Below are 288,358 nucleotides of genomic sequence, written 5' to 3' on the forward strand. Positions count from 1 at the left end.
GTGGGAGGATGGTTTCGTACCCTACAACATGGTAAAACAACTTATTACATCGGCGATAGTGGACGAGGCAAGGACTGCCGTGTATATAAAAGGATCCCAAAAAGAGACTGACTAGTAAATTTGGTAGAGGAAAATGTAAATATTGAAATCAAAGATGCCGATTACGTAGATATTCAGAGTTTACAAAATTTTGGTGGTGCTAATACATTGCGATGCGGCAACCATGAAAAGACTTGTGCGTTACAAAACATATTGAAATTATACAACTGGTGGATGAATATTTAAATTATACAACTGATTATAAAACGTTACTTTTTTATGGATCCACGAATTGTGCGAGTTATTGAGTTCTAGTCATTTTTTTTTTATGTCACGCGTTCTTCTGCGAAAAAAATCTTTGTACAAAACGTATTGAAATTATACAACTGGTGACTGAATATTTAAATTATACAACTGGTGGTTGAAATACTGAAAATAAATGTATCTTTTTTTAATAAATGTATATTTTTTAAAGCAATTTACATCATTTAAAAAAGACATCTAATTTCTTACCTCTCCTTCGTATCAATTTTATAAAATTATGAACTTTCAGAATACATCTTAAAAAATCTTTTAACGTTTTTGTAAGCTTTGAAAAAAATATATACAAGTTAATGAGAAATGCGTTATTTGGTAAAACTATGGAAAATGTATGCAATCATGTCGATATAAAATTAGTAACAAATTGGGGGAGGGAGATGTGGTGTGGAGACACTGATCACAATACCTTGTATATAAATTGTTTCTTTATTAGATACTATAACGATTAATATAATTATAAAAAAAATGATTAATATACAGAGATTAAAAATATACAATGATTAATAGGGGTAAAAAAATTCATTACAAAAATACGTATACTGCTACGTCAAAAGCGGTATTTTATAATGTCCCCATGGCAGCGTCTCGGTCGAATATGGTACAATATATCGTTTGTCATCGTGCGGACTCAGAGCAATTTTTATTTCTGATATCGTGTACACTTTATGCAACGTGGATCTTATACACGATTGGTGGCAAATCTTTTCAACCTCACCCATCAAACATTGCACATAATCATCAAATGTTATAGTTCGTGTTACAACATTACTCTTGACACCTTTCACCTTTTTCTATCTTTCTTGCCATCGACTTGCAAGGCGAACATCTTTGCTCTCAGTCCGACAAATTCGGTCATAATCGCAACATTATTTTCGTCTTACATTAAACCTGGTGCCTTTTTATTAATAAGCGGAATATCATATCGATTATCTGTGGGATAATCGCTCGTGTCAAAGCTGGCAATATCACGTATTATAAGTTCATAAATATTGTCACACTCGATGTGGTAAATTAGACTGTCTGTATCGGTGTATATAATTTTACATTTATTGCTATGTGTGGGTAACATGTAATCGTGATGGAATTCATACAAACAAACCTTAGATACATCTAGTATACACATACCCACGTAGATTGGTTTGTTAAATTTTACGGACAGTTTATGCAGTTCGATTGCAACTAAGTTTTCCGAAAATACGCGGCCACTATGGAAATTTGGTTTAGCGATTTGTGCCTCCGCACCATATCTCCCTTCCCTTTTTGTTACTAATTTTACATCTACATGATTGCGCACATTCTCCATAGTTTTGCCAAACACTGCATTATTCATTAACTTGTATAAACTTTTCTCAAAATTATTTGTAGCAAGAGTTCTAAACTTCGTATTTAGTTCGATGTAATCGTGAAGCCATGGAGATTGTAAAAACTGTAATACGCGATGAACTTCAGTTATGCGAAGGCCGTGACGAATACATTGCTGCAGATTGCGGTAATGTATTAAGCTGCGTCTCCACTGCGTCAGCGCGGCTACGTGGCAAAACCATTTCTTTCTCATTCAATTTCCATCAATAGTGAAACGCAAAATCTCTTTTGTAAACAGTACTGATTTTTCTCATTATGTCCAATTTGTTCAGGAGTTATGACATTTTAAAGATTCACATGAAATTTCAGAAAAACATTTCTAGCCTCACATTAGATTTTCGGTAAGGAATTTTTTTCGAATTTCAATTATTTCACTATTAACCCCTTGCATTCGAGGAATGTTTCGGTACATACAAATCTAGTCTGCTTTTTCAATACAGTTTTTAATAACAAACGGTTACAAATGGTTCTTACCGTATTTATTTTAATTTTCTGAAAATAATTCTTATTTTAATTTTAAAACACTCTGACGAGAAGCGCCACTCAGGTGCGAAGGATTAATTTCCTAAAAATTCCGAGAGCATTTTCCCACATTTTATTCCTTCTTCCTTGGAAACAGCGAATACAAATAATTAATAAATTCGATTTAGCTGGCTGATTTATCCAATCCGCAGAGGTAACAGTTGCAGTGGTAGTATTTTTAATTATTTGTATTCGTTCCTCCACGTATCTCCGATGCACATCTTGCTACCTACCCGACACGGTGGCTCTCTTAGTTCGGACGGCCCTGAGCGCGCGGAAGGCGCGCGCCGTGATTCGTCAGTGTTTTTCGTTAATAATTAAGAAACGAAGCCCCATCCGACATTTTTGCAAAGGAAATTGTTGTTCAGAATCGTCCCAGCTACCCCACATTTCTGGCTCTTATACCATTTACGGGACACCCTGTATATTACGGTTCTCTCTCTCGACGCTGACGTCACTATATCGTTTAAACCGGTGTTTGAAGCGAATCTTCGCGTGAGGTCTGCGTACAAAAACACGTAAACGGCCGCGGTTTTAAATTGTCCGTACGTCGAACGAACTCGACGAACGCTTAACCTTCCGAAGTGTCACGTACACAAACGAATACGGGAATCGCGGCCGAGATTTATTTTCCCGGACGAACGCGATTTTTAAATAGTTTTAACATATTTAAACAACATCTATATCTTTCTTGTTGACCCACTGAAAATTGGCGTATGGTAATGGTTGACACATTGCCCAGCTGTACAAATTATTTACATCGAAATACATTTGTAGCGCCACTACGCCCTTGCCATGGTATGAATAGACTGGAATGTAAGGATAGTTTTAAGCTTTCTATTTTTCCATTTTCCTAGGGTCTCGTGCGAGCCTGGTCATCCTGTTAAACACTTGGCGACCAGAGCTGTGCGAGGCGCCTGTTTTCCTTCAAGGTTTCGCCTGGGCCTCGGACCACCCCGATCCGAGCTCGGCGAACCTCTTGACTTTTATGACTCTCTTTCGCTGTAATTAAACTTTCCCTTAGCTAAGTATTTTCCAGTTTCGTTTTTCCATCTTTCTGTCCTGTCTCTTTTTCTCTCCCTTTGCTATTAGGGTAAGAAAATGTATATATTGAGAAGGTGTCGAGGGAACGGGGCCAGTCTGGTAAAAACGTTGTTGTGGATCAGTCTGTTAAACAACACACCTGTCCGTGTCAAATAAATCAAAATCTTCCGAAAATAATTTTTGAAACTCGGACCGTGTAATTTGAAGTTTATCTCTACTAAGAAAAGATACCAATTTCTCGAGATTTGTATTTAAAAATTTAAACGAATCAATGAATTGCAATTTTATGCGCTTGCGCGAGTTTGATTCTTCATCCATGTTTTCAATGTACTTTTCTTTTGTTATCGGCAATATAGTGAAGCCACCCTTGAATTCTATGGCTATCTCCTTGATAATAAAATGTGAATCATAACCGGATAAATTGTCGTGTACGTGTTTTCCACCGACGATGCTCGGAAAGTTAAACCAGTACGTCACACGCCAAATTAACTTTGTGTGATTATTTTAAGTTTGAAAGTGGACTGTATTTGAAGTTATGATGGATAGGCAATGCGGTGACTTGAAAAAAACGTATACTTGTTGGTTTGTTGATGATTCAAAAAATTCTTGTTAGAATGCTTTATTTTCTGAGTGACCATCGCTCTTTATACAATTCTATTTGGGCGGTTACTAATGTACGAAAAACGCTGATTGGTAACAAAATTTGTAAGGCGGGAACGGCCACTAATGTACGAAAAACGCTGATTGGTAACAAAATTTGTAAGGCGGGAACGGCCAGCCCCAACAATAAGGGGTGGTGTGGGTGGTACCAAAATTTTCTGTTTTGGGATGTGTCGGTGGTCGCGCGGAAGTGCTATTGTATCTTCGAAGGTTGCCTGTGGCGCGCAATAAATCTAGAGTCCTAATTGCTGGAAAAAACGTTCGTAAACGGGCTCGACGCGCAACTGCTAGACATCTGGTACGGAGGTATGGAAAGAACAAATTTTGTTATATGACGGTTGTAAAGGTTATTTCAGAGTTTGGGATCGTTTGTTGTTTGACGGTCATAATGGAGGGCTCGCAACGTGACATAAATTGTGAAAGACCAGGGGGTGGCAAACGCATTTTTATAATTTAGATTGTGATTTGAATGCGCGGGACCTCTGTACCGACCGGTTAAATGACAATGATCGCGTGCCCGCTTGTCATCTCGCACAAACGGTGTTTCGTATATATGGCAGTGTGTTGCAGTATTATAATTTTGCAATTGTTCAGTTGATAAATTTTACACGATGTGACAAATCTTGGAGTTGTCTCACAACCATGACACGCAATCAGGATCGCGACGACATTGAAACGTAGATAACGAGCCGTCGTAGGAGCACCGCACATAGTATCTCACACTAAATACTCGATGCTGCTGGCATGCGCATCTTGACGCGTCTCGATCAGTATTCGTTTTTTCCAGGATGCATTCCAGATCGGTATACACGATAAACAGAACACGCTCTTTCCTGCTATAGTTGCTGATGCTGAGCCACTTGCTGTCATCATTTGGTAATATGATTGCGCAATCATTCATCTTCTCACAATCCACGGTGTGAGCTTCCAGCTTCTCATTCGAACTAAAGTAGTGCAAGCATCTGGAATAAGAGACTTAATTTTTATTTAACATAAAATATTTAAAAAAATTTTTTTAATACAGGGTGTTCACCCCTGGAAAAAATTTTAATGGAGGATTCTAGAGGCCAAAATAAGACGAAAATCAAGAATACCAATTTGTTGATGGAGGCTTCGTTAAAAAGTTATTAACAATTAAATTTAAAAATTTCAACTCGTCCTGGAAAAATTATTTTCGGTTGCGGGGATCAATTACAATCATTTTTCATCATTAAACATACCCTCGAAATCCTACCCACTTTCGAGAAAAAAATTTGAAAATGTGTGAAATTTTTCGATGGAAAAAAAAATTTCAAATCGTTTTGGAAAAATTATTTTCGGTTGCGGGGGTTAATTACAATAATTATTGATAAATAGACCTACCCCCGAAATCCTACCCACTTTCTAGAAAAAAATTCAGTACAGACAGAACTTTAAACGTTAATAACATTTTAACACTAAAAAAAAAAAAAAAAAAAAAAAAAATTAAAAAACTATAAGATGTGATGATATGACTAATCATACCTTAAAACGAGAACATAAAACTTAAATGTAATGTTTCATTGAAATTCATTCAGTCGTTTAGACACAATCATATTAATAACATACGTAAATAGGCATAACAAACATTTCTTTTTTTTTTAATAGTCACAATATGATCAGGAGGTTTTAAAACGTGTATTTTTGCTAAAAAAAATTTTAGATATTTTTTTTTAATTATGGTACTTTCCTTATACCTACATAGTTCAGAAAGTAAAAATGTTGGGGCAGTCGAGACTTGAAATCGTATGTCGAATATCGCAAGGTCGAATTTCAACTGTTGTAAGAGCAAAAATGAAAGGCTCATATTTGCCTTCTTTCTCGATTTGTCGAAGTTGAGTGAAATGCCGAGCTCACGTACATGTGGCCCGCCGGTGACATATGCTGCTCTCCCCATCACTCCGTTAGACACTAAGGAAGTTCGTCGTTACTAGTGTCGTCGTCAATGCACTCAATTATGTCAAATCTGGCCACACTGATCACTCTGGTTGCAGATTGTAGATGCATAGTACATGACACATGTATTACGTTGTAGCGAAATAGTATAGTTACTCTTTTGAAAAATATTCAAAAATACTGTATCGCCTATTAGTAGGTAATCGTATATTTCATTATTATTGCGTTTTTGATAGCTGCAAGCGAAGAATGTCGCTTGCTTCTTATAAGTGGTTTAACTAATGTGTCATTTGCTCTTTACGTTATTAAACGTCGCTTTTGTTTAAAATAAGTCAATTCATAATTATGAATTCGGGAAACCAGTTGCCAAATCTCGATAAGATTTTTCGAGCCGACGAAGAAGTGGATTTTTTGCCATCGAGAGGGTATGTTCCTCTTATTTTTATTTTTATTTCACTGACACGGTATATTAATAATCGTATCAGCATAGTAGAATGTTGTATAATTTTGTTTGTTTAAAACAGTGATAATTTTTAAGTAGCGAAGGTAACTAAAGTATTGTAACATAAAGGTTATGCTGTTAATTTTTTCATTTTTAATTATCGTTTTGCGTTCTTCTTTCTATTTTTTAAAATTTATTTTAATCAAAGTAACCATCGAATGCAAAATGTTTCTTTTAAAATCAATATACAACTGCTTTTTAGATCCAATTTGGCTGCTATTTTTGGGACACAAGTTAAGTCATCAGACAGTCATTCTTTACCAAAGCACCAGGTTTCAAAAAAGCCAAACAGTCATCGTCATGTAGCAGAAATGCCTACAAACAAAACTGAAGTCATAATAGCGAAAGCAGTGCATGCATTTAAACTGTAAGCTATAATATCTTAATTATCTGTGTTTTTAGCCTTTTTCTTTAATACATTATAAGTCACATTATATTTTAGACAAAATGGAGTTTACGTATTAGTTGGAACACTTGGTATGGCCCTTATAGGAAATAGAGCGACAAAACTATATCAAATTATTTTATATAAAACAAAGCAAGAACATGTGTCCATTGTTACAGTGACACATGACTTTTTGTATATGATACAGCCAAATGATTATTCCAGTTATTATGATAACAATAATGTAAATTGGTCAATTTTATTTGAAAGTAGTGATACTTGTACAGAATTTGCCAAAGAAATTGGATTAGCTCGATATTTTTCAAAAAATGAAAAAATAGATGATGTGCTTTATCAAGATTTATCATCTGTCAATACAGATGTAATAGCAAAAAAAGGAGACAATGTATCTATCAAATATTTAATAACTTCAGAAATAGTACAACCTTTCAAAAGTAATTTTACAGCATTACAAACAATGACAGTACACATATCTGCGGATGACAATTGGGAAAAGTCACTTTCAGGAAGCAGCAAGGGGTTGAAACGAATTTTATTTTTGCCTCCTAATAAGCAGGTTTTACTTCAATAATTTACAGAATTTTAACAAAGTTAAATAAGTCAAATTCATACAGAAATTTTAAATATAATATTTTTTAGATCAGTTTGGGTCCTGGATTTCCAAAAGAGAGGGATATTTTATTGGAAATAGAAATAATAGATATACAAGCACAAGCAGAAATTCCTTACTCACATAAAATCACAAGCGACAAAGCTTCAATTATATCACGAATGGCAAAAATGGGCCAGTCTATGTTACCAAAAACTCCTACTACCACCACTACCGACTCTGAAGATACCGAAGTATTTAAGACATTTCTTTCTTTAAATATTCATAATGCTTGATGCAATGAATAATAGATTTTTATATGTTTACAGGATGACATACCACACAAATCACCACGTAACAAAAAGGTGAATAAACATTTACCTTAATTACCTAGAATAAGGCGGGATAGGGCTGGGGCATATACTGTTCGTCATTGTTATATTACACGCATCATTATTAGTCTGCTGGTTCCCCTTGGTAACTATGCTGGGATCTTACACATACATAAGTGAGAGTCAAGTCAGCATGGTGGGAGTAATTAGGTGATAAGGGAAGGAGTAGCATATGACCCATGGATCACGAGTTCAGAAGCCCTGATTAAAAAATTCTATCAAATCTATTGAATTTTAAGAATGTAATGTATTCGTACTGTATGACTTAGGTGGAATCGTTAGAAAAAGGATCTCAAAAGAGATATCTTTTACAAGAATCTATAGAAGAAACAACAAGAAATGCACACGGAGCATTAAAACTGAAAGGCGATGCGACTGTAATAAATACTAGTAAACCTTTTGTTTCTACGTCTACGTTTACTTCTCAGTGGTCTCCTACGCAAATACAAGTATGCAAATTTAATTGTATCGTAAATTATGTTCTTGCGTGAAAGGTATTATTAGTATATTAACATGTGTATTTATCGTAGTCAAATTTTGTTACTATGGATGGTCAAGTGTATTCATTACAACCACAAAGCACAACTCCAACAATATCGTCGGTGATAGATCCAGGATTAAACATGTTGTTATCAGAAACTAGAATGACAAATTCCGAACTCAGAATGGGAATCTCTAAGATAGGCGACAATGTGCAGAAATTGCTTGATAAGGTAGTTACATACTGAAGAAATCCTACATTATTTACAAAGATGCCATCATTTATCATGTACAGTTTCATGTTCTTGAACTTCAAAATGCTACATCTCCTGTAAAAGATAAAACAGTTTTGGATGCTGCATTGAAAATGTTATTAACCATGAATGCATCTTATATTGGAGAAAAGGATAACGAACTACAGAAAAGTACTGATGTTACAGTTACTGATAATTTTAGTGAGCTGAATGAGATGCAAAGTAGAGTAGCCATATTGGAAAAGGAATTGGAAAAGACAAAAAGTAACCATAGCTTTTATACGTTATGTTTTAATTACCTGTAACAATATAATTGACATAATAATTTATAGAAGCGTTGCTTGTTTATACAGAGTGTGTAAAAAATCTTGAAGATCACAAGGAATCTCTAATACAAATTAATGAAAATTTAAATAAAAATGTTCATGAATTAGAGATATCGTTGAAGGATACAAATAGTGTACTTGTAAAAACCAAAAAAAATTTAGAAGAAGCTAAGAAACTTAATAGCAATTACGAGGAACAAAATATAATACTACATTCTAAATGCAATACTCTAACTTCTGAAAGTTCTATAGAGGTAAAAGAAGTAAAACTCACCTTTTCTCTTATACCTATTGTTTGTATCTTTGCTTAAAAAAAATTGCTGCTTGTTTCAGTTTCTAGATCTATCATATATTCAGAATGATCCACATAAATTGAAGTTTTTCTTTCGGAAACTATTAAGGATAAGGAATTAATAATAATGAATTATCAGTGAACTATTTTCTCATCGATTTAAATGATTTGTAAATATATTAAAAGGACGTTATTTTTTTAGTGGATATTACAAAACAAAGTTCGCGTCGAAAAGTATAATGCCCAAAGGTATAGTTCGTAATACTTTATGTGGATTGTTCTGCATATTATCGGATTTTCTAAATATTTTATTATTGATAATTATTCCGTTTAGAATGACAGTAAAAATAGAGAAATCAAACATATAATGAACCGAATTTATCATATACTGTTAGATAAATTCGTGGATGAATCCTATCCTACAAATTACATTAAATCAACGATAGCAAATACAATAAAGGTAAGTCCTCATGATTTAAACAGTTTATAACATTAGATTTATATTTTATAATGTTTACCATGAATACAATTTTAGAATGTCACATTACAAATTCTACATAATACTAGTGAAAGAAGCAACAGGGATCAAACAGAATTAATGTCTACTAAAGTTATGGAAAATGATGATTCAGAAGTTACCAATGTAGAATTAAAAAATGCTGATATAAGCACTTCTACGAACCAATCGTCTAAGCCAACTGGAGTTTCAGAAAATGCTAACGTAATATTCATTCTGAATGTTTAATTTCTTGTATATTATGCTCTAAATATTTTATTTGTAAAGTTTTTTACTCGCAGATATCGGTGGTACTGCCAGAAGATGAACCACCACCCATTCCTCTTATTGATATCGAAGATGATACAGATTGGTTACATTAATAATTATATTCTACATTTTGTAGTTACATTTTTTCCGTCTTAAATGTGAAGAAGGACCTTATGTTAAATGTGAAAATTTTATCCTTACAGCAGCACGATGTTCGGTCGTCAAGTAATCTACATGTCTGAGACAATACTAAGGAAAAGGCAAAACTTTTTTATTTGTCATTCTTTTTACATAGAATTTTTGAAGCTGATTAAAATGAGACCAAACACCTCATAATTTAGATAATATTTATTTATGTAATAAATTCATAACTTATTATACTTCACAATTGAAGCTAATATTAGACAAAAACAGGTTCTTAACAAAATTTAAAATAATATTACACCTGCTATGTTTGTTATGTGACGTAGTATAATATTTAGGTATTCATCTAGTTTTGTGGCGTCATCTCCCGTACTTACCACCAGAGGGGTCGTGTTCTTGCAAGTGCTCGATCGACCTCTTCATTATTATATATGTATACACTCCTCGACCGACTACCCAATATCCCGTCGTCTAAGACAGAGCCTACTAGAAAGTCTTACTGATGAGTCCACTAGCAGGCCCGGGACAAAACGCTCCTCTCCTCTCTACTTTCCTTTTCTGCTTCTTGGAGTAACAGGTGCTATTTCTAAATTAGATATTATTCTAGAGTTAAATACTCACTAGACGATGTTGATGTACTATTATAATACTATCTGCATCATTTCATTTTGAAGTTCCTGGTACTATCACAGTTGATTTCATGGAACTTTTAATATAGAGTAATTTCTCTGCTTCTGATTAAAATTTTAGACTAAAGTCTCATATGAAAAGTTAGATGGTATACCTCCAGTAGCATACCTACTAATTATCTTCATTTTATCTATATCTGGCATTTTTCCTTTATTCAAATAATATCGTTTAATGCACTGAATAACTATTGGTTTCTTCAGTGATTCATCTTTCAAGTTTCTAGTAGCTGCTATGGATGCACATGCAGCAAAATTGATGTCAGAATATTTAAGATATTGCCCTCCTCCCTGAGTGCTCTGATTGATAATAATGATAACATTCACCTCATTTATATTTAATAAGGCTGTAATTTCTTGAATATCATCCTTAGAAAAGCAGGCCTTACCTTAGATGACAGGATTGGGTATGGAAGGTGATGCCACAGTTCATTAATTTATTTGATTAAAAAATCGAGTTTATTAAAAAATAAAGCAAAAAATACATTTTTCGATGTACATTCTGACAACAAGTTAAAGTACAGATTTAAGTAAAATTAGGTCAGGGATTAACGTAAACAGCTACATTTATCTCGAATATTCTTAGGTAACATTCTCTTTTTTCCTTGAAACATTTTAGAAAAACGAACATACCGTAGCTTTGCTACAGAAGCAAATCACGGCTATGACGTGTGTAGATTACTTTATGGTCGCGATTTGCAAATGTTCTCTTGTGAGTTATGTCATATCTCTGTTTTTTGCATGATCGTTCAAATGCGAAGGAAGAAGCGGCAGAATACACACTCTGAACTGCTCTCGTGTGCACGTCATGTCATTAAATTTTCAGATTATGAAATTCGTTTCTGGCTAACGATAAATGTGAATTTAAATAAGAACGTCATTGTCCTACATGAATACTGCTAACTACCTGGACTCTTAGTCCCTCTTTGTCCTTTGTTTGATACCCCTCTCTATCTCTTTTTACATTTGGAACGAGTGATAAAACACGACGAAGAACATTTTCCCCTTATGTTAAATGTGATTCTGCGGCCTTGAGGAACGTATACGTAATGTACATGCAAATATTATCTAAATTATGTCTTGTTTGGTCTTATTTTAATAAAAAAAATTTGTATACAAAAAGAACAATGAAAAAATTTTGTCTTTTTCTCTCTATTGCATCACACGGATATTCAACATTGAATTGTATTACGCTACCTGGAGACCGAGCTCGATTTAGTCCTTCATCCTACGGTTGCTATTTCTTTGTATCGCTACATTTGAAACAAGTGATAAACACAACGAATATTGTCCCCTTGCATTAAATGTGATTTTGGTCCCAAGTGACGTATATTTAAGGCGGGAATACTGTACTATGTAAACAGAATTTTGTAATGTCCAATGATTCTTTTAAACTCAGAAGAATTTTCATCAATGCTGTGCAAAAACTTTTGTAAAAAACTAATTATTTAATATTAATAAATACTATTTTAGTTACAACATTGATTTATGGTTTTCATCTATATTTTGTTCTAAAAATAAATGCCTGGTTTTCTTACGTTTTGTATTTATACATACGCGACGTACGTTTTACGAAAAGAAAATGTGTCAATTTAACATCAAGAAATTAAGAATTGTTTTCGTTTTAATTGAAATCGATTAAATTACATAAAATAGAAAGACGTTGAAATCAAGTGAAATTACAACAGTTGCGCTGTAGTTCAGTTGCTTGTCCTGTTTTAGAAATGGCGCAAAATCACGGTGTACGTTTTCATAACGATCGAACAAGATAAATTTTTGATGAAAGGAAGAAATACAACGAAAGATATGACGAGACGTAAGTTATTCTATAAAGACTGGGAATTAATAGGGAACAGAAAATCCCGCGGTCCCGCCTGACTTTATCCGGTTCTTGAATAATTCTATTTGGCTGTGTTCACGGTTTTCTCATCTTGGCTTCTACCACGCCAATCAAATTAAAATATAACCACAAAACTTAGACTGAGAAAAACAAATGCTATTATTTTAAATAAATCCTTGTCGAGGGATTCAGCTAATAGGAATTAAATAGAGAAATGATGGTACAAAGAAGAAATACAACAATATTATTCAATTTGTCTCTATATAGTCTAACCTCCTTTTCATTTTCAAATACGTAAACACACAATATTATGGATTGTAAACAATACATTTTATTAATTTATTTTATTTTTATTAATATATTTACAATGTTAATGTCATACATCATGACACGAAAAGTATTTTACAAATATTACAATTGTTTAATGATCTTCTATGCATTTATCAATTAATAAATAATATATACTTCATTATGAAATAGATTGTTAGCTGTTGTTTTTATAATGGATGTAAATACGGTGGAAGATGAAGATGTATCCTTCCATTTGGGAGAAATGTTTGACAGTTACGAAGAATTGGAACGTAAACTGGAGAAATTTTCAAAGCGTAGTTTAGTTCACTATTGGAGAAGAGACAGCAGAACAGTTAGTGGAGCTCATATGAAAACTGCTCGTCCAATTAGTGAACGTTTAAAGTATTACTCTGTAAAATATGCTTGTATCTATGGTGGTCAAAAGTTTCTACCGCGTGGAGCTGGCAGGAGACAGTCTCAGTTAGTTTATAAGATCATATATTGTTAAAATTAGATTGTTAAAGTAATTATTTTGAAATAAATGAATACATATAATCAAATGTATCTTTGAACATATTTTATACATATTACATTTCTATTTAGATCCATAAGGACAAATTGTCCTGCTCATATTATGTTAAGAGCATCGAAAGACGGTACAAAGTTAGAGGTAACTAGTGTCAATAATGAACATAATCATGAAATTTCGGAGGTAAATAGGAAAAATTAAATAATGCTATGTTATTGCAATATATTCAATTTGGCTTTATCTTTATTATCTTATTAGGAATTATTTAAGAATCTTCCGCAAGAAAGAAAATTATGTGGTGAAATTAAACAGGAAGTACAAGATCTTATGCAGTTACACATTGACCGCAAGAGATTGAAAGAATATGTACGATTGCGAACAAATAAAATACTTAGGTCCAAAGATTTATTTAATATAGCGGCAGCTAATAAACAAAAGAGGAATATAACACCAGAAAGAGCATATCAGTTATTTAAAAAGATCCATGATATCGAGAAGATGCAAGGCAGAGATAATGATAGGAAAACATATTCAGAGTCTGAAGATGAAATTGCGCGGACGATAAAGAGGATGAAAAAAGAACAAGAATCTCCTTGGGGTCAAGATGTAAGATATATAATTTCACACTATGTATTTAATTAAATTAATTAAACATAATTATTAAACATAACATTATGTATTTAATTAAAAAAATTATTTTTTATTAGAGATTGCCAACCGAACTAGAAGTAAGCGAAGGAAACGACGGCGATGATTCTTATAGCGGTCAATTGACGCAAGAAGAGGTAGTAGATGAAATTGACACAACAGATGGCGAATTGTTGAGAACCAATAACGATGGGAATATAATAGCAGCGAACGGTGAAATTGTGGGAGAGTTAGTAATGCAAGACGGAGATCCCTCTGTAATTGTTGAATCTATCGTGAACGCTGATGGTTCTGTTTTTGTAGATGAAAGAGAATTCAATACTTATTGTAATAATCATTTGTCGCATACAGTTGATGAGAGTCAATCTCCTAGTAATAGAGGTAATTTCAATGTGGTCTATATGTACAAAAAACAAACACGCTAACTATATTATTTGTAATGTAATTTCGCATTAGTTTTAGATATCGAAACAATTGCGCCTACTACTGATATGGAAAAAATAAAAGGATCACCCATCTCGTCTAAACCACAAAAGAGGCCTCTTATGTCACAATTACAACAATCTGTGAAATCACCGAACGCTTTCCACGAAACTACAGACTCGAGAATTTGGATCATGAAAGAAGCTGCGAATGCAGATACAGAACCTGATAGCGGGCCTGAAAGTGAAGCGAACGGTTCAAAATCAACAACAACTGCGAAAGCGGATATCGATACGTCCGAAGTGATATTGTCCGACGAAGCTAGTCATCAGTTACTTCAGGAACAGTTGGCAGTGCTTCGTGCGGAAAAGGGAAAGCTGTATCATGAGACTGAAATGCTAAAACTTAAGAAAGACAAATTAAAATTACAGATAAACTGTTATTCGAATGAGATACGGAAGCAAGAAATGGAAAAAGAAAAGCTAAGGCTTGAAATTAAATTGTTGCAGTCAAAAGTTATGGAGGATTCCAATGACGTTTCTCATTATATTTTTGTGCCTTGAGCGATATGTCGCAATGAAACAATTGTGTGAATGTAAAGCAAAAATATTTTATGGGCAGACCTTCAACTCGTTTTTTTTTTATTTAACAAACATTGTCACTGTTTTTCTTCAATACGTTAAGGCGTATAATGACTTGATAGAATGACACCTCGCATGGTAACATATTCTATCAATTGGAACATGAAACGTGTTTCGTGTTATATGTGTGACTGTGACACACTGTTACGTTTTATGTCAACCGTGTGTGTGTAATGACAACTATTCAAGGTGAAGATATTACTCATAAATAGTAAATTATGTAAAATCCTTAACATACATTATTTTGTAAAGTTCTTTATAACAATTTATAATTTATTACGATCCATTTCCTATTTTGGAAAATGGTATGAAAATGGTATGTTATGTATGCTTTGTGCAACTTCTGTACCCAAGTTTAAAAGATATATTTGTGACGAGAAGCTGTTGTATAAAATATTCTTTAAGCATGCAATGTGGCTAAATATAGTATGTTTGTATAGCTAGAATAATAAATTATTTTGTAAAAAAAGAAATTAATTTTTTGTTGTACGTAAATCCTATATTTTGCGGCAAAGTATTAAAAATTTACAATCGTTTATAAATAACATTAGTAATATTTCGTTAACTGTTTGAGCTAAATACTTACTTCCTCTTCAAGTTTCTTAACTTCAGCAATTAATGCTTGTATATCTTTTGTCCTGCGAAAAAAGAGATGGTACGAGCTGTATGAAAGTTTTATTATACGCTTATAAAAAAGCAATAAAATTACATACATATGTCCAAGGGTATTTTTAATAGTTTTCTTTTGATCGCCTTTAAAAACAATTTCTCTTCTCTTGTCGCTGTGTTCATCGTTCTCTATATGCTCTGTCTGTCGTTCTAATTTTTTTCTCAGTTCTAATAGTCGAATTTTTATTTCTTCTATTTTCATCTCCATTTTCCTCAATTCTTTAGCTTCTGCTCTTTCAATGGGAGTGATAGAAGGTTCTTTATAATTTACCAATCGTAATACTTCTTTTGCTCTGTAAATGAATGATTTCATTAAGAAATTAAGATTGTAATAGTGTGGGATAATGTTGCATGAAACGAAAAATCGAAAATAAAGAATAACATTTGTTCATATGAGGCTTCGTTTTCGAGATAATTGAATTTGAACATTTGTCAGATATGCGTGCGATTGAATGTGATTTGCTTGACATGCCTGTCGATTAATCATTATTTTTACTTATGTTGAAATTTAAATTGTATTATTGCATGCATATACAATGGATTTTCATAATTGATTTTCTAGGAAACGAAGCCTCGAATAAAAAAATGTTTTCTTTATTTTTAATTTGTTTTTTCAAGTAGAATCACCCCCTTTGAGGTTGTACCATTGATACTGGGACATCCTGTGTAGACGTGAATACAAATTTTTCCTTTACATTAAGTTTGTATACTAATTATTCATTGATGCTTTCAATTCCTTGGGGTAGATTTTTATTAAAATGTAAAATAATGTATGCTAGAGAGCGAATCGTATATAATGTCTTTAATTTAGCGAATTACACGAAAAATAAAGAAAAGAAACGTTATTCGTCAAGAATCAAAGAAAATAGAAAATATTTAACAATAATAAACTAAAGTTTTGCAAACAGTTTTCAAATACAATACTGGTTTTCATTTAGTCGAAACTTTGGACTCATTGGTTCAATTGTTACGTACGCCGAATGTTTCGTACCCCCTTTCTCTTTTTTTCTAAATTTACGTGTATTAGAATAACGCCCTACTCTTATGTACCATTTGGAATGTATAAAATTAGGTCCCACAGGATGCAGCTGTTCAGTAACGAACACGCTTCGAAGATTACAATATTTTTCATATCAACGTACTCTCGAATTCATCCCTACAGATTTTTGGGGTATATAGGGTGTTTGTTCACCTCTGGGAAAAATTTTAATGGGAGATTCTAGAGGCTAAAATAAGACGAAAATCAAGTATATCAATTCTTTGACTGAGGCTTCGTTAAAAAGTTATTAAAAAATTAAATTAAAACATTTCAAATCATTCTGAAAAAATTATTTTTGATTGCGGAGATCAATTACAATCGTTTTTGGTGAATACACATAACCCCGAAATCCTACTCACTTTTGAGAAAAAAATTCAGGTAGGTGCTGAAATTTTTCAAATCGTTCTAAAAAAATTATTTTCGATTGTAAGGATCAATTACAATCATTTTTGGTCATTAAACACACCCCCGAAATCCTACGGATTTTCGAGAAAAAAATTCCTTACCGAAAATATAATTTAAGGCCAGAAATGCTTCCCTGAAATTTCATGCGAATCTTCAAAACATCATAACTTCTGGATGGTTTGCACGATTTTAATGTTTAAAAAGGCAAACGACGCGTATTTTAGCGTAGAATATGTAGAAATTTTAACAATACTGAAAAAGTTGTTCCTTGACCCCGTAAAGTGAGAAAAACCCCATAGAAGTGGTCCAATTTTCAAACGACCATAATTCCTACAATACTGAATATATTTCAATGAAACTTTTTTCTGAAGTAGAGCTCATGGGCACCTACAAAAAAGTATTAGACAACTTTTCTATAGGACGTCAAACAAAATTACTAAAAATCAAAAACGAATTTTTAAGAAAAATTGACAAGGGGGGGGGGGGTGTGTAGGTGCCTAAATTTTTCGACAAAATTAAAAAATTTCAAATCGTTTTGGAAAAACTATTTTCGGTTGCGGAGGTCAATTACAATCATTTTTGGTCAATAGACATACCCCCGAAATTCTGCGCATTTTCGAGAAAAAAATTCAGTACGGGTGGAACTTAACAACTTCTTAACGAAGCCTCCATCAACAAATTGGTATTCTTGATTTTCGTCTTATTTTGGCTTCTAGAATCTTCCATTAAAATTTTTCCTAGAGGTGGCCGGACACTGTATAAATCCAACGATCTTGCTACTCGGGGGATCAGAATCGTACAGTTACGTGTAGTGTAACACTACGTTACTCGTTTCGCTGTTCACGTTTCTGAGAGTCGGTTACATCTTGTGAGATCGGGTTAAAGTTCCTTTTTGTATGATAGTTAACCTTATAGAAATCCCGAGTTCGGTACAAACTTCATTATTATTTTTGATAACCGTTCTTAACACCATGGCATCGCCAGTGCGTCAAACACCGTGCAATTATTTAGGTAAATCTATCTTATTCCAATTTTCTTTATCCGCGACACCTTTTACATTAAACATTTGTATTAAACTTTTGTCATTATTAAACACAGTTGCTCAATTCTTAAATTCATTATTATATTAAGCGATTATAGTTGAATAATATTACGTTTTTAATTTAAAGTTACGAGATCAACTAACATATCCTGTGGCTTCCTGATTTCGCATTAGATTCGTCTGTTACGTTCTGAACATTCAAATACAAATTCTTGTGACTTAGTGACTCCTTGGTTTCGTATCGCGTTCGTCCACATAATTTATTACCATTTAGCGGTTCTCTGATCTCGCATCAGGTTCGTCTGTGAGTTATCCAACCTCCTAGCAGTTCCTCGATTTCGCATCGAATTCGTCTGCGCTTGTTAAAACCTCCTCGCAGCTTTTCGATTTCGCATCGAGTTCGTCTGAACCGTTTTATCTTAGTGACTCCCAGATTTCGCATTGGGTTTCTTCACAACGCTCTTTCTTACGGTTTCCTAGTTTCGCACCAGGTTCATCTTTGAATTCAGTAACCTTCCAGCAGCTCCTCGATTTCAAATCGAGTTCGTCCGTGCATTTTACTAACAAACTGATACCATATTCCACTGGAAATACCTCTCTCTCACTCTTGCCGGTCTCGTGTGTTGCTTCGGCTCTGACTCGTTGTTTGGGTTTCGGCGAGTCGACCAGGTTTATGACACAGGACCGCGTTTTTGTAAAGTTTTAGTCAAGGCCAGCATAGGCACCACAAATTGTAGAGTTTCGTCAAGCACATACAAAGTGTCATAAACTTGGTCGGCGAAGGCAATTTCGAGTGGTTGCAACTCCAATGGACTATCGAATGGCCACACGTGCTCGACTCCACATACACTACCGCCCAAAGTATTTGGACACCTCTACCTTGTCGGAAAGAACTGAAATAATCTAGAGGTAAAACCGTCTAATGTAACTTCGATCATTGTTTTTTATTCACATGTCCATATAGAATCAATAATATTCGAAAAAGGCGATATTTAATGTCAAGTAGTATAAATAAAATAATAATAACTAAAAGTGGACGAAAATTGGTTTCGTGAAGGCACTTGAATATGGAGGCTTCAAGTGATTCGGAGTCGCATCTGTTTATGTTTGGCATTTTAGGGTAATTGCATCATCTATTCTGGGTCACGTTTTAAGCATTTGTATACACTGTATGAAGTTCTATTCATTTGTTAGAGATAAAGACGCAGCCAAAGCGATAGATGCATTTCCTTCGCCTCAGTTTCAGTTTAGCATTGCTTTTGGTAAGAATCATGGCGAGAGGAAGCGAATTATCAGTAGAGAAACGTTTTGCAATATTGACATTGAAAAAAGAAGGTCATTCCATTACGGATATAGCAGCCAAAGTCGCTGTTTCGTGTTCCGTAGTACAGTACACGGTTGCTAATTTCATAAATTGCGACACTTGTAGTAGCAAGAAAAGATCAGGTCCAAAGAAGACTACGGAAGCTGAAGACCGGTATATTGAGACCCTCAGCAAACGCAACAGGCGTATGATAGCACCAGAAATCACAGTAGAAGTGAATAGAGTAAGAGACAATCCTATTGGGGTGACAACGGTGAAAAGACGTTTACTAAAAAGTGGACTACGAGGATGTATGGCAATTAAGAAACCACTTTTAAGGCCTTAAAATAAATTGAAAAGGCTTCAATGGGCAAAGCAACATGCAAATTAGACAACATCAGATTGGGAAAAGGTGCTCTGGACCGATGAGTCAAAATTTGAAGTTTTCGGAAGTGAGCATCGTTCATTTGTGCGAAGGAAACCTAATGAGAAAATGTTGCCAGACTGCATTACACCCACAGTAAAGCATGGAGGTGGTTCTGTTATTATTTGGGGGTGTTTTGGTGCAAACAAGATGGAAAGTTTAGTGAAAGTTGATGTAATTCTCTGAAAAGAACAGTATTTGAAAATTTTGAGCGAGCATGCGGTATCACCAGGGAAGTATCTTATCGGTGAAAACTTTATCTTTATGCAAGATAACGACTCAAAACATACGGCGAAAATATGTTCCAATTATTTAAAAAGCCTAGAAGACAATAATGAAATGCAAATTATGCAATGGTCGCTACAATCACACAACTTGAATTCCATCGAGAAATTGTGGGATGAAATCTACCGCAAAGTTGAAAAAACGGTGCCAAGTCACAGAAGCAGTTGTGGGATTATTTGCAAGAAGCTTGGAGAGAGGTTCAAGAAGAAACTCTAAAAAAATTAACTTCGGGACTACCACGAACAGTCAACGCGGTTAACGCCCAACGAGGTGAATATATAGACCAAGGCAATATTTAACAATTTTCGTCCATTTGTCGGTAAGAATTTTGCAGACAATTCACCTTAGTATTACTTATACGAGGTGTGTAAATTAAGTAATGAGATTGGCAACGTAGTGTTCTATCTGTCAACATTTGGGACGCGGGACTTGGAGAGACGGTAGATGAACGTGTGATACGCCTTTGATACAAGTTTGTACCCGCTGGAGTCATTTGGTTGTCCGTAGCAAGTGTTTTCGTAAAACATTTCTTTCTAGTGCGTTCTAACAATGAATCAAAAGTCACGCTGATTTGCTTTTTCGATAACCAGGAAATCGTCCACAAACAGTTTGTGCTTCAAGGTCAAACGGTCAATCAACACTTTTACCGGAAGGTTCTAGAAAAATTTCGAAAAAGGGTCATGCGTGTAAGGCCAAACATCAAGAACAACTGGGTGTTGCATCACGACAATGCGCCTTGCCACACAGCAATTTCAGTAAATGAGTTTTTGACCAGTAAAAACATTCTTGTGGCTTCTCAGTTTCCTTATTCGCCTGACTTGAGTCCTTGTGATTTTTTCTTCTTCCCGAGATTGCAAAATCACCTCAAGGGACGTCATTTTGGGGCACTCGAAAACATTGAAGTGGCTGTAACCGACCAGCTGAAGGCTATACCAGTATCCGAGTTCCAGCACTGCTATGAGGATTGGAAAAATCGTCCCCAGCGCTATGTGGCTTCCCAAGGAAGTTATTTTGAGGGAGACAATATTGCATTGTAATTCTATTCGAATAGAAAAGTTAAAAAAAATCAGTCTCATTACTTAATTTACACACTTCGTACATCAATAACATAAATTTATGTTAATCTAATTAGAAATACATCAATTGAAACAAAGATATCAACTCTTTAGCCGGCATTCGTGAAGTGTCCAAATTGTTGGTAATTCCCAACATTTATTAACGGACCTCAGTTAGTGAATATTATATCAATTTAGCGTACACTTTATTAGTTAAATTACTGAATCAGCACTTTGGCAACCTTTTGGTACAATGCAAATTGCCGTACCATAACGCTGTAAAGGAACCATACTTCGGGACTATATCTGCCCCTTCAATCGTGAACACCTACCCCTACACCACCCTCAGTGGGTGGGATTTCGAATGTCTGAGTACTAGCTCACGAGGGATGGGCAGGCGTTTGAATGGCGATTCCAAATCTCCACTATTTTGGAATGTATATAAAAACGCGGGGCATGAGTTTTTAGAGTTATAACAAGTAAGCACACTACAAGAACATCATAAGAACACCACAAGAACCGTTACAAATTAGAATCGAACCAAGGACATTGAAAATTAAACTGTTAACACCTATGTAAATATTGTAAATAAATTCAAGTGTTGTAAATAGTATCGAACCTTCTATTTACTAAATAAAACGGCTCCACGAACACAGTGGGAGCCTACACCAAATACTTATGGATGGTAGTATATTTGGGCTTCCCTTATTTTGTCGATGTTTTGCATGCGGGCCCAGGAACCAATGCATGCGGTGGAAAGTCCCCGGAGTTGTCAAACATGGCACCCTCCACTTTGGACGCCAAGCTACGTTAGCATCGTTGCATTCCCGCTACGAAAACCCTTGGTAGAAGGGAGTGCACAAAGTCAACGTTATGGCAAACGGCGGAAACGCCGATCAGATTCGTTAGCATCGCTCACTAGATAGATTCATCTTAGAAATAGACAGATTCGTTAGCATCGCCAAACAGACCATTTTTAAATTCGCATTAGTCACATAGAGATTCGTTGCAACTTAGATCATTATAGACTCGGGCACGGACATTGTACATTTATGTTAAGTTTTGAAATAATTCGTTTCTTTTAGTCCTCTGAAAAGGGGTGGTCCTTCGAGTTCGTCTTAGTCGGTATACTTCGTGTAATATTACAATATCCGAACAAGCACGTCTCAACCACAGATTAAACATTCGTAATACAATAGTTGATGAATCGGAGCAATAACACGATTCACTTTTAACAATTTTCCGAATTGAACTAAAATATCTTAAATAGTAATACGTTTGAATTGTATACAGGGTGTTTGGCTTCCTCTCGGAAAAAATTTAATGGTAGATTCTGAGGCCAAAATAAGACGAAAATCAAGAATATCAATTTGTTAATTGAGGATTCGTTAAAAAGCTATTAACGTTTAAAGTTCCGTCTGTAGAACCGCAATTCACGAACAGCTGCGTACGTGCGATACGTTCAGGCAGGTTGGTCCTAGTGGTTCTCGTTTACAAAACTTTAAGGCTATCAGTACATCAGTAAGTAGAGTTTTTCATGCTGAGTGAGAACCACTATCGCGCGCACATAGCTGTTCGCAGATTGCCGTTCTACAAGGCGGAACTTTAAACGTTAATAACTTCTTAACGAAGCCTCAATTAACAAATTAGTATTCTCGATTTTCGTCTTATTTTGGCCTCTAGAATCTCCCATTAAATTTGTTTCGTGAGGTGACCGAACACCCTGTATATTATGATTCTTCTTACCTTTGTGCTAATTTTTCCTGTTCGTCCTTAATATCTTCGTAACGTTCAGCCAAGCGTTCGGCAGTCTGCTGCAATTCTTTTTTCGCCTCCATTAAAATGCCCAATTCTTTCAGGAGATGAGATTTCATAACTTTCAACGCAAGCACCTTATTACTGATGTCCTTTCTCACATTGTCGTGTCTGACAAAATGTTCTGTGCGAAAGATGTCAGTCGCGTGATACAAAAGCTGATTGCAAAAAACTTTGATCAATGTCCATTCAAACGGATCGCTCTTAATCTATTCGATTAATTGAATACCTTCAAACATTCTCGCGGTGACATTGACTTCGACCCAATTTTTATAATCGGCTGAGAAGTGTCGCGTTTCAACAATTTTTTTATATAAACATCGAAATCTTCTTTGTTCACCTTAAATATGCATCGTATAATTAAAATATTGCATGCGATACACTAGAATGTTAATTATTCGGATTTAAATTATATGGAGGTTCCTATCCGAGTATGTAATTATGGTATTCCCAGAGTTGTCGCGTAATTATCCACCCATGTAAACTGTATTTTATTTGGTCCATAGACATTTACGATAAAATTTCATTCATTAACTTCTCAGAGAACATTGTGCTATTACGGATTTACCGAAATGAGTTGTCTTTCTGCTTACCAAGTTAATTGGCGTTCTATCTGTTTAATTAAAATTGTGAAAGTGAATCAATCGATGTCAAGAATGCTGCTTACTTTTTTTTCTGTATTAATTATGGGCTCCGGTGGTTCGATCTGCGGAAAGTAATGAAGATCGATGACAGAACGCGCAACAACGTCACCGGTGTGCAACAAAGCCACCAAGACACAAGGCTCTTGAAGAAGTCCAAAGCCAAGAATCGATGTAGCTTCGTTTACTCCTGTGTGCTTAGTTCTTCTACAAATCAAGTACTGCGAACTGGATTGATTCGACAGCGACGGTAGACGGTCATCGTCATTGTCTGAAAGAATTTACTATTCAAAGAAGTGTCCTAGCTTGAATAGATCAAATTTAATACACTCACTACCACATCAATTTATCATATCTAGCTATGTCTTCGATATTTGTTTTAACGGCGTACTTGCAGTTATATCGTTATTTAAATAAATGTTCAATCTCCTTACCTTCCGAAGTATTAATGAATTCCTCCAATTGAGAAACCATTGGTAAACTGACCATATGGATTCCGGCATTGTGAGAGCAAAAGTACCTAACAACCAGAACGAATCATGATCAATCATTACGTATTTTACTTCGCATCGATTGCAAAAACTTGCCTGGACTTGTTACCCTTGTCGCAACGGAGATGTATCGGGCAATTGTATTTTTCATCGTTGTCCGCGAAAAAGAGTCCAAGTTCGATCTCAACACACTCGTAGACATAAAGGGCATCGTCTGGTATGCGAAGACTATAGGTGGAACTGTATTGTGACCACGCCTAAAAGTTTCAAAGAAAATTGGTCGTGAGAGCAATACAAAAACGAGGATTTATTTATTCGACGTTTCAGCCCACGAAGGTAAGGGTATTCTGTTCAGTTCCGAATTCTCACGTATTCGAAAACATTTTCTATTCTCCACTAAATCCTTAAAACGTACAAAATCATCAAACCTTTTTAGAAACACGTACCAGCAATAAACTCATACGCCATTCGATGTAGCAGCAGTATCATCCTTCAAAATTATTTTCAAGAAGTTACAGAAATCTTTCTCTTTTACGACTCGTTCGTCCTTGCAAGTATGGCTTACAGATCTAGCGAACCTACGACTTTATTGCGTATGTCTCTATCGGTGCTCGCCACCTGGGTTCGACCGCTAGCTCCGATCGTACAGACGACGGCCCAGGGTCAACCCTGGTAACAACAATTTCCCATATATTACTTGACAGTATAAAGGCGGATCTTCCGGTAGACGCAGTTACAACCCCAGTTTTAGCGCCCCTTCCAAAAATCAACAGTATTTAAATAACCGATACAAACTTCGAATCGACAGTTAAAAATCAACTTCGAAACTAACACGTTCAAATCCATCCACAAGAATTTTTTGAACAATCAACTCTTATAAGTGTAGCGTTGCTTCGCTACGGGTAGGATCTCGTGAGAATCTCGTAGGAGAACGGAAAAGGAAAGGGGGGGCGCGTTTCGTCCGGGCCTGCTAGAGGACTCATCAGTAAAGGCTTTATAGTAGGCCCTGCCTTAGACGACTGGGATATTGGGAAGTTTTTTTTTTTTGTGTTTAGGTCTAGGTGTGTGCAGTACCTCGGGTTTCTCCTTATGACCTGCAATTAGTTTGGTTTAGTTAGTGTTTGTTTGTGGTTCTGTCGTGTGGTGTTTCGTCTTGTTAGATTACATGTTTGGGGTTAGAGGGAAAACTTTCAAAAACCTGTATGACGATATTGGGAAGTCGGTCGAGGAATGTATACATATGTATATAGCAACCGAGGGATCGGTCGAGCGCTTGTGAGAGCATGCCCCTCTGGTGGCGAGCATGGAAGGCAACGTCACGTAAGTGTAACTAACGTTTGAAATTCACTTGTATACAAGGCATTCGGCCACCTTTGGGAAAAATTTTAATGAAAAGTTTCTAGAGGCTAAAATAAGACGAAAATCAAGAATACCAATTTGTTGATGAAGGTTTCGTTAAGAAGTTATTAACGTTTGAAGTTCCATCCGTACTGAATTTTTTTCTCGAAAATGCGCAGGATTTCGGGGGTATGTCTATTGACCAAAAATGATTGTAACTGACCTCCGCAACCGAAAATAGTTTTTACAAAATGATATGAAATTTTTTTTTTTTGGCGAAAAATTTGTCCACCTTCCTGAATTTTTTTTCCAAAAGTGCGTAAGATTTCGGAGATATATGTATTCACCAAAAATGGTTGTATTTGACCTCAGAATCTAGAAATCATTTTTTTAGAACGATTCAGGAGTTATGACATTTTAAAGATTCGCAGGGAAGCATTTCTGGCCTCACATTGGATTTTCGGTAAGGAATTTTTTTCTCGAAAATGCGTAGGGTTTCGGGGGATATGTAATGACCAAAAATGATTGTAATCGATCCTTGCAACCGAAAATATTTTTTTTAGAGCGATTTGAAAAATTTTTTTTTCGCCGAAAAATTTCAGCACTTATCTGAATTTTTTTCTCGAATGTGAGTAGGATTTCGCGAGTATGTGTATTTACTAAAAATCATTGTAATTGATCTCCGCAACCAAAAATAATTTTTTTAAAAAAGTTTTGAAATTTTTTAATTTAATTTTTTAATAATTTTTTATCGAAGGCTTAGTAAAGAAATTGATATTTTTGATTTTTGTCTTATTTTGACCTCTAGAATCTTCTATTAAAATTTTTCCCAGAGGTGGCCGAACACCCTGTAGATTTATATTTAATTTATTTTTGAATAAATCGAATTAGATGTATCAAGAGTGTTTTGATATAGTCATCATTTTATTACATCGTCGTGGAACTCGCGGAGTAGTTTTACAAATCACTCGATCTTAGAATTACGATATATTCTTCGCAAAAATTGTTTGTGAAACTTTGACATTAATTACAGCTTTTTCTGAAGAAATTTGGAGGTCAATATTAAATCCAGTTAATATTATTACCTCGTTAAATTATTATAGATATATTTTAGTGATATAATTTGAAAAAGTTCCTGAAGAAGGTTTTTACGATAGGTTGATACGTCGAACGAATAAATGAAATCCCCGTTTCTATATTGCTTTCACAAATATACTTTTTTAGGTATATTTACTTAAAGCTTGTAAGTCATTAATTTTTAATGTATACAAATAGTTTCAAAGTATTAGGTTTGGCAGTTGGTTTTGGAGATTTAATTCGTGGAACACTCACCCTTCTGTTGTCATCGTTGTCATCGTCTGATTCTTCTTTCAACAATATCACGTGATAAATCTTTCCACTACACGTAGCGATAACCACTATCGGCGGTGTAGTTTGTATGCACATTATGGAACACGAGTCTATCCCATAATTGTCGTCGGCTGGAGGATACATAGAGAGTGATCCTGATACCACTGGGCTTTCATGACTTGACAAGATTAATGATATATGAAAAATAACAAATGATTATAATCGGAATAAGAAGAGTACAATATAATTTCGGATTTGCTTGAGAATTTATAACATGTACATTGTGTAATGTATTAGAGTTTTTCAAAATTTAGTGGAAAATTCAATTTTGTATAATCTTGACTGCATTCTTGTCTGGTCGAGTCTAACTTTTTTAGATTATAATTTTGACAATGCTTTTACTGACTTTGTTAAGTAGCTACTGTTAATTTAGTATAAACGATGCTTAATTTACCTTGTTATCTGCTATATGGATACGGAACAGAATAGTGATAGTTTAATATACTGTAATTTGATTTAAACAATCTATACCGAAATCGTCTAAACATTTTACAACGACAGATAAAATTATAATTTTACTTATAGTATAGAACAGGAGTCGGCAAACTGTTTCTGATGAACCAAATACTATAGGATCATTACACGCCAAACCGATCACTTTCGTCACACGTCAAATCGACATTTGTTGTCTCAACAGATGCTATCATATTATTAACAAAAAAATATATGGTTCCACTTAAAAAAATTAGTTTGATCTTGAAATCTTCCCCACCATTCCACCTATACAAAAATTATTTATACCACATAATTTGCCCCTTTAAATAAAACAACTTTTGTAAACCACTTATTTGATATATTCCACCATTCGCACTTAAATGTAACACCCTGTATACGAGGATGGATCGAACAGTTTTCGGAATAGCCACTAGGAGTTTCTTTATTTGTAGCTGGTTCATGTTGCTATGTCGATACATCTTTAATGAGCATTCATTCCAAATATTAAAACAATCTATCAAATAGTCTAGTTTTTACAAGTATTTGTGTCGCGCTACTTTACGCATTTTACGAAATGGATAGAACTGAAATTCGAGAGGTTATCAAATTCTTTCATTTGGAGGGAAAAACCGCAACGGAAATGAAACCGAGGTAAGATGCTGTTCTTGGCAATTCATCATCTTCCTTTTCCATGGCTAGTTTTTGGATTTTGGAATTCAAACGTGGTCACAGTTACACAATTAATGCACCGCGTTGAGGACGCCCAAAAATGGCTACCACGCCAGAAATTGTGGATAAAATTCATGACATGGTTTTGGCAGACCGCCGAATAAGGGTACAGGAAATTGCTGAAGCCGTAAGCATCTCTTATGAACGAGTGGTTCATATTTTACATAACGAATTGGGTCTAAACAAGCTTTCCGCAAGATGGGTACCGCATTTTCTAAATTCTGAGCAAAAGCGCGTTCGAGCCTAATGAATGTCAGCTGATTCTTTAGAGGTTTTTAAAAGGAATCCCGCAGATTTCAAGAGGAAATTTGTGACTATGGATGGGACATGGATTCATCACTACACCTCCGAAAGAAAAATCCAATTGAAACAATGGATTGGAGGCTGTAAACGAATATTTTGGTGATTTCGAAGAAAGTCACTTCCGGATAAGAATAGAAAAACTAGAGAAACATTGGACCAAGTATATTGAGCTCCGGAGGGATTATGTTGAAAAATAAAGTATAATTTAGAACAGATTTATTTCGTTTTCATTGTCATTTCGGAAACTTTTCAATCAGCCCTCGTACACTCCTCGACCGACTTCCCAATATCCAGTTGTCTAAGGCAGGGTCTGTTAGAAAGTCTTACTGATGAGTCCACTAGTAGGCCCGAACGAAACACTCCCCTCTCCTTTCCTCTCTTACCCTCTTATGATTTTTCTCGAGATCCTACCACTAGCGAAGTAGCACCATATACTTTTTGTCTTTAAGGGCCAAGAGACTACCCACTTTTTAAATCTGATTATCTCGAAAACTAAATTCTATTCTTTTTATTCTTCTTACTTTTTTATAAGGAATCACCCTCTTATAAAATGAACCGTACTCATGAATGAGTCTCTGCTGTGTTTTTTATATCACCCTTTTGTCTGAATGGGGACGATTTGGAAATCGTTGCCTGTAGTACTTAACTGCTGTTGTTGTAAACATATTACGAGCTCCTAACGCATTTACCATGTCAACATATTCACGATTGCAGTAGCGAGACATTGTTACAATTCGATTGATACAAACAGGCAACAATAAGAGTAGTTAGTAGCCGTATTGCTGAAAACAGAATGTAAACATTACAGTGTTGGATGACCAACACGACCATACAAACATCACTCAGTCACATCACAAACATTACTCATCCAAACATCCTAGTCACGATTTCTAATCCTTACTCATCCTGAACCACGTACCCTTCCTAAGTGATACTGTCCCTACCTCTACCTATTTCCAGCAATAGTATATAAAAGCTTACAATATTGAGGAACCGGCAGAAAGAGTCTAGTACTTAGTCGACCTAATAGTTGTACGAGTTTCTTAAAAAAATAAAGTGTTGTCAATTCTACTGGAATCCAACAATAGAGTACAATTAATATGAACGTGTAAATCATGCTATGTGTGGGCTTGAAACAATTTTCAAACTAGATTTTCTTGTAAATGAAGCTTCAAACGTAAAAATGTTATTCTTTTTCTTCGATTTATTTTCGCACATAGAATTATCACCTGCCCGATGGTACCACCCGTCCGGTAATACCCTATATATTGTATACTTAAGGAGGTATTGCTGTCTAGACTGTCAATTTCACGGCCCATTTTGTGATTTTTTTTTTAATGATAGATAGGCTGTTTTGTACTGAGACTTTGTAGATATGTTTATTCATTTTCTAAGCATGTACAATATTTTTTTCATTGAAAAATATTAAAAATCGTGGGAATTATAACTTCTTATTTAATGGCTCTTTTGGAAAAGGTGCTCCAATGGCTTCCAGGATTCCAGATAATTTGAAACAGAGGGGGTTAAAGTGTCTTCATAAGGAAGGTTGTAGTTATAGTAGGAACTAGGGAGAAGTAAAAATCCTGATAAATAAAGAAATGGCGACGCTTCAAGTTTCGAATTTCTATTTGTTAATCGTTCTTTTGTCTTTAGCGTATCAAAAAAAAATAGTAAAACTCAATATTTTTTTAAATCTCTAGTTCCAGTTATAAAGGCATGTCTGCTGAATATTCTCTCCAAATTTGAAGTCAATCATGTAAACCAGTTTAAATGCGTTTTTTCTAAACAAGAAGCTATAACTCTCGCAATTTTTAATATTTTTTGATGAAAAAAATACTATACAAACCTATAAGACAAATAAATATATCTGCAAAATGTCACTACAAAACAACCTACCTGTCGTTAAAAAAAAAATCACAAAAAAAGGCCGAAGAAATGACAGCCTAGACAGCAATACTCCCTTAAAAGCCATAAGTGTTTTCACAAATTCTTCATTTGAATAGAAACACATAAAATACCTACATATTTATCAAAATACCATTATCATTATCATTATTACATATATCATTAATGGAAAGAATGGAATTCTTTACTTCTGGATAATATTGTAGGTCTGGGATGTATATACCATAAATGTATATACCATGTGAATGTTTATTGATTAGTATGGTTGAGGAATGTTTCGAGTGAATCTATTGCAGAGCGAACGCAGCGTGTTTTGGAAAGACTGGTCGAAGTGTGAAAGAAGAGTGTTTGGGACAGAGTACTTGAGATTATCGTGTGAACGGAGAGCGCGTGGCTACCCAGGGTTCGAGGCGAATGTGACCGAATGCGTTTTTTGAATGGCTGATGACTGTGTCTAGATTGAACGAAATAAAGTGAAAGAGAGAATGAAAGATAGAGTGAAAGAAAATGAATCCGAAGGATATAAACTGCGGGAAAAGCGCGCAGCGGGGAGAGAGTGTAGAGAGCGTGTTGAGCGAGTAGAGAGAGAGTTTAGTGAGATGTGAGAGTTTCGTGGGTTTTGTGAGAGAGTCTTGAGAGCTAGTGGGTCAGATTTAAGTTTTTGTTACAGAATAAACGTTATTGTTTCAAAAAAGCTTTCAATCTATTCATTCGTACCTCGATTCCCATCTACGAGGAATTTACTACAAATAATTCCTACAATATTTTATTTGATTGTGGTTCGAATATTTTACCTACTGTCGAAATTATTTGCAAATGCCCATTTGTTAATGTTGACCAATAGTGAGATTTGACGTGTTTCGTTTTTGAAAATGTCTTTTCGCATAGGTAGGTATTATTGAATATTGTTATAAATTTACGAGCGTATGATTCCAGTTTTTATTGATCACTTGAAAGACATTTATCAAATTTTGCAATAATAGAGTATTCTCTTGATATTAGGTTGGGGAAAAAGAAATCCATTATTTTTCACCTAGATGGTTATAGTGATACATATCTTGCAAAGATTGATCAAACAAATCGAGAGTCGTGCTCGTTGGAAAGATGAAAATCGGCACTAAAAAAAATTCTTTTACAGTTTTTTGGTTGGTCGATTCAGTTGTGAGTTATAAGGTGTAAAAGATGGAAGTTAGCAAAGAGAAAATTCGGTATATTTTACAATTCTTTTTTGATAAAGGTGAAAATGTTGGTTTCGTCGATTCCGTTCCGATATTTTCGATGTTAAAGACGCACCTCGTGCAGGTAGGCCCGTCGTCGAAAATGTTGATAAAATCATGGAAATGATCAAAGAAGATTGACATGTTAGCAATCGTATCATCAACCAGGAGCTAAAAGTCGACCATAAAACAGTTTTAAACCTTTTATGTAAAACTGGATTCAAAAAGAAGCTCGATGTTTGGGTGCCACACGAATTGACGGAAAAGAACATGATGGATCGAATTTCCATCTGCGAAGCTTTGGCCAAACGGAACGAAATCGACCAACTTCTTAAACGGATGGTGACCGGGGATGAGAAATGGGTCACATACGACAATATTGTGCGAAAACGATCGTGGTCAAAGCACGCTGATGCGGCTCAAACGGTGGCCAAACCAGGATTAACGGCCTGGAAGGTTTTGCTGTGCATTTGGTAGGACTGGAAAGGTATCAAATACTATGAAGTGTGTTAGATTCCAGTAGAATTGACAACATTTTATTTTCTTAAGAAACTCGTACAACTTGTATTAGGCCGACTAAGTACTAGACTCTTTCTGAGGATTCTTCAATATTGCAAGCTCTTATATATGCTATTGCTGGAAATAGGTAGAGGTAGGGACGATGGTCAGCAATGTGATTCAGGAAGGGTGCGAGGTTCAGGATGAGTAAGGATTAGAAATCGTGACTAGGATGTTTGGATGAGTAATATTTGTGATACGATTGAGTGGTGTTTATATGGTCGTGTTGGTCATCCAATAACTGCTTCTATATGGTCAAACACTAAATTCGGACCTCTACTGTCAACAATTGGACCGTTTGAAGCTAGCGATCGACCTGAAGCGACCAGAATTGGCCAACAGAAGAGGTGTTGTATTCCATCAGGACAACGCTAGGCTGCACACGTCTATAGTGATTCGCCAGAAATTCCGGGAGCTTGTTTGGGAAGTTTTGATGCATCTACTTTATAGTCCAGACCTGGCACCAAGCAATTACCATCTTTTTTATCCTTGCAAAATTTCCTTTGTGATAAGAAATTGGTATCAAGAGAAGATTGTGAAAATTGCTTAGTCGAGTTTTTCGCCAATAGGGACCAGGGCTTCTATGAGAGAGGCATTATGAAGTTACCTTTACAATGTCAATAGACCATAAAACAAAACGGTACCTATTTTACCCAAGTCGGATAATCCGAACCATATTAAATAAAGTCTTAAAGTAAATGTGAAAATAATGGATTTCTTTTTCCCCAATCTACTATTTTAATTTTAACATGTCATAATACTGCAGATCAATTATTTCCAGTTGAAAGTTTGGCAGAAGCTCTTATAGAATGCGATTAAACGGATTTTGGAAAGAAGAAATACGTATTTATAACTACAATCACGGGCTATAAAAAAACTGTCGGTGGGGCGCAATTTGCCGACTCCTGATATAGAAGATTATTTTATTATTATAATCGTGGTGAATCCAATTTAATATCGACAATTTATGCGATGCTACTTAATGCTATAAAATTTATTTAGAAATTACATACTCATCGAGCAAAACATTGCCACGAACAATGAGCACTTCTCCGTTGCCACGGAGAACTAGAATGGGCCATTCGATCTGATTCCAATCAACCGCATTGTTCTGAAAATAATTCTGACTGAAATTTCGTGGTTCCAGTGCCACGATCGTTTTATACTTTTCTTCCGTACCTTGTTAATGTCTTTACCAGCAAACATTTCCGGTTTACGAAGAGTAGGTGTAGCAAAGTCAAAGTCCACCGCGGTGTCGCCGAGGGAGGCAAAGTCCGGTAGTTTTGATGGTGAGCCCAATGGCATACGACCGACCTTCCAACATTTTATGAGCCTTGGCGTGCTACCGAGTTCGCACTCGTATAAACTGGGAGAAAGTAAAACGCAGTTTAGGGTCAGTTTCGCGATACTTGTAGAGATACTTGAACCTCTTCGCGTAAGCTCTTTAAACTTTTAATTTACAAGCCCCGTTTACAGTAAGCAATTAAGAAAATGGTTCAAGTTATGTTATCGCTTCACGAGGCCAAAGTTTTCACTCTTTAATTATTCGGCTGTTCTTCGGTAGTTCATTCTATAATATTCAGAGTTTTTTCGCTTCTATTAGCCGTTTGGGTGTTACGGGTACATGTATGAGTTCAACGGGGACAGTCGTTATAGCTTATGTATGTATCCCCACAAAGGAGGGTGTTTACCTATTTATAGCTAGACAATCTTTTAGGAGCTAAGAATCTTCGTGTATAAGTTTCTAATTGCTGAATATACACGGAAAAAATATTACGTTGTCATTTAACTTTTTTTTTCCCTGTATAATTTAATTTTTTGGGGGGTCTATTTGAAATTAAAAAAAAATATTTTAGAAATAATGAATATAGTGAATCGTTCATAAGTGTCGCGCGGTATGAACAAAGTCATGCGACTAGAAAACAACGAAATTGTAATATAGAATTATGTCTACAGGTATACGTTACCGAAACGTATTTTCGGATGTCAGAACCAGTAAGTGGGAGTCATTCGTAGAACCGGGATGCCATCTTGCCTTTCGTATCTCTACTGTTGCGTTAAAATGATCGAATTTGTAAACCCTGAAATTAGAAGATACGAATAAATCAATAGGACGATTAATATAACAGCGATTATAACGTTTGTATTAATATTTGTTTAGTGTTTCTTATATTCCTTGAGAATATATGTATATTTGTCAAGAATAAATATTTTTATTTGTTTCATATTTTTTTTGCATAACTGTAAAATAAGTGTAAATATACAGGGTGTTCGGCCACCCCTGGGAAAAATTTTAATGGGAGATTCTAGAGGCCAAAATAGAACGAAAATCAAAAATACTAATTTGTTGATGGAAGCTTTGTTAACAAGTTATTGACGTTTAAAGTCCCGCCCGTACTGAATTTTTTTCTCGAAAGTGGGTAGGATTTCGGAAGTATGTCTATTGACCAAAAAGGATTATAATTGACCCCTACAACCAAAAATAATTTTTTTAGAATGATTTGAAATTTTTTAATTTTGTCGAAAAATTTCACACCTTCTCGAATTTTTTTCTAGAAAATGGGTAGGATTTCAGGGGTATGTCTATTGACCAAACATGATTATAATTGACCCCTGCAACTAAAAATAATTTTTTTTAGAACGATTTGAAATTTTTTAATTTAATTTTTTAATAACTTTTTAACGAAGCCTTAGTCAAGAAATTGATATTCTTGATTTTCGTCTTATTTTGGCCTCTCGTATCTTCCATTAAAATTTTTCCCAGGGAACAGCCTGTATACAAAAAAGAAATCATTGATTCGTATAATGCTTCATTTGGAGCAAGTAGAAACAGCGAGTAATGGTTAGACGCGCTAACCAAGTTGTATTCAATCGTACGCGTAGCTGTTAAATCAAATTCAATTATTTCGAAAACGAAGGTTCATTCGAATAAATTTTACTCTACATTTTTGATTTACTTTTACCTATAGAATTACTTAATTTTATATAAACCCATCTTATTACATTGTATCATAATTACTGGGTCATTGTTTTTCGATCGTGTCGATCATCGACAACGGAACATCTTATACATATAGTGACTACTGTGTATTACATATAATAAAACTGGTATATTTTCACGAGAAATATTTGTAAATTTACTAGAACGAAATGTTCTAGAATTTATCTAATATTAAAACACGTTAAACTTTAAGTAAATCTGTAAAGTAGCCAACAATGATAACTCGTGTAATTGGATTTGTCGAGAATTTACGACTTCTCATAATTTATTAATTAAATTATGCCCGACTTTACGAAACCTGTATATGATTGGTCCTGGAAGAAGTGCATATAATTGAGGACAAACGTTTCGAGAATTCTGCTAGCATGCATCGGCGTATAACAGAATTCTTAAAAGAAAACCATTAGTAATCACTGTTATTTCAACAGTCATGTGTAAGTATCGAAAGCAGTATTTGCGTCTCTCGTTTCGCTACTTACGGCCCGTGACGTGTTGTTATTTAACGCAAATTACCGTAATCTTTCACGATCGTCATACCCTCGCGCATAACGAAGGAATACACCAAAGCGTCGCAGTGTTTGTTTTTCACGGGACGAGTCGGGCCGTGGCAACGATGGTCGCCTACATTTCGTATATTTTATTATTACTCTCGCACTTTCCGTGGCTGGACACGGTAACGCTGGCAAAGGGGGTTGACGGTGGTTAGCCCGTGGCCGTTATTAATGTCCGCGGCACGTTGGGCAAGGGAGAAAGGGAGGCTAGGGAAGGGGTGGGGAGAAGAGGGGAAGGGGGGAAGGGGAGTGTGGGAGACAGAAGAAAAAGAGAGAGTCACGTAGAAAAAGCGAGAGAAAGGACTTGACGGAAATAGGGAACGAGAGAGGGCAGAGGAGAGGCTGGGGGTGGAAAAGGAAACAAAAAAGGTCGGTGGGCATAGGGTATCGCCAGCAACGACTGGTTACACCAGGCATACCAACGACAAGGACGAAAGTAACTTCACCATCACCAGCGCCTCGTTGCAAAAGCACGCCAGAGTTCTTAATAATTGATAAAAATGTACGCATGCACGCACCAGTAGAGAGAGTCGGTTGAAAACCAGACGACGTGGTCAACCCCAGCGCCTCGGTCTGACCCCCTTCCCTTCCGTTTTCATCGTTCTCTCTCTCTGGTTGGATGGCTGGCTTTCTGTCTTTCCCTTTGTACGCCCAACCTTTCATGCTTCGTTGACAAAGGCACACGCAACGATTTATTCGCACTTTGCACCACAGTCTCGTGGGGATTTTTCTTCGTTCTGTCACAATTTCGGAATTATCAAAATTTATGGTCACCCTTGCACGCACCAGCGTACCACACGTGTTTCCCCGCTAACACCGGTGTAACCAGTTTGCGCGTTTCTGAATATCGAACTTATCGTAGATGTTCGTTTTTCTCTTTCTCGGATTTACTATCTCAAGAGCAACTAAATAAAATGCGCCGGACAGAGTTGTTTCATGGATGTATCGTAGTCGTGTTAGAGATTTAGAGGTACAAGTGAAATTACTCAAAGCCTGAGGAAGGAAGATGTCCCATCGTAATCTCGTAGACGGATGGGTACAACCACCTTCTCAATAAACGTGTACCTATTCCAATGTAGCTCTGTTGCAGTCTCAATATCATAAATCTGACAGATTTTATAGTTTCAAAGGAATAAAAAATGTCTAATAACGCTCAAACTTTTTTGACTCGAGGCACGCAGAGGTCCGCAGGTTCGTTGTGAGCCATCATGAACCTACGGGAAATATCTTGGTAGAAGAAAAGAAAGAGAGCCAGGCAGCTGCTTGAATCTAATTAAGAAATTCTTACACGGTTGTGCTGCGCATTCTGCCACACCCTCGTGCCGTGGTTGTACACCTCTCGTCGGAAGCAGTCTAGAAAAAATTAAAAATAATTTTTCCTACGTAAACGTATTAACTCCGGGCAGAGCGGAGCTTTTTACGCCGCGCTTTTCTTCCAATTTTTACAAAGAATGGCACGGACCCGGCTTCAAAGCGGATCTTACGCGGTGTCGTATCATTTTGTTCTAGAAACTTTTCCGTCGTATTTCCCTTCGTTGTGGTTAAGTTACCTGCGCTTCCGTCGCGGCTTTTCACCAACCCGCTTAACCCCCAGTGTTCCCTGATAATTTACCCAGGTTGTTTGTCTACTTCTTTGCTTTTCTCCTATGTTAGTGAATTACATTGTCTTCAAATTTGTCTGATAGAAAAGAATACTCTTCTCTTCCCTGTTATTTCTAACGAGCACCTTAAATTCAATATTAGAGAAAAAAGGATCGCGCTCGAGTACCGCGAGTTATCAACTAAAATAGCAAATAATTCACAAATAAAAAGAAAACGTAGTCTGTGGTACTCAGCAAGAACGTAAGAACGCGCTTGAATTAATATAACTCACGACGACGCAACAATAAAGTTTCAAGAACAATTTTGTTTTTCATTTATATTAGTTAGCTCTTAAACTACTTCTTTTCGCGAGAGATATGCAAAATCCGAATTTTCTTGAGAAATAAAATTAGAATCTACCCCGGTGCGATACATCGGTTTGAATGTAACGGTGAACGAGAGATAAGCGACCATCTCTCTCGCTTTCATCTTTTCCTTCTCGGCAATAAATTTTGGGGAAAAACCTATCCGGATCTCCCGCTGGTCTTTTCGCCGCTTAACCTAAAAATTCATTAGATTATAAAGCCATTAATGCTCATCCGCGTGCCCGGATTTCTCTTCCGGTTAGCCGAGTCCATAGTTGGATGAATATCTAACTTGGGTAGAACATTGATTACATTTCATTTAAGATTTTTAGGTGATTGTTGATTCGACGGTTCAGTGTACGATTGTACTACCCGATTATTTTCTTAACATAGTTACCAATGTTCGATTAAAGCTATCTACAATGACATATTTAATTACGTAAAATGATTTATATAATTAATAAAAAGAATTTAGTTTAGCGAAATAATTAAAACTGGAGAGTCGCTGAGAATACAAGGGAACAAATATAATAAATCGGAATGCCTGCTGAGAAGAATAATAGAACTCCCACTGAAAAGTAATTAGAAGTATGACTTGCTTGAATTAAATGGGGTGTGACGCCCAGGATAATATACCGCGCCTATCGGCCTATCGAACATTTCTATCTTGGATTTTTGGATCATAAACGGTTAAAAAATTTTATTTCTTAGGACCGACAAGAATGTATTTTTTGTTTTATTATTTAAATCACATACACGATGGAGACTTAATAATAATAATTCGGTAATATATCAGATGTTTACGTTATAACAATTTTTAATCGACATCAATGCAGAGGTTTAGGACGAAGCCACTGTGACTCCGTAACGACGTAATATCGTTCAGTTATTCCGAATATTTTTATTATGTTCCCGTGACAGCATGGCACGTGAAAAAGGATGGTCAGGGCACGACACCAGTAGTCGAGGAAGCGGTTTTCCAAGCTTTGGAAGCTATGCTCACGATATAACGAGAACCATTATGATAAGCGGATGCATAGATTAGACATAATTCGTTAACCCGGCTGTGCACGACGTTCGCGATGACAGACGAAGTATAAGGGATCAAGGGTGCTTCAGTTTGACAGAAAATTAGACGCGTTGCGTGCGGCAAATTGATTTTTCATAAAACAATTCTTATTAAATGATCGTTTATTATTATTTATTGCAGCATAACAAAACAATGGAATTATTTTATATTTTACACTGACATATGTATACGGGGTGCTACTTAGCGATTTTTTCGAAAAATATTCTAAGTAGAAAAAATGAAAGAGAAAAAAGTTTTACAGTTTCTTATGACCAAAAGGACAGTGTATATCAATTTTGCACATGTACATTATTGTTCGAGAAATGAAGGTGACCCTCAATTTTTAAAATGTAATGCCATATATTTTTTTATGTCATTTAAAAACGCTTACCAAAACAAGTTCATTCGTGCAATATATAATGACCTTCGAGGTCATAGAAGATCGGGAATGAAAGAAAGGTTTTTAACATTTCATAACATTATGTTTACATCAAGCCATTATTCCACATAGAACGTCCTAAACAGTTTCGACGTGGAACTGAAACTGATCAATAGGAATAGAAACAGATGCAAATACTTTGTAAAAAATAACAAGATACTCAGTCACGTTGTACGAGCTAAGTTATATCAGGAAGAAACATTCATAAATACAATGTTATAAAATATTAAAAATGATTTTTTCACTCCCGATCTTCTATGACCTCGAAGGTTATCATATTCAAATGACATAAAAAAATATATAGCATTACATTTAAAAAATTGAAGATCTTCATTTCTCGAAAAATAATGTGGAAAATTGATATACACTGCTCTATTGGTCATAAGAAACTGTAAAAGTTTGTAATTAAGTTGTGGCGCTGCTTTGCTGAGGGTAGGAGCTCGTGAGAATCGTAGGTGGACTGATAAGGAAAGGAGGGGGCGCGTTTCGTCCTGGCCTGCTAACGAACTCATCAGTAAGGCTTTCTAGTAGGCCCTGCCTTAGACGACTGGGATATTAGGAAGTTGGTCGAGCGCTTGTGAGAGCGCAATCCCTCTGGTGGTGAGCATGGGAGGCGACGCCACAAAGTTATCTCGAAACAAAGTCTTGAACGACAAAATATTATTCTTTTTTTAAAACTTATTTTTCAATATAAAATCACTGTCTGCTCGGTTGTAGCACTCATTCTACCTCGTCCTGTATACAGGGTGGGGCAGTAACTATTAGCACCTCAGATATCTTGGAAACTATAAGTTTCACAGAAATGTTTGCTAAAGTAAATTGCACAGTACGAAGGGCGCTATTGGGTGGCGATAATAGTTTTTTTGCAGGTGGAGGTACTTCGGACATTTGAAGGTCACATCCATTTTTTTAAATGGATCGGTATGTTTTTGCTTCCGTATCACGATAGAGGATCTTAAAACGAGTTCAACGACCTATTACACAAGGTCATTGAAGGTCATAGAAAGTAGAGAAAGGCGATAATACTTACGGTTTTGGTAGTAAATGAAACATACGTATTGTCAACAGTAGAGGAATGCGTAATGCTTACCGTTTACTTCACTGAGAATAAACACTGCTTGAAGGACACTTTAATAGTTTGCAGAGTAAGATAAACATCATAAGATTAGTATCGATAAATCGGTTAATCCGGCACGATGTATCCGTTTGAAGAGCAGGTTGATATGCTTCTTATTTATGGCGAATGCCAACAAAATTCTGTAAGGGCGAAAAACTTGTATGCTGAACGATATCTACATCGGTCTCAGCCTTCGCGTCAAACATTTAAAAATGTGTATGATAAACTTAGGCAAACCGGTAGTTTAAGTGTTCGTAAAAGTGAACGCCAGAAACGAGTAATTAACGAAGAAATGGAAATCGGTGTGCTCGCTAGTGTGTCTAGAAATTCTCATATTAGTTCGCGACAAATTGAACGCGAATCTGGCATTAGTAGGAGGAGCGTACTTCGCATTTTGCACCGTCACAAATTTCATCCGTATCACGTTAGTCTTCACCAAGAATTGCACGGGAACGACTTCATGAATCGCGTTGAGTTTTGACGATGGGCTATACGTCAGATTCAAAACAATGAGCTTTTTTTTAATACCGTCTTATTTACTGATGAAGTAACATTCACAAATCACGGGAATGTTAATTTGCATAACATGCATTTATGGGCAGCGGAAAATCCAAATTGGCTCCGACAGGTTGAACATCAAAAACAATGGTCTGTGAATGTATGGTGCGGTATCATCGGTGATAAAATTATTGGACCTTATTTCATCAATGGAAATTTGAATGGCCACGTCTATGCTAATTTTATTAAGGATACATTGGGTCTTTTGCTAGAAGAGTTACCTTTATTTACACGACAAACCATGTGGTATCAACATGATGAATGCCCAGCACATTATTCATCGATTGCGCGAAGGGAAGTCGATGAAAAATTTCGAAATCGTTGGATTGGACGCGGCGGTCCAATATCGTGGGCAGCTCGTTCACCAGACATAACACCTTTAGATTTCTTTCTGTGGGGAACACTGAAAGAGAAAGTATACAAAGAAGTACCAACTACATCTCACGATATGCAACAGCGAATTATTGCAGCCTGTGCATCAATAAGTTCTGACGCTGTAAGACTTGCAAGTCAATCAATCGTAAAAAGAATCCAACGGTGCATTGACAGTGATGGTCATCATTTCGAACACCTACTATAAACATGTTTCATTTACTACCAAAACCGTAAGTATTATCGCCTTTCTCTACTTTCTATGACCTTCAATGACCTTGTGTAATAGGTCGTTGAACTCGTTTTAAGATCCTCTATCGTGATACGGAAGCAAAAACATACCGATCCATTTAAAAAAATGGATGTGACCTTCAAATGTCCGAAGTACCTCCACCTGCAAAAAAACTATTATGGCCACCCAATAGCGCCCTTCGTACTGTGCAATTTACTTTAGCAAACATTTCTGTCAAACTTATAGTTTCCAAGATATCTGAGGTGCTAATAGTTACTGCCCCACCCTGTATATTCCGTCGTGCTCTAAATCAGCAATGTTACATACAAGACACTACTGTTAGTAATTCCACCCATTAAAAATTATTTTTCTTTAATATAATATAGTTCAAGGAGACCTTTAAAATTGGCTAATGACAAAAATGTGATATATGACAACATGGCTTGAAATGAATTTCAAATATTTTTGTCTGTTGTCAAAAATAATTTATTTCCCTTCCCTTCAATTGCCTTACATTTCCAGTTGTCCTATTCTAACAATTGGTTTTTTATATTGATTACATTTCCGGTTCCTTCATACATTTCCTTCATTCTCTCGATCAGGCCTTTTCTTAATTCTGTATTCGTCGTTTCCTGACATAGTTTTACTCTTGATAGTTTGTTTTGCTACACTCTCGACAGTGATGTGATTTTAATCGAATCGAGTGTTTCGAGTATTTAGGTAAGCGAGCCCAAGAGTTTAGGGAACGATAGTTGGTATCTCTGTTACTGTTCACGGATGGGCCACGAGTGAGTAAGATGCGACCGATGGTGCGAGGGTGGCCCATAAAATCGGGATGTTACGCAAAATATAACGAGCAACGTTCTGCTGGGCTGGCTGACGCTCCTGTCGTAATTTATCCGACTCTCGCTTGCGTTCGCCTTCCCGACGACACCTGCGTCGGCAACTAAGCCCGTTAATTCTCGAGGTTGCGTCGCGCTTTCATCGCGGCCATCGGTTTTCAGGAGTGTTCCTTGTTGCTACTTTGCAGCTTCGTCCTGCGTGTCTTGGTTCTTGATCTTCTTTATGAGACAGAGCACGTTTTGGATCAAGCAGTCACACTCGAATCGTAAATTCTCGATTTAAGCCTAAAAAAAGCGTTGACTCTAACGATTTTGAGGATTCGAGAAAATTACAAATATATTTTGATTCTTTAAACGATCCGTACCATTTAAGGGGATCAGGTCAAATTGAGCTTATTTGTAAGGGCTTGTGAAACAAGGATTACGTATAAATAATATAATTTTTCTTTTGCAGGACGTTTTGATAACTCAAGATGTATGTGAAAATAATTTTTTTATTGCGAAATCTTGTCAAACAAACGACTCCTGGAGCGTCTACTTCTTTTGATATCTTTGTACAACCTGTACTGTGACTTTAACGAAATTCAGTACAGAGGTTTATGTGAAACAGTACTCAAAATCTATATAAAGGTCTTAGGGTAAGTAGGAATTTCCTAAAAGCAATGTTCGCCCTAAAGCCGCTCGACTACCTATTCCCATACCTCCGACATCTAGGTACGTTCAACCTTTTCAATTCCCAAATCCTTATTTTTCACTGAAACGTCATGAAACATTGGTAACTAATTTCTGAATAGTATTACTTTCAAAATATTGGTCTTTTTGACTGCCTGGTCTCTTTAAACATCCAAAATGTTCAATTTATGGGGAATCGTTTAAAATTACAAATACTACACAAGTAAATTATATACAAGTTATAGTTCTTAATTATAAGAACATAGGATTGTGATTTAATTGCTAATATTATAGAAAAATATTTTGTTATTTGTTTACTCGGATAATTAATAACTAAATCTTGGATATATAAGTGTAATCAAGAATTTCTTTTAACAAGTTTAGAAAATTAGCATAAAATGCACAGAACAGAGGGTTAAGTTTTCCTCGGGCGTCTCGTTTGGAATTCTTTGGACAAGGGAGCCGGGTGCAGTTGCCCAGCGGCGTTGTGAGATTTTCTGCAGAAGTACGCGGTTTCCTTACGCACAGCCTGCATCAAGTTCGTCTTTGTGCTTCAACTTGGGATTCGTCTACGCGCGTGGAATGTTGTTTCCCGTGTCCAACGTGTAGCAAGAAAGAATAAAGGGTCAGCAAAAAGGACCGGGAAAGACACTCGACCCTCGAATTAATCACGCTTCCGATCTTAGAAGCTGACCCTCGCGCATACAACCTCAATGTTGCATACAAAAGTGCTAGGGAACATCAGAACTGGATCGTCTCTCTCTGTTCAAGCTTCGTAATCCGTCGGGATAGTGTCACTTAAGAAGAAATTATCTTTCCTCGATGATTCGTAATACAGATGGCTGGTAATTCTGAGTCACAACTCCTCGGTACGGAGCGGTCAGTAAGTAGCTAACTTGTATAATCCGGGTCACAATATAGCGAGGTCATAAACTCGAGTGGGTGTTAAAGTTAAACGTTTCAGCTCCCGAAACAAGTGAATTGACAGAAATACGGGCTGCTAAGGGCCTTAGACCTTAGCCAGGGCCGTACGAAGAAATATTTTATCTCGTGTCGCCATTTTTAGAAAGCCATTTTTAGAGGTATCGTAACAGGTAAAGGTCTTACTCAAGTCTTTAATATCTTAATTTACCTGCTTATAATATATGCATCTAGAAAATGAAAAAAGGTAGTGCAGTTACGGACACAGAAAAACATTCATAAAGGCACCCTCAAGCAAGATGTCATGTACGGCCCTAAATGGCGCAGCAGGAGTCGGTCCCAACCCTCAAGAGTTTAGTTTACGACCTCGCTATATTTTGGCCCGGACTATACGTGATCTTTAAATTAAGTGATTATAAGCTAAATGGTCAAGGTACATTAAGTGTCGTAAAATATAACAGTGCTCTAACAAGTTAAAATACAGGGTGTTCGGTAACTGATGGTACAAGCGAAAAGGGGGTGATTCCACATAAAAAAATAAGTCTAAAATATAAAATAACAACTTTTCATGTGAGGCTTTGTTTTCGAGAAAATCGACTTTGAATTTTCACCGGGTATGCGTGCATTTAACCATGTCTCGTTATAGCGGATCCCGCTATAGATGATTGTCTCGATGGGTATTATTGCAACTTAAGTTTGTTTTTATCGTAACAGAAAATTAGAAACACGTAATGGAATAAGATGTTGGAGTAATCATAAAGTTTACTATTACAGAAATTGTTGAAAATGTTGCCCATTCTGCCGAATACATAATTATGCTCTTCTGATTAAATTTCTATGAACGTTTTCTAACGTATTCTGTTGTTTTAATGTATGAAATAATCTTTTCTTTGAATTGCGAATTTTATGGGGACAGTTTTGGTCCCAAAAATTCTTAATTGTCTAAAAATGCGACGGTCAACAATTCCGTGACACTGGAAGTGCTTATCAACATAAACTTCAATCGAGACAATGATTTACAGCGGATCCGTTATAACAAGAGATGACCAAGTGCACGCGTATCCGGCGAAAATTCAAAGCCGATTTTCTCGAAAACAAAGCCTCACATGAAAAATTGTTATTTTATATTTTAGACTTATTTTTTTATGTAGAATCACTCCCTTTTCGCTAGTATCACCAGTTACCGAACACCCCGTATAACCAAGAAAAACAACACTAAGTAGTATAACTTCGCCATAAGGAACACGAAAAACAAATATTGAGAAAATAAAACGGTACTTGGAAAACACATCCTGCGCTGCGCGGCGTGCGTGTAGTTACATTTGTATAAAAATCAATATTTACGTACTTATTAATTAATTGTAATTACTTTTAGCAATTATGTACAAATAAAATCTTTGTATAAAGTTAGTATTTGAAAATAATACAAAAAGAACAACAAAAGACCGTGGAATAGAGACGTTAAACAAGTATGCAAAGTTTGTAAAATGCTGTTATCAATAGCGTTTGAGTAAAAAATTCACAAAGGAATGGCTATTTTTTAGCGTTTTAGAGCAGAGGATGCCATTAATTGCAATTACTTAATCGCACTTAACACCGATTCTCTAATTTCACTCAACAATCCCTCATACCGTGGCTCTTTTGTTAACGCTGATTCGACGAGAAATATCATTCGGGCAGCAATAAAGTTTCGCCAGAGGCTGATAAAGCGGGGCTCGCGTACCAACCAGTTAGCCGCGGCTTCTATGTTTTTTTTCCTCGGCGTGGCGACATTTTTCAAAAGGTGCGGATATCATCGGGGACCATCTAAATCATCCAGCGCGCGCTCGAGCACAACGCACCCTATGCTCGGCCTCCACAAACACACCCCTCTTACCGTGCACCCTCGAAGCCACGGGATGCTGGGAAACTGGTGATTTTCGTTAGTGCTTGCTCATCGAAAAAAAGTTGAAAAAAAGAGGGAGAGGGGACAGGGTGGACGTGAGGGGGTTAGAACAGGTCAAGCCGAGTGTATGTGGACCGGCCAGGAGGAGGACGGCGATGCGGTAATTGTGCGGGGACACGTGGGTGCCGGCGCGTACGTGGATTAGTGGACCGAATGTACGAGTGAGCCGCGTGTGGTTCCCCGAGATTAGCCTCGGGTTTATATCGGGATTACATATGTAAAACCATTAGGTTAAATCATTTTTTAAATAAACGCATCCTATCCCCTTTCACTCCGGCCTGAGCCCGCACCGGGACAGATAGGAGAGTGCCTGTAACAGCCCTTCACGACCAAGGGGTGAGTCGCAGGCTCGCGCCCGCCAGTGAAATATTCCGTAACACGTACGGCACGTGCTTCCGGATCTCTAGAGATCTCGTTGAAAATTCTTAAGAGTTGATTCGAATGCCTTCGTATCGCAGCATCGTTTTAATTATGACGGCAATGACGACGTGAAAATCAATCTAGTCCTGTCGTAACATGTATTACAAGTACATTAGGCTATTGTAAAAAAAAAACAAATTGGCATTTCTTGTGATTGATAATGTATTCAAGGAACGATAACAGTATTGGCTTTGCAAGCTACAGTGGCAGACATATACTTCACCCCTTATCGTACAATGACGAGTCTGACTCGTTACAAGTTATTGATGTCAAGTTTCACAATCATGAAGCCATCTACTGGTCATCGAGTCTTACACATATATTAAAATCAACACATTTTTACATTTACGAGGTATTTATGAAACAAATCTATTCTTTTTCGTGGCCATTTCTTGTACGAACAAATCTAAATAAAATTAAACAGTATACGTTCGACGAAGTATTCGAAATTAAATCGTACGTCAAGGGGTTAGGAACACTTAATAAGTTTACTTTAGAAGATTAAAGGAATGTGTTGCCAGGAAAAAGCTGTTCATCGCCAAAACAAACCCGTCATGCTAAGATCATATTTGCAAAAGACGATTTAAGTTGGACATCCCAGCAATGGTCTAAGGTAATCTTTACCGATGAATCGAAGTTTAATCTTTTTGAATCAGACGGTAAAACATACGTGTGGCGTGGCGAAAGTGAGGAATTTAAAAAAAATTTCATCAAGCCAACTGTAAAAGGTGGTGATGGTTCGTTACTTGTGTGGAGATCCATGACAACGAAAGAAATGGATCTCATTCATCGGATAACAGAAATCATGGACAGATTCGTGTATTCAAATATTGTAAAAAATGTATTGGTCATCCGAAAAGTTCGGGCCGCTTTTTACGCCGAAAAACAAACGAATATTGTGGACTTACTATTGAATATTACGAACAAACATAATCTCCTACTTTTTCTACCACTTGTTCCCATTTCTTAGACAAAGCCATTATTCGGTGTAAAACTTCTTGGGTTGTTGTACCGTAACAGTAAACTCATAAAGTCAGCAATTAATATTAATGTCTCTGCTGGTAAGTTTGCTGGTTCGATTTCCATTGTATCCTTATTTATCGACGATTTTCCTTCGATTGTATGAGAAGTCTGTATATTGGTGGATGTGGTTGTGTTTATCCTATCGTTGTGTGTTTGCGTTGTGTCTGTATTGTAGGAACAGTGGTTTGGCGTATGGCTCTCTTATTTACATATGTAGCAGTTTCATTTGTGTGCCGTAGCAAAACTTTGATATTGGATAACATCTAAGGTAATTAAAAAGGAATCAGATATTTTTTGGATATCGTTCGAGTTTACGTACACGTGTTTTCTGAAGCTTGCTATATGTGAGAACTCTAGGTCAATTATACCAGCTTTTAGGTACGTTATTTTTTAATATAGCTTGTCACTGTTTGTTTAAAATATATTTTCTATTTTGGAGTTGGGGATTATTGGAGGAACATTTGATATAATGATGCGTTGTGCTGGTTGCAGCATAGGTCTTATTTCTATTTTGTTATTTTTATTTCTATAGATTAATAGTTGGAGGTTAGGAGAGCCACTATTTCTTTTTTATCCAGGTAAATGTATATTCTACCGTTTGATATTTGCGAAATGAATCTTATTGTTTTAGGGCCGATTAGTTTTCCGATTTTATAAGCATACTATTTGATACTGATACCATCTATAGCTTGAAGTATTATGGCTTGATCTTTAGTGGAGATATATTCGTGTTTAATAGCATTTGCGTAGGATTTGTTATCATTTTTAGTAGGATTCTCATTTGTAGTGTTGGCGGGAGCACTGCTGTACTCAGAAGACCCTCCTGGTTGGCTGTTTTCTATCTTCATTTTTCAAATGACATCGGCCAGCGGCCGCTGTGTAAGTACTAACACCACACATCTATATGTATACTATTAGCACCAACATTTGCAAGCGAGAGATTGTGTATCGTTCTGTTCTTTAGGTGGAAGGATCCAGCGTAGTTTCATGTATGCAACATAATAAGAGTTATTTGTAAACTTACTGGCACTCATGAGCGACACTGAACACGTCTGATTCGATTGACTAATTGGAAGTAACTCATCACCTTCTTTCTATTGAGCAGACCAGGCCGTTTTACAGCTATTGCTACCTTCAATCTGCTCAACTGATTGCAATATACAGGTTGTTTGGCCACCCCTGGGAAAAAATTTAATGGACGATTCTAGAGGCCAAAATAAGACGAAAATCAAGGATACCAATTTGTTGATGGAGGCTTCGTTAAAAAATTATTAACGTTTAAAGTTCCGCTCGTACTGAATTTTTTTCTCGAAAATGCGTAAAATTTTGAGGATATATCTATTCACCAAAAATGATTGTAATTAACCCTCGTAACCGAAAATAATTTGAAATTTTTGAATTTAATTGTTAATAACTTTTTAACGAAGCCTCTATCAACAAATTGGTATTCTTGATTTTCGTCTTATTTTGGCCTCTAGAATCCCCCATTAAAATTTTTCCCAGGGGTGGCCGAGCACCCTGTATATTTGAATTAATTATTGAATTTTCTGGTCGTAACTCAAAATATAGAATCCTTTGATAATTCCACCAAACACATAAAAGAACTTTGCGAGGATGCAGTCCTGGTCTCAATCGTTGCTGTGGTTAATCTTCCTTTTCGACCCAGCACCTTTTTTGCTGTGAATTATGATAGAGAATCCATTTTTCGTTTTCAGTGACCAAATATTTTAAAAATAATTCACTTTTTTATGTGCACGTAAAGGTATGCAAACTGTCACCTATATATGGGTGACGTGACAGTCGAAGTGTTAAGTAACCTCCCATTATAGAATTTCCATATTTAAGCAACGATCGAACAAGACGAACTTAAATTTCAAGAATTTATAGGATTTTACAAGAATTCCTAAGATTTTTACAATTTGTACGAGTTTATGAGAATTGCAAGGATTTTACACGAACAATTGAACTATACTATACGTTATCATAGAATTGAACTAAACTGTGAACAATTTGAACATTGGACAATTTCTGTTAATTTGTTTGTATAGTTCGATTATAGAATTGGTAATAAATTATTGTGTTTGTAAATAAGTATTTTTCTATTTGCTAAATAATCGGCTTCACGAACTTCGTGAAAGCCAACATATGCAGGTGGGTAATTTCACGTTAAATCGATTTCTTTTACACTCATTGTCAGGGATTTCGTTCAATTTGAAAGTATGTTATAGTTCATGTCATACTAGGGGGGGGGGGGGGGGGGGGGATCATCATTTTGCAGAGAGTTGCCATTGTTTAGAAAATACAGACTTCAAAAGTTGGCAGTTTTCATCGATTTTTACAAAAATTACTTATATAGAATATTTTTATCTCCATAACCATTCAAGATACAATGTTTTAATTTGTTTTAGTTTTACTCGTAAACCATTGCTCTTTTTGACTAATTTTTTCTCTTATTCGTAAAGTCATTTTCGCAATACAAAAATATTAAAAATATTTTCCTTTCGCAAATTCAACCCCTGGATCAAACCTTAACAAATTTGAAATTTTCGATTGCACTTTTTCTGCATAACATTTACTATACTCCTGTTTATAGTTTTACACGTTTCGTTATATGTAATCGGAACTAATCATTATTTTGAAGCGGAAAATTGAGAGAACTAACGATATCTGTTGACGCGTGTCTTGTTTGACGACTGCTAGCTGCCAATTTTCGAGTCGAATTATTGGCTGGCTATTTCAAACGGATTACTGCGCTGAATGGATCGCGACATTTTAACTCGACTGTTAATTTAAAACGAGTGCAGCTCGAACGTTGGTTATAGGAATACACACTTCCCTCGACGTTTTGTGAAAACGTGTTTGTCTTCTCGATATCGAAGACTGTTTATCGTAAGAACTATTTCCTCGAACGGTTAGGAAAATAGTTACGTTTTCGTTTACTCAGTTTGTTCCCTCGAACAGTTGAGACAGAAGTCTAAACAAAGTCGGAGCAGAAGTCGGAACAGCAGACTAAAGTGAAGTCTAAATGGATGATTAAATAGAAGTGTCGATCATTCCTTCGCTCGTTAGAAGGAAAGTTCGGTGACACCCCAAATCACGATTGGTCGCATTTTTTTTCAAGAGGATGGAGCTTGGTTCTCGATTTTGTAGGTCGAAGAAGAGTCCTTGCCCTCTTGGCCGACGCACAGTGTGTCGCGTAAATGGTATGGCGTCGCCTCCCATGCTCGCCACCAGAGGGGTCGCGCTCTCACAAGCGCTCGACCGACCCCTCGGTTGCTATATACATATACATTCCTCGACCGACTTTCCAATATCCCAGTCGTCTAAGGCAGGGCCTGCTAAAAAGCCTTACTGATGAGTCCACTAGCAGGCCCGGACGAAACGTGCCCCTTCCTTTCCTTTTCTGTCCTCCTGAAATTCTCACGAGTTTCCACACCGCAGCGAAGCAGCGCCACAATGGGAATTCGAAACAAAAATCATAGCTTCTAAACTAAGTCAATTTTTGACCTAAGACCTCTTACACTTTTTTAAAGAGAATACAAAGATGCATCAATTGATGCACACAAATTATACATTTTGTAAAAAAATTGAAGCGACCTTGATTTTTTGTTGAATAAAAATTGTTTTGCTAATTTCTACTATTGCAATTTCTTGTCAAGTGATTGCTGTGTAACTTTTGTACGAAAAGTTTTTTGATTAGTTTAGTGTAAGTGCCTGAAATATCGTAACGATTATTTCGAGTATGTGGGTGCTCGGGAAGAAAATTATGATTGCATCTGTGTAACGTTTTTCCTTCATTTCTTTTTAATTAAAATATGAAATAGATACAGAAACAATTTCTTATCTTGTAAATAAATAAAAGAACATTTTTTATTAGATTAATTCCGATTCTGATTCGGAGCAGGTATCAGTACTTCCAATAATGATTTTGATCATTTTCTCTGTTTTGGGCAAATTCGGACAGCTAAAATTACCGTTAAATTAAAGTGTAATGTGCCTTAAATTAATATACAATAAATCATATTTTTTGGAATTTTTTTTTAAACTCAATTGAAAGTTGATAAACATTTAACATAAAAAATTGGGACCAACTGTTAATATTGTAAAAAGATTGTTTGGCATTTTAGAAGGTACTATAATACTGCACATAAGTTGCAAAAATCAAATTAAAAACACAAACTTTCGGTAAATGGCACATGTTTAAGAAAATGCATCGAAAATTGCAATAAATTTCTGGCATCATTTTCAACAACAAATTGGTAAATTTAGTCAAAGTTATGGATAGTGTTAAAATCTACGTTCCTTTATTAACATTTTGGGATATAAGAATTTATAAGACAAAGATTTTAGTTTTTTGACTTCTGTCCATTGCTGGACACTGTGCGACGTGAGGAAGGAAAATTCGGCCGTTGGGGGTCGGTCGAGCGCTTGCGAGAATTCCTATTATATGTATACGCTCCGTGATTCGTCAGTGTTTTTCGTTAATAATTCAAAAACGAAGCTCCATTCGACATTTTTGCAAAGGAAATTGTTGTTCAGAATCGTCTCAGCTACCCCCCATTTCCGGTTCTTACACTATTTACGGGACACCCTGTATATACCTGTATACATATACATACAGGGTATTCGGCCACCCCTGGGAAAAATTTTAATAGAGGATTCTAGAGGCCAAAATAAGACGAAAATCAAGAATACCAATTTGTTGATGAAGGATTCGTTAAAAAGTTATTAACAATTCAATTCAAAAATTTCAAATTGTTCTGGAAAAATTATTTTCGGTTGCGAGGGTCAATTACAACCATTTTTGGTGAATACACATACCTCCGAAATCCTATCAACTTTCGAGAAAAAAAATCGGGTAGGTGCTGAAATTTTTCGGCAAAAAAAAAATTTTTCAAATCATTCTAAAAGAATTATATTCGGTTGCGGGGATCAATTACAATAATTTTTGGTCATTACACATACCCCCGAAATCCTACACACTTTCGAGAAAAAAATTCCTTACCGAAAATGTAATGTCTGACCATACCGTTGATGTGTTTCACTGAAATTTCATGCGTATCTTTAAAACGTCATAACTCGTGAACGGATTGAACGATTTTAATGTTTAAAAAAGCAAACTACGCGTATTTTGATGGAGAATATGCACAAATCGCAAAAATATTCGAAGAATTGGTCCTTGACCCCGCAAAATGAGAAAAACCCCATAAAAATGGTTCAATTTTCAAACAGCCATAACTCCTACAATAGTGAATATATTTCAATGAAACTTTTTTCTGAAGTAGAGCTCATGGGTACTTACAAGGAAGTATTAGACAACTTTTCCGTAGGGCGTCAAACAAAATTACTGAAAATGAAAAAGGAATTTTTAAAAAAAATCGACAGGGGGTAGGTGCTGAAATTTTTCGGCGAAATTAAAAAGTTTCAAATCATTCTGGAAAAATTATTTTCGATTGCGGGGGTCAATTACAATCATTTTTGGTGAATAGACATACCCCCGAAATCTTGCTCATTTTCGAGTAAAAAATTCAGTACAGTCAGAACTTTAAACGTTAATGACTTTTTAACGAAGTTTCCATCAACAAATTGGTATTCTTGATTTTCGTCTTATTTTGGCCTCTAGAATCCCCCATTAAAATTTTTCCCAGGGGTGGCCGAACACCCTGTATAGTATACACTCTGTTGCTATACACTCCTGGACTGATTTCCCAATATTCAGTCGTCTAAAGTACACAAAATATGGATATTTTTTTTGAATTTTTTAAGACAACCCGGGGGTTGAATTTGCGAAACAAAAATATTTTGAATATTTTTATATTGCAAAAGTAACTTTATGAATAAAAGGAAAACATTAATTAAAAAGGATAATCCTTTAGGATTAAAATTAAAAGAAATGAAAAAGTCGTATCTTGGACGGTTACGAAGATAAAAATTTTTTTATGGTAGTTTTCGTAATAATCGGTGAAAACTAACAGCTTTGACGGTTCGTATTTTTTAAACAATTTCGAAACCAGCGAAATGGTGACCCCCTCCAGTATCGTATGGATTACGACACATTTCAATTTAAAAGAAATTCTTGTCAGTGAGTACAGAAGTAATCGATTTGGCGTGAAATAACTTATATAGGTTACTATACCTTTCACTGAGGTCTAGACAGTGCCGTCGTTTAATTGTGCGAAAAATAAGATATGTTCTCTTTACTTATTTACTTGTTCTCGTAGTTCGAAGTTCCTTAGCACTCGAATGCTGTCAATACCTTTTTCTTTTGTAAGAATGTCTCAACGAGTGGCAAGGATCAGAAAGCGGGATCATGGAAGAACGGGGACGGCATTAGGGGTCCACGAGGTGAATACTCCAGGGACGATTCGGAGGAACGTTTGTTGGAAATGGAGTGGTTGGGTGGTGAGGGTAGGTAGCACGAAAGGTGAAAATTATTCATAAACGTAGGCTGGCTTGCGACTTGAGGGATGAGGAAAGGAGGCGGAAAACGGGGTGCAGATCTCTCTGGTGGTACGCCACGTAGAGAGACCGAAGTAGAAATCTACCGAATATTAAGGTAGGAAAGGATCTCGTAGACCGCATAATAAACACATAACGGTAATCCTTAAAACAATAATTAGCCGCGAGAGCCAACCACGAGGCGACGATCTTCCGGTGGCACACGAAATAACAGTGGTTTCGTAGTTTGTTGCCGAATTAATATCACAATTCGCGACGCCAAGCCACGACTTACCTACTCCGGTCCATGGTGTACGTTTCAAATTGCACCTTCTTCCTATAACGATTATCCGCTGAGATGTTTGTAACAAGGAGCAGCAAACCATTATAGTAAAAGTCGACATGACTTACCGTTGTTTTAAACCTCCATTTAATATTAAACACTGCCATTATAAAATTAGTAAGAATTTATTTATGTTTTTTAAATAAGGTATATTGATTCAACTTGAACGTAGAAATATACGACACACAGATTTTGATATATTCTAATCGATAAATGTTACTGTTTGCTGGGGGTTCGCTAGCACTTACGTTTCAAAAGTTCACGTGCACACTGTCGAGTTAATTGGACTGCAAGGGCTATAGTAGAACAGAGGCATAGTATTGTAAAATACTTACGCACACAGTACTAATACGTTAACATTGATATTACATGGATCTAAATGAATGTAGGTAATTTAGAAACATATATGATACGATATGTAGATTATGAAATTACGATAATCGCCAAAAAGGATATTTTGAGAGAGGCCTAGCTCGCGCGAGAAGTAAGAAGAAACTGACGGAATCTTCCATTTCTACCGGTTTGCATTTAAAATAACCATGTTTCCGTGCGTCGAAGAAGTCTTTTGCGAAGAAGAGAGGAAAGAGGAAAGGACTGGTTTTGGTACGGAAGGCCGAAGGGTAGATGTGCCGTGAAGTGGTAATAGTTTTAATCCGGTGTCTTGAAGTCGGGATTTGGTGGCGCAGCAGTTAGTGGCTGCTGGTAAGTCCAAGCGAACCCACTTCGCGCTCTGATATCATAATCCGAATAATCACTATTATTGCCACCATTTGCTTAATCCGAAGCTCGGCCGCTCGCTTTTCCACGCTTCGTAGCTTGGGATCCGTTGGCCGATGAGGATGCTGGATATTGTATCGAAGTTACTTTCACAGGATTTCTGCAAGATCGCTTAAATCATGCTAGGATATCTCTATGTGGAGATACCGCCCGCGAAAACAAACATCAATTAACATTAAATGGTTACGATAGTGTGACGGGCTTAGAAAAAAGTTGGATAGAATTTCTAAAAATTTTTTTTTTGTCAAAGACGACTATTTGATTTTATCAAATATTTAACCATTCTTTAAGAACTACATATTTTAAACAACGAAACTCTTCAATTTGATTAAAAAGTGTTGATCCCTGTAGTTATTACCTATTTTATTTAACGACGAAATCATTTCGTATAAAAAATATAGTGGTTTTACAATTAGTATTACTGTTATTACCGCTAAGTGTAAGATTTTTACATATTTCTATTATTTGATTTATGTACTGGTGCAAAATTAAACGTGGAACATTTTTGCATTCTTTTGCGGAAAGTTAAAGAAACAAAAAAAAAGAAGATTAGTTTGTTTTTATCTCTTTAAGTTGTTCAATCTGAATCTAAAGAATCATCGAATTATGAAATAGAAGTCGTACAAATTAACGACGTCCATCAATATATCATTTCCACAACCTAATCGCGACTTGTCCAGAGGACGATTTAAAACTTTTATTCTTTTCTAGCAAAGATTTATCGCGTCGCTAATGATTTCGTAGACAATAATGCATAAACTCCACTTAGTTTTGTTTAAGCCGAAGGAAGGAAAAAGATATTACATCCCAGAGATTCGTCCTAATGGCTACGACTCTCTTACAAACTGTTCCATGGTTTTTTATCCCATGCATTTAACGCGAGCACGCGCGTTCTTATAAATTCCCTCGATTCCAGCCGCGCACTAGTCGGAAACAAGCTCAAATTGCTTAAGTGAAATAACGAAAAAACTTTAGCACAAACTGCCGCTTTTAATTTGACCAGTTTGTTCAGCCTGGCCTCGCACTTGCCAAGCTAAACGTTTCGTTCGTTTCCGGCAAAAAACTTTGGAATTATGAATTAGGGGGAAGTAGGGAGGAAAGGTAATGCATTTATTCTAGACTCGGTTTATTATGAAGTTATAATGCGAAGGGCAACTTAAAGCAAATGGATATCCTTTTACCACGGTGAATTAAGTAGTATCGTTTCGTATCGTTCATTGTTATTCAAATTAACTCGTTAACTGCATCTGTCCACTACAGTAGACACCTAATTTATCACTTTAGTGATGACATTTAGAATCTTCCGTGCCGTATGGCGCGACCAAACTTTTTTAAACGATATGTAGGATACAATGTAATAAAATAACGATAGCATGGCTGGCTAGAATATTTTTTGATTGTGCCAAAATTCTTAGATACTAATGAAGAAAAGTGAACTGAAATACGGTAGCAGTAAATGCGAAAGTGGTCGGTCCGTGACTCTGTGTCGCTTCGATTTCTGGACCCAATTACGTTGGAAAAGCTTCAAAAATGTCAAGCATAATGTCCAATTGCGCGGCTAATTGCGCAAGGTTCTAATCACCCGAAAGATTAGACGCAGGAACGAGAAGACGTCGTGACAGAGGCGTGAAGGGTAATGTTACACGAGGCGGTAGTTCTCGGTGGCATGTGTCGTTGATGAGGCGGTTTGTATTCAGCGGTGCTTTCCGGCCCAGGAACTTTTGAAAACTAACCGAGTAAAGCCACCTTAATTCCATAAGAGGGAGGCCAAAGGGGTTCGGGCGTCATCGTAACACCCTCTTAATTACAGGATATTAGGACGCCCACAGGAGCCACGGAGGTGCAGGAAGCCAGATAGTGCGATTTATTATTCGTGGTCTACCTTATCTCGCTTTTTAGGAACCAGATTCCTTGGCTTGTAAACTTCCCTCTTTATTTCCCGAAATTGATTTCGCGTGCTTCATGCTGGGATTTTTAAATCGTTCGCAAATGTGATAAATGTTCCCCATCTTCTACGTCGATTAGCGGAGAACAATGGTAGGATCCAAGTTTAAATGTTACTTACATACAAGTTATTTCCTCTTTGCCGCCTTGGAATATCCCCTCCTTGCCCCATCGCTTAGGAAGCTTCATGAGTACTATACCTAGGCTACCCCATAGTGCAAGTTGCGTTCCAGTTTCGTTGATCAATAGATTTTTGATTTCGAAGATTGGGGGATCGGTAAGACGAAGTTTCTGAAATAACAACGAAAGAAAATAATAATTAGCATATTAAGTAAAAATAATTTATAGCGTATCTACGTATGAAAAACGTATAGCGAACGTTTCTAGAATTTTTATAGTTGTACAAAATTAATTGTGTATATATTTCTATTATTTGAGATTATTAATGTTTGTACTGTTTCTACATGTTATTCAGAATATACATATTTCTCAAAGAGGACTCGAAAGTAAGGTCGAAAAGTCTATGGACTGTTAAAAAGTTAGAAGTTATGATACTGTTGCAGAACCTTGTCAGTATTCTCATTTTTGATAGTTAAAAATTTTGACGAAAAATTTTCATTTTGAAGTTCCCTCTTCTGTTGATCCCAGTTAAACTTGCTGTGCGCGCAAATATCGTTTTCTCTTCCGTCGATATATACACAAATTTGCATTGCGGATCAAATGACCGTAGATCGTAGAAACAACTCATTGTTTTTAGGGATTCAATGATAAGCTACCTTGATAGTTAATCACTGGCTTTGGTCAATGTCACCATAGTTGTGATGTGTCCGAAACACGTTATTCGCGAGGTTTCGAAGCCTGATGCTGACATTTTGATTTTTCGCTCAGTGGTAGAGCTCGAAAAACAAAAAGTAATGATATCCGGTTTTGGAGGCAGACGACTTATAAGTTTTGAGATATGTAATGTTAAAGTTATCATCAATTTTTATGACTGTACGTGTCGGAAGCGAACGTAGCAAAGTTGATATGGTATTTGCCTTAAGTATACATTGCCTACCTATAAGTAGACATAAGCAAACTGTTAGTACAACTTAATAAGATAAGTTAGCATAGAAAATTTGAAAGAAAAACTGAATGTAAGTAGCATATCTAACAAATGCAATTTCCAAAAACAGGTTTTTAATACACTTTTTAAGCAAAGATACCCCTTTAATAGAAAACATATATTTTCAGACATCACATTGTGATAACTGTAAAAGAAAAATAGATACTACGTCTATATTGTTCCAAAATGAAAGGTAGAGTCACAAAGAGAAGCAGGGACATTCAAATATTACATATGAGAAAAGACTATAAGGTTGACCTAGGTTAAGTCTATACATGTGAAACTGTAAATATATTATTAATAAATCGTTGTTGAAAAAAGAAGGTATATACAAAAATTTTTTACTGGATCTTTTTTTTCCAATTTTTTAATTTACACTTTAATCATACGCTTCAATATAATGCTTCATTTTTGACTGATCTTAAAATACATTTTTTAAAATAATGAATTTAATGTTTGTTTAATCCGTGATTGAGGCATGCTCATTCGGATATTGTAAAAATTACATGAAGTGTGCCAACTAAGACTACTCGAAGGACCACCCCTTTTCAGGGAACTACACCAGACGAATTGGGTTTTAATGTTTATTTCAAACTCAAAAAAAATGTATAAGTACGTGTCCGAGTCTATATTGCAACGAATCTCTAGCGAATCTATGTGGTTTCTAAGACGAATCTAAAAACGATCTGATCGGCGTTGTCGCCGTTTGCCAAACACGTCGACTTTGTGCATCTCCACCAAGGGTTTTCGTGGCGGGGGTGCAACGATGTCAATTCCTACCGCATACGTCGGTCCCTGGGCTCGTGTGTAAAAAAACATCGGCAAAACAAGGGAGGCCCAAGTATGTGAAGCCGAGCACATGTGGGTCATCCGACAGTCCGTTGGCGTTGCAACCACTCGAGACTGTCTTCGCCGACCAAGTTTATGACACATGGTATATATGTGCTTGACGAAACTTTACAATATTCGGTGTCCATGTTGGCCTTGACTAAACTTTACAAAAACGCGGTCCTGTACCATAAACCTGGTCGACTCACAGAAGCCTAAATAATGACTACTTTGAATATACCATGTTGGCGGCATGCGCCAACAATTTGAAATACTATTCAAACGATATTCTTTGAATACGTAAATCACCAAAGCGATGAACTTGAAATGCTCAAATACAGAAAAATTCAACAAGTAGTTGCCAGTCTTGCTATCGATAAAAATAATTGGAAAAATACTAAACGACAAGTAGGAATGTTTCTTTCTTAGTTTGGAAAAATTCCACTTAGAATGGAAAGTTTCTTTATTTATCTTACAGACTAAAATTTTAATTTTCAATTGTAATGAGATATTTCCTCCAGCCATTCTATTCCCTCGCTTACTCTCGGCGAGCATTGTCTATCGATTGCTAAACTTTATAATATGATCCTGTTCCTCGTTTGTTTTCCAGTTTGATTTTTATCACGGTGGTCCGGGAAAAAGGCAGGTGCACGGCGAGCCTCCTTTCCCCGGTCGGCCCCTTCTCTGTTGGGATTCCTATTTAACATCCCCATGCCACGGTCCTTGCCACCCTCTTTTACCTCGATATTTAATTTCGAACTAAGTTCGCGAACGCGAACATCATTACGCGCTAGCATCCCCGCAGGTAGGGTATCGACGCGTATCAAGGGGCAATTATTTTTTTACCCGGAGGGTAGTTTCTGCCAAGGCGACGAAGGAGGGCCTACGCTATCGGATATTTTCCTTCGTTTCCCGATGCTTTGCGATAGTATGAATCAAATAATCGTGGCTGATTATAAAAGCACTGAAAGATAGCGACGTTGAAAATATTCCAAAACGATGAAAGTTAATAATTGTTGTTTACAACTATATTAATAGGCCAGGGCTATCGATATGCTTCTACTGTTTTTTCTTACATAAAGATATTTGATTTTGAATTATTTTTCTAGAAAATTCAACTTTTCGAAGCGATTTTCAATTTTTATATCAATTTTTGTATAACAGATTCTGACAGAAATCAATTGTGTGTATCGATCCTCGTGATTAAAAGTAATTATCTGCTAATATTTTAAACTGACGAAATGTAGGTCTTGTAAGCAGTCCTTGATTATTTATTGTTAAATTATAATACATATCGTGTCCATTATTTTCACTGCTATTGAAAATGCAATTTCACAATAACAATTACTACTTACGTACACTTTAGATATACAATTACGAAAAAGATTCGATAGCACTTAATATTTTAATCGATATTTCCTATAAAAATAAACTAGTGCCCTGTGCACGAGACAATTGAGAGAAACCTTTCTAATAGTTTGGATGTTCTGACCAGTAGACGCACCCTAAATCAAGTTCTGACCAATGAAATAGATTTTCAATCCAATCGCTCCCATCAGCGTCGTATTTAATTTGCAGATGAAAAGTGCGAAGCTAAGCACATCCTCGCATCGAGAAAGAGGAAGCTCTAGAGCGTTTAAAAGTTTTCTTCTCGTTAAGACTTATTCTCCAGAGTCCTTGGTGGCATGCAACGTGGCCAAGAGAGTGGCCAATTTCTCTTTCTTCTTCTTTCTCGCCCTCTCTCGCAGTTAGAAACACATTTATTAACGGCAACTCATCTCATCCCACTGTTAAGTACCAGTAAGAGTGTTCTTTCCCTCTGTTATCCTCTAACCGAGAGTTCTCATTCACTTTGGTAGCTGTCTGCTGTCCTGTCTAGGGAAGAAAGAAAAAAGACATCACATCGTCGACGCCTTATTAATCCGGGAGTCGAGGTTGGAAGAAGGAGAAGGTGTCGCGGAGAGAGGCCCTTTGAAGAAATTAAAAGAACAGAGGGTATAATGTGAACACATCCATTCCGTGACCCTCTTTTTTCTGTCCCCTTCCTCCTTTTTTCGCTGGTCTCTCTGTCGTTCTCGTTGCCGACTCGGCACCATTAACTCCACCGTTCCACGACGCTTTTGCTAAATGTCAGTCAGGTGGACGTCTTGAATCTTGTCACGGTTTCTTAAAATCCTTCGTACACATTTATTCCCTATTGTTTATTTTCGCTCTTCTTGCTGGGGGATTCGTTGTGCCGTTACCTTTCATCTTTAATGTAAGTTACCGTTACGAGACGAGATTGCTCGGTAATCCGCGCCAGGATTGAGCTAGGAAAAATGGCTATACAAGAAACGATGGAAAATAGAACGGTAGACAGCGATGATTTACAATGGTTCAAAGTAAATAATTTAGAAATTTCACATCTTATGTTGCTTTTAAATCGCTACTTTTCCTTTTCTTACTATTTGTGCAAATAAATTCTGATTAATTAACAATTATAATATCTTTTGCTTTTGCAATACAACAATATTTCTAATAGACGGAATTATGTGTATTTGTCGTTCATTGTAACGAGAAACCCTTGGATTTCGGCAAAAATGGTAAATGTAACAATCCTGAGTAGCAATAACGTTACGCTGTCGGCCAAGCAAAGATAATAAACGAGGACGTTAGTCGAATAATGCAAAGCAAACCTCATCTGAGATATAATCCGACATTTGTCCATATTAAGGTGTTAACAGCTTGGTGTAGCTTTAGTTTCACGTGTACGCGTGCGTATGCTTTGAAATTATATAGTGGGAGCATCAGTCGTCGTTAGTCAGCTCCTGCCGCATTCTGGTGTTAACTATGTGTATCTTGAGCACCCGTTACGTAGCCATTTATCAGTGAGCTTCTCCATACGCGTTATTTTCCGCGTTAAGATGCACAGCTTCGCGACTAATATTTTACTCGTCTATGACACGTTGTCTCTGATTTCATTCATTAGCTTTGTATCGTACTTTGAGTTGTACGTTTAGTAACAAAATAAACAGGAAGAAGGAAAAATTTATTCAGCCAACGATATAATATAATAGATATTCTATCGATTATTGGAACAATAAAATTCAAATTACACATAGGTAAATGTATATTCGTCCGAGAAGAGAAATTCCTACTGTCTTGTAGCCAGACTTCCATCGTAAGCGACACACGCAACTTTATATTAAGCCTAAGTTCTAAACTAATAAGCCAACAGCCATGGTAGGACGATCAGGGAAAGGAGGGTAACGCTAGAAGGATCCAAGTTTCGCTCTGCAACTACGAAGCGGGTCACCGATTACGACGTTGATCGTCTACGAGAGACAACCAAATTGGATAACTTCTAGTAGCTTCTTCGTTGACTACTTATTGTTAGACCATTATCCTCCAAGAATTTCAATTAGATATGATTTTCAAATTCACGAATCCTTCGGTTGTTTTAAATAGACGAGATACTACGCAACACGCTAAATCTTACACTCCAGGTACGCTGTCCACTCATTTAGTGCGTGTATATCAACAATTTGTTAAAAATAGTATATAACTAATGTATAAAATACACGTAGTGGGATATACTGATATAAAATATTTGTCTATATTTCCATGCATATAATCGATTTATACAAATAATTTGTCACTTTGAAAACGTTTAAGAATTTATATCGTAAATATAAATCGTTTCAACTTCTTGTTAGAATACAAGTTGTTTACTTTCATCGGAAAAAATTCGTTCGTTGGAAAGTTTTGACCATATTTTGATTATGTTTTAAAAAAATTAGTGATAATCAGTGTATATTTAATTTTGTATTTTCACTTCCAATATTGCCTATTCATTTATATGTATTAAAAATAATTTTCATGTACCTTTTATGTATATTCATATCGTATACACGAAAAGTGTTACTTTTCTGATCGTATAATACATTTATTTTCAGTTATTTTTAGTAATTCGGTACTCTTTGTAATCCGACAGTGATTCGATCACATACAGGTGTTCGACCACCTCTGGGAAAAATTTTAATGGGGGATTCTAGAGGCCAAAATAATATGAAAATCAAGAATACCAATTTGTTGATTGAGATTTCGTTAAAACGTTATTAACGTTTAAAGTTCCGCTTGTAGAACGGCAATCTACGAACAGCTACGTGCATATGATAGTGGTTCTCACTCAGCATGAGAAACTCTACTTACCGACGTATCGATAGCCTTAAAGTTTTGTGAGTGAAAACCACTAGGACTGACCCGCCTCGATCCATTGCGCGCATACAGTTGTTTGCAGATTGTCGTTCTACAGGCGTAACTTTAAACGTTAATAATTTTTTAACAAAGCCTCAATCAACAAATTGGAATTCTTAATTTTCGCCTTATTTTGACTTTTAGAATTTTGCATTAATTTTTTGTCAGGGGTTGTCGAACATCCTGTATATGTCGGACAATCAAGATTTGTTGTGTTGTGCCTTATTCATAAAAATAATTTGGTCGATAAGCGTACAAAAAACATTACTCATTTTTAAAACAAGTTATAATTACAATTGAAGGTATTCTTGGAAAAAGTTTCTAAAGCAGAACTGTTCTGGAAAACAGCCATCGTTTGTTCAAAGTGTTTCTAATACATTTGTGCATATACAGCGTAAAAACAAACGTTCGTTTTGTTTATAATGAACAGCATAGCGAAGACTCGGAGTAAATAAATCATTTGTTTGGATGCAAAATTATTTTCTGACTGTAATGGTCCCTAGGCCTGCACGTAAACGTATCCAACGTGCGAAGCAGTTCCTAATTGTTACTTTTTTAACGGTACTGTTGGGCTGAGTGTAAACCTGGGAAAAACCCCAGAGTTACCAAACGCACAGCAACTTCGTATAGCGCGAAAACCCAACGACACCCCCGCACTCTCGCACCCCTTTTATTGGAATATCTTGAACGTACATACATAACTCGACAAAAACTTTTCTCATATACCACCGATTCATATCATGACACAAAAATTACTGTGTTCACTCTTCAATTTAAAATAAAGTTATTCTCACTACTTATACTACTTAAACATTCACGCAATATTAATTTGACGTGTGAAGTACACGATGTTTAGGATCGGTACAACGATTAGGTTTATGACGCGGATAACTTCTTCGTTATTTTTGAGATTAAGAGTTTTCATCAATCCACGTCTCATTGTCAGTTGGATTGATGATTGTGCTGGCCATTTCATAACGTTAATATTATTGTTACTTAGGAATATTTCTATTACCTTTGCTGAATGTTTTGAATCATTATCGAATACATAAATTCAGTTTTCTGGCACATTTTACTTCGCGAATGGACGTAATACATTTTTTACAATATTTAAATACACGAATTTCTCTACGATTCCTGTTATCCAACGAATGAGGTCCGTTCCTTTTGCTGTCATGAATTATCACGAGTACCGAACCATCACCATCTTGTAATTTTTTTTAAATTCTTCACTTTCGCCACGCCTCACATATGTTTTACCGTCTGATCCAAAGTGATTAAACTTCGATTCATCGGTAAAGATTATCTTAGACCATTGTTGGGATGCCCAATTTAAATGGGCTTTTGCATATATAATCTTAGCATGGCGATTTTTTTTTGGCGGTGAGCAACTGTTTCCAGGCAACACGTTAGCATAACTATAAGTCATTCAGTCTCCTAAAATCAAATTATTAAGTGTTCTTAATATATGATCGCCATTGTAATCTAGAAACAGTAGATTTCCAGGCGTTTCACTTGTATCATTAAATATGGTTTTAATGATACAAGTCAGGTTTCGAAATATAGAACAACTGTGCAATATACACATGACTACGCGTAATATTTCACTATCCTAAATATGTATTCATTCGTGGTCGAAATACATGGTGTTTGGGCTTCGGTGAGTCGACCAGGCTTATGACACAGACCGCGTTTTAGTCAAGGCCAGCATGGACAAAGTTAGAGTTTCGTTAATAGAACAAAGTGTCATAAACTTGATCGGCGAAGGCAGTCTCAAGTGGTTGCAACCCCAGCGGACTGTCGGATGGCCCATACGTGCTCGGATTCGTATACCTGGGCCTCCCTTGTTCGTAGTTAGTTTTGCACGCGGGCCCAGGGACTGACGCACGCGGTGGAAAATCCTCGGAGTTGCCAAACGTAGCACCCTCCATCTTAGACGCCAAGCTACATTGGCATCGTTGCATCCCCACCATCGAAACTCTTGGTGGAAGGGGGTACAAAAGGCCAACGCCTTGGAAAAACGGCGGAACGCCGTCACTTCGTTTTTGATAGAAACAAACTACTTCGTTTTAGACTGCCAATAGCTTGATTTTAGACTCTAGAACACTTCGCATTCGAAACAGAATACTTCGTCTTTAGCACAGACACTAGTTTAGACTCGGTCACGTGTATTGTTTGTTGAGTTTTAATAAATATAGAAAAGCAATTCGTCTAGTTAGTCCCCTGAAAAGGGGTGGTCCTTCGAGCTTAGTTTTAGTCGGCACACCACGTGCAATCCTTCAATATCCGAACGAGCTCGTCTCAACCACAGATTAAACACATGGTATGAATTTTTAATTCGTGTGTTATACTTACCTTTAATAAGCTTTAATAATTATCTTTATTCTTAAATAGATTTGATTGAGAATGTAGATTTTCCGATAGCAAAAGCCGCTGTTATCTAGAGAGACTTTTACGTAAATATTTGAAAACTAAACACGTTTACTTACGAAAACCAATATAGAATTTTTCTATACTGCTGGGAAGACTGAAGGCAATGCGTTAGTAATCCAAATCGGTTTAGAACTATCAAGAGAAATACAGGGTCTGTCACAAATTAGTCCCTGCAATTTTTCAGCCTCTTTCGATGGTCTGACGAAAAAATGTTTCCTATCGAAGTTAATCAGTATTTTAATTTTATTTCTTTAAATGAAACTAGGTATTTTTAACTTCATAGTATTGTAGGCGATGTTGAGACGAATTCAACGACCTAAAACTAAATATAAATTTTCATTTTATTTTGCATGTTAAGTTCTGAAGTTGAATAAATGAGCATTCGCAATGTTTACGTTTATTTATTTACGTCTAAATGCGAGGCCTTGGTGTTATGTATCGCCGAATCATTTCAAATATTGTGGCAATCGATTCATGGCAATTTTTCCTTCAATGTCATCTGAAGGTCATATTGTACAGGTCGCTGAATTCGTCTCGACGTTGCTCACAATACTATGAAGTTAAAAATATCTAGTTTCATTTAAAAATGTACCAGTAACTTTAATTTTTTATTGAAGATCATTTGTTTTTTAATTTAAGCAATTGCAATTTTTTGTCAGTTAAATAGTAATTGACTTCGATAGGAAACATTTTTTTGTCAGATCATCGAAAGGGGCTGAAAACTCGTGGAGACTAATTTGTGCCTAACCCTGTATAGGGGTTGGGTGACCGTTTGTCACGCCTGCGATTAAGGAAGGATTAACAGCTTTCTGATCGTCTTTCGGGAAAGTGATAAGGATAGTTTTTCTTTGTTGAAAAATATTCTTTAAAAAATGGCCATGTTTTAAACACCCTCCTTCGCTAATTTACGTAAATTTTTCGAAATAAACGTTTGGCTAGTTTGTTGAGACAAATGGTCCATCGTGCGACGGTGCGTCCTGAATGAAAGTCGACATTGGTGAAGGACAGCAGGATACACCCGGTATATACGCGTCGTTTTTAGTGAGAAAGAGGTAGAGAGGCCCGTTAGGTGGTCGACGTCGGGCGTAAATTTGCATTGAACGAAATGAGGCGCTATGGGGCATTCCAGTCCGAAGTTAATAGCTTCCCAACGATTAACTGTATCTCCCCACCCACCGTAGTCTACCTAGCCTCTTCCTCTCTTTCCCCCTGGCTGTTCATTCAACGCGTCATGCCTGTTCGTTCCGTCTCTTTCCCTCGAGTTCTGCTTGTACCCTTCTGCAACCCGTTCGCTCTTCCTCTGCATGTGTCCTTCTTCATCTCGCCGTGCGCACCATGTTGTACTTACCTATATCGTCCCTTCTAATAATGTATGTTTCAAAGGTCGCGAAATAATTGACTTCGTCGAGCGACTGGTTCGACCGATGGGTTCTCCGTTCGATACCTAAACGATAATATTATCGTTCCAGCGCGATTCCTGTCATCAATTTTGAAGGATTTTTCATCGAAACGCGAACATGAAGTTCGACATTTGCACGGTCTAAGAATTATGTACAGTCAGTAAATGTAAAAGGCGGTGCCTACCGTGTCCGCAGCCAATAGTTTCCAGGCACAGGAAGGTGCCACGGGGGTTATAGGGCATAATTTAGTGGACAGTTTGATATACAAACAATCTTTAATGAAATTCTTGGTGTTCATTAATAACGCATTACAGCCTCGCACGGCACTGCCGCTGCTGTCGGCATCGGTACCCGGGAATCCCGTACCCTCGCCCCTCCTTTTACTCCTCATACTTCCCTGGTTCCCACCCTATCCATTGCGTCGTCCTCCGACACCCTTTATTGTCCCGCTTTCGACTAATCCTTACTCTCTCTTTCGCGGAAATTTTGGCACGTTTCCGTCGACAAGGTGCGATTTAACTGTCATTCGTTTTGTTGCCTGGATCTGCTTTGATCTAGATCTAATTTTAATCCTCGTATCCGGTAAATTATTTTTGAGCCAAGTATCTGTCACAAGCGTAGTGTTGTTTCGCTGTAGCGACAGTAATCTAGACAATTTTTATAATGAATCAACCGCAATTGCGCCGATGTTTGGTCCATTTACTCTAAACGATTTAGGCTAAATAAACTACATACACTCCGGGACTTAATATATCACATTGCGTACCGCACTCTGCTCGCTCAACGTGCTTCCAGGGCCCCGCACATTTTTGTAACTCCAGAAACACTTTATACGATGCATATATGCACTTTTTTAATTCGCATTTGGTATTATATTCACATAAGACATTATTAAATATTACTATATATTTTTTAAACATCTATTTATTATGTAGACTTTTTACATTTTAACCATTATTTATTTTACACACCTGAGTAATGCTTTAGAGTGTGATATCTGGTACAGCATTCTCTTTTGTGCAATGGTGTTTGGCACATTTTGCAACTACATATATCTATTTTCGCTCCTTTTTCCACTGGATAAGCATACTTTACATTTTTTCGTTGTGAATTTCTTTTTGCCTTTACCTATTATTGGTTCAAGGGTATGCTATTTCATGTTGCCCGAGAGTCTAAATGGTGGGTCGATGCGTATATGATTTCTTGTATTTCGAATACTTTGTTCAATATCCATAATCGCATTTATTGATTTTTCTTCTGATGCCCATAATTTCATCACGGCCAGTAAAAAATCTTTATATTTCATTTTTTTATTATTACAAAAATTATAAATTTTAAATGCATTGAATAGGCCGCAGATAATGAGATATAACACCACCTTTTTCGGCCATTTAATTGTTTTTCTCAATATTGAGTAATATGACAAATATTGGTCAGCGAGGTCGTCGCCGTTCGTGTTTAGATTATAATTTGCGATGCATTTCGGTTTCCTTATGGTTTTGTATTTGCCAATACACTCGACCATTTCAAATTTATGGATTGTCGAAATCATTCGTACTTCTCTTTTATCTTCCCAAATTTGTAATAAAATATCACGTTTCCGCTTGAAAATAGTTTCTCCTTTTTTTGCATTGAAAAAATATGAAAACGAGATATCTCGTCATCCGGCCACAACATTCGGCTTGCTGTAGACGAGATATCTCGTCACCAGTACACAATGTGATATTATTCTTAATTAAACATTCTAAATTCAATTTCTTTTACATGTATGTTTTCAGAATACCTTTATTGGCATATAGGAATGAAACGAAACGAAGCTTCATCAATCAATCTATTTTTATTTAACAAAACAAAATTATTAGCGAAATGAAGAGGGATAAGATAATAGACGAAAATCTTGAAGTATTAACTAATTAATTAATAATATTCAATTTTTAATTTTTTGTAGCACCTTCTTTATGTGAGTAAAATGGACAAAAATGTATTTATTTACAAAACAACGACACTATACAAAAAATATGAATAATTAAAATCCACTGATATAACGAGTACGATTTTTTCTTTTTCTTCTCTCACTTAGGCACGTCTTCCAACTCATATATTTCAATACTCTCTCTCGTTCCTTGATTCGTACTCTCTGTTAGACACAACGTTCGGTCGCTCACTCTCTCAACCATGAAACACATATTCTCTAGACACATCGCCACGCTCACTTACAAAGATAAACACTAGGCCAAGACATACAAATAAAGTTCACTTTCTAATCTATGATAACCATATTACCACACTTTATACTTAACGACTTCAATCATTCTTTTTGGTAAAGATTATACAATTTAATACTTTTTTGCCTTACATTCTTCAATTCTTTACGTTAGTATTTATATCAACATTTTCTGCGATTTGTGTCGTAGTCATCTTCGAATTCGATGCTTCTCCCAATGTTTATCGCGAGCAGTTCAACTTTGTGGACGTCTAGAATTCTTTTTCTTTCTGTAATTTTTTGATAGATTCATAATAATTTTACGACTTTTATTTACAACTTTTAATATTTGTGAAACTGTCTACTTCTTTTTTTTTTAACTTCAATATGGTATGTATAATATTCCAAATTCATTTAGTTTCTCTCTACGAACCATTTTTAACACTTTGCTGTGCATTTTTAACAAACGAACACAAAAAAAGGTAGTACACACTTTATTAATTAGCTAATTGTAAGTAGCTTATACACGATTAAGAAGCGTAAACTGACTACTATGCTATCATTTTATTTACGACAATATTTACATTTCCATTCCTAGAATTCTGTCGAAGTAAATATTATGAATTATATTCACGTACATTACACGTACTTGTATGCTCAAAGATGTTGATATATTAAAATATTTATTTTTTTCAGTTTATAACGTCAAAAACGAAAAAATATAAGATGTGCTATCTTTTGTCTAGCTTACTGTAGCTATAGTATTTTAGTGTAAACAATATTAATTAACGTTTTAATTATTGGAAAATAATATTTCATTTTATTTGTTATGAATATGGTTATCGTCCGAACTACGATGAATAATATAAATAAGCAACTGATAAAATGACACCGTTTCAAAGAAAATACTCTGACTTCTTCTACTAAATTTTCACTTTCCTGTTCCAAAAAATAGTAGTTTTTTAAATAATATGAATTTGGAGGTTCAGAGGATCGCCTGAAGTATAAATAATGTGCGTGCAACTGGAAGTTGATTTGTTCATTAGTTTCTAAGAAAAACGATCATCCTCTTTAAAAAATATAATTTTGAATAAAACACATTTATAGTTTTTCGTCTGTGTGTGCGTGGATTGATCGTCTCATCATGTAACCTAAACCTTTACATCTCCGAGAATTTTATGAATATTACCTTGATCCATACTTTGCAAACACATATTTCAACCCCCAAACCATAAGAAAATGGAATAAAAAGAATTGATTTTTTAGACTGACTACACTAAAATAGCCCCCTCCTCCTAAGTTTTCATCAACTGCGCTTCTAACAAATTTTGACACGCTTTAAAAAAAGTTTTCCAAGATCATGAAAAAGATATAAATGCTCAGAAGTTATAATAATAGTAATAATAGAAATAATCTTTTTTTCGTTTTTGAAATCCAGTCCCGTAATTTCAGGATGTGTCCTTGCGAGTTTAAGAGTTGTCGTCCTGTTATTTACAATTAGTAACAACCGCATTGGTTGGGAGGTGTACGGTACAGATAAGAAGCGTGAATATGCAAATAAACTGATATACTATTAATTCCGCGTCTCTGATAGGACAATGATGGTAACTAATAAGCTTTCCGGTGCAACGGTGAAACAACAATTCGTTGCTGGGGTGAACGACGCCGGTGGCTATTGTTAATGAATCGACGTAATCAGGAGTATGGGGTCAAGCGATGAATGACAATCGAGTTTTGTATTAATGTCCTACCATGCCGCACCCATAGTCCCTGCGCGCCCCGTACGACAGTCACCATCAGCCTGATCGTTCGTTTAATCAAGAGAGCCGTTAACACGATTAACTTATTGCGTATTCCCGTCATCCTGCGCGCGTGAGACACGAATCAGATATACACAAACGCAATATCCATTACGGTCGTTCTATCGTATTCCATTCTTTGGCTTCTTCCTTTTCTCTTCGTTTACCTACACGTTGCGTTACGTATGTCATTTTTTTTAACGAATCATTGGGCGCGTTTATTGAACGATCGGATCTCGGCAATGAAGCTGTTTCTTAATCAAACGTTTTTCGTCGTTCCTTTTATATTAGGTAAAGAAATCCATTATTTTCACGTTTATTTCAAGACTTTATTTAACATGGTTCGGATTGTCCGACTTAGGTCAAATAGGTACCGTTTTGTTTTATAGTCTATTGACATTGCAAAGGTAACTTCATAATGCCTCTTTCATAGAAGTCCTTGTGCCTATTGGCGAAAAACTTGACTAAACGATTTTCACAATCTTCTCTTGATACCAATTTCTTATCATTAAGGAAGTTTTGCAATGACAAAAAAAGATGGTAATCGCTTGATACCAGGTCCAGACTATAAGGTGGATGCATCAAAACTTCCCAACCAAGCTCCCGGAGTTTTTGGTAAGTTACTATAAACGTGTGCGGCCTGGTGTTGTCCTGATGGAACACAACACCTCTTCTGGTCGCTTCAGGTCGATCGCTAGCTTCAAACGGTTCAATTGTTGATAGTAGAGGTCCGAATTTAGTATTTGGTCATATGGAAGCAACTCATAGTAGATGATACCTTTCCAGTCCCACCAAATGCACAGCAAAACCTCCCTGGCCGTTAGTCCTGGTTTGACCATCGTTTGAGCCGCTTCACCGTGCTTTGACCACAATCGTGTTCGCACAACATAGTCGTATGTGATCCATTTCTCATCTTCAGTCACCATCCGTTTAAGAATTGGGTCGATTTCATCCCGTTTGGCCAAGATTTCGCAGATAGAAATTCGATCCATCATGTTTTTTCCGTCAATTCATGTAGTACCCAAACATCGAGCTTCTTTTCGAATCCAGCTTTATGCAAATGGTTTAAAACTGTTTTATGGTCGATTTTTAGCTTCTCGGCGATGATACGACTGCTAACAAGTCAGTCCTCGTTAATTTCCATAATTTTATCGACATTTTCGACGACGGGCCTACTTGTGCGAAGTGCATCTTTAACATCGAAAATACCGAAACGGAATCGACGAAACTAAAATTGCGCCTAATTGGCTGTGACAGTATCGGGACCATAAATACCATTCACAATTTCAGCCGCCTGGCTTGCATTCTTGGCTTTATCAACGAAAAATTGTAAAATATACCAAATTTTCTCTTTGTTAACTTCCATCTTTTATATTCTATAACTCACAACTGAATCGACCAAGCAAAAAAACTGTAAAAGAATTTCTTTTAGTGTGGAATGTCACTTTTCTAACGAGCACGACTCTCGATTTGTTTGATCAATACTTTGCAAGATATGTATCACTATAACCATCTAGGTGAAAAATAATGGATTTCTTTTTTCCCGATCGTTATCGAATATAATATGTATAAGAAGGGAAATATTGCTATTTCCCAATATTTTGAAGTTCCTTGAGGGTCGTACAAATGTAAAAAATTAGTTAGAATAGAGGAGACGTGCATACTTTACGTCCCGGTCCAAGCATGCGGGGTCTTGGCGCCAATCTCCGCATGCATGGACATAGGGGTGCACGTGAATGGGTATGCCCATGTCCGGCGAATGATCACAAACTCCACGGAATATAAAAGCCGGTAGACAAGAAACTAATAAAAGTTCTTTGAGTGAAGCGTTCCTTTCGTAAAAGTAACATCTTACGTACACGAATACGATCAAATAGCATTCATCGAGTTTTTATCGGCAATGAAAGTCTTGTTAATCCTTAACGTGTCGATTGCCCCAGTGTTTTTGGACAAAATGATCTTTACAATGGCGTCAACTACAAGATTACGTAGTAATGAATATTCGATTCTGATTTTTAAGGACTTCTAATATTTTGTAAGAAGCATTTTCTTATTAAGCGTCAGAATTTAAAAAAATTGTAACTCCTATAGCCAAGAGTCAGCTTACCGTACTCCAATATGGCGGTAGGCTAACGTAATGACTAAGATTTCTTACAATTATAAACGAAATGCAGTTTCGATAGAGGTAGAGTAATACTCAGGCATTTAACAGACTTGTAATAGTTCACGATGGTTAATCATGGTTATACGAGGTGCTGATTCTCGGTCTTTTGTTCCTTCTGGGGCTAACTACATTTTGAAAAGTAGATGGTACCTGTGGTTTATATCGCGGTCCGAGCTGCGAGGCGCCAATGTTCGCCACGGTGTAACTGCAGCGTGCGCATACACGCGAACGAATACTTGGAAAGACAGTACAATGTATAGATCGGTAGGTGGGAAGGTTATGCTGGACGTTGAACATCGGCTTGAACGCAGAGGGGAACGAAAGGGCGAAGAGGGCAGGAGAGGAATGATATCATCGGTCGGCGGTGGCTATGGGGAACGATATAGAATTTTAATATAGTGGTTTACGAGCGCGATTGTCCGCCATTTTACGGCCGCTATAGGGCGGCCATTTGAATTCTTAGATCTGCATACTTTGTGGAATTGCGTGGTCCGGTTGGCACAACGATGGGCGAATGGTACGAAGCTGGCCGAGTACCAGCCAGCTACCATCAACGAGGGTGCAGTCTCTCGTGCTGTTTCTGTCGTTTGTTACAGCCTGGACGCTCAAACATCTCAGTCGTTCCTCTATATTATGACTTAATAAAATAATAACGTAAGCCGTCAGCCACGTTGCATCGTTCTACTCGTGCACGCGTCAGGATAGATAGAATTGCTGCTGGCGCTGCGCGAAAGCAACCGGGAAGAATTCACGCCACGTCCCGCAGAGGCTGTCACTATCCCATTTGATTACCATAGAATTTCAGTTTCTTCGATCCGATGAAGGATTATTACTTTTTTTCGTGGCACGTTTCTCGGATTTCCAGCCAATGAGTCTACTCTGCGCACAATGCGAACGTGACTTACGATCAGTGATCGTCACGCCTAGTAGTCGTTCGAATTATTACTTTGTGAGATGAAAAATACCGGGTACGAGTAACGGGTAAACGAGGAGTACGATGCCTTCATCGATACCAGATACATGGAATTTTATTGTGCTATAACCACTTGACATTATGACCACATTTAAATTCCGAATTTCTTTCATCAGCATATTAGGATCAGTACCAGTGATCTATTGCATACTGGCGATATTATATTGCATTGGTTGAGAAACGATTTCTTATTACCACTTAAGGGAGTCTTCTAGTAAAGTAGACGGAAAAATAATCATTCTTTGTAAAGTATTTACGAATATAAGACTTTTCAATACGAGTTTCGATCACATTGTTATTCAGTTTTCGAGGATAAACACAAATTTTTTAAATGCAAAATAATAAAAAATGTTTCGAAAAACAAGTCCAGATGGCTGACATCATAACGACTTTTCTATTCATCTGAAACGAAGGAAACAAAATATACAGTACGTTCCACAAGAGCGTTGGTTTGATATCTAAGAAATTAATAAGTATTTTAGAAAAATTCACAAATGGGCTTAAAGTGCACACATAATAGTACGACGCAATTACCTAATGTATAGAATCTCCTTTACTTTGAAGTATAGTCTCATAACGGGTTGGTATGCTTTTGACAAGCTTTTTTGCGTACTCGATTACGTACTCCTTATCCTCCTTATTCGATGGCATAATTACTTCAATGTAAATATACAGGGTGTCTTTTTTAACTGGACTCTTTGGAATATCTCAAGAGGGACTGAAAATATCAAAAAAATATTTCAACAAATATTGTCAGGTACGAATGGAGACGTAATGTAACAGAATTATTTTTTTAGTATCTGCAGTAGTGGGAGAGATTTCAAGGTCAAGTGTGTTTTTTTAAACGGAATGCTATATTTTTTTTCGTGATGTTATAGATCTTTTTGAGACGAATTCAATGAGGTAGTATATGATGACGTTTCATTTTATGGAAGGTTCTAACAACATAAAAAATCGGGGATCAGGTCAACTCCTGGTGCTCGCCTTCGGCTAGCTAAACCCTGTTTGACCGTGCCACTAATGCAAATCAGACCATTCAATTGCTACAAAAGTTCTTTTCAATCGTGGAAAGATTCATACTGCTAGTGAGTGTGGATCGATGACGGCATGGTTGAGACAACGGCATAACGCAGCGTGCTCATGTTTTCGGAAGGTCAAAAGCAAGTTTTGCGAAATTAATGAATACGTTAGTGTGGCACTTTGGTGACACTAATATTTGTACAGTGAAACGTTACATTTGTGGTATTATAATATTTTATCAGTGGGACATTACTTTGGTGTCATTACAATATTTTCGTAGTGGAACAATAGTTTAGGATTGGTTGTTATTAAATAATTACATGAAAGATGCTGTTAACTACCGAAGAAAGAATAGAAATAGTCCTTCTACGTGGGAATGGTTAATAACCAGAACAAATCAACAGATGATTCCAAATTAAGTGGTAAGTCTAACTCAAAATAGTTAATTAATAGTCTTCCAGAAATTACTTAATGAGGGAAAATTTTTCTAGCGATTGTGTGGTCTGATTTGCATTAGTGGCACGGTCAAACAGGGTTTAGCTAGCCGAAGGCGAGTACCAGGAGTTGACCTGATCCCCGATTTTTTATGTTGTTAGAACCTTCCATAAAATGAAACGTCATCATATACTACCTCATTGAATTCGTCTCAAAAAGATCTATAACATCACGAAAAAAAATATAGCATTCCGTTTAAAAAAACACACTTGACCTTGAAATCTCTCCCACTACTGCAGATACTAAAAAAATAATTCTGTTACATTACGTCTCCATTCGTACCTGACAATATTTGTTGAAATATTTTTTTGATATTTTCAGTCCCTCCTGAGATATTCCAAAGAGTCCAGTTAAAAAAGACACCCTGTGTATGCTTTCCACGTAGTTTTAACTTCATAATAGTCCACTTTTCTATAGGATTTGCATCAGGTGACTGTGAAAAACAATCAAGACATTGATGCCATATTCATTTTTCCATGTGATACACTGATGACTCCAGTGTTTTGAATCATTATCTTCTTGTAGTACCCAGGACATATTGTCTTCACCGAAGAATACTCCCGCAGACTTCAATAAACAGTTTTCATATATTTCTAATATCCTTTGTCCATTCAGAGTTTTGGTGAAGTTCCAAAATCGCGGAAATAAAAGCATTTCCAAATACGAGGTCTGTTCAAAAAATAACCGAACTTTTTTAGTTGTGTATTTGTGTATCGTCATAATAACGAACAGTTGACAGCACTGCAATTGTCATAATCTTCCACGTAACTGACTTTTTTACAAATTGTTTACATCTTATTTAGTTTCCAAGTTATTGCTATTTGAATGCAACGTGCTTCACTGTTCGTGGCGATTTTCGCAATGGCCGAGTTACAAGAGCAACGATGCAACGTGAAATTTTGCGTAAAACTGGGGAAAACATTCACGGAATCGTTTGAACTTTTGAAACGAGCTTACGGAAGTGATGCTTTTTCTCGTACGCAGTGTTACGAATGGTTTACCAGATTTAAAAATGATCGTCAATCAATTGAAGATGATCCTTGATCAGGAAGGCCTTCGACTTTAACTGATGACATTTACATTCAGAAAATCAAAGATCTTGTGTGTATTAACCGTCATCTGACTATCAGAGAACTTGCAGAATAGGTTGGAGTATCAACTGTTGCAGCAAAGTTTGTTTCTCGTTTGATGACCGAAGTGTAGAAGGAACATCGAGTGAACATTTGCCAGGAACTCCTTAAAAAAGCCAACGATGATGAAACATTCATTCAAAGGATCATCACGGGGGACGAGAGTTGGGTTTATGGATTACGACATTGAGACGAAAGTCCAGTCATCACAGTGGATTAACAAAGGATCTCCACGCCTCAAAAAAGCACAACAAGTTCGATCTTCTGTCAAGGTGATGCTCACTGTTTTTTTCGATTTCAACGGAGTTGTGCATTTTGAATTTTTGCCTCAAGGTGAAACAATCAACGCTCAGTTCTATGAAAACGTTTTAAAAAGGTTGAACGAAAAAATTCGCAAAAACAGACCACAGTTGTGGCGAGACAACTCATGGTTCCTTCACCATGACAATGCGCCTGCCCACTCAGCCTTGTTAATTCGCCAGTTTTGTGTTAAAAATCAGATGACTGTCCTCTTCCAACCTCCCTATTCCCTAGACCTTGCTCCTTGCGACTTTTTCTTGTTTTGCAAAGGACGCCGTTTTGACTCAATTGAGGACATTAAAAAAAATTCGTCACAGGCATTGAAGGATGTTCCAAAAGAAGCTTTCCAGGAATGCATCGTAAAATGGAAACATCGCTGGAACAAGTGTGTGAATAGAGGAGGGGAGTACTTTGAAGGAGACAAAGAGCAATAAGTTGTACATTAAATGAAAAAAATTTTTTTAAAATAGTTCGGTTATTTTTTTAACAGACCTCGTATCAATGTCTTTGATTGGATTTTACAGTCGCTTGATGTAAACCCTATAGAAAATGTGTGGGCTATTATGAAGTTACAGCTACGTGGAAATCATATATTTACATTGAAGCAATTATGCCGTCGAACAAGGAGGATATAGAGTGCGGAATCGAGTACGCAGAAAAGCTTGTCAAAATGTCAACCTGTTGCTATACTTCGAGGATATACTTAAAACTAAAGGAGATTCCACACAATATTAGGTAACTGCATCGTATTAATATATTTGTACTTACTAAACCTATTCGAGAATTTTTTGAAAATATTTATTACTTTCTTGGATAACAAAACAACGCTCTTGTGAAACATACTGTATTCTACTTACTAAGGATACAGTTATAGCCCGAATTAAAAAAACATTCAATATCTCTATAATTTTGTTTAAATTAGTAACACTTTCAAGTTGTAGTATCAGTTTTTCCTCATTCTTTTTCATCTTTGAAATTAAAAAAAAAAAAATAGTGAATTTGTGATATTATTATATTTCTGGTGGCATTATTAGGTGCTAGATACTGTTCCCTCCAAATGGCTGTAACTTTGTTATTTTTATGAATTCCGTTAAATGGTTTTGTAGATATATTTTCAAGGTTCCAAACCTTAAAAGGATGCAAAAAAAAATCGATTTTTGTTTAGATTACTAAAACCGGTTCAACGAGAATTGGCATGAAATATAAATGGCTGCACGCGAGTGATGCGTGATTAGACCAAAGTAAAGTAATGTCCAGATTTCTATGTAGTAGGAAAGAAGCTAATTTTCTAAACAAAAGGTACTCATCTTCAATACTAATATAATATTAGTAATATTATATAATAATGTAAATAAGAAAATTAAGACGTGGAAAACTATATATTTACATTTAATTTATCTATTTATTACTATACATATACAATTCATGCTAATTCTGTTTTTGAACTGTCAGAATTTAAATTAATTATAAACGATTTAGTTAATGCATCCAATTGCCAAAAATTTGTGTTCAATAACTTGAACAACATAATCAACACATTTTCTCTAATTTTTACACGTAACATGTTTTAATGACTTGTGAAATAAAGTTTTTATATCCGCAAATCTGAACATTGTATTATTTGCTACAATATAATTTTTAACTCGTGACCAAATCATCTCGATTGGATTTAATACATCATGCGAAGACCCTCTTCGGCGTTCCTACAAGGCGTTCCTGAGCAACGACGTTCACCAGACCACTTATCTACGGTCGCAGCGTCGATTACGTGAACTTTTTGTTTATATTTCCTGCCAAATTTCGCTGAACCGGGTATAGAAGACCCCCTTAAAATACTCAGAAAGAGATGAACCGAAGCAGAAACGTATTTTTTTAACACACCATATCTAAAATTTTGGTTTTCGAAGAGCAGTTGAAGAAGGTAGTTTGGTAAAATCGATTGTCTTGCATTTTCTTAATGTGCATAGTCTTGAGAGTGTATCGTGCAAATTGTAGTCTTCTTACAAGTTGTCTAAATTGTTTGTTTTATTTTTAATTTAACGCGAGGCTTATCTTTGGTGGGACTGGAACGAAATGTAAGGAAAATCGCGGTGGTCAAGAATTAAGATCAACTGTCATTTCATTCCGACGAATACAATTCGAAATCAATAGATCTCTGATCGAATACTTAAATTTGCTGCGATTCGCTCGGTGATTGGATCCCCTCAAATTTTCGTAATCGTTTGGATACGAGTGTCCTAGAAGCGTCTCGACAACAAGAGGAAGCGCAAGGAGGTTCGGGATAAGTTGGAAGGATGAGAGAAAGGGAGACAAAGGAGGAAGGAGCTCCTCTCTCTCGCGATATAAGCCGTATCAGTAATAATTTACAATGTTATGGCGATTTTATGTATATCTTGCCAGAGTTGTGCTCCCCCGCGCTGAGAAGTATTATTTAAATTAAACGGGGCTAAACTAAGCGAACCGGCGGCATCGAAGTGGCGGAGAGGTGCCGCGGCGGTATGCAAATTATTATCGCGGAGCGATAATTTAAATGCATATTTTGCCTCCTATATCATTTTATTATTGCCAGCCAAGTTAAGTCAGTCCGTGGGCGAACGTTTACGAGAACGACGCACCCTGTAACTACCATGCCGGTACAGCTTGTATTAGAAACGCTATCGAAGCGTTTTCCCCATATAATCCTCATTGTTACTGCCTGCGGGACCATAATATCCTGTCGGGTAACGGCTACCGGGCAGGATTAATACTCGACGACTAATTGTATACCGTAGGAAGTGCCAGCTCATCCACCTTCTGGTCTGTCTTCGCGACATCCTCGTGGCTTGCCTATGCAGTGTCACTTTGTGCTTAATGATTCGCTCGATTAATGATATTTGCTGTCGTATGTCACAGACCATAATATCGGGCAATGCGTAATACATCCTAAAGGATGAACATTTTTGACATTTTTTAACCTACAGAAAATCATCGTCGATGTGTTTGGTGTTGATTTTAACTCTACTAATATTTAGCAGCATCCGTATCTACATAATTATCAAAGTTGGAGAAAACTGCGTAAACAGATATATTCGTACGATCAAATGCATGTATTTCAAATTGTACATACATTTACTTTTACCTTGAGCAGAGACTGTTTGGTTCGTAAGAATTAAAGAAATAACTGGCGTACAATGAATATTGTATAAAATAGTTGTAACATTTGACATCTAATGTAACAGAAAAAAGAGCAAATTTCCACTGTGATTTAAGGTCGATACAAAAGGTTTTTCAACACATAGGCTAATGGCTATATCGCAGTAAATGTTCATGTAAAGCATTAAACTATTATTTGTTAAATATGTTACATTACACTTTGAGCATAAATTTCGATATATGTATTCTATATATGACGTAACGTATACACCATTACGAATATGTAGAATACATTAGAATATACAGAATTTATATATATATATATATAGGTATATACAGAAGTCTTTTTTTACTGGACTCTTTGGAATATGTCATGAAAGACTGAAAATATCGAAAAAAAAGAGGGGGCATAATATTGCATAATTAATTTTTTAATAAACTACTTCGTTGAATTCGTCTCAAAAAGAGCAGTGATATTATAAACAAAAAAAAAAATAGCATTCCGCTGAAAAAAACACACATAACTTTAACTCGTAACAGTCGATGATAATAGCTTCCAAAGCATTCATCTGAAATTACTGAATTTACAAATGAAAATAAAAACTTTGAGAGTCGTAGCATTTATTTTTAAATACATAATATTGATTAATAACAAATAGGAAAAAACCTATATTTCTGATAAAAAGAAATCAGTATTACCAAAGTCCATCGCCGTTAAAGTTTAAACCCATTGACACAAGTAGAAATAGTAAGTAATGGATAGACACGTCCGTCAGTTGTATGAATGGACACGTATACGATGAGTAACAAAATTTTGTTAAAATTTTTTATTTACTTTCCCACAAGGTATCACCATGTAATACCGTCTTCAATATTTCATGGTGCGAAAACGAAGCGGTAGCGTAGCTGTTACATTTGTGCGCAGTATGTGGTCTTTCTACTTGTGCAACCAACAAAAAGTTGAAATTCGTTAGTTGCCTTGCACGGAACAAATCTGCAACAACCACGATTGTTTTCCCTTGTGGCGCATTTAGCTTGGATTTACATTTCAAGGAACAACAAGAAGCGTCGAGGATTGTGGTAACCTGCGGAGTTTTAAGAACCGAGATCAGACTGCGATAGCGGAGTTCAGCCATATCCATACGTGTATTTCGAACAACGAAGAAGGGTTAAAACTTGGCTGGTTAGTATTTTAATTTCTGACCGTTATCGCCCCCCCCCCTACACCCGGTAGCCAGGGTCAGTAGCAAAAGATACATGTAAGTTGACCCCGCCCTCGAGACCTCTCTGGACGCTTATGAATATTAATTTCGCTCCGTTACCCCCGCCAGCAGCCACCCTCAACCGAAAACAGACCCGACAGGAACAAATTAGATCTTTCCTTCCATACATTTCCCTTTTATTTCTGCGGCTTCTCCTGGACCTCTGCTAACCTCCGCAATTCTTGCTCGTTCAATTCGTTGTTGATATTATTAAGCAGTGTTGGGCAAATTTTCATCAAAGTAATGATTGACCATTAATATTCATATGGATTATCGTAAATCATTTGCACCGACCAACGAATAAATTTTTAATCAGTTGTTTGAAGCCATAGCTGTTTAACGGTTATTCTTTCTAAATTATTGCTTAAAACTAGAATTAATATACAGACTGAAGTAGGATGAATAATTGAATCGAGTAGAGGGTAATTTTACATGTGAAAATAAGTTGAAAAGAATCAATAACATTTTTTCGTTCGAGCCTCCGTTTTCAAGACAATTGAATTTAAAAATCTGTCGGATCCCCGATTCAGTACGGGCGTCTGACCATTAATCTCTTCTTCTACTTGAGTCGAAGTCCAAGTCGTACTGTATTGCACGCATACCTCAGAAATTCGCAATGTCGCTATTTTTGAAAATAAGGCCTCTAACGAGTTATTTTTTTTTCTACCTACTTTTACATGTAGAATCACCCTTTGCCCGATTTTACCTCTCACCCTATTCTACCCTGCATACAGGGTGTTCGAAAAACCGTGGTACAATCGGCAAGAGAGTGATTATTCACATAAAACAGCCGAAAATATAAAATAACATTTTTTTATTCAGAGTTTCATTTTCGAAAAAATCGAGTTTGTAAATTCGTTAAATACGCGTGCACTTAAACACAGTCCGCTTCGTTTACCTAGACTGGCTTACAACCCCAACTACTGCTTTTGTTTATAAACCATGTCGAAGATCCTAGACCTAAAGTTGTCTTATTTCATTACAGTCAAGGGCTGATTGTAGATCGGAACTCCTAGTATTTCTGGAGCTATCATAATGGCAAGGTATACCAATTATGAATACACGAATTATATTCGTGTATTAGGAGCTTGTACTATCAGTACTTCTGCAGCAATTGATTATTACAACTATTTATTACTATCTATTAACATTACATCATATTTTGATTAATATTGTTTATATGCGCAAATAGCAGTGCGAACAAATGAAGTAAACTGTGTCTAAATACACGCGTACCTAACGAATTTTCAAACTCGATTTTACCGAAAATGTAGCTCTGTATAAAAAAATGTTATTCTATATTTGTTTGGAATTTTAAACATTGTTTATTGTAGGACTGTTTAGGGCGCGTTCTTTATTTTTCGAATATTAATAGTACAAGGGCTTAAGAGCCTTCAAATCATTTAACTGTACAGAATTTACCATGGAATTTACAACTTTACCATCTTACTGTCTCACTCAACAATCGAAATTGTCATACTAAAGCCATTACGCGACGCACACTCGTTAATTAGTTCCAGTGGCACCTTAGGTCCAGATATTAGAGATGGCGTGAATTGCTACTTTGGAATCACTCGTGATTCGATCACGTTCATTCCCAATCATGGTGATTTTTCACAGTGATTCGTGATTCTTCGTGATCGCTTTTGATTGGTGGGGTGCGTTCTTTTCACTTTTCACGAATTACAAATATCCTCAGACTGTATATGTAATCTAAAGTAATGTTAACTAAAGTCTTTATGTAATCTAAAGTCTAAAAGTAATGTTAACATAATTTTCTTATTAGGAGAAAGAAAAGGAAAAATTCAAAGTAATAAATAGATGTAAGTATAAGTTTTGTTTCTCATTGTTTCAACACTCGTTTCATAAATGTTCGTCAAATGTTTCAAGAAAATAATATATATGGAAAACTAACCAGTTTATAATTTTTAATTCTAACTTATTTCTTTATAATATAAATATATACAAAATCTCATATTAATGTATAAAAACTTACTATGAATAATATTAAAAATTAAATTTATATACATGTCACTTATGTTATAACTTTATGATTAATATTATTATAAAAGCATTTCAGCAATGTTTGATTAAGCATATAATAAATATATTTATAACAATGTAAGAATAACAGAATATAACAAAACTTTAACAAAAATCATTGTATTTGCGTATGAGTATATTAGTATATAGCTAAAGCAGCTATTATGAGTAAAAACCTACCATATGTTTTAATATGCAAAGTAGGAAATATTAGATGAATTGGTGGAAGGATATTTTCAAAAGCGGGACTAATTAAAAACCATCAAAATTATCTATATTGTTATTTTTAAATAATAACCCAGACCTAATTCAGCCTTTTTCATTGCTTAGATCACATTACTATACAATTTAAATTTGGCGCATTTGTAATTCTTTGAATTTCCACTGAGGGAAATTAGTGGAACACTAACGATCACAGTTAACGTGAACTGCTACTAAAACGCCATCTTTCGGATCACGATCGTGAATGGAGTTTAATCATGAGCGTGATCGTGATTTTGTGATCACTGTGGTAAATCACTGTTAGCGATTTTGCACGGCATCCCTACCAGATATCTGCGTCTTCGACATCGCAGACAACTACCCCCGTCCGCACCCACAGTGGGTGGGACTTATAGTTTAGGGAGGACTAACCTATAAGGAATGGGCCAGTGCCGATGTGCCGATTAAATAACCTCCCATTATAGAATTTTAATATTTAAGCAACGACCGAATGGGACGAACTGAGATTTCAAAATTTCAAAATTTTACGAATTCGTAAGGACTTGAAAGAATTTGCAACTGAACTGAAGTGTATTTAATATAGACATTTACAAAAATTGAATCATTGGACATATTCTGTTATCTTGTTTTCAGATTTATATTATAGAATTGTTAATAAATTGTTGTGTTGGTAAATAAGTGTTTTTCTATTTGCTAAATAATCGGCTTCACTAACTTTGTGAAAATCGACAATATTTTTGGCTCAGATTTATGTGATGAATCACTCTCTTGCCGATTGTACCACGATTTTTCGAACACCCTGTATTTATAATAGAATTAAATAAAACATACGACCTCACTAACATACGATATCAAAGTCACGTAGGTTTATAGAGGATTAAAGTAGGTTGTTATTTTATCAAAACAGATAGCTTCTAATTTCTTGACAAACTTTTCTTTTACGGAATTCTCATGATCTCTTTAGAATAAGTTTATATTGCGTAGTTGCTTTGATGCGCTTCCCACTCTCCGTAATTTGACATATTCTTGTATCTTTATCGCGTTCAAGGCATTTTCATGACAATTTTCTTTATTCTCTTTTGTTTCTTGTTAAATTCTGAATTTTTGAAATTCAGAAACTTTGGTAAAATAATTTGGAAGATAAGACAATGGGTATAAAGTAGACAAAGTAATTTTTTAATAAAATAAAAATTTTTAGTTTTCTATGTAATCAATTTGAAAATGTATCCATCGAACATTGTTGGTACGTTAAAAATTAAGCTACATTACATTTATGCACTGTATATCGAACTTTTAAGCTGTTTATTTCAAGGTAAAATTTTTCAAATTGGCGTGCACATTTCGATTTAGTATTAGACAGAATTGTGTTTTCGAAATTTTCGGAGGCATAATTGTCTTATCGGTTAATATTTTTCGGGGCATACTTAGAAGCGAACGAGATGAGGGAAGGTGGGGTTGGATTTGGGGATAGACATATGGCCCTCGTTGAAAATTCCTATCCTAAAGCACTGAAATGTCACTAAAGCAAAACTTTCTTCACCAGTTGTTCGGCATTTAAGCCGAGTATACGCTATCTACCTAACGCACCATTCATCGTGAGTACACGCAACAACGCAGCCACAGTCACAGACACGCGTTCCGTATTCGTAGCCCAGACAACGAGTTTATCTCTGAATCTTTCGGATGTTAGACGACCCTTGGTATTTCCTGCAGTTAGTTTCCAGGGCGCGACTCCGTGTGATTTCAAAGGGTGCGTGTTTCAGGCCCATGTTTCCTTGTAATACATGCTCAGATAGACACGAGTACGCGTACATTCTCTCAAACAGCAGCGTGTACACGTACAGGCGGATAGAGCTCCCTTGAATCTGGCAATTTCATAACCAGGAGTTAAAACCACAGCACGAATGTCGTATCTCAGGCTGTTCCAACCCCTTCTGAGACTTTCTCTCGCTTTTCAGCCACGGTGTAGATATTATTACCAGTCCAAGTTTCGTTTCGGATAATAGAACACGAGAATCTCCAATCGTAATCGTCGACGCGCTGATTTTCGGTTAAATGCGAGTAGAGTTTGAACAGCGATTGTCGAGTCGTGTACGTAATTCGGTAAAAGAAAAACTTTGGTAACTTTTACGTTCTTTTCCGATAATTGTCCATTATCGGCGCTTTCTCGATCATAGGTGCAATTACATTGAATGTACGAGAGGAGCACGAATAGGTTCGTAGTGCACGATGAACCACGAAATAGGTTTCGCAAAGAGCGTCCGTTATGACTCGAAATAAATATATAAATAACGCATGTTACGCGGGGCGTGTTTTCTCAACTACCCCTAGGCGGGACTCACCTTGCTGGGAGGACAAAGAGAAGCTCGTATAACTTCGCAAGAACTTCTCGTTGCATCCTGAATTTCTGCCGCTGCGCATTCACACGTACACGAGCAGGCCTTCTCGTGCGCGGCGTTGTTTCGGTTTGCCTTAATGGATTTCGCAGTAATTGTAAAATATCTCGCGTGTTCCGCGCGCGTGCATTTACCAGCCGACACGCGCGTGTTCTTAACGCTACACCCGTAACGTTAATTTCGGGCCACGTGTAACAGGTAACATTCTGAGCTATGTTAGTGACAATTTAGTCGAAGAGAAATGAAAAGAGGCAGTTCTGCACATTGCCCACAGCAGTGATTTGAAATCTTTTATTCTGGCGGCGTTCGCGAATCAGAGAATATGTTAGTTTCCAGGGTAGCGTGGCAAATAAAACTCTTATACGTATACGCGACGATATTCATCGATAGATCAGTAATTAATGGAAACACGATTGTGCCTTCATAAATTACGCAATTGCAAAGTTTAACGAAAAATTTGGAAATTGATTGCCGATGAAATTATTAACGATCAATAAAGAAATTACCGAATTGTAGGACAAAATTTAATTTTATATGACAGCTATAGATGTACTCCGATTTTGATGAAACTTTGTAAAAATATTTATTAGCCGTATCTAAGAAGAACGCTGTAATTCGTTCGTGCCCGTTTTGCACTTTGAGAGAGATATCAACCCTTTTATCCCAACCGCCCTTTCTATTGAACAGAGAAATGGTATTAATCAAAGATCGTATCAACGTCGCAAGTGTAGGTCAACAGTTAAATATTTAAATATTATTATCGTTCTATATTGACTGTTGACCTCTACTTGCGACGTTGATACGATCTTTGATTAGTACCATTTCTCCGTTCGTTTTATAAAACATTTGTGTTTGTATACAACCGCAATAACAAGCCATCCACTGTGGGGTATGATATTTTTTGAAGAGATAAACATGTTATTTCGAAAATACGTTCAAAACATGCAATAACGTTCGTACTTTATGATTGTTTCATACAATAGCATCACACGTATATACATATACATATACAGGGTGCTCGGCCACCGCTCGGAAAAATTTTAATGGAGGATTCTAGAGGCTAAAACAAGACGAAAATCAAGAATATCAATTTTTTGACTGAGGCTTCGTTAAAAAGTTATCAAAAAATTAAATTAAAAAATTTCAAATCATTCTGAAAAAATTATGTTTGGTTGCGAAAATCAATTACAATCATTTTTGGTGAATACATATACTCCTGAAATCCTACCCACTTTTGAGAAAACAATTCTTTACCAAAAATCTAATGTGAGGCCAGAAATGTCTCCCTGAAATTTCATGTGAAAATTTAAAATGTCATAACTCCTGAACGGATTGGAGGATTTTAATTTTTGAAAATGCAAACAACGCTTATTTTAGTGGAGAATATGTAGAAATTCTAACAATATTGAAAAAGTTGTTCCTTAACCCCGTAAAGTGAGAAAAACCCCATAGAAGTGGTCCAATTTTCAAACGACCATAATTCCTACAATACTGAATATATTTCAATGAAACTTTTTTCTGAAGTAGAGCTCATGAGTACCTACATAAAAGTATTACACATCTTTTCTGTAGGGCGTCAAATAAAATTACTAAAAATACAAAACGAATTTTTAAGAAAAATCGACAGGGGGTAGGTGCCTAAATTTTTCGATGAAAAAAAAAATTTTAAATCGTTCTGAAAAAATTATTTTCGGTTGCGGAGGTCAATTACAATAATTTTTGGTGAATAGACCTACTCCCGAAATCCTACCCACTTTCTAGAAAAAAATTCAGTACGGGCGGAATGTTAAACGTTAATAACTTTTTAATGAAGCCTTCATCAACAAATTAGTATTCTTGATTTTCGTCTTATTTTGGCCTCTAGTATCTCCCATTAAAATTTTCGCAGGGCCGAACAACCCTGTATGTGTATAATATTATATTAGAATAACAATTAAAGTTAGAATAATCGATGTATAGGTGTTGATTTGAATGAATGAGAGTGTAACTATGTTAGAAAGCAGTTTTATAGACCTCAAGAAACGCTATAACTTCTATTTCAACTATTTTTTAACACTAGATTTACGGACTGAGCCAATTTGACTCATTTAGAATTTTGTTGCTATATATATAAAAAATTTGAATATTATTTTTGAATAACATATGTTGTTTTTTAATTCCGTAATGAATTATACATAAATATGAATTCCTCCCCTCGACTTATCTCCTCATGTCGTATTGTCGAATGTGGTATACCTATTTTTACGGTTATGAGCCAATTTGACTCATAAAATGATTTAACAGTTAATTGCTTTGCAAATTAAATTTCTGGCTTACATAAAGAATCAGAATTCTAACACCAATTACGCGTAAACATTCATGTTCAATCTTGTCAATTTATTAATTAGCTGAGGCCAAAAAAAACTCTTTCATAATTCCAACTTATACATCGCGTGTAAACAGAGCATTTTTAGTGAAATAATATAATTTTATAAAATCAATTTTTTGTCAAATAATTTGGTTCACCAAGTTAATTTTGATATTTATTTGTAAAAGGTATTTCAATTGATATTTATTTTACATCTAATTACGTAAGGTTCCCATCGTTGAAAAAAATCAGAAAAAATTTCTTTTGCTAAATGTATTTTAAAAACACAGTGTATACCTAAAAAATGTTTTCAATGAAATTTTTAATAATAAATCTTTCATTTAAATTGATTTGGAACCATTTTTTTGCAAACAACTTGAATTTTGTTGTATGAGTCAAATTGGCACATTTCAGTAAAAATAGGTATATAATCAACATCCGTAAATCTAGTGTCAATATCTTTTGTTGTTTACAACTTATAAACACGTATATAGACAGGGCGGATGGGATAAAAGGGTTGATATCTCCTTCAAAGTGCAAAACGGGCACGAACGAATTACACCTTCCGTTTTAGGTAGGTCTAATAAATATTAATGCAAAGTTTCATAAAAATCGGAGTGTATCAGTTCGCGATGTTCCCTTGTTAGTGTCATCGAGTCTTCCCATTGTGCGAGGACGATCGTCCCAGTTGATGACGTTCACCTTTTTCTGCGACTGACCAGCGTGAATGCACGCGATGCGTGTTGTACGACTGAAAAATAGTTGCCCACATAAACGTACGGCCCCGTTAAGTACAGCCTACGCTGAAAAATAACCCGGCAAATTGAATGGAGGCGACGTAGTCTGTGGGAAAGGGAAGGGGGTCGCCAGACGATGTAAAGAGGGTGAGTTCTGATGGTCGGAATAAAAATTCGGCGAGGTTGTCGACGACGAGACATTGTACTTGCCACCCCACTACGTTTTAGGCTTTTATAAGCGGACCACGCAGCTTTTATGATCAAAAAATACGTGTTCGTTGTTACTGGCCGATCGAACCCTACTACTTCTTTTCATTTGTCACTAGATCTTGAGCTTTGTTCGAAACAACTATCGATATTGCGTCGAACGTTTATTATCGAAGTGTCATAGGATACTTTGATCATAGATATAAAGTATAAATTTATTTTTTAACAAAGTGGAAATAAAATAATTGCAATACCATTTTTCGTTGGTGCTATAATATGGTTCAGAGATATGGCAAGAGATATCGAAACAACTTCGTTTTTTAATACACGATAATATATGATTTAAATACAAGTTCTAACATGTTTTTATATCTAAAAAATTGCTCACAAACAATCATTGAAAAATCCATGCTTTCCAAAGTTGTTATCCTCTTTAATGATTATTTATGTGTAGTTCTGGAGATATTCCATGACAAAGAAACGACGTTTGGAACAACGAGTAAATTTAATAAAAATTGTTTTCTGTCAAATATAACTGAAGATATAGATTAGTTAAAAATATCGTAAGTTTACGATTTTACTCGCAAGAAAAATTAAAAGGATTAACAGAAACTCGAAGAAGTTGTACCTTTTTGAAAGTAGCTTCGGTTGTTTCATCGTTGCTTTCCGACGAGCGATTCCGTTTGTCGAAAATGATTAACGATTTTTTCCCCCCGCTGTGATAAAAAGGGCAAGTTTTAATGCTAGGATTTCAGGCAAGTATATTATTTTTTGTCTGTTTCTCATCCTTATAAAACATTTATGACGGACTCTTCCGACTTGCGTAACTTCAACCTTTAAATGTGTTTCGTACATTTTTCTTTACCTTGCGTTTTCCGATATATACGGTCCGCAACTTTATCTTCGTTCTTCTTTTACTTCTTTTTTTTTTTATCTTGGTTATGAGAGTTTTACCGCGACCACGGCACAGTGAAATTCGTTACTGGAACTGATTAAAAGTTGTCACCGGTATAAGCTGCTTGAGAACAAGTTTCGCAAACATTTACATAGGAAAACTCCCGGCTAGTCAATTAGGTGGGGCAAGTTAACGGAGTGAACCGGCGTTGTCTCTCTCTATTCAGTACGGTACTTAAATTGCAACTGTAATTTCGCGCCATCGTTGAATCAGCAAATTAGCCTGATCAGGAATGCCACTTGTCGAATCTAAAATTCAGCCGCAACGAAACATTTCACGACAAAGCTAAACAGAAAAGAACTTTCATCCTTTTTGACATTCGAAAATTGTTCGTGAAAACGAGCAACCTCTTTACGACGTATGGTGTCAAAAATCATAATTTTACATTCATTCAAAATGGTATCTTTTCTATTTATTGAAAATGAATTATATACTTTTAAACAATTTTTAACTGAAAATTCATCCTAATATTTTTTATGGTTTAACAGTTATCTTAAAATGTCACTAAAATCTTCAACGCGATATTTGAGAACACGAGATTATTTGATAATAACCAGGATAGCGGCCGCATTTATTAAAGACAACACCGAATTCACGACCGCACAACCGCGACGTTCTATTGAAAACAAAACGATTAAACAAGTCATCCGACGTTTCGTCTTTTGCTCTTTCAATCCGAATTCCAAATACAAAGGGGTAACGCGAAAGAGAACGGGCGACGGTAGAAGGCACGCGAGCGTGTGTAGAGATGTGTTACGTGTGTTAAAGGGAAGCAACGTCAAACATAATGCCCCTCGACAAGAATGTCCCAGCGGCGGTCCTCGGGTAAAGTGTCTATTTATTACGTTATTAAACACGTATGATGCGACGCGTGGAAACCATGCGCACGTGCATTCTCATGCAGAGATACCAGAAACGTCTAAACACGACCTTCTAATGTGACTCGATTTAAAATATAAATTCTTGACGATATGTAACCTTGTGGCAGGGTCGTTTTCTTTGGGATTCCAGAGGAAGGTTGAAGGCACGTCACCGTGGTCTCGGAAGGGTGTCTTTTTTGGGGCTCGTTGTACTAGGGGAGACAATATATTATTGGTTTACCGGGAAACATAATATCCCATTGACGGATGGAACCCTATTGGTCGCCAGAATGCTGCACAGTGGATTCATTTAAATTCGAAAATGTTTTGGGGTTTGAATGCTGCTTTAAGCTTCTCAAACGATATAGATTACTACTGTGGAAACGACGAAGGGAAAATTATCACGATATCAGGTCGCTGCATAACTTCTGTTCGCATTATATTTTCTATCATTATTTATGCTAGCTTTTTATGTGATGTACAGATAAATTATTATTTTTAATATTAACATTTAAGGAGTCATTCCTCTGCGACACAATTTAAAAAATTAATTTCTTTTCCTCTTAATTTTTTGAAAGCACATATATTTAAGAATGCATGGTTAAATTTTTATAGAAAAATTTCTAGTATTGTTAAAAAATTGTAATTTTTTCAAAAATTTAGTACTTAATATTAGTATAAAATTTTAAACGTGTAATTTTTTTCACCCGACGTAATACAGGGTGCTCGGCCACTCCTGGGAAAAATTTTAATGGGAGATTCTAGAGGCCAAAATAAAACGAAAATCATGAATACCAATTTCTTGACTGAGGCTTCGTTAAAGTTATTAAAAAATAAAATTAAAAAATTTCAAATCATTCTGAAAAAGTTATTTGCGATTGCGGGGGTCAATTACAATCATTTTTGATGCATACACATATCTCCGAAATCTTACGCACTTTCGAGAAAAAAATTCAGTACGGTCGGAACTTTAAACGTTAGTAAATTTTTAACAAAGCCTCTATCAACAAATTAGTATTCTTGATTTCCGTCTTATTTTGGCCTCTGGAATCTTCCATTAAAATTTTTCCTTTGGGTGGCCGAACACCCTGTATATTTTTATGTTGAGTATATCATAATTTTTTTTCTTAAAAAATTAATGAAAAAATACAAAATTTTGAAGTTTTCACTTTCAATATTTGCTATTTTACTATTTTTCAATATAAATTATTTACTTTGACATGGACGATAATGATACGCATATTGATTAAGAATCTTTCCAATTTTTTGATTTTAGACCATAGAGCTCCAATCATTTACGTTAGCCTGACGTGACTTTTTACATATGTGTTTATTGCGAGCGAGATACCGGTAAAAACAATTACTTAAAACTGTATAAAAAATAGAAAATGTGTTATTCAAATGTAGTTAAATAAACTACAAAAAATAATCACATCGTTGGACGTAGCATTTATTTAAAAAAAAATTCATGAAAATTGCTAAATTTTGCAACTTCTATCGAGGAATGATCTCTTTTCGATATACTTTTAGACATGGACTTCAAAGACTTCTCGACCCTCGGACAGTGAACCGGTCATACAAAAAGAAGGCAAACGAAGAGTAGAAGATCGTCATACACCTAATAAATAGGAGCCATTCGTAACGCTGTGGCCGGTGAATCCGTTTGGCTGCAGACAGTGGCGCCCTGCCTCCTGGCGGATGCGCTACTGATGTTTTTTGCTATCGATAATAAATTACCCACGACGATATTTCTTATTGTTAGCGGGGTGCTACCGAGTGCGTCTGAGGGCTTTGATCGGTACGTACTTTCTCTCTTTCTCTTTCTGAAGACTATATATCTATATCTATATATCTATATAGATATATATCCAGTGTCGCGGTCGTTAATCAAAGACATATCCTAACTTCGACCTGCTTCGACTGCACCATCGGGGTTCGCAAACTACTCCCCTGCGGCGGACTTTATCCCTCCCCCGCTTTCTTGTCAACATTCATACGCTATCCTTCTTTAATTTCGAATACACGACGATTGTCCTCCTCCACCCGATATTTCCGATCATATTATTTGTCGTTGATGTAACTAGTTCTGTCGCAAATTTCATTTACGACGAACTATTGTAAAAACAATAAAAAACGTTATTTTCATCGTTATCTATTGACAATTGATATCAGATGAAACTTTAGGCATTAAATACATTGATATCCCAGCCCTAATACAAAAATACAATTACGCGTTTATTTGGATAGTATTATTTATAGTATTATTACGCATGAAATTTCAGGGTAGCATTTCTCAGATTAGATTTTCGGTAAGGAATTTTTTTCTCGAAAATGCGTAGGATTTCGGGGACATGTGCAAGGACCAAAAATGATTGTAATTGACCCCTGCAATCGCAAATAATTTTTTCAGAATGATTTGAAATTTTTTAATTTCATTTTTTAATAACTTTAACGAAGCTTCAGTCAAGAAATTGGTATTCATGATTTTCGTTTTATTTTGGCCTCTAGAATCTCCCATTAAAATTTTTCCCAGGAGTGGCCGAGCACCCTGTATGTAGCAAGATAACTCAATTTTGACAACGATCCGTGGTTCACAGAACGGCATGATATTAAAAAGACCATTACGCCGTGACGGAAATCATGTCGTTATAGGTTGCGGAAAGACGGGCGCATTTTCCGAGCCATAAAGATCGGATATTGCGAGAATTATTCAGGATAATTTAAATTGAGACGCTCCTCCTACCGTGGTGCGGATTTTCCGCGGAACGCGCCAAGAAAACAAGGATATAAATTATGTACAGATAGGTGGCGTAATTTAAATCGCGGCCCCTGCTTCAGTCTCTCAATTTCAAAACGGTTTGTACGCGTCGTAAAATTCAAATCAGCCCGCAGTATACATCAGCGAAAGTAATTTCCAGTAAGATAGACAAAGTACTTTTTTGCCGAAATTAATCGAACGGAGACTTAAGAAATCCTAAATAATACATATACCGTTTGCGACACTTGATTAAACGTAATAGTATTTTTTCAATGTTACCCTGGACTCAATCTCAAATTAATATATTCTATTTTTCTACAATAAGAGACCCTATTTAATGAAGCTACATGCATTTATTTTGGGCAATTACTTATTTTGTATATACGTATCCATGTTTTATACAAGAAAATATGAATGAGTTTCCGACACTTACATAAATGCATAATAAATAAAACAGGAAAAAACAATAGTTTAATAACGAATATGCTTTATTAATATTTTGTATGACCACCGTTTTCATTTATTACTTGAAAAATGCGATTTGACATTGAGTTATACAGTGCGCGAAGATAAGATTGTGGTATTTTTTTCCACTTGGCCTCCATAGCATTCATAAGATTTTCCGAGTATAAAAATTGTCGATTATTTATGTAAATTTGTGTCAATAGATAGATATCCCCAAACGTTTTCAATGATATTCAAATCCGGCAATAATGGCGGCCTATTTAAACAGTTTATTTCCTATTCCTTATGTCAATGTTAATTAATTTGACTATGTATATGGCTCCATTATCATGGAAATATTAATTTATTTTGCTTCATTACGTTAAAAATGTTAACTTTTGTTGATTCTAGTATTTCAAGGAATTCTTTTGCAGACTGTCGACATCTCATGATTTGTAAATCGATAACCCCATTATAATTTACGAAATCCCAAATCATTACCGATCCTCCTACACGTTGTCTACGGGATAAAATCTTAAAAAATTAAAAATAAAAATTAAATTTCTTTTCGTCAGTAAAAACAACACTTTTCTCTTCTCCGACACATCGATTAACCAATATAAGCACAGCGAATACGCATCAAAAATATATTCTATACTCAACTAACATAGAGTCCATTTCAACAGTCAAGTGTGACCAGTGTATCATTCAGAAAATCCTAACGATTCCGATAACAGATCATCCAACTTAACAGTTCTGTAACTCAGTTATTTGCAAATTCAAGCCCAGCTTTTTTATCAGGGTCTTTTAAACATGCTCCTTTTTCAATATTTCCTTTTTAATGGTAGGCGTTTTTTTTTTAGATCGTTACACAGTTCACACAGAAACTAAAGTATTAATCTGTTCTGTAATTTATTTTGCACTACAATTTAAATTTGAAGCTATTCGAGAAATAAACTTTTATCTCTGTATAAAAGTACCTCTTTGATTCTACCTTTGTACAATTTACCGTAACTTTCCTTATTTTTTAAATAAGAACGAATAAGAAATTCACTTCTATTTGTCATTCTATCTCCCTATTTGAATATATTCTTTTACTATGTGAGTTTTTTCCATTTCTTAATAATTCAGTTGCATTGATCGCCCCATTTTTTCCTTTATACACAATTTTTTGATCGACATTTTATGATACGAGATTCTACGCATTATAACTATTACTAAACAACCGATTAACAAAAGAATAGCAGGCATAATGGAACAGAAACAGTGGTAAAATGAGATACGGTTATTCAAGTGATGCATGCACATCTTATTCTATAAAACATGAATATGTGTATACTAAATAAGGAATTACCCAAAACAAATGCATGTAGTCTCATTAAAAAGAGTCTCTTATTATAGAAAAATAGAATATATTAATTTAAGGTTGAGTCGAGGGTAATATTGAAAAAAATACTATTGCGTTTGATCAAGTGTCGTGGACTGTATAATCCAAAACCATTTAATGTTCAGCGTGTCTGGATAATTCTACTATAAAGAGGTGTATCCGTTACTTTTAACGTTACGACCCAAAAAAATCAATCGTTGTACATCCATTCGTTGCTTTCATCTATGTCGCTTCTCTCGTTCTGTTGACCATGACTATTTTTAATCTTCCTTTCTCTTTTCGTTCTCTCGGCTCAAACGGTGAAATCTCCTTTCGTTTCTCTACCCCCAAGTTTCGATTTGCGTTCTGCCAATCCATTAGATCGGATCAGAATGTCTGTGCTGAATCCGTAAATGCGTTCTACGTTCGTCAAAGACGACAGAAATCTATCTATCTACGTATGGAGGTACAATATGAGAATCGAATCCGACATCAAGCATGATGTATGATGCCTGGCAAGATACACCCTCCGAGAATGTCTTTCTTCTTTTTCTCTCTTTCCGTCCTTTGTTTTTCCGGGGAACAGTTTCGCTGTCTGTCTCGTTCTGTCGTCTTCTCTTCCCTGGAATTTCGTGCTCTGTATATTGATGCTTGCCAAAACGTTGCTCCCCTAACCGTACGAAAACGTATAAACACGTGCGGTTGCAGAAAAATGTTCCCCAAGTCGTCGTGTCGGTCGGCTTAGCCAAGGTCCCTTAACTTCTTCCATTTCCGAGTATTCCGTGGATTCACAGATGTCATTTGGTGAATCGAAAGAATTGAGACACCGCATCGGCGTTTCCTAATCTGAGATCGGATGATCAATCGGAGGATCAATCAATAATATAGAGTAACGAGTGAAATCTTCATATTGATATTCTTTCGGTTCTGTTATTTTCTGTGTCAGACGACTCTATGCAGATGGTTATTCAGGATCAGCGATAGGGCCAATTTATCAATATATTCGTTAATTCTGATACGTAATAATTCACGAATAATAGCTTGTATAGAAAATAAGTTGTCATTGGTATTAGTAAAATGTATTTATTGACATGACATATTTCCTATCATGAGTATAATTCATATAACAATAAATTATTGTGGGGCCAATAAACAGTTGTCCTCTTTTTCGTGTATTTAAAGTACTAGTTTATTTAAAAAACAGTACACGTTGTTGTTTAGTTGCGTTTACGGTTCGATCTTCCATCGCATTAGATCCCTTTTCTTCGCCCATTCTTCTCTTTCCCCGACGGAGGAACGCCGGATGCTAATGGTTTAATTGAATTCCGATTATCCAAAGACGGTTCTTCGTCCCCAATGCCGGTTCCAGAATCCTGTTGTGCTATGAATCAAAAGCAGGGCGCGTCTGCGACTGACGTAATTATTGAGATCCCGATTTTGCAAGGATATCTCGGTTCCTTTCTTTGCTCCGCGGTCGAATGGCAGCCGCATTAAAATATTAATGATTCCTCGTATCGGAAACAGACTTTGGAGAACGACCTCTGACTCGGTGCGGCATAAATCACTTCCACTAGCTTGATTTTCTTCTTCCTTTCATTTTCTAATTGCTTCTGTCGAATATATATCGTTTCGCAACGTTAAAACGGTACAAGATAGGAAGAAAATTACATTAGAGAAAATTAAATGATTTCGAGCGATACACTGCATATCTTCTCCGGAAGTGGAGAAGTTTCAATGTTGTTTAGGTTATCTCTATTTTATATAGTTTTCGGCCACCCCTGGGAAAAATTTTAATGAGAAATTCTAGAGACCAAAATAAGACGAAAATCAAGAATACTAATTTGTTGATGGAGGCTTCGTTAAAAAGTTATTAAAAAATTAAATAAAAAAATTTCAAATCATTCTGAAAAAATTATTTTTGGTTACGGAGGTCAATTACAATCATTTTTGGTCATTATACATATCCCCGAAATCCTACGCATTTTCGAAAAAAAAATTCTTTACCGAAAACCTAATGTGAGGCCAGAAATACTTCCTTTCATGCGAATCTTTAAAATGTCATAACTCCTGAACGGGTTGGACGATTTTAATGTTTTAAAAGGCAAACAACGCGTATTTTAGTATAGAATATGTAGATACTTCAAGAATATTCGGAAAGTTGTTCCTTGACCCCGTAAAGTGAGAAAAACCCCATAAAAATGGCCCAATTTTCAAACGACCATAACTCCTAGAATAGTGAATATATTTCAATGAAATTTTTTTCTGAAGTAGAGCTCATGCATATCTACAAAAAAGTATTAAACAAAATTTCCGTACAGCGTCAAACAAATTTATTAAAAATGGAAAACTAATTTTTAAGAAAAGTCAACAGGGGGTGCCTACATTTTTCGGCGGAAAAAAAATTTCGAATAGTTTTGGGAAAATTATTTTCGGTTGTGGGGGTCAATTACAATCATTTTTGGTGAATAGACATACCCCCAAAATCCTACGCATTTTTGAGACAAAATTTCAGTACGGGCGGAATTTTAAACGTTAATAACTTCTTAACGAAGCCTCCATCAACAAATTGGTATTCTTGATTTTCGTCTTGTTTTGGCCTTTAGAATCTTTCATTAAAATTTTTCCCAGAGGTAGCCGAACTCCCTGTATAACCAATGCGTTCTTTTATAAGGTCGACAGAAGATTAGTTTAAAAGGTATTTCAACTACAATCTTTTCGAAAACTTCCAAGGCATTTTCCATTAGAAAATTAATTGAAGAAGAAAGCAATGCTAACATTCAATTAATATCAATTATGAAATAAAAATCAACAAGTTCGTAATTAGTCAAATATTCGAGCAAAGTAACGTTCAAGAAAGCCCGTCTTACTCTTCTTTTCTTCGGGGTTTATCGTTGCCATCTTTAATTGAAACGCATCCTTGATTTTGTCGCTGTTTTAGGGGTGACTGCAAAGGATTGTGTTCTTGACAAAGACCGATTACCACAGCAGTCGAGACCAATTTTATTTTCTCATCAAGATAGAGGAAGGGTCAAAGGAGTCATGATAAAGATAATTGAGATGATAGGTATCCGAAAAGAGCAAACTTTTTTGAAAACATTCTTATTTCCAAACTTGCGTGACTTTTTAATTTGGCTATAACAATTATAGTGTCTGCAATAATGAATTTAATTCTGGGGTAGAAGTCAGTCTGCACTCTTGTATTAAATGTGAAAATGGGAACGCAAGGAGTGCGAATTGGTCGTTGGTGAGAGTTATCGAGCAGACGATGCAACACGGCATATGGGGCCGATATCGAGAAAGGTTCACCTGTTGCATCCGGAATGATGTGGTTGGGGCCACGAGGGTTACGGTTCGAAGGCCATTCAGGAGTTCGGGATAGAAACGACCCTCGATCGGTCGTGTAGTGGCTAGCGAGTGGCTATATCTCTTTGAACGTCCCGTAATGGGGCTACCTTTGCTTTGCCTTCTGTCAAGACACCACAATTGCTTTAAAGGAGAACTCCTTTTCGATCCTGAAACCTGATCTCCTTAATATCTAAAATTGCCGCTTATATCGACATAAAACAAAACGTCTTCAAAATGAAAATTGAATTTTCAGGTGTTTACAAAGCGATTTATTTGCGATCAACCTTAAGAGGGGAAATCTGCAAACCGAAAAATCATAAAATTATTAAACTTTGGAAATGTGTAGAACATATGTATATTTCTATGAAATACGTCGTTTGACTGTACGAAGTTCTTCTCTTTGTTTTTGAAAATTTCATTGTTCCTCAGCAACTGTTCTATATATTATTTTAACAATAAGCTTATTAACAAGTACAATGTAATAGCAATGTTATTCATATATGTATAAAATTACCTGTACAAATGATGAATTATAGATAAGAATTTAAAACAAAATTTTCATTAGTTACCTTCAAATTGAAAAAAAACTGCAGATAATATGAAAACTCGTAACCATAATTTTAGGGACGAATACATCATTATTGATAGGCAAAGTTATCTAATATATAATATTATCAATTAATTTAATGACTAATATTACAATCCTGATGTCACGATTGTTTCATTGCATACATATTTATTTTCGCATTCCATCAATTATGTAAGTACGTACAATGCAATTCAGGCACGCGAAGTTGAATCGTATTATTTTGGAGCGGTCAAGATACAGGGAAATGCCACCGAGAAAAAGGATGCTCCTGAAACGGAGCATTCAAGACCGTCGATCCCAAGTCAGGTCTTTTGTCGACAGAGGGGCCAGCAGGACGGAAGGTAGCGGGGGTGGATTCCTGTGGGATTGTTGGAACGATGCTGGAATGCTTTATGAGGGACTGACCGGCGCCTTACGGCCGGGGCAACGATCCATTATTCCACAAACTGAATTACCACGCTGCGTCAAACAATTCTCTCTCTTGACTGTCGCTAGTAAGTACGTATTTCGTTTATCGCGATGCTTCGATAGAAATTGTACGCTATAAACTTTTTTGTTAAGGTTACACCGATTCAAAGACTCGTAACAATTTATCTAGTTGCGATTCACTAAGGTGATAGACATAAATAATTGTAAATATATTTTAAATATAATCGAGAACACTATTTTAAAAATAAACAGTCTGAATTACTTTAGTATATTCGATGAGAAAATAGGTTAGAAATAAATTATTCCAGAATAACGTATTTCGTGACGATAGAAAATAAACGGTTAATTTCTTTTTTTTAAATCTTGTTTAATCTTGTCAGGCTGGTCTTGTGAAAAACAATTCTAGAATGTTTTATAATAGATTGTCTATCGAAGCAGTTATTTTAGTACGATTGTTAGAAAAAGTTCTTAATTAAGAACTATTTCTTATTTTCGAACTATTCTCCGAAGGAAATTGCATCATTTTCTATGCCTTTTGCCTATGAAAAACTGAATTCACTGGATCTATTATTGCCGGCAATCGACAAAGAAGTTTTCCCTTTCCTCCATTATTAATAGGACGATTGATCAACCTAATTCTTTGGAGATTCGCGCGAACAGGGACAGAAGGGCGAACGGGAATAACTGCAGAGGAGAAAGAAATTCCAATAAGAGGGTGGAGACAGGACTGAGAAAGAAATGAGCCTATTTTGATAATGGGTTTCTACATGGAAGCCAACGGTAGCTAGGGAACTCTATAGGGATTTGGTGAGCCATCGCCGCCGGATCACCGAGGGAAGTGTGAATATCCGTGCTTGTGTCCTATACAGACGAATTGATATGTCGTGTAACGGTGCGCCTATCTGTCCCTTGCTTTGAATTATCGACTTCTGGATTCACGAAAGAAAAATTATTCGCCGAGCTGCTACCATTTCTTTCGCATTTTCGATATCTCACTGAACGCCTCCGTTTTTTGCTGCAATCATATATTTACCTACTCCTGCTACAACTTCTGTTACAAGCGAGCTATTGTAAAAAAAAAAAAACATCATAAACCATAATTAACCGAAGAGTATGTGTGCAAGAAATTTATATTATTTTGTTGTACTAAGGGCATAAAAATAAAATTTTGAATATGGAGAATTGATTGGAAAGTCTGCCATAGTTAATTTTAATTAATTTATACATTTCGTCTATAATGTTTGCTACCAGATGTTATCTTTCTCGTTGCTGAATTTTATTTTAAATTCTTGCATCGTTATATGCCCAAAAAATAGGAGACTGTTCAAATAATTAATTACGTCTAAGTCTAAGTTTACTGAATCAACATATCCTATCGATTGTACGGTGCAAATCAAATTTCCTTATCGACATTTTGAAAGAAAACTTGTTATGCTTGTTAATATCCTGATATATTCGCAAGAGAACGTATGGAAAGACTGGGTAGATACAAAAGAATTATGCAATTCAGCCATGTTCAAACAGAACACGAAAATGTCCCTTCAGCACCTAATGCTGAACACAGAAAAACGATTTCGGCCGACAGAACTTTCGGAGGATAACCCTTTTCACTTAGCGGCTCTCGTAGTAGTACTCTTTTCCGGCGAGAGACGAAATAAGAGCTAGCCCGGAACGTCGTTGCGGTTTACGTCGAACCTGGTGTCTGCCAGAAAGGTTAATTTTAACGAATTCAACGAGGCAAGAGAGGTCGGAGTTTAACAGGATAAGCTAATTGTGGGGTATTGGCTAAGAAGTCGTGAGAAATGAGAACGAGGGTTCTAGAGAAAGAGGGACCTATCGCTAAAGAGAGGACGAGAAAGAGGAAAAAGGGTTTCCTCGTTCGGTGCGAGTAGAGGATCGTTAGCAGCCGGCAGGCGACTGGAATCACAATGCAGTTTCTTATCAAAGATCCGAGGCTCTAAATATATATATGTGCATGTATGTGTACGTGTGCTGACTGTTTTCTACAGACAAGACTTTAATCCTTCGAGCAAAAGTAACATTCGAATATCCAATAGCAACATTGACTTCTGGAAGATGATCGAGACAAAACCTACCACAGTCAATATCCTTTTAAGGTATATCAGATTTTATCCTATAAGGGAATACAATTAGCACGAATTTCAAACACTTCAATTTCATTTTAAAATTAGTTTCATAATTATTTCTATCGGCGATTGTTGTTAGTTTTTCGAATCGATTGTCAATGATTATCTGCAATTTAACAAGAAATTATATAAAGCTTAGTGTAGAAGTTCTTTTAAACGTCACTCGATGCTGACAATCTCAACAAAATACGTCAACGTAGGTACCCTGGAATAAAAAAATTCGAGTAAGCGAGTCTCCCCAATCGTCGCTTTATACTCGAGGCTTAGATTAAGTCTGCTAAGAAAAATTTATCCCATCCCCCCTCGTTCAAGGAGGTGGAAAAAAGAAAGCCAACAATATGGCCGTTGTCCTGGCTCGAATCTCTCGGAAGCGATATCCTGGTTTTGCGAGAAGGATAGCCCGCCCGGGGGTCCAAGGAGTGTGCGAGGGGTTGGCGGAGTTACGAGGGGAACGCTCTCTTCCATACGTAGGTAACTCAATTTAGATCGAGTGACGGACATTTGTTACCGAGGCTCTACTCTACGGTACCTCCTGTCCCGAGGCACCGGCCGTTTTTATTTCCTATTATTTATCTGGATAAATAAGTCAGACCTATAAAACTTCCAAGCTCCTCTATTATTGGCGTCAGATTTTAATCGAGACTTATTAATGAGTTATTACGATTGATTATGTATATTTAAGCACACCGTCAAGAAAAAGGGGGTATTCTACTCTAGAACACAATTTTTTAAAAAATTTTTGGAGGGAAACGGTAAAATATTTTTCTACTAAATCTGAACATATACAGAGTGTTCGGCCACTTTTGGGAAAAATTTTAATAAGAGATTCTAGAGGCCAAAATTCAAGAATAACAATTTCTTCACTGAGGCTTCGTTAAAATGTTATTGAAAATTAAATTAAAAAATTTCAGATCGTTCTGAAAAAATTATTTTCGGTCGCGGGGATCAATTACAACACTGTAAGAAATACAGTGATATAGACAATTAGTGAATACTTATTAAATTCCCTTTTACATTTTTAAATTTAAGTATATGTAAAAAATGAATAACAGTTCTATTCGTAAGTAACTCAGAAAAATCGTGGTACACGTATCTATAGACATTCACGAATAACATAATTGCAGTGCATGTTTATTTAATTTGCATAGTGGTTAGTGCCTGAAAGGATTATTTGTGGTCACTGTGGATAATTGTGAGGCGTGTATAATCGCGTTTGGGTGATTTTTGTGCACAAGATTGTGTATTGGAAGTGGCATTCACTCCCTCTCTGTGAAAATCTCGTTGGACGAGTTTTGACATGCCCTTCTGGATTTTTATAAAGACATGTTGAATCTCATTCAACGTAAGGCGTTCGCGTTCCCATGAATGGACAAAAATCTAAGGCTGTCGACAACGTCGCTAAGTAGAATTTTTCATGCTGCGTGAGAATCACTAACACTGGCCTGCCGCAACCTTCCGCGCGTACGCAGCTATTTGCAGATTGCCGTTCTACAGGCGGAAATTTAAACGTTAATAACTTTTTAACAATTTTCAATTAACAAATTGCTATTCTTGATTTTCGTCTCATTTTGACATCTAGAATCTCCCATTAAAATTTTGATATGCCTTTTCGAAAAAAATAATGTTTTCCTCTGATATTTTTCGGTATCATCATAAATATACGAGATATTTATTGTAGTTCAATTAGCTGTATATGGATAAGTAGATGGTAAGTTGTTGAACGTTTAGGCGAGCGTTCGGTCAGTATATCGTGGCAGACTGTTCGATTACAAGTGAATTCTACAGTTAGTCGGTATTCTAAAGGAACGCCTTTCTAGGTTCTCTATGGTTTTGATGTTGGAACGAACTGTTTGCGATGTCAATTTTTACTTAGCATTACATGTCGGACGAGTCCTGATTGGTGTAGGATATTTTAAGTGATGGAAAGACTTGGGAGAAGAAAGAGGGATGAAAGTGGAAGGACGATCGGGACTAAGGGGTGGTCTTGGAAAGAGAAAGTCGAGGTCGATGTAAAGGGTGACCGTGGCTAGGTTGTAAAAACATGCTGCTATTTTCTTTTGGCAAGGTTTCTGTTCAACATCAGTATATAACGAGATTTAGTTTATTTCACTTTATTTTTTCAATAAAGTACAAGAAAAATTATGATGCCTGTATTCTTCGTATAAGTGCCAATATTATCCTGTGTGGAACATACCAGCATTATTGTAAGAAAAAAAAAAATCAGTGGAACGAACTATGAACCGTATTGGGTAGGATGTTTTGGTCAGACTCTACATTCTGCTTACTCGTTAGATATGTTAATAATAATTTAATTCGAATTAGGTATTGCAGGCATTAATAAAATATCACAATAACATATAAAGAGAAATGTCCATTGTTAATTGTGGAATGCGGTATTACTAGTGTAACAATTATAGATATTTAGCAAAGTAGAAGTAACATTTCACATTCTTGTAATGGAATTAATACTTGTATAAGGTTCATGTAAGAATATCCGAGAACGAAGTTGGGGATGAAGACGATGAACATGAGTTATATGGGTATAATAATCATTACCAGTCGCAAATGTCCAAATTTCTAGATCCAGTGCATTTGCAGGCTATACGGAGGTAACGACAAAAATTAGGAGGCGAGAAAGAGATTGCATATGTGCCAAGAATTTATGTAACCCCGTCATGTTACGCGTTAACGTAATAATATACATACCGTATACGTAATTGCAGTTGGTATAATTAATCGTTAAGGAACAGTCAATGACCGCAGAGTACCAGCGTACTACTGACTATTGACTTGAGTGATTATCGAATCAAGGCTTAAACTCTAAATATAGCGAATTTTCAAGTTACGTGAATCCGTAGATTCTTAGCGAATGTAGTGATTAGTTCTGAATACAGTGATTGATTCAAATCTGAACTGTTTATAAAACTTATCCGTTGGAACGGAATATTCTAGAGGATGTCGTCTCTCGAAATTTAAAAATGTCTGACGGTACAGGTGTATGGTTCCTTTATCAATTTTATGTACATTACCTATCCTTATCGTTTCTTCGTACCATTTTCGTCGCAATGCATGACGATTTGCTCGTTTCTCTTCGAGATTCCTGTCCCGGGATAGCATCGTCGCGGAAAGTTCACAGCTTCTGGCTGGTTGTCGTTAATCATCCTTTATCGCGAAGTGTGCTGCGCGAGCAGTGTTAAGAGATCAAACGCGGCCGCATCTTCGGCCAGGCGATATTTCTCCGCGCACAATGTCGGGCAAAGTATGGGACTCGATTCTCAAAAAGTTCGCTCCCGAAGACCGGAAGACACTCGATGGGAAAGGACCGAGAAGAGAAAAGGGGCAGCCTCATTGTTTCCGCGGTGTAAAAGGTGGGCTAACAGCTAACAGTCCTGGTGCTAGTAGCATAGGAAGCAAGTACGAGGATGGCAGGAGGGAAGGAGGGAGGTAAAAAAGGGGTGGTTGAAATGCGGAAGGGGCCTCGAGCGATTCAGGGTGTTCCGCAAGTGTAAATGCCAAGTGAACAGTTCGAGTGAACAGCCCTTCAGTACTCGCGGTGGCTCTCGACCTTTATAATCCGAGCATAATTACTGGGCGGGCAGTATAGCGCCTCCTCCGCGTTCCAACCACTACCATCAGCAGAACCACCAGCCGCTGCCATACACGAGAGATTAATTGTTATTAATTATTTTCCCGCGGCGGGTAATTGCGTCATCGCCGGCAGCGCTGCTAGCCGACGGTAACTAGCAACGACGTCGGCTTCGCTGTTTAACAATGAAGCCAACCGCGTCCTTTTCAGGCCTGGCCGGAAGCGGACGCTTGAAAACTGCAACCCGTACCAACCTGCATGCTCCCTACGCCACGTACTTCCGGTTAGATTCTTTCAACGGTGCACTCTCGGACACCGACGGTTCAACCCTCGCTCAACCACTCGTTTTTCACCTTATTCTCTTTCCGTTAACCGCTCGTTCTGCCGTCAAATCTTATTCAACGGTTAATAAGTATTCGTAAGTGTAACTTGCTTTCTATTAACACCAATAACAAACGTAGTAAAACAATGACATCTCTAGAAATTAAAACGCGAACGATTATACAGGATGTTCGGCCACCCCTGGGAGAAATTCTAATGGGAGATTCTAGAGGCTAAAATAGGACGAAAATCAAGAATACCAATTTATTGATGGAGGCTTTGTTAAAGAGTTACTAACGTTTAAAGTTCCCCCCGTACTGAATTTTTTTCTCAAAAATGTGCAGGATTTCGGGGATATGTCTATTGACCAAAAATGATTGTAATTGACCCCCGCAACCGAAAATAATTTTTCCAGCACGATTTGAAATTTTGTTTTTCGTCGAAAAATTTAGGCACCCTTCTTAAAAATACGTTTTTCATTTTTAATAAATTTGTTTGACGCTGTATGGAAAAGTTGTCTAATACTTTTTTGTATGTATCCATGGGATCTACTTCAGGAAAAAATTTCAATGAAATATATTCACTATTGTAGGAGTTATGGCTTTTTAAAAATTGGACCATTTTTATAAGGTTTTTGCCAGTTTTCGAGGTTAAGGAGCAACTTTTTCAATATTGTTAGAATTCCTACATATTCTTCACTAAAATACGCGCTGTTTGCTGTTTGAAACATTAAAATCCTCCAATCCGTTCAGAAGTTATGACGTTTTAAAGATATGCTTGAAATTTTGGAGTCACATTTCAGGCCTGAAATTATATTTTCGGTAAGGAATTTTTTTCTTGAAAGTGGGTAGTGAAGAAAGTGCTATTCTTGATTTTCGTCTTATTTTGGCTTCTAGAATTTCCTATTAAAATTTTTTCCAGGGGTGGCCGAATACCCTGTATATTTTCACTTTGCAATTCTAACTATCTTCCTTTTTTAATTCCAGTCTTAAATCTTAGATGAAAAATTATGTCGACATCATAGATAAGTTGCTAGGGTGGTCCATCATTTTTTTTAATAAAAATTATTATTAGTATTATATTATGGGATTTTTATTTTTTTCTTCTTTTCTTTTCTTTTTTTTTTGCGCTACTCAAATTATAGTCGTATCGTTACCTTTCTTGCCGTATCCATTCTAATACTTCTATTTAACATACCTATATTCCTTTCTATTTGTTACTGTTGTTTCTTCCACTGCACTCATTACTTTATTTAATTTATCTTTAGAATCATTTAATAACTTTTAGAAGAGGGACAATACCATAACCAAACGTCCAAGGTATCGTTGAATATTATCTTTTCAGTTACATTTGTCACTGCAGTGCCCGACTAAACTTCAAAATGGAATTAAAACGACCGCGTCGCTTGCAAATGCCACCGTAGACGGTTAAGATATCACAGAGACCGCATCCTCGTCTTAACAGTAATCGTTTGCGGCATCATGTTCATGTACCAGGTGATGAACGTAGTTGTATGTACGTTACCTTCGGAAGGACATGACTTCCAAGGGAGCGAAAATGTAGTTAGGATAAAGTGAGGTAGAAAAGCCACGTTATTTGCGATTGAAGCGAGTACCATATCCCTAGCATGTCCTTCACCGAATTGCTGGATCCGGTCCGACATTGCTGTAAAGGGACCGAACGGAACGAATTTAAGAGTACTCGGGGTATCGTACGGTATAATTTATTTAGTCACTACCTTCGCTCTGGCCTTGTATTCTGCTGACTTTTCATTTACTTTCCGCGAAGATTTAGAAACTCGAACGATAATCAGGTTGAATGATAAAGCACTTAATTTGCTCGTGGTAATTGGTAAAGTGAAAGTTTCTTAGGAAAATAAAAATTCAACAAGCGATAAATAGGAGGAAACGGATCGTTGGTGACATCGATCTGTTTGTACGTTTGATTCGCAAACAAAGGAGGGAGTCTTTTTCCTGCAGGCTCGTTCAGGCAAATTCTGCCACCTAGGCAGGCGTGCATAAGCTTAAGCCCGTACGTAAATGCGCGTGGCCGGAGAACTCTAGCACGGAAGGGGAGGGAGGGGGGGGGGGGGGTGGAATTTGCTCTGTAGAACGAACAAGAGAGAAAGAGAATCAGAGAGAGATCGTTGAGAATCGCATGCATGAGCCGAAGAAAGAGCGGGAACCAGACAAGGGGTGGGGGTTGGTCGACCGAGGCTGCCCGCAATTAAAATAATTCCCTTTCTGCTTGCAGCCGAGCGGAAAGAACTTACCAGCACCCTCTCGCGGGTACCCCCGGGGTGCTACCCTCTTTCTCTTTCTTCCTCGGCCAGCATCCACTTCCTCTTATTCCCTCGCCTCTTTCCCCAACCTCCTGCCGTAGCACTGGTAAGCACAGCTATTTTAATTGTGTCGTCCTCTGCCAGGATGACCAGTCCGCACGGGACGGTGCGGAATGAACGCACCCTCCGCGGACCCGTTGCTCGAAAACCTCGAGTATGTGGCCACGTTACTATGCTTTACTCGCGAGAATTACTGACGGTCGGAGGGGAGCGGACAATGAAAGACTGACGCAATCTTCCTGGCTCACAAGGAAAGAGGATTTTGAACACCTTGTACTCCATGATATCGTTCTTCAGATTTCTAGATACACGAATCTTAATCAGTACGTTGTGTCGTCATGATTTTGCTTTTCATTGCAAACTCAAGAATGTATGGTGCATTCTAAGCGATATCGAGTGCGTAAAAATTGTCACAGCAATGAATAACAGGAGACAAACTTTGATAACTTTGTTACAAATAATCGCAAATATTATTCAAACATAGTTTCTGGAGGGAAAGCATAATTTTTATAAAGAGTCTTCTTGAACATTGTAACTTCCATCGAAAAATATTAAGTTTTCAATCAATCAAATATTAAGTTTGCCATTTTAGACAAAATGAACACTTTTTATTAAAAGTAACATTTAGTTGAAAATATACTTTTTATAAAATTTGATATACTCTGAATTTATTATAATTATCCAAAAGTCTCATAAGAATGTTACTATTTTTTAAACATTACTTGTGTCAAAGGAGGTTAAACTCACAACTGAAAACGTATTATTACCGCGCGACGAGAACTACCTCGGCCACGGCACGACATATAGCGCTGGACATAAGTATTGGCATACCATGATTATTGTGGTATAAATGCTTACAACTACTAAACAAATTGATTTGAAGGAAAAACTTTTTGACATATTCATTTATTATCTATTTTAGTTTATTACAAAACTATAACAAAAATGTATTTATTGAACATTTTACAGGTGGACGAAAGTATTGGCAAACTTGAATAAAAACATTTAAAAATAACTTGGAATTAAATATTAATACTTAGTTGGCCCTCCTTTCCTTTTAAGGACTTCCTTTAATCGTTTGGACATTGAATCAACTAAATTTTTTGTAAAATCCCGTTCGATTTTGTTCCATTCTTCTAAAAGAATATTCCTCAAGTCTGCTTTGTTTGTTATATGATGTTTTCTAATTCGTTCCAGACATGTTCAACAGGATTCATGTTTGGACTCTGGGTTGGTGTATTTAGGGAATGAGAAATATTATAAATGATCCAATGGTATACGATCTAAGCGGTGTACTTTGGATCGCGATCTTGTTGGAAATAGAAATTCCGCGGAAGGTTCAATTTTTCCATACTTTTGAATAAATTTTGTTTTAATATACATATTTAAATATGTGTATTTGTCCATAATGTTATCTATAAAAATTAATTCGTCAACTCCAGACGCTGCCTTGAAACTCCACATCATAACTCCACCACCTCCATGTTTTACACTCGATTGTAAATTTCCAAAAGTCCAGTTCAGTATTTGGCTTTCTCCAACTAATATTCTACCATCCGACTTAAATATATTAAATTTGCTTTCATCTGAAAACAGTATGTTCCTCCAAAATGTAGAATCCTTCGTTATAAATTCTTTGGCAAATTCAACCCTTATCTTTCGATTTTTTTCCGATATGTATGGTTTTCTTCGTGCAACACACGCAAAATATCTGGCAGTTTTTAATACCCTCCGTACAACTTTCAAACTTACTTCTTTTTGACACTCATTATTTAATATCATTCTGAGTTCTGAGGAGTTTAATTTAGGATTTTTCTTCACTTTGTTTATAATTTTACGTTTGTCTCTAACAGATAACTTGGAAGGACAATCACTTCGATTCGCACTATCAAAATCTAATTGATTTATAAATCGTTTTATAATGCTTATAGTAAAACGACTTTTGTTAACAATTTGTAATATTGCACTATACAATTTTTGCATTTTATATAAATTTATTTTAAAAAATTTAAAAAGTTTTTCCTTCAAATCAATTTGTTTAATAGTTATAAGCATTTGTACCACCATAACTATGCTGTAACAAAACTTATGTCCAGCAGTGTACTTAAATTACGGTGAACCACGATCTACAAATCAGGATCCAACCGTTTCCTTCAAAGATTGGCGAGTGACTCTTTTCCGTTGATTGCCTTAATAATAACCGATCAATCTCCACTTTTATTACATAACCCGTGGTAATAAATACAATTATTCTACATAATTAAATATTAACCATAACATTATTTATTGAAGTAAACATTAACGCTTTCATTGAATGAAGGAATGAATGGCTTTAAACAGATCATGCTACTATTTTTTCAATAAATAAATTTTATCGTCACTGTCTCTCGACCTTCCTCTTATCTCTTGACTCTTGAACGTTTCTTTCTTGAAAACTTGACGGGTGAACCCTTTTAATCAAACAAAATTAGCACAGCCTCAACATTAAAACTCAACTGAGGAAATGTTCTCTTCTTGTACGAAAGTGGATGAGTAAAATTTTCTGTTTCTCAATCACCACTGCTTTGGGCGAATCAATTCATTCAACAATCTCCAAACTAGATAATATTTCGGCATTTTCCCAATGTCCCAAGGAAGCCCACTGGTGAAAAGCTTGGGTAAAGTAGTTGTGTGGTTCCTAGATATTTAAAGAAAGTTCTACGTGAAAACCAACCAACTTTTTGAATTAAAAATAAAACCCATTCTCAAATTCTAAATTCTTCAAAGAAAGACTACCATCTCTCTTTCAAAGTCCTCAATATTCACAACTCCTGTTCCAATGACGAAATTCCGCCTTCGAACAACGTTGATCGGTCCACTACAGCATCGGAATTTTGCTTCCAAACTACGAAACTGGATTTACAAAAACCCTTTTCCAACGTCCAGTACCAGACCAATGTATCTAAACTTGAGAAAAATTCACGTATGGGTCGTTCCAATTAAAAACCGAGATGGAAAGCAAATCCTTCCAATCTGATTCTTAAAGTAAACTAACTTAAGAAAATGAGGACTTTATCATTCCATTAACTTGAAAGCTAATCCTAATGAAATCACTGCTTCATTTACTCGGTGCTGTTCAAAACTTACTTCTTCGTGATATCGCAAGTCTTTCACATTAAAAAAAAAACTATCTTGAAATCTCTCCTCAAGACAATTAATTTTTCTAAACTGAATAAATCGTTTCTTTACTAAAAAGAAATCATAATTCTTCACTCACGTTGAAAGACACCTCGATCAATGGTCATCCTGACTCCGACTGCTATCCATCCTCAGTCTTGTCGCAGGATTTCATCTTGTAGGAATGGATGTGCCGTGTGAATGTTTATTGACTGATATGGTTATGGAATGTTTCGAGTGAATCTATTGCAGAGCAAACGCAAAATGTTTTGGAAAAATTGGCCAAGATATGAAAGAAGAGTATTTGGGACAGAGCAATTGGCCAGGACTCCCAGGACTCGAGGCGAACGTGACCGAATGCGATTTTCAAATGGCTGATGACTGTGTCTTGAACAAACGAAATAAAGTGAAAGAAAGAATGAAAGATAGAAAATGAATGAGAAGTAGCATATAAGTTTCGGAAAAAGCACACACCGAGCAGAGCGTGTTGAGCGAGTCGAGAGAGAGAGAGAGAGAAGAAGGGGTCGTGTAAGAGTTTACTGTGAGTTAGGGTTAAGTTTTGTTATATAATAAATGTTATTGTTTTAAAAAAGCCTCTCAAAATACTTCATTCGTACCTCGATACCAATCCACGAGGGATTTACTATGAATAATTCCTACAATTTTGGTATAATTTTCACAAAGGCAGGCACTGGACATCCTCAACTCCAACTGGAACCACTTCTCTCCGCAAATCCGTTACACACCCCTGCTAGAACTATTTCTTAATAACAACTGTTTACACTAAAAAACGATCATACATTTAAAATTTCACTAATTTTAAGTATTAACATGACTTTGAGAAAATAATTCTTTAATGCTACATAAATTGTTCAATAACTCGACATTAAGGACACACTTGCGGTAACATCTTCAATTTTCACCGATAACTATTTTTGAGGCATATCCCTAACCTTAACTCATTTCTTCTTCTAATGTTCTCTTCTCAACGAGGAAATAGTTTGGCCTTTATGCCTAGCTAACTGGTTCAAACAAACTACCTTCATTTTACGCTGAACACAATAAATCACATCGATGATTTTATCTGTAACAATGTACGGTCCTTCCCAGTTCAATTATAACTTCGGATACTTTTCTCTTCTCCTTTTCGAGTGAAATAGCCAAACAGTATCCCCTTTTTGAAGAAAGAGTTTTGTTGCATTAACATCATATAGTGCCTTCATTTTTCTAGATACTTCTAATAATTTTTCTCGAACACCTCTGTCAATATCGATAGGTAATCTTAATTCTTTGCTATAAAGCATTATGGTAAGAGTTTGTTTGATAGTTTCGTGCTCAGATGAATGGCAAGATGAAACGAAAAATGTATCCATTTATCCCAATTACTTTGATGCTTTGAAACGAACATTTACAAATATTATAATATTGTTCAGTTCAATCTCTCAACTAATCCACCTGATTCCGGATGAAGTGATCTTTTTAATTCTTAAAATCGTCATAATTTCCTGAAATAATTCAGACTCAAACGAACGTCCTTTATTTGAATTAAGTTCCAAAAGTACTTCATGCTGAGAAATTATATTTTGATTAGAGTTATAAAAAAACTCAATACATCAGAGGATGCATATCCGACTACCTAGTAAAATAACCTGTTACAACTAAAAGAAATCGATTTCCTGAAAAGGATTTTAGTAATGGACCAAGCATATCGATAGCTATTCTTTTAAACGAGTTTCAACATTATAAATTTGGAGTTTCCCTTTCAACTTTCTCCTTGATCCTTTCTTTGCAACATTGTTTTTACAAGTTGCACAATAAAATCGTTGTCTTATTCTAGTTAAACTCTTGTTTATATCAAAGTGTTCTTTGGTTGGTGTATTATGTATTTCTTCAAGTTTCTTCATTCTTCATTTTATTTACTCTCTTTTGAGGAACCACCAGCAGTTAAACTATGTTTTTCCCATCAGTTAGCTGTCATAGCTTATACAGGAATCCATTTTTCATTTCCAAAGAATTCCATAGATATTAATAGTATCTAATGATAAGACCGAAAAGAAATATTTTTTCTTTTCTTGAGCATTACCCTTCTAATTTTAATTTACAAATTGATTTAAAAACTTAATTTTCTAATAGTTCTTTTTGCCAATCTGTTTTGTTAATTCCTTTTCAAGTTTTTTTGCGTTTTCCTCTATTTCGTTACAATGAGCACAAGAATTACATGGTCTCCTTGAAAGACTATCAGCATTATTATGTCATTTCCCAATCCGGTGTATAATTTCAAAATCATATTATTGGAGACATTCGATCCATCTAGCTATAATGTAGCAACCAATGTGAAGTAGCGTGATCCGTTCTAATTACCCTCCATGTAAGTAATAATGAAAATATGTTACCAACTTCGTTACTGCCAAAAGTTCTCTTCTAGTAACACAATAATTTTTTTCTACTACATTCAAAACTTTGCTAAAGTACACAACGACTCGTTCCTTTCCACCGTGCATTTAAGAAGAACAATTCCAATTTCCACATTAGATTTACACATTCTTCATCAACTATCGGATAGCTCAAAGTGGAAGAAGATATCAACTTTTCTTTTAAAACACTTAAAGCTTGTTAACATACATCAGTGCAAATGAACAATTTATTACCTTCGGTTAAACGATACAAAGGTTTAGCTATTGAAGAAACATTTCTAATAAATTTGTAATGATATACAGCCCCAGAAAACTTTTTAGTTCAATTTTGTTCATAGGAAGGGACCACTTCGAAATAGCAAAAAGTTTTGCAGGATTTATCCTTCCCTTTGAAACAATATGCCCAAAATAAGTAACTTGTTTCTCGAAAAAGGTGTTTAATTCTCGTAAATACATCCCTCATATTTCGTAATTTCCACTTGAAGTTTATTTTATATATTATAATGTCATCTAAATACAGCAGACATTTTTTCCACGGAGCACCTTTTCCGTGAGTCGTTCAAAAGTGGCAGTAGAATTACAATGACCGAAAGATATACCCTGAAATTGCTATAACCCAGTGTCCACAGAAAAGAAAGTCTTTTTGCAGTTTTCGCCATTTATTGAAATTTGCCACTATCCGCTTTGAATGTTAATTATTGAAAACCAGGGTGATCTAGCAATTGCATCCAAGGTGTCATCTATCCTTGGTAACGGATAAGAGTCTTTTTTTGTAACATTATATAAACGACGATGATCTACATAAAATCGTGTAGAATCATTCTTCTTCTTTATTGAAACAATAGAAAAAGACTAAGAACTGGATGATTCTTCTATAACGCCTTGTTCCAACATTTTTGTCAATAAATCCTCAACTTAACACCGACGATGAATAGGTAACTGACATGGTACCTGCTTAATAAAGTAGCCAGTATCAATCCTTACATTAAATGCTTTTTCTTAGCAAAAGCATTTTCAAACTCCCATAGAAGACTCTGAAATTTCTTCTTGTCCTCTTCTTCAAAAAGCATCGTGCTTCATTCATAAACTTTTTATAGACGTATAGGTATTTCCACTCTTTAGGGTTACTGACATTTTATTTTTTGTATATTAGCAATTTCTACAAAGTTTGACGAACAGTCTCGTATTTTATCTTGTTCTGAATTATTGATTTTTTTATTTATATCTAAAGAGCTATTTATTTGTTCCAAGAAATTCAAGCCCAAAATACACGAATCCTTTATATTCGCAAGGAAAACTTCACGATTTATCTCCAAATTTTCTACACAAAAGCATTTTTTCCTACTCTGTATAATTTTTGATAAAAATTCGCCTGTAATGGAACAGAGATTCTGCGATACATCTAAAAAAGAAACACATTCCGATGTCTCATCCTTGCAAAAATCATCGGATCGAAGAAGAGTATAAGCATCCTACACGGTTTCTGATCAATATTTCCATAAATATAAAGCCCATGAGATACTTTTTCACGTAACTTCATGTCAGAAAACAAATTTCTTTCATTATTTAAAGAAAGACACCGTGGTGAAAAGATGTTTTTAAAAATTTCGATTTCGTCCATTAAATATTTTTGCAATTGATGTGAAATCAAAGACGCAAAGCATCTCGCAATTTAAGAAAATTAAATTTTTGCGATTCGTCCAAACTCGTTGAAACAGAAAGAGCAGAACCGTCTAGAAAATTTATTAATGCCGCCGCCTTTGAATTATCACTTCAATTGTTAAATTTCGCGATTACATCAACCTGAGCTTCAAATTCTTCCCAGTTTGTGGCATTCAATTTTGACGGTTTAACAGCATAACTCACATTGTTACATGTTAATGTTTGACTCAAATTTAACATTATAAATTATATTATAGTGTTTTGAATGAATAAAGAACCAACATTCACGTCGCAAATTTTATGCTATAATGCACAGTGTCTTGTTTCATAACGTTGATCAAAATCATTAAGGGTTACAATAATTATAGTATTCAAGTGTATACTCCCCTTTAAACGGCTTTCTGATAATACTTTTAATTAATTGCTCCTGATACCCTTTTAACTCTCATGATCTTTTTCTATCTAAAACGTCCTTATTTATTTAGAAATGAATGCAATTGTGAACATAATTATAATGAAACTCATATCACTATGTTTGTTTTCCTTTTCTTGACAACATATTTGTTTATATTTATATTTATATCGTTTTTGTCCGGAAAATGGTAAAAGTATAGTAAAACAGAGAACAGGGTTAAGCTCTGCAGCTGCTCCTTAAGGGGTTCTTTCATCAATTCTCGTCAAAATAATCAATTCATTGGCATCTTTTTAAAGTTTGAAACCTTCGATATATGTCTATAAAGCTATTTGATGGAATTCGTAAAAATAATGAAGTTACAGACATTTGCAGCATGAAATAATGACACCAGAAATTCTAAACGCATTTTTTTCGAAATTATATTGTCGAAACTGGATGACACGATATCACACGTTCTAATTGACCGATTTACTTGAAACTGATATAGAATCTTCAAGAGACATGCTTGTACAGCCGATGTTATTCTATTTTTTTTTTTTTCAAAAACGAAAAATTGAAAAAAAAAAAAGGAAAAATTGATAGTTCAACTTTAAAGTGTTACCAATTTTTAAAAAACTGAGGTACTGAGTGTTTTTTGGATCGGGATATAACTGTATTCTTACTAAGTAGAATACGTTTCGATCCCTTCGTTTCAGATGAAAAGAACAGTTCTATCTGGATCTGTTTTTTTGGATTTGTATTTAAAAAATTTGTGTGTATCTTCAAAAGATGAATAACAAAGTGAGCGAAATTCTCATATTGGAAAGTCTCTTGGTGTTTGTAAAAAATTTACATTCGATTGAGGACCTTTGCAAATTATCATTCTGCTGTGCTTCAGAGTTTCTATCTCCTATTGCCGAAAATTGTCTTACACACGGCGTGATATACTTAAATTGCAATAAACCATAATCTATAAATCAGGATCTAATCGTTTCCTTCAAAGACTCGAGAGCGACTCTTTTCCGTTGGTTGCTCCAACGACAATTAATAGCTGTCGATCTTCAGTTTTATTAGATAACCCGTGGTAACAAATACAATAATTTTACAAAAGTAAACATTAACCGTAACAATATGCATACATATTAATCTCGTTTTACGTTGAACATCAAAATTACTCGATTTAATTAACTCTGTTACCGATGTAATTGTTATTTTAATCAATAAAGAATTCTAGAAAGCGTTAACTCCAATACGGATATACGTACATGTATACACAAAGTATTGCCAATTATTATTAGTAGTTTGAACGGGAAAACTGGATATCGGTAAATCACCGTTATTTCAATTAATCGTCTCATTTCACCATCGTCGACTGCGTTTTTGAGTTCGCGTTTCATGCCATTTTATAACGTTACATTATCACTTGACTTCAACGAACAATAGCAACCCCAAGCTTAAATACCGAGAGTTGTCTTTGAAAGTTCGCAGGGGGAAAGCACTCGAGGAACAATGTTACGCGTTGCAGAAAAATAGAGAAGTGGGACTGTGTCGGTTATGTTATATTAGTTGCAGAGTCGTATTCGAAAATTCTAACGTTGTATAAATAATTAATTCCATTTTCCCATATCCACGACACTAATAACAGGTCTTAAAGAAACGGTGGTTAAAGAGGGAAGACTATTTCTTTGGTTAATTGCCGAAAATCATCGATGATGCTTAAAAATTGGGAGACAAATTAGCGCACGCGACGTTGAATCTCAAAGCCACGGTGCAAAATGTATTCTGCCATTTCCAAGGAATGTTTCCCTCTGGAACGAGACAACGGTATCTGAAAAGAGCAACCTGGACGAGAAAGAAGTACGAACACGAGACGTTGGTCTCGTTGCCGAGGCCTATAGACTGGGTTGAGCGATGCGCGAAAGGTTTATCGCTCAGACGGCTGTTACGAACGGTCGCGCTACGGTTGAAATTAATCCGAGCGAGGCCCTCGGTTAACCTCCTCAAAAGCGGCCGCAAACGTTGGTTCGCATTTCACAACGGGGCATTTCATTCACCGGCCGTGCTCGTCGAGATCATCGTGACGCACATCGCTTCGCAGCTTCTCGCGTTTCCTTAGCTTGTGGCGCTCGGTGAGATCAACGAGGCGGTGCCCTCCTTGTGTCGTGCGTCGAGAAGGAGAGGATGAAGCCAGCCGGAATTATGGCGGTATGCACTCTGTATTCAGTGGCTTCTTCGGGTTGAAAGAAGAGCGTGATTTTCGACGCGAGAAAATCTTTCTGCGGGGCCAACCACGAAAGGAGACATCAGTCTGGTCTTGGGTTTTGTTGTCGCGTGGGCGTGCAGATAATAGGCCTCCGCGTCTTTCGCCGGATGAAGGATTTTCCTTCCACTAACTTTCTCTCAATTTCATCCGTTACGCCAATTACGATACATGCGATTTAGATTTCATCTACCATATGAAAACGTTGAAATTCATTTTTTTTAAACTTAGAATTTTTTTTTAAATAAAAAATTAATTTAACACGCTCACTGTTATAACTGTTTCTGACATTTAGGAAAGTCTTTGAAATTTGCTCAAATTTTAATGTCGGAAACAGAAGTATTACATAATAATATTAGAGGGTGTATATTTTTTAATTTTGTGTTTTTTTCGACTGAAATTGATTGCCACGTTTGTTTTCCAAGTTAAAGATGTTCTTGACGTTTGGTGAAATTTTGGTGTGAAAAGTAGAAATATAGAATACTAATCACTTTATAGTGTCCTTAATAAAATTAACATTATTAAAAATATTATAAGTGTCAGGGTACATTCGTTGTAAGCGTTTGAAATTAACGTTGTAAGTTTCAAGTGCAATTAATAATCTTCTCTTTAGATTAGTGTTTTGCAAAGTGAGGAGTGCGACCTGCGGAAGGAGACCCACAGTATCTCATATTTTCTAAATTAATATACATTATTAAATTTTATTGTACAAGCGATTTTTAGTCGGCACGAGAATAGAAAATTATAGTTCAGATATCTTGTGAACAAAATTTTAGAAAATGGTGGTAACTTCTTTATAGTTGTGTAACATTCAAAAACATAATAATGCAAGGCCACAGATGTGAATGTGAAAATCGAAGATGCATACGTGTATATTTCTGCATACACGGTGTAAAAACAAAAAATTTACAGATAGGATAGATGGCTCGATTGGTTTAAAAAATCATCTGGTACGCAAGAGATTTCTATTTATGTATACTCGATTGAAAAAATAGATAATAATTGAAATTATTTCAACTCCACCAATTTTATCCGAAGCCGGTAAAACCTGTAAATTACCTAAACATATGCATCGCGATATTGTCGTTTGACAGAATCTTCGATATTTAATTCAGGTTGCGATGAAATCGCTGCGCCTTTAGCAGGAAACTTTCAAAATTCGAATCTCACATGGCATTGTAACTCGTCGTAGGCGAGTATGCACGTGGAAGCGAAGAGAGTCGCCTGCCGGCTCGTTACGCACCAATTAAATGTGTGCAGCCTGGCTGCCAAAGATATTAGAGTCATCCAAGCGAGTGGCCGGTCGAGCAAAAATAAGTAATTAGAAATACCGCATGGATAATATACGCTGCAATTAAGGCCGAAAGAGGGCCACCTAGCAGCCGCGAAAGCAGCTCTACCTCCACCCCCGGTTTCTGTTTCCCCACCCCTGAGAGTCTCTTGCAGAGCTGGTGGTGCCGTGCAAAGGGGGGTGGAGCCTCAACCGGATGCGGATTCATAATTAAACACGCCCTTAAAACAAAATCATTACGGCTGTGTCGACTCGGGCTGGCTTCCACTACTCCCTCTTCCGCTCATCCCCTTATCGCATATCTCTATCTTTTCTTCCCTCTGTCTCTTTCTACACCCTCTTGACGTTGTTCGCGTTGTGGACGAGAGAGTAGCATGGCCAAGAAGAGAAAACGACACGGCAAAGGGAGGATTTCAGGTGGGCAGCAAAAGGGGGAGTTGTCGATACCCTCTACGTTTCTCCGGTTCAGCTTCCATTCATACAAATACGTACTTGTGCAATTGCATATGGCGACAAAAGTTGTATTCACGTTAGCTGGGATCTTGTACGTTCGTGCACTTATTCATTTATCTTATCATGAACCCTCTTTTCGGAAAGCGGCCAACGTAAATGTATATTACTGTCTGCTGTCGTCCGGGCCACGCGTAATCTCTGTAACCCTTCCTTCTTAAATAATGTTTTCTTCAAGAGATAAAATAATGATATGTAATTCATACAATAAAGCAGCGTTTCTGAAATTTTTTTTAGACACGGAATACTTTATATCTCATGCTATACCTAAAATATATACATATATGCTTTTGTGACTACATAATTGAAACATTGAAAATACACAATTAATGCAAAACTGTATTTTCTATAGCATTTCAATTTAAACAAATTTAATGATTTATCACGGTATTATAACCAAGGAAAATTATAATTTCAGAAGGAAAAAGTATATTTAATAAATAAAAACAATAAATTATGTTATTCAAAGGAAATTTTATATTTGAAATTTAATAATTCTACGTACATTGCTACTATTTTGCAGATTTAATCACAATGTGCAGTAAAATTCTGTAAAGCCTATAAAATATAGCGTTCCACGATCTACGTTACTCGTGAAAATTAAAAGATCATATGTTTTGGGCCAAAAAATTGTCATACTTCGAACTTTTGTAATTTTGTTACAAAAAATTGTATGAAGGTAAATCTTTGATCATATTAACGAGCAAAGTCTCTACTATTTTCCTACTCTGAATTCAATCATTTCGAATTTTTACTTAGTTACGGAACAACGAAGCTAAGATACACTCTTTTGGTGAAAATTCTCTAATTTTAAACGACTGTACAGAGTGCAATAAATTTGTTCCAGTTTCAGTTTGCAACGAGATCCAAAGGAAAAGCTTCCTCTTCGTATGGCTTTCTAAAAATTGATGTAGAATTTTTTATTCCTAAGTTATCACACAGTTAATGGAATGTGAACCAAGCGAACCGCTGATAAAATTGTGAATATTGTACAAATTGTATGGGTTACCACTTTCTTTGAATCTATTGAACCTGATTCTGTGCGTAAATAAACACTTTTGCTGATTAAAACTAAACACACTATATACTCATACAAGACACAGACGTATTTGGTAGTCCGACTTTCCACGTGCCATATCTTTAGTAATTCTAATGCCGTCATTTTAATAACGCTTTTTATTTAAAATGGGATAAATCAGAAATAAAAAATCGCACATCAACTTTTAGGGGGTTGTTGTAAAGGGAAAGTGTCCTCCTTCAATCCTTGTGAAACGAAGTCCAAGAAATATGAATTATACTCCTTAGAATCGTTCGAAGTTAGGTAATTTTCGTAAAAAAGGAATACCTCTGTTATCCTGACCTGCGCCCAATTAAAAAAGCGTCTTTAAAATAATTGAATTCAGGGCAGGGAAAAAGTAGGGGCTTTGCCCTTTAAAATAAGTGAAGATTTACTACCGTACGACTTTTTTTAACGATATTTCAGCAATTCAAAGGTGAGCAATTTTTCGACTAAAAATGTATGGTCCCTTAATTTTGGCGAGTGAAATATAGAACGAAGACCTGTTCTATCTGATAGTTACATAATTATACTCTTCGATACTAAATTACAATTTATGGGATGTTATCGATAATATTAATTACTATCATTCCCATGAATAATTACCCTACTATATTTTGAGACAAATACTAGTTACTAGTATCTATTATCAACGAAAAATTAATTTAACGAGCAATTTCTGATACGAATAAAAACAGGTTTATGTTCGCGATTGTATTTTTAATACAAATAGAAACACGACTTCCCGAGAGAAAGTATTTGGTAACGAATCCCGGTACGAGGATCTCGTTTCGTAGAACAACGAATGGCAGGAAGAAATCGGTCAAGCAACAAAAAGAGGTATGGGTTAGAATTCGTCGCAATAGTAAATTCTCCCCTCTACGGCGCGCATGTTACATACTCATCCGCCTGTCGAGCAAGTGGATTCAGCGAGTCGTACAAAACGCCGGACTAGCACCTCGAAACGAGTTCCGTCTCCGTGGCGGTGAGGATTGAAGGGGAACGGAGGACACCGGTGGTGGTGGAGGCACTCTCGGATCCCGTCGTACGCTCCGAGGGTGGAAGCTAGTTCCACACACCTCCCTACGGTGGAGGATGGGGGGTTGGGCATGCGAACCTACCGAGGCATCCCGGGATTCGAACTGGTTCCACCCACAAAGTCCATCGCGCCGGTCCGGCCGCCCCGCGAGGAGCTTTCGCTATTTTCTCATACCAGCTATAACCAGCGAAATCCTCCACTCCACCCTTCGACGTCATCCTCCTCCAGCAGCATCGGCCAGTCATCGAGTGGCTCCCGTGGATTCGTTAAGGAATTAAGGATACATGCGCAGCAACTTTGGAACAGAGCCTGCTCAGGGTTCGTCAGCATTGCGGGTACTTGGGCTTTCTTTCCGTGCTATTTATACGCGGATAATATATATCGATATTCTGCGGCTTTTGCTACTCCTTATTATAGAGATTACAATACTCGCTGGAAAGGAAATCTCGAATCCATTTTATCATTACCGACTGACGTATTTGTACCGGACATTTTATAGACGTGGAGATTCCGGTACCTCGGTTAGTATAGATAGAAACTAGGACGAAACCAGCGGTGCTGTTCTACGCTTGCCGATTTAAAAAAAAAAAATAATAAGAATCGACATCGGAGCATCTTTTCTATACGTCAATTTTTAGATGATCAGTCATCCCCATTTATTGATGAAAATTTATTTCGACGCCTACGAACAATGACATATCGTTAAATAATATATGGATAAATAGATTATTAATGGAATTAATATACGACTTACTAAATAAATATAAGATTTATATATATACAACATTCTCTGTAAACTGTCTCCTTTTCGAAAGAAAGAATATGTCAGTGTTATTTATTCAACTATTCGTAATTTCGTAGAGTAGATCGATAAATGGTAGTACCATTAGAATGCAACTTCTTTTATTCGGTATAATATTACTATTGAACAAACTATGAATGATTAAATATAGCTTTATAGAGAAATGTTTTATACTTATAATTTGTATTTCTATAGTAAATCACATTCCAATTCCATTATCAATTTAATTGTCTGTACACTATTAAGATGTGTCGTTGTTCATAGATGTTAAAATAATTTCTATTATATCCAAGAATGACCAACCTGACCAAAAAAATGTATGTAGGACAAAAATTTTTGACATGGACGAATACAATTGTTTGCAAGACCAATACATTCATTATTTTCCGAGAACCATGAATTTCAACGTGTTTTCCGATCAGGTTTCATTTATTCATGATTTGTTTCATGCATTCTTATACAAGTTGAAGATTTACAAAGCTTTGCTTTCGAGACAATCGACTTTGAACATTTATCGGATACGCGTGCAATAGAATACGACTCGAATGTCAGCGCAAGTGAAAATAGCGAGTAATGGTCAGACGCGTTAGCCAAGTTGCATTTGATACATATTAAAATGCAATTATCTTGGAAATTAAGCATTAAACAAACATGGTTTATTCTAAAAAATGTTCTAAATGGATAAGCCTGAATTTTGTAATTTAGTAGCAAAGCTATATTTATATTGACTTGAAAACAGACACGGGTTCCTATACAGGATATCCTTGTGATTACAGGTTACAACCGGAAAGGAAGTAATTCTACGTAAAACAATAAGTAAAACATTTAGAACACAATTTGTTCGGATAACGCTTCATTTTCGAGATAATTGAACTTAAAAATTTATCGAATTCGCGATTTAGCTGGCACCTCTGACCATTAATTACTATTTCTACATGTGCTGGTGTCCAAGTCGTAGTTTCATTTACGTGCAGTTCAAACGTCTTCAAAGTCGATTTTCTTGAAAACAAATCCTCGTATCTCCTTGTCAAACGATAACGAATTGAAGAGCAGATTGTGGTCACTGCAGACCAACTATGTCGACTGAAAGAAAATCGTTGCTGCGACTGGGGTGCAGTCGTTGACGCCAATATTGTTATTAGCGCGGATTATGCATAAACCTGGGCTACTGCATGAAAACGTGCTTATTTGTAAACTTTCAGGTAGGAGTTCGAGAAACTGCACAGACATTTACTTACTTTCCCAGTAAAACTGCAAAGCCAACCAACAGCAGCACTACGAAAGTGAAGCAAACTGTCCGTAATTTCGCAAGGACCTGGTGTCACGTCGTCCATTTATTACTCAACTTATTGTCAGACGAAAAGGAAACAAAAGCGCAATAAGACCAAGAAGAACCAGCAGAAGTTAGAAATGTGGAGCGGAAAAAGGCGCAAAACCAACGAAATGAAACGTTCGCAAACGAGTCACGATCCTCTAATTAGGGGGCTAAATACCGCTGACGTTTTTTGCCGTTGCAATATTATCATATTTAGTATGCGCACTTAGGAAGCCGGCTTAAATAAGCCGTGGGACCTCCGGAGTGCGGAAGCTCCGGGTGAGAGCACGAAGTCTAATAAGTTCCACTGGTCGAGCTGCAGGCGGACTGCACGTCATATTTCTACGAGAGTATTAGGCTGCTCGTTCACGTGCCCGCGTTTCTCGGCGTATTTATAGCTATCGGAACGTTATATCAACAGAGAAAAGTCTTATATGCAAATCGAGAAATGAGCGATTCGAAGATTCGCGGTAGCGCAATCCAGCCCCTCCATCGGCGTTCGATTCCAAGCACTCCGGCATTGAAGTCTCCTATCTGTTTCAATTATTTCCTCTCCTTCCACCAAACTAAAATCAATAGGATCTGATTAAAAGAGTACTGATAAATCGTTGCTTGTAATTTTTCGAGGACTGGTACAAAACATAGAAAACATTTATACTTATTAATTAAACTATGGAGGATTATTTGTAATTCGGCTTCTCGAATTGCTAATCGAGAAATGGCTGACAATCGGATAACCACGAATTAATAATAAGGCAGAATTTTCAGAAAACCATGGTTCCAATAAGGTAGTCTAGATGTGATTCGATGGCGCGAAGGCGGCTAAAAGTTTTGCTTGGTGGAGAGAGGAAGAGGAATGGCGAAAAAGGCGGGATAGGAAGAAGCAGCCTAATTTACCAGGACGCAGGGACTTTGCGCCTGAGACTGAAGCTAACTGCTAATTTAAGGGTTAATTCCTTAGGAGACAAGTTGGCAGAGTTACGACGAAAATATTCATGGCATTATGCATACGCTTAGGCGGACGCCGAGTGGCGCTAATAAAAATTAAAAAGTCTAATTGCGAAAGGTCGTCGTTGCGGAATTAAGACTTCTATCAATTTCTTTCGCGATGCTGTTTTATCCTATGCGAAACAAGACAACTCATATTCTGTGTAGATCTCGTAATGCTTTTTGTACAACGTACGGATGACAATAAAAATATTCGCAAGAAAAATCAATAGAAGAGAATGAACTTGATACAATTACTAAAGTGATTATTTTGAGCATCCCCGAGTCAGAACTGCGGCAATCAGTCGTGCACACGCATTTCCTGCCTCCCCATTTAAATTGAAACTGAGATTGATACAACATCCCCTTAAATCGAAAGCGCGCCTCATCCCCGATACTTAAATCGTCGTCTGCCTGTACTGTCGCTTCCTTAATTCGATTTCCACCAGGAAAAACAACAGCTACTGCAATCTCCTACCGTGACTTTCGCTCCTTCTTTGTTGTATATCTGATTCGTTCGGATATTGAATTCCCGACTATACACATGGAACGGAAACGACGCCGAGGCTTTCTTGCGTAGGTAGAAATGGCACGCTGGGGTGGCGTTACGATGAAATATGCTCACCCCCTTCTGTACAAACGCGATCGGTACTTTTTACTTTCAGCCCTTGGCCCGCGCGAACAATGTCAATGCTATCTAACATGCTTTGAATCGAAGAAACTACAATCGTTAAAGCAATATTTCCAATATATCGTTCAATTTTGTGAAACAAAAAAAAAGGTCGCACGATTTTCGAGGTTCCATCAGCTGACGTTTATAACAAGATTACCCCCGTTTTTGTCCCAACATCTATGAATCGTTAATGTCAATATTTTTTAAATTTTGAGAATCCCCCGAATCAATAAATTACTTTTTTCTCTTACAAAGTTACGAATTTTAGCCCCGTCAATCTAACAACGACAAACAGTACGAAATAAAGAATGACCTAATTAAATAAGGAATCTTCGCTCGTAGTACATTTCGATCAGAATTTTTTACGGTATCGTATTTAAAAAATTACGAGATTCAGCGACCCAAGAAAATTGTGTTTTTAAATATACGCTGCGAGTTTAAAGACCGCCTGGCGACATTTGCACTTCGTAGCTTGCACGGAGGCTGTAGATGTCAGGGTTTCTGCGCCTGTGACGAACAGACAAGCGGTGCGAGGGTGGAAGGACCTGACAGGAGGCTGACAGTCAGATTTGTACGTTTTAAGTACCGAGTCCTCTCCCTTCGGCCTCTCATTTCGCGCGATAAATAACGCTGTAACTTTGCTGTGAGAGTGATAATTAAATCGAGACGATTCAGACGTCCAGTAGGCTTTTCACTGCTCGAAGAATATTCAACTACTTCGCGATTCTTTAAGAAGCACTTGAATAAAATCACTTTTTCAATGTCACAATTCATCTCGCAAGTTAGCTAAAACGGTCATTAAGATTCTTACGCGCACGGGTGTTATATACGATAATAAAACCATCGTGTATTTACACTCTATCGATACACACCACCTTCGTAATGAATGCCTGTTCTTTTTGTACAGTACGAGAATAAGCAAATTTTATATCGTTGACATTTAAATTTCATTACAAAGTCAATATGTTTCCTAAGTATCATATGCAGAAATTCTTTTTTTAAAATGTTTTACACCGGTTATGATGTTAACCATAATTGGTGTACAGCGTAGCATCCATCATAGAGATCAGAACGAAATAAACGAAAAAATTCTTAAAGCTGGTTGGTTTCTATTGGTGCAGAATCGGTTTTAAACAAAAAATACGGAAAATTTAAAAAAGAAAAAATAACATTTTCAATAAAAAAATTTTTTTTTCAAAATGCTGTAGTTGGTTAACATCGTCAGATAGGATTAAAAGACTTAACTACTATTTAACAAAAGATAATAAAAAATAGACTAAAAAAATATTTTCATATAGTTTAAAGGTCGCTCTTCATATCTGTAAAAGTCTAGAACAATAGAACTTTTAATTCTTTACGAAAAAAATAAAAGAGGAAACTTTAAATTTTAATCTTTAAGATAATCGCGTTTTTACATAAAATACGTAATGGGGATTTATATAAAAAAAAGAAAGTAATATGTATCTTTTATAAGGAGAAGTCTTCAAAATAACAAAAAAAAATACATATAATTTTTCTATAATATCATTAAATATTAATTAATTATGGACGATCCCCGCGCGATCATTTAAGGATCAAGAGGATTCTTGGGTGATGCAATAAATATTTTCAGTATACGTATAGTACGCGTCGTTCTGCTCGGCCAATGGACACTAAAGTATTTTAAGGTAATTCCCGAAGGGAGGACTATCATTTGTTCCCGACAATAAGTCGACTACGGGATCGTTGTCGTTAATAGACTACGGCCGACAGTATTCTTCGCTCCAACACTCGTGCCGGCGGATCACGTTCGCCCGGGCCAGGGGATTGTAAAAATAAAGGAAATTTATTCGTGTAATTTTAGTGGGTGGCTGGAGAGCGTGTGTTCGGCGCTTCGCGTCCTGTCCCACCCCGAACAGACAGCAAAGATACCGATGCTGGGTCCTGACAGGGTTGCACTGCACCCGCGGAGAGTGGCAATATAGTTTCCCTAATGGCGCTTAAAAAAATGTTAAAAAGACGATATTAAGAATGTGACTAGGACGGAAAGAAGCCGAGGAAGGAACTCGAGGTAGAGAGAGTTGCGACCGGTGAACGAAGAGGAAAGTATATAGCGAGGGTGAGACCAGGTTTCGCAGAGAACACGGAGAAGGTGGGGGTTAGATAGGTTAAAAGAGGTACTCCAGGGGGGTAGTACGAGCCTGGTTAATCGCCGTAAGACAACCGGAGAAATGAGCGAACAGTAACGCGGGGTTGAGTCGGTTCCTTCTTTTTTCTCAGCGAGGGGTGAAGGGGGTGGGTTAGGGCGGAATTTAAAGGAGTGTCGAGTGTCGGGGCGGAGGAGAAAAAAACGCGAAGAAATTAAAGATGAACCTTCAGTGAAATGGGGCGTGAGTTTATAAGGACCCTCCGTTTTCGAGACACCCGCGCTACTTCCTTTGCGTTTTATGCCCGAGGCGAGTGCCATCTCGTCGACTCGATCGAGCCAGTCTGGGAATAAAATGCGTTTATATTGTTGTAAGACCGGAAGCACGTGCGGGTCATGCACGATTATGCAGGAATTTCAATCGGACGACTACGACGTGTTTTCAAACTTTAACGAATAGAGGAGCAGAGTTCAAAATAAAAGCGATTACATTGTTTGCGCACCGGCTGATAAATCGTTCAATTTTATGAAATATCTATTGTAAGGTAAATTCATTAAAAGCTGACGAGTATGCGTCACTGATCGAGCACGGTTAATGTTGTAAACAATGACAAACTTTCTAGATCACAGAGACCTATCATAGAGAGAAATTGTCTGCAAGTTGCATCTTCTACGTAATACAGTATACGGGGTGTTTCACACAACTGGGCTAGGCTACAACTCTTAAACGGGAAGAGATAGAAAAAAAATTTTATTAGACAAACTTAAGTGACATTGGATGATACGTGTTCTGGCGTATGTGTCTATCCCCAAATTGGAACCATTTCAATAATTTCAACATTTATTTTTTTTTTCTTTGGAACTGTATAGTTTTTATATGCCAAGGAATACCTCTTTTTATTCTCTACAAAAAATATTAGGGTACTTAAGTTGAAAATTAATCACATTAGAAGATATTTAAACTTGATTATTCTCAGTTTACGTTCGAGTATGAGGAAGACAGTAACTGTCGAACGTAAGATGGGAACAACCGAATTTAATATCTTTTAAAGTAATTAATTTTTTACCTAAGTATCCTAATACTTTTTTATGAAGAATAAAGACATCCGATGGTGCATAAACACTTTACACGTATCAAGAAAAAACATAGAAATTACCTTGAATTCATTGAAACACTTCCACTTTCGGAATAGACATATACGTTCAATGCCATTAAAATTTGCTTAAAAAATTGTTTATCGACAATTCCAGTATTTATGTTTAAAAAGCAACTAAACGGCAAAGTATTATTATTATTCTTTTTTTATCGTGTGTACCTATATTTCTCTATTATTTTGTCTTATTTACTGTTTGTAATTCTTTAGACATTCATTATTTCCCTCGATAAATCATTAACATTCTTTTAAATACTTAATTTCGCAAGCAAACAAAATTATTTAAATACCAATGGATTCGTTAATCATTTATCAATGTGTACGACTGCCGTCGAGGGTATTGGTTAATTTCAATCAGATGACTCGAATTCATCGTTTCTTTGCAGCAGTTGATATAGCTGTGTTTGCCAGCAGCAATCGCCCTTGAAACGTGCTGGTGGAGGCAGTACCTTCTGAATACAAAATATCAATCAGCTGCAGGGGAGAGCTGTGCGAGAAAAATATTCGGTAATTACGACAAGCTCCCTTTACCATCAGCCGGCACCAATCACCGACCCCTCGATTACTTTTCAAAGATGGAGATGTCGATTTTCTGTAATAGTTTCTGCTCATTAAAACGAAAAAACGATCAGATCCTTCAAGTGTTATTTTATAAAAACTTAATCTAATCGAAATGTCGTAGAAACAGAGCACAAGATTTTAGATATAAAAATTACAGTATGTATATGAGATCAGCGCCAAAATATAATTTCTCAACGAGCATGAAAAAGGTTCTGTCGTTTGTAACATTGCGGTTAATGACACCTGCTTTGCACATCTTTGAATTAGTGTAAGTATAATTATGAAGAAGATTTCACTGGAAAGATACCGCCCTATTTTCTTACCGTTTGTACAAAAGAATTTTCGGGAATTTTTGGACCAAATTATTCGAACCAATGATACACACAACAATTTATGAAACCACCCGATATCGTCTTAAAAAATAAATAGAAGAAGCGATAAGATTGAAATTGTTAACTTGTTGGGCTTACGTCAATGGACGGGTTGCATTTGCAAAGTGCATTTCAACGACAACGATAAATTTACAGAGGCGCGGCAAACAAATACCAAAAGATGAAACTCATTTCCACGGTATCGTCGTTTATTGCGGGAAGCACACAATATTCCGGTCGTAAGTTTCGGAGGCCATTTTACTTTCCACGCATCCTGGTCGTCCCCTTCGAGGTCAGAAAATCCACGTTCCAGCGTACAAGGGGGCGCGGTATTATAACGAATCCTCGCGGAAATTAAAGGAAGGACCTTTATGTATTCTCTCGAGAATTCATACGTAGCCGGTTAATTACGAAATTCAAATTAACACAAAAAATGGTAGATCTGGAGGGGGGAGGGCCGACGTTTTTTAAGGATCTCCCTTTTTAAGGCTACGAACTCGCCTACTTATTACGTTTCTCGGTAGCTCCGCTGGCAGTCTGGCAGTCGGTTATTTACCTACTCGAGGTTTTAATTACCTACCCCCTAGCTCTACACCGGACAGAAAAGTAATCTTGGAAGTATGTGAAAGCGAGCACAGAATTTACGTAACGGACGTTAGGAACAAAGTAGGTATATTGGCCTTAGCCAAGCACTTTTCTTCGTTAGCATGAAATAACGTCTGTAGAAATAATAAAAACAATTCCACCATATTACGAAGTTGCCAGGCCATACTTGAATCTTTTAGACGAATGCGATTCGCATAATTTCACGATTCCATCGTTTTAACAAATTTTTGTCTTGTAACATCGTTATCGGGTTCAATTTAAGAAGCTTCGAGGGGGTAGAAGAAACCAAAATACAAATTTATATCGCGAATTCGATGCGACGATCCTATAAAAAGATCTTGGAAACATCATTTTCATCGTTCCATTTCGCTCCCTTCGAAAATGCCAGATGCATTGAAAGTCGTTGAAACCAATGCCTACGGTTTTGCAGGTACGATGCCGAGTCGTATCGACATTACGAGCATCGTAAAAAGTTATAGTTACACTATAATAAGCCATGGGAAACCGACGGGAGTTGGGAAAAAGGAAGAAAGCCGAACAAACGAAAACGACTGGGTTCGTGTTTATATATATATCGTTGCGGATGTAAATTCTACCGAAGTGCGCGAAAGGGCGCTAGAAGTCAACGATTTATCGCGATGTAAAAGAGAAAGTCCTGATTATTGGCACGTTTAAGGGCTCGTAACGTCGAGGCGAAACGACGTCGAAAACCTCGCGAAACTGTGGTCTTTTTGATCTCTGGAAACTGTTGGGCACGAACGTTTTGTTTCCTAATAAAAAGTACCAGACGAGGGGAGGTTAAACAGACCTATATTTTTCGGAAGTTTATATTTACGGTTGAGTATCCGAAGTATGACAGTCAATACCTGTTAAGACTAATTCCCGTTACAATGATTGAATGAATGCAATACCATTGAATCAGTTGTTATCGCGTGATTGAAAGACTCGTTGTGTAAAAGTAAAGGTTTCAAAGTATTAGGAGGTTGCATTGAAAGCCGCTGATCAAGTTTAAAAGGCTCTATCTGTGTATGCTGTGGACAGCGATAGATGTCCCTTACGTCATTTTAAAATGTAAACATTTCTCACTCGATTTCAGTCATCAGACATCATTATTTGTTTACATAAGTGCTTTTGTATTGCCGAATTAAAATGGAACGCGATAAGTTGTTCTTTCGAGGTGTATTTTTGCACTACTTTGATTTAAAAAAAAAGTGCAGCCGAAGCTCATCGATTGCTTACGAAAACTTATGGTGAATCTGCTTCATTGGAAACAGTATGTAAAGATTGGTTTCGACGATTCAAAAGTGGTAATTGTGATGTTCACGACAAACAACGGTCTGGTCAATCGAAAAAGTTTGAAGATGAACAACTGGGAACTCTGTTGGAAGAAAAGCCTGCTCAAAGACTCAAAGAATTGACTCAACAACTCGAAGTCGATAAATCGACTATTTCACGGCGTTTACATTCCATGGGAAAGATACAGAAAGAAGGGGGAAATGGCGGCCACATGAACTGAGCGAAAATGCCATTGTTAATCGTCTAAACATCTCGATTTCTTTACTTGCAAAGCATAGAAAGAATAGTTTCTTGTGGCGTATCGTGACCGGCGATGAAAAATGGATTTATTTTGACAATCCAAAACGCAAGAAATCATGGGTTGACCTTGGCCAATCATCAACGTCGACACCAAAGCGAAATATCCACAGTCACAAAGTAATGCTCTCTGTTTGGTGGGATATCGAGGGCGGGTTGTTACTATGAGGATTGTTTACTATGAGGTGCTGAAACCGAACGAAACAATTACTGCAGAACGTTACCGACAACAATTTGAGCGTTTAAATCAGAACATGATGCAAAACCGACCGTCAATTGCGTCAAATCGTCAAAAGTGATTCTCCTCCATGACAACGCCCGACCCCATGTTGCTATAGCTGTGAAGCAAACATTGATGAAGCTGGAACGGGAGGTTCTCCCCCACCCAGCGTACTCTTCGGATTTGGCCCCAAGTGATTTTTATCTTTTTTGATCAATGCAACACGTTTTGGAAGATACACATTTCCATAATTACGAAGAAGTCAAAAATTGGGTTACCGAATGGTTTGACTCAAAAGATAGTGTTCTTTCGTCGCGGGATACAACTGTTACCAGAAAAATGGCAGAAAGTCATAGCTTCCAAGGGTAAATACTTTGATTAAGGTAATCATACATTTTATTACTGAAATAGATGTTCAAAGATCACAAAAAAAAACAGCGTATTTCAATGCAACTTCTCAATACATCGATGTAAACAACAAAGAAAGCAGATGCCAAGTGCCACAGGTTGTCTACTCCTAGCTTAGGCGATCGAAGGATATCTGATTGCTGGTCGTCGATGATCGAATCGATGCAAAAATTTCTGTTCGATGTTCGTACCGTGATATCGACATCTGTTAGTACGCAATTTCCAACGAAAATCGCGCTTAACGACGATGACAAGGAAAACTCGAGCGCGCGTTCCTTCTCGACGGCAGGAGCTTATAGCGCGTAATATAAAGCCCCGTTCGGCGAGACGAAGTCGGAATAAACGGAAATTACCGGGACCATCTTGTAATTATACGGCTAATAGGAAGGTAATTTAGTGTCTCGAACTCGAGTTACCAGTGCGCCGGAGACGTCTGTAGGAGCCGTTGCTAGCCTACGTTGGCGCGGTTTTCGCGGAAAATTAAAATAATAAACGGCATCGTTAGGATTCATCATCTGATTTTAATTTCCATTCCGAAATGATTGCGCATTATCTCCGGGCCGCCCCGTAACACCATTTCTGGATTTACTGCTCGAGGGCCAAGCCAGACGTTGCTCACCCGGCCGTTCGTTCGCTGGCTTGTTTCTTCGCGTCGTTTTTCTTTCAGCCGCTCAAATTTTATCTCCTTGTTTCTACCACCGTTTTCAACGAAATCATTTATTTTCTATCCATTCGACAGCTCCAACGCATAAATGGGTATTTGACCGGAAATGGCGGTTAAATAAAGATTTTGAAAATGTCACGTAACTTGTAAGATTTTGGTTTCTTGAAATAAATAAATGTATAAGGAACAATGAACTAACATTTATTTTTTCATTCCTGAACTTACAAAACATTAAATTTCCTTAAAAGTTGAGAGCTCCCATGGCACGCGTTTCTCCCTTATTCGTGTTTCTATAACCTCATTCGCGTTCAGTAATATTTTTAAAGGTTGAAATAAATTATATATATTTTTTCATTATGGAAACTTTATAGGTAGGTATATATATATGTAGTGTACCTCTGAACAAGTCATACTCGATTTATAGTTATATTTACATGTTTATTGAGATTTGAAAATAATCAATAATTCAAAGACTTGTTACGGTTATGAAACTTTCAATCTTGTTTCATTACATTTTGATAAAACTGTCGATTTCAATTTCAAAGAATTGCTTCCAGATTTGTTCGGATTAGTGATTTATAGTTAATTTAGTGATTATCGGAGTCGCGATTTTTGTGACACGACGCTGGACAAAAGCGTGTTTACGCTCGAACCGTGATGACTCGAATATAACTATTTAACATACTGCAAGAATGCTACGGTCGAAACATGTACAAAAAATGGGAATGCTTAGAAGAACATTTATTATATTTACAAAATTGTACAAAACAAAAGCTTGCCCACAACAAAGAAAATATCTTCATAAAAAAATGAAGAATAGCTGGAGAGAACAATAGAGACATTCTTGTAAAAGGTTCTGAAAGTCACAAATCAAAGAAATAGTTTTCTGAATTAAGTAATCGTAACAAACGAAGGAGGACAGAATATCTTCTACAATCTGCCAGTACTGAAGAATTAATCGTGTTTTTGATACAATACGATATATATCACAAGGGATGAGTACTAAGATTATGTAAACGAAAATAGAAAATAATTCGACAATATTTATTCTTTTTACAATACATTTATTGCAAATACCAGAAGTGGCTCAGAAAAGTATTTACTCACTGATGACTAAAAATTCCCGAAGATCACAAAACTTAAACAAACATTGTTTAATTTATTCGTAGTAAGCCCAAGGGAAACAGTGTTCAACATTGCTGCCATTATTAATACAAGAACAAAATAAATCGTAAGAAATTTGTAGCAAGCAAATCAGTAAGAAAATTAATAGTGAAGTGATTTTTGAAAGGCAAATTATACAGTGAAATTGCACAACTTGTAAACAGAAGGAAGTCTACTGTTCGTTATATTGTATAAAAATTGAATACACAAAGTAACATTGCTAATAAGTCCCGTTCTGGCCGTTCAAAAAAGCTAACCGAAAGAGAAAAAAAGGCAATTACGAAATGGAAATTTTGATTGAAAATTAGCCATGTTCTTGAAACAAAATGCTTATTAGTTCAAGAGATGTCTAATATCCTGAATATTTCAAAACCAACTATTCATAGACATTAGAAAAAAAAATGGAAATGGTACCAAAACTGAATGTATACATAGGTACCACATCAGCTCACAGAACGCAATCGTCTTAATCGTGTAGTAACGTGCATATCTTTGTTTGCACGTGACGAAAGAGTACTACTGCTAAAGCAAGTGGTAATTGGAGATTAAAAATAGATTTTATATGCCAATTCGTAAAGGAAACAATCTTGGATCATAAGAGAAAATTCAGCACAACGAATTGCAAAACCAGGTCAACACGCTCGCAAGATTCTCCTATATATTTAGTGGAATTCCCAAGGATTTTTTTTTTAATTTCTTCTGTCCAATCAGACAATTAATTCAGACGTGTGTTGTTCCCAATTAGAGAAGTTGAAAGAAGCAATAGCTGTGAAACGCCCAAGACTTTTAAAACGAAAGAACGTAATTTTCCATCACGCCAATGCAAGACCACACGTGGCACAAACTGTGCAAAAAAAGTTACCCATCATATTCTCCGGATATTGCCCCTTCAAATTACCACTTATTTTGTACACTACAGCATTTTTTAGTTAGCAAAACATTTAACAATACCGACTGTACCAAAAATAGCCTCGAAAAATATTTTAATGAAAAACCAAAAAATTTTTTCATTCAAAGATATGTTTCAAATATTAATTTAAATAACAGACTAATAAGCGGCACGAACTTATGAGATGACCCAATATATTATTGAATTATTTTTTAATTTCACTTATGTAACCTTATAATACTCATCCCTTGTTATATTCAGTTTAACATATATATTTCATTAGTTAAATGTTATAAATGTAAGCATTCGAATAATTCCGTGTATGGGCGTATGCTACAGTCCTGGCTTGTACCGTATCACGGTTTCTGCCTTTCAAGTTGTCCTCGTTCCCGCCTTATACTGACACAGCGTGTACGAAACAAACCTCGGCATTATCTACGGTGGCTCGAATAATTAGAAGGTGAAGTTAATTTTGTTTATGTTCTCTGGTTCGAATGGGAGTTTTATACGATAATTATGGTCTATAATTTTTAAAGCACGGATGATGCATATATATGACAAGTCATTCTCGTCGATTTCACGTATTTGGTGCTGTCTTGTTATCGGGATTTTCCAAAGAAAGCTGTCTGAACGCAGTTTAAATTTGCATAGATTGGTGTATACTTTTGCGTAAGCATAGTCAAAGCTGATATTGAAAAAGTTTCACGTAACGTCGTGGATTTCTAATAAAAGCGACGACGTTGCGACACAGACTTTTCAATGAAACGGTGCCGATAAAATAACCAACTTGCTCGACTTTCTTGCAGTTACGACAGTTACACAGCCGTTTAAGTTTCACCCGACTTTTATGACTATAAAAGTATACGATATAAAAGTGTACAGATTATACCTTAACGGGAGCCATATGGTTTGCTAGTGGATCATGCTGTAGTTATTAGGATTACGAGTGAAAGATGTTAAAAAAAAAAAAAAAAAATAGAAAATCGCAACTTTTAAGTGAGACAGCAAAAATAATATCAAAATATTCAAAACGTAGTAGTTGTTAAAAGCCTATTGCTATCTGAGGATTTATTTTATTATCAAACAAGTTGGAAAATACACATGAAATTGAACAAAGACCTTAATAAATTTTGAGTTTCTTTTTGTATAAATATTGAATATAAATAGAAGTGGACAACTTCTTATGACAGGTAATGCAATAATAACAAAGTGAAACATTTAATTTGCGGCGTTTTGAATTAATTTGAGAGCCTTCTTCAAGAAAATTTATTGAAATATAATCAAAGGCACTAAAAAATATAACCGTTATGATTTGTTTAATTCTCTCAAAATTAGTATATAAATATTTAAACATATAGCTACACATTTCTTTAATAAAAAATTATGAAATTATGGATGTCTTTTTTTAATAATTGTATAAATGACTTGCAGAGGACCCAATGTAGATGATTGTAAGCGTTTGAACTTGCTTGTAATGACTAAATAGACACAACGAAGTTTAAATAATAAGCATGCACGCGCATTATTTAAATTTGAATAGCAGCTTTCAGTAAAAACACGTCCTATATTTATTACTTAAGAATAAAACTGACTAAGTGTAACATTCGGTAAAGTAATGCGACAAGGGATATAATTATTATTTTGCTCTCTGTAAATCCTGTTCAGCAGCGACTGGCAGCTATTATGGACTCTTCAGTTTATGAATACCTTCATGGAACATATTCGAAAAAATTCAGCATAAACTGTCTCACCACATTTTATTTATAAACATTATAACAACGCGTCGCTCAGCAGAACACTCAATTTATTACCAAACCGGTGAAAATACATATTTAAATTGTCGCTTTAGTGAATGTCCTCGTCGAATGCGTGAATTATGTTCCATTGCCGCAGAAGCGAATATTTCGACACGGTTTTTACGAAGAGCGGTGGAAGCGCCGCTGCATCTCCCCCTCGCAACAAAAAAAATGTGCTCGACAACTTTTTTTTTTCTGAATCCTCTGCCATCCCTCGTACGTTTCTACGGACGCGTGTTATCGCGATCGTAACGACGAGAGACCAGCGAGTACGCATCGGACGTGCGTTGTGACGATTTTGGAAAATAAAGTTTATCGCCTTCGTGGCCTCGCAGCACTCCACATAATGGGTTGTCTGCCCGAAAATGTGAAAAGTATTACATCGTTGCTCGTAGATTTCGACGTAATTTTTATGGAGTCGCGCTAGCTCATGTGCCGACGAATACGATGATGGGAACGCATTTCAGAACGAACTCTACGACCTTATACACCAATGTATTATTTTAATATGCAGTTGAAGATTACGAGGCAAAATTTTGCCAAAATTCAGTTTGCTGATAGAATTTAACACTGCAGTTGTTCCTCGAAGTACGCAGAGGTTCGGGATGCCGATGAACCATGCACTTGAAATCCCGCGTAATTCTGAGATCAAACCCTCCCCCACACTTCAAATCTCTATTAATCGGAAACCATAATACAAGTGTTATGGGAGAAAAATGTTATTCAGACATACATACATCATACATACATTATACATATTTAAACATATGCAACACCTTCCGTATTCGCCACCAGAGTGGTCGCTTTCTCACAACTGCTCGACCGACCTTTCTGTTCCTGTATACAGGGTGTTTAGCCACCCCTGGGAAAAATTTTAATGGGGGATTCTAGAGGCCAAAATAGGACGAAAATCAAGAATACCAATTTGTTGACTTCGTTAAAAAGTTATTAACGTTTAAAGTTTCACCCGTACTGAATTTTTTTCTCGAAAATGCACAGGATTTCGGGGGTATGTGTAATGACCAAAAATGATTGTAATTGACCCCAGCAACCGAAAATAATTTTATCAGAACGATTTGAAATTTTTGAATTTAATTGTTAATAACTTTTTAACGAAACCTCCATCAACAAATTGGTATTCTTGATTTTCGTCTTATTTTGCCTTCTAGAATCTCTCGTTAAAATTTTTCCCAGGGGTGGCCGAACACCCTGTATACCATAAAGAGATGACTTGATAGCTAGGCACACCACTTGGCCGTAGCGCAATAGTGACGCCTGCTGTCACACGTATTATCATTATTGGCTGAGTCGCTCACAGTTACAATTCCATCTTTTACCTCTGACCCATACATTTCAAAAATACGCATAAAATCAGGCAATAAAAAACTAAAAGAATTAGATCGAAAGGCCATGAAGTTAATAAATAATTAAATAATATAAAATGTAAAATAACAAGAACAACAACAAAATGTTATAAATAGTTTATTTACACTGTATTTTGTTTTGTAATGGAATTTTCGAGTTTTCCTAAAAGCACATTGAAACTATGCATAGACATTCTGAAGTACTGGAAGAAGTTTTCCTCGTCACCAAATTTTCTTCTTTTTAACATTTTATGCACAGCAAAACGACGTTTTCTTACTTTAGTTTATTCCTCTTCATCTAATAATAGTGCTATACAGAATGAATCTTTTAAAGATAAGTGTGAAAATATTTCCAACTTCTTACGATTGACAATTACAGTTTGAAAGACTTCCCACGACTGTCGTTATTGAACGTGAACTGATGACTGGTGAACTCCCGCGTCCGGAACTGAAACGTTACGTGCCGAAACGAATAATATAAATATAGGATGCATTTGCCCGAACCGAACCGATAATATTAGTAAGGCGGCGCGAAGACCTTCTCTCCTTGCCTTTGCCCCGTTTAGTTTGTAGGTGCCTAGCCAACAAGTCATCTCTCTATGGTATACGCTCCTTGACCGACCATCCAATATCCCGGCGTCTAATGCTGGGAATACACTATTGTTCGTGAACAGCTTGCGATTGTGCTCGCCAGTAATATGGAGACTTTCACGAACAGCGAAGATTGGTCACTCAGGAAGCGGTACATCAAAGCGACTATTTGCAAATTCTAAATGCGTGTGGATTATAATTGTTCGCGATCTTACGAAGCATGTGGACACGCGGCTGTTTCCGTTAACGAACAGCTCGTAAACTACCTGCGAACAGTTCACGAGCTGCTGGCGTGCTGCTACTACTGATGAGTCAACTAGCAGGCCCAGAACGAAACGCTCCCCTTTCCTTTCCTTTACTTTAGCTCTTGTTATCTCCCTTACCATTCCACTGTACAGCAAACCGCCATATGTATATTTATTACATTTTCTGAAAATATATGATAATTTTAATTTGACACATATCTATCAAAATATTTTTTATGGTGCCAATCCTTCTTCCAGATTTTGTTTTAATTTTAATGCTCGTATCATTGAAGGATCTATATTGTAGACTTCAGGGGATGCGGCGACTTCAAATGTCGCGAAAAAATCGTGTACTTGGATAAATAACTGTACTTACAAGTAGCGTTGGGCACTCGAATTTGTGTCATATGATTTCCAACATTTAATAAAATAATTGCCTCGAATCGCCAATTATAGTCGTTAGTCATGGTCATTCGACGCGTCCGGCTATACCTGCACAAAACGGTTCTCTCCCCTCTACCTTGAGGCAGCAGCCTTAAAGATGAGAAACTTTGAAATACCTCGAGAAAGGCGTCTGATTGTCTACGGGTGTACGGCTAGGTAAGTGGCTAATTAACATTACAACACCCGTTAGGAATCTCTAGCTGTCGAGGCAGCATTGCTGATGTTCCGGCGTTGTTTGTAGTCGCGTAATTTAAGTGTGCCACCGAAGACACGGTTTCGCCATGCCACGCCAGGCATTATCATGGTAATTTGTTAGAAACAAACATTATAATTCCAGGGAGGGGAGGAAGCGAAGCTGAGACCGCGACGGTGGAGCAGGCTCTTTGCTGGTGGTTCAAGAGGAAGGGCTGTCCGCAGAGGTGGCAAGACCGAAGAAAAGTGGGAGGTGTGAGGATAGGGAGGCGCTTTGGTAGGAACGGGCAAGGGTTAAGACTTCGTACCCAAGTTTAAAGGCGTAAGATCTACCGTGTTTTGGACAGTGTCCATTGTTTCAGGGTGATTTATTAAAGACGAAGTCGCTGGCTTCGTCGCAGCGAAGACCAAGCTAAGATGGTGCTCTATGCCACATAACGGTGCCGGGATTTATATCTTGGTCCACAACCAAAACGCCATTATATCCTGGCTGTGCCCGAAACCCCTTCTCACTGCGAGGATACCTACCGAACATCTCTCTCTCTCCCAAATCTTTTTTGTACTTGATTCGGGATGATTTGGGATTATTAAGTTACCGAGTGATTAAATTGGTTCCAAATTTTTCTATTTAAGAGACTATTCTACACTAGAGCCTTAAAAAAAATCGATTTTTTTTTAATTTCATTTTCTGAGAGCATATATCCTTGCAAATATTTTTGTCAACGGATACTACCGGATTTGAAAAAATAACGAAATTATACGCGTTTCTCGCGTTTGTCGCGTTAAAGGAAAGACATAGAAAATGGATTCTTTAAATTTAAAGTGTTGCCAATTGTCTAGTTTTTAATATTTTTTTATTATTATTCTAATTGCGGCTATAACCATGTGTATACTAAATAACATACTTTTTGATTTTTTCAGTTTTGATGAGAAAAACGAATAGAATCGTGGCAAACATGAAGGTACCCTTTTTGAAGGACCTTTATTAACGAAACCGTAACTTTTGAAATATTAAATATTTTTGTATGGAAAAAATTGTAGATATTCTTCAAATACATGTAGATCTACATATATGTGTTCAAATTTAATATAAACATAAATTAATTATTAAATATAAATTTCAAAGAATCACTAAAAAATTGAGTTCTACAATAGAACACCCCCTTAATACGTTCTAAACTTATTCTCTCTCTTCGATATTAATCAAAATAAAACCAAGACATACAAAATGTACTGTTCTTTACGATGTGCGGCATAAAACGTGTGTTAAACAAAATTACTTCCAATTATATCCTGTATAGTAAAGACAAATCCATGTATGGACATTAATCTTACATTCAGTGTTATAACTAAATAACTGAATATGAATCAAGTCCACTCCGGCTGAATTCTGTATCAAAAATACTGACTTTTCTCCAAGAATCGAAACAGAAGAATAACGGTGGGGATCGCCTGTTACTCAGGGGAAATAAAATTTGTTCGTTTATCCAAGTAATACAGTACTCGAGAAATAGACAAGACTACTTGTCGGTAGTTCGTAATTCGTACAAATAAAATAAACGTTTATAAAGCTCTATTGAAATATCAGAAAGCGTGAGGCAAAGGAATCTGTTTATTGCTGCCTGAAAATTCACGAAATCTTTGGGCGAAGAAAGTCAAAGCAGGACAGAACTTTGGGGGAGGGGGTGGTTAGAGAAGTGGGTGAGAGGAAGAGAAAGAGGCTGAACGTGCGCCTTCAAGCTAAGAGGTAGTAGTAGGGGGATGAACTCGAGCAGCCACTACTAAAATTCGTGCTGCTGTGCCACTTCCTGCGCGAGGTAGGACCGTGGAATTATTAGATATGCAACCACGACGGCTGGCCTCCTACCGGCATTATTAAACTTAGTTATGAATGTCCATTAAAACTGTAAAGGAAATGCATTAGCCTGCCAAGGTATTCTAGGGCTGACAAAGCTACCCCCCGCAGAACGTGAGCCACTTCGCCTACACGCTTCAACCCTCGTCCGTTGGAAAACTCCATTGGATATTTGAGGCAATCGAGAACCTACAAGATGATTTCCCTGTCTTACGCAAACAAATCAAATAAGACTCTAATACAACGCGCAGATTAGGTTTGGGTTAGGAGTCTCTAAGTTTTAGTTAGGTAAACGAATTCTAAACCGTAACTGTAGTTTCAACAACCACGTGACTACGATTTTGCAATAATTATAAGCAGTCGTGCGTAGTGTATAGCCGTACATAATTCAATTACACTGCAGGTGTACAGTCACTTTTGCCAAAATTATCAAAGATACTACTAAATATAAATTATTGTTTTTCTAGGAATCTATAATAACCAGCAGTTTATCCACGAAACAAACAAGAAAAGCGACGATATGGCAGCCACAACAATATATTTTATACTTATTATAATTATGTTATACTCCAAACATGTTATTTCATTCAAATAATTAGAAAATGATTATAAAAATGAAACTAATTTTTAATTGTTCGCTATAGAACATCAATATACAGGTCTAAGTTACACTTTTAAGAGGTAAGGAGTAATACGTCTGTGTTACGAGAGAAAACAATCCGAACGAAGTAAGTTAACAATCCCCACTTGTGAAGATGCGATGATACTGCATAAAAGATAGGCTGAAGACCCAAGAAGCCTTCTGAAGGGGTTATTAGCACGGAATTATTGTCATTGTGGGAGTTACAGCCCTTTCACCGCTTATAGACTATACAAATGGCGATAATAGAGAATATACGACGAAGGGGATGTTGCGTGCACTCTTAGTTCCTTCCAAGACGAAGGGCGTTCCCTATTTTAACGGCCAGGTTTGACAATGGACCACGTTGTTTTGGTACACGATTTCCAGAGGAAGATAAAGACACACGTTCTTGGGTGAAAATTACATTCGTACATTGTTGTACCTTATAAGCTTTACCATGATCTAATATTTATTTCCCTTCGTTTCTATAAACACAGGCCATTTTGACCAAGTGTACCTCATATTAGCAAATCTACAGTAGGGCAATGCTGATTTTAAGGGCTAGATACCCCTCGTCATCTTATTGCATCGGGGGTTTTTTCTAAGTTTTTGAGCAACATTATACTATTGTACGCCCATCTATTGTATTTATAGCGAAAACGCTGTTCCATTCGGTTTCTTGTATCTTAGTTTTATACTTCAAATAATAACCATATTCAAAAATTATTAGAAAGAGTAAACGAGTGCTTTCTATAAACGAAAGAAAATCAACCTACCATTTACGTTTAAAAAATATTTAAACAGTAAACGCAAGGATATTGTTCTTTTGTTTAAGGATAGTTTCAAACACACCGATAGAAAGATATACTGTATTGTATAACAATTATTCTTTATCGTTAAACTCTACAAAGTGTTTGTTTAAAAATATTTTGAAAAAGATTAATTGTTGGTGTGTGACATTTATTATTTTAAAAAATGAATCATTTTGTATTAAAATATAATATTAAAATTTATGTATATTACAATGTTCACTAGAGTGGCTCTAAATCTGTTACTCCCTGATTGCTAATAGAAATCAACCATTAATATTGCGAACTCCTAACACTTTCTACGCAAGAAATATTATCTTTGTTTCCACTGCGAAATCCCAAGCACGTGGGCTTAATTCCTACCGCCGGGATCTCTAGCACAGCTATTTGCTGGTACATATGCGCCTACTAATAGAAGAGACGAGGAAAACTACTATATCCTCTTTTCTCGTTCTTTCGAAGCCGTTTTCCTCTTTCTCGCACACTTCTAGACGCGTGACACTGCAGGCCTCCTGATGCAGAATGAAAAGAGAAAGAAAGCACGACATGAGAGAAAATGTATCCGTGGCGGTGGTGGAACGAAATATGCATGCCAGAAGGGAGAAAGACAGGGAAAGGGTATGAGTTGGCCCATGTCTACCACAAAAGCCATTGTCCGCCACTTACTGCATTCGTCGAGGCTTCCTCTCACCCTGGCAGCTCTGTCCACAGCGCGCACAGGCTCTCGTGCTACCAATGTAAAACACTTCCCGTGAATTTTATTGCTCTAGGTACCTTGTCGTACACATCCACGTGTAGGATCACCTAATCTGCGCCTAGGAACTCACGGGACCACCGTTCACAATTTGCTTATATGCCCGGGTGCGAATTCGACCGCTGTGTAGGGTGTAAGATAAATATATGTCACGAGTGCGTCGAATAATCCTCCGCCTTCCCTTAGATTAAGATGTTCAAATGATAGGATCTTTCGATTCAATATGGACCTTGAAACTTTAGATTAAATGGTTTTGCGAGATTTATCTGTTCATTTATGGTCCCCAATAGATTCGAATTATTTAAAAAACATCCACAATTGAACAAGGACGTAGAAAAACATTAAAGACAAGTTACGGTTTTCTTCTTGGTCAGATACTGTATAAATATTTAAAATATTATGGACAAAGCGATCATAGTGAATCTAATTATACTTCGAGATCATCGTCAAAGTTTGTTATTCTGATATACAGGAAAGAATTGCAAGTTGAAACGGGCAACCTAGCCAGAAGAAGTCCTGTTATCTTGACAACAGGAGCGGGCGATTCGTTAGAGCGGCGGTAAATTCGCGAATTAAAGAACTTATTCCATTTGGGCAGCCAAAGGGGTGTGAACGCTTCCTCGTTCGTATTATCTCGCGTCGAGCGAGAAGAACAAAAAGGGTGTGCAGGTGTAGGGAAGGGGTGAGGCTGGCAGAAAGGCCAGGACGAACGACGGGAGGGAATAACCTGTACGAACGGGGAAGGAAGACGGAGGGAGAGAACAGAGAAAGGGACAGAGAGGACACGTTTAGACGTTCGTTCCGCTGGTAACAAAGATAACTCTATGCAATAAAAATGATTCAAAGTTTCCCGGGGCGGATGGTGGTTCCGATGGCGGAGCGGTTGACAATAGCGCGTCTTTGTCTCCACCCCCAACCCCGATGCTACTCGCTGCCTCTTTCGCCCACCTCGTCGCCCCCTTCTACTGTACCTCGTCCGTATCCTGCGACACCTATCTTCCGGTTTAAAGTCCCACCGTGCGCGCCAGGGAGGAACCTCGCTAACTTTTATTATTTACGACCGATATTTCAGTCGGCCAACGCGCGTGCACATCGCGGCCGTAAAGTGGCCCTTGGCGGTACTAGCGATTGTTCAATTCAATCGACTCTTAGAAAAAGTTGAAAAACTTACTAAGGCTGCTCCAATTTTACACTAATCCTCCTGGCTCGTGCTACTACAGATTCTTTGATTCCGATAGCTGCTGACTCTTCGAGTATTATTACTAGAGGTGCGTGAAAATTTGAAATAGCAGGTCGAGTCGGGAATAGGAAATTTTTTCGGCATCGGGACGGGTATCCGAAAATTTCGAGACTCTTGTATTTGTTGGAATTCCTGAGAAAATCGAGATTTCCGAAAATTCCGAGAACCTACTATTTATATTAATTTTAATGAACACATTTGTGAATTTGGTAGACGGGTTTTTGAAATTCTCGGGAATCCGATCCGACCAGAACCCTTTCCAAACACCGGGTTCCCGATATTCTCAGATTCTTGCTATTGGTTTTTCTCTTCTAAAAGAGAAAGTTTTCTTTATGTGACAAAAACCATCGACGTGCATGTTGCGTTTAGCGTCTCGAAATACAAATCAAGAGGGTGCAACTGTGTCCCTAGCTTGGCTTGTTTAGACAAAGTATAGGACCGATTGGGTCTGAGGGTACGGGACGAATTTTTCGGCCTTTCAAAGCGTTAAGACGTGCCTTCCTAATGTTCCCAATAAAAGCTAAGTTAAAAGTTATTCCTTTTATAATTGTTTTTTTTTATTCCACCACCTATTTCCAATACTTGCACACCCCTAATTATTATATTTGGAATACTAGAAATATTCTTTTAGAATAGAATTGTTGAGATGATCGAATACCTGCGCTCTAAATCGTGCGTCAAAGACCAATCATTTATTTCCTTATAACAGCAATTCTCTTCACACCGACACGACACACACCCCCGTTCCAAGGGTATCGTTATAAGGGTGCTTGGAAGAGAGGAGACGGTGTCAGAGATTTCGTTAATACTGAACAACTAAGGAACCGACACTTGGTTCCAGTACACCAACAGTCAAACATTCAGAAACAATCAGTCAAACAACACATTCTAAAACACGCAGTCACGGTCAAAATTATACATTCCGAGCAATACATTCAATTCACATTCGGTCTCTGAATAAATACAAGTTTATGAAAATTATCATTTTTTTTTATTCCAACTATCCCGATATGCATTAGTTTGCCGATCGGGAAGCGAGTATTCGCGGGAAGTTCCAATTTTATAATTGTGCGAGTGTCAATGCAACAAGAATTATTATTTTTCAATCGTCTAACATACTGATTGCTACGTTACCTATATATGTATACAGGGTGTTCGGCCGCCCCTAGGAAAAATTTTAATGAGAGATTCCAGAGGTCAAAATAAGACGAAAATCAAGAATACTAATTTGTTGATGGAGGGTTCGTTATAAAGCTATTAACATTTAAAGTTCCGCCCGTATTGAATTTTTTTCTAGAAAGTGAGTAGGATTTCGAGGATATGTCTAATGACCAAAAATGAGTGTAATTGAATCCCGCAACCGAAAATAATTTTTCCAGAACGATTTGAAAATTTTTTGTTCGTCGAAAAATTTAGGCACCTGTCGATTTTTCTTAAAAATCTATTTTTCATCCTCAATAAATTTGTTTGAAGCTCTACAGAAAAGTTGTCTAATTTTTTGTAGGTACCCATGTGCTCTGCTTTAGAAAAAAATTTTAATGAGATACCTTTACTATTGCAGGAGTTATGGTCGTTTGAAAATTGGACCAGTTTTAGGGAGTTTTTCTCACTTTACGGTGTCAAGGAACAACTTTTTCAATATTGTTAGAATTTCTACGTATGCTCAACTAAAATACGCGTTGTTTGCATTTTGAAAAATTAAAATCCTCCGATCCGTTCAGGAGTTATGACGTTTTAAAGATTCGCATCAAATTTCGGGGTAACATTTCTGGCCAGAAATTATATGTTCGTAAAGGATTTTTTTGCTCGAAAATGGTTAGAAATTCAGAAGTATGTCTATTCACCAAACATGATTATAATTTACCCTTGTAACTAAACATAATTTTTTTAGTATGATTTGAAATTTTTTAATTTCGTTTAAAAATTTTAGAACCTACTCAAATTATTTTCTCGAAAGTGGGTAGGATTTCAGGGGTATGTGTATTCACCAAAAATGAATGTAATTGACCCTTGTAACGAAACATAATTATTTTAGAATGATTTGAAATTTTTTAATTTAATTATTTAGTAACTTTTTAATGAAGTCTCAGTCAAGAAATTGATATTCTTGATTTTCGTCTTATTTTGGCCTCTAGCATCTCCCATTAAAATTTTTCCCAGAAGCAGCAGAACACCCTGTATATGGGCAACAGAACTTTATCCTAAGAAGCTACAAAGATTAATTCTCAAGGTGAAATGTTAAAGAAAATAAATTTGGATAAGATTCATAAATTTCTATGAGATTACAAAAATAAGTGCTGTGGCAAACTGTAGGTTACACAGTTTCCAATTGTCTAAAAGCAAAATCTTGGTCTTGTAGAAACTTTCATGTGCATTAATCTGGCGATCAACGCATTAAATTCTATTTTTACTTATTTTATGGGATGTACAGTGCTCCAGAGTGTAGTGTTAAAGAGATTATGTGATAGAGGCAGTACCTATATGTATATTGCAGGGTTAAATGCTCTATATTCATATAACATGATGCTTTCGCCACGGCGCGGTGGTTCTTTTGTTTTTTATTCCCGTAACGGGAAACGAAAAGCGAATTTTTATTTCATTAAGTTTTGTTTTACGTACTATTATAAAGTACATACAAAACAGGTAATTACGATGAACGTTGATGTGTTTATTTTCTATCGTTTCCTTTCAGGCTATCAAAAGTTTTCCATAACATTTCCCTTTTTCAAACATTTGTACATAATATCTATCCCTGAATAAAAAATCTTTTACATCGAAAAAAACAAGGGCCACGAACTCTTGTTCAGGAAAATTGTATTGTTCACTACCTTGACCACAAAAAGTTGTGTTTATAACCTTACAATTCCGGACACAGAAGCAATAAAATTGTAATCAGGATTTTCGATTATCAAATCAATGGACGAGCAAGCGATGAATGAACCCTGAAGAGCGACATGGAAGCCTGAATAAGAAATCGTTTACATCGAATAAACAAGGGCCACGAACTTTTGTTCAGGAAAATTGTATCGTTCATCATCTTGACCATAAAAAGTTGTGTTTATAATCTTACAATTCAGGACACAGAAGCAATAAAATTGTAATCAGGATTTTCGGTTATCAAATCAATGGACGAGCAAACGATGATTGAACCCTGAAGAGCGAGATGAGAGCCTGAATAAGAAATCGTTTACATCGAAAAAACAAGGGCCACGAACTTTTGTTCAGGAAAATTGTATCGTTCATCATCTTGACCATAAAAAGTTGTGTTTATAATCTTACAATTCAGGACACAGAAACAATAAAATTGTAATCAGGATTTTCGGTTATCAAATCAATGGACGAGCAAACGATGATCGTCCCTGAAGAGCGAGATGGACCGGACCATCCCCAAGACTCCTGTATTCCCCCTCGTCGCGTACTCTTTATCTGCCTAGCTACGAATACCCATACGTAACCCGGTGAAGGGTCTGAATTTGCATTTTATTCGCAGTTGTGGACCGCGGGTTCGTGGGTAACGTTCCTCCGCGGTACGGACATTTATTTTAATTAAATTACTCCGGAGCGTCGAACAACCCATTTCCTATAAATTATCCCCTCACCGGTCTTTTGGTCTCTCGCGCGTAGGTGCGCGCACGCGGCTAGGCATTAATGTACCCGCTGATCCCACGGTACCATTGAAATGAAATAAAAGCACAAGCGAGAATGAAACGTTCTGCCCATTCTCACCGCGAGGCGAGTTCGCCATGCCGCTTCCCTTTCATTTACCATGTAATCATTTTCCACTAATGCGCGTATGTATCTACATCGATTAACTCGTGGGACGTTGTTCTGTATATTGGTATCCCGGTGTATAATTTAACCCGAGTTTAATCGCCTCGAATCAATTGTTCACTCGAGGAAATGCTTTCGCGATAATCGTCGTTAAACGAACACCCCATGCCGAGCTAATGGTCCTGGTTATCGAGGAACTTCTTAACAAAGCTTGAGACGTCATTGTTCATTTCACCTGATTGTTAACACAGAAAAACAAGAACTCTTACGCCTTGTGATTATAAAAATTTTTCTAATAGTAAGTATTTCGTAATTAAAGTATAAGAAAAGTGATTATAAACGGATCGTTACGTTTATTTACATATGTTGGTTTGTTACAATCCATAGGTAAATGAATCACTTACGCGATAAAAGAATATTGTGTCATTGTGTCACAAACTTTCGTACCTCAATAATTTAGTAATGAAGATTTTATGTTGATTACTATGATTTAAATATTTTTGACTAGTCAGTGATTGATTGAAATCACACTCTTTTATATTTGTTATGTATACAAATCGTCAAATATTTAAATAAATTATAATATAGGATATCATGTGTGTAGGATACTGGTATCTGAACGAGCTAATAAAGATATGTCTATGTTTCTTTTCCTTCTTTCACAAAGTAATAATGTAATCTATAATAATCTATACATATATCTTTAATATCAATACGGTAAACTTGACTAAATTACACCCCCTGAAGGACTTTTACTTTTGTGGACAAAGTATATGCTAAATAAAGTTATAAAACACATATCAAAAGTTTGTTTATTATTCTAGCATGTTCTGAAAAGAAAAAATTCTTATAATACTTACAAGTTTAAAAAAAGGAATGATTTTGTCATTTTTCTATTAATTAATTTTAATTAATACGTACAGCATCTTATTTTGTTTGCAAAACCATAAAAGAATTGTTTAAAAAATTTCTTTGTACTCCTAGTAGTTTCTCCAGATAACATTACGAGAAATGAAACTTTGTTCTTATCGCTTGAGTTGCTGAGGGTAAAAAGAATACATATGTAGACGCGAATCGGTAAACGCGAAATTAGCGACTAGCGGTTATTGCCCCCTATCGACGAATTCGGATTTCGCAAGTTGGAAAAGAATGTACGTTAGATACGACTGTCGTGCCTGAACAGTTAGTGATAAAGGACGGTCAGAATGCGTGTGTGTGATTTTCCAGGCAGGAAAGACCGTGTGCTTTGGTGCGACTTTTCAATATTGTAAATGCGAGAGATTATTCTGTTTCCTTCCTCTTTTTTTTTCGTTCTGCACTCTTCCTTAAATATACAGGGTGTTCGGCCACTCCTGGGAAAAATATTAATGGGAGATTCTAGAGGGCAAAATAAAACGAAAATCAAGAATATCAATTTTTTGACTGAGGCTCCGTTAAAAAGTTATTAAAAAATTAAATTAAAAAATTTCAAATCATTCTAAAAAAATTATGTTTGGTTGCGAAAATCAATTATAATCATTTTTGGTGAATACACATACTCCTGAAATCCTACTCATTTTCGAGAAAATAATTCGAGTAGGTTCTGAAATTTTTAGACGAAATTAAAAAATTTCAAATCATACTAAAAAAATTATGTTTAGTTGCAGGGGTAAAATACAATCATTTTTGGTGAATACACATACCCCCGGAATCCTACGCACTTTCGAGAAAAAAATTCAGGAAAGTGGACAAATTTTTTGGCGAAAAAAAAATTTGAAATCGTTTTGGAAAAATTATTTCCGATTGCGGGGATCAATTACAATCATTTTTGGTGAATAGACATACCCCCGAAATCCTGCGCATTTTCGAGAAAAGAATTCAGTACGGGCGGAACTTTAAATGTTAATAACTTCTTAACGAAGCCCCCATCAACAAATTGGTATTCTTGATTTTCGTCTTATTTTGGCCTCTAGAATCTTGCATTACAATTTTTCTCAGAGGTGGCCGAACACCCTGTATACATCGTAACTGATGGTACAAGCGAAAAGGGGGTGATTCTACATGAAAAAATAAATCTAAAATATAGAATAACAATTTTTCATGTGAAGCTTTGTTTTCGAGAAAATCGATTTTGAATTTTCACCGGGTATGCGTGCACTTAACCATGTCTTGTTATAGCGGATCTCGCTATAGATGATTGTCTCGATGGATATTATTGCAGTTTAAGTTTAAGTTTAAGTTAATAAACATTTCCATGACACTGAAAGTGTTCATCAACATAAACTTCAATCAAGACAATGATCTACGGCGAGATCCGTTATAACAATACATGATCAAGTGCACGCGTACCCGGCGAAAATTCAAAGCCGATTTTCTCGAAAACAAAGCCCATATGAAAAATTTTTATTCTATATTTTAGACTTATTTTTTCATGTAGAATCACCCCCTTTTCGCTTGTACCACCAGTTACTGAACACCTTGTATCTATAATTATTCGACGACGTGTTAATTATTCGATTACGAGTTAATTTTTCGAGCAGATCGTAAGCTGGCGCTTATACATACATATGTATGTATTCCTTATTTGTTGTCACTTTACGTATCTGCAAAGTTTTACTGAAACCAAAGAGGAAATTTCGCAAATATTCATTGTTAATAAAACATTCACAGACATCATAGATTGAGAATTTAATGTTTGTGAAAAATTCTATTCTACATAAATTTTTCTTGTATAGGTTCAGTAGTGAGGAAGATTTCAAGGTCAAGTTAATTTTTTTTAAATGATACTACATATTCTGTTATTTATAATATTATTGCGTTTACTCAGACAAATTCATTGCCCTGCTACATAATATAATTTTGAGTTGAATTAGCAGAAATTTTTAGTTGAACCCTACGTACTGCAGTAACTAACGCACCGAATGTCGCCTATACGATTGTATCGTATAAACAAATATAGCCCTTTATCACCATTATATCTCTGTTTATATCTTCAGCTTCAAACAGTTAGTTTGAAAAGTGTCTTTAGGGAACGAAGAAATCGAAAAAGAATATTTGTAATAATACGACGTCTCTAATTGCAATCGAACGTTCGCGAAATCGGTTGTCATGTCAAAAATTAGAGTCGCGACCGATCAATAATCGGACTGGCTGCAAATCGAAACTTCAAGAAGCATTTCCGTTATAGAACATAAAAATCGCGGCCAATTAATATGTTTGTCCTTTGATAATCGAAGTTTCTAGAAACTTTCTTTCATGGAAACAATGAGGAATCGCGATCGATCGATAGACCGGTTGACATTAATCGAAGCTTTGCGAGATCCCTAATGAACAGCGCACTTATTAGGCCCGCTCGTAGGTAGCAACGAACTCTCTATAAACAACGAGCCGTGACGACCACTTGGTCACTATAACGCTGCATCTGCCAGATTGAAGATGTAAGTGACAATTACTCACCGATCAGGAGTGTACAGTTGAAATAAACTGGACACCTGTTTGTAAATCCTTGTGTAGAAGATGTAAAATCTGGCAGAGCAATTGAGCAATTGTTCAATTAATTCGTTGCTAGTCGGTCAGAGTTAATAAAGAAAGTTGAAACAAGCCTGTACTTTTGCAGGAACGTATCTAACAAAATATATGTCCATTTGTGTTCTTAGAATCCCTGTCTAAAAATTATTTTGCAAGTTTTCCCATAATCCTGTTCCCACATGTTTTAATTTATAATATTAGCGTTTTAGTATTAGTTTCTTAGTGTTTTTAATTTGAAAGATTTTTAAAAAGATTCGAAATGTGTACACTCAACGATGGTGAACATGTTGAAGGATAAGGTATATAAAACGTCATTAATTAACTCTTATTATTATAAACTAAATAGTGATAAGTAAAAATTAAAAATCATTTATGACATTTGAAATAATTCATAATTTCTCATTAGCTGCAAGATTAGCATCTCTACAATCTCAGGAAGAACTGATTAAAAACTGAATCGGTTCGACACAAACAAATAGCATAGTTATGCAGAGCCAACAACTTAGCATTGCATCTCAATAATTTATAACTCTGTGCCAAGGAATGATATCATATAGTACGTTGTTGAATTTGTCTCAGTAAACACAATAATAATATAAATAACAAACTATGTAGTCCCATTTACAAGAACCACTTGTTCTTAAAATCTCCCCCATCACTAGACCCACACAAGAAAAATTTATACTGCATAATGTACCCCTTCAGATCAAATAATTTTTGTAGTAAACTTTTTCTAATAACTCCAATACCTTGTGAGATATTCCATCGTTCGCACTTGAACATAACACCCTGTATATCTATTCAATAAATATTCAATATAACATGTATACCTTTAACATTATTTAACAATAATCTATTCAAACTATGACATACTTAACAATATTTAAAAATTATAAATGCAACAGTAACTCTATATAACGCATATTTTAAATACATATAAAATTATAAAAGAATGAGAGCCAAAAATTTATAAACGAATTTTAGTGTATAATTTTATGTCTAAGCAATAAATCATATTTCTTACAATAAAATATGTATCATTTATAATACAGTAGAATCTTGATTATATGTGATAATGTGGACCAAGATTACCATGGATAATTGAAAACTCGAATAATACAAATGGGTTTTCATAAATCGTAGAATAAATTCATGAAAAATATTGTGATAATATAATATTGCACATATATATTTAAGTTTAATTATGTAATTATTTAATTCAGTGAAAGTTTATTAATCTTTTAAAACGAAGGAAGTTGTAAGTTTTTGTTCAATTGTATATTACATTCTACAGATGGCTTAGAAAGGAAATATTTCTATTATAAAATTCAAAACACCTCGAATAATACGGAATCTCAGTTAAAAGAAACTATTTTATTATCGATGTGCGTAAATGCAGTAATTCTTGTGAAGAATAATCACTGTATGCTCAAAACTCAAAATAGATTACAGTTATAAATTGCAGTAATAATGTATCTATTTTTAATACAGTACGTCTTGTAACATAAAAAGAATACATTCGGACGCTTGCGCGCTTTTTCGTCCACCGTTGTTGAGGTTAGGTTCTTAACAACAAAACGTGTACGAAAACACGTTGTAGTTTTGATGTTAATTTATTCACGAATAAAGGACGAGGCTTCATAATTGATTAGAACTTAATAACTCACCTGATAAGGAACGTCTTCTCCAATTTTTCCGTACGTTGCGGCAACGTTTAATGTTACCACACAAAAATCCTTCGCGTTCCACACATATAACACATTGTCACGTATTTCTAAGATATTTCGCGTGTCTTTGATGTTTGACGGTAAACTGTGTTTTAGTTCTTGAAATAAACGATGTTCGTTTAAACGCAACGGATCCGTGTACATACTCATTTTCACGTGAAAGAGGGTTATAACGACATGCAACGATTTAACCGCCAACAACAACGAAGTTCCTTGCTAGACTAGTGGCGCGCAAAATGGCCAACATTGTAAAATTGGAAACATGTGGCAATACTGTCCCTGAATCTAGAAATAGTTCACTTCAGTATATTGAATTGTGCGCAATTCTTGGCTGTGGTTCGTATGAAATACCGTATAAAATATAAAATTATTTATTCGATATGATTATTTGTGAATAAGTGTATTTTATTGTTGCGTCTAAATAGTATTGTGATTATATTTATAACATTATATTATTTTTCTAGACAAATTTGCAATTATACGTAACGAAAGCAGTTGCCATGCAAGAATGTCATGTTTAAACGTACTATTTAGTTTCTACCGCAGCAGTATGATTAGTAATCCTTTGTTTGATGAAAACAACGGTTGTAATTCCATTTTCATATCGGTAATGTCAAAACACTTGGTTTCTTATGAATTAAAAATTTTTATTTAACGAAGCGTTGGTTTGTTAACTTTTTGTATTCATATGTTGTATAATTAATAGTTATGAAAAATAATTTGATTATTTTATTTACTAATAGACATCGTTATGATCATAACTACACATTATTGTGCATTAGATTATTCATAAAGTTAAATAGCTATTTCGGTGTAATTGCGTTTCGTTAAAATAATTGCATATTATGAAAATATTGAAAAATTAATACATTGTTAATTCTTTAATTAATTAATTGTACAAAAATTAACAGTTGGATATATTAAGATATTAATTCGTGTGAAATAGTACTATATAATTATGTAGTAATATTTAAATGTTATTAGGTGTATGAATAGAATTATATTTACGTCAAAAAGTAATTTAAAAAAACGCTGAACAATTGTTCAACTATAAACCACAGGCCCCGGAGGGATTCGAACCCACGATCTCCTGTTTACTAGACAGGCGCTTTACCCAACTAAGCCACGGCGCCGTTAGTAACTTGATTTTGAATATTACTTATATTTCTATACTCCTAATAATTACTTTCTACTTATATTTGTGTGCGTGCGTGTGAAGTAACATATTGTATTCACACTATTCTTATATTCATTACTAACAATATAAATATTTATATGATTATTTTCTCTAATTATAAATATTTTTACTTAAAATCATTATTAAATACTCTGAATCGTATTGTCGTTCATACTTGCTTGTTGTGCTTGTTGTTTGTGCGTTCCGAAGTACTCTTTACGAATCTTTAAACGATTAATGACCGTTGAAAGATTCCACTATTGTGCTTGATTATTACAATTCTTTACGGTATTTTTATGTCAAATGGTAAAATGTAATTATATTGTCGGGAAAAAGTTTCTGGATTCGATAAAGTCTGGTCATTACTGTTTCAGATGGCAAAAAACATATGCATTGTTCTAATTTAACTAGATCCCGGTAATATCACAGTACTAAAGGGAAGTAATTCTTTTTGTAAATATAGAAATCATGTTGATATTGCATGTGGAAGATTGAAAAACAAAATTAAATCGCCCCCGGGTGGGCTCGAACCACCAACCTTTCGGTTAACAGCCGAACGCGCTAGCCGATTGCGCCACGGAGGCAACTTGGTTCCAGAACCCTTCAAAGCAAAGAACTAGTGGTTTATTTTTTGTTCTGCCATGTATCCTGATTTAGTCCGATAGTAAACAATTTATTTATTACACGCCCCGTTGATTGTTGAAGAATGATACACTTCGTACGAGATGGCATAAAAGGACACGATCAAAAACTTTTAAATGTTTTTTTTTTACATAAGGTTTTACATCGCATCAACATCGTGGTCATTAGCGACGGATTTCTGTGTTGGGCTTAGATTTTGTGGAAGAGGTTGGTTTCGTTAAGAAATTCAATGGTGTTTCTGACGTGTTCTTCGGGCGTAAGGGCCGTGTTAGAATTGCTTTTATATTTGAGTCGCTGGGTAGAAAGTTTTCGGCAGTCACATAAAATGTGGTGCACTGTAAGTAGGACTTCGTAACAGAAGGGCAGGTTGGTCTTCTTTATGAGAAATTCATGTGTTAACTTGCAATAGCCGGTTCTCAAACGAGAGAGTACGATTCTTTCTTTCTTGCTCATGTGGCCGCGGGGGATATCTTGATAAAAGTTTGTGATTAGGCTATGGATTTTTGATGGTTTCGATTTCCATATGTTGTTCCATTCGTCTTTAATTTTTTCTTTTTCATGAGGAATGATTTCTTGAAGTGGGATAGGGGTTGGATGTTGTTCCATTTGGAGGGTGACTGCTTCCTTGGCCCTCGAATCAGCTTGGGTGTTGCCAGTTATTCCTTAGTGTGAGGGAACCCATATGATAGATATCTTTTTGTTGGAGGAGATAAGTTTCGTATACAGCATTAAGCTATTTTTAGTTTCTTTTGGCAGTGTTCGTTAAGGCTTGGGTTACGCTCATGGAATCAGTGTAAATTGCGCGGTTTTGAGAATCAGAGGTGTGTATATGTTTAAGTGCGTCGTGTACTGCGTAGGCTCCAGCGGTAAAAATAGATGTTTGGATAGGTAGACGTTTCTTGATAACGTTATCATCTGTAATAATGGCGTATCATACTCTATGTTTGGATTTCGATGCATCGGTGAAAATTTTTTTGCGAGATGTGTATTTTCTGTCTAGTTCTAGGAATTTGGTCTTATGTTCGAGGCTTGATCTGAGATTCTTGTTGCAGTCGGCTAGAGTAGTGTCTACTTCCGGGGTTTGGGACCGCCAGGGGGGGATTTCATCTTGCTTCCGTTCTATAATACTTGTTTTTTGTATCGTAATTGAGGGGAGGTACTTTTTAATTGTAACATACAGTGGTGATGGCAGGTATGGGTTTTTTCCGTATAGCTCATAATATCTATTGTCGAATAAACAGGGTGTTCGGCCATCCCTGGGAAAAATTTTAATGGGGGATTCTGGAGGCCAAAATAAGACGAAAATCAAGAATACCAATTTGTTAATGGAGGCTTCGTTAAAAAGTTATGAACAATTAAATTCAAAAATTTCAAATCGTTCTGGAAAAATTATTTTCGGTTGCAGGGGCCAATTACAATCATTTTTGGTGAATACACATACCTCCAAAATCCTATCCACTTTCGAGAAAAAAAATCAGGTAGGTGCTGAAATTTTTCGGCGAAATTAAAAACTTTCAAATCATCCTAAAAAAATTATATTTAGTTACAAGGGTCAATTATAATTATTTTTGGTGAATAGACATACCTCTGAATTCCTAACCATTTTCGAGCAAAAAATTCCTTACTGAAAATCTAACCTGAGGCCCAGAAATGCTTCCCCAAAATTTCACGTGTATCTTTAAAACATCATAACTCCTGAACGGATTGGGCGATTTTAATTTTTCAAAATGCAAGCCACGCGTATTTTGGTGGAGAATATGTAAAAATTCTAAAAATATTGAAAAAGTTGTTCCTTGCCCCTGTAAAATAAGAAAACCCCCATAAAAATGGTCCAATTTTCAAACTGCCGTAACTCCTACAATAGTGAATGTATTTAAATGAAACTTTTTTCTGAAGTAGAGCTCATGGGTATCTTCAAAAAAGTATTAGACAACTTTTCTGTAGAGTGTAAAACAAAATTATTAAAAATCAAAAACGAATTTTTAAGAACAATTGACAGAGGTAGGTGCCTAAATTTTTCGACGAAAAAAGAAAATTTCAAATCGTTTTGGAAAAATTATTTTCAGTTACGGGGGTCAATTACAATCATTTTTGGTGAGTACATATACTTCCGAAACCCTATCCACTTTCGAGAAAAAAATTCGAGAAGGTGTGAAATTTTTTGACGGAAAAAAAAAATTTCAAATCGTTTTGGAAAAATTATATTCGGTCGTGGAAGTCAATTACAATCATTTTTGGTGAATAGACATACCCCCGAAATCTTGCGCATTTTCGAGAAAAAAATTCAGTACGGGCGGAACTTTAAACGTTAACAACTTTTTAACGAAGCCTCCATCAACAAATTGATATTCTTGATTTTCGTCTTATTTTGGCCTTTAGAATCCCCTATTAAAATTTTTCCCTGTGGTGGCCGAACACCCTGTATAGTGATACGTGTGGTTGCGGAGAGTAGATGACAGTTTGAGTGCGTATTTTATACTTAGGAGTTTTCTTCTGTGCTCCAGTGACATCTCACCAGCTTCAAATAACACACCACTGATTAGACATGTGCGGTATAGACCCACGGATAAGCGCAATGCTGCGTTATGGATGGGCCAATCATTTTTAAAATATGTGATTTCGCTGAATTGTATACGGTACAGCTATAATCAATCTTGGATCTGATTAAGCCTTGGTATGTTTTGAGTAGGATTTCTTGGTCGGAGCCCCAGTTGTGACTGGCTAGAATGTTAATGATGTTTAACCTTTTTAGGCAAGAATATTTTAAGCGTTTTATGTGGGAGGTCCAGTATAGTCGCCTATCAAAAATTAGTCCGAGGAGTCTGATGCTTTCAAATGTTTGGTAATATGCAAAACTGCTTTAAAAGGAAATAAAAAATATAAGCTCGGAAAGCCAAATCAAATAAATACTATGGGTAGCCGAACACCGCGACATACTTGAAGTTAAAACGTAGCACGCACTCACGGCCTAATTTTAAAAAATATGTCATTCATGGCACCACGGTTAATGACACCTATTTCGTACCTAAATCAGAGTGACCCTAGTTTCAACAAATGATTTAATTATTTAGTACCTTTTATAAAAAAAAGTTTGTGAACTTTTGGGACAAAACGTATAGAACGAAATAGTTTACACATTTAATTTGTAACAGCTTTTGTTATGCGCATTTTTGTCGTAAGAACAAAGGTAGACGACATAACGTATACAAAGTTACGGTTAGCGAGTTTCGCAAGGCTTATGAGATTCAGTCTCCGTCTCCTTCAGTTTAACAACCTCACATGTTTAGCAGACACAAAGGCTAGTGTTTTGTAACTTGCAGAAAATATAAATTCAAAGGAACAAATAAAATTCTAAGTTTCGACGCTAACGAAACGTTTTTGTTATTTTATTACTTTCTCTTACGAACGCAGGTCAAGAGTTAGAGATTTTTAACGAAAGGTACACGCTCCTCCCTCTCATGGGCCAGACCTGAATTTTTTGGATATCATTAAATACTATAAAGTAATACATACTATATGCACATAAAAATTTACAAGAATCATCGAGAAACACCATTTTTAGTTAACAGTAACAATCGACGCTATCGATTATTAATACTTTTAATATACAATTTAAAAGTATAAAATTCATGTGTTCAGAACAAGTTAAAAAGTATTTTTATTTGCAGTTACCTTGCAGTACAATATTCAGCATCACTATCTGTTGGGAATTCCAACACTTATTAGTAGACCCCTCATTTAGTTAATATTAGTTTAAATTACTTAATTAGCAATTTGACAAGTATCTTATGGTACAAAGAAAATTGCCGTATTATAAAGCCGCTAAGCACCGTACTTTGAGACCATACCTGCCCCTTGGGACCGCGGACACCCACCCCTGCACCACCTTCAGTGGGTGGGATTTCGAATGTTTGAGGACTGGCCCACGAGGGATGGGCAGGGATTTGATTGGCGACACCGCATCTCCACCTATTTTGGAATAGGTATAAAATCGCGGGGCATAGGACTTTACAAGTTAGAACACCATAAGAACACCATAAGAACACCATAAGAACACCATAAGAACACCATAAGAACACCATAAGAACACCATAAGAACACCACAAGAACCGTTACAAATTAGAATCGAACCAAGAACATTGAAACGTAAACTGTTCGTACATTCAAGTGTTGTAAATAGTATTGAACCTTCTATTTACTAAATAAAACGGCTCCACGAACATAGTGGGAGCCTACACTATCCTATAGGGGAAAAACTGTATTTGATGACATTGCAGCGAATAATAAAAAATAGTTTATAATTTAAAATTGCCCCTTAAATAAATTTTCAAAAAATTAAAAGAATGACTTTTATAGAATAGACATTTTTTCTTTTGATTCATTATAAATGTATGATTTTTTGGTTAAAACAATAAGTAAAAGATTATTATTAATAAATTCATGAGGAAATTTTATGTTTGATAACAAGTTTGATAATGATTTTTGCAAATTTGCTTACTGCAAAGCATAGGTGTATTTGTATCCTTTCCATGAAAATAAATGTCTCACTTCTTTATTTTTATTAGTTTGAATGTTAAAAAAAAAATTTTTATTTCTGCATACTAGTATTTTTTGTGTACATGGATTTCAACTTTTTATTCTTCAAAATTTAAGTTATATTTCATTATTACATTTACCTAAGTTATAGTATTAAAAATGTTTTAAAAATAAAGTTTCACTGTTTGTGGAGATGTATACAATGATAGGAAAAAAATTACTTCAGTCTTTTTTTTATACGCAATTTTAAGTTCATTGTTGATTCTTTTAAATGGAATCATATTTTTTATATTGTAGCTGACGTCAATATGAATTAATCAACCTAGTATAGTATGACCTTGAAGTTACCTTGGATTGAGAAATTTAAATTTAATTAACGTAAGAATTATTATGTAAAATAATCGTACTTATATTCAACACTAACCGTTTCACAAATTTTTTAATTAGATGAATACCCGTGAGTGGGCGAGACGGGAGGTGGGATAAAGTTTATCATTATTACATTAATGCATGATTAAACATAGATATTATAACACTGACACATTGCTTCAATAATTCGATAGCATTAATCGATGTACATGTGTACTTATAGTTTGTTGATAATCATGTTTATATTCATGTAGAGATAACCTTTGACTACTATTAATAATAATAAACGTATAATACCTACAACTATAATATTACAACTTAGGAAACATTTTTAGGAAATTGTTTCAGTTCAAGGTCATTTTAAGGTCATAATGTTCTAGGTCGATAAATTCGTACTGTCACTGATTATATAACGCATTATAATAAAAAATATGATAACCATTACAACAATCGTTGTTCTTGAAATTGTATTAAAAAAAGAAGACCTTGAAAGAATTATTTCCTATCATTGTATACATCGCTTCAAAGAGTGAAACTTTGTTTTCAAAATTATTTTGATACAACGATAAATAACGGAAATATCCGTTAGGTCCGGTTTCCCGTGTATCAAGTTAAAATATTGCTATTTATCTTTAAAGTACGTACAAGAACGTGACTCAGCCAATTATGTTCGACTAACTCCCAATAATTGTTACCAAACTTGCGATATGGTAGAATCTGGAAAGGTTACGCGTGGTCAAAGTCGATCTGCGAGCGTGAAGCTAGAAGACAACAATTTAGTGTAAATCGAGACATGTCATACGCATTCTATCGTCGAACACTCGAAACTGTTTGGTATGTCAATCACAACAATGTCTATTACCGATAATTAAATTAATTAACCAATATTAAATGACGGGTGAAATTACGTGTTAATTACAACCTTAAGATGATTCAATAAATAATCCGCACAGATAGCTCCTGACAAATCAAATCAAGTCCTTATTAAACTTTTAGTTTCTTTTAAAAAAGTTAAGAAATACAGTGAAATTCCATGTATACAGGGTGTTCGGCCAACCCTGAGAAAAATTTTAATAGGAGATCCTAGAGGCCAAAATAAGATGAAAATCAAGAATATGAATTTGTTGATGGAGGCTTTGTTAAAAAGTTATTAACGTTTAAATTGCCGACCGTACTGAATTTTTCTCTCGAAAATGCGCAAGATTTCGGGGGTATGTCTATTCACTAAAAATGATTGTAATTGATCCCCGAAATCGAAAATAATTTTTTCAGAATGATTTGAAATTTTTTTTTTGTCGTAAAATTTCACACCTTCTCGAATTTTTTTCTAGAAAGTGGGTAGGATTTCTGGGGTATGTCTATTCACCAAAAATGATTGTAATTGACTCACATAATCGAAAATAATTTTTCCAAAACGATTTGAAATTTTTTTTTTCCGTCGAAAAATTTAGGCACCTACCCGATTTTTTTTCTCGAAAGTGAATAGGATTTCGAAGGTATGTGTAATGACTAAAAATGGTTGTAATTGACCCCCGTAACCGAAAATAATTTTTCCAGAACGATTTGAAACTTTTGAATTTAATTGTTAATAACAATTTAACGAAGCCTCCATCAACAAATTGGTATTCTTGATTTTCGTCTTATCCCAGGGGTGGCCGAACACCCTGTATACAATCCTCAACTAACTTCCTAATATCCCGGTCGTCTAAGGCAGCGCCTGTAGAAGCGGACGAAACCGCGCTCCCTGCTTTCCTTTTCTGTCCTACGATTCTCACGAGTTCCTACATCCAGCAAAGCACAGCACCACACGAGCCTTTTAGGTTGTACCCTTTAGGTGGGCGGTAACGTGGACTTTTATCGTATTTTGGGGACTCAACCTCCGAGAAGGCACATCAACTGATTCAGCAATTCCATTTATGCCTTATCTGTAAATATTAATACTTAAGAGCGGAAAACTACGCGGAACGTTTACACTTGTACTTATTTAGAGTCGATTAGACTTGTATACATGGTGGGCCAGAATTCGTAGTACAATCGAGCAGGTAGTGATTCTACGTGAAAAAATAATTTCGTATTCGTGAATATCGACTTTATAGTTCGTTTGTCTTTATGAACGATTTAGTTGTCATCTACTTTTCCATTGCATGTTTACAAACATTATTAAAGCAGTATAAAGTGTTTTTACTGATAATTAATTTTGTATTCCTTATTATTACTTTCTATTGCAATACTACAATACAGTACTTCTATCGTAAACCGAACATCTTTGTCATGTTTGTAAACACTATTTTGGATGGGAACAACAGCGGTAGAAGAATGGATAACTAAATTGTTCACAAAGATAAACAAACTTTAAAATCAATTTTCTTGAAACTGAAGTCCTGGATAAAAAAATGTTATACTAAATTTTGTCCATATTTTTTCATATAGAATCAATCCTTGCTCGGTTGTACTACGAATTCTGGCCCATCCTGTAAAGAATCGTTAGAATCGCACAGAATCATCTGAATTGCATAGACTCGTATAAACTTGTATAGAGTCGTACAGACTACAAATGGACTCGCATATATGTAGAATCGCATTAAACTCGATAAAATTGTACGTTAACTGTAGTTATTAAGTGTTGAATTTACATAAACTTCATTTTAAACATCAGTGTTCTTTCTAAGAAGGTGGTTCTCCGAAAATTATTAGTCGGCACACCACGTGCAACCCATCAAGGCCTGAACGACGTAAGTCTGCATGGACATAACAATCTGTTTATGTTTGATTAGGTCTGGATGATCATGTAACTGATGCATATTCAAACTGTGACATCGCAAGTAACCAGTAAAGTAGTCGAATGCAACATGTTTTAATAAGAATTGATGAGAACTGCTTGATAAAGACAAAAGTTTTCCATATTAGTTTCTGCAACAACAGTTTGAATATGTGAAGGGAAGTCAAGTTTAGATGTGAAGCAAAGTCCCAAGTCACATATTTCAGATATAGAGGATAAGACCGAGACACTAGTTTTGTAGACAATAACAATTGGAAAAATGTTTCTAGTCGATCTCATGACCTTACAGTTTTCGTAATTTAATGTGCTCTATATTCCAGAGGTCCAACTGAGGTTTAAAATAACCGTTGTGATCATTTATGGAATAACAAAATTTGAAGTCGTTGTAAAATAGTAGAGATTTGGAACATTGTTGAATTCTGGGCAGATCATTAATGAAAAGAGTGGTACAAAACGGACCCAAGTGATATTCCTGAAGTACACCAGAGGAAACATGTATAAAATGATTTAATGTTCTATCAATTCGAACTCTTTGTCTTCTATCGATAAGCTAACTCTTCATCCATGATAATAATGGATTTCTAAAACCTAATTGTAATAGTTTGTAAATTAAAATAGGGTGAGGTACTGTATAAAATGCTTTTTTTAAATTAGTGTAAATTGTGTCAACTTGGCCATTCCAGTCCAAAGAGTTCGAGACGAACTTGGAATATAGTAAGATTAATAACTGTTGATTGTTTAAGCATAATTGTGATTGATGGCTTTAACAATTCAATGAGTAGGCTTTCAAAAACCTTGAGAATGATGTCAATTACAGAGATAAGGCTATAGTTCTCGATGTCAGCAGTTACAAGACTAGTTTTCATCTTTTTTATATAAAATATTCCACAGGATAGAGAAGAGTTAAAAATAGGACGAACAAGTATAAAACTACATTTTTTAAGTAATCTCGGTAGAATACCATCTGGGTTAGTAGACATTTCTAAACTTTTGAGTTTGTTGTAAATATCCCCAATCTTAATTTCTAATTTAGCAAGGTGCAAAGTCACATTACATTAGTAGAAGCAGGGAACCACTGATTTATCAGAGTATACGAAACCGAAGTGAGAGGCAAAGATGTTCTTTGATTTAGAAATTCAACAAACTGCACAGTGGAATCGATTTACCAATGGTCCCAGGGTATTTTGCTCTAGAATATTTGATAAATTATTGAAAAATATGGATTGCACGGATGCACCAATTTAAGAATCCGCTGGCAACGAAGAATCCTTGTATCGACCGTTACAAAGAGGCTACATTGAAAGAGAACGATAATGCACGGTGTGCTAGCCGGGAAATAGTCTGGCAGTTGTGTCGAAGCCATATACGGTTAATTAAATGGGGTTGGCTCATTAGTAACTGTCTATATGCAAGGCGATGGTCGAGACGCGATTGGAGGGTTGTCCCAAGGTGATTTATCCGTCACGATGGATCGCAGATGTTCGACTGGTACGTGGCATGGGTCGCCACAATGCTGTAATGAGCAATGCATTTCGTTTATATGTATGCATAATGAAATCGCGTGTTCATTTTTTGTATGATGGATCGACGACGATTATTAGAGCGAAACATGCATGGAATCATTCGGTAAAGGATTTGAAACTGTTTTTGGGGTACGATTATAGTGGAGCAGCGAAGAACGAGGATAGCGACGAGGTGAGCATCGCGACAAAATTAAATCACTGTAATGTAATGGAAGCGCTTGTAGTTAAAGCAGCGAGTAAAAGTTGCGAGAAAGGCGGTGTATAGTAGCGGTGCAATTAAAAACAAAAATGTTTGTTCGGAGACCAACGTAGTTCGGCAATATTCGGATATGTTCAGTAGCATTCAATAGAAGATCGAAGTAATATCTACCTACATGTACATATGTATATATGTATATCTGTTATTTCTGTTTTAAGTTGCTTTCATTAATTGTATCCGTTATTATACTTAAATTATTTATTATTTCTGACATCGTTTGTTTTTGCGTGTAAAATAGTACATCTTTTAATATTAATAAGTTAATAAGTTTAGTATATGAATATATACGTATGTGTGCATATTAGATAAACTTTTTAGTGTATTATATAAATGTATTCTGGAATATATAATCGTAAAAACTGATACAAAATATCACATGTAGGGGTGTTGTGTTTATTTGAGTTCTATCACTTTTTAAATTTATTTTTTACTTATCATCATTTTTATTTATATTGAAATCCTTACATTCATTCGAAAATATTGTCGAAACTTTTCAAGATATTCTTTTAATTTTTGGTATAAGCGATGAAATTCTCCATTTCTGAGTTCATTTTTATTAATAGAATGGATTGAAAATTTTCTGATCTCTTTCTTTAAAGATATGTTCGTTAATATGTAATACTTGCAATATTTTCTACGAGCACAAGTTTTCGATGATTTCTCGAAGACATTTTGAGCAAAATGATTCGCTATATCACCTCGCACCTCGCACCTCGCTGGTCTCTGCTTCACTATAAACATGCACCGCACCGCTTTGCTAGCTTTACAGTTCTCCTCTCTACTCACTTCTCTCCTCGTAGCTCCGCTATAATCATGTACTTAGTTAACTTGAATTACACGAACAGTTCTTTTTTTTCTGTTTTATATTATATTCAAGTAAAATGTTTACATGTGTACTGCTATATTTACATGTAGAATATGTATATTATTATACATAGTATATCATATATTAGACAAATGATAAGTCAATGCTTATTTTAAAATATTGATGACGGTAGGCATCAACAAATATGCAAGGTGTTTAGGTTCTAACTGCTAAAATTTGTCAATACATATATTCTATGGGTTTAAATAACAAAAGAATGTTATATATACATAGGTATTCGGAAACTTTATTACAAAGTAATGATAAAAATATAGAATACGAAGGGAATGATATGGGACTTACGATAACTGCGATACCGTATAGACGTAGATCAGCTATATTTATATTTAGTCTGTTTCTGCGAGTTATGTTGCTAGCATGATACTTCTAGCACTTCTACAAATTAAAATTACGTTTTAAAATGTCTATAATTCTTGAAAATACAGGATTAATAGCGGTCGAAAATCGTCCTTATTGGACATTCTATGAATTTAATTTTTATTTTTGATTTCATTCGATGGAAAGCGTTATTAAGTTTTAGTATCAATTCATTACACGAATTTATTCTTGATCAGTACGCTGTTTATTTTAAAATTTCCCAATGATAAAAGTCGAGTGACATGGGATTGGGTAATCTTAGAGGTTAAAGTATGGGCCCGCCTATGTGAAGCCATAAACAAGGTACATATACGTATATTTTCGATTCGTAAATAATTGAAGCATTTCGGAATAAAATCTAACCACTTACAAATGGTATTGGTGAAAATTACTTTCAAAGTAGGACGACCTCAGTCAATAAATACTGTTCGAATAAATAAACTAAATATAAATATTAATTTATTTCTATATTGTTCCCTTCATATTCTGCATTTTTGTCATAATTTTTTAATAAAGTTTGAAATGACTTATGTTTATGATAACATTTTTGTGGTATCTAGTTCATAGAATATACTAATAATGTTTAACTATTGAAATCTGAAACACACTGTATAAGAACTGTGTTGACTAATAACGATCAACCTTTTTTACTTGTATGGTTTTTTTTGTTTAGGCCATTAGAGCGCCTGAATTATATTAATCGTGCCGGGAGCTTTATTATTTGACAACGTGTGTGAAACAGTTTTTATTTTCTAATTATTACGCATTTTTGTATGCGAAAGTGAGATACATTCGATAAAACATAGCAGTGTAAAGTTTCAAGTTGATATCTTAAATAGCTTTTATTTTATAAAATGCGAATGATAAATTACTTTGTCTTGTATTGACACAGCACACTCTTTAATAAAGTTCGGTAATTATTTTATCAAATAATTTAAAATAAAAATATTTTAAGTTACACAGGTTTTGCTTACCTTTTCTGTATCATATTTATCTTTTTGCAAATTAAATTCACCTTAATGCACATCAAATTCATCCTTCGACAGATCAAATTCACCTTTCTACAAATCAAGTTCTTTTAGAGATTTGTTTTCTCAAGTCATTGTAATAAAAACAAAACAAGTTATTATTTCGAAATATAAATTTTATTGTATGTATGTAATAATTGTAGAAAATCACACACATAGAAACAACGACGCCATCCAGTAAAAATCGACAACACTGTTGGATATTCAAACATATAACGTTATATTGTATCCTTAGTCGCTCTTCAGCCACAAGATTGTAAATACACAGAATAAAGTTGTTGGGATAAAGCTGCGGAAAGTTACTATTTTTACAATAACACTTAAACAAAAAGAAACATAAAATATTTATTTAATATTAAAAGTATCAATTGGTCATCTTTAGAGTGCTAGCTCGCTGATAAAGAATAAAATCACAAAAAATGATAAAATGACATTGTATTATTTCACTTTTGAGTCACCTTCACGGTGAATTTTGTTTGCGAAAAAATGAATATGATTTGTGGAAATTGTATTAATTTATAGTGCAAAAAGGGGAATTCGATTTACGAAAGTGTTAATTTGAAGCGCAAAACCTATAGAATATATTTTGTATAAATATGAAATGCAATATTACGCATTGGAAAAGCTCAAAAAACTTTGGAGACATATTTTGGTCACTTAAATAGTAGCTTTACTGGTTCTTTACGCGTTACGAGACAAGACTCAATTGGTACTAACATTAGGCTAGGATTCTAAGAACACTTACCAAGAGGAGACACTTTGGTTTGGGCATGCTGACGTTAACGGCCCGTTTAAATTGTGCGTTTAATTACAAGTAAGAGACAGTTGCTAGAAAATTTATCGGCCACCGTTACTATCCCCTTCATTCCTAATCTACGAAGCAGATATCTACGGCTAAATACAGGAGAACAAGTCCTTCGCTCGCAATAAGATGCTTCTCGTTGCTTTTTAGTGTCCACTTTCGACCAAATGGTTAGATTTATTGAATGTATATTTCTGGACTCACATTATATGTGTAAGTAACTTCAATTATATACTATCCTTACAAATTTAAAATATTCAATTAAATTTTATTGTTGAAAAGAATTTCCAAAGTAGACATAATTTCTTCAAAAAGTATTAGTAATTTAGTTAGAGAGTAGAGTGTTGCAATTTTAATTTCGTAAATGCTTCATGTAGCTATAAATTGAAACTTCAAAACGTCATCTTTTTTAATCAAAAAATTGGGTAAACAAATGTTTGGCATAGAATATAAAAAATATATTTTTTTTAGAAGAATTTTTCAAGTTATTTCGCGTTTGACTCGCGCAACAGAGATTGGAGGACTAACTTCCATTTCAGTTCAAAGAGCCTTTAAATCGATATAATTTAAGACCTGTAGTTGTAAAGATTTATGTGGACCATTTTGTATATAATAATTATTATAGAATAGGACGCAGTGAAAAAAATGAGTATACTATACTTTTAAGTATTTGACCACCTGTAAGATTTGCTGTTTCTACTATATTCGGTATTAGTAATTAAATAGTTTATAAATAATGATTAATTTGCCATTTAATTTCTCGTTTATTATTCCCTTTGTAGCATCTTAAATATAAATTTATATATATCTTTAATTTTTTCTGACTGTCAAATATCATAAAAATCGTAGATTGTTAATTAGGTGATATTCCTTATAAGCAATTCTTCTTGAGTGGATGGATAAGCGATCCTGTCGAAAGTTTGCAGTTCCGTGTTCTCTTTCACTTTCTTTCATTTTCACTTTGTCTCACTCTTTCTATCGTTTTCCACCGCGAAAACCCAGTTCGAAAACAAGGTACTTTGCAAACCGCGGTGGATTTCTATGATGAAGGTGTGCTGGGTCTGTAACAATGTAACGGGTGAACATTGCTCACGAAATCATGACGAATTCATTCGAACTGCGAATTACCTTCCGGTCGACGGAGTTTCGCTAAATGTCCGGAAGAGGGTACATATGCAAAACGCGTGATCATCAATATTCCATCGCGGTAAACCTGGGTCAGGAATCTGGAAATTCTGTCTTGCCCCTAGTGTTTGCTTACTTCACGGAATAAATTAGAAACCGTCGATTAATCAACAATTCTGGTTCGTTAACCACGAGTTGCTTCGCGTCCTCGTTACTTCGATTTACGTTTCGTAAGTGTATTATATATTTTTTTTTTCATATCGTAGTCAAAGTAGGCATATTAAGAAAACAGAAATTTAATATTAGCAGATATCCATCAAAAGTTTTTGTTTATTTAGAGGAATTTTATATAAGACTGAACATTCGATAGGCTTCGTACATTCGACCCACTTCAGTTTCAAAGCTCACTTCGCACCGACTCTCTCCTTTTACATCTATCAATGAACTAATTATCGCTAGAGCCGTGCATGTGACAGAACAAATAGTGAGCACCCGATAGACAATATGTCTTAACACTCGTAGGTTATTGTGGCGTTGAAAGGGAGTAACTTATAGGGGCATTGGGAATTACCAGTTTATTATTAGGGAGATAGCATAGAGGGCCAAGATCAGGGGTTGCTGTTAATTCTCCTAACACTTGGCTCCCTGGAGAGAACACGCCGTCTTAAGACTTCTACCGTCTCAACCCATTCCGCCGTGCAGTGCCGACATCTTGAATCGCTGCCGTGTTAATTAGTACGACTTTAAACGCACCCGCATGTGGTGGCAATCAGGATTCCCTGAAATGATTTCGCTCGTTGCCCACGGAAAGATGTAATTTATATTAATAACACCTTCTGAGCATCTGGATCAGCGCTTGGAATTGAAAAATTAGTCTAGAAATAAGCTTGTGCTTAAAATCTGACCCTGTCGCAGTGTAGGTCAACCGAGATATTTTCTTCGGGTCCTTAACTTACAGGGACCTTCAATTCGGATAAAAGAGACAATTAAAAAATATGTATTATTACGTAATCAGTTTTTGGTTTAGTAATACTAATAGTTTTGGTACAAACATTATTGTTAGTTAATCGATCGATGTTTATTATTATCATAGCGTATGTAAACTCTGGCTCATCACTCGTAAACAAATTCTGTTCTCCAAAAATTAACTATTTTGCTGATTATATTTACCTTTTTACAATTTAAGTTCACCTTATTGCAAATCAAATTCATACTTTCGTAGATTAAGTTGACACTTTTGAAAATCATTTTTCTCAAGCCATTGTAATAAAAATAAAATTCGATGTAAAGTTATTATTGTGAAATTATGATTTTATTGTATGCATGTAATAATACTTAAACAAAAAATAACATAAAATATTTATTTAATATTGGAAATATTAATTGGACACTTTTCGAGTGTCAACTCGTATAATTGCGAAAGTACATAATTACGAATAAAATCACAAGAAACGGCAAAATCGCATTATATTACTTCACTTTTAAATTACAAAGTTAATTTGATTTCCAAAAAGGTGAATATGACGTGCAGACGGGTTGATTTAAAATTCAAAACCTGTATTATTGTTAACTTCTAACATTTGTTTTTCGAATATATAGTATATTGTCTATTTGCTTTGAATGTAAAAAAAAACATTGAAAACTTCAAACGTATTTTTGTTACACTTCTTATGCATTTATTTAATACACCATACCATGAAAAACCTAACCAAAACTTTTATTTTTATTTAACGAGTTACGAATAAATAGATGTTTATTTTATATTTGTTATTTGAAACTTTTATTTGAATAAGAGATGGTCTAGAAGTAGAAGCTGTAACGTTGGAAAATGTTTCAAATAGTAATCACGGATTGTTACAAAGACGAATCGTCATTCTCGTTCAGGTGTAGAGAATTCCAGTTGATAGATGTGTTAGGGAATGAAGCTTGAAGATCGAATTTCCCCAACGAGATAAAATGGAGAGAAATCTGAAGGAGTCAATTGATAAATCGAAGAGACCCTAGAACAGAGCAATCTACTGCAAGAACGATGTTGCGTGGCTAGCGGACGGCTGCCAAACACGTGCACCATTTATACAAGGTGCCGGAGTATTGTAGAACGAAAAGGATTCGCCAATGATGAAAACCAAGGGAAGACGAATCGACGACACTACCGTACGAAACCGCACTCGACGTCTTTCATACGTCAAAGCCACGCCAACTCATCTTTCTCGGCTATTGAAAACGTTTCGGCTTCAAGGCTGAATTATCGCGTTGCTTACCACTTCAATTTTTTTAAACCACTCTTCAAATAATTCAGATTAGGTGCATGGCGTGAAAAAATATTGAAAACAGTCTCCAAAAAGTGTGTGTTCCAGAAAGAGTTTAAACTTTCACGCGACAAATTTTTTCTGGGTCATATTTAATATCTTCCAATGCTTTGCATTTCCTCGTGGTTGATAGTTTTCTTTTTTTTTGACAATTTTCGTTTCTTTCGTAACTTGCAGTGCTTTAATTTCTACATATCTTGCTTGTCTAAAACTCTAATTGATGCAATAGTTATATGCCAAAATTCTCTATCAGTGTGATTTTTCAGCCCTTTGTGTTTAACACTAAACCTACCGGCACTTCATGTATACCCATTCCTACCATGACCGTCAAATGACCAGTTTTCCTTTTTCTCTTTTACGAGGCAACGTACTTCTAATTTTTGCATTATATGTATAGAAAGTTGTGTGCTGATATTTATTTCTAAGATATCCTTCTCTTTTATGTCGCATAGTTTTTCTTAAAGCATTGAATTCTAAGAACCTGCACAAAAATATTCAATATTTTTACTCTAAACGTGCATTATTCCTTTAATACTATTATTAAATTAGTAATTTTCATCGGATAGAAGATAAAACGCTCTTGAAAACAAATTTTCTTTCAAGTCGATACCGTAGTTAATTTCAGAGAAAACAATTATTTACAAAAAAATGGCATTTAGTAATTATGCAAACACCCTGTATACACATCTAAATTCATTTTCAATTAAATAAACAATTTATGATCCAGTTTTATGGCACGTGAGTCGTATGATCAATAGGAAGTGCTGAAACTACTTTGGGTATGTAGCGTCAAAGTAAATGTGAAAATAAACATAGAAGATAACAAGAATTATAGTAGCTGGTATAGTCATTGGATAGAGGATGAAATCTCTTTTAAAATGAGCGTCGGAACAAGTCAATAGCTCAATTAGTTCCAGAGATATGACGATTTTAGTTTCGCGTCGATGCGGTGGCTAATTCCGGAGATATAAGGGTTCGAGGCGTTTGTTTACATTCTTGCTACGGCCTTGTCAAGGTCGTTGACCGCGCGTGCTCGTAGTAATTAAGACACTCGGCCACTCGGTCACGTACGAGGCAAAGAGGCACGACGCGACGCGTTAGACGAAGACGGAGATAGTCAAATTAAGAAAAATACCAGTTTACATAAATTACGATATCTCAAAAACGGGAAATTGGATCGACAAAATCCAAAAGCCATTTTAATAAGGAAGGTTTACCGCTGCTAACGGTGGCTCAATTATGGAGAAAACTTCTGTCCAGTTTTTTACAAAAAAATATAAATCATTCAACCGGTCAAATGACCGGTCGTGGTAGGCAAGAGAGACTACATATTTTTCTCAGAAAACAAACAATAAGAACAGAAGTGAATATTGTAAAATTTATTGTACGTATACTATAAGAAAAGTCGTGTAATTAAATGGCGCTAAAATAATATTGCACGTTAGAAATTCAAAAGGAAATTTTAAAAACGGTCATTTGAACGGTCGCGGTAAGTTTAGTGTTAAACTATCATTATTATTTTCTATAGAAAATTCTAGACACGTACGGAGTAAAGAGTAACAATTCTATTAAGTAGTAATTCATTAATTCTTTTGTATGCACGGAAGGTTTTCGTAACCGTCTACCGTCATTAAATTGCGAATTAAAGTTTGATTTTTCATGCGACATTCGCGAACCCCCTTTGCGTAAAAGCGTCTAAATGGAGGCATAATAGCCTACGTTGTAGCCATTTTAATCCGATTCAAATGTACGACAGGTTATTCGTTCCCCTTTCCTTGCAAATGGAAGTCATCTTTCCCGTGCGGCATTTCCTCGCAGAAAAAGGCTGTCGTAGGTTTCCATAAGGTCGAATAAATATACGCGGATACGTCGGAATTTCGTCGGGATGAAACGTAGGGGAAGCCGTCAGACAGTCGTGCTGCAGCCAGATAGCGGAAGTAGTAGACGACTGCTTCCGATGGACTGCATTGTGTAGGTACGAGTTGCGTTTAACGTGTATAGGAATCTGATACAAACTTTTTCTGACACGTCGTTTCCTGAATTCCATTTCTTTCGATCGGGTTTCGCGTAATAGTGAAAGAAAGTTCGTTGCGAGTTAGCTTTCCGGACGGTTGTGGCTTCCTTTGAAAGGAAAAACTGATTTGCGTAGCAAAGTGTGTATAATAGTGGTGGCTAAAGCTTATTATGATAACAGTCGCGTATTACCTATCAGAAATAGTCGAGAGCAGTACCCATAGTATACAATTGTGATGTCCAGGTTATGTCTGAAATGACTGGAAAGAAGAAGGCGTTTCTGTCCGTACCGACTGAGTTATTGATCCAACAAAGTCGATTTGAATTTGATTTTCACTGATGAATAAAAGTATACAAAGAATTGATATATTTTAAAGAATTTAATACGAGATCCATATACAACAAGGAGTTCTAACGAATTTCATTCATAGTTAAATTAATTATTTCATGTAATATTTAAATAGACAATTGTAAATAAAATATTACTATGGAAAATATGTATCAACAACGTTCAGGAACGCAAAAATATGAAGAACTATGCATTTGATTTTTTTCAACGACAAATACGAAAATCTTTACGCTAATGAATTTAGAGGTAATCCGAAAGATGGCGAAAAGTCTTAGAATAACGTCTTGCTCTTACCGAGTGCACGTACAACGTCAATTACATTTCGAATGTTTGTTAATAATTATTCAGTTTAATTATAAGAAACCGTATGAATTATGGTTTCTTTTTATCGATTCTGCAAACAATTCCTTGTAACACGATGGTACATTGACTAGCGTTAATACAACTAAAAAAGTCAGATATACAGGGTGTTCGGCCACCCCTGGAAAAAATTTTAATGGGGGATTCTAGAGGCCAAAATAAGACGAAAATCAAAAATACCAATTTGTTGATTGAAGCTTCGTTAAAAAGTTATTAACGTGTGAAGTTCCACTCGTACTGAATTTTTTTCTCGAAAATGCGCAAAATTTCGGGGGTATGTCTATTCACCAAAAATGATTGTAATTGACTCTCGTAACCGAAAATAATTTTTCCAAAGCAATTTCAAATTTTTTTTTCGTCGAAAAATTTAGGCACCGAATTAGATTTTGGGTAAGGAATTTTTGTCTCGAAAGTGCGTAGAATTTCGGAGGTATGTGTAATGACCAAAAATGATTGTAATTGACCTCAGCAACCGAAAATAATTTTTTTAGAACGATTTGAAAAATTTTTTTTTCACCGAAAAATTTCAGCACCTACCCGATTTTTTTTCTCGAAAGTGGATAGGATTTCGGAGTTATGTGTACTTACCAAAAATGATTGTAAGTGAACCCCGCAACCGAAAATAATTTTTCCAGAACGATTTGAAATTTTTGAATTTAATTGTTAATAACTTTTCAACGAAGCCTCCATAAACAAATTGGTATTCTTGATTTTCGTCTCATTTTGGCCTCTAGAATCCCCCATTAAAATTGTTCCCAGGGATGGCCGAACACCCTCTATAACATACTATTGACTGTTGTAAAATAATTGTATATCTGTGCTCGCGACTTGGTAGTAAAGTGCATATTGACCCTCGGGCTAGAATGAGTTTGGAACGCCTGATGTAGGACATTATCATATTTTTAGTTACATATATAAATTTCTTTTTCTAGAATAAAATGCATAAACTGCATTTACGAAGTGCAGTATGAAGTTATATTTGGGAAAGGAAAGAAATTGTTTTCGAAACCTTCATTTAGAAAATGGATATCTGTACAAATAAATTAATTAAAGGTGTATTTCGTATATAATTTCTCTTTTAAAATGTTTACGATAAATTGCATTTCATTAACGAGCGAATTTTAAAACATACAAATATATTGTAACATTTTCATAGAATTGAACCAAAGTGGAAAAAGTTTTTACATGATTTTGATGGTACTATATTCTTTTTATTAGCCACTGCATAGTCTTACGTAGTTTCTGCTTTGGAAATATAAGATAATATGGTGCAAGAAATATACAGTGCGTATCATAAATATATCAACTCCTTGAAATGTAAGGAATTTGATCTTTTGTAAATAAATTAAGCTATAATAGTACTTTCTGATCCAAGATAGTACTATAAAAATAAATAGTCAATGTTTAATATATGTTTCATAAATATACCAACTGTAAACAAAACTCATTTTATTTTAAATCTTATATACGAAAACAAAAATTTAATAATTTATTACGTTTCCACCACTATGAATTATATCAAAAATTCGATTTTGCATACTTACAATAAGGTTTTTTATAATATTTTTATCTATATTATTCCAAGCTTCAATAATCGCAAGTTTTAGTTCTTGTACATTCGTAAATTGTTGATTATTACAAAAAACTCGCCTAACTAAAATTCCTCAGTTTTCAATAGGGTTGGCATCAGGGGAAAGTGAAGGCCAGTTTAAAAGAGGGATATTATTTTCTGCAAACCAGTTTAACGTATGGGTTGATCTATAGATCGCTGCATTATCTTGCATAAAAATTAAATTTTGATCATCGTTTTTTGCCCAAAAGGGTTTTAAATAATTTTCTAACATATTTGTGTAATCCATGCTGTTCATTTTACTTGAAATAAAAGCTATGGAACTTTTGCCATGGATTGAGAAGCACGCTCAAATCATCACTGACCCACCGCCAAAATTGCGTTTAGAGAAGTATTTTACTTCCTTTCGTATATCGTGCCAGTAAGAATTAAATCCGTCGGGTCCGTCTAGATTAAATTTCTTTTCATCACTGAAGATAATCGCTGAAACAAAATTTTATGTATAAAGTGCACCATTTATTTTATAAGAGAAATCTTTACCTTTTCCCAATCTGTGTTCATATTTGCTTTAGCAAACAAAAAGTCTTGGTTCTTTGTCGGCGTTTTTTAATCTTGGTGCCAATATCATCTTTGCCTTTATAATATGTGGAGATCTTAGAATACTTCGATGTATAGTGCACTTCGAAACGTTTAATTTGCATTCGTTTTTAATATCGATCAGTGACTTTGTAGAATTAGAAGCCACTCGAATTATTTTTCGTTTGTCTCGAGGAGACAGTTTCTTAGGTCGACTTGGTTGTTTTCTCTGTGCATGATAACGCCTTTTAGTAACGTAATCGACAATTGCACTTTTTGAACGACTCATTTTTTTCGCTATAGGTGTATCCTCTGCCTTCAATACGAAAAGCTTCGATCATGGCTTTTTCTCTATCCGACAGTTGTTTACCACTAGGCATTTTTCTTTTCAATCTTTATAACACTTATATATTACAATTTTTGTTAACCTAAATAACACACTGGACTCTTGAAGACGCCAAATAAAACATACGACAGGCAAACAAAAGAAAACATAATCCAATTGCAGAAACCATAATAAAAATGTTATAGGTTGGCATATTAATGAAACGTTTGAAATTTAGTATTTTAGGTTTTTACATAATCATTTCTATTATATACACTAAAGTATTATAATTCTTTCGTTTTATTTACTTAAATACTATTATACATTATTCTAGAGTGCCGCATCATCATAATCTTTTCCTAATCTGTCAAAATATTTAAATATAGACGGGTTGGTATATTTATGATACGTACTGTAGTGTCGAAACGTTAATGAATATCTGCTTGTGTGAACCTGATGTCTTTTCTTTATTTGTAAAAGCTTTATTTTCATAATGGTCGAAGGGTGTTTCAAACTTTTGAGCGACATTGTACGTACAATGTTTGACTCCGAAGTACCGAGATTTGAGCATCTGCAATGGAATATTTTTGAAACTCCTGAAAATTCGTGTTTACACGATGTATAATATAATTCTGGCAGCTTTATGCGACCGTGCGTGGATTTCCACTGTGCTTGCAGAAGACAGTTTGCCCAAAGTCGACTACATACAATGTCGGATAACACTGATATGGACGGTGGGTGATTCTTTAAGCGTGAAATAAATAACTCTGAGGGCTCGACCGAAAACGTGACAGGGGCGATTCTGACCCTCGGTCGTAGGTACGTCACGCGAAAGAGAAAAAAGCATGGGAGCTCACTTTAACGCCAACAATTAAAAATATTGTTCATATATTACTGCGTCGGTCTTTCGGCCTCGGGCTTCGTCTTTCACAAATATAAGCTTGTTTCCCGAGATTCTAATTTCGTCCAGTTGGTAAATAGTAAAAATAATTAAACTTTCCGGAAAAGAATCATGAGAAACTTCAAATATAAAACAAATTAAACATTATAATGGGTTATTTATTAAACTGTGGTTTTACTTAATACCATACTTTAATTGTCAGCATCTTTGGAGAATATATCAATTTTTTCAGGCAACATCATCGATGGAAATAAATTTTAAGATCTTAAATGTTCTACGGTTACAAATATACAAAATATACAAAATTGCTATCTCGCACATGTACATTGTAGAATCTATTTTTGAAAATCTTTAATTAAAAACAGAAGTTTTCATACAGTGGCTCACAGTGAAAATCGTTCACCGTGGTTAACACTAGATTTACGGAAGCCATCAATTTGACGGATGTCAGATTCCATATTTAAAATTGCAGAACACGTAAATATTATTTTTTAACAACTTATGTTGAATCTGATCGATGCATTGGCATGAATATATATTCTAATTAAAAGAAAAATCGTATTTTAAGGTAACCGTCAACATGAAAGGTATCAATAAATATACGCGCTATCAATGCCCGTAAATCTAGTGTTAAGTATATATCAATCTTTATAAAAGTCTAAATACGAGTAAAAAATATGTACATGTTGTGAATAGCGAACTATTTTGTTTTTATTATTATGCAATATAACGCAAAAATACAAATTTTTGTAAAATAGTAATTGCATTACAGCATTTTAAATGTAGATGTATGAAATGAACCTCACAATGAAAATCGTCCATCAAGTTATAAATCAAAAACTAATTATAAAAAGTTTTATTTTTAATATTTGGTCGGGTTTCCTTTACTGTTCTCTACTTCTCTAAGCCTATTATTAATCGATTTAACTAATTTTTCGGTATATTCAGAAGAAATTGTATTCCATTTTATATTCAACGCTTCTTTTAATTGTTCTTTGTTTGTTATGAAATGTTGCCGAATTTTGGTCTCTAATTCGTACCATATATGCTCAATAACATTTAAATCCGGTGACTGAGGTGGTGTTTCAAGTAACTTCGGGCAATTATAGAGGAACCATTCCCGAACGATTGCAGACTTATGCTTAGGGTTGTAGTCCTGATAAAAATGGAATCTATTCAAAATCCCTAATTTTTCGGCACTTTCTTCCAAATTCTTTCTTAAAATATCTATGTACATTCATCTGTCCATATTTCCCTCAATAAAATGTAACGTACCGACACCGTTGGCTCCCATGCAGCCTCAAACCATGACCGCCTCTCTTTTTTAACTGTGGGGGGTGACATTCTTTACATTTAATTCCGTGTTCGGTTTCCTCCAGACTGTGACCCTCTCACCTGAACCAAAAATGTGAAATTGACTTTCGTCTGTAAAAAGAACGTTTTTCCAAAACGAAAAGCCTTGATTAATGTACTTCTTAGCGAATTCGATTCTTTTAAGTTTGTTCTTTGCACTGATGAACGGCTTTCTTCTCGCTACTCGACCATGATAATTATTTTTTCGTAGTATTCTACGAATGTTTTCTGGGTGCACCTTTTTATTTAAATGTATTTTAACATCTGCAGCTATTTCTGGGACACTTTTCCTGGAATTTTTCTTAATTTGTCGCAAAATATATCGCTCATCATGATCGTTTAAAATCTTCTTCTTATTTTTTTTTAATTTGTTTCATACGCGGTTTTCACTTTTAATAACGCGGTTTAAGAATGTATTCTACTGTAGTATGACTTCTATTTATAATTCGTGCAATTTCACGTTGAGATTTACCTTCATTATAATGGAAAATTACTAATTTTCGTATCCCCATTGTTGTTTGTTTTCTTTGAGATTCCATTTTTACAATTATAGAGAATACCATTTTTACTCATCTAATGCTTACTAAGCGAAAAAATGTGAAAAACAGTTGAACACACATATGTTACTTGACGATTTTTAGTGTGAGTCAAATTCCATAGATGTAATTACATATATTCATTTTGTTCCATATATTTGCTAATATTTGGGTTTCTTTTTATACGGAAACAAGTAACAATAGAGATGAAACATTATTACGTTCATTACAAAAATCTCATGTCCATGTAATGCATATTTTAGCCAAAATTAAGAAAGCGAATGTGGTGGACGATTTTCACTATGAGCCACTGTAGACTCTGTTCAAAGTTTGATAAAATGTCACAATGTTTTCGAGCTATGTTGCATATTCCAGTAGGACAATCCATTAGGCGACAACAGACAATTCGTCAGCCATGAAGTTGACTTTAACCAAATGACTGTTTTACTTTTTGCGCGAAAAGTAATTACATACGCTCGTAATTACGCTGACCGCGAACCAGTGTCGTGTGATTCCATGACGAATGCAAGAATGGCGTGCAATATGATTGGATATACTTAACGCACGGGCATACACAGTCATGACAAATGATCTGGGAGGGACGATCAAGTATTGGCACGATCCGTACGCACTGAGCAATATAAATGAATAGTGTCCCTGGGACCGTATCTTATGGGGAATATGAAATATTAATGGATTGATGCATTTTCGCAAACGGAAATGAATGGCCCTTGGTTGTCTGTCGATTTATCTCCGACGAACGATTCTGTCACCCAGGACGTCCGAAAGACACGCACACGAGCCATTATTGGAAGAAACATTTTGGACGTCTTCCCTGAAAGTACTTTTATAATCGACGTTTCTTTTTACGATCAAAAACGAATGGAAAAATGATAATTTAGTTATTTTACATTCCGTCATGGAACCTTTCATTTTAACTCAGATTTTTGGGGCACTTCTGCTTTAATTGTCCTTTCTGATCAACTTGAAATTAATATCTATTACTCGAAATTTTTGGGACACTTCTGCTTTAATTGACCTTTCTGATCAACTTGAAATTAATATCTATTACCCGAAATTTTATTATTCAATTAATATTTATTACCCGAAAACCAAAGAAATTTTAATTCCAAACTTTTGTTTTTACTCCTAATAATACGGTTGCAGTTCGGTTAGTCTACTTTAAATGCGTCAACTTGTATACCCGTCGCGAACTGAAACCTAACGAGCTACGTCGTTTCGTGTATTTTGAATAACATTCGCGTCGAAGGAAAAATGACATCCAGCATAAGAAGGCTGAGCGATACCGTCGCAGTGTAGGGAGGTAACTGATTGCGCTGTTTGGTATTTGCATAATGATTGCAATTACTATTACCTTACCGTCTCGTAATCTGTAATGCAGTTCACACGATAACCGTCGATGTATAGGAGTTACAAGGAAGTCCCGTTAACATTCTAGAGGTCGGGGGATGGGAGTTGTTCCCTCCCTGCCGAATGAACATCGACCAGACACCAATACATAGTTGGTGTATCATTGCAGCTGCATAATGTCGTCGCTGTTGTTCGCATCGAACGAAAGGTTACTTCGTGCTTGAGTCGGTAGGGTAGATATTGTCGATGGAAGGTTAAGGGGTCGCTAGCCGACCGTCTTCTTATCGACTGAAAACTCGAAGCAAAACGCTCCTGACTCCCCGACAGAAAGGGGTAGCTGCGAATCGACGTCTCTTCATTTCGAAATCTTCAGCGCGCGTCCAACGATTCTATTTCAAATATAGTAGAATCTCGGTTATTAGAATTAATCGGGGGTCACGAGTGATATTAGAAAACGAATACATAAATAATAACGATAGAAATAAGAAGTAATGAGATTTCCTTATTTTACTACATAGCATTACAAATACTGAACAGCGTAATGAATTACCTCTCGTCACTGCAAGTAATTGTCTTTTTCAATACTATAATTTATAGTTATCAGATACGTATGTCGTCCTGTATTTCCTTCAAAAATGTGTCTTGCGAGCATTTAAAGGGTCCACAGAAAAAAAGAAAAATGTTAGCTTTAATGAATTTTAAGTTTAGCTTGTTTTTCTGAATATTTATGCGTGTGTTTTGTAAACGTCTTTCTGAGTTTCGTAATTATAAAAAAGAGATATACGATGAAAAATGGAGAATGTCTAAGAATAATGATTGCAAGAACTGCTAATACTCATAACGATTAGTATATAATATTTATTTCGAGATGTTTCACGCAAATGGGTCAAGCTACAATTTTTAAACAGGAAGAGATAGAAAAATATTTCATTAGGTAGGTGTATGTTCATTCCGAAAGTGGAGGCGTTTCAATGATTTCAAGGTCATCTCTTTTTTTTTGTGGAACTATACAGTTTTCATGCACTATCATATGCCTCTCTTTATTTCCTATACAAAAGTATTAGGATACTTAGGTCGAGAATTAATTATTTCAAAAGATATTTTAATTTGATTGTTTCCATCTTACGTTCGACAGTTACCATCTTCGTCATACTCGAACGTAAACTGGGAATAATCAAGTTAAAATGTCTTCTAATGTAATTAGTTTTGAACCTACCCGAATATTTTTTTTGCAAAGAATAACGAGAGGCATCTGATGGCACATAAGAACTGTATAGTTTCAAAGAAAGAAAATTAGAGATATTAAAATCATCGAAACATTTCCACTTTCGGAATAGACACATACGCCAGAACATGCATTACCAATTCCCGTTTAAGTTTGTATAATGAAATTTTTTTTCTATTTCTTTCTGTTTAGAGGTGTAACCTGGTCCAGTTGCATGAAACATTCTGTATATGAGAAAATATGAAGTTGTGACATGTTTGTCTAATGAAATTTTTTTTCTATTTCTTTCCGTTTAGAGGTGTAACCTGGTCCAGTTGCGTGACACACCCCGTATATGAGAAAATATGAAGTTGTGATATTATACAGAAAAACAAATTTTTGCTTTCTGAGTAATGTTAAATTTGACATTCTCTTTTTTCTCCGGGAACCCTACGTTTGTGTAATATTTTGTCGCGTAACAATTGCCTTCGATTAACGCATTGACTAGCTGGAAATCTTCGGATAAATTCCTTCTTCTCAAAGGCGACTGTGTATGTACGCGCATTTCTTTTGTTATGGAATCCCCCTGTGAGTTATGGCCATCCAATAGAGGGAGACCCCACGAACAGTATATTGGATTCGCGATACGCATTTCGCGTGCTTCGCGATACTCAAATTTCACCCGGTAAATCATTGCTGCCTTATTCGCTGCAGACTCGAGAGGGTCGACAAAAACTGGCGATACCTTGAATCGAACGTGAAAACGCAATTCTATGCCCCGAATCTCGTGATTCTCCCACTATCAAATCAAAACTTTTCAACATTGTGCTCGCCTAACAAGTAAGACGAATTTCTATATTCGTGCTACCAATTTATACAGGGTGAATGGTAGATTCGGGTATAGTGCACCTCTTTATCTATTAAAATCGATTTTAAAAATTAACGATGATCAAAGTTGAACTAAATTTTATTCTAATAATGGACAATCAAGTAAACCAAGGTATAGTAATTTATTCGATTGAATAGTTGTATTGTTTTCGTTTGTTTAGAAGTATTTGATACTATAATTTAAATTTTAATTGTTATTTAATGCGCAACGCTTGTTATCTAAGCAAAAATGTTGTCTATCTTTGTCGATGACTAAAATATGTTTAACGTGTATGATGTTTTCTTGCTTCGATTGGTTTAAGCTACACTCATAAATAAGTATTGATTGGTTTAAGCTACACTCATAAATAAGTATTGATTGGTTTAAGCTACACTCATAAATATCGTCTATATTGTTACTCGTTTGATTGTAAAAAGCATCACAACATTTTACAACTTGTTAATAAAAGATTAATTTATGCAATGGCGCATAGGAAAAGTATGAAACATCATTTGTCTATTGAGATAATTTTTTCTTATTCTTTATTCCTTAAACATTACATTAGTTCATTTTCATTGCATTATTTCGATGCATTGTATATTTTAAGATGACCGAAATATCAAAAGCTATTAAAATTTACAGTGCTGAAATTTTCCTGGTTTAAAGGGTCGTTCCTCTGTGAAAATTGTGTAATTAAACAATTTTAATGAAGTTTTTTAAAGCAAATGCTACGTCTAACGTTATGTTCCTTTTTGTTTAGTTTATTTAACTACATTTTAATCATACATTTACATTTTTATACAGTTTTGAGTAATTGTCATTTACTGTTATAACTTGCAATAAACACATATTTAAAAATTATGTCTCCCTGGCGTCCAAAAGCAAAAAATTGGAAAGATTCTTTATTGGTATGTTTGGAAAATTGAAAAAATGGCGAATACTAAAAGTAAAAATTCTAGAATTTCTATATTTTTTGGTAATTTTTTAATAAAAAAACTATGATATACTCAACATAAAAATATAATTCTGGTACCGCTGAGAGCTAGTAATGTGTACAATAATCTGTATAAATTTCAAAGTAATTGTCTATGTAGTTTTTGAGATTTTATCTACGCCAGATGAAAAAACTACGTTTTGAGAAAAACGCGTTTAAGGTTTTAGATTAAAATTAAATACATACTAAATTTTTAAAAACATTCTTTGAACAATGCTACAAATTTTTTTTTTTTAATTTAGTAATCCATTCTTAAATATATGTACTTTCGAAAAATGAAATAAAAGGAGTTGATTTTTTAAAGATTTTACAGAGGAATGACCCCTTCATATTCTTACTACTAACAAAATACAGTGGCATCTATTTAATTGTTCACGAGTTATCTCCACTATTTCTCAAAATTCCTTGGACAGACGGATTTATTTACGTATAACAGCGTGAATTACAGTTGGCCAATTCCTAAAATAAACCTCTCTGCTTAAATCTCCACGTCTGGTTCTGATCGTTGGACATTTAAATGGACACTACTGTATTACTTTATTTTATCAGAAAAAACCAAACAATCATTAATTACTTTATTAAATATATAATACCATAACATCGCTAATACATAGTTATAATTGCAGACAGAAGTAATAATGAGGAATAATAATTAAACACGTCGGACAAATTATACTTGATTGTATGCCTATCCGATGAATTTTCCAAGTGGATGATCTCGAAAAATTTGTACAGTACAAAGGATCACCTTACGCTCGGCTGCATTGACTGTCCTCGCTAATCCCGTACGGTGAATTTTCTACCCCTATTATTTGTTTCGTTCGTTAACTGTTTGCTTCGGCATTCAAAACGAGCCGATCAAGATAATCGAAGAGGAGGCGCGTTGAATTATTGATTGCACTGAAATTAAAAAAACGGGAACTGTTGTTGCGCTCACGCGTATCGTAGATTATATCAACGCCACCCTATCAATTTCCACCCTCGAACAATATCTGGCAAACAGGAAGATATCGAGTGCCTCTGGGGTGGGATCCCTTATGTGTCTTGTCGTATTATAAAATATTGACATGCATACTTGGTTCACGGTGGATATTTTAGGTGGCACAAAACTCTACGGTGAGGTAGATGGGGACAGCTTTAATAATACAGCAGACGATTTTCAAGTTTTCCTGGAATGTTTTTTATTCCTGTCTGTTCTCCGCGCAGGAACACCCTTCGACTATTATTTTTTCCGACTGATTCGTGTGCAATATATACATTGTCGTCATTGAATTCCTCAAAGTTTGAAGGATACACATAATCATTGAATCGCAGAACACGCCAACCTGTTTGCATCGTTATTTTTCTCGCATTGCAATGATGTACTTAGAAATTGTACACGGCAGTAAAAAAAAAATTTAATTTGAACAAAAAATACATTCGGTAATTATTTAGAAGTTTGCCCTCCTCACCGATTTCCGTGACCTTGAAATATGTTGTCAAGGTCATCATTCTGAACAACTTTTCCCTATACATGTTACCGCCGCTCGGCCTTAGTTTCCGAGATATTCGTAAAAAAACTGTAATTATACTTATGTCATCAGTACACTGTATTCCGGGAAAAATGGAGATTGAATGGTGATTGACAGAGTGATCGAAGTGGTTTGAGGTTATATTTTCTGGCGGCGAGGGGATTTGGGGGAGGGCCCTACCCAAATATAATATACAATTCATTGTAGCATGAATTACTTTTCGTTCAATTAAAAATTCTAAGAACTTATCGTAATCATTACACAGAGACTCCATTACACTGATACTCGTTAGTTTGTCAACAGCTAGCCTATGCTGAAATGAAGTGTCCTCGTAATCTAAGTTTAACTAAAGATTTTTGCAAATATCTCGAAAACTAAGGCCGATGAGTGGTAACATGTATAGGAAAAAGTTGTTTAGAATGATGACCTTGACAACATATTTCAAGGTCACGAAAATTGGTGAGGAGGGCAAACTTCTAAATAATTACCATACATTCAACTTATATTTCGATTTTTATTACATTTATTTGAGAATCTGCTAGTTCACTTTCGACCAGCCAGTCATGATTCATAATACAATTCCTTAATGAAATAACAATTCTTCTGCAAAGTTTAGTTTTTTACGATCAAGCAGTCGTTATTGGTTCGATAGTGCGGCGAACGAGCGAAGAGATTCGTTAGATCGGTCGTCGATGGAATAATTTGACTTGGACGCAAGATGCCTGGAGAAAAAAACGGCTTCTTATATCAGTGAAAGGACGAACGACGCTGGGCATCGCGCCGGTATCGGCCGGCGTCCCTTCAATAACCTCGATACAAAATTCTTTTCACCGTTGGCCTGAATGCCTATAGGAAATATGTGAAAGGCCGTCTGATTCAGACGGTCCAGTGTTGGCTCAGGCCTTTCTGTGCCTGTACGGAACGGCCGGCGTTTGCAAGGCGTCTATAAGCCACGGGCTGCCGTAATGAAACATAAATTATTCAATCGAAATCAGCCGCGTACACCGAGGCGGCCAGTGTTTTTCGCCGAAAACGGCCTTTAAACCGAACCCTCCAAGCTTCCGGCCAGAAGAGAAAAAGGCCGTGGTAGTCTCTTGGATCTTTTTCTTTTCTGCATCGCTGCAGACTACTCGTTCCGAACGATTTTACGTTTTCATGGGCCGCGTGTAGTCTCGTGTTTGCGCTCACTCTACTCCCGCGTTACGAATCGAAAGCGCCAGTTTTTTTTTTATTACGGCCGTTTGATTGAGGTTCCGGCTTCCTTGGTACGTGCATTCAACGCACTCATGCACGAGTTCGGTTTTTAATTTGCTAACTAGCTTCAATTACGAATTGGTAACGCAGGATTTCCATTTGGCCGATTGTGAGAGGTTCAATTCCCCAGCGGGCGGTACGTGAAAATTTTACGACAAAATCGTTTCATTTTTAAAATAATTTTTGTTGGATATTATATAGAACTCTAATTTATCGACTGATAGATCAACAAATAATTATCCAAATCGCGACATCTTACATAGGAATGTATGTATATTTTTTGTATATATTGTGATGAGTCATGCTTGAGCAAACGGGTTGTTGAGCATTTTGTCTGTAACTACACGTGTGTATAGACCGCTGTTTTGTTGAGTGTGATTAGCAAAGTGTGTCTCGATATACTCGAAATGTAGCCGATTATTGTGGCATAAATCCCTGCGTAATCAATAATCCAACAATTTTCTACTTTCCCAAGGAACCAGTCGGTTTATATTCTACTTCTATTCCCAGAACAAGCCTTCCCTTAGAAAATAGTGAGTTTTCTTTTTGTTAAAGAACCGGTGGATTTCTATCAACACGTTTGCGGATTATACGTTGAAAAACATTAACTTACGAGACGATCTGATATATAAAAACATCGCAAAGAGACGAGCTTTAAAATTGAATTCGTGTCTCGATACTGGGTATGTCAACATGCGTGTCGATGTCGATTGAAAATGGAAGATGCTTACATAGGGTCTTCGAATAAAACACATACATCGTATGCGAAGGGAGTGACGCGGCCTGTTGTGATTCCCCCTTGACATTTACTAATTTTATGATTCTTGTTGACCATCGAAAGCACCGTATAAACTGCTATCAAAATCCAAGTACAATAGAAAAGTTTACGGGTTAACTCTTTGCGGCACAGGATTTCAGATAATAAAATAGACCCACGTTACATAGAAATTTTATTGCGTTTTAAATTAAACAAAATTGATATATTTTTATTAATAAAGGTATCACATAATGTAAAATCATAAAAAACATAAAAAAAGATTGTCACAATAAACCTTCCGCTTGTAACAATTGATGAACCTGTATTGGCATGTTGAATGTTGCCGACACAAGTGAATACATTTCTAACATTTATTGAAGATATTACCAATTGCTTTACGTAAATAAAACGAAATATAAACCTATGCGCATGCAGCTATTGCAATATTTCGAGGTGGGACTAAAAATGTCCCACCATGTATTACGGCGCATCAAAAAGGTGGGACACTTTTAATCCCAGCGTGCCTCAAAGAGTTAACGCATTTTCCGTATAGTTAATGATCGAAGAAATTTAAGGAAGGGCATCCTTTTGTTCCGTTCTTTGCACCTGGGATAAACTTTATGCGAGGGTATGTTCATTCCGTAAAATTCATGGAGCCTCATCGTTCCGAGCGTGCAATATGGCTTGCCAGGGACGCGTATATAGATTTTTATGCAAATTCTATTGATATCCGATCGTGGCTGACGATAGCGCACGGAACGTACACGTTGTGTTAGCTGTAGTTGGTGGTAAATCGAGCAGACCACGTGACACTGCCACGTGAGTGGTTTCCACCGCCATTGGACGTTGCCGGTCGAATGGTCACTCCGATTGGTCGAGTCTTTAGACTCGAGCGAGGACGACGTAGGGTAGATCGCGATTAACGCCGTACGCTCACCCCCAAACGAGACACAGCAACCCCCGTTGACTCTGCGCAACAGCCTTTTATCAAATGTATGTGTTTTAGAAATTATACGTACCAGTGGATTTATCGAGCTATGCGGCTCGAACAAATGGAGAAAAACGTGCGACGCCTGAACGGGAAAAATGGTATTCCAACTTTTTATTAGGTCATACCGCACGAACTTGCCAAGTTTTGTGCAACCAACGATTGGACTAAATGTGTTTCAGTTAGTTTATGAGGAATATATTGCCAATTTGTTGTTCACTTTATCATTTACATTTAAAAAAATTCATTGATCATTCGAGAAATAGACAATGTACCAAGTTATTTAGCTACATATAATGTTAAAACAAAACATGACGGTTCTGTCATTGATCCCTTCGCGATCGTAGATAAGACATTTTGGAGTATTGAAATTTTCACCGTTTAATGCTATTAACGAGATATCTATCGTAAGATTCGGAAAATCATTTCACAACATTTAGCTGCAATGGGAAGAGTTGAGAAGTTTAAACGTTGAACAAATAGGACTCGTATGAATTTAACATGTAGTCAAAATCTATGATGCTTGGAGATGCGTCCATCGCTGATAATTCAAATCAATCAAAAATCCCGTTCTTGGAACGTTATCTGTGACGAAAAGTGGATTGTGTCTGACAATTAATAGTGGATTTACGAACATTGATTACACATATTTTTTTAAACTTGTCATGTTGACGGTTACATTAAAATGCGATTTTTCTTTTAATTACGATATATTTAATAAATATGAATTATAAATTTCATGGATTCTATAATTATAAATATGAAATCTGAAACCCGTCAAATTGAACGCTGTTGACTCCTCGTATTATACAGGGTGTTCGGCCACCCCTGGGAAAAATTTTAATAGGGGATTCTAGAGGCCAAAATAAAACGAAAATCAAGAATACCAATTTGTTGATGGAGGCTTCGTTAAAAAGTTATTAACGTTTAAATTTCCGTCCGTACTGAATTTTTTTTCTCAGAAATGCGCAAGATTTCGGGGGTATGTCTATTCACCAAAAATGATTGTAATTGACCCCTGCAACCGAAAATAATTTTTCCAAAACGATTTGAAATTTTTTTTTTATCAGTCACCTAATTAGATTTTCGGTAAGGAATTTTTTTTTCGAAAATGCGTAGGATTTCGGGGGTATATCTATTCACAAAAAATGATTGTAATTAACCTTTGCAAACGAAAATAATTTTTTTAGAACGATTTGAAAAATTTTTTTTTCGCCGAAAAATTTTGGCACCTAACCGATTTTTTTTCTCAAAAGTGGGTAGGAATTCGAGGGTACGTGTAATGACCAAAAATGATTGTAATTGGCCCTCACAACTGAAAATAATTTTTTCAGAACGATTTGAAATTTTTTTTTTCGACGAAAAATTTTGGAACCTACTCGATTTATTTTCTCGAAAGTGAGTAGGATTTCGGAGGTATGTGTATTCACCAAAAATGATTGTAATTGACCCCCGCAATCGAAAATAATTTTTCCAGAACGATTTGAATTTTTTGAATTTAATTGTTAATAACTTTTTAACGAAGCCTCCGTCAAGAAATTGATATTCTTGATTTTCGTCTTATTTTGGCTTGTAGAACCTCCCATTAAAATTTTTCTCAGGGGTGGCCGAACACCCTGTTGTATACTTACTTGTGCTATTATCCAATTACACCCAAAAAGTGTCAACGTAGGTATTTGTTAAACATTTTTTCAACCAGGAGGAACAATCGTAGCAGACTCGTATGATCGTCAAATAGATATGATATGTTGTGTTTGTCGCGTCTGCCCATTTCTTGCTATTTCTACTTGTATCGACGTCGAAATTGATTTCACTACGAATAACGGAACATCTTATATGAAATTAATTGATGCATGAAACTAACAAACATATCACTATCTAGTCCATTTATTTGGCATGGCAATTCGATAAGAAATAAAGGAAAAATTCCTTAAACGCGTTCGCTATTGCTACTTTTATCTTAATCGGAACGAACTGATCGATGACTCGATGAAATTACAGATGCAACTTTGCGTTATACGTGCAAAGCATTCGTTTTTATTCCGAGGAACGTGGTAGCTACATCGGGTGCGTGACCCAAGGTATGCGATTACTGGGTTGGCGCGAAACTCAGACCAATTTGAAATATAACCTCCTTGTTATTAATAAAATTTGCATTTACAAGGGCGAGAAAGTGTCATGGCACGGCACGCGGGACGAAAGACCGCGTCGGTACGGTTAAATAGGATTTCCATGATTATGCTTGCAATCCGTAACTAACAATTTCACGAACACGACTGTTTTGTAAATTTTCTATTATTTCAACTATTCCTGACTGCAAGGTGATTTCAATATTCGAGTTCAGACTTTTTCCACTTTTAATTCGCTCGGAGTGTTCGATTCTTGAGAACTTGATTTACTTGCAAGCCCGATAGACGTCTTCTAGATGATGTTGATTCGCCCGTGGGATTCATTGGTCGAGTGTAAAGCCCGTCGGAGCCGTTGCGGGTTTGATTACTCGTTATCGAGGTAACTCTACCGTCGTCTAGGATCTGATAAAGGCTCGCGAGTAATTATTAATCATAGACCGGGCAGTATAACGATCCATCCGAGTCTTATCTTGGTGTCGAGTGATGTATGCAAGTGGCCGAGACCTGTGCGATGGTAGAAGGGAGTTGCTGTACACTCGTTGACCGGTCTGCTGGTGTTCGTCGTCGCGTTAGTGGTTGTTACTTGGTCGGTGGGGTTGCAATACTTCACCAAGATAACAACTAATAATCGATAGTGGCATTGCCAGGTACGCAGCCAGGTACATGTACATAAGTACGGTCTCGAAAAGACCTTACACCCCTGCTTGTTTCGCCCCTTCCCTCCATGCAAGTTGCATCGGTGGGTAGTCTTGCCTTTAGCCTCCCACAACCGCCCAATGGCTGCATGCAAGACGCTCGTAGGTCAAAGGTTGCGCGGCTAACTACTTCGTAAATTATCGTAAGGTTAACAGTTACTTCGCTAGTATGCTGTTTGAATGAGTTTTGAGTACGACGTATCCTTTGAACTTTGCTCGGTATGTATTTGAGAAATGATGTATTTTTGGAAAGTAATTAATAAGCAAATTCTTGTTCTCGAAATAATTGCTTTCTCGGAGAAACTCTTGTTTCTCGTCGACGAAACAATAGTTTTGGATTTAACTCTTGAGAAAAGAAAATGTTGGTTTTGAATCTTTCGTACAAACATTGGATTTTTCAGCTTTTTTATGAACAAACAGTAATAGCAGACCAATGTATATTATAAATAATTTTATTTTTTCGAGTTTCAATAGAATAATAAACATTGAACGAATTCTGTTGTTTAATAAGTAAAAATAGATATTTAACGCGTGTTCAATGTGTAATATATCGGAAAACTAGACTATTCTTTGAAATTGTGAATTAATTCTAACTTATGGGGATGTGATTTTGAACCACACATCAAAGTTTTGTAACTGTTAAGTACGTAGGTAAACCTAGATAGTAATGACATTTTATGTATTTTATAAATTCATAATAAACGTACCGTATAGCTTGATAAGATATAAACTGTTATTACTATATAAATTTATTTAGAGATTCCACAATTACTAAATATCCATAGTAGCTCGCTACTTCGGCGGGAGTATTCGATCTAACATGAAAATCATCATGAACGAAGAGTGATTCTCTTGACATAATTGTGCGGTAGCTGTGCATACACCTCTAGATCGCAGCTGTCGTTCGTTGCACAGGGTGATTGAACGATAGAACGAGAACGTGAAGTACACAATTTAGAGATCGTAGGGCTCGCTGGCAAAGCTGTTAGACAGCGCAAGATAATGTATTGCAATCGAACGCACGCAATAATAATGCCTATCGCTGCCGGTCGATCGGCAATGAAATGTAAAATTTAAAGCGACAATTATCTCGTGTCGTGTATCTAGGTGACACGTTTACCAGATCTGACTTCTTTTTATCCCCTTCCCTGTCGTTTTATGGACAACAGCCCTCGGGTACTAGTCAACAGTTCAATAATTAATTCATCGGTGGTATTGTGTCGTTACTAAGCGATTAACGTGCGAAATATCTAGTGCCTTTACTGCATAATTTCGGGAAAATTGTTTGGATTCTTAAGGGGTTATAGATATTCACAAGACCGTATAATAAATAATAGTATTCTTTTAGAGCATACAGAAGCTATGGATTGTAAAATGATATTGTTCATTTATAGTGCGCATTCAGAAGGATATTTGATCAAAATTTGTTCTTGTCGAAAGTTCAAAATCATTCCATAACAGATCATAGTATTTTGTGTTTCAAATTTTACGAATAATGAATAAGGAATGTTTATTCCTGACGTCAGTAATACAGTATGAAATATTAAGTTAGAGAGAGAGAGATAATGATTTTTGTCCAAGTAAAGGCAGTTAATTAAATTAAATTTCAATCCTATGCAAACGACAGCTCCCAAACAGATTGTCGTAAAACGTTCAGGATTCCATTAGCCGAAGGGGGAAGTTTAATGTCGCAATGTCAAACATTCCTCAGCAGGTTCCATTATGTTCTCAGCAAATGATAAATAAATCAACGTAAATTACATTCGATGTTTCGTGTTTACAAATTTGACTCTTTATTACATTAGAATATTAAAAGAAGAATACATTCGAAAGCAATTTCTAATTTAATAACGTCTGGATTCCATTTGGTAGTGTTGCAAAATATATTATACTTTGACGCATCAGCAATTTCCAATTATATCCTCGTATAATTGAAGGATAGTAACTAAATATTTACGATATTTCTCGAAAGGTTAGTTTAAGATGAATAAAATTATACTAAACATAGTTAACGACTAAATCATCCGTCGTCAATAAGCGAGAAAGTTATATGGATTTTTAAGTTTATTTTTTAATTTCTTGTATTGGTTCAAAATTGAATATTTGCATTTGTAGCCAATATTTTTGTTCGTTTTTCGTTATTGTACGAAGATGAGTCAATCTAGCGTATGGTATCCTTAATAGAACGTTTAAGATTTATTCCTTCTTTAACTAAAAATTATTGATACTGTAATCAACCAACAAAAATTTTGATGTTTTATTGATGGGAAAAGGTTATTAACATTATCGCGATAAACGAACAGTGGTATCGCGCGATAGGAACTTCTTGACTCTATCTGTACCGTGCAAACGATGATAATGAACTGCGCTTAGGAGGGTAATCGTAATATTCGTACGCCTTCCAAATGCGTCCTTTCGAGTTTCGTGCTCTAAGAACGTTGAACATCCCCGGGTCCCGTGGGGTGGTTCTACTTTACGATCCGCTTGTCCGCGTACTTTGCAGTCGGCACAAAGGACTACGCCACCTCGTTACGGAGGGACCAGTTAGAATAAAGTGTGATTAGGAAGATAGTTATGACATTTTGTATTATAATTCCGCGAGGGTAAAGTCTTGTCTTTGCTTTCTCCTGGATTCCGCCCTTTCGTTTCATCACTTCCCTCTCTGTCCCTTCGGTTCGTTTCCCTTTCGCGTCTGCGTTCCTTTTACTCCTTCTCCCTGTTCGTCCCGATGGGGTCGTTAAGGTTCGGGCAAGTTTTCGATCTAAGGAAACCAACGTTTCAGGGATTTACACACGCGTATCCTAATATAAGTACATTCTTCTTGTTTGTATTAACTATTGTGCTGCCTGCCGCTATTTACTTAAAGTAACGATTCAAGGTAACGTTCGGTTGAATCGATACAATTTCCCTCCAATTAGCAACTTTTGCTCGAGGCAAGCGTGCATCCATTCTCACGCGTAGCAATCGAACTTCTAGTAAAGTTAATCCGATCGATCGGAGGAAAGACTCGCGAAAATCGAGGAAGGAAATGGGAATCCAGTGGCTGCCCGTATTTGATTGTTCAATTAGCAAGATGACCGGGTCCTTGCCGGGTATGGAGCGTCTCGAAGGAACTGGACTTTGGCGTAGAATTCGGTTAGGATAGGGTAGGGAAGAAGGACAAGTACGATGAGAGATGGAAGAGGGTAGACGGAAATCGAAGAACTAGAAGGAGATACGGTAAGATCGAGCCAGAGGCACTGACAGTGACAAACAGAAAGGGAGTAGGAGAGACTGAAGAGAATGTGTCCTCCTAGCAAGGAGAGATACAGTCTGAGGAACTCCAAGTAGCAGGGAGGCTAGATTTCTGTTGTATAGGGGTATTAATCCCTGCCCTCAATTACCCTTTGTCTTGGGCGCAGCTTGGTCCACTTGTTAAGACACCGCCACTGTTTGTCTTGAGGAGCAGGTAAGGGAGCGGTCGCGGAGGTTTGGGGGCTGTTTCGGTCGGTGCTTTACATACGTCCGTAAACCGGAGACGAACTGCTACCAGGAAGGACTACTGATCGTTGCGGTCTCGGCTGTGTTCTTGATAGAAGTTTCCTCGCAAAGTTACTGCATCGCGACCGCCTTGGGGAGTCTCCTCGTGGTGGCTTGATATGCGCCTCTACGTTAAGTCGATTTCGCTTCCGAAGGAATCTATCTCTAGTCCTTGTCGAATTTTATTCGGAAAATACTAATCTTTTCTATCAGTCTTTCGCGATAACCTTCGATGACTGTGCTCGTCTTTCGGATGATTTTGTCGATCACATATTTATAACCTTTAAATATACGCGCTAATATAACAGCACCACAAGTTATTTTCTTAATAAATAACGATAGTACCGCTGTCGTGCCACCTTACCTATTTTTCAAGTGTCCACTACAACCTAGTAATCGAGTCCGAAGTAAAAGAGGTGGTTAAAAGCAATTATGTTGTTCGAGACTATCGGCAGCTGTGTGTCTAACGTACATCTTTCGAACCTGTTGAGCTATATTGCGCAGTCAATATCGAGTTTCCTTGGAACGAATAACCAGATCCGTTGAGAGATTTCTTCGAGCAGCGAAGTTAAAGAGTCAGATAGCTGTCGGGCGCGCGTGGAAAGAACGAAAGACGAAGGAAAAGCGGTCGTGCAAATCCCGTGTAAACATTTGCAATGGATTTGCGAGCTATTCAAACGGTTAAATTCTCTTAAGAATTTAGTTTGTACAGGGGCGGTGTGCCACAGGCGGCTCCCTACTTTCGTTACCCTACATCACTCTCTATACTACGGAACGTTGGTGGCTCTTCCTTACCCCAAACGACGAGACGGGCCTCTTCGTCTCTCTCTTTTCACTGGCCATCTCCGTCCCTCTATCTCGCTACGCCTCCCTCGGCTCTCTTACCCTTTGTATTTCTAACAATTGATATTCTTCTCAGTGTAAAGAAACGGATGAAACTCCCTCTTCCCGTCTCTTTCTTCCGTCGACCTGATGTCGAACAAATAATATGAGCGGAAAATCTGAGGAAATCACCGCCAAGGATAAATCTACCACCCACTTTTAGCGGCGCCCTGAGCCTGTTGGTTTTCGCACCGTGACCCTACTTCTACTCTGCCGACTATCATTTTATCTTGTGGTCCTTTGTTCCAAAATATTTATCGTTTGATAGAGCATCGACGCTTAGAATATTGGGGTTGGGCCCTACAACATATCCGTAGATTTGTGATCTGTAGATCACGAATATTGTTTTTAGACTTACAATAAATAGCCTTTTTATTGTTTTCGAATCATAGAATAAACGGGCACTAGAAACTCTTCTTATCCTAAGTATAAGGACATTTGGGTCTTCCTTCCTGAATTCAGTTTAAACTTGTTTTAGCTGTTAGTAGAACTTATTTTTCAAACATTTGATTTCCTAACGATCGAAGGTTAGGAACCTTGCTCAAAGTCGCAAATGGAAATAATCTCGCGATCGATGACGAAGGTGGAAAAGAGGAGTATTTAATAGATACTTTTTTAAATATTTTTAAGCATACTAATAATCAGAGTAAGCGGGCAATAATATTATCGTATAAGTCTAAAAAGTAATTTAAAAATAATGAGATTTGAAAATTTCTCAAAACAGTCGGATCTGACACAAATTATGCATTTGTCCTCCACTCCTGTTTTCTTATCTCGGTCTCGTGGAACGTTGGTGTCTGTCTTTTCGACGCAGTAGATACGGTGCCAATGAGAAATTAAAGTCGACGATCGGCCAGGGGTGGAATACCCCTTCCCCAAAGTCGAAGTTGGACTACGTACGGCGAAAGGAATATGGCTTATTCGCGTGCTGCCGAAAGTTTCTGGCGTCAGGACGGCGTTGCATGTTCCAGCATTAATAATTACTTTACAACTGATTTCTCCCTTCGTATTTTATTTCATTTTTCAACCACCGAAGTCCCCGTGTGCGTACGCGACCACCTCCTGGCTTGTATTAATAACGTTCGTGTCGCGATTGTTAGTGTTTCGACTTGATAAAGGTCGTTTTGCTTGGCTAACGGGAAAAGCTCATCGTAATTTTAACGACGAGGTTGCACGCGCTAACAGAGTGACTATACAGTCGCTTACGTATCATAGTAGCGCTGAAAAAGAGGGCACACGGCCGTCGGGATTCATATTTTAGACTTTTGGAGTTCTATTTTCTGGCCACTGCGCCATCGTCGACCCTTGGTATCCTGGTCTTCCGGTCTTCTTGTACCGATCTGAGATTCACTTACACTAATCGCTATATTGTCTTTCCAAATTTTTGTTATATCGCTCAGAGAAGTATTCGCTTTTAGAAACATAACAGGGATCCTAACCGTTATATCCAAAATAAAGAAAAATTATAGAATAGCAATTATTTTGTCAAATAAAATGTTCTCATCTGGTTCATATGTTTTATCATAGTGTAACGTATTAACAGTTCCTTTCAGCTGGTTAAACAGTTATTGAGAATTACTATTCCATACGGAAGGTTGTATTTGGAAAGAAAATACACCCTTTTCGTAGTCTTACCTAAAGAGTATTTTAGAAAAATATAGATAACTTAAACGTTTTATTCAAATTCGCGTTTATTTAGTTTTTAAAAGTAGAGAAAATTTGTTTATCTTCGTACCTTACAATTTACGATATATATATAGAGCAAAGAATATTTGAAAATCTTCGATGGTTGTGTTTTATCGTAAAGTAACGAGTCGAAGGAAAGTTATTTTGTCAATATAGAATCTGAACGTACTTGTCTCATTAGAAAGATCATACGATTACGTCGTCGTGCATGCAGTAAGCCTTGTCCAATCAATATCAGTATGAAATCCACGAGCAATCGTGTGCAACTGTTTCTAGTGTCGTAGTCGCACGACAAGGGACGCAATGCGGTGCTCGATTGCATCGTTGGATTAAAGTACGATCGACGAGTCACGATATACCGCGATCAACTGATCGATGAAGGCTGGAACGCGACGAACGTCTAACAAAGAAACCAAAGCACGAAAACGCTCGTTATGTGCTGAAGTTTCTTGTCTCGTATCTGTGCTCGTTGTCCGGATCCCTGCCTGACATTCTAAACATTTTTCGCTGGGTGTTTACACGTTCGATTGATCGACCGCACGAGTAGACACGAAACATCCATGTAAATGCCATCAGAACCGATGTTCTAATACTTGCGTCGATTTATTGTTTTCTGTATCGAATGCAAAAAAAATTGATAGGTTTCGAGACAAGCTCTTCAAAATAAATTTTAACATATGTATGCTATTTCCTATTTGTTAAATGTCGTTTCGAGCGTGGGTTGTAAGGTTGTCTGGCACAAATGTCTTCGCGTACAAATTAATGTCGAGGAGTTGCGTTGAAAATTGAATGACGCGTGGTAGTAATAAATAGAGCCGTTAATTGAGTTTAACTGTTTATTCTGGAACTGACAGGTTGCGAAAGATGTGAACAGTATCAGTGGTTGAAACGTAACTAACAGTGGTGTATGCGTAACTGACGATTTCGTAAGAAAAATCGGTGGCGGTGAAGAAGCGTTGCAAAGGGTGAAGAAGGAAAAGACGCTTATAGTTTGACCCGCGACGAAGTCCAGGCCATCGAATGCCGAGATTGTAGCGATTTTAAGGCACCTAGTGTTCGTTCCAAATACATGCGCCTTTGAGACGTAACACTATGATCAAAAAACTTGTCAAACCTTTACGTAAACTAAAAAAAGAAAGAAGAAAGTCGTCGAATTATGCAATCTCGAGTTAAGTAAATTCACAGGTAGGGACGATGGTAATATCCTATTAATTTAAAAAATTAAATTTATTAACAGAACATATACTTTTGAAAGGTATTTGTTATTTACTCTGAAACGTAAAAAGTTCTTAATGATAATTTTGAAAAAAAAGGAATAGATTTCAAGTATTACTCAATTTTTAGGACACCAAATAAAGTAAATTGACTCTTAAGTTACTATGTCAGAGAAATTGATTCGTGAACCTAAAATGTTAATTCCGAATTTTTCTTTGAAAATTGAAATTGGAATTTTCATAGAAAAGCATTAAGAAGTTGTACGATTGTATAGTTGTATATAAACGTAATTTAAGTGAAAGGAAACAAGTTTTACGATATGAAGATGATTTTTCATCCTCTTATTCGTACAATTGCGTTCTGAATACCAGAAATAGGATCACATGCAATTTATATTCATTCGATAATTACGCTACCTCGAAAAATTCTCAACTACGAAAGTATCGAGATGGCGTGACACGATACAGCCGTTATCGACGTGAACTTTGCACATTGCACGTGGTTCCGGTTTCGGAATAATCTGCCTCGTAAAGTGCATTCATATTTTTAGTCCACGTGTAAAATAATGAGTGTACGAGAATCGCTGACTGATACGGAAAAACTTGCATTAAAAATAACAGGTTACAGTGTGACGTGTAACAAAAGATTACTTCCTACGCGGTAAAATTGATCTCTTTTAATAAATTCTAGTATCATGATTAGATAACATACTGTAGAACAGACTTGTATAAATTTCAATGTAACGTAAATTTTCTTCTTTCGCGAGAAATCTTTATTTAAAGATGTTTTATTTCGTACATTCAGATTATGGTTATTAATTGTTTGACGTTCAAATATTTTTTCGTGCCTTGTTAGTGTTTATTTCGTTAAGAACAGATTATATATGGAAAAGTTACAGAAGTTTAAAGATTTCTTATAAAATTTACCATTTCATACTCGACAGCCTAATGCATATGTATTATGGACGAGGAACAGTCTACGTATGCGTCGAAAATGTAGAATACAATTTGTTCGTGCAATGTTTCGTTTTCGCGATAATTGAATATGAAAATTTATCAGATACGCGTGCGATTGAATGCACCTTGACGGATCCGTCTGACTAATACTTACTATTTCTACTTACGCCGATGTCCAGATTGTACTCTATTACACACGTACCTGATGAATTTTCAAGGACAATTGTTTTGAAAACGAGGCCCTGCATTAAAATAAAATTCATGACTGTGAAAGAAATACTATCTAATAAAAAGGAAAAAATAAAGGACTTTATAAGGAAAAAATTAGCAGTGTCGTGGAATATACATATTTTCACAGTTCATGGAAGCAAGTAAATCTTAAATAAATATGCAGGGTATTCCAAATATTCCTAACGATATTGGAAGGTTGTATTTTGTCATATATTTGTTATGTCAGTCCTGTATAATTCGAAACGATGATTGTTAAAAAATGTGTCGATAGTTGGAACGTTTAGCTTATCTGTTATTTTTATTTGATCTACTAAGACACAAAGTTTAATTGAAATCTCTTCTTTTCTTGTGAGCATTGTACAACCCCTGGCAGAAAGTTTCCGATCGTACATATTAATGCAAATTTTACGAAAAATTGCCGTGTTTTATGATTATAAAATGTTATTGTATATAATTAAGACCAATAGAAAATGGAAGGGAGTTTTGTAGGACGTAATTAACTACAAAATAACACAAACTTTCATTTATTTTCAAAGACAATATAGAAGGAGAAGAAAATGTTGCATGGAAAAAAGTTGTATATGTGAATAAATAGTAAAAAAATGAAATAGTACAATTTAAAAAATTTGTAATTAAACTTGTAGTTAAATCGTACGGCAAGCGGTTAACTGACCACATGTCCCTATAAGATCCTCGAGTAGTTTGCATCCATCCGATAGCGACGTGATGCGGCCAAGTTGGAAAGCTACGTTATCGTTGGTAGTCGATGCGTGTGTTGAAACGAGCGTCCGTGATCCTCGAGGCGAGTGTTGGTACTGATGGTGGTAGCGTAGGTGGAGGCTGGATTCGGAGGAGGTGGAGAACCGCGAGTACCTCACCAGCACACTTTACGATACGTCGAATGACTAATACGTTGAAACAATAGGCTGTCGTCGGCTGCCCGATGGGACTGATGGCTGAGAAGGGATGGAGGGATGATGGTGGTAGCAGTCGACGGGTTGGGGGATTCCAATGCACCACTTAAGCGTTTCTATATCCGTGGCTTCGGGCGCCTATACGTACTTCCGAGCTTTTATCGCGACTGGCTTCTGCTGCTGAACGAGATGAGTCGTTAGCATTACGATCATTATTAATGACGTAATTGTTATAAGGAAGTCAACTTTTCCATCGTCCCCGTCATTACGTCGTTACGCGTACTCCCACTGCCTCGTTATCGCATCGAGGCATAATAGGGCACTCTAACTTGCCGAGCCATCTGTTTTCCCCTCTTCAGGACGGTTTTTTAAATCGTAAGCGCCAGCGCGTCGATATTCACTGTTTGGGTAACACGAACCTTTTAACGCCGGAACATCGAATCCCGTCATTGAAAACCAATTGCGCAATTTGACGGCTGGGGAAGCTCGATTGTGCGCTCGAAGCGAGCACCGGGTATTGGGAATACTTACGCGGGCAACTTTTATGCCGATAATTAGTATCCGCTAATTAGCGTTGTCTGTTGACGCGATAAATCCGCGGTTCATCTCTGATTTTTTACCTTTTTCCCGTCGAATTCCACGCGGAGCAAGATTGAACCTCATCAAAGGATGCTGGTTCGTGTAACATAATACACGCGTTTCCACCTGGCTGAAGGTGCTCTTGTAGTCTGATAAAGTCAAAGTTCAAAGTCCGCGGGGGTGTGGTGTGAGAATCGCGGGTAGGGTGGAACGGGGATGGTCGATCCCAGCCGACGGTGATTGCTTCTCCCCCAGCCTGCCTTAAAATTGACGTCATATTCGTTATCCTTTCGACCCTTCTTCCGCGCCATCCTCACGTCTCCCGCGCCTCTGCTCGTGGGCATCTCTTTCTGCATGCGTATAAGCTTACATCAACCCTTCTCCACACGGCCACACCCAGTTTCAGAGCCAGAGTACCTCCAAGCCGGGATTTTCTAGGCTGCAAATAAAAAACCGCTCCTTCGGTACCGTTCTTGGTGTTTCATTTCATTTAAATATTTTTACTTCCCGTCTCTCCTAACTAACTGTACCTTCAATTCCCGAATAGATTACTTTCAACTATGATTTATCTATCGTGCCTATTCGATTTTTGTCCCGATAGGCTGTACAAGTTCGATCGTTGCTAATAGTTGCCAAAATCGTACCACTATTTCGTACTTATTTCTACAAAAATTGATATTATAAATTGTTTCTTGATTTTTATTGCAACTATTATTTCCTTCATGTGGATCATTTTATTAAGAGCAAATTAATTTGATACCGGCCTCTTTATAATATAATATAAAAGAGACGATTTTAGCAACCCGTTTCTTAAATCGAACTCTTGGTTTAACAGTAGTAATTTCTGAATAAAAATAATAAAAAATATGATTAAAAGGAGGAATTATTTCACTATTACATAATTTTTTGATAGGTAAATATAATGCAAATATGAATTATATAATAATAATGGTTAAGTAAAGCTTACGTATATGAAGGTTTCTAGATTCAAAACCCATAGCCTATATTTAATTAATAAACTTTGCTCGATTTGGAAATTATATTTACACCTCATTTCCTTCGAAAGTCGTTAGCATCGTATACGGCGACACCTTAACCTTTGCTTAAAACGTAGACACCTTAACAATCTAGAATTAAGTTTAATCAACAATTTGCATCGTTTTTCAAATTATTTGGATAATTAAAGAGAAATATTTTGTACGGAACGTGCAAATATATTGTTGAAAAAGCAGAAAATTAAGTTTCGTTTGTCCGATCGAAGACACCGTAGTAATATCTGAGATAGAAACGAAAAAGGAGAAGAAGGCTTTGCAAACGGAACACTGGCCATCCGTTACCGCTGCGCCGAACGACTCCCTTCTGAAAGCGCTTCCATCCCGGGAGAGAGCTTCCATTACTAATCCATGCAAAAACCAGAATATCTTTATCCCTCCGCATGCTGAGGACGTATTTCCGGAATAAATTCCATTTTGAGATCTCTCTCCCTTATATTTTTCACGATCAATCAATTTACCTCGTTCGTGCAATGCAAACTCGATATATAATTTGTTTAATTGCATTTTCCAACCGATTATTAGAATTTGTACACATTACAATCGATTATTTACTTAACACAAATTTATTTTTTCCATAATATATGCTTGAAATTCAGAAAATATTATTTACGACTGTTTAATTTGACAACGATCGACGTGTCGTTGCTCCTTAATTTAGTGGATTACCAAGAACTTTTGCTACAATGAAAAATAACGTGTTGTAGCGTTCGGTAAATAATATTTCGTGGCTCGTTGGTATTTAATATTTGCAATGTTCCATCGAGAAGACGGTCCTTCCAATGAAAGTTTACGGCTCTGGAAATGCGTGTGTCGTTGAAGCAATGGGCAAGAGGCGCCGAAAGGGTTGAGGCTCGAAGAGAGACGAGCAAAGAGAAAAGGTAGAGGAAGGTAGATGGACTGAGGCAGTGGTTAGGGGGAATCTGGAGGGGGGCGGGTGGAATACGAATATGAGAATTAAAGCCGTCGAAGGAATTAAAGCGTATAACCATGGCGCGGATCTCTGAGCTGTGTCTGTCCGTCCGTCGGTCTACCTCCCTGATGCTCCGTTTATCCGTTCGTATTCCTGTCGGAGGATCTGAGCTGCTCTACAGATACCGGCTATCGGCTGAGCCACTCCAGTCTCCTTCGTGTGTGGGATTCATGCAAAAATTATTCGACGATGAAAATTACATCCCTCTATTTGAATGGAAGATAGATGAAATTAAAACGCTTTCAGTAGAAGTATAAGCAATCAGATAATTGCTTCGAATCGAGTATTTTTTCGTTTACCTTTTTCCAGAAATGCTGCTTTTTAAATAGAGACTCGTAAATTACAAAAGTAATTGCTATAGGAATATTCTATAGTGGTGAGGCGATCGTGCTACCATAATTTCTGTCTAAACTTTCTCAGAGTATACGCGTGCTTCCAAATGGGAAAGTTATAGAAATAAAAATAGCGTTTCGTTCAGGTTTTCGTTGATGGAGTCGTCTGTAAAGCTAACCCAGCGAATGTTATCTTAAATCAAGAATTTCAAAAGCTACGGTCCTTGGGTCAAATTTTATATTTGAATAGCGAATAAAAAATTGATATTTTTTAAATTGTCGTTAGCGCAAGCTGCAGGAAAAGTTAGTTTCCCCTATCTAGTAAAATTGATCTGAAAATTGGAAGATTTGGCTCTGGGTTGGTCCGGCGAGACATTTGTTTCTTTCCCGCGAAACACCAGCGAAACGTTAGTGACGGGCCGCAAAGCTCGCAGATTCGTGCGTCACAGAGTCAGCACTAGCAGTTGGCTCTGTAGCAACCGCACCTCTATATCAATCACTTCGCCAGTGGCTCTCCTGTAGCTGCCCTTCGACTATCACCCTTCGTTCACCCTGCCATTTCTGCACGACACACCACCACCTCCGCATCCATCCTAATCCACCACCCATCCTTCTCTGTTGCTCTTTCTCTGCTCCCATCCTTGTCTTTGTTGTATAGTGTGTTGCACAGGCGCCAGGCCGCACTGCTAACCGATGTTCGGATTGATAATTTATGACTGTTAATTATGACTATGCGGCTTCGTGTCGGTATTTGAACGTGCACGTAAACGCGATTTCGAAACTGCAAATCTCACTTACAACGCAAAGGAGCCAGGCCTATAAACTCAATATCGTGGGTGTTACGCTAGTTTCTTACACCTCATCGTTTCTTTCTTTCCATTATTATTTTGAAGACAAGGAAATTCTGATTTAAGTAATCTATAGGTATTTGACAAAATACATTAAGTTTATCTGTAGAAGTCAAAGTGCACGATTTAACTCTTTGGAGTACGCTGGGATTAAAAGTGTCCCACCTTTTTGATGCACCGTAATGCATGGTGGGACATTTTTAGTCCCACCTCGAAATATTGCAATAGCTGCATGCGCATAGGTTTATATTTCGTCTTATTTGCGTAAAGCAATTGGTAATATCTTCAACAAATGTCACAAATGTATTCACTTGTGTTGGCAACATTCAACATGTCAATACAGGTTCATCAATTGTTGCAAGCAGAAAGTTTATTGCGACAATCTTTTTTTATGTTTTTTATATTATTACATTATGTGATACTTTTATTAATAAAAATATACCAATTTTGTTTAATGTAAAACGCAATAAAATTTCTATGCAACATGGGTCTATTTTATTATCTGAAATCCTGTGCTGCAAAGAGTTAAGAGTAGATAAAGTAGAATCGATTTATGTACTAATATTATAATCAATTGTTTTTAAGTATTTGCAAAAGTAAAAAATATGTGGAATGCATAGTCCATTTTGTTTTGACCGTTGGACGGCGGAACGCGAACAGCTGAGATCGAGACGCGCGCGACTTGTACCTAACGTGGTGTTAACTAATACCTATGAAGCCCGAATATTTATGCGATTATGTTTTGCAAATTCTTTCCTTCGCCGAAATTAACAGATCTCGTAACTGTTTTACAAGAAAAATTGAAATGTTTTTTTTCTACATCATTATTATAATCGGTAATAATCTTTATGTGTATTCTTAATAAGAAAAGTAGTACACCTATCTAAAACATGAAAATATCAGACAAGAAGAAAGATATCTTCTGGGTCGAGGTAGAAGACATAGGGAAAAATTTATAACATTAATGCATGATTGTTATTAATAGTTCAACGACAATTTTTAATCACCTCCACGATTCAATGACACGGATGCTGCAAGCGAAACATCGTTTCGTACCTAACGTTTTTCTACCACGAATGTATCGCCGCGTTGAAACAAAGGCAAATGGAGCGTAGGAACCGTCGCCGTGTCCCAACAGAGGACATAATAGTCTCGCATCGACCATGAAGGATCGCAGACCGCCGCAGCGCGTTGTCGTCTCCTGATCCTGAAATTACGCGCGACTCTCGCCTGCTCGTGATCCCGTTTCACCTCTTTTGTGGCGCTTCCTTTTTTACTGAAAAAAAAGAAACGGAAAAACGACGTTCTTTCTCACTAATCGTCCCGCGTCGGCCGATTCGACGGAAGCGCGTCATTGCACGCGTATCACTCTTTACGAAGGAAGGCACACCCGTGAAGATAAAACCGCGTGAACGTTAACCATCTATCTGCTTTCTGCTGTTTCTCTCTGTTGCTCGCAGTCTATTGAGAACGTCGAGAAAGAAGGGAAGAACAGGCGGGTAGTCGGTGGCTCATATCATTAAAATAGGAATATTGACAAAAGAGTTTGTTATATATATACAGTATATACATACATATATAGATGTAGGTATGTATATGTATATATATATGTATATATGTATATTGGATAAATATATATATATGTATATATGTTATCAAATATATATATTTGATGGTAGATGAAGCTGCCTTCGAGGCATCTCTCAGATCAATGGGAATATTGAACAATTGTCTCTCTAGCTACGGCTCAAACGAGCGGCTAAGACAATCAGCTCTCTGCGAACAATGCGTAGCTTAATGACGTAGCAGCACCGTTTTCGCCGCGCATCTCGTTCCCCCCGAAGTATCCTGAATACCGTTGCACACCATCGCGCCGTGGAAAGTATAATAATTAAAATTTTAGGTCCGAGATACCGCCTTGCTGCTATTCAGGGTCGATCCGTGTTCGTTATAGGGGGTTCGAATTCGGTTCAATTACTTGTCAAAAATTAATTAGGGGTGTAATTATTAATTATTTTTTATATTAGCTGAAACTTACTCGAAAACGCGATTGAAATAAGGAAAATGGAATTTTAAATGGCATTGAATTAACAATAACTGCATAAGTAACAGGCAACGAGAGCTAAGATCGATTGGAAATAAATTCCTGATTAGCTTAAACAGACAACTTCAGTGTCCATTGGTCTGACATCGGTTGAATAAAAATAATGTTAGCTGTTAATCTTAAGAATCTTTTACGCTTATTTGTGCACATTTATCGATGCTCGTTTCGATCAGTTTTATTGAAGTTGGTCAACAGAACGGAAGACCGATCGAAAAAGAATCTCGTACGCGATACTTTGGATCGAAAATGCTCGACTATAAAATAGAGTCGTACCGGCGAAGGAATACAATGATCAATCAGGGAGCAAAGCCGATTCGGCAATTGGAGACAGTAACACGGTGGTTCTCCTTAAGGCTTGGTCTCCGCAGTGGCAATGGCATTGGCGGCGGTGTGTTTTAGGGATCAATAATTTATGTAAATGTGTACGCGGCAAGGGCGCTACCGTGTGGCGGTGAGTTACAGCTATGACGGTAAGGGGGTAGGTGGGTGGCTGGGTGGTCGGGTGGTGGTGGAAGGTGGTTAGAGAGGTGGAAGGGACGAGCTTTAGGGGTGAGTCGCAGTACGGTGGCGGTGGCAGACCGACTGAGGGTGGAGAAGATCGCGACACGAAGGGGTTTGACGTCCAACCCTTTCATCGATTGTACTTCTCTGCTCCCTTTTATCCCTTCGCCGTATACCACCCTATCCCGTAACCCCTTCCATGGTGCTCCAGCGCGGCAAAAGCAGCCATCGACTAATGCTCGATAATTCCCGGCGCGTTTGTTCGCGCGAATATTTTCTCGACTTTCCAGTGTCGTGCCGAATCGCCTCCTACTCGAACGCTCTTTCCGCGTATCTTTGAAATGCACGCCACCACCCCTTTTTACCTCCGCTGCGTTTTCCTTTTATGCCTTTGTTCTTGGGGGAAACCAACGTGTATCCGCGAATAATATTTTTCACTGGGTCTCCGGCTGTTTACGACGTCGACGACGCCGATGCTCTTCTACAAATGACAGCCCGATCCCAGTGTCTATTTATTACGTTCGACTAATTAGATCGGTGAAATTATTTGAACGTTTTTATACGTTATTATACTTTCATCTTCGTAATTCCTTGCTTTGTTGTGCGAAGCGTCGGTAGGTGATAGCGCGTTCACGGTTCTGACACTTACGACGTCGCACGTTCTATTGAAAAGTAATTTACGGGGGATATTCGCCGATCTAATTAAACGCAATATGCGTGCATTATTGTTACTATCTTTATTGTGCTATGAAACGTTTTCTTCGGTATACATCGACAGATTTGACTGGAATTTCTATGCTTCAAAGTTGCTTTGACCTAATTATTAGCTACTTAGACTACCAAATTCACGAAGCATAAAGTCTTTTAGTTACAAAGTCTTGCAATTTATTATGTCACTAGTATAAATATATTTCTTGAATTGTTGCAGCATTACCGATCATATTTTCATTATAACGGTCGTAACAAACGCCATGAAAACTTAATCGTTTTTAAGATATTTAATATTTTACTTTATAAGCCAAGTCCTTTGTATCATTGTCATAAATGAAAAATATTCTATTATAGATATATATTAATGTTGGAAATTAAAGGATTCGAATGCACGGTGAGGTACTGTTTAATATTTTTGATATAACCTTTCAGTACCCCTTATTTTCAGTAAAAATAAGTGTATAAAGATAGAAATGACCGTTGGCTATCTATATCTGGTATAAATTATTTTCTAAAGATATGTACGTCGTGTTTCAACGTTGTTCTTTTAAAGTGTTATGTTTTCCATAGCGTTGTTGGTTCATGTATACTGACTGCAATTGTTTATCGAACCATCATACAATTTGTTAGCACGCGTATGTTTGCTATAGTTTGTTTCGAAGACACGTGGTTATTTTTAGATTATTCTTAGTTATGTGAAAATCAAGATGCTAATGTAACCTTTTAAATCGAAGCAAAGAAATTGAGATTAAAAAATAAGATAAAGCTAGGTCACTAAAACCTTGTTCTCGTACTTAGACTTTTATATTTGTTTTCGCGAAATCCATCAACCAGATAAGAATTTACTAGAAGGTGCTATGCGAGCCGCGTATCTGAATCGTGTTTCTGGTTTCGATAGACGCGTTACTTCCCAGTTACCAGGTTTCGGAAGACGACAGGTGACGAGTCGGTGAAAATCGGTGGGCACGGGCACGAGAATTGGAAGGAGTGGAATGAGCGCATGGGTGTCGAAGGGAGGAGGGAGCAACAGAGAATCAATTGTTTCGACCCTTCGTCTTTCTCTCTGCTCGGCAGTGGCGTCATCCCGTCGTCCCCTACCCTTTGATCCCCCCAATAATCAATATATTCTAACATAACTCTAATGGCCACCCCATTTGAATACAGCCGAATTCACCCCCATGGCTCTTTGCATCTCGCGGAGTTCTGACAATACCAATCATCTGAAATATTCCCTTTCTCTTTCTGTCTTCCTTCTCGCCGTGTTGTCTGCCAGCCCTCACTCTGTGCCTGGTATTAAAACTTTCGAGGACGAGACGCCCGTAGGCGTCCTTCGTCGACCAACCCCTGTAAAATTTCTGGTATCGATGTCCGGCGTTACGCGTGTCTTTTGTCCCGTCTGTCCTTTCGTTCATCCTTGATTGCGCGTCTTTCAATGCAGCGACTACTTTTACGGATACGAGTCAACATCTTTGTTACTCGCAAACGGACGTGTTTCCCTATCGTTACTTACGTACGTTTGCGTTTCTCTTTGGAGGATGTTCTTCTATTATTACGAATCCTTTTGCTGTCTTCCAACTTTGAACAAAGACGGATTATTTAATCTCGGCGGCCTAAAATTTCATCGAGGGTGATCTCGATGCACCTTTACGAAGTATCTTTTTACGGTGAAAAGAACCACCCCTAGCGGGGGATAAGTTGAGCAAGCTAATAAATCAATTCCACGGCAAAAGCGGACGACGCGGCGGTGTGGATCGTTTCTCTTCAGGTCGGTTTTCGGTTTCAAGTGCACTCGATCCGAAAATAAGGATTTACATATTCATGCAAAGATCTCGCGTTCGAGGATCCAGCAGAAGGAGACGACATCGACCGAGGCGAGGATAGTTTGTAATGGGATTTTCACCCCGTTTGGAGTTTCCTTCCCCTTTTCCGCCAGTTGTCTCACTCTTTCGTTTCATACTTTGCGGTGGGAACTGTCCTGACGTATCGACGAGATCCTCGTATCTCTGAATATTGAATTTAAAAGTTTTCCTTTCATTTACGAAAGAATCTCTTTACCTTGCATATCTAATCCTTTGTTCCCAGATACAAGGCGCTTATAAAGGGAAATTATTCCAAAATATAACCGAACAATAAACAAAGTATGCTCGATATAGACTTGCGACAATTTCAATGATCGCCAGTGTACATTGTTCCATTCTTCGTTTTAACCAATTAAAGAATATTCGAATCAACATTTTCTTTCCATAATTTAAAGTAAATTACTTTTTCTTATGTTTCGTATACGTGTCGTAATTTCAAAATTGCCATACGACCGATTTTGATTTTGAGTCGCTTCGACTGTGATATTCTACACCTTTACTCTTCATTCTCTGCCAAATAACAACAAAAGCAATTTAAGAAGTTTGCCCGTAAAATGTCGCAGGGAATGTTGAAGCAAAGGTAAATTGCATCAGCTTTTCCTATACTTTGTTTGAAAGTTCAACTTGTGGCGCGTCGCAGGGCACGTCGGTGGTCAAATTTCCCAAGCTCGTCACGTGCGATTTATTTGAACTTTGCTTTTACTTATAGCTTGCCCATTTCCGCTATCCGCCAATACCACTTACCTGTCCACGGAATTCTAACCCCTACGAGGAAGAACGAAGAGCAGGAGAGGGGGTGGGCGAGGATGACGGGGCTGTAAAAGGAACGACGATTCCGAGAGTGGCGAACGAGGGTATGGGCCAACGAGAAAGTGGCACCGAGTCGTGAACCGAAAGGAAGCGAGACGCGTGTATGTGATAAAATGGGTGTTTATTGCGGAGGGGGAAAAGATACAGCGTAGGAACGGCGGAACGAATGAAAAGTTGTCACATTTGTTTCGTTGCGATAAAGGGCGATGCTTCTTGGCAAGTAAATCTGAAGCCTCGGAACGGCGAAAGTTGTTTACAAAATTCTCGATAAGATGCAATGAAAAACGTTCCATGGAGAGTTTTCTACCCTTTGCCGAAGATACGAGATCTACCCTGATCGTTGTATGTCGAAAAAAAGGACACATAATAAAGCATTGCGATATATTAATACCAACCCATCGATCAGTTCTATTTTGATTATTTTAGTTCCTTTTAGGTATTGTACTTCTTACGAATGATTGTAAATAACTTGTAACGCGCTAAACTCTAATTGGGTGGTCCCAAAACTAATTGAAAGCCATCTTGAGGCTTTTATCTTTTAAACTCAATCGAAATTGATTGAGTTTAAAAGAAAAAATAAAATGATCGATTCCTTTATTCTTCAGGATGTTGTTATAATAATTATCAATTGACAGGCTTCTACCTGACTTTTCAATAGGGGAAACTATTTTTTTACTGTATTTATTGGAGCGTTAATATTTATGCACAGATCCTCGGGTAGCTTTTTTACAGTAAACTTAGGATAGCGATTGTCGATGAAACTATTTATTTGACCACTCCAGATTATTTTGCAAAGGAAGGTTTTTTCCTAGAAATAAGTGAGATATAAGCCGATTGATTTTTTAAAGTAAACGAAAAGTGTATGATCGGGAAGGTTAAAGAAACTCAAAATGTTTTTTACTTTATCTACAGGTTCTCTTTAGTAGATACAATTTTCTATACATTTAAAAATATACAGAAAAATATCATATAGCCATATCTTTCGCCGATGAAAGTTTGCATTATAAAAACATTATATGATATTTCGATTAAAAAAGACGGAAATACTTGGGCAGAAGGGAAAGGGAAAATTATTGGCTGCTTTCCATTCGCATTACTATCGTGTCTGGTTTTAAGTAAGAGAGGCTTGGTCTGCCTGGCCGACGTTGAGTTTCGAGACACGAACCGCGCGCACGATTGGAATTCAGAGTTGTAACGGTGCCGCGATCTTCCAGAAAATAGGAACAAGAGCAGAGGACGGTCTTTCGACCCTGCCTTGCAACTTTATACTTTAAATCCGCCCTATAAATATCACGCTCCTTTGGATTTGAGGCTGGTTTCCGAAAGATTGGCTCGCGGTATCCATTGTGGGAATCGCTCACCGCTTTGCGTCGATATATCAAGGGATGAACTTCTTCCCGATCCCCCACAAAACGATTCGTCATCCTCTTTCCTTGTAAAACAGGCCACTGGTTTTACGCGCTATCCCCAATGCCTGTCTAACCACTGCGTCATCGACAAGAAAGCGGAAATGTATGGAGTAGCGTCGCATCTGTTGGAATTGAAACGTTCCTCGTTAATTTACACGCACTCGTTTTGCAAACGAAATTTCTAAAATAAAAACCGAATAGTTCACTAACCAATTATCCCCGCGTCAAAATGTTAAATTAATTTTTCTGGAGCAGTTTGAATTTATAGAAAGAAATACTACTCAATTTTTTCGAAGACTTATTAGTTTAACGTGAGATTAAATAGTTTATCGCGATTGTGTATGTTTAAGGATCGATGTAAGTTATGGATCTGTGGAAGTTATGTTTAATTTAGCCGATTCCTAAATCTACTAACTCAACGTCAATTTCAAACTTTAGACCTATTAGTACTCAAAATGTCATGCCTAAGATTATGGAAAATTTAATTAGTCGTAAACTATCATTTCTTTGCAAAGGCATCATCATTGATGAGCAGCATGGATTCGTTGTTGGTAGATCGACTGTTTACACCGATTTTTCTAAAGCTTTTGATTCTATTAATCATTCAATCTTAATATTCAAATTAAAGGTATTAGGAATAAACAGCTGTATGCTTCCTTGGCTATCCAGTTTTTTATCAGACAGAATTCAAATAGTTAAATTCAATAATAATAACTCAAGAGAAATTAATGTTACATCTGGTGTTTCACAAGCTTCACATTTAGGACCTCTTCTATTTATAATATACAGGGTGTTTGGCCACCCCTGGGAAAAATTTAAATGGGCGATTCTAGAGGCCAAAATAAGACGAAAATCAAGAATACCAATTTGTTGATTGATGCTTCATTAAAAAGTTATTAATGTTTAAAGTTCCGCCTGTAGAATGGTAATCTGCGAATAGCTGCGTACGCGTGATAGTGGCTCTCACTCAGAAAATTGTAAAGCTGTCGATATGTCAGTAAGTAGAGTCTCTCATGCTGAATGAGAACCACTATCATGGGCGCGTAGCTGTTCGCAGGTTGCCATCCTACAGGCGAAACTTTAAATGTTAATAACTTTTTAACGAAGCCCCAAACAACAAATTGGTATTCTTGATTTTCGTCTTATTTTAGCCTCTAGAATCTCCCATTAAAATTTTTCCCAGGGGTGGCCGAACACCCTGTATATTAATAACATTTGTAAGGTATTCCAACACTCTAAATTTGTATTATATGCCAATGATCTTAAGATATATAAATGCGTTTATAATCAGCAAAGTGCTCAATCAATTCAAGACGACCTTCACAGGCTTCAGAATTGGTGCTCATTAAATAAATTGTCCCTTAATTTAGATAAGTACCATATTGTTAAGTTTAGTAATAAGAAAAATAATATAGTTTATAATTATATTCTAAATGGCATCGAATTATCCTCGCTTAATCATGTTAAAAATCTTGGTATAATTTGCTCTTCTAACTTATCTTTCAAAATTCATTATGAAAAAATTATTTCACAATGTCTCTGCTCTCTGGGACTTATTCATAGGGTTTCCAGATACTTTAGTAAAATTAATACACTTAAAATCTTATATTATGCTTTGACGAGACCTATTGTAGAATATGGCAGCATAATTTGGTCTCTTTATTACAAAACATACATCGACAACATTGAGAGAGGTCAACACAAATTTCTTCGTCTTGTTGCTAGGCATAGTGGGAGTCCCATGCCTCTTGAATCACATAATTATGATAACTTATATATTAATACGAATCTTCAAACACTGCATAGTAGAAGAAGAATTGCAGAGATTACTCAATTGTTTCCTTTGTATGTACAATTTAGATATTTAAGAAATCACTTTCTATTTTACTCTGAAAGTTACCACACAACGTTTGGATCTCAGAATTGTGTAAATAGAATGATTAGTAATGCAAATTTTGTACACACTAAAGCATATTTAATTGAACAATCATTAGAATGTCTAAAATTATCCTTGCAACATATTGTAAATTAATTTATTTTTGATAAATTCACTAAGCGATAATGTTTGACTATGTAAAATCCATATCTGTACTTCCTTACATATTACATCTTTGTACTAAAGGGTTTAATCCCGTTAATAAATGAATAATAATAATAATAATAGAACAAATACCATGTTCGAAAAGAAACTTGAAACAAAATTAAAAGATATTGCTAACGCAATCAATATTTAGCAGAAAAAAAACTCTGTGACATCGTGCGATACACTCTAACAATTATTTGCGAATAAGAACGTTTAAGCGATATTGGTTGGCTCAACAAGTGCCCCGGTCACGTTCGTCCGATTATCGGAATTCTTCCGTCTCTTCTATGCGCGCAGGTCCGCGAGGCGTCAATGATTTATCAACTTTGGGATCGCTGCTAATCCTATTGGCGGCAATTTCTCTTGGTCCGGTTTTCGCGCGTAAAAATTCACCGGCGGGTTTCCCTGTGGGAAGCCCTGGTAAATCGAAGATGGAATGCTAAACAGTCGAAGGGTTGAACGCCGGTGTCATCACAGGTTCGTTGAAGCACACCGACGGCAGCCGAGCCGTCTAGGCAACCGCCCAACCCCTCTTCAGCCAGGCGCTGCGCGCATTTAGATAAGTTAAACTATAAATTAGACGGATCACTGGTAGCTACTCGAGGAAATGTTGTCGGTGCCTGAATATGTATGATTTATACAAGGTACCCGACTCACTGATATAATTCCCGCTCCAAGCGTTGGTGAATCGCGGGGCTAAAATAGATCTCTCACGGTTCAATCTTTGTTCAATATTTCGCAGCAAACGGTAGTTTCTGAAACACGATATCGATGGCTAGAGTGCAAATGTTCCTCGGCTGCAATCTGTTTCGTTCGGTAGATATAGAATTTGTAACTTTGTATAATTTTCGTGGGTATTTGCATAATTTATTATTTATTCGAATAATTTGAGGGCCAAGGATAAATAGCATTTTCTGTTAAAATTTGAGCGAAAAAATGTACATAAACTGCGAATGGACAGGAGCATTGGAAGGTTTATAGGACGATTCCACTTTGGAGAATCGAGAGAAAAGTTCGACACTGCGGTGTTCTGCAAGAGAAAAGAACAAATTTCCCCCGGAAAGTGTGCCTGGGGGCAACGAGACGAGGACTGTCGCCTGGGCGCGTCTTCCCGGACTCCCGCTAATGGCGTCGTTATTTTAAAATACCACGATCATATTTCCCCGTGGCCCACCAAGAATATGCCACGGCGAATCGAACTTAATCTACGCGAAGCGTTTTTCTTTCCCTCCCTTCGGCCTCTTGGCCGTTCGTTGCGGGAACGGTCCCCTGGAATCTAAATCATATAAGGATTACGGTGGTACAGTACGGAATCAGGGGGGTGGAAGACGATCCACGCCTGGCCAACTCGCATTTTAGAAACATTTAAATTCTTATACGCGAATAAATAGCAAGAATTTTACGCGCGATAAAATATAGATTTCCTACAGGGCCTCTGGCAACGCTGCTTCGCCTCTGGAAGGGTGGAAGGACGCGGTCATAAAATCATTGATATGAAAATATAGCCTTTTCACCGAACGTCCCTCCTTCCTTAGTGACGAAACCGTCCAACCGAGAGAATCGAGCAAGGGAAAGAGGGCCGAAGGAGTAGAAAGATCAAGGAAAATCGGACTGCCAGCTCGAGCTCTTTTGTTTCAACGAATGATGTCATCCTTGAAACCGAATCGTACTTTCCAACCTCCTTCTTCGGTTTCCCCTTCGACGCTTTAACATTTTTCATTCGAGATCTATATTCCTCTTACTTTCGCACAGATGGGAATTTTTATTTAGATGAAAATATCGAATAACGAATAAAATTCACCGACGAACGCCTTTAATCCTCGACTATTTATTTTTATATTCCGATTAATTCAAACGATAAATGTTACTAATAATAATGCTGTTGGAAGAAGGAAGCACGAACGCCATCCTTCGTGTATAACTAGTATACACATCGTGGCAGGTTATTACACACCGTATCAGTTAGTCGTATACTTACCGTTGTACTGGCAACACACAAATACAGAACAGTGTCGATCATTATAGATTGTGTTTAATACCAACCATTCGCACATCCAAAAATATAGAAATAACCAATAAATACAAATCGTGCAAAGGACTAATATTTGGTAATGCGAAGGTAAACTTGATATTTGAAATATAAATCAAAATATGCTTTTACAATTTATACGAATTAATTCAAACAATGGCCATGAGAAATTCAGTATCGGTTACTCGTTGTCTCGTGTTTCGTAAATCGAAATTGCTGAGCTTTGATTCTCGAGCGTGGCAACAATCTCTGGAAAAGGCAAAGACACGCAGTGCAACGTAGTTGATTTAGGATTCGTGTATAACCGCGATCGAGCGAGGCCGAGCGCCGTGCCGAATGGAATACTAATCAAAGATACACAAATTCCGTTGGCTAATACTTCAAATCCCCTTTAGCCGGGATCCTGAAATTAAATTATTGGATTAGATGCCGGCGACGCCAACCCTTCTGGCCCGTATTCGCGGCGGAATATCCAGTCCCTAACGGAGCCGTGGAAAGCCGTTCGGTTTTACTTACCGAGCACCCTTTGATCTTAATTTCTTGATTCCGATCGTTCTGATTTAAAACCAAAAACATGTTCTACCGAACGAAAATCTGAAACTTCCTGCCGAGGCATGAAACGTTGACTGTTCCGAAAAAAGCTATAGCACTTTCAGACGCGGTATAAATAACGCGAAGAGAATCACACTTCTTGGATAAAATGATATATTAAACGAACGTTCTGCGAAGGTTCTACGGGAAAAAGGAGGAATGTTAATTTTAACGAATTTTTAATTTAGCATTCTCTGCTTTTGTACGTGCTCTAGATTTATTTATTTAAAAAAAAAATTTTAATATATTATTCAACGAGCAAAACGCATAAACGATTCATTGCATCCGATAGTAATTCTGTCACACGTAACGGTTGGTATCAACGATTGACATCGATAGGAGGAACGATCAAACGCCAGGAGCTGCGTGAAGCTTCTGGGATGTGTAATGCAGTCACGTATATGAACTCACAGCGCATCCAGCTTTCGCGGCCATAAAGTTCGAGTTTACAACGCGAAATGGACTGGAAAGCAAAACGCGCAAAAAAGGAGAGTAACGAGGAGGCAGCGTGGTGGCAGTGGCGGAAGGACGAAGCGGCCTAGGCTTCGTATTAGAACGAGGGAAAAAGAGATCCGAGGAGGGACGAGGATAAGCGAGTGGAATTGTTGGTGTGAAAGGAAGAAAGAGAGAAATTAAGAGTGACAGAGAAAAAGATGGTTCGTGAGTAAGAGATAGACAAATTGGAGGGGTGAAAGTGGGTGGAACGGAAAGCGTGGGCGGAGAGAAGGAAAGAGAGAGAAAAGGAAGGAGGAGAAAGATAAAGCAAGGGTGAGAGGGGGAGAGAGAGAGAGAGAGAGAGAGAGAGAAACCGCCAGCAGCAGTCGGAGAAGTAATATCCAGCGCAACGTTCCGGCAGGATGAGCTTTAATTGGAATATGGATCCGCTCTCTGTCGTTTCCCGATACTCCGATAAATTATCCTACGTACCATTTGCCCCGGAAAGCGCCACTTCAATTCGTTGCCGCGTTCGAAGCGTAACACCTAGCTGAAGGAGATGATGCACGCCATTCGGAGCGAATGAACATGATGAAGTGCGAATGTAGGTTTTAAAGCGACGCGATTAAGGTCAATTTGCCGTGATTCGATTTATGCCGTGTTATATTAAAACGAACGCTATCGAATTATACGATACCTTTCGCGTTTCGTCGTTCAATTTCTTTCTAGTTAGTTCCTGAACGATCATTTACCGGATGTTAATTCCTCGCTCTCTTCCAATACGTATTGCTACGTGACTTACTGTGAAAGCTTCTCGACACCTGGTCAGAATAGGAAAGGTGAACAAATCTGGTAAGTTTTTTTTTGTAATTGTAACAGTATGTATCCTTTTTTATTTCTATTCTTATCGTTTTAGTTTGATTTTCTTTTATTTTGAATTCGAGTTCCGACCATCCCTATTGTTGACACTAAGTCTGCCGATGCTTCATACCGATTCCTACCACGATCGGTCTTTAAAGCAACATATGTTTCATAATATCTAATGCAGATAATAGCCAACTTGAGCGTGAAAAAATATATAATAGTTTCTTTTATTTAGAAATAAATAATGTATATTTTATTCTTTGTCGCCTCATTTGTTACAAATTATACAGCCCTACTAATTTCAGAGAAACAAACTCCCCAAATGGAACTAAAGATTCTTTCCTTTCATCTTTGCTATATATTTGCTAACTAGAATTTGATACAAAATTTTGTTCGGTTTTTTATAAAAAAATATAAATCGTTAAAAATCGTAAAGAACACACAATAAGAAGAGAGGAGAATATTGAAAAATTTATTGTACGTATAATACTATAACATAAGAAAAATCAGTGTATGTAAGAAATTCTAAACGAAATTTAAAAACGACAGTTTGACCGGTCATGGTAGGTTTAGTGTTAATTCCTAATTTCTTAGCACGCATAAATGTACTGCAGGTGTAATGCAACTTTCAATCTCAAGTGATAGGATAAAACTTGTCATTTAACACTAGGTTTACGGTACGCGTCAATTTGACGCATTCAGATTCTAAACTTAACGTTATAGGACTCATAAATATTATTTGTTAGCAATTTATGTTGAATTGAATTGATGTAACGATATGGATGTATACTCTAATTAAAAGAAATAACTGCATTTCAATTGCAACTGTCAATGTAGCGAATTATAATAAAAATATGCGCATCGAGTGTCCGTAAACCTAGTGTTAAATTTTTTAAAGAGTTACGTTACAAAAAATATATTGAATAAATAGGTAAATATGACATCTACTACGCAGTTTTTAGATAATAAAAGTCATCGATAACTAACAAAAGTTTGTAGATTGTTATATAGTGCGAACATCGCGTCACATGTGAAGGGCTAAATTGCATAATCGATCGATAATTACGTGTCTTCGGTAAATATTTCAAAGGGCATAAATTAAGTGTTTTTGTAGCGTGAATGCACACAGGTCTGTTACATAGACGTATCCATTCGCGCTTTACTCACACTCGCCACGGGTACAGTCCTGGGTTGTTCAGAGACCGAAGAGAAATGCTAGGCATTAGGTTTGGGATGGCGGGCAATGACGGAAGTTGATTCGCCACGTTCCGCCGTGGGACTTGGCCGGCGCTTCGCGAGTTGTGATCTATACCCGGTATATTCCTGCTGCCCGTCCAGCCTTCCTCTAGGGATTTCACGTGACGTATGTGGCTACCTGACGAGAGAAAACAATCTTCGAAAATATATCGCTCTTACCTGCCCACCCGATGCACAAGGTGCTGCCTCCGACACGAACGGTGACAAATATTTCCCGGTTAAGTATTGAAATTTGTTTGGAAACTTGATCTCTTACGAAAGAAACAACCCGACAGGAGAAATGATAAACAAAAAAATACTCGATTTTCTTTGGTAGGACATCTTCGGTGATACAGTTTTGGTTTCATTCATAAAGTGTTTTAAAATCAAGTGAACATAAATTTGACTCACTATTTCGCGTTTTTCTGCATTTCTCTCTATATATTGTATACAATTCAAGGTTAGGTTTATACCCTGTTTTTCGCTTACTTATAATTTTAACACGGTTCGTAGGTACGAAATGAGCTAACGCAGAATCTTGAAATTAACGTGAAAAGATTTGAAATAATTTTATGTATTCGAGTTTTCTTAAAAGACGAAAAGTCATGCGGCGAGAGGGTTAAACTGGATAACTATTGGGAATCGAGTCGATGAATGCAGTGAACTGTGAAATTTTGCCCCATAGGACGAGTTCGAAACGAGTCAGAAAATGCAAGGCGAAAACAAAAAACAAATTAGATACGCAGCGAAGCATCGAGTAGCAGGGGGTGCTGCTGTTTTCCACTATCTGTCTTCGGGTAAACGCGTGCGGTTTAGCCAATTCGCCCCTTGACCGAGAAAAATGGCTATCGACCTTGGGAATACGTTTACGACCGCTCCGGGTCGAGTAATTCTATTACGGAAGGATTTTTTCGCTTTATACTATATCGGAATCGGTGCTTTTTTTCACAATCCTGGTTCAGACCATTTGTTTCCTTAATAAGGCTCAAACGTCTTTAGGCTCTATCTCTATATCCGTCGTTTGTATTGGTTCATTTTTATTTACCAATATTCACAGATTTTGCTAAAGAAAATGCGACAAAGTTAAACTCTAATTCTTTTCTAATTTCTAATTTTCTTATTATTCAAAATAAAATTAATGTTTTAATGCCAAAAGATTCTTTTTTTAGTTAACTAAAAAGTAGCTTCGATAGAATCCATGCTAAAAATTAAGGTAAAAGGCATTTTTAGATATAAGAGAATACAGGTAACCCTCCTATAACACGGTAGATAGATTTCTAGAAAATGCCGTGTTGTGTGAAACCGTGTTATATGAGACCCAGAGCCAGTACAAAAAGGTTATACGTTCCAAAGATTTATTAAATACAAATATTTTTTTTAATTCTACATAAGCAACTTAATTTTCATGAAAAATATAAATGTATGTATAACACAAAATTAAAAAAAAAACAAAAAATATTATTTTAATTTAACGCAACCTTAATTTAATAAATTATTTTTTCATGTAAAGCCATTATAGTTCATTATTCCTTCGCGTCATTATTTTAAAGTAATTTAGTTTTTAAATATGTTAAGCAAAAATCATGTTATCCAGTGCTGTAAAAGAACAGTGTAGTACAAAGGTTTTCAAAATTTTCTTACCGTGTTAAAACGTAACCGTGTTATAAGATGCTATGTTGTAGGAAGGTTCTCGCAATTTATGAATCGTGTTATAACGAAACCGTGTTGTAGGAGAGCTACCGGTATGTTAAAATCAATAGTTAACCTAATCCAGTCTATCGAATGTAAATGATTATTTAGGAAGAAAAATAGACTGTATTTTACTTAGAGTAAAAAATTTCTTTGCTTAATTTTGCATGAATTTTGATTTATAAAAAGAAAAGAATCGATTCTAAAACATGGTAGTGTTGCATCGATTTAAACCGTCTCTATCTACAAAAAATAGATTAGTGTCATATTACATAGTTATAAAGTTATTGCTTCGCCCTGTACTTACTTCGGATAGTAAACCTTCTATTTTATAGTAATCTTAACGCTAGAATTTGCTAGTCGGTTAAAGTTTATATATTTCATGAAAAACTTATAAGCTGTACTCGTGAGTATGGTTCTAATTTTGGTTATTTCGAACGAATCCTTTTTCACCGGCGCGGATGTAGCGCTATAAAAGAGTTACGATTATTTCGACCTCCGTGTCGTTAAATTTGCATTTCTATTTTTACAGTTATCTATGCCACTTTTAGCTAATTACGCTACCCTTCTATTATGGTAACACGCAATGATACAAGCCCAGTTTTCTTTTCATCGGGAAGTCTGCGAATCGAACCGTGGGACATTTGATTATTCGCGGTACGAAGTATCAATATTTTGAAGGGCCACTAACCCCAACTCGACCGTGCAACGTACTCGATACCAGACCATTTGCATGTCCTTTATGAAAATTCTATAGTTTATGGGAACATTTGTATATATTATCGTATTAGCATATTCCAAAAGACAGCAATCTTAATATTGGATAGCATGCTTGGCTATATCACTTGTTTACTATCCCTTCGTTCGAACAGAACAGCGCACGTGTCCTCCCTCTTCGCATCGTAATCGGCGCGCCTCTATTCTTTCTCTCGAATTTTCAATACAAAGCATCAGAAATGATGTAACCGTCGAAGGGGAAACTTTCCACGGAATAACCAAGATTTCCATTGAATTCGGTAAACATTCAGCTTGGAGAATATATTTCAAACACCAGCACGACACTTTTTGTCGCTTCAATTCAATTCAGAGAGCCGACATGTGTGTATTTTTCTATTTTCTTCGCGTATTTGCTGTATCTATGAGGTATATAAATCTGTTTATTTTATCGATCATTGTGATATTTGGTCTATTTGTTGTAATTGTTTTCTACTATTTATTTTGATGTGTGTTTATAATACGGTTATGTACTATCTCCCAGTTTGTATTTTTGTTCAAGTATTATGTGTATTATCTTGTTCACGTTGTTGTGCCTGTTAGCATATTCTGTTGCAGCTGATAATTTACATCTATTGTTTCTGGATAGGCATTATATTTTCTCAATTTATTCGTGGTAGGTTTTCGATTGGATACGTATGGCGATTAACATGCCCAGAGAAAGATTACAAGTGGGGTAGATTGTGTTCTTTAGGACTTTACGTATTATGATTACTTGTCAGAAATTTGCTTTATTAATATAGTCAGCCTTTTCACGATTGCCATTACGGCGTTTCTGATGAGAAGCTATATCGATGCGTTTGGCTGGTAAAAATCTCGATTCGGTTCTATCTAGGATATCCGGCAGAAAAATCGGAGAAATCTGCATATTATTGGATTCATGTGTTGAGATCAAATCGTTTTGGCGAGATCAAACCATTCGTACGAGGAGCTTTTCTCGTCCTACTGATATCATGTACGAAGGCTCGTATACGTTGCTAAGCAACCGTCCGGAGGGTGCCTTCTTGCCCACATCGACGTGGTTTTAGCTGGTTTACTCATTTAGGCAGTAACAAGCCTACATGAAATGTATGGAAGAAATCTTACGTGCAAGAAACGAAGTTGAAAAAAGTTGCGTCTGTATCGCTTTCACACTGACTTTTTGCATTATTTTAAGTAAGTGTACCAGTAACTGACCATTCGAAAGAACATTGTTTATTCTACTTCTTCTAGAATAATCGTATCAAATTTGTAGAACTTTCTGACAAGGCTAAAATTGACCAAACGCGCAATATGTAATTATTTTAAATTACAAGTTCATCGTGAGTCCAATTTAAGTAATTTCGACAGAAGGAGATATGGCAATCGAGTCCAGGTAATTCCAAGAGTTGGAAAACTGGATGCCCTCGTATGTCCTATGGGTTTCGTTTCTGGTAATTCAAGAAAAAATGTCCTTCGAAACAAATGCGTAAATGGAGAAAAAAGAGTTATTGAGTACTGGATCTACTACGATTACAACAAAATAAGAAGACTTGGGGTATTGCCAGAGGGTAGAAACAATTTCGTAATTTTTGGATCAGAAGATTATAGGCTTCTCGGAACTTCAATGCCCTCAAATGTCACCTGTGAAAAAATAATGCATAGAGATGCCTGGAAGAAAAATAACAAACCAGTATACATCGAACAATTCATTCGTACAAAAAATCAGTAACAAGTTATCTCGTAGCTGGCACTTGTGCAAAGATTTACCTCGAGAATCATTATATCGAACGCTGTAGCAGTTCACTCTTTGACGTACGATTTAATTACAAGTCAATTTTTAAATATATACTATTTAATTTTGCTTAACTCTTTGCACTCTAAGAACTTTCTTCATTACGATTAACTAGCAACTTCTAATGGTTACAATTCGAATTTCATTCGCTTATTTGGTTAATTCAGTTTGTGATATAAGGCTGGAAACAGACGAGCGATTTTTTCTCGTTGCGATATCGTAGCAATTCTATGTTTTTCCTTGTTTTGCAATTAAAACAAGGAAAACAGACGAAATCGCCATTTCTATGTCTGTCTTGGTTGTTTTAAGTGCAAAACAAGGAATAACATAAAATCGCTGCGATATTGCAACGACATCGCACCCTCGCTTGTTTCCAGACTAAATGAAATTTGAACTTTGTTACGATGTACATATATTATGAATATCGTCATTACAGTGTCAATGGAGCGCAAAGGATTAAATTTATTCATACATGAATGCTCACAAAAAAGATTGTTTTATCAATACCTTGCGCATAAAGAACTTGCGAGTTGGATCCATCATTGTCCGGTAAGGGCTAATAAGCTAAGAAACGATATCTCTGCTATGTATGGTTTCCCGTGACAAGTATATTTACATGGAGAAATGTGTTTCCACTGAGACCGTAGATGTAAATAAAAAGTTTCTTTAGTACCACGCATTTCTCGAAAACTAACGACGATTAAAATTTGTTTAACAAATAAGCTTCGGAAGTAGCGGTTCGGTAAGGCTTTTCCGCTGAGTGTACGACTGTATGGTCATTTATACCTTAACTAAATGATCATAACCATGGGAATTATCGGTTATCGCTTAAACGGCAAACAGATAATACACTTGCGTCCAGATATCGAGTGTGTCGTAGAACGGAGGTGGGTGTTGGGCGAGAACGACGTCGTCGGTGTTGAGGGCATCCTTGGTAGAGATCGATGCCACCCCCTCACGAGAATCACTATCACGGGTTGGGGGGATAATCAAGCTAGTGCAGCTTCTAATACGCTGGGAGGCATTTAATCTCGACAACTTGCTAACGACCTGACCAACACACTATACATTCCCGATAAGCGACAACCCTACGTGCAAGAAGCATTCCCCGATACCTTCTCAGCGGCTCGATACTCTGCCCCTCTTTGTCTCTTGCTGACTTCCTCCCCTCGATCTCTCGGTTGGTTCGCACATCGAGACGAGGAACCCTCTTGGTCCACTTGGATCCTCGTGGTCGTTCGCGTCCACCTACACACCTAACCAGAGGACCTAGACAGCCGAAGTCGTAGCAGGTGGAGAAGTGGGTGTCGAAGAAGAGGGTGTCGGGGCGAAAGCGTTCGGAAGGGTGTAACTGGTATTAGCTGGGTGCCGCTGTACGTTGCTGCGCTCGTTGCCAGTTGAACTGTATCTCCATAGCGTTACTTGTCCCATAAACAGAGAGCACTATTCTCCAGTCGATGGTCTTCGGATACGATGGCGCCTGTGCCCCCAACAGCTACGCGTGCTACGTGTATATCTGTAGATGTAGGTATAGTTTTGCGAACTAGTGCTGTGCCATGCCAACCCAATTCAATTTAAACTTCGATGCTCGCGGGGGTGGCTGGTTGCCGGATCGGGGGATTCGTAACGCGCACGCGTCGCCGCCACTAAATCGCTCGAAATTAATGCGAGTTATTAGTTGACGGCGATAATTAGAAGGCAATTGCACGGAAAAGCGATGTGCCATTGCGTCGAGGAGAATTCCGATGGTCCGGAGGTTGATCAACCCCTTTTTATCTAACGGAATATTATTTGAATAAATTGCATAATGTTGGTAATGAGTCAGGTAACGACCTTACCTTCAGATTTACGCATAATTAATCATTGTTGATTCGGATCAGCTGTTGGAAAAGAATGTTTAACAATGGTCAATTTTAACCTTGTCTGAGAACGATAATTTACGTTGGATCTTTGAGAATGTCTCCTACAGAACAAAAAGTATCGCTTGCTTGAAAGACGATGGGAAAATTGTTAAAAATGCGCCGAAACATATAAATGCAACATTTGGAACGTTTATGGAAAAAATTCTTACATACCGGTAGAAGTTGGTCGTCGCTCGGATGGAAGGCGTTTCAGGAATAACAGCTTCGTCCCCCAAACGTCAAGCGAAAACGAAGGGACTACAAAATCATATTAGATACTTTGAATATTGGCTGCGGCTCAGGAGGCTGCGGTTTGCCTATGGATTCCCGACAAACGGAGAGCGAGAAGATACACGGCGTTGGATTTCCACAGGCTGCAATACACTTAACTAGATGTATATTTGCATGCACGCACGCACTTTGTCCAAGGAGGGTTATTTCGGCAGGGTGGGGGAGAAACAGAGAGGGGAATAGGTGTGTGCTGCTTGCTCGTTAATATTCATACAAGTCATGAAGCACGGCGTCGCACACTCACGAGTTCGTATAAAGTATTAGTAAATAAATCATAATGCGTTATTGCCTATTTGAATATGTTTGATGCGACGCTTCGGGGATGTCGAAATACGACAAAGCAACTGCGCCTCTTAAGCAGAAGCAACGGTTTAAAGGATCTTGCCATTGTATACGACTGAATACTAATTTCCAGTAATACTTTAAAAATGCACTTTGTGAAAAATATTAAATATTGAATTCAATGAATGAGAATGAAGTCATTTTTTATCCTTTAAGTAAGGGATTCTTAAATTTTATACGTCTAAGGCACAGTTTGAAAGCAATGATAAATAAAAGGCACGTGTACCAGTTCTAAGACATGATAAGATTTTACTGACACCTGAGGAATTTTGTATTAAATTTTTATTTTATTCAACTTTATTCATATTTGCACAGATCAACCTTAGTTATTATTTACTATAAACAAGGGTAACTTCGTTGTTTCGTCTGTTTTGGAAGTAATATTTATACAAAATCGATTACTTTATTCCGATCGTACGTAAATATTATACATAATCTTTAAACCGACGGTCGTATTATTGCTCCAAAGTTCAGACAAATACTCTGAAATTTACGAACATTATGAAATTACGATAGCAAAGACTACGCAATAATCGATCCCACATTGACGATGATGTCGGTGTTGTTATCGATTCGATGCAATGTTTCGGTGATTCATTGCGCCCCTTCCCCTGAGTATCAACTAGGGTGGTAGAAGCCATTGTGAATCGAAAGTAACGCAATATACACCCTACGCATAACGAAGCGTCGGCGTATAGGTGATATCGAAGCTTTAAAATACATATCTGCATATTCGTAGCTATCGGCCCCTTCTTTTTGTCCACCCCCCTTCCTTTTTTTCGAAGGATAAGGGCATCGTACTTAATGAGTCGGGGAGAGTTGGTCCGCAACCAGGGTTGCGGATCAACCCCCTTCGCACCCTATCGGAGGAGGGGTGTAGCACCCCGGGGACGTTCCTAACCTTACTTTGATGTCTCTGTCTCTGTTCCTCCTTCTTTTCTGTACCATTGTAACATTGCCTGATTTATCGGCATTCTTCGAATTGTCGTGGTAACGAAGTCATGTTTTCGGGTTCGACTCTGGGAGGAGCAGACACGTGTCGGACTCTTGAAATATACCTCTTTATTGCACTTTTTCAATTAGCGACTGACTGTGCTTACAGTACTTTTTCTAATTATTATTTTTGATCGAATTAACTCTGGAGTACCACTGTGGGATTCATTGGACCGTACTGCAATTTCTCGTGTTTATGTCTTTTGTAAAAAAGAAAACACTCTCGCCTTTTTTTGGATAAATTATCGTTTTTGTGTCTTATAAGCAAGAAATAAGAAACACCATAAATAGGGTGACCAACGTAACTTAATCAGCTTAATTTATTCTATTACTAGGGGACCATGCAAAAAGTTTTTTATCCAGTATAACATGGTTTCGGAAGAGTTTTCAGACGAGTATATTAAATTTTTTGCAAATTGTGTTTTGCTCGAAGTTTGATTAATGAACATCATTTCTAAATTGGTTATATTAAAATAATATTATACGCTATTATACGCTAAAAAAAACGTTAAAAAAATTCGAAAAGAAATATAGGTTTCTCTATAAAAAACTAGAGGTGACCATAAAAATTTCGGGGAAAAAGAAATTAGTAAAAAATGTAGTATAATCATTTTAAAGTATGTTATATTGGACAAAAAACGTTTTGACCCGTCCACTAGTAATATTAGGTTGTTTGGAAAATTTATTTCGCTTGGTCTGGCAGGTCTCGGTTAATTGACGAAATAATTCTGAAGGATCTTGTGCGTGAAATTTCATGGGTGACTATCAGATAATCCGTTCACACTACGCAGAAGCCCGTTTCCACTGTACATGACTATTTAATACTAGAACAACCGACGATTGGCGTATACTTACTTCTACCGAAGGAGTCGAGATGACTTGTTTTTTAAATTAACAAGTCATTTAAAGAAGTAATAGTATAATATAATAATAATAATTTTTTAAATAATTACACATAAAATTCAGACACTTTTTACAAGTTACAATTATTTTAGAAAAAGCATGTACCACAGACTCCTTTATTACATGTATCACAAATATTCTTCGTCTTACTATTAGTACCATAGCTATTTAATACCGTTTACGTTTTACCAAAATATGTGTCTGACTTTTTGATGATGTATGTGAAGATATTTCTTTTGATTTTATTGAGGATTGTCCGACTAGATATTTGTAGTCACCTGCAAGTTCTTCAGCTAACTGAAATAAGAAGTCTTTTCTTAAAATATTTTCTCCTGTTGTTTCTTTGTGTAATATCCTGGCATTTATTCTATCAAGATCTAAGATATTATAAAATACTTGTAATGGCTAACTTCGGGATCCAGATTTTACAGTATATTATTCGACCATTTAATCTGTCATATCTATCTCAAATTTCAGACAAAAATTTATCATTGTTTTCAATTTTAACAGACTTATGTTTCGAACTCAGTAACAATACTTTTTTATTTGGTTTACTTTTGTACGTGGTAAGAGTACAATTTTCTTTTTGCGAAGAATTGTCGAAAAGCGAAGCATATTATTCTTTTTTTGATTTTGTAAGTTTATTTGCTTATATTAGTTTTGTTGCTAATGACAAACTTGTAAAGAAATTATTGGTTGTCACTGTTCTCCCGTAACCAATATGTGGTTCCATAAGGTTTAGAACGACGAATTTACGAAAGGTACTGATAATCTCACTTCGTCTTTTCCTAAATAAGGAAATGCATTTACAACATATTTATTTTTGTATCCGACGCCATTCAAAATTATACACCAAACTTATTCGGCTTATTTGGCATTTATTGCGTGAATCTACATCTGGCTTTGGTCGGGAATAATTGTTTATCAACACATTTGGCTATTTTCAATGAATCCACACTTCTGAAACTAATTTATCTGTTTGCAATCGTTGATGTGTCTTTTTTTATCAAGATGAATTATCCGAAGAATTTGAGTAATTTTCGTACAACGTACATGTATGAAAATATACTTAGTTTTTTAAAAATGTATTTGAACTATACAAAAAGAATATGAGGAACTTCTGAAATCACAAAATCTATGTTCCGTGTGGGTAAAAATGATTCATCTCTGAATGTGTATGTAGATATACTATATAAAATTTTACAACAAAATCAAGAAAAAAGAAAACTGCTTTACAGAATTAATTATTTACAATTATTTTAGAAAAAGTCATACGAAATTTTAGAAAATAAAATGTATTGAAAATGAGCAATGATTATAAGAAATACCATACAGGTTATTTTGACCCTCCTTGGTAGATCTAGTGTTAAAGAATAGTGCTAAAGAATGATTCTCATTTCATCTAGATGCCTGGATGCCACACGAACTTGGTGAGCGGTAACTGATGGAACGTGTGAGCACCTGTAATATATTGTTTTAACGGTATTTAAAGTAACCGTTTAAAAAAACAAGGATGGTAACGGATGCTGATAGCTGGATACTCTGTAATAATGTTAGTTGCAAGAAATTATGGGGAACTAGCAATACGCCTGCGATAATAGTTGCTAAACCGAAACTTTACCGAACAATGGGTCCTCTTCAGTATTTGTTATACCATGAACTTCTTTAACCAAACAAGAATATAGACGCGAAAAAATATAATCTCCAATTGAACGAGGATGAATTGACATCTGCTGTTGGTCGAAAGCGTCCTGTACTGACTAAAAGGCTTGGTTGGCTGACTAAAAAACAAAAGTTGTCTTCTATCACGACAAACCTGCCCCCACGTCGCAATATTCGTTCGAAAAAAGTTGTTGGAGTTCGGTTGGAACATTTCACCTTACTCACCGTATTCTTTCGATCTTATCCCATTTGGTTTACACCTATTTCAATCATTATAAAATTTTCTTCCTGACAAAATATTGTGAATCTTTTTAGTAGAGCAAAGATATTGTACAATTACCTGAAAAATGGGCCAAGGTCATAGAACAAAATGCTACATAATTGATTCAATCAAGTATCACGTTAAATGAAATATTGTGTTTCGAATTCATTTATAAGATTTGAAAGGAACTTTCTGAGCAATCTAATAGAATGAACTAAGCTGATCAAGTTACGTGGTTCACCCTATATATCATTTTTCCATTTGTAGCAAAAAAGAACATAACATTTATATGTAGATCATCTGTTTTATGGGTGTCTATGGATATTAAATTTTTATTAAATTGTTTTCGAGAATTGGGGGATGGTACGCGTCCATTAAAAAATTGTCATCGTTCGAACGTTTGTTAGCGTTTTTAGGTTAAACAGCGAATCGTATTGATTCGCTGATTACAAAACCGGTGACGACGTTGAACATTCACCAACTAGCGTAAATCTTGAGTTACTGGTTGAGCTGTGGAAGATGCCGTGATACGGGGGCAGGTGTCGCGGTAAACTCAGTTAATTAGACAAGAGGCAACCATCGCCACCCCTCGACACCCCCGAGGCTTGTTAATAACGCGTAATTACCATTATACACGGCGATACACTCTTCCAAGTCCACGTTGGCGACCCCATTAGATAAGACGACACCTTATTATACGCGAACTAACGTCGCTGTATCGTGCAACCACAAAACTTCGAAGTGTAGAGACTCGGTGTAGCTAAGTGATTCCCCTTTCGGTGTTCTCGAACGAACGGGAACGATTATTGTACAAAAATCAAACTAATTAAACAATTTCTAGCTTCGATCTGCATATAATTAAACGCATCGACGATCCCAAGTGGTAAAATATTTGTCTATCATGAATTTTTAATATTTACAAGTATTTCGAAATCCTCCATTCCTCAAAATATATTCTTGTGGTATACAATATATTAGCCATATGTAACAAATTGCAGACAATTGCTAAGATATTATATTTCAGTAAGTTAACGTGGAATGTATGTTAAGAAGTGTATGTATCAGTTTTAATACAATACTATTGCGTTATTAAAGCTTTACATTAAAACTGATATATATACAGGGTGTCCCAGTTTTTTCCGGCCAAACTTTGCCATCATGTTCTACACGCAAAAGTAAGAAAAAAATTTTATAGGAACATATGCTCTTAAATGTTTTATTAAGGAATTATAACCAATAATACAAAATGATAATGAACTGGCATTTCGTCGACACAGCGTACGAATGTATTATGAATATCTCTACTTGTGTTTTCATAAATTCTTATGTTTATTTGCTAAAGTAGTTAATATCGACATTTTATATTAACGTTTCATTAACAAGTTAACATTTCAAAATGACGTCCGTTGTTACGAATATAGAATTGGCATCTAACAAAAATTGACCGTATTGTATTACTAATTTCTTCTTCATTTTCTCTAATTTATTTATTTATTGGTTATAACTCCTTAATAAAACATTTAAGAGCATATGTTCATATAACATTTTTTTCTTACTTTTGCGTGTAGAAGATGATAGCAAAGTTTGGCCGGGAAAAACTGGGACATCCTGTATATGGATTTGAAAATGAGGTAGTTCGATACATCGATTTTATCAGCGTTGTTCCAAATGTGTCTCGCCATACTCGTTGCATTTTTTTGACTGACTCCGTCATTTGAAATATATTACTTATAATTAATACATGCAACAGTAGACGATGATTTCGTTGAGTACAATGGAATATATTTACTTGAATTTTGATGACATTTCGGACAATAGAACCCTGATTTTCTTCGAGTCAGCTTTAACAGTACTATTATGCAAACATTATAGAAGTTTTGGTGCATTTGTGCTCCAAATATAAACCACCATTCGTTTCGCATTTATTCGTCAATCAGAAAAGCACCATATAATGGAAAAAATTATTTAGAATTTTACTTCTTAAAGAAAGAATGTTTCTTCGTCGATTTTACTTACCTGACCCCCCTAAAAATGAATCCTGGATTATTTACTGTCAACTTAACAGCTCATACCATCGTTTAGCACTTAATTACGAGACTACACAGACCTTGGACCCTCCTCCTATGACCTTCTCGAGCGTGGAGCTGCCTGAGGCTTCTTTCACGATTTATGTCATAATCACCTGAAAGTTAGACCCCGGAAAACGCGCATTCCCCTCGGCTCTTGGTCTCCTCTTCAGCTGGGTTCATTCTTTTTCGAACGAGGAAACCTGAGTCGCGAGAGCTGGAGCACAAAATGCATTTAGGGGTAATGCGACGTGTATCGCGCGCAGGCCGCTTTTCAGTGTCGCTGGAAAACGCAAAACGAGCGGCTCGTGTAACCGCGCTGGACCCCGTCTGAACCCTGAACATTAAATGCCAGGCATTCAGCATTATCCCCTTTTTTCGACGCAGTCGGCCCTCAAGTTGTGAAAACGCGTATCAAGCGTGAGGCCTACACTCGCTTCGTCTACGTCGACTTTGGACTATCAGTCGTGCATGCTGTTTTGCATGAACGTCAAGGTATCCAGCGCTTGGTTTTCTGACTGAGCATCAAGGGACATTAGAAGAGAGTGGCAACTTCTTCACGGACGCACTGAGACCATATTATTCGGTTCGGCATGAAAGAATACAAAGTGGAGGCATCAGCTTTGACGTCCACTTTCCATTTACGCTTTGTCTGAAACCTAAGACCAACTTTAAGCGTTAAATCTGTCTCGCGGGGTCTTTATTTCTGCGCCCTATTCTTGGATTGCCGCGCGCATTTCTTGAACATTTTTCCTACCAACCTTCTTACTTGCCTTTTAATTCCTTAATACAGTAGTAAGATAAAGTTCCGTGTGGCTGGTCCAGAGAAAGGTAAATAAATTTATCCTGGTCAGATTAGAATGCAGGAGAAGTTAAAGAACGGAATTTCAAAATAATTTTCGGATGTTTTTGGATTTTAATTTTTTGGAAAACGTAATGCAATATAAAAATATTGAATGCTATTTTTATAAGTTTATAAATATTAGGTTGGGGAAAAAGAAATCCATTATTTTTCACTTAAATGGCTGTGGTGATATATTGTGGTTTTTGGAAAACTGACATTCCGTACTAAAAAAAATTCTTTTACACTTTTTTGGTTAATCGATTCAGGTGTGAGTTACAGGATGTAAAAGATGGAAGTTAACAAAGAGAAAATTCGGTATATTTTACAATTTTGCTTTGATGAAGGCGAAAATGCAAGCCAGGCAGCTGAAATTGCGAATGGCGTTTATGGTCCCGATATTGTCACAGCCAATGTCGAAGTGATCGAAATAGGTGGACGTGTTAGCAGTTGTAACACCGCCCAGGAGCTAAAGATCAACCACAAAACAGTTTTAAACCATTTGCATAAAGATGGATTCAAAAAGAAGTTCGATGTTGAATGTCACATGAATTGTTCGATCAAATTTCCATCTGCGAAGCCTTAGCCAAACGCAACGAAATTAAATGGCAACAAATTATAAAATAAAACGGTACATATTTGATCCGAGTCGTACAATCCGAACCATGTTAAATAAAGTCTTGAAATAAACGAGAAAATAGTGTCGTAATCCATTAGAAAGTTTTTATTATCGAAATTCATGTTACTTCACGTTGAATGAATAAAATTATGTTGGTCCTAATCCATACTTAAATTTAATCGATGCGAAGAATATCATTGAAAACGCAAACGTGCATCTGGTTGGCGTTGACGTTCGGATGTAGCCTTTGAAGGTAGTCGAGTTGGTTGTCTGGATATCAAAACGTTTAAAAAGAGAAAGATACGAAATGAGAAGAGGAGAACAACAAGGATTTCCGGGCGGAAAGGACGTGTGTGAGAAAAGTTAAAAGAATCCCTACAAAGGTCTTATTCGTTTTCATTGAGTATTCTTGCTTGTTAATAAAGTGTGTGTTCCAGTCATTAGTTGATTACTTATTTAGTTAAAAGATTCAAACAAAATGAAAAGAGTGACAAGACAAAGGCTTGGTCGTCCGAGAGGATCTGATAGAAGTAGCCTGAGAGCAATGGTTGATGAAGTTGTTTCTCCGACTGTTTCGGTCGCGAAGCACTATGCCCACATGCTATGTACTGTACGGACCGTGCGTATTACAACAGCTCCTTGCTGTGTTCCCTTAACCGTATACTCGAAGGACCACCCAAACTGATGTTTGGGAAAATACCGATTACTGAAGCCCGTTGCTCTTTTTGGTACACAAGAGGAGGAACCGTCTTGCGGAGAGTCTCGTCGAGTTTGTAAGGCTCGATCAAAAACGAAACTAAACCGAAAACTTAATGCTATCTTTAACCTAAGCTCGGCTTCTCCTACCAAGATGACGAAAACGCGTAGCGTTAACCAGTGGGAGGATTGGTCAAGCCAATCCTCAAAGTCGTCACCTTGGCAGGGCGTTTCTTACCCTTTGCAACATTCCCGCCTACTCTGCTGTCCAGTGTCCAGGTACACCATGCAAGAGTGAGCGAGAACGTTGCCTTTTTCATAATCATGTTAGGGAACGCCAAAGCCCCCAAGACCTCGGTGATCTGCAGATGTGCGCTCTTGCGGGTTTACGATACGTCAATCGCTATTGAGGCAAGAAAGCTCCAAGGATTCCAAGTCCCGTGTGGAGTTTGGAGTTTCCTTAATGACCGTAACGTAATTTGTTAAGTAAAAATGTCTCGAAGGCCTAATCCTCAAAAATAGCGGAGAAGTCACGTCCGTATCATAAACCCCGCGATGTGAATGTTCCTTAAGAATCCTTAACACCGACAAATAATAATAACTCTTTGACACGATTAGTTTTGATAGTAGAATACTTAGTTATCGAATTTAACGGAAAGTAAATTCTAACTAAAATACATTTATCTTATTTTGCCTGCCTTACATCGTCAGCTATACGTGGTGTGTCTACAAAGTAATGAGACTGATTTCTTTTCCCGTATAAGTTTCAGTTCGATTAAGATGGCATAAGTGATTTAACAGCGAGTATTAGAAGAGTACGTTCTAGCTATGCGTTACCAAAATAGAACAGCAGCATATCGAGCAGCATTGCTGTAAATGAGTTTTTGGCGAAAAAGGACATTCTTATGGTTCCGTAGCCCTCATATTCCCCAGATTTGTGTCCATGTAGGCTCCCACAAAATTCGTGGAGCCGAGTTATTTAGTAATAGATAAGTCCAATACCTAATTACAAATACTTTAAATTTATTAACATATATATATACAGGTATTAACAATTAATGTTTCAATGTTCTTGTGTAACTGTAACTGTTCTGATACTCTTAAGTGTTCTATTTTGGCTGTCACTTGTAAAGGTTCTGTGATTATATTGTTGTGACGGATTGAATATGCATCGTTGCGGCAATGTGAAGGCCCTTCCGCAACGATGTGAAACTGCTTCTTCGAACGAGCGGGAGCGAGGTCCCGTGACTTCCGGTTGCTAGAGGAACCGGCAACGATTTGAAAGAACAGAACTACGAGAGAGCGTAGCGTGCGAACGTGTGATCAAAGCCTTGTTAAATAAAGTTCCTTGTTTGTTAGTTCTTAGTTCTGTGTTTATTAGTTGTGTTGCAATGAGTTCTACAAGAAACGCCTCGTCCCGGTGCAACAATATACTTATTCCAAAAGTAGACGGAGATTCTAGTAACAAATCAAACTTTGTCCATCCCTCGTGGGCCAGTCCTCCCGACACTCGAAATCCCACCCACTGAGGGTTGTACGGAGGTGGGCGTTCGCAGTCTTAAGGGGCAGGTAAATGGGCCCAAAGTACGGTTAAGTATTAATGGCTCTAGATTATGTCAATTCCTTTTGTAAAATAAGGTACATTGCTAGATGACCAAATCAAGTAATATTGAACTAAATGATGTATCCTATAATATAAATTGTTGGAATTCCCAACAGTCCATGTGGCTTTTTTCTTTTTCTAAAGAAAAAAAAAACCACATCAAGTCCATCATTTTGAAACCGTAATCAACATTTAAAAGATTGTAACTGACTAATTGAAAACAATTTCAATAGAAAAGTTCCAGCGTTGTTACTAGGAGTGGGCGATAATGTAAATTTATCAATAAGTGAAATATAAACATTTTTATAAAACCAGTCCCATTACTTTTTAGACACGCCATGTATGTATGTGGGTATACAGTAAAAAGAAAAGACTGCGGGAAATACCGTCATGATGATGTTGGTAACTGTACCAACGCTTCGGCAACGTATTAGAATCCAAATGATCCCATTACGAAAAAAAACTATAAAAGTAACAAAGAGAGAACCGCGATGGCACTGCGAAGACTCGTTTCTAAAGTTGAAATCGAGGGGTGGCTCGACCGAGAAGCGCCTCTGTACACATCGAAGTAATACAAGAGGAGGAGTTGCTTCCAATTTTCATTATTTTTACTCAAGCATTTTTCTTACCTTTCTCCACGAGGTATTCGGACCTTCGGATATACTCTGCCAAACTAGAATGAAACATTTTCCACGCAATAAACAATACTGGTACATCAAAGCGACGAACAGTAAGAAGAAATAAAGATTTCAACCAAAGTCGTGGTACGAGTTGTGAGGAACTTAATTTTTTTGCATAATTGAAGAAAAAAAACTTTGAAAATTTATCGGGTGTGCATGACAGCGTACGGCTTGGAGATCGACGCAAGTAGAAATATCGAGTAACGGTCAGACGCGTCAACCAAGTCGATCGATTCAATTTTCAAATTCAATTATCTCGAAAACGAAGTCTCGAACGAAAAAATGTTATTTTATATTTTCGACTTGTATTTACACGAGGAATCATCCCGGTCCAGTTTTATACTTTTAAAACTAAAACATTCTACATACGTAACTTATTAAATTGATCGATTTGTCGTTATGGTCCCTTGTTCCAGGAAGCTTCTCAGTTATTACTCGTGTCAATTTTTTTCGTTACGATAAATTCCCGCGCGGTACATCGTAACGTAATAAAAGATCCCTAAAAATCACTTCGTCGTACACGTCACAAAGGGCAGGAAAGTAAACTCGATCAGGTTGTGGGAATTAGCGTCGGCCGCGGGAATCAGCACGTCCAGGCGTTTCTACGCGGAATGCGACTGCCCCTGGCGGGTTTCGAGTAGCTAGACGGAGGATGTGAAAAGGCGTCATCGTCCGTTGAGGTATAATTTACAGCCAGCCCCCAACCCTCGACAGAACAGGAGACCTACTAGTCGCCCGCTATCGCGTACGTAGCTCCGCTGGGTAGGACGTATATAACGTGTACTCGGGGGCGTAGAAAATTTCATTCCCGCGGTTGGTTTCGTCCCGCGAACGAGTGCACCGCGACGGGTACATGTACACGCGGAAATAATGCACAAGTGTGCCACGAAACGAGTACGAATGCAAGTTACCGGTACCCCGGATACCAGCTCCGCATACGTACTCCACAGCTCGTACACACGTTCTTTTGCAACCGCTCTCCATCGACCCCCTTCACCCCCCGATCTACTCGCCCTCACACCCTTATTCTCGGCAGGAGCGCACCAAGGCATTTAGAGACCTTTTCCCCAACTCATCAGCTTTGTGCTTTTGCCGCAGCGCGGCATGTGCCAACGAGTAATAACGCAGCTTTTGCGCGCCTCAAAAACATGAATTTTCACTTCAACTTCCCGTTAACTGTGCCCTCGCGAACAGCTAAGTAGAAAGTTAATTTTTTAATTATCCCCGCGGTATCACTGGAGGATATCCCAAGCCGCGGCTCGATGCGACTTGTCGGCCAATTGTGAACTTGGACCCAGGAAAGGAACCTCGGTTGGGGTCTGCCAGCGCGATGTCGGGGTTACGACGATCGTTCCGGTACCTCCGGGCTAATGTCGCCTCGTAAATGCAGTCGTATTAGTCTTTTCGCAACGATGCTGCGTAGGCTCCCGTTAAAAGGGAAGTTTCTTAGTCACGTTCCTAGTTCCAATTGACAAATTCTTTGGCAGCTGTCTTTCATCACTCACTAGCCTGCGTCCTAATTAATGTCGAACAACTTCAAAATTTTCTTTTTTCTTCATCGAACCGATCGACGTCGATTACTAAAGGTTATTTGCGACTGAGAAAAGTCAGTTTTCAACAGGGCTTCAATTTAACTATAAACATTTGTAAATGTAAATTATTTAGCAAACTTTTAAATTCTGAATTATTTCACTCTCTGGTTTAAGTTAATTTCTACATCAATACTTTAATTCTGTTGTAAAAGTTCAATTTTAACAATTATTTTGTATTTGGTTAACACTTTTGAGGGAACATTTTAAAGTAAAATATAAAGATTTATACTATTTTTCATTCACTTAGTATTATTTAAGAAATTGAAAACGGGATAAACATAGATGAGTAAACAAGTCGTGATTTTTATGTACTTATTTTATTAGATGCGTATATTGAAAGGAAGATTAGTCAAAATAAAGAGCCATTATTCACATTACGTTCAATGTTTTGCGTTTAGTTTTAGTAGTAATACATTTTTCAACGTGTTTTCATTAATATTATACTAGATTTGAGATCATTGAGAACAAATTTTAAAGCATTAAATGCTCGTTCCACTGTGATTTGTGTAGAGGGACGAGTGTGAACCGCTGGTTGACTAAGAAACGGATTTTTAAATCTACGACCAATCTAATATTCTAGTATCTTTACATTTCAATCAACTCTTTTTGGATTGAATGTTTCAATTTCACATAAAGCTGTTTGTAATTTAGAATTAACTTCATTTTTTTCATTAAATGAATCACATAAACATTTGCTGTATACGATGTAATACATTTTGTTGCGTAGAAGTAGAAGCTAAGCTTTTTAATTGTGAATAGTTGCTTACAAAATTTTCTTAGACGAGGATTCTAAAATATTTACTCACAATTATTTAAGATTTCATTTTACATTTAATTTTAATTTTCACCAAATTTTTGTAAAATCACCCATAGATAATTGAAATTCTTGCACTTTTAAGAAAGCTTCTTTCATTGGAGTTAACACTTTAATCATTTCTGATATAGTTATCGAATACGTAGAGTGAAGAATTTTGTTACAATCAATATCGTTATGACAATAATCCTTTAATGTTAAAAGTTGTTCTATCATATTGTACGTAGATTTCCAACGTGTAACTACGTCGACAAACGGTTTTCTTAGTTTCTTTTGTAACAAGTTTAAGTTATAGTTTAGAGTACGAAGTAATTTTACTAAATCTCTTACTTTGTTTATAACTGATTCAATATTCACGTTCTTCACTTCTAATTAAAAATTTTCGGAATTGTGTCTTACACGTAACTCTACCATGCCTAACGTGCGAACGACAATTTTTTTGATTTTAATATCGATATATTATGTGTTTACACCAAGACTGGAAGGACCACAACATGTTGCAACTTCGATTTTCGAACTAATAAGTTTTACAGCATACAGATGTGTAATCTGTTCCTTTAGACCCTCGCATTTTTCATTAATAATATTTAGAATGTTATATGAATTTATAATTTTCATTCCAAGACACAAAAATTTTCAGTTACATAGAATTCGGAAAATAAAAGTACAAATGTGATAAATATATCGTCTTATCAGTAAATATAGATTCTATAATGGTTTTAAATAGTTTAGAATCCAATAAATGATTTCCAAAGTAAATGGCCGTCCTTCTACAGTCAATAAATCTTTGCGCGCATTCGTAACTTCTTCAATTGATAGTACCATTTAAATCTTGTGTTTCTTTTATGACAGTGCATCCGTATTTTGGTATTTGTCTTGTTCTTGTTGCAACGATTCATAGAAAGTGTAATGTTTATCTATTAAATGCTTTCTTAAATCCGTAAGTCAATTTGTAGCAAAATGAAATATTTTTGTGTGAAATTCGTTTATTCTTGGTAAACTGGCAATAAAATTACTACAAATTGTACATATATTAAAGATTTTATTGCCAGGTTTGTCAAGAGTAAACGAATTTCACACAAAGTTATTTGATTTACGCCCCATTATTGTACAATGAATGAATATATTTGACTCTGAGCTTATCATTGAAGTGATTGCGTACTGAATGATTGCATATCAACAGTACTGGCACTACTGATTCCTCGTAGTAAAGACTCCTCAACGTATTCCATCTCACTTGCAAATGTTTGTATACAACTGGAACTCCATAGGATGATTCAAGATTTTAATCTCGAACATATGTGAAATTAATATTAGCCATATTTTTAATAAATTAAATAATCTCGATGTGAACAAAGTGCTTGGTATCCATATTCCGTTCTATGTGGTTAATTTTTAACCGTTAGTTGAAAACTGGATATTTTCCTGCTTGCTAAAAGATAAGTCTTGCTTTTCTCATGTTCAAAACAGGTGACAAATCATACATCGAAAATTATCGACCTATATGCATCATCAGCATAATGCCAAAAATTTTTTAGGAACTCGTCATCGATAAGTTGTATCATTCACTCACTTGTTTTATATGTGAGGAACAACGTGGTTTCATGAAAGAGCGATCCACTACCAACTTGGATAGTATACTTCAACTATATCTCTTTCTGTTTCGAAGTTATTTTGTAAAATGACATCTTGATCTTCGTAAGGCCTATTTTTTGAACTGCTCACTTTTATTAGAAAAGTTGTCATCCTTGGACTGCAAGGATAGACTAATATTATGGTTCTAAAGCTACCTCACTAATCATTTTCAAATCGTACGTGTTCGTAATTCCAAATCTCTTTCTATACATGACACATCGGGTGTTCTCCAAGGCTTCAATCTTGACCCACATTTCTTTATCCTTTTTATTAATGATTTATCTATACTATTCCTTGATTATAAATTCTTCTTCCTTGCAGATGACGTTAAAACCTTTTGCCACATCTCTTCATTCGAAGATACAAGTCGATGTTGTAAGACTGAATGAATGGTATTAAAAGAAATATAAATAATAATCCTAAATAATTCTAAATAATCCTAAATAAGCTCCTTTTTCGCCCTTATAGTATTAATATTCAAAGTTTAAAGATCAAGATCAGAGTTCAAAGATTTAGATTTTTACATATATCCACTGTAGTAAATTCTTGGTTTATTTGATTTATTGGTAAGATTCTTGGTTTTATTTTACGTTTCACAACTGATTTTCGTTCCGTACATACCTATTTTCAGACTTTCATACATTACTCTTGTGGCTGCTTACTGTATAGGAATAGTGGTCGGTCGAGCACTTGTGAGAGAGAGTACTCCTCTGTTAGCGAGTGCGGAAGATGTCGCCACACTTTTATGCGTCTTGCTCTAGAATACGCTTCGATAATATGGTCTCCAATGTGTTCGATTCATGAAATCATAAAAGAAAAAGTTTAGAATAGATTCCTTCGATTTTAAGCATATAAATCAAGCCGTCTGATGGCATTTAATGATCATAAATATTTCACGATTCTTAATGAGATCAAGTTAGATACGTTGTTGGAACGTAGAAAAATTACAGGCCAAAGTTTAATTTTTAATTTGATCAGAAATCGTATCGATTGTTCATATTTGTTTGAATAGACCAATTTCTACGCTTTGGCAATTATTGTTAGATTTAGATTGTGTTTTTTAGTATAGAACATCAAATCTAAATACGACGTATCTAATCCGATGAATCACATTGTAACAGTTTCTGACATCCTAAGTAATCACATTGATTTTTTTACCTACTTACTACAAATTTTTAAACGTCAGTTGCGGAATATCACAATTAATAAATTAATATGTTAATTTTACAATCATGTAGGTGTCGTACAATTTATATTTATTTTGTTTATGTGTATTGCGTGCAATTTATTATTATTACGTTTAAAATATTATGTATATAAAAGAATACCAGTCTGTTTACAAATAAGTAATACTAATAGTAACAAAAATTAACAAATGTATGGAAGGAAAAACGTTGTATAGTAGAACAAATATACAAATTATATATATCTTTTCCCATTTCTTGTCTATTAATAGACGATTTTGTCAAACGAGTTTGATTTCAAGTAATCTAGTCAATAAATGTGCAATTGTCGTATAGCAAGTGTTGACCATCTTGACACGACCATAGAATATCTTTTGTTTCTTTTTTGTCGTGTTAGTCGATCGGTTGAATTTGTCATTGTACGACATTAATTAGGATGCAGCGTTAATTTACTGCCAGTTAGAATTCTTGGACCATGAGTGGTACGCGGAAATAATAATTTTTACGTTTCCACTTTAACGTGTATCAGGAAATAAAGATGAATTGGACTTGATATTTTATTATATATATTGTTTTATTGAAAAAATATTTTGTCGTTCGTAAAATCAATTTTACGTATTAAACAACGTACCATGTTGACATTATAATAAGAAATCAGTCCTTGTTTAACATCAATAATTTTTCCAGATTTTCTGATTTCGAAATATTCAAGTATTCCAATTTTTCAAATGCCCTGGAAATGGTTTACTTGTAGATTACAAACGACCGTTTCTTTCAAGGATGACCATAATACTTTGTTATCTTTTATTGATACTTTTTTCTACAATTTTAGTTCGCTAAAAAATTCGTTTTGTTAAAGAACACCATTCTCTAATCTTCTATAGTTCACTAAACATATTTTTTGACTCGTAACAGTCTTTCAAGAATTTATATTTATTCTCTCTTTAGAAAAAGAGTAAATCGCTTTAGTTTACATCATAGAATGGGATGGACCGACATCATGTAACACGTGTATCGATGTACATGTACGTATACGTAGGAAGTTCCGAGAGAGACAAGGTGGTCGTAACAACGGCTACTTTGCCACGACAAACACGAAGGGCTGTTAACACAAAAGAGCAGCAGGTTTTTTCCAGCAGGACGGTGGTATAGTTCATGTAGAACGCGCGTTACGTTGACGATCCTGAAACTAGCGAGACGATTTCGTCGGAAAAAGGGAGAGAAGCAGTAGAAGAGGCAGAAACGTCGACGCAAGTATATAAGGCCGTTTCGTCAGTCTCGTTGTCACGGTTGTCGCAGAATGAGAACGTACGGCCAGCTCGTATTTTAATTCCGCGGACAGAACCACCCCCTGGCTGGCTGGCCCGCGGGCCACCCCTTTCTTCTTCGCGTCTCCTATGAGCCCTCGCTGTTGTTGTTCCTAACGGCGTCGCGACGCCGGCTGCGTTGACATTACGGGGCATAATATTTAATAATTATTTTCATTAAAGTCATAATAAAGTTTAGAATACTTTATTAATTTATAGGCCAGGAAACACGTTTAAAGGGCTTCCTGTGCTGCGTCTCCCGGCCATTCGTATCAATTATCGTCCTTCACGTCGCAGGATTAAGGAGTTGCGACGAGCACTCGCCGGCGAATTCCTTTGACGGGTCTTCTTATTGACTGTGCGCCCTGTGGTTTAATATTCGCCTCGGCCAGCTAGGTTTTAATTAAAAAAAAAAAAGAATAGAAATAGTCACCCTCGCTATGGACCAGGTGTAATTTGTTCGCGAAGCGAATTTGTCCTGCTGATTTATTTATTGCTCGTAGCTCTTGCTACGCGGGAAAAGGAGCGGGGCGGATGGAAAGTTAATTAAGAGGAATTAATTACTGCAGCGATTCGATGTAATGTAAATTAATCGCAAGGAACTACTCGTTAGAATCGTAAACAGGTAGACGTAACTGGAAGGTTGGAGTAACACAGCCTGATGATGATCGTTGACAGAGACCCTAGGAGTGCAGTTGGCTCTGCGAAAAGCACAAAGGACGGAGAAAGAAAAGGGAAATCCTTCAGACTGTTCGCTCGACTCCGACGAAATAAAGGGGTTAACGAGATGGAACGGAAAAACAACGAAAAAGAGAATAAACGCGTCTTCTCAAAGGGGTGAAGGATACAGTTTCCTAATTTTATTTCGAGAAGAGCACTTTTTCTCCCGCTGGTCTTTGGAAAAGGTACTCACGCGAGTGGTCCTGGGAACAAAACACAAGATTCAGCTCCAGTCTGTACACCGCGTCTGCACCGCCCCCATATTTATTATGTTATACTTGCCGTAGCCGGGTCTTTCTTATGCCTGAATTGAAAATCTTTCTGTACGAGCCCGAGATGTATGCACCGGCGCGGCGGCTGTAAGCAAATCGCATTAGTCTGCGCCCAGCCAGTCGAGCACTTCCACACTCCCAGAAGAATTAAAATAAATACATATCTTAATTAAGTTCTGGTCTTTCGTCTACCGGATGACCGGACGCGGAGACCGCTTGCGCAGAATTTTCAAGTATGAAAACGAAGTTTCATCTCTCGTTCAGTGTAATGCAGTTTTTGTTGCCTGCAACCAGAGATATTTCGTGAAATTTAATGCGCCGGAAAAGTAAGTCGAATGCTGAAATAGTAACTACCAGAGGAGTTTGATAATTACGACTATGTAATTAATTTCATTCCAAACTTTGACCTAATAAAATATAGCTATCCGAACCCTTTTCCCGCATTAGGATTACCATTTTTTAAATAATCAACGTTCACCGAACTATTATAAGGAAATAGAGTTAAACAATCTTATTCTCGGATAACGAATACATTTCTCACTAAAATTTTTATTCGTTATTTGGAAATAAAATTTGTTCGGTTCTGCAAAAGATTCTCTTATCCAGGCACTTGTGTCTCTTCATTAGTTCGAATAGACTGGATCGATTTTACTTTGACGATCTTGAATGAAAGATGGAAAGTTGAAATTTATAATAAGATAACTGACAAATCCTTACGGTATCGTTAAAAGCAAATAAATTAAATTTGCATTCCTTAAATTTTAAATGAGTTATTTGTTTGAAGAAAATTCTTCTTTTAAAATTATGTTTCTTAATTCGTTTTTTAATAAATTCTAATTGCTGATTCGAAGTTTTATGCTCTTAATTTGTCTAGATTTACACAGAAATATACGATATTTTGAGTCACTACAAGCATATTAAGACTTTCTTAAACGATTTGTACCTTTTTGTTTCTGCTTCGGTCGCAAAGTCCACACGGAAAACACCGAGGAAAAAATCGAGTAGTCCAGCTGGTGCTTTTTAAACGAGTGGCGTTGGTATTCGACAAAAATGTTGCCGTGCGTCGGTTTATACTGCACCCAAAATACGGAACTTCGTGAATCATCAAGCTTTAAAATAAAAAATAAAAATTGCCATCCGCGCATAATTCATCCGGGATACGTATGAGGAATCTGTTTAGCAGAAAAGTCCGACCTCAAAATATTTTTTCAAAGGCGTCTGATTACATGGCGCAGCCACAGAACCTTCTCGTCCCACCGTTACCTTCCGTATGCACATGATATATGAAGCTGAAACGAGTCGGGCAACCAAAAGTCGGAGAACCGCATGTTTTTAGTTTTCTAAGATATCTCCATAAAATTTTGAACAATTTTACGTACTATATTTATTTGTTTCCATAACTAAGAGCAGTCTTAATGTTAATTCAATGTACTTGGATCGAATCTACAATAATTTCACAGAGCAAAGACATTTTGTATCATGTTTCTAATTACACCAGAATTATATTACTCTAAAGTTAATTGCCACAATGATGTAAAATCTTATTATTTGACTTCAGAAAAAGGTTATCTTCGGCATTCAAGAATATTTGTAAAATGTTGTTTTCCATATTATTGTGTATTTTCTATGGTTGTCTGTTTTTAAATTAATTTTTGAATTAAGTTTTGAATTAATTTTTGATGACTCTGGAGACATTTTTAAATACGGTGGTGTATTTATGTACATATAATACGATGCATCTGTACCTCTAGAGCGAAATAATTTTCTATGATTCGATCGGCATACATGTCAAATCTTGCAGTTTGTTCTGATCACAATAACTGCAGTTTAGTACATAAGCCTGCATTAAATTTAATTTAAACTTATCCCAAACTTTCGAAATGCGATATAAAAAAACTAAAGTCGATCGAAATTTGTGCCAAGGCCCCTATTCCCAATAAATTGATAAAATTGCAAATTTTGAAGATTTGTATTTTATAAACAATTACAAAAATAGAAAAATTATAACTTAAACTCTATCATTGTTTCATATTATCTTCAACATATTACAGTATCGTAAAAATTCTCACTAAATGGTCTGCAAAAATACTTTTTACATTCGCTGTAATATTGTTTGGCGGTTCATAGAAAATCAGATACGCGTTGGTATCATCTTCTTTGCGAATATCTGAATTGATGGGGAACGATGAAGAATTGCGTGGCCAGACTGAGAAAAAAGGGGAAAGGACACGAGTGAACGTATTATTATTATTTAGGCGCGTAGCATGTCCCTTCCGAGCTGGGAATTACATATTCCTCGCAACGACCGCGCCGAGACGTGCGCGGATGGACTTTTTATTCCGTCGCTGCCTTTGCCAGCCGCGGTGTCAAAGCGGCCGGTTCTCCTCAAAGTGTAATTATTTTAGCTACAATTAAAAATGTGCAGACCCGCAGGCAACGCGGACGCGTTCGGTCTCTCGGCTTCGTCCGCATCGATCTTCCTCGTTCTAGGGTCAGATGAGTCTTCCGCGTGCTCGCGGATATGCGAATAATTATTCTTTCCCTGGGAGAAGGAACATTTTTTCCCGGACTAGCGCATGTATCGCGAAATTAGAAACCCGTGATGTTTTTTACAGCTTAATTGCTTGCTGTTCCCTTTCTTCTCCGAGTCCATTTCATCGAGCTTCGCGAGGAACAGGCTGCTACATTCGTGGAAAATGTTGAAGACCAAATAATTTATTCGTTTGAGGTTCGAAAATAATGATTGAACGTGTTTGGCTGTGTTCAATGAATGAAGGTTACTCTTGCATCCAATATGAAATAGGAACACGCAGTTTCTCTTTTCTTTATCGTACACAGATTGTTTGTACGATTGTCACAAAACATACAGTTGGTACTTAATTTGTCTATAAATAAAATATTTAAACATAGAGTGCAAAGGGACATGCACACAGCGTTTGTCGAAGAGATTTTAGGGCACAGGTGAATCTTCTAAATCCGAATGCTCGGATCAAAGGTGAACAGAGAAACACTACGAACAAAGATACTACCGACACGTAATTACTTGTAACGAGGGCCCCAACCGCAGAAAAATGTGGCCTGGTAGCAAAAACTTTTCCAATTTTAATCCGTCATTCGTGGCGGGACATGGCAGGAGAAAAAAGCGGCAACTTTCGTCCCGTAACAAGTTGTTGCGTCGGGGGAGAACAAATAAAGGGCGTGGTGCCCCTCTCGATGAAGGGGTGGTTCGAAGAAAGATCGAGAAGCAAATCATAAATAAAGGAATTAGTTTTTAATGGATGTTAGTCACTATTAATTGTGGAAAGTTAACCCCTTCCTTTGGCACCCTCTAACCCCTGCCTGTGTTTCTGCTTCCTTTTTCTTCTCTCATGGGGGAAATCTCCGTTTGTCCTTTGAGACTGACGAGTCGGGTGGCAAAGGAGCCAAGGGGGAGAGGTAAAGCTGCAGCACGGCGGAAGGGGTGCGGGAAAGGGCTGAAAACACGGTACGGCCTTTATTTTACATTTCCACGAGCCATTCCTTCTTTGTGCGATAATTAAATAAGCTGAAGCCAACTGGTGGCCGGCCGTTCATTCAAATTTGCTCTAAACTACGTTGCTGGCTAAAAAGGGCCTCGAAAAATTATCTTTCTCGCACGAGCGTGTGTTTCCCTTCGATTTCTCTCGCAATTATCATACTTCAGATCAGTTTTTCTACGATTAATCGTTCTGTGTGTACGGTTAAGCTAATCTTCGATTACAAGCGGTTGTACTATTGAAAAAATGCAGTGATTCACTTTTGTTTACACTTCAATTTGTCTCTACCGAAATATTAAGCAGTTATTTTATTTTTTTCTTCAGAAAATTCACTTTAAACCTATTCACTTTAAAATATACAGGGTTACTTAAGACCGGCCACCTGAGTAACTTGGCTGCTATTGGTGATAGGAAAAAATGCATCAGGCAAAGTTATTTGGTATCGAGGGGCTGATCATCCGATGTTACTAGTTTTTTGATTGGTAGAGGCATCAAGGAGATATGAAGGTCATCTCTGTTTTTTTAAATGGAACGGTGTGTTTTTTTATTTACATTCTGATAGAGTATTTCAAGACAAATACAATAACCTATGGAAAGGTCATTCTTGGTCTAGGTTAAGCCAATTGTGATGGAAAATAATTTACTTTGAGGAAATGATCAAGCATCGTTGATTTATTTATCTAACAGTAATGCACGACTAATACAAGTGTTCAATATGGTGACCTTGAACATTGATGCATGCTCTGAAGCGTTGCTTGACGGTATGTTGAATTTCAGTTATGTTTATCGCGGCACAAGCTCTTCTTATACGCTCTTTCATATCTTCTTTGGTTGTTGGTATTTCATTATACACTTGCTATAGAATGTAAGTAAAAAAACAGAGTTGACCTTCATATCTCCTTGATGCCTCCACCTATCAAAAAGTAGTAACATCAGATGATCAGGCCCTCGATACCAAATAACTTTGCCTGATGCATTTTTTCCTATCACCAATAGCAGCCAAGTTACTCAGGTGGCCGGTCTTAAGTGCCTCACCCTGTATAATAGAATCTCCCTAATTTTTTAACCATAGAATCGTCACTCCTCTACGAAAAATCATGCCTAACTATTCAGAAATCCAGTTTCTTTCTAATCTCGTCCTTCAATGTTTTCAAGTATCGAAGCAATGTTTCCGTCTCCATGACGTTATGTGACAAGAAGGGAACTAGGATGTGCAAACGTATACATCCGCAGGGGTACATCTACGTAACAGGAAGGCGAGTTATATTAGACAGGAACGAAGAGCTCCGGTGGCAACTGCCGTCTTTCACTTCGCACTGAAACCCTGTGCGCCAAGAATCTTGCTAATTAGATATATAAGGAAGCTAATTGTAATAAGGTGGAGTCGGGTGTACACGAGAAAGTCCCTTACCTCCCACAGCCTTTGCACGTTAGCATCTTCTAGTACACGCACAAACAAATGCTCGTGTACTGTCCTGACGTTTGTGTTCAACTTTGGGTAGAATCGATTTAAAATTACAGTGATTCATGCTGAAAATGGACGCAGTCAGTTCCTACAACGATCAAACACAGATGACACAAATATAAACAAATAGTCAAAGTATTTAAAGAATAAGTACTTTTGCTAAATTCGATTGCTTTGAAATTAATGTCTAGTTGACATGTACAGAATCGAGGATACGTGGATTTAGCGTGACATAATTTATCAACGGTTTACATGTATGTATACATTTTCATCCAAGGTTTAAAAACGCATTTTAGAAACCCTAATTAGACACATTGACACTTGTCGGGCCAACTATAATTTTAGGTATCATATTTTTGTTGCCGCTGTGACTTTTTAAATGGAACGTGTACTATATTATTTTTGAGAGTTTTAGTTACCACTTTCTGTGTCTTTTCAATTAGTTTAGGAAAATATTTCGAAATTCTGCATTAACGATAAATATTTCACACAGAACAAAGGAATTAATGCATTATTACAGTTAAACAATTACATATGAAAAGGTGGTATTTATTTATACGAAACATGGGAAATGGTGTATAAATTGTACAAAATGTTAATATTAATTTTGTAAATAGGATACAGTTGGGATTCTGTTAAGAATGTTCGAGTTACGAAGATTTCGAATACTATATCATTCACTTTTCTGCGTTCAATCATTATATACAGGGTGTTCGGCTACCCCTGGGAAAAATTTTAATGAGGGATTCTAGAAGCCAAAATAAGTCGAAAATCAAGAATACCAATTTGTTGATGGAGACTCCATTAAAAAGTTATTAACGTTTAAAGTTCCGTCTGTACTGAATTTTTTTCTAGAAAATGCGCAAGATTTCAGGGATATGTCTATTCACCAAAAATGATTGTAATTGACCCCCACAACCGAAAATAATTTTTCCAGAACGATTTGAAATTTTTTAATTTAATTGTTAATAACTTTTTAACGAAGCATCAGTCAAGAAATTTATATTCTTGATTTTTGTCTTATTTTGGCCTCTACAATGTCCCATTAAAATTTTTCCCAGGGGTGGCCGAACACCCTGTATATTTTATTGAAACTACTATTGTCTAACTTTATTTGTTTGTCTATAATACTGCAATGAAAGAATAGTAATAGTAACAGTTTATTGATAAAGTTGACGTTTATTTACATCCAGTAGCGTAGCTAGTAAAACGTCACTTTATCGAGGGTGGCAATTTCAGCCTACCACAATAAAAAAAGTTTGATGCATTTTCATTGAAAGCGACGTCGAAGCAATGAGCTCATGCACCTTATTCATTATTTATTGATCCCATTCATTGTTGAAGTGAAGATTTCATGTCGCCATAGATCCTGTATATTGATGAATTGTCTAGTTGGGACAATTTCCTTTCCAACTTGCAGATTATTAAAAGGTTGCACCGAAGGTTGTCGACGATTGCATGGAAGTTTACGATGGATAAGAAAGGAGAGGGGGTTGAAACGTGTTGTAGTTATAACGAGGAGCCGAGTAATTTAACCCTTCTTAGAGTCGTCTTGTCTTCACGGCTCCCTTCTCTAGCAGGCCCCCACCGTGTCGTCTTATCACCTTCCTTCTTACGCTGTAATCTCCGACCCCATCGTTCAGCGTTGGTTTATTTAGACCCGGCAGAGGTGATCGCTTGATTAAATACTTCTTCCGTCGGCTTTACTTTCGTCGTACATGACGCCCACGGAGAAATATTCGACGTTATAAAGTTTCGGTGTAAAACGCAAACAGGGACCTTCTTAATTAACGTCCAAACTTTGTAGGAATTTATTTTTTACCCGGCAGAATGATCAGTCGAAGCGAAAGAGGAAACAATATTTTTCCACGTGTGAACGCGTCTTTCGTTCTTTCTGGAATCCTTTGAAGTGCTTTTAGAATATCGTATCCTTTTAAAAACAATAGATTCTGTATTTCTTTTGATCGTTGTATGTTTTAAGGAAAAACTTTAATTAGACAATGTTCCATTCACTCCTCTCTATTTCGTTCCTTTCAAACGTCGTTATTTGTTCGCGACATATACGATTTATGATCATTAAATGCTGCAACTAGAAACACCTTTGAAACTTTCACAGCCTTGAAGAATCGTTTAACATTTTCCGGGCAATACTTCTATGACAGAATCGTGTTTTAAGTGTTACTGTGCGCGAATCGCACGAAGTCGCGGTTATTCCTTTACGTGATTTATTCACGGCAACGTTTAACGATTGTTCCATAGAAACGATATTCCGCTTACAGTTACTATTTAGACAGAAATAGTAGTATAAGTAAAAAAACCATAGTCGTGTCTAGTAAATAGGTTCTATTTATTTTAAACGTTCTCGGGAACTTGAATTGTCACCATTTTCAGAGTAATTGGTCTCGTTAACAGAAGAATAACAAGGAAAATATAAGAATGTGTATATAAAAACGAAAGAAAACAAATATAATTAGTTGCATAAGAATCAAGAATAGATTCACATTATTATATGGTCTCGAAGTGTTTCTTTTATTATAAGTTAAGTAAACTCATATACAGGGTAAACCACACAACTTGATCAGCTCAATTTTTCCTGTTACCAGTATTCCGTCGAAAATGTTTTTTATCTAGTATAACATGGTTTAGGGAGAGCTTTAAGATCAGTATACTAAATGTTTTGCTAATTCTTTTTTTTCTATTTCTTGTTAATAACATACGAACTAACATGTGAAATTCTTACAACTAAGAATTTTTCTTAACGTTTTTCTTGTTTAAATAGAAAACAATGTTATTATGCTGCTTGTCGAATTTGACTTAATATTCACTGATGAATAAGTGTAAAAAATATAAGTTTCTTTATAAAAAACACTTTGATAAAAATTGGCAAAAAATTTATACTCGTCTCAAAGGTCTCCGTAAACCATGTTATAGCAGACAAAAAACATTTTAACCTACTTTTAGGATACTCTTTCGAAAACATAAAACTTTTATAAGCAGCGCTTCTTTTTTAATGTCGATCTAATTCTCAATTTGTCGTTGTTTTCTCTTGCAAAGAAAGATATTTCTCTCGTCGGCGTTAAGAAGTCGCTTCTCTGATAAAGGCTACAAATTTAGTGTTTGCCGATTTTACCCCAAAAACTTATAATTTTTACAACTCAGATAAGACTGTGTAACGTGACTGCGCGACTAGAAATACCGCGACACTTGGAGTATATTTTGTTGTTGTTAAATGTTAGAAACTCGCAAAGTCTTTCAGCAGAAAACATTGTTGAGTATCTAGTGCATTTGTATACTGTGGAGATTCCCATGGGTGTCAGCATCCATCGTAACTTTGAGATAATAAGCTTCTATTAGTATGTAAGACGTACTAGTAGAAGAGTAAACGAGAAAGGACGGCCACATGTGAGAACAAACGTTATATTAAATAACGTAATTATTAAATCAATAAATAAATATATTGAATGCTACACGGGACTAAGTTTGGTGATTTCTACAAACATCAGAAATCCTGAAAATTGCCAGATTTAAATGCTTTCCTTTTGGGTTTGAGTTATGAAACTTATTCTACAGACTTTTGTTGCTAATGTGCATTTAGTTGTTGAACGAAAGTTTCAAAAATATCTCTTTGCTTCCATTATAGTTCTAATAAAATAGAATGTTGATCTTTTGAATCAGAAAGCTTAATCAGTTATGCGTAGATATTTTGATACACTTTACTATCGAGCGACGAGATATAGATAACTTTGAGAAACCTAACATACATATCTGGAATTCGCCCCTATTGCAGCCTTGAAAACTATTAAAGATCGGAGTAAGCTCTCTAAGAAGCATTTTGGCAGGATTGTAAGACCCGGCACGATGGCTCGTGGATATTCAAAGGGTTACAGACGACAGAAGTCCAAAAAGTGGAAATAGCGATCACGATTGTCACCGAATCCCAAAGAGGATTTTACTTCGGGTGGTAATCTGCGTCGATCGTGGATCATGAACGAAGTTAGGCCTCACTGTTCGGTGGTAGATAACAAAAATACGAGGTAAGTTTTCGGAGGCCATAAGCTCGAGCGGCGCGAACCGTGAGGACATTAGCATAGTAATGAATATTATTACATTTTGGCTGCACACTCAGTTTAATTTCATCTTCCCAGTCATAAAGATAATAAGCGAGTACTTGGTTCGTTCTGCGTTCTCCCTGGGTTGGTACCTTCGACAAGAGGGGTGACTCGGACGACGGGGATGAATCGTACAGGCGATAGTGGGAGGAAAGGGGGCTGTGGGTGGTTTTGAAGGAAGGACGGAAGGAGGATGCCACCGGGGGTGGTATGGCTTTAAGAGGTTCGCAGGAGGAGTAAATATAAACTTGGGAAAGTGACAAAGATAATTCTAATAAAAGCGACGACTACCAAGACGGCGACGGCGACGACGACGATGACGGCAGCGAAGAGCACTCCCGGTTTCTCCCCGCTTAATTCGTGACATATTCCGGCATTGCATTACTTTTGTCCTGGCTTCAACCCCTCGCGGCTTCTCATCGGAGTTCCTTGGCCCTCCTTGAATTGCCCTTTTATGTTTGCTGCTTAACAGCAGTGCCAGAATCTAGTTTAAAATTCGGATGGAATCAGCGCACTAGAAATATGGTTTTCGCGTTGCTATATGATTTGCCGATGAGCATTCTTCTTTAACGCTACAAATACCGACAACTTAAGGGGCCATTGTACTTTGTAGGCAAGAAAAAAAGATGTTTATTTGTGATTTTTTTGCGGGCTATTAAAGAACAATTAATTCCGAGTTTCTGGATATATTTATTATATATTTAACTATATTTACAAATCTTTGCAACGCGTAACATCTACTGATTACGCAGTTTTTGTTGATCAACGAACAACAGTTTTTGACAGAGTCATCCGGAATCCAAAAACTAAAGATATTCTTAATATAGATAAGTTTGGTTATCGCATGAATTAAGATCTTTTCAAAAAAACGAAAAATGGCACAATGGTAGCTATTTTACGAAAAGGTATTCAATATTTTCATACATTCGGTTATTTTTTTGTTAATAAAAGAAACAGTGTTGCATATATCACAATAATCTTAGTTTATGCTATAGAGAGATTAATTCTAAAGATACTGCATAAATTTGATGTTGATATCTTGAATAGTTTTCATGTTATTGTCTACGCAGTGTCGAAAAATGTAGTTTCGAGAAAAACACCTTTAAAGTTTTACGTCCAGTTGTTATACCTGTGCGTGGTACATTTCAGCAGGCTATAACTTCGTTAGTTTTCCGAATTTCAATTTAATATTTGGTAGATATATTTTCAAGACTACATACTAAAAGAAAACGCAAAAAAATCGATTTTTTTACTCCCACAAAGTAGAAAGGCCCCCTTTGTGTACCCATATCTACGAGAGGAGTCAAAATGACTTGTTTTTGAAAAATAACAAGTATTATGGCCAAAACTGTGTTTTCTTTATGTTAAATGTCCGCGTTCGAAATTCTAGGTTTGAATTCTGTTTGGCTTGCACGTGGTGTGCTGACTACTAGTTGTAGAATCACCCTGTTGAGGGACTAATAACAAGATATTGTAAGGGTCTTTATGTGCTAGGCTGCGGAACGCGGATGGCCCATGCAGCGGGACGACGTAGGAGGGGTAGACGCTGGGCCTTTTCCAAGTGCCTGCTCCTTAGCAGACAAAGAAACCTAAAATCGTGGGGTTGAAGCAACGAAAGCTCGCTTGCAGAGTCAGTCGTTGCGAGAGGGTCTCCCAGAGTTATCGAGCTACGAAATACACTTTTAAAACCATACCTGATCGTGCTTCATTTGTATCGACCTTCTCATTACAATATTATGTGTTTACAAGGTATTTAAATCAATACTTATATACAGAAACGTGACCGGGTAATCTAACTTTCAAATGTTACTTTCAAGTTTAAGGTTCGAGATCTAGATTCGAGGGTGCTGTCCTGTACTCTGCCAGCTCATTATTTATTTTGCACTCCCTTCATCAAAATGTTGTGTGGCGGGGGTGCAGAGGCGCCAATCTTCCTTTGTGTCCGAGGTGGTGGGTACCATGTCTAGAAATTCCAAAGATTTTTTATTGCGTGCTCCGGTTTCGGGGTCCGACTTTTTGAGTTTCTAGGCCTGAAAAATCAAGATATCAAGTTTGTTTTGACAATTTGTATACAATGTATTGTAAGATCTGATATATATTTTGTTTGCTTAAATTTTGTAACAGGACTATATAATTAATTTTATATGCAAAACAGGAAAAAAATAGAGCTATTTTATGAAATTAATGGTTTATGTATGTTGGTAAAAGTCACAAGAAATTTTCAGAAAGATGGGACAAGTCATTTTGATTTCAATGTATCAAGTCAATTAGTTATTATGATTTGAAGTTGAAGTCATTATGATTTCGATATATACGGGGTAACAAAATTAAGGATCAAGGCTTTAGGGGTTTATAGTACCTAGAGAAACTGGGCCTATTTGAAATATTAGTTTATTTAAGACGAATGCGACATTACGGCAGAGGATGGGAACTTTAATAAACTTTTACATTCTAAAAGTAAAGTAACTTTTGTACCTTTTGAAATCAAGTAAAATTTGTTTGAATCATTTTTGTCTATGACCAGGACTAAATGAATTATGTACATCTGTCGCGAATACCACAATTTATAGATTTAAAAATAGCTTTACAGACATTGATTGCACATATTTTTATTAAAACTCTTTACGTTGACGGTTACATTAAAATACGGGTTTCTTTTAATTAAGAAATATATTCATATCGTTATATTAATAAAATTCAACATAAATCGCTAATAAATAATAGTTACGAATTCTGTTACTTCAGGTATGTAATCTGACACTCAAATTGACGTGTTCCGTAAAACTAGTGTTAGAAATAATTTCTTTGCATTCTTAAAACGCTTAGAATAACGACATTGAGTGTACTGTAACGTAATAAGTATCGAATGTTTCTATTGGTTTAGCAACTATGGTAATTGCGGATTTCTCTGACAGATGGATTTAGTTGAATTATTAGGTGTTTGTATGTATTCGAATCGTCAAACCCATATTGTTGTCTGACAGTTAGTACTTTAATTGTCATTTAGAAAAAACATTGTATCGATTGATTGTGTAGTTTTTTTTTGGCGTCGCTTGAACAATGGAAATTTAAAACAATCATTTTGGTCATATTTTGTTGTATTACTTCCACAAAGGAAAAAACGCACCGTAAGCTCACAAAAAGTTATTTGCTATGTGTGGTGACGAAGCTTTATAAGAGCGACAGTGTCAAAATTAGTTCGCTAAATTTCATTCCGGTGATTTTTCACTCAAAGATAAACAACGTTCAGACCGTCCATTCGGATCATCATAATGCAACACGTGAGATTGCAGAGAAGCTCGGCGTATCACATACATGCATTGAAAAGCGTTTAAAAACAACTTGCCAATATAAAGAAACTCGATGTATGGGTTCCTCGTGATTTCAAAGAAATTCACTTAACACAACTGAGATTTGCTTATGAAACGTAACGAAACTAATCCATTTTTAGAAAGATTGATACCTGGAGATGAATAATGAAGGAAAAATTGCAGAGCAAGCAAGACGAACCAGCTCAAACGACAACCAAAGGTGATATTCATCTAAAGAAGATTATGTTATCAGTTTGGTCTACTTTGAACCTTTACCACGTAATCAAACGATCAACTCAGACGTGTACATTCAACAATTAACCAAAATGAATAATGGAATTCAAGAAAAGCGACTGGAATTGGTAAATCGTAAAGGTACTGTGTCTACCATGACAATACAAGGCCATACACATCTTTGACTACTCTGCAAAAATTATTGGAGCTTGATTGGGATGTGTTATCACATCCACCATATAGTCCTGACCTTGTACCGTCAGATTATCATTTGTTTCGTTCTTTGCAAAACTTTTTGAATGGTAACAATTTCAATATTGATGATGATATTAAATCACACTTAGTTTAGTTTTTTGCCGATAAAAACCAGAACTTTTATGAACGTGGATTTATGATGTTGCCTGAAAGATACGAGGTTCGTTCAATAAGTCCTTAGAAAATGCAAGACCTGGCGTTCGTAGCATCAAAAATGGGTTTTAGTAAGCACCATGGCTCACTAGACAGCTGTCAAAGTCTCAGTTATATTCACCACGTGGTTTCATTTTTATTGTTGATTGAAGCAAGAAACTTCCTCTTGCTTGAAGACAATGTACGGGTGCACACTTGCACAGTTTCGATGACCAAAATCATGGAATTAAAGTTCGAATTATTACAACATCCACCGTATTCACCGGATTTGGCCCCCAGTGACCTTTTCTTATTTCCAAACTTAAAAAAATGGCTGGGCGAACAACGGTTCACGTCGAACGAGGAGATCACCGCTCAAACAGATGCCTATTTTGAGGACTCTCCGAAATCTTACTTTTTAGATGGCTTAACAAAGTTGGAGAAACACTTGGAAAAGTGTATAGAGCTAAAAGGAGATTACATTGAAAAATAAAAAAAACTCTACCTAAAATGATTTGTTTTTCTATCTTTTTCTAAGGACTTATTCAACGACCCTCGTAGTAAAAGGTCATTATTAAACATAAATACATTACTAAATAAAGTTATTTCGTTCCATGAAAGAATTGTTCCTCGTTTTATTAAAAAAATCCGCCATTACTTAGTTGCCAAACCAATAGTTTTCGCAGAATAATTTGAACTGTAATATCGAGAGTAATCCCGAAAGGTTCAGAGGCGTTCGGCGTGAATGGAAAGCCATGAAAAATTCGATGGTCGTTGGTACGAGATGATGCGAAGCGTTCCGTGCGCATCGGTGCTTACGCGTCTCTGAAATTGCTCTCAATCGGCAATCAAGCTCCCGGTCGGAGAGTTCTTCGTCATTGGCGTCTCAAATATTGAAAAAAGCCCAGCGTGATTGCGCTCGCCCCGGGCCGACATCTCGATCCATGGAGTCCGAAGCTATTCCGCGACATATTTTCCACGATATGGCCGCCGGACGACCATGCAGTATGTATATTTCCATTCCGGCGTTACGAGGTGTGCAGGATGATTTTATATGCAAAGAGTAGTTTAGAGCTAATTGTTAATAATAGGATTGGTAAGGTGGGAATTCGCCCCGGCCCGGCTCGGCGCGGCGCGGCGCGGCGGCCGGCGGTCGACCACCCATCCCCCGAAACCCTCGTTCGGACAGTGTGCGGCGCCACCCCCACAACCCCTCCGCAGCGCATCTCATTTGGCACTGGAGTCAGCGCGTTGCAGATCTCTTGCTGTCTGTCCGTCTGTCTCTGCGTCCGTCCGTTCCGTTGGACTGTCCGTAGGTATGTACCTACATGTACACGTGGCCCTAGCACCCGTTTCCGTCCGGGATATCAACGTATATATATATATACATATACATATATATATACACGCGTCGACTGCGTACCTACACTGGTACGTACGTATTATTACGTATAAACGCGTAATTCTGAGTTATACGCCGGCCTTGTTAATGATAATTAAAACGCCTCGCTCTATACTTTTTGCCTTGGAATATTTTCTGAAATTCTCGCCGGATAATGGCGCCATCCGCGTTCACCCCTCGTCCTTCTTCCGCCAACCCTTTACCTTGCCTTTGCCTTCACCGGTGAAACGAGAGTCCTCGGGTTACAAGCCGAGAGAAAAAATCCGGTTCTCGCGTTTACGTATCGAATGAACCGAACAATAGGATGGAAATGATTTTGGCTGGTCCGACCATTTGTCTGCAGATTCTGTTTCTCCATTTTGAGTTACTTTCGAGATTCCATGTCTTTTTCGCGTACTCTCGTTTCGTTTCGTTGTATTTTATACGGATTACATGACTAAGGGGCATAATTCTGCGCATAAAGCATAGGTTATATCAGTTTCTTTTGAAACAAATCTAAAAAAATATGCACCTTGTTTGGTCCAGAATAACCGTTACTGATCTAGAGGATTTACTAACGGACCCATCCAGTAAAGCTACTCTAGCTGATCCTGCCTTGGATGCGACTCCTACTACCATTCTGCAAATGCCTAATATAGCAATTTGTAGGATAAACTCCTACTATCTTTTGTGTAAATGACACACTGTCATTTAGTAATTAAAATAAAATTAAACGTTTGAACAGTCGTCGTATCGAAAAGAATTCAGGTGAAATTTTGTGTTGTGACACTTTGAAATATTTGAGCCGTAGGTCTATAGTCTCCTGAACCATTCCTGATATCTCTTTTCTCACTGATAGATATGAAATATGTTGTAAAGTCGTGAACTGTTTACAAGCACGATAGAGCTACATGGTTAATTTTTTGAAGTTTTAGGTCTTCTATAACAAATGTTATTTATCATTTTATATTTATTTTTGCTTGAAAATTTGTTTCATCTGTCCTTGCCTTTCTTACGTATAAAAAATTAAATTTTAGAAAATTTTTAGAGACTAATAAAATTTGTTGTATTACTTACGCAAAACCAAAGCCGCCAGAATGAGAAGTAACTGTTTCGTGTTAAGGGTGTCGTGTCTACGAATTCTGCACGCATGCATAAACCATGTTTCTATATAAAATCACAATTCACGATGGATCGTCCGACATTAACCTATAAAATCTCGTTTTATCACGGAGCAGAAGGGACGCTGGGAAAGAATGAGTATTTTTTTCCACGAGAAGAACGAGTGCCAGACTTCTGAGCTGATAAATATTTTCTACCGCAATTAGTATGCCGCGACAAGATAACGCAACTATATTACACCACTGTGCAATTGTACCGGCGTAACCGAGTAATTAGTTCAATAATAAATAATTCGCGCGATGGCTCGGTGTACTGGTGACATTATACGTCTGAACGTTTTCGCGATAATTGACAGCGTCGAAAATACACTTGTAATTGAATCTCCAAACAAAGCCTGTATTTTGGCTGTCCGAATAAAATTGCGAAGAATATTCGATCTGTTCTGTTGATGTTTGGAGAAACGAAGGGTTGACGTCAGGATATAAATCTGTGCTTGAAGGGCGACGCCAGTTGGAATATGTACATCGTACAAAATATGGTAGCCGATGCGATCCTCCATGGAGCAACTTCATAACTCAGCTACCGGCTTCGCTCCCTTCCATCTCTGGCTACGGTCTTGCGACTCATCAACATGAATATTCATTATTTGATGATATTTCTCGAGCATCCTGCTGTCCCCACGTGCAAAATGCTCCCCCCTCTTACGATGGATCGTTAATTCGCAACAGCGATCGGCAAACACGAAACCCTACATTCAGAAAATTCCGTTAAGGACTTTCTGTACGTAGATACCCTTGAAATAACGTTACTTGAAATATCAGTTCAAATAGCATGTACTTTTACCCCATCGTTGTTTCATTCTTAACATTTCGACTTGTTTTCTCGCAGTTATATGTATAATTTCTGAAATATAATCACGATTGATGAAAATTTTTGTTTTATTTATCGCCGTAGCTGCATGCTTCACGTCGAACTAAGGAAAAGGATGTGATTAATATTTGTTACTCATTAATATTTATAATTTTCAGAAACAAATATTATATGCGCTGTAATCTAATATCTACATTTGATTTAACATTCGAATACCGTTTTTTCAATTTTTGACATTTTTCGACAATCAAGAACTCAAAAAGCGTAGAAAATTGGTAGCCATTATAATGTGTAGAATTTAGAAGAAGGGTTTTTCGATGATTCGGAAGTTCGATCGTTTCTTTGCGCAAAAGGAAAGGGACGGAATGCTTGTCGAGCGTTGGTTATGTATCAGAACATCATTATGCTGACTTGCTAGTCCAGGAAACGTACTGTGCACGTTTCTATCGCGCAATTACACGGAGAGAGGCGCGTTTAGAAACGCGGCGTGGGTGATGGACGGTCGAAAGTCAGTTGATTCGTGGTTCGGTGGATACTGCCCCGCAGATGGCGGCGGTTACCGGTGAGAATGGGCGTTGAGGTTAATAGGTGGCGTAAGGAGGATAGCTTTAATGCGAGCAGCCCTGAAATATTTAAGTTCGGATACAACCACCACCCTCTGAATCTGCGCTGGTCTGGATCGCGACTTACCGTGTATCGCGATTTACAGTATGTACGTGCACGTGCGTTGCTTGTGTTGACCTCGGCCTGAATCAGAGGCAGATAGGGTTAACGGATTAATGAAAGCCAATTCACGGGGTCTGCGTAACAGGCTCGTTCCTCCACTCTCCTAACGTCACCGCGTCATAAACAAACCTGAGAGATTTGGATAATGAACGGTTCGTCGCCGATATTGAACCTGCAGGGACTACGATCTAGATACAGTGGCGGACATATACTTATAAACATGCTAATAATTACATTTTCATCGTTGTTATTTTGTTATAAAAAGCTTTGTTACTTAAATCGTTCTATTTTTATTGTATGTTGAGGCAGATACTATTGTTCTTTGTTGTATCTCTTAGATAACTTTGTTATTATAGACGGTGGATAACACTTTATCTTAACTCTTCGACAGTGTTGCGGGCACATACTTACGAATGTTATTACAATGTATGTTTACATCATTTGTTTTGAATTAGTTGACCTCGGAAGCAGTTTTTGCTAGTTTGGCCGTGTGATTAGACGGATCGTATACTTAATTTGAAACGTTAATCATGAATTTGGGTAAAAATATAACGCTTGAACAACGACGCTAAGTGCAGCTTCTTAAAAAACAATGAGTAATGTATCGAAATATTTCTCAACAATTAGGCATATCTCTTGGAGCTTATCATAAAGCCATGCAACATATTAATCCTCGAGAAACTGCAGATAATATTTCCCGTAAACCAAAATCCCATAAAAGCCGATAGACGAACAGATTGTTTGATACATCAACTTTCCGAGGTCGATTTTAAGAACGCTGTTGTTATTCATAATGAAATATCGCTACATCTGGGTTAATCAAACCAGTGTTCGAACTGTGCAACGTCGTGTGGCGCTACTTTGCTGCGGGTAGGAACTCGTGAGGATTCGTAGGAGGACAGAAAAGGAAAAGAGGGGGCGCGTTTCGTCCACAAATTTAATTTAATGAATATCGTGTTACGGCACAAACCATTGATATCTGAAAAGAATCGACGTGCGAGGCTTCAATTTGCGAGAGACCACCTCGACTGGACAGAAGAATGGTCCAAAATTGTATTTACCGACAAAAAAAAATTCAAGCGTTTAGAATCTGACGGTAAAATTTATGTAAGACGTCGTATTGGCGAGGAATTTAATACAAAATGTACCAAATCAACTGTTAAAGGAGGTGGTGGATCCATATTTGTTTGGGGTTGTATGACCATTAATGGTACAAGTCCTATCTGTTTTGTTGAAGGAACGATGGATCGTTTTGTTTATTTAAACATTGTTAAGAACATTTTATTGCCATTTGCTGACCATAAATTACCAGTAGATTGGATTTATCAGGCTGATAATGATCCAAAGTATACGGCAAAGATTGTAAAACAATTTTTGTATGAGAAAAAAATTAATGTTTTGATATGGCCGGCACAACATCCGGATTTAAATTCAATTGAGATGCTTTGAATCGACGTTGATAGGGAAATGAGACATAAAAAGCCAAAAAATGTTAACGAATTATACAAAGTAATAGAAGCTTCGTGGAATTCGGTTCTCACTGATCGATGCATTCGTTTAATGCAATCTATGCAAAGACGTTGTGCAGCAGTCATTAAAGCAAATGGCAAAACAACAAATCGTCAACATTTAATCTAATTTTACTATTAAAAACAAAGTTATGACATCGATAATATATTGTTCGTAAGTATATGTCCCTAAGACGAAACGCAATAAAGACTCTAATTATTGTTACCTTGTTTAAAAAAGTTAATTAATAGTTATCATGTATTTTTTAAATGTATATGTATGTCATTCAGAAAACGTAGTAGTATATTCCTAACAACAGAATCTAACCTTAACAAGTGTTCGTAAGTATATGTCCGCTACTGTATTTCGAAAAGGATACATGTACATGTACATCCGTACGTGAAAGATTAGAAAAGTTTAGTCATGCTTACAAAATTTTATAAAACACTTTCAGTTACAAAGGATGCAGTCTTTCCGTTTTTAGAACACTACTGAAAGATGTAAAGAGTTACATATAACATTGTAATATTTAATATTAAGTCAGTAAATTTCACTTTTTGTGTATCTTTCTTTATTTACTATACGTACAAGCTTTACCTTCAATTAGACACATACTTCGATTATTTGAGGAATAATTCATTTTTGACTATAAGCAAAGTTAGAGACACTGTACAGCATAAGTAGTTTATTTGTTAGTTTGGATCGTCAATCTAATGTCTAACGGAGTAGAAAATATTCGGAGAGGGCAATAAAGATTCGAATTTCTTGGAAAGGGTGGCGCTCAGTATATCGTAAAAGCGTTCAGGGAAAGGGAAAGGGAAGGACATGTACGTGTCTTTCGTATCGCTCCATAAAGATTATTACCAGTCAGAGATTTTATTGTCACGTGTTATAAATGACGTTGAGGATGTACGCCAAATATTCAAATGTATTTTTATCCGCGGCGCTTCTTGAGCGGAAAAATTCCAGGGAGTCGCGTGAAAAAAAGGAAGACTATCGTTCAACCAATATTTTTTGTTGGCTATTTTCTTTATTTCTGGCTCATTGTTTGCCACTATAAACACGATAAATAACTCCCAAAATTCCATAATATTTTATTGAAAGTATCGATAATCCTGGTAGTTCAGAAAATGGCGTATATCAAAGATTTCACATCCATTTACTGAGAGGTAGATTTTATTTGACGAGAACTTTACCTTCGAGAGCCTCGTTACAGAAAATATTTTTCAGGGTATTAAATGCACTCATGACCTTTGACATTAATAACAATAATAGTATATGACGTACGAGGAAGGGGCGAAGGGAGTATAATTCAGTTGTGGCGAAAGGAGGGGCAAGTTTTGAAGCCAGATACAAATTACAGCTCATTTTTATGCCATTTTAATATCGCTACGCGTCATTTAATATCCCCTTGCTCTGCCACCCCTTGGCGACCACCCCGGACGGCAAAGTATTTTCTGTGTGCGTATTTTCGTGGCGAGGAATGAAATATTTGTACGCACCCATTAGCGTCTTGGAGGCGGAAGATCGCAGAACGACACGGATCGCGCAGAGGAAACGAAACGGGAATGAAAAATTGAGGCCCTGACGACGAGGTTCGAAGATTGACTCCATTCTTTGTTAACATCGATGGCAGGGGAACACACAGTAGAGAGTATTGCAAAAAATTGAAAGGGGAAAGAAGTTTGAACTTAAATTGGACAAAATAAAAGTTTCGAACGCCGAACTTCACAATTTTATTATTTATACAGGGTGTTTGGCCACTCCTGGGAAAAATTTTAAAACGAGATTCTAGAGGCCAAAATAAGACGAAAATCAAGAATATCAATTTCTTGACTGAGGCTTCGTTAAAAAGTTATTAAAAAATTAAAGTCAAATACTTCAAATCATTCTGAAAAAATTATTTTCGGTTGCGGGGGTCGATTACAATCATTTTTAATGAATAGACATACCTCCGAAATCTTATCCACTTTCTAGAAAAACATTCGGGAAGGTGTGATTCGACAAAATAAAAAAATTTCACATCGCTCTATAAAAAATTATTTTGTGTTGTTGGGATAAATTGCGATTCATTTTTGGTCATTACATATATCCCCAAATCCAATCCACATTTTAGAAAAAAATTCGAGAAGATGTGAAATTTTTCGACAAAATAAAAAAATTTCACATCGCTCTAAAAAAAATTATTTTCTGTTGCAGGAGTCGATTATAATTATTTTTGGTCATTATACATGCCTCTGGAATCCTACTCATTTTTTAGAAAAAAATTCGAGAACGTGAAATTTTTCGACAAAATTAAAAAATTTCAAATCGTTCTAAAAAAATTATTTTCGGTTGCAGGGGTCAATTACAATAATTTTTGGTGAATAAACATACCCCCGAAATCCTGCGCATTTTCGAGAAAAAAATTCAGTACTGCCGGAACTTTAAACGTTGATAACTTCTTAACCAAGCCTCGATCAACAAATTGGTATTCTTGATTTTCATCCTACTTTAGCCTCTAGAATCTCCCATTACAATTTTTTCCAGGGATGGCCGTACACCCTGTATAGTATTTATTTCATTTTTTCTTTTTTCAATTTTTCCACAAAAAATTCAGAATGCTCCTACGCTCGCTCTTGGCAGTTGTCAAACAGTTAGTTTCTAGAGGCATAATCACTAGAATCGAGAAAAAACGATTGAATATCTTTCTAGAAAGTCAAACTTTGAATCATTTAGGCCTAATGTGACAATTATTGGTTAATGTTAAATGTTTGAGTGGATCTATTAGTCGTAGTGTTTTCTCGAACGGATTGATTATGTCATATACTTGGCACAAATTCCCCAAAAATACTTACTTTTCAGCTGAAAAGAGCAGTACCATCTTAAGCAGCACTTGATAACGATACAGACGGTAGTAAAATATTGCGAATGTCGCTAATTTCAGAAGACGCAGTTCTTTTTTCTTCTTGGCCATAAACCTCAATTCTTTCCTGAACGTTTTCGCGAAACGTCGTATGCGTTTATGTCGACGGAAGGAGTCACTTTTATGCGTGTACGGCGTTTCAAGTTATGCTAATTCGCAAAGCGAAAGACCGAGCCCGTTTCTCTTCCCATCTACTACCCCCGAATATTTCAACTCGAAGTATTGTAGTCGCATCGAACGTATTCATAACTTGAATTCACGAAGACGTCGCTCGGCCTTTTACTCGACCAACGAGCCGCGCTACTAGATGACGATTTTATGCCAGCTTTTACGAGCTGGAAGAGCATACTTTGAATCGGGATTCTAGGGAGTTACAGGGTCTCAAAAGCAGCTCTTCCATCGTGACACAGACCGGACGAATTTTAACTTTTACCGCGGAACATTGCTGCAACTTTGTTCGTACGTGATTGGCTTATTTTTCCTCCAGCAAGCTTAATTTGCTTCATGGGAAGTTCACTGTTTTGGCGAAGCAGACTGCATTATCAGAGGCGTTTCAAAACATTATAATTCTGTCGTACGTATGTTCAGAACAGTAATTATAATAGTATGTCTTTATTGTATTAAGATCGTGTACATTAATAAATGCAGTATTGAGATAATAGAATAGAAGTACAGAAATAGCTACAGGTGCAAAATTGAGTATACACTAGCAACTACGTTGGTAGTGAAAATCAGCGGGAAAATGAATTAAATCATGCATATTTGAAAGTGAGAACATAGTATATATTTATTAGCACAGTTTAATAGACAATTAACAAAAGAAAAACAAAGTAACATTAAGTATTTATTTATATTTAACTGAAAATGTAAAACTACTGGGGTTTCATCGACACAAAATTGAGCATACATATTTACATTTAGGTTACAATATATAAATAAATTAAAATTAATATTTTGTGCCATAGCCTGTGGCATCAATAACAGCTTGTAAACGTCGTGGCATAGATTGAATTAATTTATTAATGAAAGAAGGTCACATTTTGCCCCATTCTTCGCGTAGCTGTAATTTGAATTGTTCTACATTTGCAAAATTATGATCTAATAATTTTATTTTTAATTCTCCCCAAACCATGCTCGATCGGGTTAACTGGGGAGTTTAATAACTTTGGTACGTTATATAACAACCATTCTTGTACAACATAAGATGCGCATTTCAGGTCATTGTCTTGCTGGAAATAGTATACAAGGTGTTCGGTCACCCCAGGGAAAAATTTTAATGGGAGATTCTAGAGGCCAAAGTAGGATGAAAATCAAAAATACCAATTTGTTGATGAAGGCTTCGTTGAAAAGCTATTAACGTTTGAAGTTCCGCTTGTACTGAATTTTTTTTTCGAAAATGTGCACGATTTCGGGAGTATATCTATTTACCAAAAATGATTGTAATTGACCCTCGCAACCGAAAATAATTTTTCCAAAACGATTTAAAATATTTTTTTTTTGCTGAAAAATTTAGGCACCTATCGATTTTTGTTAAAAATTCGTTTTCGATTTTTAGTAACTTTGCTTGACACCCTATAGAAAAGTTGTCTAATACTTTTTTGTAAGTATCCATAAGCTCTACTTCAAAAAAAAGTTTCATTGAAATATATTCACTATTGCAAGAGTTATGGCTGTTTGAATGTTGAACCGTTTTTATGGAATTTTTCTCACGTTACGGGGTTAAGGAGCAACTTTCCAAATATTTTTGCAATTTCTACATATTCTACACCAAAATGCGTGTTGTTTGTCGTTTGAACATTAAAATCCTCCAATCCCGTCAGAAGTTATGATGGTTCAAAGATTTGCATGAAATTTCGGGGAACCATTTCAGGCCTCAGATTATATTAAGGAATTTTTTTTTCGAAAGTGCGTAGGATTTCGGGGGTATGTCTATTCACCAAAAATGATTGTAATTGACCCCCGCAACTAAAAATAATTTTTTTAGAATGATTTGAAATTTTTGAATTTAATCTTTTAATAACTTTTTAACGATGCCTCAATCAACAAATTGATATTCTTGATTGTCGTCTTATTTTGACCTCTACAATCTTCCATTACTAAATTCTATATTTCCGGCACCATTTTGAGCTATACAACCATATAACATCACCGAGTCCCCTTCGTGTTTGACTGTCGGACAGATATTGCGAACATGTTGTTTTGTGTTGGGCTTCCTCCATATAATTTCTTTTTTTCCATCGCGTCCAAATAAATTTATTTTAGTTTCATCAGAAAATATAACATTTTTCCAAAAATTTTCGTTACAATTAATGAAGATTTTAGCGAATTGTAAAGGCTTTTCCCTATTCTTCTTCGAGATGAACGGTTTCTTTCTAACTATTCTCCTGTTGTACCCTTCGTTACGTAATGTTCTTCGAATTTTTTCCACCGATATACTTTTTGTAATTCGAGTTGATACTTCGTTTGTTAAATTTCCCAGATTTATTCTTGGATTTCTTATGACTTGTCGGCAGATACATCGATTATCTATGTCCGATAATATCCTTTTTCTACCACGTCCAGGTTTATTAGCAATTCTGCCTTCGTACCGATAATTGTTTATAATTTTCTGTATTGTACAATGTGTTCGACCAACAATTTTACCCACATCTCGAAAAGATTTTCCTTCAGAATACAATATTATAATAAGTTTTCGCATTGTAATATCTGTTTCTTTCCTTCTGGTAGCCATTTCGATATTGTTACTGAAATAACACCTAACAAATGGTCATTTGTTTTCGGTTCCTTAGCAAACGTATATCAAGAAATATTTAATGGGACTTCTGGCCAATAATACCCTGATTAAAGTTATACAGATCAGCAAAATTTAAACAATTCGCCGTGGGTATGCTCAATTTTGTTTCGATAAAACTCCAGTAGTTTTACATTTTCAGTTAAATATAAACAGATACTTAATGTTACTTTGTTTTTCTTTTGTTAATTGTCTATTAAACTGTGCTAATAAATATATACTGTGTTCTCACTTTCAAATATGCATGATTTAATTCATTTTCCCGTTAATTTTTACTACCAATATACATAGGTGTATACTCAATTTTGTGAATAACTGCATAGAGACGAATCTATCAGAATATTTTCCGATGCGCCGTTTGAATACAATTTTAAGTAAAGAATATAATTATTTAACCCATAGTGTCTCTTATCATTATCTTGATTTTTTAAATCAATAGTATCGCCTAGGAACAATCTGTTTAAAATAACTATTTTATAGTTTCTTACATCAGTGAGGGTACAGTTGGGAACTTGTTCGGGAAAGAAAATCGGTTGATGGCACGTGTCGCGGAGTCCAAGTCTCGAAGCGCTGAGAACGTTCGGGAGCCGGCAAGGCTGCGCTTCTACTATCCAGTGGTGACTTGATGGCTAGGCACGCTGATTGGCCGTAGCGTAATAGCGACACCTGCTCTAACACGCATTGTCATTATTGGCTAAGCTGCTCACAACTACAATTCTATCGTATAGGGACAAAGTAGGATAGGACAAGGATTGAGAGGCACTCCTGGGGACTGTCGAAGCGATACATAGGTACTATACAGAGATGACTTGTTGGCTAGGCACTCCGATTGGCCGTAGCGTAATAGCTCTCACACGCATTGTCATTATTGGCTGAGTCACTCACAACTACAATTCCATCGCGTGACAAAGGACGCGAACGAAACGTACAGGGACAGAGTAGGATAGGACAAGACTGAATTGGCGTAACCGTACGCTCAAAATACTAGCCGTGAATAGGACAAAAATGTATCTCTCGTGGTTATGGTGACCCTACTACTATGCAGCGTGACGTCAGAGCAGGCCTCTCCAGTAGGAATAAGGCGGCGCGAAGATCTTCTTTCCTTGCCCTTGCTCCGTTTAGTTTGTTGGTGCCTAGCCAACAAGTCATCACTGGATAGTATCTTGTTATAGACATCGACAAGCCGGTCGCAAGAGTCAAGAACATTTCGTGACACGTGCCATGAACGCGCATGAACTCGACACAAGGCAAAAGAAAGAACCATCGGGAGCTCCTATAAAAGGGCAAGGGCTCCCGATCGCGGGTCAGACACGCCTAGACTTGCACTGAGACTTACTCCACGAAATCGAACTATTTTGTTAATAATTTTGTAACGTTCACTTTCAGGGAAGGAACAAGTCCTTCTTATAATCAGAGTGCTAAGTAGATACCGCCCACTAAATAACCAAATGATTATAAATTCATTAAATGGAGAATCATCCGAGTGCTAACAAAGCGTTTATTTATTAAAATTTACCATTCAATTTATACCTCACTATTAATGTTTGTTAATAATCGTATCATATAAAGGAAACAGCTAGTGTTGAGGGGTTGAGCACAATAGTTTAAATTTTGTGAAAGAAACTTTCTGATATACTCAACTTCACACGTCAACTTTAATAACGAGTGAATATTTGTGGCGTATGGAAGGTAATATACGTTAATTACAATCAGTCGAATATTGTAACAACCAATAACTATTTATTCTTCGTTTAAGAATATAATATTGAAGAGTTGAGTCTAAGTGTCAATTTTGATCTGCTGTCTGGGCCAAGGTTGCCCAAGAAGCTAACCTCGCCATGTGCGTACCCAAGGCCATGGGAGGAAGCATCGGTCTTAGACTGATAAAAAATTGCTAATATGCCGGCCAATCAGTTTGGAGGCGAAGTTAATCGGTGGGAGACGGCATGTAACTGTTATTTTTAATAATTTTCTCTCGTCTGGGATTTTCCGCGAAGCGGCTACGAGCCCAAGTCAACGCTTGGTGCCCAGATATTTTCTGCGATACCTGACTGGCCATAAAACATTTGGCACTGGTTTTCGATGTTATTGCAGGTAGTAAAGTCATAGAATGCCTGGATTTGGAGGGCCATGCAGATTTGAATGAATTTAATAATTAAATAGCCGCCTTAATGGCACTTGGTTATAGGCAAAACTTAATTCTATGAAAGGTATGACTCTACATCCGCTGGCTTTATGGATTTACTGTTACGCTGCAACACAGAATAAATCCTAATTGTTATTTCGCGCCGTAACAGCTAGGTTAAAAAACTCACTACATTCTTACGAGGCTCGAAAATAAAAAATCTTTCAGTGCTCTTTTCATTGTATAAATATTATCATTTTTTTTCAATGCAGCAAATATTATAGGATTATTGCATCGTTCGCTGCGGTCTTGGTTTACCACAAATCTGCGAGTAATTCGCGTAATCGAACCTTCTTGAGGGTCGAGTAAGTGGACTCCGGCTTCCTTATGGGGGTGCCAAAACACTGAAAGATAGTTCGGAAGGGAAGTGGATGGAGGTGGTCGCTGTTTCACGATAGTTTGGACGATCTATGAGCCAGAGTACGCTAAGAGACCATGAAAGGGTGGATTTACTGGTCCGCCCTACGTTCACACCACACAAATCCAAGTGACCGTTCGGGTTCTCCATCGCCCCCTTCTCGTTCCTTCGTCTTCTCTTGGCGAGCAACTTATGCCAGCCAAACTATTTCCGTGTTGTCGGCCAGGAATCGCCACGGCGTTTAATGTTTTGCCGGACGTAAATTTTGGATCGAGACAAACGCGTGAACAATGCGAAGTTAGAAGAAACTCCGTTGCGTAAAACGCGTAACTGTACTTTAAAGAAAGTTGTTGATGGATTTGTTCTGGGATGCTACGTTGGTTCAGACAGTCATACACTTTAATTAAAGTCGTTCTTGCAATATATTTTAAGCTTCTTAAGGTACCTAAGCCGCTAATTTTTATGTTATTCGTTATTTGAGGTAACCATTATGTTTAAAACACTATCTTTTGTTTTAATTTCATATTTTTTGTTATACAGAATGCCCCAGTAATCATGGCACAACCGAAAAAGAGTGAGTTTATACAAATAAAACAAGTCAAAAGTAAAGTCAGTTTCGCATGAGATTAAGAGAGTATTCTACTGTAAAACGCGTATTTTTAAGTCCTTTTTAAAATGAATAATTGGCCATTTTGCATGTTTTAGAACATAGGCGAACAACAAAAACATATTGTCTTATAGTTTCTACTATTCTATGCATTTGAAATGAAAAATAAAAAGTTTTTAATTAAGATGAGTTTAACTAGAACAGATACTAAAATAAAAATGAAAAGACAGTAATTAAAAAAACAGTAACACTTTCAAGTTTATTTAACTATTTTTTAATGTTTTAAAAATGTACATTAAATCTTGTGCCAATCGGTCAAATAGATGTTGAGATATTACGAAAATCATTAAAAAATATAGTTAAAAAAATGCGTTAAAAGTATTTTAGTATTTTTATGGACTAAAAAGAAAAACTGAAAGAAATTAGAAATTGAGAAATTGAATTAGATTTTGCACATATATATATTTTTGCTATCATATTCTTCAAGAAAGTCTAACAAAAAGTCGATTTTCTCATAGTTTAAAGTAAAATAAATAATTCAGTAAATAAGATTTGCTCGAGGTGTCTGACCATTACTGTTTGTTTCTACTTGTGTTGATGTTCTAGTCGTACTCTACTGTACGTGTACCTGTTGTATCTTTAAAGTTAATTTCCTCGAAAACAAAACTTCGTACGAACTAGTATGATATCGTACAATTAATTCGTCAAAACACATCATGATTGAAAAGAATTAATTTCTAAATTTTTTAGTTACGCGATAATCATTACTTCTGATCTTAACTTTTCCTTTCGTTATCGACAATTTTCAACGACGAAAATATTTTTTAACGTGCCTAAAAGTGAAGCGTGATGTTCTTGAGTAAACTTGTTTTACACTCACGCTTGCCTATTATGTTATTTACTACACCGAGTCGTTCAAAAGAAATAAATTTCTTTGTTTATTTTGATATGAAATATTATAAATTAACCATGTTATATTTTAACCACCGAATACCCTAAAAATTACTGACAGAGTTGATACGAAGCTGGTGATTAAACTGCCGCGGTCTTTCACAGTTGGCAAAATATGAAAGCTCGTTTCCGATCCACGGCTATATTCTTTCTTTCCCTTCGGTGAACTGCCTATAGCGCGAGACACGGTCTTGAAAAGAAAAGCGACGCTCGTTAGTTTCGTGAGAAATTAATTATTTGCCCGCCATCGCCACGACCGCTCGAGTAATGGTGAAAAATGTCTGGATTGTGCAGGATTACATCGGGACCGGGCGAGAAAGTGGCGGATCCAAGCTGCGGACGAAGGAAAAGAATAAGAAGGAATGTATCGGTGTGGCTCGTTACACTTAAATTGGAGGGAATGACTGAGTGGTTTCATTATTCACCGCAAACAATATAGAAAAAGACTTCCGACATCGTGCTTCACCTGAGCAACGATTCCTGAGTTGGGTATCTGACACGGTCGATTCACGAGGACCTCTTTTGTAGGCGGATGAATTAAGTGTGGTCACAATGTCGTTGCCGAGCCTCTGGTCGATGTAATCAGACGTTGAAAGCTTTCTCGCTCGGATGCGTTCACGAAGCTGAATTCGTCGCCCTTATTTTTACTCCGATATAATTAAATTACGATTCCCTTTATTATTTTTTTTAAACGATATCGGCGTACATCCGTCGCTTACGATGCACAGCAGTCTGAAAATCAACAATCGGTGCTATTTTATAACGTAACAATTAGCAACCATTGTCAGCAAAAACGCCTGGAGATTTTTACAAGCCTGAACATATCACTAAAAACAAGCAAAAGTCTGTAAAAATAAAGTGGATTATGCAAAAACAAAGTTAAAAATGATCAAATTCGCGTTCACGTCGAAGAAAAGGACATCGAAGGAGGATGTTTTCAAATTGCACAGATGACATTAACGTCCTCTATTAAATGCCGTTTACCCAACTCGTTGGCGCGACAGCTTCTAACCCTCTCCGCACCAGCAAAACCGCCAACGTCGAGGAGTAGGAGGTTGGCGTAGTTTGAGCCGACCGGTGGCGGTCGCTACTCTAAGATCAAGTGCTGTCCAGTGCCGCACTAAGCCAACCCCTTTAACGTTCGTCCGTCCAGTCGACTGGCGTCCAGGAAGGGGTGGACTGATAAACCAACCGCTCCCGTCCCTCTTGACCGGGTAAATTCTTGCGGCCGGCCACTGAAGTTCAGTGGCTCTCACTGTTCGACCTGGTTTCCGATGTTGAACGATGCTGTTGACCCATCATCCTTCCACCTGTCAGACCAAAACTTTCGCGCGGTGATCAAAACCGAACGTTATAGAATTTCGAAATTCTTTTCCTGTTTGGACTTCCAAACAGTGTTATTATCGAACAGCTTAGGACATTCTTTATTCTTTATTCCTTCAAATATTAATAGCATAGAATTTACCAAACCCATTTAAATTTAAGGAATTGTAACTTTACCATCTTACTGCCTTACTTGACAATAGGAGATTGACGTATACTAAAGCCATTTACGCGACGAACACAATAATTGGCATCGCGACCGATTACCCCCGTACGTACCCATAGTGGGTGGAACTTATAGTTTCAGAAGGACTGACCCATACGGGATGAGCCAGCTCCGATTTGTCAATCAAGACACCTCCCATAATTGAATTTTGTATTTAAATAAGGACCGATCAGGACGAGGTCAGAATGCAAGAGAAGGCAAGATTTAAAGGGTTAGAATTTCAAGAACTTGTACAAATTGAACTGTTTATATATCCGCACTGAATATTTTCTGTTAACACGTTTTATCTTTATATAATTAAATTTTTAATAAATTGTTGTGTTGGCAAATAGGTGTTGTTATATTTTCTATTTGCTAAATGATCGGTTTCATAAACTTTGCGGAAGCCAACACTTTCATTGTATACAGTATATTTGGAATTCCAAACATGGATTTATCGTAGGATTGTCTAATACGCTTTTCTTTATTTTTTGACTGCTTAATAGTACGAGGGTTTAAGACTTTCGAAATTACTTTATTTGTGTGAAATTTGGACATCTAGCGAACACATTTAACTTTATCGTTTTAGTACCTCACTCAACTTTATCGTCTTAGTTCATCAATAGAAATTAGCGTATTATGAAGCCACTATGCGACGCACACCTTTTTAATTGGTTCTCCAGGGATTCCTTAGGTCCAAATACCTGAGCCTTCGACATCGTGGTCGATTACCCCTGTACGCACCCAAAGTGGATGTGAATTATAGATCAGAGAGGACAGGGTCGTGAGTGATGGGCAAACGCCGATTTGCCAATCAAGTCAACTCCCGTAATAGGCTTTAGATATTTAAGCATCTGTCGAACAGGGCGAACTTAGATTTTTACAAGACCCATTGAATTAAATTGTACCTTAACATAGAATTTACACGAAAACATTGAACTCTACGTTAACAAAGATTATTGCAAAAATCATTGAATTGAACTGTACTTTAACATAGAATTTACAAGAAATCATTGAACTGAACTGAACTGTGTATTATTTGAACATTGGACAATTTTTGTTAACTTGTTTGTATATTTCTATTATAGAATTTGTTAAATAAATTATTGTGTTTGCAAATAAGATTTCTTTTATTTGTTAAATAATCGGCTTTACGAACATTGTGGGAGCCAACACAGTAAGACTTAATATTTCAGTGATTTGTGAATGATAAAAGTAAAGAAAATACACAAATCGTGCGTCGATTACGTAATTGGTTTTATAAACTCTTGGTTTTGTTTTACACTTCACGATAAACTTGCATTCTGTACAGACCTTCAGAGTACATATGTACATCACTCGTGTATGTCCCGCTGTGGAATACGCTTCGATGATATAGTCTTCGATATGCTTGGTACATTAAATCATGATAGAAAGAGATCAGCATGGATTCCTTCGATTTTATGCATACAAATCAGGCCATTAAATGGTATTTAACGATCATAAATGCTCCACGATACTCAATGTTTCTTAAAAAATTAATTACTTTTGCTTTTTCTTTTCTTATTATAGTCTGGTCTTTAAATCGCGAGTCTAATATCATTGATTATATTGTAACATCGTTCTTTATAAAAGGCTCGAAACGTATTTACAAATACATTACTTTTGGAATAGATTTAAAATTGTGTTACAAATTCATTTTTTTAGTATGATATTAAAATAATTTTTCAAACTTACTTTCACTTCATAAGACAAATGATGATAAATTTCATCTTATACTTCAGCTTTCATATTGCATGTAACAAGTACATTTTTCAATTCAATGTACCTATATCAGAAGATATTGAGGTAAGGTTGGGTATTTTATCCCGCACGTTATCTCGGTTGCTTCCTTGAAATAGTCTAACACTATTGCAAGGGCTACTCGAACGAGACTATTATCAGCAATATTTAAAAAATTAATATTTTTACATGTGAATTACAAATAAATTATTATACAGCTACTTATATTTCTGTTATTTATTTCTTTTTACATTTTTTTAATTTTCTCGCCACTCTCGAATCTTCTCATCTCGTATCAAACATGGAGATTTCGATATTTTCGAGACCTGGCATACCTCTAGTTGTAATTGTCATTTAAGAACGGATACATGCGCTAACAATATGAACGAATTAAGAGTTACATTATGTCGCTGTAAGAATCGAGACCTGTTAATAGAATTCAATATCGCGGAAATGGTACTGGAGAATTATGTGATGTCGTATTGCTTGTACATAAATGGCTAGTCGTTTTCCGATAGGTTTATAGTCGTCGGACACTGAAAACGAGAGGGAAACGATGTCTGGAAGGGACTCCATATATCCATAGATCCAAGCTTCCTTCCCAGAGCAGGACGGGGATGTTAGTGTCGCGGAGGGGTGCTCAATCTCCTCTATCCAATTACCACGATCTTCGGTCAACGCCGACGGGGACATCCGGTAACAATACTCTTGGCTTCCTTAACTTACCCTCTTAACCTCAACCTTTTCTCTTCCACAACTTGTTCGATCTTTCTCGTTCGCCGTACGAGTTCCAGACGAATTTTCCTTCGGCTTGACCCAATACTCTTCACCATTGAATATGTTGCCCATGGGGTGCGGAAACGACGCAGTCGACCTGCTCTCAATGACACGAAAGGGTCACGCGAATCGTTGCTCCTCTGTCACGATGTCGTTCTCACGAAAGGTGAAGCAACTTCGAGATACAGTAGCTGGGTAGTCTATGGATCGTGTTCAGAGTGCATTTCGAGAAAGAGAACGTCGCAGGAGACTCGTTTGGTGTCCTCGTATTTGCCACTGGCACGCCACATTCAAGCGACAAGACGCTAAGCAAGTGTTAAAGGAATCGACGATATTTCGATTAGAGTGGTCCAGAGAAACTGGCTCGGTATGTTAGAACACATTGAAAGAAAATCATTTTCTTTGAAAGATATCGGATTCAACAGAAAATGTTTGAGCTCCTTTAATGCAGAAGGTAATTCCGAATAACATGTATAAGCACGCGGAAGGTAATTGTCTATAAAAAAAATAAATAAAATAACATTTTGTCAAATTTCTGCTTAGTTTTTCAGATAATCGAATTTGAAAATTCGTTTCATGTTATACTTATGACCATGATATGTGTTGGCTCCCACAAAATTCGTAGAGCCGAGTTATGTAGTAACTAGATATTATAATACTATTTACAAACACCCTAAATTTATTAATCAAAATATATATACAAGCTAACGTGTTAACAATGGTTCGCAAAGTTCTTGCATTCTTGCATTCTTTTGTATACTATGTATCTGTTACTGTTCTCTGTTCTATTGTAATTTGTCAATGCTCTGACTATAACTTGTAAGCATTCTGACTGTAACTGAGTTCTGTTCTAATCTCGTCCGATTCTGCTCCGAGATTATATACTGATTTCAAAAATAGGAGGAGATTTGCCCATCCCTCATGGACCAGTCCTCCCGAGACTCCAAATCCCACCCACTGAGGGTTGTACGGGGGTGGGCGTTCGCGGTCCCAAGTGGCAGGTAAATGGACCCAAATTACGATGCATCTAATTAAGTATTTTAAATGGCTTAATGGCTTTAGGATACGGAAATTTCTATTGTCAAAAAAGCTACATTTGCCAGTAATTTAAGTAATATTGAAAATAAGTGACGTGTCCTATAATATAATATATTATATTAAATATTTTTTTGATTTTATAACATAAAAGTGTATACATTTATTTTTATTTCAAGGGAAATTTAGTTTTCCTATGGACTTGTGCTTTCTTAAGAATTGAAAACGTCATTTCATTGATTTTGAAAGTGGCGTAAGTCCAATCATAGCCATCAAAAACATATTATTTCTTAAATAATGTTAATTATGCTAATTGGGATGATAAATTTGACACTCTTAGAAACCCAGAATCATTATTCTACTATGACATTTGTTACCCATATTTTTAAATTTAATCCAACGCAAACCCTTCAATATCTCGATTCGAACATAAATGGACTTACGCCACTTTCAAAATAAACGGCTCATATGTAAGATGCTTGGAATTCCAAACAATACAATTTGCTCAGCGATATTTGTATAGTGTCTATCGTGTATGTAAAGAATCTTTTACGACTTTTAGTATTGTTACAATTGCTGAAGAACAGATTTATGATACGGATGAGTGAAAGCCACTATTTTTGAGAGACCTTCCAAGAATAATGTTTTCAGTGATCAACAAGGCAAATTGAGAATTAAGGACTTAGAAGACTCTTGGTTCTTACACTTTAGTAAACACGTGAATATCCAGCATCCTGACCCTCAATAGCAATTGACGGATCGTAAATCTAGTATGCACGAAATTTATACAGGATATTTGGCTGCCTCTGGGAAAAATTTTAACGGGAGATTCCAGAGGCCAAAATAAGACGAAAATCAAGAATACCAATTTATTGATTAAGGCTTTGTTAAAAAGTTATTAACGTTTAAAGTTCCGCCTGTAGGACGGCAACCTGCGAACAGCTGCATGCGCGTGATAGTGGTTCTCACTCAGCATGAGAAACTCTACTTACCGACGTATCAATAGCTTTACAGTTTTGTGAGTGAGAACCACTAGGACTGACCTGCCTCAACCTATCGCGCGCACGCAGCTGTTCGCAATTGATGTTTTATTCTTTCCTGAATACAGTAACTGGTAAATATCCTGTAAACATTGTTTACAAACACGGTACACACTACGTCGTTGAGCAAATCGTATCATAAGTACGTACAAATATGGAGTAAATTTTGAACTTTATTATTTCGAAAAATAAACCAAAAAATGAAAAAATGTCATTCTAGTTATTTGTTATATTTTTTCATAAATTACATTCTGTTTGCTTTTACATGTTATTTGGGAACGTCCTGTAGATATCATTTTTGCTAATTTAACATTGCTCAACTTGACGTTTGTTGAACCTGTTATTAATCTATCGTATCAGGAATAAGTTGCGTTACATACTGGCCGGTAATTCTCTGTAAATTGGTGGCTCGATTGTACGAGTTGGCGCACTTTTGATTTATTCTAATTGCTATTTCGATAATGGAGGCGGAGTGACCCTTGTGCTCGCAGCTCTTGCATTCCCATTATCGAACTCCAGGAATACAATCGCATTTCAGTTAAGGTAACGTCCGGCACCAAAGCTCCCGGTAATTATTAGTTAATTTGCCTTTAAATCTTCTCTGACCGCTAAATTATCGCCGAAGGAGGAGCTGCTTGTGAGAAAAGGGTGCACTTCAGGGTATCTTATTGCTTCTACAGTTTCACCGTTTCCTCGTTCTCTGGAAAATCTTTCGTTCTTTTTGTCAATATAATAGAATTTGCAAAACTAAATATGTACTTTATCGTATATTCTTTCGAGTTTCGATTATTAATTTAAAAATTTAAAAATTGAGATTAAAACAGTTTTATTTTATTTAATTTTAATTATTGTTAAATCTAAGTACTATTTTATTACTAACACTTCAAATTGTCGAATACAAAGTACATTTTTCATGGATATCCCTGAAAAGGAAAACACGATCGTAAGAAATCCTCGTACATATTAACTATACTCTGTTCTTCGTATTTGATAAGGTAGAAATATTTATTCTTCAGTATTTATTTCCAAGTTGAGATCGCCTTTTCAAAACCAAAATCTTTAAAAATTTTAACATTTTGTAATCGGGATTGTATGAGTTTTTGAAAATACTCTTATTGATTTCTATGAAAGGAACATTATAGGCAACAGTAATTGGGTCTTTAATCTTATACTTGTGTATAATGGTTCACGTCATATTGTATGGATGCCCCACACAGACACAGTGTACAGAAGAAGGGAAAGCCGCGTAAGGGGTTCCAACCGTGGAGAGCTAGCTTAATTTTTAGCGAAATACAGTTAAATTCTAAGTTTTTGGTGCCCCAACCTAATTTAAAGGGCCGTTGATACGAGAAGATGAATCTCTGACAAATGAACCGCAAACCGAGTGGTCACCAAAACCACTCGAGATCGTCGTTCATGTTTGAAAGCCACGTATTGTTTTGCGCGTCTCAGGGAACCGCGACTCTAGAATTAGTTTGTTCCCGAAAACCGCCGCGGACATTGTGTTGGCTCACTCTTAGTAAATCCTACATACGCGTCTTTCGTCGTTAATAATTTTGTTTTAGCGTATTGAACCTCATTCCATTTTAGGGAAACGTTTAATTAACGACAATAGCGGATGTAGAAGAGTTCAAAGAAGGGGGTTTTGTTTGAAGGAAATTGTTTGTTTTTATTTGTAATTATCAAGATGAGGCTGAAGTATGTAAAAAATTGATCATTTCCAACAAGTACCAAATATATTCTAGACCTCGTTCATCTTCTTAACAATGATTCTTCCCATCCTGCATCTTTAACAATCAGCTTTGGCAGCTGATGATCAGTCTATCACTGATGTTTTCGTTGATTACTTTAGTTCTGTATACATTCACGATTATTTGGTAAGTACCTTCAATTTTAATAACTCTGTTAATATATCGGACATTAATATTAGCATTACTGAAATTTTTAACTGCGTGTTTTAAATCCTGTAAGTATATTATGTCTTGAATTTTTTGCAGCTTAATTAATAAGTCTTTAAACTTAGTTACGTTTCCTGTATCCTGAAAAATATGTCAAATCCTTAGTCTCTTCTTACAGACGTATGAGTCTTCAAATGTCTCAAGACTGAATTTCTATTATTTGCCAATTACCTGCAAAATGTATAGCATTGTTAACAGCGTGGAAGATGCTGCTCTTTTACGATATGACCCTGATAAGCTTATCTCTTGGTGTGCAAAGAACAAACTTTATTTTAGTATTTCTAAGTGTTATTTGTATTACTCGTAGGCATGCTGCTATTACAGTAAGAAGCATAAATGAACCAATGACCACAAGTTTTGTATACATTTTTATTTATTGTTAAGAATGTGGAAGAATATTAAGAAATAAATATTACAGTAATTTTTATCATATTTAGAAGTAACATAAGAAAGTTTTTTTAATAATTAATGTCTCCTGGTTTAGCAATGGCAAAGAAAATCGATTGATTCGGTTTTGCACCGGTCAGTAAAAGGAATGTTTACGTGGAATGTTCTAGCAGTATGTTTACAGCTAGCAGCTTGGAATGTTTACAAAATGTTATTGTACGTCTTAGCACACAGTTTACCGCAATCAGTCGAACGGAAAGGCACGGAAGTGAAGTAAGAATAAATATGAAGTCAATTGCTCCAAATTGTTTAAAAAAAGTAATTTCTTTTTTGAATGGCGGTTTGTCAACGCATCAGACGGCGAACAATTGTAGTGTTAGTCAATCGACAGTGCAGAGAATAAGAAAAAAATACTGTAAAGTTATATTACTTAATGTTGGAGGAAGATCAAAAAAGTTATCGCCGCAGGATGAACGGAGAATTATACGGTTTGTCACATCTGGTGAAGCTTCAAGTGCCACCATGGCTGCATTATTAAAAGAAGATACGAATATACAAATGAGTAAGTGGACAGCACGAAGGACTCTCAAACAAGCTGACTTTAGAATCATTAAGAAGAAAAAGAAGCCAATGTTATCAAAGAAAAATATTAAACTTCGTTTGGAATTTGCCAAAAAGTATCAAAATTGGACAACTACTAAATGGGAACGGGTTATTTGGTCAGACGAGACCAAAATTAACAGAATTTGTTCGGATGGCATTTCTTGGTGCTGGATTTTATAAAATGAAAGGCTTAAACTACAACATGTTAAGCATGACGGAGGATCCCTAATGTTTTGGGGGTGCCTAACAGCATTTGGTGTTGGATCACTGCACCAAATTAATGTCATCATGAATCAGTATATGTACAAAGATATTTTACAAGATCATCTCATAGATGCTGTTGGAAATATGCCATTCGAAGAAGAAAATGTAATTTTCATGCATGATCGAGACCCTATGCACACTGCTAAAAGTGTGAAAAATTGGCTTAATACTAAAAAATTTTCTGTTTTGAATTGGCGTGCACAGAGCCCCGATCTCAACCCCATAGAGAAATGGGGGTTACTAAGAAGACGACTTCGGGATTCATATGACTCCCAACCAACTTCAATCACGAATTTGCATAACAGAATTCAAGAACAGTGGGAGCAAATATCTCCAGATTATTGTAAAAAGTTAATAGAAAGTATGCCAAAGAGAATTAGTACAGTTTTGCAAGCAAAAAAGTTGTGGACAAAATGTTAAAAATAAATAATATATTAAATATTGTCAAATATTGGACGTGGTGCAAAACTGAGTTAATCTATTGTTCGTATTATTCATAAACAACAAGATGTTAATTACTGAACGACTTTCTTATGTTACTTTTAACTGTGATAAAAATAATTATAATGTTTATTTTTTGTTATTCCTTTATATTCCTAATAATAAATAATGATTTATGGAAAATTTGTGGTCATTGGTTCACTTATGCTCCTTACTGTATGTATCAGTATACTCTTAATAACACACTATTGTCTGCAGTCAGTAACGTTCGCAATTTAGGTATTATTTCTTCAAACACCTTATCATCTTATGATTACTATTAGAATATAATAACTCTGGAGCTTATTTACCATTTAGCAAAATATTTTCCAACACTTCCACTCTCTTAACTTTGTGTAATTCTCTAGTTCGTTCTCGATTAGAATAAAGCTCTATTACCTGATTTCATTATTACAATGTTCAGAAAGTTATGATAGGGAGAGTGCAATACTTATTCCTTAGACTTGTGACCTACCACACTCACAAGTCTCCTTATTGACATAATTATGAACCAATAAAAATACAGCATGGGTTGTTGGTCCTCAAACAACGTCAATCGTCAAGCTGTTCTTTTTACACAAATCGATAAATTAGCTTGTCATTTGTCTCAACGTTCTACAGGAACTAGACTTTTACGCATCGAACGCTATACAAGGTGTTAAAACTTATTAACATTTAAAGTTCTGCCCGTAATGAATTTCTTTCTCGAAAATGGTTAGGATTTCGAGGGTATCTCTATTCACCACAAATGATTGTAATTGACCCACGCAATCGAAAATAATTTTTCCAGTACGATTTGAAATTTTTTTTTCGCCGAAAAATTTAGGCACCTAACCGATTTTTTTTCTCAAAAGTGGGTAGGAATTCGAGGGTACGTGTAATGACCAAAAATGATTGTAATTGGCCCTCACAACTGAAAATAATTTTTTCAGAACGATTTGAAATTTTTTTTTTCGACGAAAAATTTAGGAACCTACTCGAATTATTTTCTGAAAAGTGGGTAGGATTTCGTAGGTATGTGTATTCACCAAAAATGATTGTAATTGACCCCCGCAATCGAAAATAATTTTTCCAGAACGATTTTTCTTAAAAATTCGTTTTCGAGTTTTAATAATTTTGTTTGGTGACCTACAGAAACGTTGTGTAAAATTTTTTTGTAGGTACCCATGAGTTGTATTTCAGAAAAATGTTTCATTGAAATATATTCACTATTGCAGGAGTTATGGCTGTTTGAATGTTGAACCATTTTTATGGGGGTTTTCTAACTTTACGGGGTCAAGGAACAACTTTTTCAATATTCTTAGAATTTCTACATATTCTACATCAAAATACGCGTTGTTTGTCGTTTGAAACATTAAAATCCTCCAATTCGTTCAGAAGTTATGGCGTTTTAAAGATACGCATGAAATTTCAAGGTAGCATTTCAGGCCTCACATTAGATTTTCGGTAAGGAATTTTTTTCTCGAAAATGCGTAGGATCATGGGAATATGTGTAATGGCCAAAAATGATTGTAATCGACCCCTGTAATCGAAAATAATTTTATTAAAACGATTTGAAAAATTTTTTTTGCCGAAAAATTTCAACGCCTATCCGAATTTTTTTCTCGAAAGTGGGTAGGATTTCGGTGGTATGTATATTCACCAAAAGCGATTGTAATTGAGCCCCGCAACCAAAAATAATTTTTTCAGAATGATTTGAAATTTTTTAATTTAATTTTTTAATAACTTTTTAACGAAGCCTGAGTCAGGAAATGAATATTCTTGATTTTCATCTTATTTTGGTCTCTAGAATCTCTCATTAAAATTTTTAATGAGAGATTCTAGAGGACCGGATTGTTTGCAATGCTAACACACTTTGTAAAATCGTCAACTTCTTTGTTGCCGCTTTTCCTATATTTAAACGCTCTATCATTTCTGTGATTTGTGATTATTAACTTTATTCTCTTTTTCTACTGCTTATGTTTTTCTTTCATTGTTTAGATACCTTTTCTTTAGGTTTCTTTGTATCTTGTTTTTATATTTGCTTTCTCTTTTTTCTATTCGTTCTCTAACACGTGGTATTTTCTATATTAAGAGGTTTATCCTGTGAAAAAATCCATTTTTGTACATTGTCTTCAACCATCTAAGAAAACTTCTCGTTTCGAACAGTACTCTAGCAACCCTAAGCACTACATCGGTGTTAAAAAATATTAAATTCTGCACGGTCGCGTGACTGATGCGTTCCTATCGAAATTTCCCGGTTCCTTGTTACCACGTGGAGTCATCCACAGACGCGGCGAAAGAAGATGAAGCGAACGGATCTGAATGGCTCCCAAGGGTGCAAAGTTCGAATCCCATTACCAAACTCGCGTCCGTTAAATAGGTCTCGCATCGTCAACCGGAAAATGTATATACAGCCTCTGTCTTGTTATCATCCAGGAAAAATGTTCTTATTCATCTCGCAAAGAAAATCGATTCGATTCCATCGAGACCCCTAAGACGGATGTCTATGAAACATTGGCTGGGGAATTCGTACGATAATCCTGAAAATAAAAGAACAAGAAATTGACAAAACAAACATATATTTTTAATAATTTTGCATTCGTACATATATTTTTAACAGAGAATGATTTAACTTTCGAATTTTAAAATATATCTTAGAACACTAATTGTCACACCATTTTCTTCATTTTCCTAAGTGCATATAAACAGATAAATATACATATGCAGATAAATAGACGTATAAATAGGTAGATAGTTAAATGATAGGCTAATTAATTTCGTGGAATCCATAAATAATGCATTTGAAATAGGAAAAATAATTCTGTTCTGTGTAGATATAACGAACATCTTTACCATCGTAAAAAGTACATTCTGTCAAACAACAGTCGTAAACAAGCAATTATCCGCAGAGTCTTATACAAAGACGTAGGTACACAGTGTACTTGGAGAGAACTTATCAAAGACACTTATACGAGCACCGTCTCAGTCGCGCACTGGTTACAGTCATTCGCATACAAATAAAGTTAGGGCAATTAACTTTCCCGTCTTTGAACTCAACCACTTTTAGAAGTTTAGTTGGGTGTGGGAATTACACGTAGGACAGTTGGAAAATAAACCCGAACATTATGCGTTCGTACACGTTTATCAACCAATATTCATTAAAATCTTATTACGTTTATAAAATATTTGAAAATGTTATAGCCTTTTGAAATAAAGATTTTACTCTACAAGTGAAAATCTACAACTTGAACTTTATAGCCCTCCAAAAAGTAATCGAGGTATTTGCTTGAAATTTTATTCGATAAAAATTGGCATCAAAGTCTTAAGAAAACATTCCAGTTAACGTTTTCAGTTTCCCTCTGATTTTGTCATCCATAATTAAATCCAGACGATACGGTGCTCTCTAAATATACATCCCTGCTCCCTCAACAGATCTCGTAGAAAGTAAAGCTCTCTAGTCTTGCACTTTTCCCTACGGCGTCCCCGTCGTCTCTTCTTCTGCGACCCCCTTTCCACCATGTCCCCGGCCCGCGTAACTCTCCGTTGTCGAGCGTTGCGAACGAAACGAAAATAAAATGTAAGTGGAAATTTATCGCCCCGAGCGATAGGAGACGTTTCCGTACTTTTAAATATTTTATAAACTTTCTTCTTCTCCTTGCCCTGTGGTTCCCCGGAATCGCTCGGGAAAGCCGTGACGATGGAAACGAGAGGGACAGGAACAAGTGGAACGACTTAGGAACGGAATGAGTTCTTCTCCATCCTCTTGTCGATTTTTTACCTCCTTACTCCGGGGAGCCACGTTATATACATACTATATATCGTAATGTTATTAAAACTTCTAAATAGCTATGGATTGCCAGCGGAGTTACGTTCTTCCCCTTGCGTACATCTCTTCGCCGACGTGTTTCATTATTTCGAGCCCCCTTCGACAGTTCGATGGAAACTGAGTTTAATAATTCGTTCGGTTGTTAAAACATTCAAAGTATAACCGAATATACAATGACTCGCGAAATTTATCACATACTCATCATCTACATTTTTAACTCTGATTTAATCCTACTTGCCTCAATTGTAGTTTTAAAGTAATACTACTCTACAATCAGTATACAACAACTATACACTATTTCACACTAGGGTCGATACAGTTGAAAATTTGTGAATATTGAAATTTTCCTTCCAAAATTATATTTCATTATTGTTTATGCCTGTTGTGTCAATTCTTTTTATCTACACATACTTTCTATAAGTTTTTTACAATGTTCAGAACTTAATACATTGCACTTACTTATTACATTTTCCCATAACTACGACAAATTTAAATTAATATTGTTAAAGTCCGTGTGGCGTCGCCTCCCATGCTCGCCACCAGAGGGGTCGCGCTCTCACAAGCGCTCGATCGACCCCTCGATTGCTATATATACATTCCTCGATCGACTTCCCAATATCCCAGCCGTCTAAAGCAATTTTAAGCTAAAGTACAACCACCACGTACAGACACAGTTAGACAAAGCTCCGAAAAGCTTTTTACTTTTAATTTTAAACCGTCTGTTAAAATCCTTTGCTATAAATCTCTAGTTAGACCTATTTTAACATATGCATGCCCAATTTGGTTTAATATCAGTGCCGGAACGATGGAAAAACTACGACTTTTTGAGCGAAAATGCCTAAGAGCATGCCTAGACAAATATAGGACGCCGGAATCTAACGTTATAAAACTATACAGTAACTACAAACTCTCCGAAACCGCTAAAATCAAACGCATAGACATGTTCATTTTAAAACTAATTAGAAACCACCGGGTAAACGCCCGAAAAATCCACTTAAATAGTTTAATCTTTGGCTCTACATATCCAAACCTGCCCGAGAATCATTCATCCATCTAGATAGCGAAGGCTATATACAGAATAAAGACAACATCCCATTAATATACCACGCCAAACGACACAAAAACGATAAGACAATACTCTACGATAAAAACTTACCACAAGATAGAGCAAATATACGTCATTAATACAGACTTTCAAGTATTGACGAAAAAGATAAACACAGACTCAACACTGACAAGTACTGGTGGTTGCAGTGAACTTAAATGGTCCCAATATCTTAAGTATATCTTCTTCTACTTGATCCTAAACAACCTCCCTCTGTATGTAACTTGATTTAATTATGCTTTGTATAATTTTTTTGATGCCATTTTTCTATACAAAATATTAAATCTTGCTCCTAGTATAAGTAACTATTCTGAAAACTATTTTGTAAGTAGCATTAAGTGCGATGGACATTATTTAATGTTAACATCACGCGAGCTCTATGTTGAGCCATTAGTCTAAATTGTAGTCCTAGTTATAAGATAGCCGTTTGTACGTTTAGGTTTATTGTACCCCTTTGTATATATATTTATAATTGTTTTCTTGGCACAATAAACGTTTGTTACAAAACAAAAAGTTGTTTAAGGCAGGGCCTGCTAGAAAGCCTTATTGATGAGTCCGCTGCACATCCGCAATTTCTTTTTTTAATTCGCTTCAAAGATTTTCAATAGAGTCTATTGTGGCAGCCAATCTATAACATTAAACGCTCTACTTTGGATTCACGATCTACTGTAC

General features: G+C 36.4%; 3 protein-coding genes, 2 non-coding genes and 1 pseudogene across 12 annotated transcripts; 2 read left to right on the forward strand and 4 right to left on the reverse strand.

Moving 5' to 3' along the window:
• Positions 1–870: 870 nt before the first annotated feature.
• LOC143350583 (uncharacterized) lies at positions 871–1,789 on the reverse strand (annotated as a pseudogene).
• A 3,917-nt stretch (positions 1,790–5,706) lies between these two features.
• Positions 5,707–11,251, forward strand: LOC143351437 (FK506-binding protein 15). Of its 3 annotated transcripts, none has more exons than XR_013081742.1 (12): positions 5,707–6,287; positions 6,567–6,731; positions 6,807–7,326; positions 7,410–7,613; positions 7,689–7,724; positions 8,021–8,200; positions 8,282–8,464; positions 8,527–8,749; positions 8,839–9,065; positions 9,306–9,352; positions 9,438–9,563; positions 9,639–9,776. XR_013081742.1 is itself a non-coding variant. In XM_076782919.1 (12 exons), exons 1-12 carry the CDS (start codon positions 6,208–6,210, stop codon positions 9,980–9,982), a joined length of 2,211 nt encoding a protein of 736 aa, XP_076639034.1. In that variant the 5' UTR covers positions 5,711–6,207; the 3' UTR covers positions 9,983–11,251. The 3 variants fall into 3 exon arrangements, 2 of the variants coding, with proteins under 2 accessions (XP_076639035.1, XP_076639034.1); XM_076782919.1 differs by lacking the exon at positions 9,306–9,352 and adding an exon at positions 9,902–11,251 and having other exon boundaries at positions 5,711–6,287; positions 9,639–9,824; XM_076782920.1 differs by lacking the exons at positions 9,438–9,563; positions 9,639–9,776 and having other exon boundaries at positions 9,145–9,351.
• A 989-nt stretch (positions 11,252–12,240) lies between these two features.
• On the forward strand, positions 12,241–15,464 carry LOC143352002 (uncharacterized). 5 transcript variants are annotated; one of them, XM_076784217.1, is made up of 6 exons: positions 12,241–12,833; positions 13,020–13,310; positions 13,434–13,542; positions 13,618–13,965; positions 14,067–14,388; positions 14,470–15,464. In XM_076784217.1, exons 1-6 carry the CDS (start codon positions 12,754–12,756, stop codon positions 14,991–14,993), a joined length of 1,674 nt encoding a protein of 557 aa, XP_076640332.1. In that variant the 5' UTR covers positions 12,241–12,753; the 3' UTR covers positions 14,994–15,464. The 5 variants fall into 5 exon arrangements, with proteins under 5 accessions (XP_076640332.1, XP_076640331.1, XP_076640334.1 ...); XM_076784216.1 differs by having other exon boundaries at positions 14,464–15,462; XM_076784219.1 differs by having other exon boundaries at positions 12,241–12,856; positions 14,464–15,460.
• A 13-nt stretch (positions 15,465–15,477) lies between these two features.
• Positions 15,478–154,756, reverse strand: Mbo (nuclear pore complex protein Nup88). 2 transcript variants are annotated; one of them, XM_076784211.1, is made up of 13 exons: positions 154,491–154,756; positions 56,867–57,036; positions 34,103–34,216; positions 33,315–33,501; positions 33,149–33,246; positions 26,911–27,106; positions 24,343–24,497; positions 24,184–24,269; positions 23,776–24,020; positions 23,338–23,448; positions 23,040–23,266; positions 15,785–16,033; positions 15,478–15,709 (listed from the first exon to the last, which is right to left on the reverse strand). In XM_076784211.1, the coding sequence occupies exons 1-13, from the start codon at positions 154,698–154,700 to the stop codon at positions 15,646–15,648; spliced, it is 2,112 nt and encodes a 703-aa protein (XP_076640326.1). In that variant the 5' UTR covers positions 154,701–154,756; the 3' UTR covers positions 15,478–15,645. The 2 variants fall into 2 exon arrangements, with proteins under 2 accessions (XP_076640326.1, XP_076640324.1); XM_076784209.1 differs by having other exon boundaries at positions 24,337–24,497.
• Positions 154,757–155,609: 853 nt separating this feature from the next.
• On the reverse strand, positions 155,610–155,683 carry Trnat-agu (transfer RNA threonine (anticodon AGU)). The gene has a single exon. It is a non-coding gene; the product is annotated as a tRNA-Thr (tRNA).
• Positions 155,684–156,237: 554 nt separating this feature from the next.
• On the reverse strand, positions 156,238–156,311 carry Trnan-guu (transfer RNA asparagine (anticodon GUU)). The gene has a single exon. It is a non-coding gene; the product is annotated as a tRNA-Asn (tRNA).
• Between the last annotated feature and the right edge of the window lie 132,047 nt (positions 156,312–288,358).

The sequence above is a fragment of the Colletes latitarsis genome, chromosome 2, assembly GCF_051014445.1.
Source record: "Colletes latitarsis isolate SP2378_abdomen chromosome 2, iyColLati1, whole genome shotgun sequence".
Taxonomy (NCBI): domain Eukaryota; kingdom Metazoa; phylum Arthropoda; class Insecta; order Hymenoptera; family Colletidae; genus Colletes; species Colletes latitarsis.

Coding starts and splice junctions, on each gene's coding strand:
- Mbo (XM_076784209.1), bottom strand. CDS start 154,700: ATGAGTATGTACACGGATCCGTTGCGTTTAAACGAACATCGTTTATTT. Junction 23,449..23,775: donor TAATTAATACAGAAAAAAAA/GTAAGCAGCATT, acceptor TGCATATTTAAG/GTGAACAAAGAAGATTTCGA. Junction 23,267..23,337: donor CACCGCGAGAATGTTTGAAG/GTATTCAATTAA, acceptor TTTTGCAATCAG/CTTTTGTATCACGCGACTGA.
- LOC143352002 (XM_076784216.1), top strand. CDS start 12,754: ATGATGGTACAAAGAAGAAATACAACAATATTATTCAATTTGTCTCTA. Junction 13,543..13,617: donor ATAATCATGAAATTTCGGAG/GTAAATAGGAAA, acceptor TTATCTTATTAG/GAATTATTTAAGAATCTTCC. Junction 13,966..14,066: donor AATCTCCTTGGGGTCAAGAT/GTAAGATATATA, acceptor ATTTTTTATTAG/AGATTGCCAACCGAACTAGA.
- LOC143351437 (XM_076782919.1), top strand. CDS start 6,208: ATGAATTCGGGAAACCAGTTGCCAAATCTCGATAAGATTTTTCGAGCC. Junction 8,465..8,526: donor TGCAGAAATTGCTTGATAAG/GTAGTTACATAC, acceptor TATCATGTACAG/TTTCATGTTCTTGAACTTCA. Junction 9,066..9,437: donor CTTCTGAAAGTTCTATAGAG/GTAAAAGAAGTA, acceptor TATTCCGTTTAG/AATGACAGTAAAAATAGAGA.